Genomic DNA, 288,358 nt, shown 5'->3' on the forward strand with positions numbered 1-288,358 from the left:
GAATCAAAGTATGTCTTTTCTGACAAGGCTGACAGATGCTTTGACTGATGCTAGCTAAAATCAGGTCTTTCAGTCTAAGAAATGTTACAACACCATTTGCATACAAACAGGGACCTAGACGAGCACTTGAAAATTTCTTGCACTTGCAAATCCTGACACTTGAGATGAATAAAAGGAATTTTACTCCCTGAGCCCGGTGGATGCTCAGCAATAATGACGTTCTCGTCAACATTAGTTTGAAACTCTAAATTATGAAAGTGATACTGGGAGATTTTCGGCTTTCTTCCCCTCCCAGACAGACTCTCCCGACACCCTCTTGGCTGTTAACAAGCAAGGAGCATTAAAGGCAGCGATCTCTGCGGCTGCAACAAAGCCTCCATGGGGAGCGATGCTTGTTTGCTCCAGTTCTCTGTGCATCCAAAATCAACTTCCTCTCTTTGTACCTATCTTTTGCCATAAACGATTATGTTCATAAATATGCAAAGATTTGCTTCCTCTGAGCAAAACCCTCCACCCTCACAGCTGGGCCAGGTGGTGGTCAGGCACGCTTACTCCCATCATTGCAAAGTCCGAAATAAACTGCTGGAAGCCCAAGTGTCGGGAGAGGAGGCTGCGGAACAGGGCAAGCGCCTCCTGCGGGAGATGCTCCGCTGCCCCTGCCGTGGGGGGCTGCCCACCGCGCTGCTGTGTACCCAGCGTGGGGGAGACCTTCTTCCCCTCCCTTTTCCCTTCCCTTCTTTCCCTTTCCCTTTTTTCCTTTTCTTCTTTTTTCCTTTTCCTTTTTTCCCCTTTTCCTTTTTTTCCTTTTCCTTTCCTTTTCCCTTTCCCTTTTCCTGCCAGGCTGCCAGCGAAGCCCCTCCGCGTTGGGGACATGCCAACACCTCCAGAGGGGCTCACCAAGGGCCCCCCACACTCGCAGACGTTGCCGCGCCAGGGCCTGGCCTCCCCTGGCATCGCCTCTGCTGGCCCGAAATCTTGCAAATTTTGGCCCAAACCATGAAGATTTTGCAACAGCCCTCCCCAGCTCCTGTTTCCTTCCCTGTAGCTGTGTGAACAGTGCGCAGTGTGATACGCAAATATTTCACTCGGCATTTTTAAACTGTTTTTACAACGGTTTGTGAATTTAGTAAAACTTCCTAAATATTCATAAACTGCTCACCAGCCACATGAGCTGATGAAGGATGGAGCAGGCTGGGGGGGGGGGGGATTTACTATTTTGAAGAGTCGTCACATAAATTATTCAACAGCCCTAATCTGACCAGCTGTATTTACTGTTGTGGGCCAAAAGCTCCAGAGGCTGCTGCCTCCCAACTCCGACCAGAAATTTTGCTGTTTCGGCTTTTGGCGGTAAGTCAAGGTGAGACCGGACCCAGGCGGATGGGGCGGGAGGAGAGGGAGGTGCTTATCTGGAAGCATCCAGCCCTACAGATGCTTCCAGATGAGCACCTACGGCAAAAATCTCCATCAGGCCAATATATTAATGGCCTTTCCAACAGGCACTCTGTGGAGCCCTTGTGCATTGCGAATGAGCAGTAATAATAATTACAGAATTGCAGCATCTCCAGATGTTTTGTATATGTTTCAGTCTTCATTTATTTGTTTTCTATGCTGAGTTACTTGGGATACTGAAAAATGTAAATAATGAATATGTGATGAGCAGCAAGAATGGATCTCTGCCCTACCTCGCTCTTCCAAAAAAGCTAATTAAACCAAGTACCAAAATAAAAACTGCTTGAGGCTGCTCCAGCATCAGCCATAAAAGGGTACTCATGAGCAAATAACTGACAATTAAAGCTCAACTTACAGAAAAGAAAAAAAAAAAAATTGTATACAGCTGAAGCGAGCTCTTCTGAGCAGCGAGGATCTAAGCCAGGGTTGTGTCGATGGGAAATGAGCTATGGCTGGGGTGGGGGCCTGAGCATGCTCGCACCCAGGTGCCAACAAAACTGGCTCAAACCCTGAGCCAGAGCCACTGGTTTAAATTAGGGCCGTTTTGGCAGCCTCCCTTGTCCGGGGTTTTTAAGCTCCTTGTCAGTAAAAACATCATCGCGGTGGAGGTTTGGAGATGGGGAAACTGAGGCATAGAGCACAGGCAGGGCCGGCAGCTGAAGGGATGGCTGCAGCTGGGGCGGGAGCGGATTGCTGGGCTGGGTTTGGTAAAAATCAGGGCATGTGCTAATATATACATTGCCTAATATACACACAGCCTGGCTCAGGGCCAGCTTTCTCCTGGGGGGTGATGTTGATATGGGATCCCAGTCCAGAGGACTGCGTATTTGATTGTATGCATATATATACACACACACACACATATATATGTGTATATATGTATATACTGTGCTCTGATGTGTGCCCTTCAGAGTTTAATGCTTTATTTAGACGGAATTAACTTGCTTCACAAGGCTTTGTTTATCCATTTTAATAAATCAGCTTTTTCAGCTAAATCTTGCTTTAAGAGTTGATCATATCCAGAGCCTCTAAGAGTGCAGCAGATATAAATATTTGCTTTTCCAATGGGAAAACTCTCCTGAGAATGCTTTAGCAAATGACTGTGGGTTTGCTTAAAACAGGGAAGCTGGTAAATTGCTGAGTTATTAATAAGAAGTGAAGAAGCAGAAAGGTGGAGCCGTAGATAAGGGGCCTTTAGTCAGCGAGCTAAGGGACAGTGTGCCATCAGGTGGGTTAAGCCCGTGAGCTGGCTTCCTCTGCTCCTCCCAGGTGAGGATGAAGCCTGGAGGCAGATGAAGTTGATGCTGGTAGCATGGAGGGAGGCACGTAGCACCACACCAGAGTCCAGTGTCAATGGACAGAGGCAGCAGACTCAAATAATTTATAAACTTTCTCATTTTTTTCCTGCTCAGAGGTCCAGAAAGGCATTCTTGGCACTAGAAGTGACTATAGTGGTGTCTTGATGTTTAACAAATGAAGTATCAGCATCTAGCAGTACCTGGTAATAAAAGGCTTTTTTTTTTTTTTTTTCCTTTCAGTATTGTAAAATATTGAAATAGCTGTGGAAAATGGCAAGGTCTTTCCTAAGAGAGACTCAGGCAGGTGCTAGTGGGACTTTCCAAAGCAAAACTACCTGTATGGAGAGCCCTCCGGCTGCAGAGCTGCCAGCCTTCAGCTGGTCAGTGTTTGCCTGCAGCCAGTTTAAAAAGGAGTGGAAAGGTGTGATCTCGCGCTCAGAAAAGCAAAGGGAGCTGATCAAACCTTGCTGATGTAACTCAGAAAACAGGTACCTGAAGTGTCAGGGTTGGTGAACCCATGTGCGGTGATGACAGGGTGGGAAAGGCTCGGCTCTCAGCCACGGTTGCTCTGGGTCTCCTGGCAGGGCGGTGGGCTTGGCAGCACCTCATGGGAGATGGAGAGATGAGACCTGGCTAACAAGACTCCCACTTCGGAGGCTTAATTAAGATCCGGACCTTACAAGAAAAAGAATTTTGTTATTATTGGGTACAGTTTATAAACGCACTGGTATTTCAAAGTGATGGCTTGCAGATGCTTTTGGAAACAGGACCCAGCTCTCTAGTGACTTATTCATGGCCCTTAGCATCCTTGGCCGCCAATTCCCCTTGTCCTCAAACAGGAGCTGAATTCCCATACAGTTTTAAGGATCTAGGTTGAAAATGTGTTGCATTTAAAAAAAAAAAATCTTTAAAATAAAGTCCTCTGAAACTGCTCTTAGCTAATGAGCTTCCCCTGGCCGTGGAGGATGGTCATCTAATAGGTGGCAGATACTATCTGGGAGAATGAGGACAGCCTAGATTTCAAGAATAGCATAATTGTATGTAAATGAAAGGAACAGGGATCTTTTTTTTTAGCCTGGAAGAGCAAAGGTCATCAGATAACATGGCAGCTCCCAGCCAGGGGTTCCGATTAGCTGGAAGCTGGGGAGGGGGCCGGGGAGCGGGGGCAGCGGCAGCAGAGCATTGCCAGGTTTGGTGCTGCCGGCCTCAGGCTACACGGGCGGGACATTTTTGGGGGTATTAAATTGTGACACTAAATGCATGCCCATTTCGCAGCAGCCCTCAGCCTTCGTCTAGCTGCTCTTGTTAATTAAACCGCCACCCAATGCTGCTGTCTTTAATCTGCGCATAGGCACCTTCACGAGCAACTGGGTTTTCAAAGCCACGGAGCAGTCTGGGCTCGTGCACACCCCGGCAGCGCAGGATGCTCACACCCTCGCTCGCTCCTGCGAGCTTGGCGGCGGTTGTGTAGCCAGAGCCGCTTGGGCCGTTTGCAAAGACGGGATTATCTGAGTATAACAATTTCCAGATCAGGGTGCTTCTGATTATTTCTAACCTCATACTTCCTATCTCTGCATCTTTCTGCAGAGCTTCTGCTCATCTGATTATAATTAATCTGCATGGGTTCAAGGCTGTGTGACTTTTGGCTTCCCGAAAAACAAGCCTCAATGTGCTGGAAGCTTCCCTGCACAGCTCCATCGGCTTTTGGGCCAACACGCTGCCCACACCAGGGCTTTTTGGGTGTTGCACGGGCCTTACCGAGCCCTCCAGCCTGCTGGGAAGAGGGGACCTGAAGGATGCTGCACTCCCACCGCCACCTGGGACGTGGCCAAGCGTGCGATGCGGACGTTGGCTTTGCGATGGAGGTAACAGCTGCCAAAGGGTTGTGTGTCTGTGTGCTCAGGACCAGCTCGCGGGGAGGCGATGTGCGCTCCGAGCCCGATTGCAAAAGGCAGACTAATCTCCTGTGCCTTGCAAAGCCATGGTCAGCATCGCATGGCTACGCTGGGATGGCCAGGGTACTGCTGAAGCCAGCCCATCCCCTGGGGTGACGCTGGGTGGGCCTTCCCAAGGACTTTTTGGGGAAAAAAAAGAAAAAAAAAAAGAATCTTTTGTGGCAGAAGATTGTGGCAGCAATAGACCTGCTCAGATTTTATTTTTTTTTTAAGCAACATTGACAGTGTGCCAGGCTGACTCTGGCAACACAGCTGTCCGGGGCGCCGGCGAAAAGCTTCCCACTCCCTTGGCCAAACAGCAAATCCAGCACCGGGCCCGGTCCACCCCCCTCCCACCCCCCCCGCCGGGAAACGGGACTCTCTGACGCTCATCCTGAGCTTCACGTGGTGTCACCGTTACTAAGTTCTCAGAGATGTGAAAGAAAAATGGCTGTATGTGCCCCCTGCTCCCACGGGGCGCTGGCACCCGCACGCAGCGTGTGCAGAGAGGTAAACCAGCGGGGCCAGATGGCGATGGAGCAAGATTTTACAGGTTTATAGTTCCGTCCCTCAAGCTCAGTGGGTTTGTCAGAAATGGTTAATCATACCCCGAATGGGCTAAGGGGGGGGGGGGGGGGGGAAGCATTCTTTTTTTTTTTTTTAACTATGTGTCTTGAAGCGTATGGGACTTCTGGAGCCCATATGAAAAATAAAAAGGGTTTGGAAGCTGCGTTTGCACTTTTATTGCTGAAATTCATATTGACTAGTTATTTTGCCAGCACCGTCTTTCTTACAAAATGTGATCTGAGACCTTTCTGTAGTGCTGGTGAAGGGCCTGGCGGAGTGGAGCATCGCCTGAGATACTCTTCTCATCTCCCCAATTTGTTGCCCGTCTGTTCCGATTCCAGCATTGCATTAAAGCTGGGTTGCACATCAGCGATCTGCAGGGATGCTCTCTGGTGAGAACCGGGTTTTGAAGAGTCGCTTCCAGCCACAAAACCATCCCATGCACAGGGGCACCGGGCCCTGGATTTTGGTACAAAATTGCACGGGAAAAGGTGCAGCAATTCTGCTGCAGGGAGTCTTTAAAGCTTGTTACATTACCCCTGGGGAGAGGCAGCAAGCTGTTAAAGGGGGAAGTTCTTTGCCGAGCGATTCAGGCTCTTGCCGTACAAAATGCAGCTCAGCTGTACCGGGGCTGACAGACAACATTCATTGTGCTTTTAATCACTGACAATGAATTAAATTGTACGTATTAAACGCCAATTATATAATAACCTGTAGTTAGTGTCATACTTCTCGCTGAAAGCAATACCCCTACCCGACTTACTAGGTCTGTTTTGGAAAACATGGAAAGATCTGTGATCTTTCTAAGAAAAAGGCTATTATTTATAAATTACAGGTTGAAGTCTCCCCCAGTGTAAGCCGGAGGCCCGTGAGGGATTTCGGCTGAGCTGCGCTGACTTACACCAGGTGAAGACTTGACTTTTTTAACAGCAAAAAATGGCTCCGGGTCACCAACCCCGGGGAAGGCGCATGGTGTGCAGGAGATGCTCCTCCGTCGGCTTTCCCTGCCCACCGAAACCACGTCAGGGATGGGGCTAAGCTGGTTCTTGTGCTTTCATTGCAAGACCAGCTAAATGAAAATCCAGTTTTCTACTCACAATTAACTGACACTCCTTAAGAGCAAAAACATACACACGAGACTCTGCCCTTTGGATGAATACTTCCATTTATTCCAACTGGAAAAAACATTTTTTTTTAAATATACTTAAGTGTCATTTCTTTTTTTTTGTTTGTTTTTCTTTTTAAAGGAATAATAATTATCACATTGTCCTTTACAAACAGCAAAAAAATTCCTAGCAATAGTCTGTGGTATGGAGACATCCATCTTCAAGATTTTTCTGCATCTTCTGCTTTGAGTAGGCAACGGGGCGTCCCCATGCGCGCCCAGGGGTGCCGGCGCCGGCCCTGCAGTGGGACCCTCCTCCCCGGGGTGCAGGGCAGGGGCCGGCTTGGCGGAGGTGCAGGGGCACCCCGAGATGCCGGCAGCGCGTGGGGCGAGGGCGATGCAGCCGGTTAAGCCTCTCAGCCCTCCTGCGGCTCAAAGCCCGGCTTTATCTTAACACCCTCAGGCGCTGACCTGCATCTTTGGGTGCCAAGAGCCCCTTTTGTAAACCTGCTCCTTCCCGGAAAGCACCAGGACAACCAGCATTGGCTTGCAATCCTCCGGCGCACCCGCCGGGACGCGCCGCGATGGCAGTACCCCAATGGTTTAAAGCATACAGAGAACAAACTCACATCCACCATAATACAATACAGCTGAGCCCTATTTATAGAACACTGCCACGGCGAGGCTGCTGTGGGGCTGTCCTAGCTCCGCAGGCAGGGGCTGAGCCCACCCAGGGGACGAGCCCCCTGGCCACAAGCGGCCTCGGAGGGGCGAAGGCGTCTCGCCAGGGCAGGATCAGGCCCGCGGGGAGCAGTTCGCAGTCGTTCTCTTATGTGTTAGGCAGTAGGCAATATTGAGACTTCCACTTGGTAATGAACAGCAGTTAACATAACCCAGGAGACTAGAGCACCATAAGACAAGTCTATATTCAAAACAATGTCATGCTGACATCACACAATTGCACCATTTACACTTTTATTTACTCCAAATAATAGTTCAACGTTTAGTAACTTCAGCGTTCTCTACAGAGGTGTAAAATTCCTTCTCCGGCTTTGGTCATTTACAACGTTGCAGACATTTGGTAGTTCTGTTCTTTCCTATTTAATAACAAAAAAAAAAAGTCCCTTTTGCAGCTGTCAGGATTCCTGTATCTGACTGATGGAGCGTACCTGAAAATCACAGGTGTGAGCAGACTTCAAAATGCCACCGAGGCCTCTTCAAGATTTAATGAGTCAGAAAATGTTCTCTTTATTTACCAGAAATGAAACAAACAAACAGAAAAGAGGGTTAAAAAAAAAACCAACCTCAAAACAAATGACAACTCAAACTGTCACTGATATACTTAAGAAATTTGATGACGAAATGGAAAGGGGCGTCCAAAGTACTGTTTGGTTAGCTCTGGCTGAAAACAGTTTCGAATGTGCATGCATTTTCCCAGTGACTCCTAAGATATAGAAATTCCTCTGATATTACAAAATACAAAAATATTTTCTCCAAACTCTCATTTACATTGCATTTACAACAATCACGGAAATAACTTAGGCTCCCACACTGTCCGAGAGAGACAAATCACTTACCAACATGGCTAATGGAAAACAAAAACGTGGTGGAAAGCAAAAGCTACTGGCAAACTGATGCTGCAGGTCTACAGTGGTAACCAAAACGTACGGACAAACAGAACTCAAAAGGTTGGCAGTATTTGGGAGAAAGAGGAAAAACTACTCGGTAAATATTACAGGCTAAAGTGAACTTTTATGTTTTTTTCTCCAAAGTAAGATGTGCAAAATATATTCACTGTGCCCAGGATTATGACTATTTATAGAAGCCAGTCTACAACCTTCTTACAAATCCCTACTCTTCGGGTCTTTTCTGTTACAATAAAAGCGCTTACATGATCTAGAACAGTGCAAGATTGTGAGTTAATTTACATTCTCCCAAGGTGCCTGGCAAGGATGCCATTAGGATATGATACAGTTTTTGCTCTTCTGTCTTTTCCTGCTGTGCAACTGTCCCCTGCCACCCAGCGTGGAAGACTTGGGCATGCTGTACGAGCCGTACTTGTGCAGGAGCTCCTCACTGGTCACGTACCGCAGGCGGGCAGGTTGGGGAATCGGCTCCCCGAGGAAATAGCCCTCGTTGTCGGACTCCGAAGAGGAGGAGCAGGTCGAGCACCAGTCGTATTCGGCGAAGTAGGGCCCCCATCTCTCGCCCAAGTGGTTCTGCAAGGCGAGATCCGACACCGTCCGGGGACAGTGGCCATAGACGTCCCTGCGGGGACCCTGCTCCACTGTCTCTCTGCAGCTCCTCTGGTGCATGAACTGGTCGTAGTCTTCCCTGGCTCTCAGCGAGGGTCTCTCCTTCAGCCGGCAGCACTGCTCGCTGGCCAGGTGCAGGGCGTTATCCGACCGGGAACGTCGAGACCGTCGGGGTCGGTGCGGGCGGTAATGCCGGTCATCATCCCGGAGGTTAGTTCGCCGGCGTGTGCGCTCGCTCATGGGGGCATGCCTCGAGCCCTCCTGCGCCCCCAGCTTGCCCCCGGGCACCCCGCTACCGTAGTCAAAGCTCTGGTGCATCTGCCCATGCGACGGCCGCTCTCGGTACCTGAGGGGGCTGGCGAGGTTGTGCAGGTTCGGCTCCATGTCCTGGTACTGCTGCACCGACAGCAGGCTGCGGACAGACTCGGCGCTTCGAAATTGCATGGAGGAGTTCAGGGTCCCCATGTTGCTCATCTTCTCTGAGATGTTCATGCCCGAGTCTTTGCTCAGGTCAGGCATTGAGAACCTGGAGAGATGCTCCTGGCGCTTGGCTCCACCATCTGCAGAGAGGCCTTTGCAGGGAAAGGGCAAAGGAAGGAAAAAAAGAGAGTTAAGAAGGAGAATTTGCTATCAGCGGAGGTGCAGGGAGAAGGCTGGGTTTGGCCCAAGACTTTTGCTTTAAAAAATAACTCGGTGGTTTAGATGCTGTCCTGAAGAGCCCTTCAAGAGGATGACTTTTTTTTTTTTTTAAAGAGCAGGCAGTTCCTCCTTTGGGGAAATCACACCAATTTAAGGTGTTTTGAGTTGGACTCCAAGTTGCTTTTCACGACTTCCCTCCCCATATGTCTACGCTGTCTGCGACTTGATAGGAATAACTAGTGATGCCAGTGAGAAATCATGCGTCAGAGGTAACCTGAGGCCTCCTGCACCTGAGGGAACTAGGGTGCCATGATCCAGCACCCACACCTTGTGCAACGACGACATGTTTTGAAGGACTGAACAACGTCAGGGGCAGCTGAAAACGGGGCCACTGACTAATTGAGGCTTGTGACCATGCTGCACCGCACGGGTCCCCTGAATGACACCTGTGGGGGGACCGAAGGTGCAGCCTTGGCCATGTGCATGCAGTCGGGTTTCCCAGGAGGCGAGGAAACACCCAAGCCCCAGAGGGTCTGCCGGAGCTCCCCGTAAGCAGCGGGATGGCAGGAGGATCAGGCTACCCCTGCAGATATCCAGGGAGCTGCATGTGGGCAGGAGCCAGGAACATCAGCTCCAGCTTGATGGGCTGCTCTGCTTCAGAAGGTGGCCCACCGGGTCTCTCTCATGTGCCGGCCAGCCATGAGCTCCTGCAAGGTGCTTTCCTCCAGCCCAGAAAGCTTTAGCCCAGCAGCAGAGAAGTGGGATGTCTGCTCAGCACCTGCCCATCAACGAGAAACTCAACACACCCCACATTGCCCTAGTCCTTGGCCTGTTTTCTGGGTGTTTTCTGACTATTTTCAGACTATCTCCATGTTGGCTTGACAACTGGCAGCCGTCAGCATTGCAAGCTCAGGACAACAATTTTCGCAAGCTATTTCAAAGGAAATCCATTTCATCCCAAATCAAATGCAGTGTTTGCTTTGGCGCTCTTCTCCCCGCCCCTCTCTGACAACCTCCCCGTGCAGACCAAACGCAGAGAGCTATGCACCATCAGCAGGATTTTCAACATGACGCACAGCCCTTATGCAATCACCGAGAATTTATGACTTTGTACATTAATTTAAAAAAACAACAACCCAGCCCACAATTCAAGAATAAACTTCTTTTCCCCTTAACAAAAGCTGCTTACATTTCATCGAGAGCTCAGCTCCTTTGGCATCAGCCGCTGCCTGCCAAACCTGAACAAGAACAAGGGCTGCTGTCACTAACCCTGCTCACGAGCTGCTTCGGGGTTTCTTTGGACTCAGCCTTAAAAAGATCAACAAATCCTGCAAAGATGGGCAAGGTTTTCCAAATCCTCCCCTCGGTGGCACCAGGGAGAGCTTTAGCACTTGAGCACAAGCTGCCACTGGGTCTCGCATGATTTGGCTTTGCTCCCCGAGTCCCAGCTGCCGCAGCCATTTCTCTCTGCTCGTTTGCTTTTCTGCTGTTAATGGGGATGTTTCTGGAGTTTATGATTACAGAGGAAGGTAAAGCGAAGGTGATCCCTGAACGCTGCAGGAAAAGGGAGAGGCTGGGTTAAAAAAAAAGTTAGAGCCATGTTTTGTTTCGAAAAGGACACACTTGTCAAGCCAGCTTCATGCCTTTTTTTCCTAAGCCACACTGACCTCGAGCGAGCTAACCCAACCCTGCCGACCACCCTTTGGAAACAGTCCCACATGGGCTCCCCATCCCCTCCGAGGACCTGCCCGCCCGGGCTCCCCGCTCCCATTACGGGAGCGAGCGATTCCTGGCACACACCACCTCCCTGCTGGAGCCGTGATCTTCTGCCTTCGATCCCAGTGATGCCGTTTGTCACATCAGGCACTGCTCCCCGTGTCCCTCCTGTGCCACCACGGAGGAGCCCAGCAGCCCCCCAGGAGGGAAAAGCAACTCGGTAACATGCACAAAGACCTCCCAAAAGGCCAGAATAACAGTGGAATTGCTGGCAAAGCTGATCCGAATGTAAATCACGGCCACTGACAGCTGAATGTGGCCTTAATCAGATCTGTCAGACAATAGCTGACACCAAAGAAAATGAGCCCTCGGTGACATTTATGCAACCGTTTGTTCAGAGAATTGGCGCAGCTCTGCAATAAGAGCGAGCAATGGTAGCGCTGTGCAGGAATACAGCTCCAAATGCTGTGGGATGCTTCTGTGGTGTCAGCAGATTGATTTTGGCAGCATTGTTTGAAAGGGGCCAACCTTGTCCTGCCTCGTGGGGGCATGGGGCGAGCCGCTGCTTTGTTCCCCAGTGCACAGCCAGCTGCAGCGGAGAGCACCTGTGGGTCTCGGCTCCCCTGCCGCGGCCGTCTCTCTCCTCCAGTCCTGCATCCAGCGAGAATAAAAACAAGCATCTGGGGAGAGGCTCCTGAGACACAGAAAGAGCGGAACAATATTTTCAAATTAAGCGAGACATATCTGCATCCTCCACATCACTGGCAGGAGCGTTGCACACAGCCGCAGTGGCCGAGCAGGATGACCTGCGGTGAAACCTGCTTTTCTTTTTGCTGGGAGTAAAGCAAGCCACAATGCGCGGGGGGCTCCGGCTCCTGGAAAGGCAGAGCCAGCGCTTCACAGGTTTAGCTTATGCAGGATGGGGATCTCTAGCCCCTTGCACACACCTCCAGCAGACACTGCGAGTGCTTTTTCTTTTCCTCTTCAAAGCACTGGTCAGCACAGGAGGAAGCAATTTCAGACGAGAAGCCTGCGATACACGTACGGCTCATGCTTGGAGAGCAAGGTTTAATCAGTGATTATTAGGTCCAGGGGATGTTTCTGGCTGTTCATTCAGCCGGCCTGATTATAATTAAGCACACACATTTTAAGATCTTGAATCACTGGGAAAACATCAATTGTAAGAGGAATCCAGCACGGAGCACATACGCCACCATCGCCAGCACTCGGAGCTCAGGGTGCGATGGAGCCTGTGCTTGGGAGACTGCAGCAAAGCCAGCCCGAGACCCAGTGGCTTCATTTCTCCGTACGACAGAGTGGGAAATGCTCCTTCCTGAGGGCCAAATGCATCTTCCCAAGCAGATTTGGTAGGCTGCATGTGTACAAGCCTTTTTTTGGGAGCCACACTAGCAAGTGACCCAGGAAGCAGCGTGGCTGGGGAAACTTTGTTTTATCTGCTCGTGGTGGCAGTGAAGGATTTCTTCTGCTCATTCAGGAGCGAAGTTGTGCTTTTACAGCATCCCTGCAGATACCGAGACCTCTGCACGGCTCTTACGGTGCCCAGCGCAGGTACCAGGTCAAGGATGCAACTTCTAACCTATGCGAAACACAAAGATGCCTCCAGGCTTAACTTTACATTTACACCAATGCAAGGTGTAAAGTATTATGAGCGGGGGTTTGGCCCAGATTAGTCTTTCAAAGCTCGCAAAATGATCCCGCCCCTCTCCGCGGAGCTGCAAAGCCTCAGCAAGGCATAGCGGGAGCAATCCAGAAGCACTCCAGCCTGACCACAGTAATAACCATTTGTCTAAAAAATTTCATCCAGAAAACATGACCTAGGAATAAAGTTTGAAAGAGCAGAGGTTGTTTGGTCTAAAGAGAAGGCTGAAGGGGCTATAATAACAGCCTCCAAACATGGAAAAAAATGCTTGAGAAGAGGAAAGAAATACATTATTCTCCAGGTCTGCTGAACTCCTGCAAGAAAAATTTCGGCGTGGAGAAGAAGAAAACTCTTCCTGTGCAATCACAGCAGAAGATGGCCGGGGGAGGCTCCAGCACCGGCGGGTTTCCTGGGCACTGGAAAGCAGCGGGTGCCTGGGCACAGGCAGGGCGGCTCTGGGTCTCCGGTCCCGCACTGCCCTGGATGGGGCGAAGGTGGCACCGACCCTCCTCTCCTGCGGTCATTTGCCATTTCAGAGCTACGCCCGTGCATTGAGACCCAATCTTCTTGAATTACCAGTATTTATTTACAGCTGCTGCAGCTCCCTCTTAATGAAGTGTTTCATCTGGGAACACAGCTAATAACCCGAGTGAGCCCTAACCTGGAAGAAAGAGCGCATGAGGGGAGACCCCACCACGCAGCGGTGATTTTTTTCTAACAAGGAAACCTGAGAATCTGTTTCCCGAGGCCATCCAGGGGAGCGGCAGCCCTGCTCTGGACCACGGCGCAAGATGGTTGTTACCACATCATCGAGCCCTTTCCAAGGGTGCAAACCCAGGGGTGACGTGCTGGCCCCATGAAACTTTCCTTCTACAAAATGATGCTCCAAGAGACACCGAGCGCATCTGTCGGCGGCTGCCCCAGAGGCTCTTGCACTGGAAGAGGAGAGATGGCACCTGCTGCCGCCAGCACGGTGCATCAGCCATCCTGCGACCAGACTGGAGCCAGCACCATGGTGCAGGTGGACACAGCAGGTTATTTTGCTGCCGTTCTCCGCTGTGTGGGGCTGCCAGGCTCAATATTTCATCCTGGAGCCATGGAAATGCATGCCTTTCGGATGAACACAAGTGAAAGCTGTAGCTCGTCTGCGGGCGTTTGATATAAAACTCAAGCTGGCTACAGCGCCGGGAACACAAAGCAGGTTTCTGGTTAACATTAAGGTTTGCTAAGAACATGCTGTACGAGCCCCTCTGAAGTCCTTCCCCACCCTTATTAAGAACCATGTTTATCCCATAAAACGTTGCCAAGGGAAATAACAACTGAATAAGCAAAGCGACGGCAGAAAGATACTCCTCGTGAGCATCACCTCTACAACCTTGCCACAACAAAGCACTCGGAGGCGCTTAAATCTCACTGTGTGCTTTGCTAAACCAGGGCTGCAAGTTGCATTGATTATGAATTATTAAACCACTCGGCAAATGACAGCAGAGGGGCTGCAGAGAGCACGTACGCTGGGTGTGAGGCTGGGAATGAAGCCCCCTGTGAGGGGAAGCAGCTCCCAGCCCCCATTAAATTAAACTCCCCGCGAAGCTTGGCTAACACGGGGCGAGGCCCCACCGCAGCCAGCATCCCACTGCAGAGATAGCATCGTCTGCTTCACCCCAGTGGGGGAATGCAAAACGCCCTGACTTAGGACATTGCACACAAACAGGGCCATGCTGATGTTCGCTTCTTGCTTTTACATTTATCATAGTGTACTCATATACCTGTGCATCGCAGTCCTCACCACCTGATACCCATATAGGTACCTGCCTGCAACAAAACCCTGCGCCCAGCTCAGATGGCCAGTGTTTAAGTGCAGCTATAGAGGCATGGGAGAGGATGGTGCGGCATCTCTCGTGTCCAGCCCCCCGTGTCAGAGCCTTCCCTCTCTCACAGTACCAGGCAGGCACATCCTTACCACAGGGTTTATTAACTAAAAAGGAACTTAATGAGAAACAGCCTGCCCAGGGCTTTGTTTATAGCTCAACCTCGTCTCACTTCTGAGCAACCTCGGGGTGTGCAGAAATAAAGCAGAACCCTTATGTAACTGGAAATCATGGAAAGTAAACAATTTGGGGGAAAGCAGAGCGCTCGCCAAGCAGGTCGCAGTGCCGACAGCCTCCCACGGTGTGCCCCTGCGTGCCATCCCAAGGGTGTCAGGGAGTATTTCCTACCTGATCAGTCCCTCCGTCTGGCTCGCTGAAAAAAGTCCCTACATGGGTGCTGCCTGGGAAAGGAGCTGGATTTTAATCTAGAAATGTTCCCGTAACCCCCCTCTTGGGCACCACCAGCTCCTATGCCCTCCCCAGACAAGGCAGGATGGCCAACGTACCGGGTCGGGGATGATGTGCTATTGCTTCCCCCGACATCTCCTTCTAGAAGTCCGTTTTGGTTCTCCCTCTGGTTTGGTCGTTACCCCCCGTGTTTTGGCACATCCATGTGTGACACCAAAGGGGTGAAGGCGTGCACGTGGCCAGCCCCAGCACGCCAAACCTCCCACTGCTGAGCAGCAAAAGGCGGGCGAGGGGGAGAAGAAACATTCCTGGCAATTTTATAACGTTTCGGCATTGGCCCTTTGGGAAGGAAAACCTCTATCTTCACATCTTGGGTTTTGAAATGACCTGGCTTGGATTGGGGAATGTTATACCTGGGTCTCAAAATTGCAAGAAATCCCCTCAGGGTTCCTATCTTCTGACTCGGAAGCAGTTTTTACGCTGCCCGTGTCTGGGGGAAAGAGGATGGTAGGAGCATGCTGGAGAGCTGGGAGCCTCCTTTTTCTTAGAAAAACTCAAGAACAGCCAATGTGTCATTTTCTGGCTTGCGTAACTCGGCTGAAGCGTGTGGGGCACCTGCCCTCTCCAGCCCAGGGGGGAGAGGAGCACCCGTGGGACGCAGTGCCACTGAGGACACAGGGATGGGGACCAGCCCCCAGCCCCCACTCACCCCGAGCCCCTCACTACCATCCCTGAGGGTCTTCAGGAGCTGCTCCCAAGCCCTTGGTGCAGGAGAGGCTGGGCCATTGAACGCTTCTTGGAAAATATACCCCAGCCCTGAGAAACAGGGTTTTTTCTTCCCCCACCCCAGCTTTCAGCCCCTCCTCAGTCAGAGGAAGAAGAGGGGACTGGAGACAGATGATGCCGTCAGGTCACTCTGCAACTCAGACGTGCAGGGATCAGCGCTGACCCACGTGCATATTCATACACTTTCCCTCTTCGCTTTCTGGGTATATCACAGTTGTTCAGTCCTGGAAAAACAAGCTATGTAGGGCCTTCGGGCATCTCGTAACACAGATGACAGCAGAACGTGCACCATACATGTGAAATCACATTCCACCCTGTAACGGCACCAGTTTAATATCTTTTTTTTCCTGGATTTATGCCTGTGACAGATGAGGCTGTTACCCTCACCCAAACTAATTTTCTCAAGGAATACTTAAAATCTATTTCTCCTTTTGCATACGACAGTGCCACCGTTCAACGCGACTTCTACCTCCAAAGCACTCCTGCTCTCTGCAAGCTGCACACAAAGAGACCGTTCCCAGAGAATAACATTTAGCCCGCAGGTACTTTCTTAAGTGGGCTATTTGACCAGCTGGCATTTTGTGGAAATGACTGCTTGGAATCAGCAGAGATCAGCTCTTGATTTCTAATTCAGCTGCTAGGCACATACAGCGCCTGCAAAACCTTTTTAGAGGGCTAACACAAGCACAAGCAGAGCAAGGCAGAGCACAAGCACTGGGAGCAGGGCTGGGATGGACTGAGTATCTTCTGGGAAGTGATTAACTTCTGGTAGGATCAGACTCCTCCTCCTGAGAAAAGCTTCCTGGACAAACTCCATCTTAGCATTGTCCTGATTGCTTAATGAAGGGAGTTACAGGGTAAACATTGCTACAGCATCCACTGTTTTGTATTGTTGCTAATGCCATTAAAAACAAAAAGAAAGCAAAAGCAGCCAAAGCAAATCAAATATAAAAGATAACATAAAATCCAGCAAAAATGAGCTCTCTCTTGGAAAATGTGCTGGGAAATATTTTTTGCTCTTTGCCTCTCTTTGGCCATGTTGGCGGAGGAGGAGGACCCAGCCTTCGAGAAGACGTAGCGGATCAGAGTCTGTCATAGCCTTTGGCTGATGGCAGAGAAGGGACTTCAAACAGAAACGCGGGAGGAAAGGAGAGTTGCCCTCCACCAGCCAGAAACTCTGCCCTTTGCCAGTGGAAGTGGTTAAATCACATCAGCATTTGCGGCAATTACACAAGCACAAACCAGAGGATGACAGAGACGCTCCCATCTAATTGAAACCCTGAAACAAAGCACAAAGAGGGTCACGGCTACCTCTGACACTCCGGTGTCTGCTGGTGCACTACTGCCCATGGTGCGACGATGGAGCACAACTGAGCACTTTAAGGGTGAGTGTCCAAGATTAACACACTGTCACACCTCTTAACCAACCCATGAGGAACTGGCTTTGAAGTGATTAAGTAGAGCCTGGTTGGTAAGGTGAAAACCTGGGGTCTTGCAGGAGACTTAGGGTCACGTAGATCTTGACCCACCCAATGGGTGACCCCCCCTCTGGCACTGAATGCATTACAAATATTATGGGGACAGCATCTGTTCACAGGAGGCAGCCTTCTGGCCCGAAGACAGGGACTACTGCTGCACACCCTGTGTATTATCTGCTTTCATTGACATCTCCGGCTAATTAGTACTTAAGTCATAATAGAAACATCACAGCAAAATCTGCTGCCAGGGAGGGACCAGCTTTTAACGTGTGCTCTGCAGGTCAGGGACTGTTTGCCCTTCAGCTTCCTATAAAAAAATAACGTTTTCAGCGATGCCGTAAAATGTTAGATGGATGCGGCGTGAATTATTTCACTTTATAAGGTGGAGCAACTGTGCAGCATCAGTAGCTCAAAGGGACCTCGTATCTGGATGCCTGGGAGTTTCTTCCAAAGGAGAGCTGGGGTGTGCCGGGCGGAGGGCACGGGGTGAGCTGGACCCCTGGGCTGTGTTGGGGGGAGCTTCATGGGGGTGTTTGCTGGGCAACCTGCTCTCCTGCAGCCCTCAGCCAGGTCACCGAATCTCCCTGTCCTCAAAACGCTGCCAATTAAATGGGATGATAAATGTGTCCTCCATAATTGCACACACGGCCCTGGGGGAGCTGCCTGTTACTGCCACAGTGCCCCCCAGCTCGAGCCGAGCCAGGTCCCAGAGCAAGGAAAACTATTAGAATCTTACACATTAATAAAAATGTTATCACCTCACCCTGCAGAGCAACAGCTTAAATTCGTTGCAAGCCCCATCATGCTGAGCATCTGCTCCAGAAATCAGGAAAGAAACGAGTCGTTAAGGCAGGCGCTGCCTGTAAAGAAATTGATACTTTGGCTACGCATGGAGGACGGATGCCTTTGGAAGATCTCCCTCCCAGCATTTTAAAAATTTTTCTAAAATGAAAGACAGAGTGATTTTCACTCTAATATGAAGGCCTTGCCACATTTCTAGTCTCTTGACCTGTATCCCCGATAACTTGTTACAGTTCAGCTCCAAAGCATGCAACAACCGCTTCAGTATTCAGGGATTGCTCATCTGAACTCGATGTTGCTCAAGACTCTTGGTACTGACAGGGTTTTACACAATAGAAGTTTTCAGGAACACGAGCGGCTTTGGAAACATGGGGCTTTGCTTCACAGAACCTTGTTTCGAAGGGCAATTCCCATCTCCCTCACCATTTCACATCTATTTTTCCTCTGTGTATATCTGAGGTTGTTTGAGCAAAACCCTCTCCAGCTTATTAGCTTCTCCTCTCCCTCCCTGCTTTACCACTTGCCGGTTAGGGAGATCCTGGCTGAACACAGAGATCATTTCACATCTTGTCATGGGGCTGGCAACTTCCCTAAACAAACAAACACGCTGAAACCCAGGAGCAGGGTGAGGAGGCACGGGTGTAGCAGAGCAAACCTGTCCGTCCAGGCGGGGCAGAGGCACAGAGCTCGACTTCAGCAGCGCCCAGCTCTCCAGGGGCCTGGCGATGCTCGCCGGCGCATCCCCAACACCCAGTGCCAGCATCCCGCGGGAGGCCCTCGGGACCGGGTACCAAACACCCCGCAGGCTGCTTGCTGCCGGTGACAGCAAGACAGACGGACTCCATTTTGCAGGGGGCAGGTGCAGGACGTGCCCAAATCCAAGCAATGCTTGACTGGAATGGAAAAAAGCCGGGGAGTGGTGAAGAAAAAGCGAGGCAGTATCTCTGGTGAGCAAATCAAGCTCAGTATTTTCTTTTCCAAGAAGTTTTCTGCTGAGGGACTCGGAAGCAAGCGATAGTTGTGCCAGACGAGTGCAGCCGTCCGATAATGCAAACTACAGCAGGCTGCAGAGGGATGGTGTGCGCAGGGGTCTGAGCCTCCCCAGCGCCAGGCTGCGGACCAGAGCCCTGCCGCAGACACGTTCGTGCACGCACACCCATCCCCGCAGCCGCAAAATGAAACCCAAACACGTTTGGGGTGAGAGGGCTGAGAAATATTACCCTGGGGTGCACTCATGAGAAATGGGCTCAGCCTGACGGGACAAGTATCTCACCTGGCTTTTCCCTGTAGTTTCTACCAGGGGACTGGGGAAGAGGAGAAAAAGAGCCGTGCATAGAGGGGAAGGAATTTCTTTTAACTAGTCACATGCTTGAGGACTGTGTAACATGCAAAAGGGGTTAACTGGGCCTATTTCAAAGCATTTAAAAATATTTTTAGCCCCAAGGGCAGCTGACAGCAGTCCTTCAAGTGCTGAAGGCTGCAATCTGCCTCTGCGTTAGCAGCTGGCCTTGATTTTTCCCCCCTCTTCACAAAAGGGAGGATTAAAGAGCTCGAAAACATTTGTTTTGAGCTACACAGAAAGGCCAGCCATCTACAAAGCCCTGCATCTGGTAAAGAAGCAAGCAGCTTTGCTTGAGAGAGGGGGCTGCCAGGCACACAGGGGCTGGGCAGGCAAGCCTGTGGCACCGAGCGGCGGTCCCCAAGCTGCCGGTCACCCCGTAACAGGAAGACACCTGCTGTGGCACTGGCCCGGAGGCACAAGGGAGCCCATCGCACGCAGGAGGTCCCAGGGTGGCTGCAGGGTGACAGGAGCGGGGGTGACGTACCTGTTGCGTTGGAGAGCGCGAGGGACTCCATGGAGCCGCGGGGAGTCTGCTCGGTGGGCGTCAGGTCCTCTGTGAACTTGAGGGCGTTGATGGGGTGCCGGGTGCGGCACTGCGGCGTCGGCATCCCGCCTTCCTCTTCCTCTTCGTACTTGGGGACTTTGAGACTTCCTCTGGTCTCGGGGAAGCTCTGGTTGGACATGTCGCTGTAGCTCTCCTGCGAGCGAAGCCTCCCCGAGTAGTAGTCCTCTCTGCAGTCCTGGATGAAGCTGCCGCCATGGCTCTTCATCGCCAGCGAGGAGCTCCTCTTTGGGTTGCTGAAATGTTTCCCCCATAAATCCGGCTGCGAGCCCGGGACCTGGCCGGTGTTATAGGAGGTCCTTATGTTGCACTGGCTGAGAAGCTGCAAAGGGCTTTGGGACTGACTTTGCTCCATTTTGCTCCCATAGTGATAGAGCTCGTCCCGGCTCCTCCACAAGTGCTCCCTGTTGAGGCTTGGCGTCTGGCTGGCCAGGCTCAGCAAATCCATCTGCAGGGACAGCGGGTCCACGTCGGTGGAGAGGCGGTTGGAGGTGACCTGCAGCTGGTTGCATGGACTGCGCGCCCCCTCCTCACCTTTCCCCTTGTTCTTGCCGATCTTGGCACTGCGGCGGGACTCCTTGGCTCGTGCGCTCTGGAAAGCCGAATCGGAAGAGTCAGAGCCGTTGGGGTCGTCGCCAACACTGCAGGCCCTGGAGCAGAAGATCTGCCCCTGCTTGGGCAGGAAGGGCCGTCCCAGCAGGGACTTCTTGCACTGCGCGCAGCAGAAGCAGGTCTCGGTGGCATGCCAGTGCTGGCCGTCGTACGTCATCTGGCCCTGGTCGATACCTTGAGAGGGAAGATGCACAGCATCAGAGTTAGCCCACGTACATCACTTCGCACTGCACTTAACAAGCGCATCCCCTACGAGCGACACACACCCGGGCTCACTCTTGAAAGCCCTTCAGCAAGGTTTCTCCGGCGCATGAAGTTAAGCCCATTTCTAATTCCTTGCAGGCTGCAGGCCTTTGCTCGGGAGTTGGTCAATGTTGGGAAAGGCAGCAGAACCAAGCCTCAAGCTATTTCGTATTAAATAGGGATATTTCCGATCATAAAGCAAAGGAATGCAAGAAGTTCTCCATAAAGTCCTTGAAGTCAAAGCAGTAATACGCTGCCTATTTGAAAAAACCAAAAAGTCTCCAACCAAACCATAATGAGGAATTTGTGCTGCCTTGGTTAAGTATGTAACAGAGCAGATCGCATCCCTGTCCCTTACTGCTACTGCGGCCCCATCCTAACTTTATTTTGGCTACTGAGGCCCCTTCTCAAAAAGGGAGCAGAAAGAGCCGGCCCCAGGGATCTGAGTGCACCCCCTTGCCTTGCACCCAGCCACATTCCCTGTGTTGCCCCTCGGGTTAAGTACAGGAATTGATGCAGAGAGCCTGTCCCCCGCCAGTGAAACCCCGGGGCTGCTCGCAGGCACCGGCCAGAGCCGCGGGAGTACATGACTGCTGCATGCACATCGGTCTCGGTCAGAGCCGTGAGCAAAGCTCCCAAGGTTTCAATTATAACATTTATTTGCCTGTTTAAGCTGCCATTCATGGCAAAAGCCCCCGTTACCTGAGAAACTGCTGCGCACGGCGTGGGCTGGCCGGCACAGTGGGGTGCTATGCTGCACGTGTGCACAGCACGTGCTTGCACACCTGCCGTGGCCCCGCCGCTGGGAGGGCCGAATGCCACCGGATAATTTATAAATGAACACTGCGTTAATGGTGCATTTTATTCCAAGCTAAATTTGCTTTGGTGTAATTGTTGTTTTTTTTTTTCTTCCCTTATAATGAGTGAAATGTTTTTATATATAGATTGGAGTGCTACGCTTGTGGACAAGAGAGACAAGACTGTGGGTGGGATTTTATCAGCTCCTTTTCCAATGCTCCAAAGCCATCTCGCAGAGGAAGCAGCACAGCCTCCTTACTCCGACCCTCGGCTACCCAACCCAAGCCTTACAAGTCTTAAGCAGGCGCTTATATCTAATTCATGTGGCTCTTAAGTACAACACTCAGTGACTACTGTGAGCAACTTGAAGCAAAATGGCTGCAGTCCCTCCTTTGCTAGAAACATGCAGATATGCACCAAAACAGGTATTTTGCCCCGAAAACCTGACAGTCAGTAGGCTCCAGCCGGCTGGACGGAGGGGAGGACAGCAGATGGGGGAAGCACGAGAGAAGGGAGCATGAGAGAAGCGTTAACAGCTGCTTCACCGCTCCACAGCTGAGCTTTCGGGAAGGATGTGCTGCAGATCACAGCAAACACATCCTCCAAGTGCTTCACTGAAGCCCTGAGTCTTCCTCCCCGTGCCATCTGGCCACTGCACAAGAGCAAAACGGTTGGTTTTTTTTCTTTCCCTGCAGCCTATGAATTATTTGAACATGTGAGCTCACCTCCACGGACAAAGAAAGGGCTGCCCGCCCACCCGCGAGCAAATGCTCAGCCAAGTGACAAACAGGATCGGGGAGAACAGCGAGGTGACTTCCCAGTCTGCCCAGCTTACCACCCCCCGAGTGCTGGGGGGACAGCTAACCCCCAGAATAAAGTACATTTTCAATCACTGTTCTAGAAACACAGATTGACTTTGATGTGTTATTTCTTTCTGAGAACATCTATCTGCAGGTTGGTTAAAAAAGGCAAACAGAAACAATAATGATACCTAATGAACAAGCATCTTTCCTGTCAGTAGCTCATTAACTCATGCAATCTTTTGGCAAGCTTGGCTGGGAAAAATCTGAGAGTCGAAGAGCCAGGCTGTTTACAGGAAAATGAGATTTAAAGGAAAAAAAGCGTGCATTATATTAGGTCAGAGAAAGCTTTCACTAGTTGCAACAGCTCCTGAGGTTGCTCTCTGATAGTCCTCCCCTCTCTGACCACAAAAAGGGATAAGCAGTGGTTTAACCAAACAAATTACGGTGCTAGCTCCTTGGCGAGATGCGAGAGGGGCACGAGCCTCTTTGGATGCTGCAGGGCTGGTGCAGACCCCAGCCGCAGGCAGTCCTGCCTGCGGCCCCAAGTTGTTGTCAAAGACTCAGTGCAACAGCTCTCGTTGCCAGAAACAACCTTCCAAGCAGAGGTTTGCTCCACTCCCCTCCCGCACCGTGCTCGCCCCAGGGCTGAGGGACGGTGGCACATACCGATGTGCTGGGCGCAGGTGTCGCAGTACTCGGCGTAGAGGGACTCGAAGCAGCTGCAGCAGTAGGGCCTGCCGTCCTTCATGATGTACCTCTGCCCCCCCAGCACTGTCTCGCATTCAAAGCAGCAGAAGTGCTTCATGTGCCAGTGCCGCCCTTCGGCCTCGGTGCATTCGTCAGCAAAAATGATCTGGTGGGGGGAAACACAAACGTGGAGCAGAGTCGGTCAGAGAGGAGACCTGGGACGTGGGCACCAACCTTCGTGTCTCCTGCCCGTGCACAGCAGCTGTGCCCCTTTGCTCATACAACCTCCAAATTTTACAGCTAACTCTCCCGTCCTGCACAGGAAACTCCCGTGGTTTGGCTTGCAGCAGGGGCACCCATCACTTCTTAAGGAAATCCATTAAAATGCAAATACCTCAGGACTGCATTAGTGCACGGACTACAAAGTGTTAAGGCAGAGCTCGCAGTAACGTGCTCATAAGCACATCCATCAGCAGGAGGGGTCGATCAGGGTAATAAACACGCTTATATACAACCTATCGATCTGGCGGACTTTTGAAGAACAGAGCAGTCACTTACTAAAACACATTTACCCGTCTCTGAAACAGGGACCCAAGTACAAAGGATGAGCAAAAACACAAGAAGTGGCAGCTCTCTGGAGCTGCTCTGGCTCCTCACCATTGTCTCTACCCTGACCTGTGTGCTTATAAAGACGATCGCAGTAATTATACCAGTGGGGAAACTGAGGCATGGAGGGCTGTTAAGGGTGGGCTGGTGAAGCAGCCATGTAAAATGTTTTCAGCAGATGCTTTCTTGCTGTCTCTGCTTCCCATCCCCACACCACCTCTGCTCCCAAAGCCAAGCCAGGGGAGCAAGCGGCGGCCCAGTTCTGCTCCCTGGCTCCCTGCCCTGGCACAGGTCACACCGAAAGCTTTTCCCCTTTAGTTCCTCTTACCCGTGAGTTCCCCTTTCTCGCAATTAGTGCTGGATGTTTCAGGGGAAGAAGTGCGTGTTAAAGAAGGAGCTGAATGAAAGACTTGTACAAGAATTTGCAAGGATAAAAAGTACACCGAAAAAAATTACCCAGCCTAAGCCACAAGGAAATAGGGCCAGTCAAATGGTTAGGAGTTGTTTTTTTACTGGTAAGGTTACAAATTTAATTGGATACATACGTCAATGTTCTTTATATTTGAAGTGCATATAGCCTTGGATACTTACCATTACACGCTTGCATAGATGGGACATGGTATTTTATAGTACATATGGTTTTCCACACTATGGTTTTCATAACTTTAAAAGCCAGAACAATTTCCTTCACCAGCCTTTTAAACAGAGATTGACACTTGAGAAACGCTCAGATGCGACTCTGTACGGTTTTCTATATTCGTTTTGTATTCCATTTGTTCAGCTTCCTATAGCCCGTTAATCTCCTCTCTTAAAGCCTATTTCAGCTCAAACACTATTGTCTTGTAGGAAACACAGCACTCATCCTACCAGAGGCTTCTTCTGTGGGACCAGAGGAGAAGGGAAGACCACCACACACAGCCGGGCTAAAATCACACAGCACAGGGGGTGTGCTGTTACTGGAAATGCTCATGGAAAGCCTTCCCTGCGTGTAGATGAGGATCCCTCTCAGAACAGCCCTAGGAAGACTGCAGCTAAAAATCCCTGAGGTGCTCACCTGAAGCCCCAGGAAAAGCTTGCATGAACCCTTTGCAAAGCCAAACCATCGTATTTCGTGTGCATGCCTCCGTGCAGATGCTCCTCCCTATGCTAACGCACCCACCACCTTCAGGGTGGATGGAGGGGAAATACCCTCCAGTAGGCAGGGGGAACCCTCTCGTGCCATCCCAGTGGGCAGCATCTGTGGCAGAAGCCGGGGCGAGCTGGCTCTTACCTCATCGCACGCTGCGCAGCGGGGCTTGAGGCACTCAGCGTGGTGCCTGCCGCAGTAGATCTTCCCATCTTGGTAGAAGTAGATCAGGTCGACCAGCAGCTCGTTGCAGACGCTGCAGATGAAGCAGGGAGGGTGCCAGCAAACACCATGCCCCGCTCGCGAGGCGAAGACGGCCATGTCCCCTCCGTTGATCTGGCCGCCGCACTGTCAGAAAAGCCGGCGTTTAACACGGCGCGGGTGAGCCCGCTGCCGCCCATCGCCACCCAGCTGCTTTTGCAACTGCGGCAGAAGAAGGTGCTAATTCACAGCTCCTTTTCTGGTGTCCCTTAATCTCTTTTCATCCCCATTTTATGGCCAGGATATCAATAACTACCCCCCTGCACAAGGCCAGGAGCTGATGTGACTACTCGACATCAAATATTGCGGGGTGCTCTTGGCATGTGCCCCAACAGACCCCAGTGCTCATAGCTGGTAGAGGGCATGGGGTGGGTGCTGCTCCTGTGAGCTTCGCTTCACTTTGGTGATTAAAAAGCCGCCTCGCTTGCCCCAGTTTGTCAGCCGCTACCCACCTGCTCGCAGATGGCTCCTGTCATGGTTACGGGGAACGGCCGGACATTGCCTCTCCCTAAATTTTCCCTCTTCCTTTGATTGCTGAAGAGTTTGAGCTCCCTCTTCTCCTCCTCATCCAACGAATTGCAATAGCGGACCTAAAAAACACAAGTGATGCTCGGTGTTACGGGTGCCCCTGGCTCCCCGGCCAGCGAGCCGCAGTCCCATGGGCTCTGCAAACCTCTGCAAGGGGGTTACACAAACAGACTCCGTCCATGGCTTAGGGGAGGCTGGAGAAACACCGCCGTCTGGGCTTCAGTCAGCCCAGGGTTCAGCCAAAATTTCAAGAGGTAGAGATGAGACGAAAGGGCAGGAGGAAGGTTGCTCTCCAAGCGCTACATTTCTAGGAAAGTCTTAAAAGTTGGGTCTTCGGAGTCTCACCCAGACCAGCAATCAGATTGATGGTTTTCCTGCTTTCTCCTTATGCCAGAGGTCTTACAGCAGCTTCAAAATGTTTTATTGGCATTTCTAGAGTGCAGCCAGTTTTCCCTGTGTAAATGAGGGAGTTCCAGTTATTTGGGAACTCCAACTATTCTTTAGCGTAGGGTCAAGTGTGCACATATGCAAAACCTCTGCGTTGGAAGGTAATAAGGAAATAAGTAAAATAAAAGGATATAAACAATGAATGATGCAATTTCCCCGAAGCTTATGAAACTCTGAGGTTTTCCTGGCTATTTTCATCCTGCAGGCTTAGCTCTTGGCTGGTTGCATCTCAACGGAGAATATGACTGAAGAGCCAAGGTGGCCACATGTAGCACCAGTACCCAATCCAGCCTCCGTTACTTTGGAGAGCAGGCTCATGGAGCCAAGCAGGATTATTCACATGAGCAACCAACACACCTTGAATTTTTAAAGGAGCAAAACTGAGCATGAGGGAAAACTGGATGCAAAATCTGCCAGTTTGCAGAAAATACATGCGGGCTCGTGCCTCCAGCCTCCACAGGCTGCAGCAGCAGCATTCATGTGCATTTATGCCTGTGTTCTTCGGCTGTTGGAGGCTGTGGGTTTTCAGCAGCTGCCAGGGAAGACAGGCGGGCAGGTTGGGGCCCGAGGGTGCACGGGAAGAAGCCCCTGCCCGGTGCCTGGAGCTCCCCCGGCACTGGCAGCACCATGCTGTGCCCATGGCACCCAGCCACGCACAGGCAAACTTGTTAAAATCTGACCTAGATCAAACAAGTTACCTGCATGTATTTTCCAGAGCGGCTTCTTCAGAAAGCAGCATGAAAATAATTTTTTTGTTTACATAGGGAAATTTTGCGGGCTACCAGAAGCCAATGTTCTCACTGGTGAGAACAGGACGTCAAAGACCAGACCCTTTTTGCTGCTTCACATCTTTCTTGCGAGACGTAAGGAGGTTTATTTGCTCTGACTGGTCTTGACTCAACCTCCGGCTTTCCAGGCTCTCCCAGCTCGCGAGGCTCAGCCCGAGTGAAACCCCTCCTTGGCACACGCACCCCCACTCCCAAGGTGAGTCGGAAGCAGCATTTGGGAAAAGGCTTTTGCAACTTCGGATTTGGCTCTAGCTCATGGCAACAGCATTTCAAGCCACTTTTAATGCGGCTTTGGCCTCCGAGGCCTGAGAAAGTGCTCTTATTTCAGAGAACTGAAGAAGGATGATTTTAAAAATTTTAACTTTAGAAACAAACAACTCTCCCCCCACCTCCAACACAATCCAAGCAGGGAGCAAATATGGCACTTAAACAGCAACATGACCAAACTTCAAGTAAATCCCCCCGAAAAGCAGAAAGGGCTGAGAAAGGACCAGCCACGCTTCCCATGAACAACCCCAGGAGGTGCATCCCCTCCCTACCCGCAGCCCTGACGGATGTCCGAGGACACTTTTCGGATACTAACCTCATTGTCGTGCGGCGGCAGCTGGTGCAAAAGCTGCTTTATGCGAGATTTTTCTCCTGGGCTGTTGACGTAGGGGACCTTGTCCTCGGGCAGGCAGCTGTAGTACTGGTGCACCTACGGAGCAAGAGAGGGGACTGCAGTGGGGCTCCCTGGCCGAGCCCGTGCCCCCGTGCCTGGCCAGCAGCCACCCCCCGAGCCAGCAGGCACTGGGTCTTCCCGATGATTTTGAGCGGGGAAATACAGCCAGGCGCTGCTTCGGTTTTACTGCCTTTTCTCCACCGAGAAAGAGGGGTGGCAGCCCCGGCGAGGCGGCGGAGCTCGTTACCGTTTGCTCGGTCAGCCTCCATAGTGTTAGCATGCTTCGCCGGCTGCGGGGATGTGTCGGCACCTGCCTCAGCAGGGGAGGTTAAAAAGGCTGCGCCCCGGCAGCCTCCGTGTTGCTGGCTATCTCAGCCTCCACCTCCATCAAAACCCTCTGGGCTTTTTTCTGCAGCAATTTGTGGAAATAAACAGCAGATAAAATCTGTTGGAAGGCTTAGTTTTTCTCTTTCGTCTCAGAGCGTATAATTAAAATCAGCTATTAAAAAGGCAGCGCAGTGGGGCACGGCGTGCCCTGGCTCCGGAGGAGCCCGGTGGCAGCCCGGAGAGGAAGCACACCCCGAACCCCAGCGTTTCTCCTCCGACTGCCACACCTGGGACGTGTACTCAAGGGCCGGGCACCGGGATGGGACTCACTGGCTGAGGATCAGCTCCGAAATGGCCACAGTGATGTTGAATGGCTTGGGGAGAAGCAGGAGAAGGTAAAGGTAAGGGAAAGCTCTCGCTGCTCGGCTGGGATTGGGAGTCTCTGCCACCTCGGACACCTCTGGATGCTTGGGCAGGAGCAGGGGGCTGTATGGCTTCCTTAAATCTGCGCTCATCTAGAGAGATGCAAACCATTTTCCTGGTGCATACAGCTTTCTGCCTTTGCCGTGTTGGGATTAACCCCCTGAGATGCTCCCTCGGCTCTCAGACACTGCAGCAATTCGTTTCAGAGCGGCTGCACTGCCTGCAGCTTTCGCAGGGCTTTTCCCAAACAACACCTGCTTTGCAGTGGCTTCTGATCAGCTTTTTCCCTCGCTGTACGTTTTGGGCTTTGGCCTAGAAAGCACCACCTGGGCTGGCTTTCCTCAGAGAAGCCCTCTCTGCCTGCACAACCCCACAGCATCTGCAGGATGACAAGCTACCATGGGCCACCGGGAGGGATGGGGACTCAGTGGCAGGTAATGGGGCCGGCTGGCAGGAGAGCTCGCCCACGGGCTTGCAGGCTGCTGCGGGTGCTTCATACGAGGAGTTGCCTTTAACAGGAGGAAATTGCTTTTTATTCCAGAATAAATATCCAAAATCGGCATTATTCAGGAAGAATTACTCTGCATTCGGCTCACTCCCTGGTCTCATTCAGAGCTACCTGTGAGCAGAGCTGCTCCAGTGCTTGCAATTGCTTTTCTCAATTTATGGTTCCTCCCCAAACCAACCCCAACATCCACCTTTCCCGTCATCAGGTTTTGTGGAAAGGGAGATTTTTAGCAGATTTCCACCCGTAACTCTGCAGTGCTGATGACAAGGGAACTGCTCGGGTCACAAAGCTGAGTAACATGCTGAGCATACGCCACTGCGAAACCCTAAATTTGTTTTGCTAAGTCACAGCAGAAACAGACCCACCAGCTATGGAAACTGTCAAAGAAAGAAAGGCTGCTAAGGATTTTGTTATGTTAAAAAGAAAACAAACTACGTACATTAGAATACTTACTTTGCATTTATAGAGCATCCTTCATCCAGGGACATCAAAGCACATTAAAACCACTTAAATTCTTATGACATGCTATACGAGGCAGCAAATACACGCACTGGAAAGGACTATCTGCAGCATAACGACGTTAAACGAGCTCCCTGAGTTCATGCAGCTAGTCTGTAGCAGAGCTTGCAGCTGAAAATCTCCCGGCAATGCCCCGGCTGCCATACCTTTTACCGGGCTGCCAGGCTACCGTGCTGCCATGCTGCACCTTCCTGGCCAGTACAGATGCCTGCTGACTTCTCTCAGCCAAATTCCCCACGTGCGGACGGACCGCTCGCTTTCCCCTGTGCTCAGGCTGGTTGGTTTGGGTTTTTTTTCTTGCAACGAAGTTTTTTTGCCCACTGATTTCTTGAAGTTGGTGGAGACTAGAAATGACTCTCTTTTTTTTTTTGAAGAGCTGCCGAATTCCATCAGGCTGCCCCAGTCTCTAAAGCAATGAGCTGTAAGACGCTCACCCTGGGCAAAAAGCAAGGATGCGAGTTTTTTCTTTGGCAGCCCGGGCACTGCCTTCCCAGAGCCCGACGCGGCGGGACATACATGCCCAGCTCTGCTCCTGCTTCCACCGGGAAGTTTTCCATTTAGTCTCAGCAGGTCCGCGGAAACTGACTCCCATCACACCAGCAACATAGCTCAGCTGGGATGGGCAATTTGGTTTGAAAAGCAAAACAAAACAAATGTAACAGGCTCCAACCTGTGTTCTGTTGCCTGAAATAACCCAAAAGGGTTTGCTTTGGATCCGCATCAGCCAAGGGGATCTTCTGCAGGGGTGCTCATGGAGGGGATGGAGCAGGGACAGCTGCCAGTCCTTGCCCAGCACCCACGGGACATCTAGTGGGGAGAAAACCCTTTCCTTACAGCTGTCGACGGCTTCCTCCACTGTTGCCTTTACACCCACCATCCTTCCTGGGGACAAACCTGAACCAGGGGTATGCAAAGATCCTTTCACCTGGGGCATCAGTCCTATCCCGAGAGGTCCAGCCAGAGTGCAGGTGAAGAGCAGAAGGACGCCCCTTGCCCGGGCTCACGTTAATCCAGGCTTGTGCAAATACACTGTCTCATCCATCACTGATTCCCCGTAGGATGCACCCAGCTTCCCGGACAGCAGAGCCGAGCCCAGAAGGGACGGGGTCACAGGCTGTCAGCATCTGCTGCCTCTGTGCTCAGCCGGCTGCCAACAGCATTTCCCACCTCGCGAGTGAGTGTTGGGCTGGCATAGCCCAGTCAGGATGCTCAATAAGGAAAAATAAAGAAGGAAAGGGGGATTTTCAGATAAATTTGGCTTTTCAGGGAAAAGGCCTGCAGAAAATGTTAACTCACCAGAAAACTAAAACTGCTCAGTCTGCATTTTGCTTTTGTACAAAAGGTCACTGTTTTCTGTGAAAATAACTTCTCCTCTGTCCAGCTCCGGTTCGGAGCACGCACAAGCCTTTGTAGCTAGTGAGCCTTGGAGGGCCAGTGTGGCCAAAGGGCCTGATCCAGACCCCCCAAGCACTGGCGGACGGCTCCTCGCTGACCTTACAGGCTCTGCAACATGAGCTGCATGCAGATAAGGAAAACAGCGCGGGGCAACGACCCAGGACAGATAACATATCCCTTTTAAATCATGTGCTATCTTTAACTGTGTTATTATTAAATACTTCTGCTGTACAACACAGCAGCTCCACATCCTGCTATTTCCCCTTGCAACAGACCTGCTCTGCCCGTGATTATCCTAACAAGCATCATTAACACACACGATCCACATGTGGGGCCGGGCTAGGTTTCATCCTCAGTTTCCCCACTTTCCCCTCTTCACTCTGACCTCTGCTCGCATCTGGATGGGAGAAACCCCAGAGGAATGTGGAAAACATCAGGCTGAGTTAAAATAAGGCTTCAGACAACGTCAGGGGCCCCGATGCCATGGGGATGGGCTGGCCAATGCGCTGGAAGCCAGGCCAGTTGCAGTGCTGGGTGCTGTGGCATGCTGGCCGGCTGGCCAGGCAAGCCCCGTCCTGCCCCGTGGAGGTCTGCCAGGCACTCGGACAGGCTGCGAGAACCCGGCGCAGCAGATATCCATCTTCCCAGGGTGTTATTCTCACCTTCAAAAGGAAAATGTCCAAATGCCAAGTTTTGCTAACGAAAACTGATACACATTTTGGAAATTAACAGCTGCTTGGAGCTAAAAGGGGAGGGCACGGGGGAGAAGATCGAAATTAAAAAAGAAAGAAACCAGGAGAAAGGAAAGAACGTAATGTAAAACAAGGGTAGGAAAAAGCCTTTAAAGTGGAGCCAGCTTTATTCAAAGGCACTGAGGAAAGTAATTACATTAGTTTACAAATGCCTTTGTGTTCTGCAGTCTTCCTAGGTTTGGGGTTTGTTCCCAGTTTAACTTTGACAGTTTATAAACCTCCCCGTCCCGCTAAATAAAGGCAGGACTGCAGCTTCTCCTGGAGGTCCCAGGGGTGACCAAAGACAAAACCCACGCCAGCACCTTTGTGGGTAAAGTCTTACACCTTCTCCTAGAAGGTTGCAAACAACCTGTGAATTTAAGCCATTGATGAAGGATCTCTTTGATCAATGAATTAAAGGAGGCGGAGAGGAAATATCATGTTTCTTATGCCAAGAATTGCTCTTGGGAAGCAGCATTCGGTTGTACTTGCCCAAGTACAACACCCCTACTGAAAGCACCCACCAAACAGGGCTGTTTGGGATGACTGTACCGCTGGGATGGACTACAAAGGAGCATGCAGTGTCCTGGTGTGGCTCAGCTGATGGGTGCTGACTTGCTCAGCCATAACAGCTCCAGCACATCCAGCTGGGCAATGCTGCCTGGCTTTCACAAAACCAAACAAGCTGCAAAACCAGCTGCAAGGCTTTTGCAAAGGGCCTTGCGAGGGCAGTATGTGCTGGCCTGTATGCAGCAGTGCCTGAACACGGATGTCCCCAAAAAGGGGACCTTGGTGGGTCAGCCACCGCTCAGGCACAGCACAGTAAATCATCACACGCAGTGGAGTCTGTTCGAAATCCAGGCACGCCGACATTCTCTGACATCCCCCCATGCCCAGGAGAGCACAGTTTCCCCTGGGACCATGCCAGGGGTCCCACAGCCCCAGCAGTCCACCCCGTGCCACCCGGGGATGTACCATGCCGGTGCGGGGAGCTGCCTGTGCGATGATGTGCGGAGCAGTGGCTGCCGGTGCATGTGTGTGTGGACACTCGCTCGTGGCCCTGTCCCCTGGCTCGCTGTGTGCGAGCTCCCACGAGCTTTGGCTGCAGCGGGAGGAAGGCGGCCAGCAGCTCCGACAAGCCTGTGCTGGCCCAGGCGAGTGGGGCTCCTCCTGTGGCTCGCCTGCTCCTCCTCAGCGCTGGCTTTTAACCGCATGTCAGACATTAAATAATCTTTTACACCGAGCCCTTAAAATTGACAGAGAAATGAATCTGGTGTCTTCAGTATTTCTCTCATTCCTGCTGGCCACCCTTGGAAAAGTAAAGAGGAAAAAACCCCAAACAAGCCACACGCAAATAACCCTCTCAACGTGTCTGCAAAACGTTGCAAGTTCTTGCACACGTAGGCTCACACATGAGCTCCGCAGATGATAGCACGTGTGAAACTGGAAAGCGGGTTCAGCGTGCTTTGGCCCGAGTCTGGCACGTCCTCCTTTTCTGTGGCTGTTAGGATACAAAGCACTTACTTATTTCTTGAAGCAAAACAATCCTTGCAGCAAGGCCAGATGCTTCGAAACGGCAAGGAGAGTGGGAACTGCTGGCCGGCTCTGCCGAGCGCGGGGATGCAGCCAGGCACGCACCCTGGGAGGGAGCCGGCGTCCCCCCCCGAGACCCCGCAGCCCCAGCTGGGAGAAGACCGTTATCACCCCCAGATCCGTGAACATACCTGTGTGCTGGCACGCGGAGGTGGGAGGCAGATGCAATCCCCAGCGCCGGGCGGCCCGGCACCCTGCAAGGCTGGGTTTGCTCTCGGAAACCCGCTCCCGAATCACAGGGACAAAGGCAGGGTACAAAGGAAAAATCATTTTCCTAAGTGCTATTTGTTCTGGCACGCTCTGTGGCTCTCGGCGCGCTTCTCTCCCACGGCTAACGGCAGCCGAGTCATTTGAGCATTGCTGCTCACCAGTTGAGAACGACGTCCATTCCTGCCAAGCCTTTGGAGCCATTCTTGGTCTGTAAGAGATCCCGCGGAAACATTGCTTCCTGCTGGCATCAAAGAAGAACATTTGAATGAAGGCCGTACATCTACAAGTTTTAAACTTGTGAAAGCGCATGCCATGATTTTTTCTTTCTTAAGCAGAAATTGAATTTGGATTAAAAGGAGCCAGAAACAGTGCTTTCAAAAGCATCTGAGAGTGGTCTTTGTGCTGCGAGGTACTGACCGGCAGAGCCACTCTCGCACCGCTCAGAGTCCCCTGGAGCACCAGCAATTAAAATGATCATCTGCTGCACTGATCATAGCCGATAATTCCCCTGGGTCTGCCACTTAAAATGCTCTTGTATTTATAAGGCACAGGGTAGCATACTAGAATAATGCTGCAACAAGGAAAAGCTGTAATTGTATGCTGGAATAAAGCTCCGGGACAAGTTTATATTGTGTAGTCTGGGATTTCTCTGTTTTCTTTTCCACTCCCTGCTCTTCCCCTGCCTCTTACCTCTGCTGCCCACCACATGGATACTTCAAATTTAAGAACCAAGCAAACCCCATCAGGCGAGTGGTTTTGTTTCTGTGGCGCACCAAAAGCAGCTTACTCCCTCCCTGATAACAACATTGTTCAAAGATTAAGTAATTTTAACAGCTTCCATCGGCTCACAACGATCAGGCAAACACGCCAGGACACAGAAATGGAACAAAAGCCCAGACACATGGTTTTGCCACGTGGTTTTTTTTTGCAGCACGGGATACACTCACACCTCCTCCATCCGCTCCACTCGAGGGCAGAAGGAATAGCTCCAGGACCTCCTAACCCACCCCAGCTGCCCCCAAGTCACGCAGCACAGGCATCACATATGGAAAAAGCATTTCGTGTGCGGGATTGCTGCTCCATCCGGCTGGCAAGCACTCCGCACGGTCCGATGCCTGGAGGCTGGATTTAGACAGCTCCAGCCTTGAAGTAAGAACCGCTAACTGCCAGGCTATTTAGATACTGAAAGAGTTCACCGGGGAGGTGATGGACTTACCGCTCCCTCGAAGTGAAATTGGAGAGCTTTTAAAAATGTGCTGAAATGCAGCTTTTGGATAAAATACAACAGCACGCACGTGTGCAAGGGGGTAGAGCTAGGGGTGGCTGCAGCTTCTGGCACCGGCGTACGTGAGTTACAGCTCCTCTTCACCTCCCTCGCTTCCCCATCCAGCATGCTTTGCTCTCAGGATCAGGATCTACCAAGGAAAGCAGAGCTCTTCCTGGGGCTTTTGTCCTCCCTCTACCTGGCCAAAAATTAGCTTATTTACTACGCAGGCTTGGGGCACAGGGTTGCTTTGTTCTGTCTTGTTCCTTCCTTGCCACATGCAAGACTTGTCTCCTGAGGAGTGAAACAGTTCGCTGAACTTATAGGGCTCAAGGAAGGATGAGAAGGGAAAATGCACTCGATCGTGACACATAGGCAGAAGTGAGGCACACGTCCCCCAGAGACGACTGGCCCAGATAATGTACTTTCTACCACACCGAGGTGGTGAAAGTGGGTATCTTTAGGTAAGGTGTAAATGCGTGTTCAGTGGAGGTTCATCTCCGCTCTCCTTTCCTCACTTTGTGACCTGAACAGCAACTGGTGAAGCTTGGAGGTTTTGTAACTCAAGCCCTTGCTATAGGTCTTGCAAAAGACCCAGAACAGGAATCAACACCTACATTAGCCCCTGAATAAATTCCCCATGACAGCTACGAGTTTCACACCACGCTGCGAAGCTCTCGAGGCCCAAGCTCTAACGGCCACCTTAGAGGAAAATGGTCCCCTGAACCTTCATGCTACTAAGTTTAGCTCAGATGAGATTTTCATAACTTTTTAAGGGACTCAGATCAGAGCAACTGTGCTGACAGCAAGAGGGAATTAAGTTCTTACGGCATATACAGGGATCTTGAATGTTGGCATGCCGGAACCATGCAGAAAGCCGCACCACAGCTGAAGTAGAGCCCCATCTTTTGTTTAATTAGAAATCTGTGCCCGTAACCAGCTGCTCCTATTATTGAGACACAATAAAGACAGAAATCCTCAAAAATCCCTTGTATTCAGAAATTCAAGCTGGCATGTTGTAACTCCTTTGGATTTCTCCAAACCACAGGCCCAAAGAATTCAAGGCTGCGCACTCACATGTATTTACACATGCCTTGCCTAAAAATGTGAAAAACACATCATAAAAATACTTATTTTTAAGCATCTGCCCTCAAACTTATGTCAGTGCAAGGAGGATCAGCTGTTGGACTGCCAGCCCCAGCAGACAAACTGGCTCCCAAAATTGCCTTCCCCCGTCTTCGCAGCCAGGCCCAGTCTGGGATTTCGCTTCGCTGAGGACACATTTCTGTTGGTGTCTGCCCATTTCAAGGCTTTCACACTTATTTCTTTATCCGACCATTGAACGGCAGGCAGGAAAAAAAGAGCATTTCTCAAAGCCCACGTCCCGAGCTTCTGCCTTGCCTCCCATACAGCCACCTCTCCCATTCCCATCTGCATCCGTATCTTCCAGAAGACAAGTCCTTCTTCTGCCATAAGACAACTTCTCATCGAGGTCCAGTCCAAGCAGGATTAGAGCCCACAGGAGCCTCTTGGCCATCCTGTGTAGCCGACTGCTATTACAAGAAACCGCATTTTCTAATCACGTTGTAATTTATGGAGCTCAGTCTTGGTTTTTTTCCCGCCGCTCTCCCTGTTGGCAGGTTGCCGCTGAGCCTTACACCTCTGATGGTTTGAAACCTCTTCCAATTTCCTGTCTGAATGCATTCGGAGCCAGTTTATATCTATGTTCTTGTGCCAAAGTTGGAGCTTGAATAACTGCTCTTCCTCCTCTAATGCATAGGGAGTGATCATAACCCTTCGATTTGCTAGGCTGAACAAACCAAGTTCTTCTAGGCTCCTCAATGAAATAACATTTCCAGTCTCCTTCCAGTTTATACTCCTCTTTCTTGAGCAGAAATGTCATAAATTTTAGCCAGTTTTCCAGATTAATTTTTACTATACTTTATGCAGTGGTATTATAACATTTTTTTGTATTACCATCTTAATCTCTGTGTTATAAACGTATTCAGAAATATGTAGTATTTATGGCTGTTGCATAGTAGCAGACCACTTTGTAGTCCTGCACACTGATGAGCCATAATATAAGGAATTCAGCTCCGCTCCTCAATGCAATGTCTGGATCATTATCTGTAAACACTGGACCAATGCTTTTTTTCCTTCATGTAGCAGGCATTAAGTAACCAACATGGTTTTCACATAGTTGACATGTACCACAGAGCAGCTGATGCCAGAATTAGTGTCCAGGAATCCAGTGAGACGTTGTAGGTTTGGGTCAACTCCCCTTTAGATTATACTTACTATTTTAAGCTATGGATTGAAGGGACTCTCCAAATTCTGAAATGACCTACGGTAACTGCCAAAAACCAATGTCATGTTTGTTGGCCAACTTCTCCCCCCGAAATCTTGTAAATTGCTGCGTTGAGTGAGACGTGAACGCTGTCTCCCAAGAATAGCGAGGTAGGAAGGCTGTCGTCCAAGTATAATAAGAAAACTGCATTAGTCTTTCAGGGGAGCACTTACCTCCCCAGCTCATATGCTGCGTAGAGATTTTAATAAAGCAGAATATTGCAGAAAAAGTTGTTTCATTTCATCTGTTTCATGTCAAAGAAATACGACAGTGAAACAGCGGAAGGCAAAGAAAAATTCACTGCCTGCAAACCTGTATTTTCAGCCCAGCCTGATGGCAGTGTCCTCAGGTGGAGCGGAGCCCACCAGCTGCTCCACAGCAGACATCAGCCTTCCAGAGGCTCCACATCACGTACGCACACCTGACTCATCGACCAGAAAGCCACATGTCTGTCTGCAGCCTTGCACGGCTCCAGCAAGTTGATGCAGTGGTACCTCCTACCCCCGTGGGAGGCAAACGGCACCCTCCAGCACCCCGGGGCACCTCCCAGCCCTGCGACACCCCAGGCACGTGGTAACTCCCGGCAAAATTCAGGGTGCTGCTCTTCACCCAGGGGCAACCCCCAGCCCTGCATGGTGGCTCTTTCACAGCCCAGAGAAGTCACACCTTGCTTTTGTCTCCATAGTGGCTCATCTGATGCGTGAAAGGTCCCGAAAGGGCCGGCGGATGAGCTATGCTGGAAGGATTTCAGTGCCTGTCTTAGGCTCTGCTTAGGGCCGCTCTTCATCTCCATGGTGATTAGAGACGGGTCTGAAGCGGCAAATCTGCTAAAAGGCCCAGCAATGCAGACAGAGGAGCGTAATTAGGAAGTGGGTGTTCATATTGAGGAGCACCATGACCTCTGCAAGAAACAGATGCTGGAAGAACCTAAAAATACATTAACCTGGGTAATGCATGAGACGTCAGTACCTACTGCTAGAGCTAATGGACTTTTATTTTCTCCTGAGCATCCCAAACTCCCTCATGGCACGCTATCTCTTAAAAAGCACCTGAGGGATCAAGGAAGCGTCCAGGTCTTCTGGACTATGTCACCACCATGCTGGAAGTGGGTTTCAATTGCTGTCCATGCCATGCTGGACAGAGACCAGACATCAGAGACCATGTCTATCTGGTCAGGTGCCACCTGTCACTAAATATCTGTATTTCTACCCAAAGCTACAGGGACATGGGCCAGCTTGGGCTCCAGAAGCCACCGACACGCCTGGACAGAAAGCGGTGCTGAAAGCAGGTGGCACCAGCTTGGGTACGATCCTCCAACAGGACTCCCAAAACCGAACTGGTTCACATCCCCGCAGCATGAAGGACCAGCAGAGCTACTTCAGGACCATCTGCATCTCTCCATACACTGTGTCTTGTACCTCCTGGGAGGCACAAAGGGAGCCTCTGACATAAGGAAGGTGACAGAAAACAAGGCTGCTGCCTGATTTGCATGGTTGGATGGCACCAAATGAAACACACAGTGCTGCAGAGTTTCAAGCAAGCACTGAGCAAGGCTTGTAAAGACATGAAGAAGAAAAAAAACCCACCAAACAACTGGATTTTCTCTAATCAGACAGATAATATTTACAGCCTACGGGTGGTGCCAAAATATTTCAGGAAATGCCTAAGCCCTTCTGAATAAAAGCTCAGGAAAACACAGTATTTAAGGACAGCAACTACAACAGTAAGAATGAAAGCTTTCTACCCTCTCCCAGACTCCTTACACAGTTTAAAATGATTGCCATAGCAATTATCAAGGCTAAGCTCATTTTGCAATCTCCTCTGCAAATTAAGTTCTGAGTTGAACACGTAAAAGATCAGCATAAAAACCAAACGAATCACGTAAACTGCAAGGAGCAGAAATCAATGCGCGCTCTGCACAGACAGCATGCTGAGGTCTAATCCATCCCGCTCAGTTCCTGTACCGAGAGACTTGAACTTCATTTGAGCAATTCCTTCCAGTAAGGCACAAACATCATGCTTGAAAAACCCAACCCCAAAGACTTTGGCCCATTTTTTGGAGGCATCTACCAGCTTCGACTGCCTGCCCTGGACTTACTGCAGAGCAGAGGGGTCCAGGAGGGCAGAACACGAGCACCGAGTCCCCAGGGAACACTGGAATCCCACCACTTTTTTCTCCATGAAACAGTAGTAGGTACGTCTGTATCTGTTCCCTTGCACAACCACAACAAACCTCATCCTGGAAGTATTTTGTCCCCCCCCCCCTCAATTACCAATTACATCTACAGACACAGAAAACCACAAATCCTGCAAGATCACAGCTCTATTTTGTTTCATTTGTGCATTCAGACCAGACCTGTCTCTGCAAGTCTCTATAGTGCACCCAGAAACAGCCACATGCAACAAGTGCTTGCACCCCTAGAAGAAAAATCAGGGCAACTATTTCCAAAGAGCATATTAAAACAATTTATTTCTGGTAACTGGGTGGTGTCATCGTTACCTGCTCGGGCTTCAGGCCGGGGGGGACCCACGCGTACTCTTCCAAGGCACAGCCCGAGTCGTCATCAGAAGTCGAATTCCTCTGGAAGTCAAACATGAGCTTCGTGACGGTCTTCTCCATCTCCAGAGGCATAACTGTTACGATGTGCTCTTCCTGGGAGCACTTACAGTGAAGGCAAATCTTCCTGCAAGGTGAGGAGAGAGGAAAAAGAGGAGATGCCCTAGTGAGTTCCACTTTAAATAAGAAGACAAAGAGATTCCTGCCAGTCACCGGCCTACAGATACTAAACTCAACCCTTTTTTATGCTCAGGCATTTTCTAACACAGGATTCGTCTCTCTTACAAGGAGGAAATAAAAATCTGTATTTGCTGTAACAACACTTGGCAATCAAGCTGAGACAGACTGCCCAATGTTTGGGGATATGTAATTGCTTGTCCCTTTACTGCACCGCGAGGAGTATTTCCAGAGGCCAGCACAGGCAAGGGCCACGCACCCACCTGGTGCAGATCGGCACGTCAGCCGGTAATCGCAGAGCAGTTACCGAATTTAAGGCAGCTGAGCACTTGGCTAATACAGAAAATGGTGGATTGACTGGGAAGCTGTGAATGACAAGTCCCTTTAGCATGCTGATAGCATAAATTTGCTTATTAAAGTAGCATAAAAATTGATTATAGTCTGAACATAAAAAGCTAAATTAAATTAAGGGAAGCTACAAAAACCACAGTCACACTACAACAGCATCTTAACTGCCTGGCTCAGCGGCACACCAGCTCACACGCTGCCCAAGAGCCGGACGGGAGGGGAAAAGCACAAGAACTGGAAGAACAGCCCACCGGTTGCAATTTAACAGCCGTTAGCTTGATTCACTGCAAATACCACTTCTTAGCATTTCTTTCAAGGGGCTGTTCCTGCAGCTGGTGGTCCGTGGGAGATTTTCTTCATGGGCTTGAACCTGAGCATTTATCTGCAGGGCTGCTAGGACATCACACCCCTTCGCCAGGGGTAAGAGCGAAGGACGAACCTGGCTGAAAACATCCCCCAGCTCCATAAAAAGACGTTAAAGGGAATGTTGATGAATTGGTTTCTATTTCTGAAAATGCAATGCTCTTCCACAATATGGGTCAATGGTATCTATTTTAAAGTAACTACGCAGGATTCTGAATTAATTTGTGCTAATGAAACACCACTGACTTCTGAGGAATGAGATATGGTTTCACTTGGGTAGCAGAAGGGAGACACCTCAGAAATAATAAGGTACCACACAAAAGGCAAGGGAAAAGTTACCGTTGCCATTTCAGGTTTCTCTGCTATAAGGTAAAGCAAAGAAATTCAGAGGGCAGCAACAGTTAAACACTGGGGGCTGTAATTTTCAAACACCTTTCCTTCTTTTTCACCATTGCATACAAGCCAGCTAAGCATACCAGTGCTCAGATCCAGATTCGAGTCTAAATTTCCACTTGGCCATTACAGCACAAAAAATGCACACTAGCAAAAGTCAAGAGGCTCCGTTAAGTCAAGCCAGGGAGATTTGCCAGATTTTCCCATTTCCTGCCTTTCATCAGATCTAAACCACACAGCGACCCCCATGCACCCCCCGGCATCTGGTTTGTGTCCAGTCAGAGAGTCTCGGCATCGCCTCCGGCTGTTACCTTAAAAAATAATCAAGGCACCATTTTATGTGAATACTTTAATTAATCAGCTACCGTGGAAGGGCGCTCTGCCTCAGCAAAGCCGCTGGTTTCTTTGCCGTTTCCATCTCATTTCGCGATATGATTAGAAGCAGCTCAATACGCAACAAGGTGCTAAGAATAACTAATAGCTCCAGAGCCCCAGATTCGGCATTGGACATAGATATTCTAACGGAGTTTAGGACTTCTTAGCCAAATTTTAATTTTCAGGATATCAATCACAAGCTTCAAACAGAGACAAACCCAACAGTCCACGCTCGGATAGCAGCAATGTCGGGAGCACGAGTGCTGCGATGGGGAAAAAGCCAGCCCGCACGTTTCTGTCCTCCTCCCCACTCTACACCCCCCCCCTCTAGGAGATGGAGGATGGCAGGAGAGCATCAGAGGTCTCGGCTTTTAATAAATGAGATAAATCAAGCCATCATGAGGACTTTAAATAACAGTGTCGAAGAGTTAATAAGTGAGATGTATGATCAATTAGACCCACAGGTCACTCCACGCGACTGCCATCCTGCAGCTCACACCACGTACAGCCAGGAGTGCGATGGCCGGGTCGGGAAGCTGATTTACCCACACCCTCACTCCTGCCCCATCCCAGGCAGGCGGGTACCGCCAGTGGGTGGCTTCTCCTGGTCAGAAAAGCAAAGGATGAGAAGGACACAGGTAGTCTGTCTACTCATCAGTGCCATCCCCAGGCCAGGACAACGGGCTCTGTAAAAACTTTGCACCATTAAAAACTGAGCGTCTCCAGGCATGGGGTTTCTGCCACCTCCCTGGACAAACTGTACAAACTGCAAGATCTTGCCCCTGAGATATTCAGTTCTCTTCCTTTCCCCTCATTAAAAGCAGAAGATTAACAGCTTTAATTACAATTATTTTCTTTACATTAGGATATGTTGTTTCATGGGAACAATACTCAGTGTCCTAGGAGTGTCTTTCCACTCCTATGATATGGTTTCCATGACTTCTTCGCATAGGTCTCACTTACTCAACTTTATTTTATCGTCTTCCAGCTCGCTATAATTAAAAATAATTCCCCATAGTAAAAATTTAATATAAAAATGTACATTTCAAATGTGAGATGAAATTGAAAAAGCAGTATCCCCCCACCGCGCTCAAAGCAGAGCAGCATGAAGTGAGACGATGCACGTGCCAGCGCTCGACCGCACGCACAATGACCGGAGCGACAATGTGCCGTGGGTGCCAATGCTACAGTGGAGAGCTGGTGGGTGTTGGACAGGAGCGGGGCCACGGCCGGCAGCCCGCCCGGCTGCTCCCGCCAGCAGCGGCTCATTAGTCATTAATGCGGGAAGAGTGGTGGAGCCTGGAGATGCTCAGCGCGTCGGCGTGCCGCCTACCTAACCATATAAAGGGTGCCGCAGCCCAGGCGGAGCGGCACATCCTGCAAAGGAAAACCCACTAGCTTGGCTCTGGCCAGACACAAGCCTTACCTAACCACCACCAAAGCTTCATCAACAGCAACTTCTGCTGCCTGTGCAGCCAAGGAGCCCCACACAACTTGAGAAGAGCGCAGGCACGGGGGTTTTTTTTAGGAAGAAGAAACTAACGCTAATCTCTCTTTGGAAATCCCGTCTTCATTCCTGAACCTTTCCGCCTTGCTCTCATCCCAGAAAAGGGTCTGCAAGCTCGTCTCAGGGAAGTACCTGCCCTGGTGATTAAGAGAGGTCTCCAGCATTGGGGAAGACACAGGGTTGGAGATATTTCGGTGCTGTTGCTAAAAGCTGGGGACATCCTGGAGCATCACTTGACTCCAGGAGCTGAGGGCTGGCAAAGAGAGACCCAGTGATGTTGTGTTTCCCAGCAAAGCAAGGAGAGCTGACAGCACGGCCAGCTTCAGGCACGGAGGGTAAATAAAGGAGCTATTAAGCAGCTGTAGTTTGTGGACAGGGAGGAAAGAAGAGAGGGAGCCGGCCAACAGCCATGCTGCTGCGGGAGGCACGGGCTGGGGAGCACCCAGCAGGGCTGCTCGGCACAGAGCTGTGCACGGAACTGCCCTGCAGCAGGGCCAGGACGGCGGGAAGCAAATGGGGAGAAAAAGAACATTTCCTGGTGTCAGATTTAGCTGGAAAGGAGCCTACCTTGAATTGACTTCACATGGAACAAAGCAGCAATGACTCGAAAACAGATTGAAAAATTTCTTCTATTCAAGGCCAGCGCTTCATGTAATGAAGTTACAAGATGGATGTATTTTATTTTGCAACGGCTGCTTTTACATGGTGCTCTTGGCACGGTGGCTGGTCCTCTCCTCAGAGGAGGCTGTAACCCCCATCCCCGGCTACATCCCCACCCATCTGCTGGTGCAGGGGGACGGTGCAAACTGGATCCACCACCCCACACCAGCCCTCTTCTCTCTACGGATGAAAACAGGCACACAAGGGGAATCTGAAGCAAACAGGGCCCAACACACTAAGCGGAGAACCTGACTTCTGAATCCCTCTCACTTGGGATGCAGAAGCATGCTTCCAGACCAGGTCCACCTATGTACAGCTCGACATGAGCCCAATTGACCTGTGAGGTCTCTGGGACAAGGCAGTCTCTTGTTGTACGCCACGGTTAGCAAAGCACAGCCTCTGCCATCGCTGGAGCCTCCTGCAGCCCTTTCATCATAGCAATGGCATCAACAATAAGTTAAACCACACTGAAAACACTAGTGCTGTGCAAGAGGCTCTGGAGAGAGCCGCGAGCATGCCCCCAGCTTTCTGAAGACAGCCAAGGTCTCCCTGCTGTGAAAAACCAGCAATGACTCCAAACCAGGAAAGCACAAGCAGATCTAAAAAGCCAGGGAAGAGGGACCGGGGGCAGCCTGAAGCCAAGGCAAAGTGGGTCCTTGCAAATGGTCTGTAGCTCCCGCAAAGGAGCCAGCCAGGCTGGCCTCTCCCAGCAAACAGCCTGCGTGTGTTGGGGTCTGGGGCAGTGCAGGCAGGATCGGACTCCCCTGGGGCTGTGAGGGCAGCAGACCCCTGCCTGCAGGAAAAGCTCCTGGCCACAGGGATCTTCTCTTCTAGCCGCGGCTGCTGGCTCAGCTGGGTGGGCACACAGAACCTAAGGCAGCAAACACCACCAAAGCGAAGCCTGCCTGGGCTGGGCAACGCAGCTATTTTAAGAAAGAGCAGCGCAAGATCCCAACCCCTCCTGGCAGCACCAAGAATGAAAGCAGAGTTTAAAATCGTGGCAGAAATGTTAAAATTCCTCTCGGACAAAGAAGGAACTCAGCAAACAGCCCTTATCATCCCCCGGCGCTGCTTATCTCTGCTTCTCACTTGTTTCTTCTGGGAAGGAAATAAAGGGGCTGTATCAGGGAGCAGTGTCTCCAGACAATGCAAGGAGCATGAATGCCATGGCCCACGCCGGGCCACGCAATGCCTCTGCTGCACCCCATAATAAAGGATTTGCATGCATTTGTGCACACATTAACATACAAGATTGGGAATCCCTCAAAAAGCAATTGTCTGCTCAGCTCGGATGGGATGTGCAAAAGCAAAGGGGCAATTCCCTTCCCGCTAGCTTAAGACATACACAGCAGCCTGATTTTTTTTCAGCATCATGCCATCATTCTGATTGCAATGAGGCTTTTGGGTCAGTTGTCAGTCAGTAAATCACAAGACTCCTTGGAAACTTCTCGGAGAGGCTGAGGATTTGGGGCAGCTCATGTGACCCCTGAGCCTCTTAACAAGGGTGTCTTAATATCCCTGCCTGTTACCTCCTCCTCCCATTTGAGAGCTAATGAGGCATCTTCCCACCCTGAGCGAGCTCCAGCTACACAGACCCATTTCTCCAGACCCCACAGGCAGAGAAACATTTATCTAAACTGAAAAATTAACATAGTCCTTCAATGCCATCAGGAGAGCCTGGTGGCTCTTCTCCAGTATGGGCACCACTCTCCCAGTTCACAAAAGGGGAAGCTGAGGCGCAGGAGTACCCACAGGCAGCACCCAGCCGTGGCTTCCCCATCGACTCCCTGAACATCACCTTCATCAGAGGAGCCCCAAGATTCTGTGCTCAAAACAGTTGGAGCTGAAGCTCTGTCTCCATCTCCAACTTCTCTAACAACGTATTTTCAACCAATCACTCCCAGTAGCCCAGCTGGCTGCCACCCATGGCCCTGGGTGCCATGGACCTCAGCGACAAAGCAGCACCTCTCTGGACAAAACATTTCTGCGACTTCACAGATCTTCCAGAGTCACTTCAGCCAGAAAAAAAAACTATCAGCGGGAATGAATTGCAAAGACCTTGTGCTACCTGGGTTGGAAAGGAAGCTTAGGGAAAGCTTTTATCTGCCAAACTGGGGTGCAGGAGGCTAAAGGAGGTGAATTAGACATGGACATTTACAATAGCAGCAATTCAAAGTCTGAGGACAAGATGCCCTTGGTGGCCTGCAAGGACGGCCAAGGGAGGACAATGCTCACTTGACCCCAGATGCTGTAGGAACAGTTGGCTTAAAAGATCAACATCAGGTGGTTGCAACAGAGCAGGTAGCACAGTAATGCCAAGAAGCTAAAGAAGAGAGAAATAATCCAGCAACCAAACTACTCCTACAGATGCAACTGCCCCCAGTCTCAGTGGCCTGGGGAGCACGTGTAGCTGCCCATCTCCGGAAAGGTCTGCAGTAGGTGGGGAAACACTGAGAGGATGGAAGAGTTGCAAGTCAGACTCTTCTCCATCTTCCCCATCCATCTTCTCTTCTCTAACCACTTGATTTGCTCGAAGCAAGTCAGATTTTCAGAGTTGCTTTATTTTTAATCCCCTCTGACCTCCGCAGTGCCAACAGCAGCAATTGCAAAGGTATCCAGGGTGGTGTTGAAGCTTTTATTACAAACCCCATTTCCACTCCTGGAAAAATTCTCCTCTCTGGCTGAAGTTGTCCATGCTTGGTCTCAGGCTGGAGACTAATTTCATTTTTAAGACTCTGTAAAAATCCTTTACCATTGCAAGAGTTATTCTTGCTTAATTAAGAAAAAGAAGAAAAAAAAAGAACTATCCTCAATATTGCCAGCTGCAGCCAAGTATGAGCAAAAGCAGACTCTGAGGATTTTCCAGTTGGTCTGCCTTCATGGTGAATCAGGACCATCAATTCAAGAAGCGGGTGGAACATCTGCCTGTGGATCCCCACTGCCCTGTTCCCAAACCACTGCTTCCCTGCGGCACGGCCCAGGGCAGCCTCCAGGCTGCTTCCAATTTTGCTGTCTGTGGTCTTAGGCACCACGTGGCAGACAACCACCAGCGCACAAGACTGTGCTCCTCCCAGATGAGACCCAGAAATTAGGACAAAACATGACACAATGTACAAAAACCTAAATCCCTCATCTGGGCTGTCTTGGTGCCCTCTTAGGCAAACAAGGAACCAGGACCACAGCCCAGAACCGTGGCCAGACCTCTCAGCAATACCTCAGGATGTTTCAAAGACGGTCAACCTTTCCAACCTGTGGCTAAATCACACTGGGGGAGCTGGGATGCATCACAGGTCATTTTGGGGAGCCGAGGTGCACCCCAGCGCACTGCAGTGAACACAGGTCCCCGTTCAGGCTCCAGTTTCTCCTCGTGAGCTGGGTGAGAGCCCCAGGGTGTTTAAACACCCTCCTGACCTGAACCACTCTGCCAGGGTGCTCCTGTGAGCTGCAACCCCTGACACGAACCATGAAAATTCTGATGCATAAAGAGGAGATGGTTAAATTAAGGGATATTAATAACTCAGCATATCTCAGAAGAACTCTCTATTTGGAGGTCTCAAGATATTTTGCAAAAGACAATTTTTTTTTTTTGTAATAGAGGTTAGACAGAGGTGGGCAAAGTGCTATACCCATGTGAGCTGCAGATCAAGCAAGGGGGAGAGAGAGGAGGAAAAATAAGGTGCGGTGAGCCCCAGCCTGTTGCTCAGCCTTCCTACCAGGAAAAAAGGTGTCCAACAGGCTGCTCTGTCACATCCAAGACGATGGAGGCAGCCTGCCAGCTCACAGGCTTACCACTCATCTCAACGTATTTATGTTAGGGTTTTTTTTCCCCCCCCTTAAAGGTCCAGCTCTTAGCACACAGAAACAGTAACAACCACGTATTTTTCCCCAGTCATGGAGAAGAAATGCAAACCACCAGTTTCCGAGTTGAAGAGAAGAACAGGCTCAGTAACAGTGATAACAACCCAGAAGCTGGTGGGCAAACAACGTGGAAGCCAGTCTCATGATTTTGGAAGGCAGGGGGAGACACAGGACGGGCAGACCCAGGAGCTGTGGACACCCGAGAGGGGTTTAGTGTCCCCCATGGCAGGACAACCCCAAGGCCCCGAGAACCCAGTGGGGCCCCTGGCCGGCAGGGATGGAGCAGGGGAGGCAGCGGAGGGAGCAGGCAGCAGCAGGACCCTCACCAAAGTCTCCCTCTGGACTTGAGGTCAGCAGCGCTCCCCACCCAAGAGCCAACGTGTGCCTGTGCTGCAAAGCCCATGTCCTACCCCATGGGTTATCTTGTCAGATTTTAATTATACCATTCAGTGGCTTTTCAGCCTAACAAGATGCAGAGCTGTATCACAGGGGGGTTCTTTCTGCTGCTTAACTGAAGGAAGAAAAGTGCCTCCAAGCCTGGGGTTCTAGCAAGATTTAGGCTCTCCCTCTGGATCCAAAACCAGCTCTCCACGAAAAAGCCTGTCTCCGTTCAGCATGTGGGTCCTCACTGTCTTCTCCAGTTCGCATAACCCTGGTCTCTTCACAGACAGTATTTCTTCTGTCTTCTTCCTGCCCCTCTCTTTCCCCCACCCTGTTCCAGGCTTGCAGCCCATCTCTCCAGCACCAGTCTCAGACAGACGGACTAAGCTAAGTGGGTTCCGGCGATCTGCCCCGGGGCTCTAAGTGCTATTTTAAGGGACTTCACCAGTTTGCATTTGCAGCATGACAAGCAGAAACCACGGGAAGCAGTAAACACGCTGCAATGCAAGCACCTCCCAGGCCGTATGTCCTAAAGGAAAAAACTTGGCTGATAAGGCAAAATGCTCAGAAGCAGGATGAGCTAGGCTGAAAATTGTAATTATTTCAAAAGTTAAGGCTTAGACGGCGTCCCCTGAGACAGGCAATACCGACCCGCTTGTGAAAGCAATCACTGCCAGCCTGATCGGTGTACGTGCTGGCTAAGCCCGAGCAAGTCTGCCAACAGCAATAGCGCAAAGCTGGGTCATTTTGTTAAGCTGAATCTGGCTGGTAGAAAACATGCAACGGGAGAAGATTAAAATACGAAGCAAAATATAATCTTGTTAGCTACAGATAGTTTTACTTTACAAATCTTTATCGCAGGCTCAAGCCGGCACCCTTATAAATACAACGCAGTGATGTGAGACATGTAAGTGCTCCCACAGTAGGTGAAATAATCGCTGAATAAAAATAAGTCAGATAAGTTACAAGATAAGAGAGCTAAAACTGAAAGGATGACACTGCATCTGGTGCAAATAATTATTTTGGCATTATTCTGTCCAGCGCTAATCCTCAACGGCTCAAAAAGATTCAATCAGTGTTTAGCACCGCCAAGGAATCATGACTACAAAACAAAGAGTAACTGGATTAAAATCTTTCTATGGTCACAGGTCACGTCTGTGTCTCATCTGCTTAAAATGTTCCTTCAAGGAACAAGAAAAAAAAGGAAATTTGACTTGAAAAGATTGCACTGAAAAACATAACCCCCAGGTTGCAGTTCTAGGATGGTTTATAGTTAGGCATTCTGGCATGAAAAAGAAGGACATAGAAAGATTATTACTTTAAAACTCTCTATCCTCAGGAAGGCAAAACCACCACAATAAATATCTGAACAGTAACGTCCTCATCCACAACACCAGCCTGCACGCAGTCTGCTCAGAAAATGCCCAGAGAACCCAGGCTTCCAGAAGCTGCATTTACCAGAGCAATAAAATTAACACTGAGGCATGAGGATTTTTTAATACTTATTCCTATTTAGAGCCAGCTGAGCCTTCCTGATTATTTTTAAACTGAAAAATCCATCACGGTGGCATCAGCATTTCTCCCCGACTTCCTGCAGCTGCAGAAATGCAATTTAACAATTAACATTTTACATCCATAAACGACGAGAACAGCAAAGGCTGGGAAAAAAGCGCAGCCCCCTCATAGATCACCACCAACGGCACATTGAGCAAAGTTAGCACGCAGCGACGTGCATCCACAGAATGCTGCTTATTCTTCCTCCTCCTCCTCGCTACTTTCTATCCCTCCTAAAAATCCACAACAACTTTGAAGTTGCTGGCAAAAGGCAGTTTCTTACCTGTTCCCACCACCGACGGCAGCGACAGCGCAGGAGGAAAAAATCCAGCGGGTTGCTCAGCTGTCCTAGTTGTGCCAGTTGCCTTTCGGCTGGTGGGCTGCTCCCAGGACCAGCCCAAGCACCGCAGTGCCATAAAGCATCCCGTGCTCTCCCGGCGCAGCCCACCGCCCCGACACACGCAGCCAGGGGCTGCCGCCAGACGGGCTTTTGTCGGAGCCTTTCAGAGGAGGCACGCACTGACCGCGGCGCGTCTCCGAAAGAAACCTGCTGTGGAAAAACGTGCCATTCCTGCCCCCCGTCTTAAGCTTTCACCTAAATTGCCTCGGTCTGAAATCCAGCTCCGGAGGGTGCCCCCCTCTCCGCTCCCAGTCCAAATGAATCCAGCAGCTCCCCCCTCAACCTGCCTTTCACTAAATGACCCTTCGAGGTGGCAAGAGGATGTCCAATTTGCTCTCCGAGCGCAAGGCATTAACGAGGAGAGATGCAGCCCGTGGAGAATAATTGCTGGCGCGGGAGCGGCGCGGGGCTCTGCTGTTGCATTGCTCTCCTCTCCTGCATGCTAATGAGCAATGATGTCAGCAAGCCAAAGTCACCGCATCCGGACCGCGCGCCGCGGCCCGGCCACCCTCCCATTGATTTACATGGAAATCAGCCCGCTCTTGGAAATCAATAAATCCTGTAGGCTGCTTAGGGAAAGGGAGAGGAAAAAAATCCTTCTCGCTGGCTCGCATGTGCGCGTTTCAAAGAGTTGGCTCCGCACCAGCAGCCCAAATTGAATGGTGTGAAGACACTAATTATCCTTCCCCGACTATCATCTTATTTGATGCTGACCGAATCTCAACCTGCTGTCAAACTTAAGGCACCGCTTCTTAGGTACGCGGGCTATTAAAGCAATGATCTGCCGGCTCTGAGCAACGTATCATTTTTCTCCTGGCTTTCAATGCCCTCTTAATTATTTTCTGCAGTCATTTGCTATGATTCCCCACTGGTTTTTAGACGCAGCATGTTTGTGCACCAGCGGGGCTAAACATTCTAGGAAATACAAGTTATCAGTGTGGCATTTTGGTTACCGCACATTTTAATACATTTTCTTTCATACGGCCCCGAGAGATGCACGATTCGCACCTTTTATGTGTATGTCAGGTGAGTACTGCGAGCCCCAGGAACACGCCACCCCAACAGGGATGCCGAAGCCTCCTTTCCCCGTGTTTCCCTCCCCTCAGAAAAGAAAAGAAAATGCAGAGAAGGAGCTATGCTGCCAAATCTCTTCTGCTGCTCTTAAAGCCCGTTGCTTGGGAATTAGGTGGTCACAAATGAATCTCTGCTTCAAGTCAGCTGGAGGTGAGCATACTTCTTAGCTTTTGCATTTGCAAAAAGTGAGTGAAATTCAAAAACCTAGTTTCTGTGGGCTCAGAAAAATACAGAAAGCAAATAAAACTTGCCCAACATGTAGTGCTTTTGTAGCATGCTCCTGACTTTTGGGGCCTGGCTCTGGATTTCAGAGCCCTTGATTTTGGCAAAATTAGCTATGTTTACAGAACACAGAAGGATGCAGAAACTACAGCTGCAAGTCTTTCTGCAGTCTCAAATGCCTTAAATTATTATTATTAAGGCTTATAAAGTAGATTTCATTATACGGAATTACACTCAAAACCACCAGGGCGAGATCTTCAGCTGGGACAAACCAGCTCAGTTTCCCCTCGGGGAAGCCCCGACTTACCCCGGCCAAGTGGGATGGACTGAGAACATGCAGAGACCTCATCTGGCTCAGGCAACTTCAGACAAAAGAAAATACTCAGGGCTGCTGATGAAATATTTGAGCATTTACAGTTCCTTTTTTTTTTTTTAATTATTTTTTTCCCCTCTTTTTTTGTTAATTAAAACTGCAGCTGCAAGTCCAAGAGTTGAGCACTGACCCTGTTACCACGTCCAGCCGGGTCGGACCTTCCTTTCGTGGAAGAAGGAGCAGCATCACCTCCGCTTCTGCTGGGGATGGCCGCAGCGCGGAGGAGGGTCCCCTCCAACTCCTCCAACTCCACAGAGCAACAGAACTTGTAGGAAAAAACTCCCCTGACCCTTCAGCTTCCTAAACCGGCACATTTTGCCTCTTCCAGCTTGCATCGGCGTTGCAGGCAGGCTGTCAGCTCGCCTGTCTATGGTTAACATGCCACGGCCCCACGATGATGTATTTTTCCTCTTAAATTCAGCACGTTAATTACAATACAAAGGAACTGAGACAAAACTGAATTGGGCAAAAGCAAATAAAGAAGCCTGCTTATAAAATGACAATGTTGAGCAGAAATGCTGTAGAGCAGAAATTACTTGTGTTTACTGTAACAATCTTGCCGGAAATGTATTGTTAAAAGCACACAGCAGTGACTAGGAGCTACAACCGGCACAAAGAATACGTACTGCTCCATACGGCAGGTCCTGTAGGCGCTAATTTTCCCTGAACACGAGTAAAATGCCCAACTTTATCTGCATTAACTTTCAAGGGGCAAAGGCCCTTTAGTTATAAACACTTGGGAGCAAAGTGTCTATTAGTGCTCCAAGTGCCTCTTGAGCAGGACCACCAGCCGGCCCCACGCTCGGGGGAAAGGTTGGGCAGGGCACGAGCCCGAGTGTCCAACCCCACTTCTTGCACAACGTGCTCTGTGTAGCTCCATCTACAGCAGCTTCGATCACCCAGCACCAGCCTGACATGATCCCACCACAGGGTGGACGGCGGTGTCATCCCCACGCAACCAAGCACCCTACAGCAAAGGTGAGTTCTGCCTGACTGTCTTGGCCAAGTGGATCATCCCCAAGAAAAGGATCACACCAGAAATTGCAAACTTTTAAGTATAAGTTGATCCACAAAGATAAAATGGGTGAGAATCAAAGAATTTTCATAGAATCATTTCATAGAATCATGAGCTGATGTGAAAGATCAGTAAGATCAACGCTTATAACATCTCAGCTGCATGGCTAGCTATGAGCAGAAGAGCTTTGTATCTCCAAACAGCATGTATAATTGTCATCGCTCCTGACAGACTTCTTGTTCCAATACTTGCAAACCTAAATATCCACAAAATCCAATGAACAGGCTCTTCTGAGACAAGAAATCAGATTAGAAGCTGCCACGTTTGGACACACAACTGTCTTAGGAAAGTGGAAATGAGCCTTCCTGCTTTGAAAGCTGCCGGTTCGTTGGCAATTGCTCCATATTACTGTTACCTACTGCAAGGCTTGTGAAAAGGTCATGTGTTGGAATAACTCCAGAAGGCACACAAGATTTCTTGACGGATTCTGCACATTACGCAGGTGAAATGGGTGTTTCATTAAGCAGCACGGAGAATACCGAGCTGGTGGAGCACATTATCAACGGTCACGTGAAGGACTTGCACCATTACAAGGATGGATGCTCAGAACTGCCAGCAATGAAGCAAACGACCAGAAGTATTTCAGTAGCTACTAAAATAAAGAAAGATCAAGAGCAGGAAGCCCCCGCTTAAGTGCAGAGGTGTGAGATGGACAACTCTGCTCATAAATGTAGCCACATCTTTCTGCCCTTTACTGCTAAAGACAAAGATCCAAACCCAGTCAACTTTAAACTTTCTGCCATTTGCACAAACTCATCCCTATGGCTAATTTAACAAAACACTGTAAGAGCCCACGTTTCATAAATGCTGTATTTTATCACCTTGGTGTATTGATCAGCTGTCAATCAATAGGGGTCCACGTGACACTGTTGACTCTCCCGATGACAACGAGCTATACAGCATGGCCACGCTCAGTGACAGCAGACTGGCGTCCTCAGGGTCACCGGGCTACTAACCTTATGCATGTCAGATCAAGTTGCCTTTCTGAATAATTTAGCGAGCATCCTCTGCTGCAGCTTGCCAGGGCAGTATACAGCACTGCTGCCTTGGGATGTCACAGAGGCTCCAGCCTCCTCTGCCCCGAAATGCTGCCCACGGGGACAAAGGCTGTCCCCTGCATCGTGCACACCACTGGCCTGTCCGGGATCGGTGGGATGGCAGGTACCCCCAGTCACCGAGCCCGCCCTGGCTCACAGCGACCAGCACAATAACAGATTACTTTCCCATCACTCCTTCTACCCACAGAAATGCAGAATTGGATACTCACAGTGGTTTTTTTTTTCCCCTCCGTTCCCACGCTCGCCCCCGTAATTTGCAGAGAAATGTCCGCTCGCTGAGCCAGCGCTCCCACCCCGATGCTGGGATGGACCATGCGCAGCGCGGTCCCCAGGCTGGGGGACAGTCAGAGCTGCGCTCCCGTGGCCACGGGGCAGCCATAAGCTGCAGACCGAGAGGCTGGAGAGGGCACGGCTTTGCAAACACTGGAGGGGAAAGGCAAAGGATCACAAAAAGCTGTTAGCAGTGAGCAGGGAAGGGAGAAGACCCTATGTGGCACGGTCCGGCCCCCCTCCTCCTGGCCAAATGCCTAGCTCTTCAGGAGACACATAGGGATGAGCCCAAGATATGGCGAAAGCTCCTTGGAGAACTTGAGTCACGAAATACAGGTCAGGACTTTAAATGAGGTTGAGCTCTCTTTTTTCTTCTTTTTTTCTTTTTTCTTTATTCTTTTTAAGCAAGGCAGCAGACCCTCCCCATACCTCTCAATGCCAGAAGCAGGGATGCCTTATCTCAAAGAAAAATGGGATGGAGGGAGGGACAGAGAGACCAACATCAGATGCAGATCATTAATCCCGAAAACTTGGCCTCCTCTGCTTTTCCTCAGGGCTGCCATTTGTACCTTCATGCGGCTGCTGCCCGAGACCGCACAAGACAGACACTGTCCTCCTGCTGTCACCACTGCTGCGTTCGACTCCTTTTCGGCAGAGCCATGGGTGAGGATCCGTGCTGTCGGTCTGCAAGGAGGAATTTAGTTTTTAAAACACCATCGAGCCCAGCAGCAGCTGACACAGAAGGGGAGGTACAGCCCATACGCACTGCGGCTGATTTGAGAGACAATTTTCTGTATTTCCTACCAATTCACCCAGCGAGAAAGGCCTGACCCTTGCCGGCATCCTTCGGTGCACAGGCAGAGCCGGGTGGCAAGGCAGCGTCTGCGAGCACACCCTGTGCCGTCCATGTCCTCTGGCAGCACCGAACCACACCAACGCAGGGGTGATGCCACGGGAGGACCCGGCACGCTGCGCTGGCGCTCCCGAGCATCGCTGCCCTGCATCCCATCCCCCCCCCCCCCAACAAGGCACCCCAAAAGGACCCTCACCCACCGACGGTCCCCACCCCCCCCCCCCACGCACCCCCAGCTCGCAGACTGGCACTGCATGCTCTGGTGTGACATGCAGAGCACACCGCAGACGGTGTTTCAATCAATCAATCACTGTATCTCTTTCTCTTTTTTTTTTTTTTAATCACCTTAATGCAAGAAGCTTTGGAGAGCTTAACAACAATACGGCTTTTCATAGCCTCCGGCTTTAACTCGGCACTACTATGTTTTTTACTTTTGTATGTTGAAATGAAATTTGTAACGGAATGTGAACAAAAATCTGGAGGCTCACGTGGTTTTCTCCCTTTTGCTAGCCTGATAGTATTCTCATCTGAAGACTTTTTAATAGTGTCCTTTAATGATGTCTACAAAAGCCTCATTAACGCACTGTATCATAATTTAAACTAAACAAACTCAACGCAGTTATTTTTTTAATGACGTATTTTTCTTGGGGCCTTTCCACAAACAATAAAGCATTCACTGAAAATATGTTATGAAGGAAATGCATACATCTTCAGCTTATCTGGTGGTATGTTTTCCAAAGATCTAAACCTTTGATCAGCAACAAATTAATTTTCCATTTACACAAAATAGAAGATGTATTTCCAGGATAACCAACGAACCCTGCAAGTCTGCATTAACATGTGCCTTGGCAGCAGCTCAGGACTCCCTCGCTGCCGCCCTTCTCGCTGCCTGATGCTGTCAGGGTCGCTGTCACGTTAGATGATTTTTATTTTATTTTTTGGCTTCAAACCTGTCTAATAGGGTGTTTCAGGTCAGTAATTATGCCCTGAGGATTTCTTGCCTTTGCTCACCGAGCTCCCCTCTGCACCAGCCATGCACCACCCAGTCCCCCCTGCTCCCCAAAAGCTGTGCATCCCCCAGGAGTGGGGCACGGTGCTCAACTGCCTCCGTGCTCAGAGGCGAGTCTTGGACCAGCCCAGATTCCTGGCCAAGAGACATAAGTCTGGCTTTTACCTCCCTAAACCAGACTGTGCACGTCTTCTCTGGCTGCCGGTGGGATTTTGGCATGCCCCTCACCCCGGCCAGGCACCGTGCAAGCCCCCGCTCCAAGCCAGGAGCTGCCGGCAGGTCCCGGGACTGCACAAACCTCCGTCCAAGCTCCTCAGAAACCACCGATGGTTTAAACAGCCGTGTTTCTGCTCCCACCCAGGAGAGACATGTCCTGCTCGCTCTTCCCCAACTAAGAGAAAAGACCTATTTGCCCCATGTTCCCAAACCGTGTTAAATGCAGGCTGGTAACTCTAGAACATTTTTGGATCCACCCAATGCTCCTGTGACGTGCTGCACTCGTCTGGGAGGAAATCATGCATGTTGGTTGTGAATAGAAATGGGCTTTCATGATGCCTTCGAGGCTTTTAAATTTCCCAGTGTGTTTGCAAATGCAGGGAGATCGGCTGCGGTCAGGAATGCACCTGGGTCCTCACGCTGGGCTACCCACAGCCTCCTAACCGCTCAGTGGGAAGAAAGGTGCCAAACTAGGTTTTTATTTCGTATCTGAGAGCATGAAGTAGACCTGGATGATATAAAACCAGCCAGTGCGAGCAGATGGACTGGCGTGCGGTTTCGGTCTACCCCAAACCCCACCCCATTACAAGACTTCTACAATCCAGCTAACCTTGATTTTAAATAAAAAACCCCAATAAAATTATGAAAAGTGGCATCTCGATGTAAGTGTGGGTGCTTCCCCTGCCCCAGCCCTCTTAGGATCACGGCCCCATGCCCTGCCTGGAGTGCACAGAGCGGGTCAACGTGTCTTAGGCTACGGCAAGGTTTGCAGCCTGGCTGTCCCACTGGCTGAAGCTGGATGGAGCTCCAGTGTCCCCGAGACAGCCTGGCACTGTACACAAATGACAAGAGATGTTTGCTATTCTTCCCTTTGTTTTAATTAGTAATAACAATTTGTTATCGTGGCTTGACATTTGTTCATACTTAGGAATAAACTACTTCCTCGAATGATATGCTGAGATTACAATGGGCTTTCTGTGTTTGTGTTGGTTTTAGTAGCTCATAACAAACCATGAAATTCATTACTCTTGCCACAAGCACCCATGAGATGTGCCAACCAGGGTGTGATTTATACACAGCTCGACTCATGGAAATTAAAAGGTTTTAATGTTGCCTGCAAGAAGTCAAGGGTTTGAAATTTTATACAGCTGAATTACAAAAAAAATAAATCCCGGACGCAAGCTACTGCATTGTTTTATCTGCCTAAGGAGCCTGAACATTACAGTCAGGGTAAAAATAATTCACTAAATATTAATTAAGTGTATAATTTGAGCAGCCTTTTTAGTGATAAGCCTTCTGGCCTGCAAGTTACTTCATTCTCATCTTTTTCTAACTGCTTGGAAGCTATGCAAAGGAAGATATTTAACAGTAAAAATTCTCTGCTACAATATAATTTGGCAAAACATTGCCACTGAAAGAAATCACTGGAAAACAGCCTGTGCCTCACCATCACCTAATGGGAAAGGGCTGTCAGTCATACCCCAGTCCTATTTCTCCATGTCATGTCAAGCCTCGTACATCAAACCCAATATACAAATCACCAGCCCCATCAAGATCATTAGAGCTGCTCAGCCCGTCAGGGAAAGGTCAGTGCGTCGCCGGCGCTCTGCCTGCTGCAAACGCAGCATCAATCACAGCCCTCATCAAAGGCGGCCACGGTGGCGAGAGGGCGCAGCTGGAAACCCGCATCCCTTCCTCGTATAACCTGTCATCCTCTAAACCCGCTTCTCTTCTTGTAAAACATGGCCATGCTTTTATCTTATCGTGATCTACAGGGAAATGCAACTAAACCGGCTGCCATACGAACAGGGGGGATCAGGACCCATGGGGAGGCATTGAGACCGTACCAGGAGAGGGTCGGCCAGAAGCATGGCCCCTGACTCCAGCGCTGGCTCCCTCTTACGCAGGGTCCCAGCCTGTCCCTGCTTTCCTGGATGGGTCCTGTGCAGGCGGTGTCCCCGGAGCATCCCCCCTCGCTGCACAAGCCCCAGCCCTGCACACCCAGTAACAGTCTCTAGCGAAGGCTCAAAGCCACCCTGCAAGGAGATGCTAGTTGGTGCCATCGTAGCCACACCGAGGCACGGCTTGCAGATGTCCCCAGCCAGGGGACTTCAGGGGTGCCCCATGCCTGTGGAGACACAAGCATCACCGTGCCGGGCTGCTGCTGCCCTCCATCAGCCTGAGCCTCAGGCGCGATGCTCCCAGCTTGTATGAGCCCACGAGGGCATCCTGCCCACAGCTCGAGCACCTGGAAGGGTGGAGAAACCCAATCACTCGTGATTTACGGGAGGACACCGGCATTATCAAATGCTATTGCTCCCATCAGTCATTGCTCGTTAAACATGCTGAAAACCACTGGCCATTTCTTCCTCTTTTTTCCCTACCACGCAGTGCTGCATGCAGCATTATCTTCAAAGGGCGAAGTAAACATGTTTGCTAAACATGAGCAGACTAAATACATCAGCCTTTTGGAAGCAAAAATTGCTGCTAGAGATTTAGTGAGCCTCATTGTTTCATGGTTCAGAAAGCATTTTGCTGGCTGCTTTGGAGTGGGCTGTTCCTTCAAAGCGAGCGCCCTGTGACAATGAGTAACCCCTCCCCAGTGAAATAAAAACCAGGTGGGCATCCAAAGGAGCAGTGCTTTCTTTTTGCTGAGCATTTAACTTACAGTGTCTCCTTCCAACAAAAGAACAGCAGTTTGGGGGTCAGCTCAGCTGCTGCCAGTGGGTGTACCCAAGGCAGGGTCAGCCAAGCTCCTGCAGCAGAGGGGTGAGGACACTTCTGGAAAACAGTGGATGTTCTTTGGGTTAGAGCTGGGAACCTTCCTGCAGTGTGCCCAGACTGGAAGGGATTGCTCTGACCAGGATTGAGACTGGTTGTACTGGTACAGGGCAGAAAACAGAATGTGGAGCAAAAAGGCAATGAAGTAAGTGCTGGGCATCGTCCTCTTCCCTCCATCCCAAACAGGCTGGGATGCTCCAGACCAGGGTGGCTCACGTGGCTGAGATCCTTGGAAATGTGGAGTTGCAGAGCCAGGGCAACATCTCACCTTTCCATGGCCTTATTACAGGGCAAACAGCTCAATCCCAAAAATTCCTTCTCTGTGCAAACCGTGATCATTCCCTTCTATCAGTGTGGGGAAGCGGAGGGGGAGCACAGTCGGGCTCCCTGTGGTACTAAGCCCTTCAAACATGTATCTCAAAAAGATGAGCTACCATGGATGGCCAAACAGACAGACAGGGGAAGGAGAAGGAAAGCTCATGATACCGGCGAGACTATTATAATTAGTGTAATAAGCAGCAATCACAGCTCAACAGCTGCCTTCCCCTCCCTGAGCGTCTGCTACACACACCGGCACAAACCCATGGCCAAGAAGGATTTTGATGCCTGCTGTACTCTGAACAGCTCTGCTTTGAGAAAAGTTTTGACTTTGGTAAACTTTTCATTCCATGTAAGACACAGAGGAGAGCACCTTCCTGCTTTCCCAGCCTCTCCACCTTCACCTGAGCAAGCAGCACCCCGCGCTTACAGAAGGGTCATGAAACTGGGTTTAGTTTTGATGTCAACTATGATTTCGCATGTGGCTTAGAACAAAACCTCGTCACCTTTAAGTTGAGGCAAAACTGCCATACTCAACTTTCTGAAGTCCCTGGAGCATCAGCAATGAACTGTTCTACAGAAAATGGCAGCACGACAAAAATAATTTACCGTGGGCATGTAGCCATCCTCCTCTGATGGGCACGTGTCCAACATCCTTCTCTGAAGCATCTCTAAGATAAATTCCTTTGAAACACATTTGTCCCCATCCATGCCAGGGTTGCAGAAAGTTGGCAGTGAGCATATAGCACAGAAAAATTGCTCTACAGCTCACCAAAATCCAAAGCAGCCCTGCTTTAAAAGAGGGGACTTCTTCATGGGAGAATATTTTAAAGGATTGGAAAGCAGACACAGTGATGTAACTGGAGTGCAGTGATTTTTTTATACCAACAGTTAATTGGTTTGGAAACATATTTAAAATGGTGGAGAAGTTACGGGGTAGATGCTTATTTGAAATCAGTTGGGGATTTAGGTGAAAACGCCGCCTGCCAGTGGCTCGGCAGTGGGGCCCGTGCCACCTGCACAGGATCCAGGCACCAGGCATGCCACCGTGCTGCGGTGCCACCCCACGCTGCTCCTGGTTGTGGCCACAGCTCGGAATAGCCCATGTCAGGTGCGCTTGCTGCTCGGCTTCTGATTTGTGCCATGTGCAATGAAATTCAAGTGAGCCTCCTCCAAATTTTGGGGAGCTGAGGACTAAGGTCTCCAAAACACCCTCTGGTACCTCAAACGACCACTTGCTGCTGCTTTTCTCATTTTGGGGAGCCCACTGCAAGGGAAAAGAGCAACCCACTTTACCCGTGTTGCTCCACCACCCTCACCCCTAACCACCAGTTTTAGGGGTTGGATCATCATCTGCAGCCAGTGCAGGGGTTGCAAAGTCACTTATGTGACAGGCTCTGGGCCCTAACTTGCAAAATACGCTGTGGCTTAGACCCAGACAAATTCTGCATCGTTTCTGGTGCTCACGCTCCAGGAGGGATTGCTCTTCTTGCTTCCTTTCTGCTACCCCTTGGTCTAACAGGGCTGGTCAAGGGAAGCAGTCAGATGCTCAGGATATCTGGATATTTTGGCAGTAGTTAAGGATTCAGCTGATTTTTAGTGGGTGTTAGACACTGAGAAAGTGTCTAATGTGAAGATGTTTGGAGGTGTGAGCTCTAAGCTCTTCATGCAAGACACCATTTCCTACAGTGCTTAAGAAAATGAGAGCATGGAGACAACAAATAAGGACAAGCTTAGAAAGCAGAAATGTTTACACTGAGGAAATTTAACCCCTCGATGAAAGAAGCCCCAGCCAGGCTGGGCAGGAGAGCTGAGGAGTAACTGCAAACAGGCGGTGATCTGCTGGAATCAGGATCTCAACAAACACTGCACCAAAGATTTAAAAAACATGACGTGTGAAGCCAGAACAGAGGTTTCTTTAACTTCCCAGTGCAAAGAAACACATCTGTATTTCCCTGACAAGCAGCACATCAAAGCGATGAGAGGAGCAAGAGCCATTTGCTCTGACTCTGATGCTCCCCAGCTCCCCAGCCAGGACCCAGCCCATCACGGGGACCAGCCGCGGCAGATCCTGTGCCTTCCCCGTCAGCACACCTTAATGACCAGTTACGAAGCCGAAAGGTAAGGGCAAGATAATCAAAGCCGTCTCATGGGGTGCTACAAGGCATCGCTTCATCCGAAGTGACAAAACATGACACACCAGAGGCTGAGGTGCAGGGCTCCTTTCTCAGGCACAGGGGGGAAAAAGGCATCAGAAAGCAAAGAGCAGGGGTACCGTCGAGCCTTTCACTTGCTGCTCTGCTGTAAGGTGCCAGTGGAAATTAATGGGCCTTTCAAGTACATAAATGGATTGCAGAGACATCCATAGTGAGTCTATTAGCTAATTAGTCAAGATTAGCATTTCTTTTATCCAACAGGCATTCAGGTAAAGGAGGTAGTTCTCTTCTATCTGTATATGTCCCTTTTACACTTGTTAAAAAGTAGGACAAAGCTCTCTCCCAGCGACAGTAATACCAAGACAAACTTTCTCTCCCCCAAGGCAAGTGCCCGCGGGCGCAGCCTGAGCTGGGCACGTCGCTTGCTGTGGCTAATGGCCTGGGACAGGGCCAGCATCACGGACCTTTGGCCCCAAAGCCCAAATCTGGTAGACCTGTGCAACCAGTACAGCCTTTAGCATGAGCCTGAGGCCAGTCTTGGGCTCACACTACTGATCTAGAACAAGGTATCCTAAAATCTGACACAAGACCCTGTCTCATCTCAAAGGAGTATTTAATCCATCAGGCTGCTAATGCTTCAGACCTCCCTCTTACTGTTATGGGAAGTCTAACATCCTTTGCTGTCATCCTGTATCTGAGGATGCAACGGACAGCAAATAAACATATTTCAACCATTTAAGTAGCTTCACTTAACAGATGTAGGAAACGCGTTAGATTTATAGCACCAGAGTAATCTGATACCTTCCACAGTGTTAACGAAGCAAGCATTAATACCATTTTATCATCAGTTCTAATCTTCCTGGCATCATTTCACGCCCACGGATAACTCACTCCATAACTCGGTACCTACAGCGCACGTTGGACAAGGCCCCCAGCCGCAGCTAATTTCCAGCGCCCCGAGAACTCAATCTCTGCTAATCCCAGCCCTTTAAAGCAACTCAGACTTGAGCAATCTAAGAAGGAGACACACGAAGTCACTTAGGCTTATCTCTCTAATTGCCTGCCCGCGAATCAGGGGTTCGGTGTCAGCGCTTGCACTCACATAAGACATGGCAGTCAGAAAAATCAGACCTAAAATATTTACCGTGAGCATTTTCAGAACTGTAAGTGAAATGATTGAAATCCTGCTTCCTACTGCAACTCCAAATGCAATGCTAGCTGCGAGGAATACATCGGGGTAACAAAGCAAGTGTTCATGTCTCTCCTCCGCCGTGGCTCTTTCCAGGTCTATGGCTATGTAACAGACTCCAATTCTCTCGACAGCTTTCCTGCACTGCCCGGTGCCAACACAGTGAAAATGTTAATGAATACCATCCCATAAATATTTAATGCACATTTTCCTGCAAGTCCTGCTGTGATTAAATAGCCACCTCATTACCCAGGCCCATCTTTCTTTCATTTTTATCTTTGCACAAAATACCAAGAGTTGGAACTATACCCACGCAATCGAGCTGCTGGAAACATCACTGCATAAACCAACACCAACAGGGCAAAATCCAAACACGAACTTCCAAGAAATGTAAAGAGAAATCTAACCCTGTCGGAGCAAATATTTCATCTCAGCTGCCTCCTCCCAGGATTTGCAGAGAAAGAAAAGCAGAGGGGACAAGCCAGCAATATATTTTCTTTCTGAGTGCAGTTATTTGTCTGGTTTTATTGTCTTTTTCCATTGTATTTGGAGGTCCCAGCCACAATGGGGTCCACCGCACATACCGTCCAGATACGGGCGTCCCTGGGTACCACCCCGGGGCTGGCTCTGCTCTGACACCAAACCCTGAACGGCTGCAACAGGAGCTGTGCTGCTCTCCCCCCACCTGAAACTTGGAGGATGCCCATGATTTGTCCGAGGTTACACAAGCAATCCAGGACAGACGTGGAAGGGAACATGGATCACCCAGAGGAGTCACCATCGCTGCTCTGGCATTGCAATATCTGTGACACTCATCTGTGGTGTCCAAAGCACAGCTGACCACAAGATCCACCACGCTTGCATTTGCAATGTCATGACAACCATTTAGGAATCGTGATATAAAAATACTAGGATATTGTTTTCTGGGCCATTAGAATTGATATATTCGAGTCCTTCTCACCAACCTTCAGCTCAGAAGCTATTTTGCAAACCGAACTGAAAGCTGCAATTCTCCTGGGATCACCCAAGACCACGAGAGTAATGCTGAGTGCCCAAAGTCAGCCAACGCAGGCAGCAGGGCTGACAGCATCGGGTACGGGGTTTGTGCATGCTGCCAAACGTGGCACATGGGATTTCGAGCGCTGCCATCCAAGCACGTCCCGGCTGGAGCGAGAGCCACTGCTGGAGACACGTTCGTGCCACTCCCCGAGGCTCTGCATCGCGGGGCGATGCTCTGGCTTTCACATGGGCCACGGGAAAGGTTTCTTCTGAGAGAGGAAAGTCGTACAGTCCAAATTCTCGCCAAACTGTTAAAAATATAAAAGACTCAAAGGAATAAAGCTTGTGTATGTCAGAACTCTCGGTAATTCCTCCCAAATACATAATTTTTTGGCACAGATGCTAAAATGTAACTGGAGGGCAAGCATTTAGTTCTGTTTTAGCTGGGAGAGTCCCAACTTCTGTCTCTCCAGTTTATATATGGAAGCAGGCTCATTACGCAATACGTGTTTCAGCGAGTTCTGCATCAGGGAGGGTGTGAAGCTAAGGCTAACGAGGGGAATATCATTAAGAGTAATAAACAGTACAAAAGCATGAACAAATAGGCTTGTCTGAAGCACAGGCTGCTGCTGCATATATCACAAGGAGTCTCCAAAGTGAAAAATTTGAGTCTCTCTACTCTGAGATATGGGAGAGAGGGCAACAAACGGTGGTGTGTGGGCAATACTGGTGAAGAACTGGTGCCAACTGGTGAGACTGCTTTTGTAGGGCTGTGCAGAGACACTGGGTGGTCAACGCAGTGCCGTGCTTGCATTAATGCATGGGAAACATAAAGGTCACTGGAGATTAAAAGATGCATTTTCTCCTCCAGAACTGGCCCTGAGACGCCACCCCATCCCCATCCCGATTAATACACACAAACAGAGCATTCAAAAGACCACTTTGACGTATTTTGTTTGTCTGCATAACACTGATGCCGGGAATAAATGTACATCTATACTGTCACATTTAAAATTCGCTGCTGCCAGGAGAGCCGGCCCCCGGGAAGCACCAATGCCCATCTCTCGGCGTCACATCCGCAAACACTGGCGCTATTTCCGTGGCCAGCCTGAAATGGCTGGTTAGATTTATAGGCCACCACCCCCACGAATAAAGCAATGGTACCATTTTGCTCAGCCTCTGGAAGCAGGTCGCTTCCAGCCCGCCCCGAGGCATCTCTGCTGGGGAAGGACCCGGCGGTGGTAGGCAGGATGCTCCAGCACCGCTGGCGTGGTCCCCTCATCACCACGCTAACACCATCACCGCCCCACAGATCCCTGATGCAGCAGCACTGGGGAAGCCAGCTCATCTAAGCTCCCTTATTGACCTAAGTTGACAGCTGCCTTTCAGAGAGGAAAAAAAAAACCTTTTAAAAGGGAAAAAACAGGAGCTTTTTTTTTCCCTCCTCCCCTGGGTGAACAGACAGACTCATTTAAGGTGCAAGTAGATCAAGTAGCTAATTAAGGAAATAACCAATAACTTAATCAAGATCATTAGAGGAATCAGCATGTTGCTGCCATTATTTAAATGGTAGCAGAGCAAAAATATGCTCGTGCAACTGGAGCCTTCAAAACCTCCGGGCGGCCCAATCTACGTGTGGGGATGCTCCCATGTCACCCCATTGCCGGTGTCAAAGCCACTGAGGAAAACACTCAAATCTCCTGGTAATTTCCCGCAGACAGAACATTAATCATCCCCCAGCTGCCACTGCAAAAATCCCAGAATGAATGATTCACACCTTGAGAGAAATTTGCCGTAAGCAGCAGCACAGTATTCTGCCCTGGGACGCAGCCCCTGCCCGTTCTCGGAACGGGGGGGTGGGCAGGGGAACAACCCTTTCCCAGAAATAAAGTCAAATACATTGGGCCACATGCATTTTGCTTTTGGCAACTTGTGCTAACTTTGCTCCGCAGCCAGCTGCTCCCAGGACAGACTCTGTGATTTCTCTAACCCCCCTCCCCCAAAGGGGTGTTTGCACACCAGCACCACATCTCTCTCCCTGATTACTCCACCAGTTGCACAGATAAAACATCTGCTGGAAGAGAGAAGGAATCCTAAAGCAGACAAATAATTTACACCGCCTAAACAAAGGCAAACAGAGGATGCTGTTAAACACCCCCGCCCAGCGAACAGCCCCCAGGACCTCTGCCCAGAGCAGGCGTCCGGCAGGCTGCGTGCTCCTCTGCCTTCTCCGGCAGGAATGAACCCCTTTTTCCAACCAGACATGTTGTTTGTCACTAACACAGCCTCCTATCTGCTTAATTCCTGAAGCATCCAAAAGCAATTGAATTCAGCAAGTTTGATTAAGTACTTAGAAATCTTTGTTTCACTTAACAGAAGCCTTTGTTTTGCCTCAAAGGAATTGGAGATTTTCTCCTGAATTCATGTGAACAAAGACAAAAAAAATCCAACATCCAAAAGTTAAAAATAACCCTTTATCCTGTATTAAACACAGCTGCCGAAGGTTCAAAATTCTCATTTTGTCATTCCACACAAATCCTTACAACAGCTGAGAAGACACACAGCACGTTTGGGAACCTGGAGCTGGAGATGAGCTCCAGCCTCCCACAGGGTTTTACTCTTCGGGGGTTTTTCAACAGAGTAAAAAAGCAGGAGCGGCTCAGGGGCCGGTAAGAGAAGTCACATTTGCATCAAGGAAAAGTTTTACCGTGTCCTCTGGGTCAGATATTAAAAGGGGATATGGCACATCCCTGCTCCGGGGGGCGGCGGGGCCCTGCCTGGCCCCCGGCAGCCCCTGCCTGCCCCTGGGCTCTGCCCGCAGCGAGAACCGGCGCTTGCTAAGGCAGGCAGGAATCAGAGCTGAAAAAGAGAATCATTTCCCAATGCAAACATTTGTACAGCGTTAAAGCGGCTTATACTTTCACAGGCTATAAATCGGGCGCGATTACTTACCCAGGCTAAAACAGGCATTCACTTCACACGCTGGAAAACCCCCACGTAACGGGTAAGGGCAGAGGGAAGGATGGGAAGGATGGGAAGGATGGGCAGCGGCGAGGCGAGCACCTTCGGTGCTGTGGACCGTGGTGCATCCTCCGGCGGCGGCGGTGCCCGGGCCAGGACGCTGCCTGCGCGCCGGCGAGCGGCTGCGGTCATCTGGGGAGGGAAGGCTCCCCGGCTGCTGCCCCAGCTGGCGGAGTGACGCCCACCGCAGTTTTAGCTTATTGGTGAAAATCGTAAAGCCCTAATCCAATCCTGTCCCTTTACCCAAATTTAGCTCTCCACGGAGCCAACATCCCTTCCAGTTTTGACTAGCGGTATGAAAGCAAGGTTACCTTGCCAATATATAAGTCACGTAAAGAGAAGCAATAAAAAAAAACCCACGCTCAATTTGCTTCACCTCTTTCTCCCAAAAGAGTTTTTTCTCTACCTGCTTCGAGGGGACCACAGCCTTGCGTAGTGCATTGAAGAAAGCCAGCAACTCCCAGCGTGTATCACCGGATCGAAAGTCAGTAAGGTAAATATCAGGATGCCAATTAAACCAGTATTTATCAGAATGCCCAACCGTACCGCTGGCACATCTGGGTCAGGACTGTATCACATATGGAAGAGGTTTATAGAAACAGTTAGCGCATGGTTCCTGAAGTTATACCGAGTTTCACAAAGGTAACTACTGAATCATAAAGCGCTGCTCGCAAACAGCCTGGCCGGCCGACACATATGGTTTTCCTTTTTTTGCAGCCTGGCACAAACGTTAACCGTAGAGACACGTCTTTCTCCGCTGCGCAGATACCTAGATGCTTGACCACGGCCTTCGCTTCTGACGCTCGGGCTAAAGTGGGGGCTACTGGCAGCAGCTCAGAAACCACAGAGCTACACCGTGGGCAGCTTCCTACTGCCTAGAAACCCTGCCTTCATTTGCAAACAACGGATGGCCGGGGATAAAAGCCTCTCGTGCAACTGCACATCTCTGCAGTCGGTTACAGATGTGCAACGCTGGAGCAGCTCCAGAACACGGGCCAGCATTTGGGCAAGCTTTGAATGCACATATACAGCTACCTCTGAGCGAGGGGGCTGGAGCAAACAGTATGCGCTCCAGGTGTCCCGGCGGACAGGCGGCAGGATCCAGATGCAGGCAAGCTGCTCCAGCCTTCGCAGAGGCTAGCAATTCAATAAGGTCTATTCATGGAGGAGCGAGCAGGGCTTCCAGGAACGCAGAGGAAGCATTTCCGAGGGGTATTCCCATTGTAAGTCTAATAAATCCCTTTGCATTTTAACCCCCCCACCGTTGCAAGCTTTACATATAGAAATAATCAAAACATACATTAAAAGAAGGAGTTATTTTGAACTCGGCAGTGTTGATCTAAGAACCATCCTGCTCTGGAGCGGGGCTTGAAGAGCCCGGGCAGCCTCTGGGCGGGCTGAGCTTGGTTCTCAGGGAACAAAAGCAGCTTACAAACCAGGTTCACCATGTGAGAGCCTAATTAGAGACCGAAACCCACACAGCAAACAGACAGACTACAGAGGAAATTGGAGTGTAATTTACATGGAGAATGATTACTTACTGCAACCAATTAGTGTCAAGCTGACTGACAGACTACCCAAAATACGTTCTCCCCACCCTCCCCTGCAAGTCTGAGCTTTCCTTGCTGCTTTATTTTCCCTGGGTTGTTCGGTAGGTGAGCAGTAGCACCTCACCACTAGACATCGGACAGCAAATGGAGACCTTTTGAGCTTCCCCATAACAAACACAGAGTTAGAGCCACCCACATGCCACCCGGCGTGAGCCTCAGCCAAGCCAGAGATAGCAACAGCAGAGAGCAGTGTGATGTACTTTCTTGCCTGGTCTTAAATCCTTAAATGACATCCTGAGGATCCCATCAAGAAGTTCACCATTTACGAGAGGCATTCCCCCTTTCCTGGGCATGCATTCTGCACTGGGGCTTTCACCCTCTGGTTTGCAATCAGGTAGGAGACCCGCAGGTAAGGGTTGTGTCTGCCTAGCAATAGCCTTTGCAAAGTGCTCAGGCTACAGATTTTGGGTCCCGACCCACGTTGCTGACCTCCTCTGCTGAAGGAAAGGCACCATCGCACAGCATCATTGCAGCCTCAGGGAAGTGCTGCCAGCCAGGACGCCCCGCTCCAGGTACCTGCTCGGCTGTCTCGCAAAACAGCCCTTTCTTTGCAGACCGGTCCCCCTCCTCCGGCTGTGCTGTTCCCCGTGCGCTTGCGGGACCATCGCTGCCCCTGCGCTCAGCGGGGAAATGGGGAATCCCATCGCTGCCGGAGGGAGACGATGTGGACAGAAAAACTCATCCTTGGCTGGCACAGCACGAGGGTGACCATGGTCCCACCAGTGCCTGTGCTGGGAAGGACATCACCTTCGCTCAGGGCTTTCCTCTCCAGCCACCCTAGAAGAGGACGACTTCATCGCGTTTCCCAAAGTACAAACCAGTTGCTAATTCTGCAGGAAAGCTGCCCCTTCCATATCGGATTAGTCCCAAAACTAGTAAAAATACTTTAAAAACTCCTGAAGTGCACGCATGGAACTGACCAAACGCCATTTATCTTCCTTTTATTGTTAAAGAAGAAATGACTCATTCTATCATCGTTCTCGCCTTCCCAGCAACATGCTCCTTATTAACAGGACTGTCTAATTGCTGTCCTTTCCTCCAAACCTCGGGACTGCACGTGCATTTTGAATGCACAAATGACAACAGCATTTCAATGCAACTTGCTGTGTTACTCTTTATAAAATTCTAAGGACAGTCTCTTTGAGCAGCCTCTCTGACTGCTCTTCAGAGAGCTCTTGTGTATGCATATTCAGGCATGCAGGGACCACATTTTGGCTATTTAAGACCAGGCAATCAACCCTTCCCTTTAAGAAGCACCAATATAAAGCATATTTAAGGGCTTTATGGGTCTTCTGTATGGAAGAGATAAGCTATTCTTTTAATCTCTGCAGGCTACATGGATATATGGCATTTTAAAGGAAACTTATCCTAAAAAGAAAACTTGGAGGAAATGCTTTGTGAAGTATCTAGCAGCTGTTTGGTAATATCTGGAGACAGCCAGGACCTCAGGTGGTGTAAAGCATCGGCAGGGATCCTTTGATTTCAGTTCACTTCAAGTCAATGGTGCTAAACCGATTTACACTCCAGGAGCACCACCAAGAAAGGTAACGCAGGACGATCTCACCTGGGTCTCCTTTGGGTACAGCCACCACAAAGGCTGCAAATCCTGGTGGCTCTGGCCTCCCTCTGCTCCCCCCTCCCTGGTTAAATTAAAAGTCTCCGTTAATTACCAAGTGGATGCAATGAAAATGCACGTGTGCTTACGCTCCTCAGAATTAGGCTGTTAATCTGGTGTTTATACTTCTGGAGTTTATCTCCTCCACACCCTCCTTCTCCCCGGGGAACCGGCTCGCTGCCACTTTATCTGCAGCTCTAAGGACAACACACGCTGCTTCGTTTTTAAATTCCCCTCCAGTGCTATGCCCTGAACCAGCTCTTCAGAGAGGGGGCCTCCGCCAGCTGTAATTCCCATTAATTCCTCCTATGATTAACAGGTCAGCTCATGCCACCCTGATGACAGTGGGCTTCAGAAGTGCAACTCTATCAAAATTATCTATGCATAAAAGACGATCATTATAGGAGCAAATGCCTCGCTGAGACTTTTATCAGCTGTGCGCTTGCTGCTCACTTTTGTGCTGCTGATGACTTTATAGAGAGCGGGGAAGGCTTCAGCCTCATCGCTCTGCGCTGTGGTGTCTCCAGGCAGACAAACCTCTGCGGTGGGCGAGATGTTGATTATAAAGCCGTGGAGGCAATCACTCCTGGAGGGGGGTAGGGGCAGGCGGGAGCACGGGGAAATTAGAGAAACCTTCTTCTGAGTGCATCCCATTAGTGCTGGTGGCAATTACGCGTGCTGATCAAGTAGGTAGGCTTCCCAGAGCCCCCTCTGAAATTACTGGATGGGGAGGGAAGGTGAGAAAAAGGAGGAAAAAGGAGAAAAACAGAGAGAAAGCAAAATAACCCTCAACAACGGCAGCAGACATCACCCCAGCTGCCTGGGAGCAGGGCACGGAGGAGCAGCCTCCTCCCCGCGGGCATCCCCGTGCTGGTGGTCACTCAGGGGAGACCCACAGAGATAAAAGGCAGTAAGACCAGTTGTAAAATACTTGTAAAAATGCTAATGGTCTCAGGTCCTTTTAAGCCATCTTGAGCACTGCTAAATCACTTCTTTTATTTGCTTTCTGGTGGGATTTGCTTAGGTTTGAGCTCACCATGTTTATGCTGATACGCTGCGCAGGTCAAAGCTGGCGTGGACCCGCAAGCCGACCCACACCGCAGCGATCACTGCCAAGCTCTGCAGATCATCCTTCCTCTCCTCTTTCCAGTTTCTTCACTAGTTCCATGGAAAGAAAAGAAGAAACCAACTTAACAACATCCTCCTTTCAATATGCACTAACAGGAGCTATTGTAATAATAAAAAACAGAAGGAAAGGCAAGAACTTTAGTTGCAAGCACCGTGCCGTCTTGCAGTCCTGACCCTGAAACTCCTGACAAGGAGTCCATATTAATCCCAACTGTAAAGCGCTATGTTCAGCCAATTAAACTGCCTGAGCAGCTGAGCGTTCCCTGAGACCTTTGTACTCTCCTTTTTTTTTTTTTTTTTTTTTTTTAAATGCCCTCTTAGGGAAAGGAATGGCTTCTGCAGAGATGAACCGCCCAGCTTCTTCCAGCCTCACCGTGTGTGTGTATAAAATGTTCTTGGCTGCTTTCGAACACTGCACATTAATCTGCGCAATGGAGCCTGTCTCCTTCAGCATTCGGATGATTTCTCTTCGAGGCGGGTAAGACAGAGCTGTTCCACTTGGCATCACATCCCCTCCCTGCCCCCTTCCAAGCCTTTTCTTTTTTTTTTTTTTTTTTTTTTTTTGGTATTGCCAGAATAGCTCACAAGCCGTCACCCCAGGCATGTGTGAACCTGGAGAAGAATATACTGCTGTAGGAGCCCACAGATATATGAGACAGCCAGGATGCTCAGAAACAGAACTGGAAGATTACAGTTTTAATGCAACAAATTATGAAAAATACCACCACTCCCTTCCTGCAGCTTAGGACACATCACTTATTTCGCCTTCAGCCATTTCTTTGCCTATGGCTGAACCCAGAGTGACAGAAACTGTTTTTTGAATTAAGGGCTGCTGAAAACGAAACCCCAGAGAGGTCTATGGGCGGCGATTTCTGGAATTTGTTCCTGAGCAAGGTGAGCCCCACCGTCCCACCTCGACGAGCCCTGCGCACCAATAAATCAGAGCATCCCCACCACGCAAAGGGCTGTCTGGTACAAAGCCAGGCATTTTTATAAACACTGTGCTAGGGGCTTGGATTTTCATGCCTGTTTGCCCAAAATTTATGCAAGTGAGGATCCCTGTTGCTCAGGCTACTGCCAGCCAGGCACCTCACTGGCTGCTTTGCACGTGTGACCGCTGCAGTGGCTGAAGCACCCTCTAAACTACCCACGTGCCACCGAAGCCCAGAGTGGTGAATCATGACATTTCTTCAAGTCTTCATTAAATATTAAAATGCTCTGTAGTTGCAGTCAACAGGCTTCCCCACAGCAGAAACTTCAGCTGCAGCTTTGCCCACTGGAAAGTGTAACCTTGGCTGCACCCCGTGCAGAGGAGAGATGCTCGTCGCTGGACCAAGTGGTCCCTTGCCACGAGTTACGGTGGACATTTCCCTTCTTCACTCCGCTCTCATCACCTCGAGCATTGTTCCCCACAGAAACACCCAGAGCCTGAGGAACGGAGCAGGAGCAGACCGGAGAAGGACCGCAGACCTCCTCCACGCCTGGTACCAGCAACTGCTTAATCACACCCGGGTACACCACGAAAGGGATGAGCACCTCTCGCCTCCACCATGGATGGGGCTTCTCAGGAGGGTGGATGGCTGGGAAGGATAAAAGCTGTCTAAGGATGTACGAGCACCCTAAACCCTGCCACTTGCTGGAAACCCTGCGGTCTCAGGCTTCTGCAGCACATCTCGCGTTTTGGAAGCTGCAATGGGAACACTGTGCACTTTCCCTTATTTCCAAGCATCCCCAAATCCCCAGCTCCTGGCATTTCTACAACGATTAAACACACAGTTCTCAACACTGAAACCCCATAAAACAAAAATCCATATGGGGACTGCTCCCACAAACTGGCCGATACCTGCCAGCAGCCGTAATCTTGGTGCCATCAGATCTGCACAATAAACAAGTCCATTTTACCGGGGCAGGGTTTTTCTACAACTAAAATGGAAACAAAAATTGGCTTGCAAAGATGAACGATGCCTGTGATAGTTTTTTTCTGCACTTGATTAAATACAGCACACAACAAACTCATTTTTTCCTCCTTGAACGATAAACTCAATAGTCTAAAATTAAGCCCAGCAGGGCAAGTAAGATCCTGTATAGATTTCAAAAGATACAGCGATTTTTTTTGAAAGCCTGACTGCACTGTATACACACTTTGCAAAATCGCTCAAGTACCTCTGGCACCAAACATAAACACAGGGAAAGCTAAAAATCATGTAGTGTTTTTATCTTGATACAGCCTATACCACAGAGTACAGCTGTGGTTTGCCATTTCATGATAAACCAACTCTTTACTTTTGATAATTTTAGTGTGTAACTGTGGATGTGAATGTACTATAGTATCATAAAAATAAAATGGGAAGAAAAAGCCCAATCAAAGAAGTACACCAACCTGAACCACATGCTCCCCAACCAAAGGGTATTTGTAGATACCAGAATTACCATTTCTGTTCAAGACAACTGATCCTTTTCATGAAAATATAAGAAGCCCTAGAGAAATTCTGGTTGATCGTTATTAAATGGACAGACCTCATGCATTTTTTTCCAGGAAAATGACTGAAGCTTGGCTTTAGCATAATCCTCAAGATTATTTACATCTTCTGCAGTTTTTTCCACTGCTGCTGAATAATCAGGGCTCCTTAGAAAACCATTGCCAGAGAAACATAAATCCTTTTTTTCCCCCCTCCTTTCCTCTCTCTTTTACCTGTTTTTATACATTCTTCCTTGCACAGGAGTGGTAAGGAGGCTAAAAATACTTGAGGCAAGCAGGCACGAGAGAAACCCCCGGGGAGCGGCTGGGAAGGGTCAGCGTTCCCCCCGCCGTGGCACTGCCTGCTCGGCAGCGAGGCTGCTGGGGCAAATCTCTTACCTCTCCTCGATCCCCGGCTTCTAGTGCCATCTGATGAAGTGGGAGCTTGGATTGCCTTTCAAACACTTTTTTTTTTTTTTCTTCAAGAGAAAGGCCTAAAAGAGGAAAAAATTGTGGCTCCTTGGAAGGCAATGGGAGGAGAGCCGCCCCTCCTCTTTGGAGGAAAGGGCTCCAAAACACTGCAGGTTCCTCGAGTACTGGGATGCTTTGGGGAGGGCATCTTACAGGGATGCTTCAAGACAAGCACTTTGCTTTCTGCTTCAGCATCCTTATTGTTTCCAGTTGCACCAACTCTCTTCCTTTCCTGCTTTTACCCTATCCACTAAAAGGCTGCGCACAGGGAATGAAAACAATTAAATACTTTTAAACAGGCAGGGCTGCAATTGCATGGTAATGAGGTCGTTATGCTCCTTAATGTGCTTTCTAAAAATAAAATACATCCAGGTATACAGGTCTCCTGGCTGCACCATGCCCAGGGAATCGTCTTAATGCAAATCCTCTAACAGCCTGGTTTGGTTTTGTTGTTTTATAGCAAACCTGGCCCCATCAGGACAACAACAAGGGCTTGGCTGATGTGCAGGGTCCCAAATTTCAGCTCCCCTCAGGTCAAGGGGAAGCCAAGAGACCTGGAGCTCTGCGTGGCCAGACCCTGTGTTAGAGCCAAGGGTCACCTCTCAACACGGCAGAGCACAGCCAGGCTAAGAGACCTCTGCTCCACAACCAGGTGCCATCAGAGGTCAGGACCAACATCTCATCCTGCTCGTGTGATGTGCTCCCTGTCACCCTCGTGGGGACAGACATTGCCAAGGTCTAGCCTGGGAGGGATCCCATCTGGTGAGCAGCGTTGGTTTGAATTACACAGCAGCCTGTGCTGCAGAATGCTCATTTGCAGTAATTAGAAGCATCATGTGGGCACACGGGAGGACTTCAAAGGACACCGGTAGCCTTGACAGCACAAGTCTCTTTTTTAGTGGTCAAGAGGCAAAAACTCCCCCGTGCCCTTGAGCACCTCTTAATAAACCAAAATTATACAGAATTCTTTTGGACAGGAGCCAGACAGGTCACTGCAAAACCCACTCCAGGGAAAGTTAAAGGTTATATTTTTTTCTGTATCTTTTAACACATGCACTTCACATACGCGCACACATCCCCCACCCAGACGCAGAGCCATAAGCCCTGCTTTGCTTCTGCCGGTCTCCCAAACTGAACACAAACAAGGGTTCATGTATATTGAAATCTGTAGGAAGCTTAACATTTACTTGGCTTTTGTGTAAACACTTACGTGAATTACACAAGTTTCAGCCAAGAGGCTCGGCACCCCGCCGTGCCAAGCCATATAATTAATTACAATTAAAAGCAGAGAGCGAGGCAATCAGGCTTGCCCGACACTGTGCTGGTATGGATTTGCTCTTCCAAATGGTTTCCAATTTGTCTTCGCAGCAGCTCAGCTTCTTTGGGAGAAACCCTGCCGGCATGTGCCCTGTGCTGCACGGGGATGCTGCTCCTGTACCTCCAGGGCAGCCCGTGCCCGCAGGCTTTGCCAGCTGACTTGCACCCATGCTGCTGAGAAACCCATGGCGAGAAATCGGCATTACCCAACTACAGCCAAGACATGGGCAGCGGAGGGGATGGGCGGACCCAGGACACGTAAGTGTCCCAGCCACAGCCTCACCACGCCAAAAGCCACATCCTTCAGTAACGCCACCAAGCCAGGACATTTTGGGCCGCACGTTTGCTTGCACCATCAGGGTGAGCCCAGCGCTCACTGCCACCCACCTTGCAGGCAGGTGGGGGCTGCCCTGGGTGCAAGTTTTATACATACAGAGCATCACATCCTGACAAAAGCACTTTAACAATAATAATCAATAAGAGAACCCCCCACATAAGCACGTGCATCACCCCAAACTGCAAGGCAGCGTCTATTCCCCACGTCTCTGCCTTTCTTACTCAGTATTCATAATATGCTAAGCTATTAAACTATCCTACAGAAAGTGCTGCGGCTTACAGTGCTGCAGACAAGTGGTGTTATCATTTGGTATTTTTTCTTTTGTTATTACAGTGAATCTTCCTACATCTCTGAAAATAATCCAATTATTGCCTACCACTGGTAAGGTCACTGTTGCTTTGAACAGAGATTTGGGTAATACTCTGATTACTCTTAAGCAAATATTGCTGGGACTTGGGCAGAAATTTCCAAGAGATTGAAAATCCATTTTACTGGAAACCACAGATGGAAAATATTCACGCTCTATAGGATATAAACAACAAAAAAAGGTATCATTTCTCTGCCTTATTAGAAAAATATTGGTTTATCTGAAATCAACAGCATAGACATATTCATCTATTAAAACAATATATAATTTCTCATATCATATAACCTTTAAAATATGGCAATCATCGAGTCTTTATTAAACGTTCCCATACAGGCTCCAAAAGGTATTGAACTACTTAAGTGCAATATATGGAAAACAGCAGGAGGTTTGTATCACTTGTGGGAATAAAAGAGCTCCCAGAGAAAAGCAGATATCAAAGATCAATCTGTAATAAGGAAAAGGAAGTTAACATCCCTTACAGCGGCCTCAGAGATAATTTTTCTGTATTGAGCCAACGAGATAACAGCAAAATCACACAAAATACAGATGATGCCAAGAAAAGGTGTCTATTATATTTCTTCTGGTGCAATTAATCACGGGTTCTTTACTGTCAGACCATCTTTAGGTAATGGCAAAAAAAGGGGAAAAAATACCCAACCCTTTTTTTTCCCCTTAGGGAGGAATTAATCATATGGTTACTGAAAGATGGTTTTTCTGACATCACTTTTCTTCTACTGGCCAACTGATATTAAAAACAAAACACTGCTAGGGCTTGCTGTCCTCCTGCTGAAAGAGTGGAATGATGCTCAGAGTTAACCCCCGAGTGTCCTGCCAGGTGGAAACAGGCCGTCTCAGCGATACCACCAGGAAACCCAAACTGGTGTCTCTGGACCAGGGGAAGGATGGCAAACGCCAACAGCTCTGGGGGGTAGCCAGGGCTGCCTGACCCACGGATGGCTTCTCCTCCTCCTCTCCTCCCTGCAACCGCATCGCTTGCTGGAGAGTTTCCTCCCAACACCCCCACCATACATCTTTATCCCATGGCTGGGATCTGTACCAGGGTCCCGGCTGAACCCCAGCTCAGCCTCGGTGGGTTTGGCACAGCGACACCCCTATACCCTTTTCACAGCTGCAACTTCCCCACCACCACCACCACCACTCTTGCAGGCTCATGAGGTTTCCAGCGCTGATAACGCCAGGGCGGGATGTCAGAGCCGCCGGTGTCGCGATGCCATGTGAGTCAGCCCCACCGGGGAGCTGAGACAGCTGGTGACATGCCACCAGGGACGGCGATGGGCGAGCGGGTGCAGCGCTGTGCCATCTCTCTCCTAGGAAACCTGCTCCACCTGCCTCAGACGCGACGAAATCCCGAGGGGATAGGGAAGAGTGGAAATCACATCAAGAAAACCTATTTAAAGTGATACCCCACTATCATGCAGCCAATGAAAAATGTGAGCGTGCCTCAGCCCTCCTGATGACTTTATTCACTGCAGTGAGCTGCCTGCTGAGCCGGTGCAGCCCAGAGCAGGGCGCACCGTGGGGCTGGGGGAGATGCCTAGCACCAGTGACGTGGCAGCACCATCGCAAAGCCTAACCCTGCCTTTGCCCTGCCTGTCTTTGCCTCCTGCCTTCCCGTCTCGGACCAAGAAGGGGACCAAGGTGGCTTGAAGAGGAGGGGACCACTGCCAGGGCAGCCTCTGCCTAGAAAGGATGCCAAGGGGACAAGGATGCTCAGGGGATGAGCAAGACCCCATTCGAGGCTCGTTACCGACTGACAGCTAACGAGGTGCCGCAGGGTGCTCACATACCTTCCAGCATTGGCCTCACACCTCTCTCCCTCCGGCCAGGAGGCAGCAAGCAGCCACGCGGGGCTTCAGGCACGTTTGGTAGCAGGAGGCGATGCTCTCATCCATGCAGTTAAGATGTTTTCTATTTTGAACCCCAATGCCGGTGCCTTTCTCCTGTTTGCTTCTTAATGCTTTACTCATTAATGCCCGCAACCCACTCTGCGGCACGGACACCTGCACGCTTTTAATTCCTCCTGGATTGCCTTGATTAGACGGCTTTCAGGGACCTTTGACTCTTCTCTCAAGAGGTATCCTAGAGACGGGCCATAAGCTAACAGTGCCAGTCCAGATTGCTGGGTTTTATTTCTTTTTGTATATACACAACAGCCAGGGCTTGGGCTGTGCTTAGACCTTCCCTGGGCATCTACAGTGCTATGAAATCAGACTGCAAAGGGTACAAAATACTGTCTAACAGCAACTGCACTTCCACTGGGCTAAAGACTTGTGCCCTGTGTGCTTATTCCCACAAAAACATAAGTAAGTTGCCAACTAATCCTCTCTTTCCTAAGTAATAACTATATTTGCATTTTTTTGCAGCATGGGACCTGTTTTTTTGGAGAAAAAGCAGCAGCCTGAAAAACTGAAAACTGAATATTTAACAAATAAACTGTATTTGTGCCTTAGGAAAAACATTGGCTATTTTAAGCACGTTAGATTGCTAGGTTAAATATCAGGAAACACAGAAAGAAAAATACACACAGTTTTGTGCTCCCCATTAATGGTACTAAAACCCATCACACAGGAAAGCCTGTGGGATGGGATTTTTAAAACCATCCCGCAAGATGCAGAATAACCTCCAGGTTAAAAGTGCATTAAGATAATTATATTCAAAACATCCCTGTCACCTGGCAGTGTCTTGTACAATGATCGAACTCCTGAACCTGTGCTGGCACGAAAGGCGTCCGCCTTCCCAAATCCACGTCTGGGGATGGGTTTTGCTCACCAGTGAGCGAACGAAACCAAGCCACGCCATCGTTTTGCTGCCAGCTGCAGGAACAAGTTATCCTGGCCGCCTCACCGGGGCCAGCACCAGCATGGGGACCCAGGACCCACTGCTGCGGGGTGCAGGTGCTGTGGAGTAGCCCGGCACACCGAAATGCCCGGGTGGCTCCTCGCAGCATCCCCCTTCCAAAAACTAGCCTGGGTGAGACAGTCTGAGACCTAAGAAGTGATGGATGGGTCTGAGATAAATGAACAGATGCACTGAGGAGAGGCAGGGTGAAATGGAGAGCCAGGTAGCAAGCGGTGCCTGCGATTATGCTGGCATAGCGCAGTTTTGATGCTGGCAGGTTTTTCAAGGAAAAAAAAAAAAAAAATTAAAAAAAACCCCCTCAGCTGGCAGACCCCTTTCTAAAGACTTTTTCACAGATTCTGGAGGAATATCAAAAGTATAGTTGTGTGTAATATTGTCAGTTTACAAACAGCACCTGATAGTGCTGTCTGGGTACAACACCTCCCAAATAAACTCCTGAATCAGGAGGACCAAGAGAGGATCATTACGCTCACATTTGCACTGCTGCTTTTAAACAGGGCTGCTTAAATGAGAGGAGCCTGGGGAGGCCAGTAGCACGAAGAGAAAACAGTGTGGGTGGATTTAATGCAGAAACCCAAGACAGCTCATTAGTGCGGAAGCGAGCGTTGTCAAAGAGCTCACGTCTGCACCAAAGCACCAGCCTGGCGTAATTGAGACCAGCTATTTAACCGAGAGAGAATGAGACTTTACCGCACGGCGGCGAGACGAGAGCCTGACACAGACCCCGTTCTGCAGGTACCCCAGGGAGGGGACAGCGGCCCTTGGCCGCACCTGCAGCCCGGGGTGGCACAGCATGCATGACCTAACACAGCCTGAAACAACCAGCAAACACCACGCATGGTGGTTTTTCATAAATCTAGTCAAATAACCAGTTGCATAGAGCAAATGCACATTGAGGTAACGCCACTCGCACTATCGAGGGTTCTCATCAGGGACAAGTATGTCATGAATCACTGCTGAAGCCAACATTAAAATGATATTGATGCTAAGAATCCCAGGCGTCCCATTTGGTGCTCATATAACATATGGCACATGTGAATTTTATAGCTTTTGTATTAATCTGCCCAGAATGCCATCACTTTGCAAGATTTCATGAAATATTAAAATTACTGAGGATAATTTATTTTACAACTCTAGGCAAAGGCCCTGGGAATGATGAGAACCTCCCCATTAAACTCACACAGGTCTGCGACTCGCAGCCCTAATCTCTCGCATCTGTTTGCCGAGTGAGAGAAAGATGCGATGTCTTTCAACTCGGTTATTTGATGGATCAGCCTGAATTTGCTTATTAAGGTTTCTACAGTCCATTATCACTGCAGGAAACAGAGGGAGGGATGACAGACTAAGCATGTTTATCAAACCATGTGAAGTCCAGAGAGACACTCAAAACAAATCTCTACAGCCACTGCAGGAAAGTGCCGGGCATCTTCATCGACAGCCCAACTGTGAATTGCACAGTTGGCTTTTAAAAACCCAACAGAAGGCTATGACGTGTAAGGACAGTATAGAAAAAGACTGAATTTTCATCTCTTATGATAAATATAGCACCGCTACAAGCATTTCTAAAGGACTCCGGTCACCTGCATGCAAAACAGTCTTTAAGATATCAGCAGGTGGCCGAAACGCTCGTGCACCAACGCACAAACCCAAGCAGTAATGGATAGTGTTAGAAAGCAGCCGGGGCCAAGCTATTCCCTGCTATAATGATTACTGTAGAAGAGAGTGATTTCTGCAATATGTATCAGGAAGATTCGAAGCCAACAGCTGCTGGGAACTTTGAACAACCGCAGAATTCAATAGTAAATCTCCGATGAATGGTTAACACCTTGCAAATCTCTTTTCAAGAGCAGGGAATGGTATAAAACTAGTAGCCTGTTGCAAAACTACATGCGCACAAGATATAAAGTCAATATTTCAACCAACTAATCACAAAAAAAGAAGGGCTCATGCAAGGTCCCTTAGTCCAGCCTCATGCCCCAAGGGGTAGGTGCATTGACCGCGTGGGTAATCGTGCGCATCTTGGACCTTGGCTGTGTCTGTGCTGTGCATGCAGGAAGAGGCAGCAGAAGAAATCAACTGCAGCATCACATTGTCATGCACCGGTGCGTAACAGCCCACGTTGTGCTGACGTCTGAAAAAACAGTTAGTAATTCCTGTACCTTAAACACAGCACACACAAACTTCTGCAAAATTTATAATTCCCTTATTTCTTATTGCAAATTGGGCTTATTGAAATCCTCCAAGCCTCACGACCAAACAAATCATCCTATTAAACATGAACTGAAGGGAATGGGTGGGGAAGCATCTGCTTAAATGAGCACACAATTGGTATTTACCGAGCATGCAATTATGAAAATTTGAGTCTGTATCTACAGAGATATTTCCCATTAAAAAACATCTTGGTTATACCAAATACTCTTGGACCACTTCTCCACAATGTAAAAAATCATGTGCAAAAGTACGTTCTACTTCCAAGACGCCATAAACACGAACAGCAGAAAACCCGTATTCTGAAAAAAGGAACTTCAAAGTTTGTGTTATTGACCCAAATGGCTGCACTGCAACCAAATGCCCAAACAGCACCATCAATGAAACAGCCATCATCGGCCCAACAGCAGCCCGCAGTCGAAATCACAAATGATAAGGACAATGATGATGATAAATGAAGTTGGCTCAACAACGGCTGCGCTCTGTATTACACTTTGATTCTATTATTTCCAGCTCCCGCAGCACATATACTAAATACATGGAGAACGTATCATGGTGACATGTGGATCTGCGCATCGATTTCAAAGGTATGTGGTTTCACATAAACAGAGCACGAGTGTGTGCTTGCTCCAGCCAAGACACTCGTTTATTCTTCATATGCATTTACGGGTGGGAATGGGCTCGTCAGCATCGCTGCTGGGTTCATCCACAATTAACATCTGGATGCCAAAAGAGAACGAAAACTGACACAAAGCTCGAGTCTTCCAAAACTTTGCAAGCTCTCTGAATCCTTGAAAACCAAACACTTAATGAAATAAGATCTCTCAATCTGTAAAGGAGAATTTTAAATTCCAGTTTAAACATGGGCTAAATTGTACAGATGCGTTGGTCCAGGGTGTTGACCCAACGTCTCAGCTGATGAGGGATGACCTAGCAGATGAAGTGATCACACAGCACTGCAGAAACAAGGAGAGATTTTGCTTTAACAACTCTTTTCTGGGAAATGATCAAGTGGAAACAGTCCCATTAAATTAAGGGGGGCTGGAGAATTACAAACAGGGAAAAAAAAAAACCAAACAAACCCTTTTATGCACCACCAAAATGTTACAGGGATGAAGATGGCCATGGCAGCTCAGGCTGCCTTGCTCCCGCTGGTGCTCCCGTGTGGGATGCTCGCTGGAGAAACATCCCCCAAGGGATAAATCAAGCCCCTGTTCATCACACCCCAACCTGGGGCCCTGCTCTCTCCCCAGGGCAATCACAGTGCTCAATTGGCTGCGATGCAAAATTTTAACTGGAACGAAAGAATCATGAATTGGCTTCACAATTTCGTTTCTGGAAACCTCAGAGCAGCTCTGTTCTTCCCCGTGCCGCTCGTGTATGGTTTCATTGAGTCTCCTTGCTTTTACAGGTCCATCAGACATAACTAAAAGCAGGAAACGGACAAACACACCTGGGAAAAGTCATTAAAATACTTGTGACATTCCCTTAAACATTCATTGTTGTGCTTTAGTGGAGGACACCGCATGCTCTCTGCATGCTAAGCTCTCTGGCAAAGGAAATAATCCTGGTCCTTCCATGCTTTAACCCACAGCAAGTTGACTTGGATCACCATGTTATACCTGTCCTGAGAAATAAGGAGGCATTCTTCCAGGGCACTACCTTCTCCTCAGCTCAGTTCCTCTGGGCAGCCTCTCAGCAGGGCTGGCTGTCCCCAAGCACATGCAAAGACCCATTGCCCATCCTTTCTGGAGGCCTTCTTCAAGTCTTTGGCACCAGAGGTCCAGATGCTGTGATTTACTCCAGACAGGGCTCCCTCTTCACAGCACTGCTTCTTCACTGCACCTCTATCAGAAACGCATCATGCCACGACGACTATGCTTATGGTGCTCCGAAATTATAGGCTTTTTTCAGAGTTCCTGGCTAGGGTTTAAAGGTTTATTGACCTAACGTCAAAGCCTCATCCATCACCTTCGCGGGGCAAGGGCTCTCAAATCCATGTTACGCACCAGTGAGGTGCAATTATCCATTGGTATAACCGAGACGCGAGCAGACATGATCCCTTCTAACACCTTGGGGAGATGCGAGGTTGAAGCTGGCAGACAGTTTGCTTTCAAGTAGCTGTTGGAGATGGAGGTGAAATCGTCACGAAGCAGTGGCAGGTGTGACCGGCAGCGCTGCGGTAACTGCAAGGTGAGAAGGCAGGCGTACGCCTCCCCTGCGAGTCCACAGCCACGCTTCAATGCCAAGGAATTAGGGATAGACTCCGTCCACCATAAACATGCTTTTTGTTTGCAATCTGAACTAAAGCCGCAGCAGACTGTTTTCACCAATGCTTCTTAAAACCAGGGCTGAAAGAGCATTTCAGCTTATCCTGAGCAGATTTGCCTTTCCTGAGCTAGACAGACAGCACAGGTCTTTGAGATACATTCCCCCCTTCCCCCTCACCCCCCAAAAAAAAAAAATAACCATAGTACTTTTGGTGACTTACTTTTCAATTAAGAAGAGTACCACTCTATGAATAAACCCAATTAGCACTTACCAAAATCCAAAGTTACCTACGAGAGGTATTTCAGCCAATGAGGAAAACAAAGCCTCACCTGCTGTTAGCAGAAGGATGCTTCATCTTTACCTTCCCAGATGCTCTGGACATTTGGCATCACAACCACAATGCAGTAAGTCAATATACATATTATATATATTACATTTTTATACATACACACACATATTTTTAATATATATCAATATACATATTATATATATTACATTTTATATATATACACATATTTTTTTTATATATATCAATGCTCTGGGTCTCCAAGGAGACAAGGCTATAGACCACTCATTGACAGCAAAGCTTATACGTGCTATTTTCCATGCAGTTCATGCTTTCAATCTGCCTAGCATAACTGTGTTGGGTGATTTAAATAAGAACTGAAAATCTTCCCAGAAGACTGAAGCAGCACCATCGAATTTGTAAATACCTTGGGCCCCACGGAAGGCTGTTAATATTAATACAGGGAATCTGTTTGATGCAAATGAAAAAAGAAAAAAAATACTCATTACAGAGTTTCTTGTAATGACAGTGCTCAAATATAACCACAACAGTCTGCTTTTGGTTAGAGCAAGCCGTTTAGTGCTGCTGTTATTATTTGTTGTTTCTACGGTTCCTTGGGTGCGCATCGCTCTTCCCAGACAAACACAGAGAAAGGCTCAAACGCTTCTTCACTGAGGTAACAAACACTGCTGGGCTTCAGCGAGGTCGAGCCCACGCGCCCCATTGCCCGCCTCCCGGCTCCAACACGGCTTTCCGTACGGGCTTCTTTTCTTTTCCTTTTCGGAGCAGGAGTGGGGTTCCCTTACACATTCATCCGCACTGGGAACTTCTGATGTCCTCCTATCCACTTCCAGCGGAAAATGTTCCCATTTTTATGATGTCTGCAAAAAAGTTATTCCCACCTCAAGGAGAACTGTTTGGGGTTCATTTAAATCAGTGTAGTGCCGTGGATGCCAAAAAAGGGCCCAGATGAGCACCTCAAATTAAGCGCTCGGAACCCATCCAGCTGCCTCCAAAGTACATCTTCTACACGGACGGCACACAGCAACCCTGCAGGCTGGCAAAGCCACATTCAGCCATCACAGAAGGACGCTTTTCTGCAGACTTCTCAACCTGAGGCTTATTTTTATTTTTTTTTTAAAGAAAAAAACCCAACAAAACAAAAACCTCCAGCAATCTGTCAGGTCAGAGGGTTAGAAAATGGGAGTCCAACTTTAATTAGCCGATGGTGGTTAACGGCCCCATAAGCATGTTGCATGCCCAGATTTGCGACCTCAGTTCCTTGGCACGCGCTTTCGTTTGGCTGCAAGAGATGACACCAACCACACAAAAGCGGCTGCACAGCTACAGGGTCAGTTTGTGCAGTATTAACAAAGCAATACAGATGATAAGAAATACATCCAAGTGCCTGGGGGAACTGGACTCATATTAAACAGCAAAATAGTGATCTATTGTGCAGGACGCACGGCTGAAGGAATGGTTTCCAGATGGGACCACACCACTCGTAAACAGAGATTGTGAAAAGCTCTCTTTTTAAATAAAATAGAATAAAAAGAATAGTGTGTGTATATATATAGTACATCTATAGTACACATACATATTGCTTACATTTTTCCAAAGAGACTACCACAGCTCCCCTTTAATTTGTGCCTCTTTTGTACCTAGATTCCTTTTTTGAGCATAAGGTGCTTTATCGACACAGAACGGAGCTTTCTACCTTAGAAGAGGAGAATTTAAATGAGAGCTGCCACACCTTGCTTTTGCCCCGCCAAATTCTTCTCCCAGCTAGGGAGAATGGGAGATGCTAGGGATGGCTAGGACAGATTGTGAGGCTGGAGCTCAGACAGCAAGAAAAAAAAATGTAAAGTTGTTTTAATTTTTATAGTACTTCCATATGCAGTACATAAACCCCTATTCAGAGTAAACAAACCCACTGCGGAGCTGGAGGGGGTGATAATCAGTGTACACAGATCTCAACAAATACGTCAAACTATCAAACTGTCAGACTTGGCTCTTTCCTTTGCTATTTGAAAGGGACCAAACAAATGCTTGGAATTAATAAAAAACCATTTAGAAAGGCCGTATAATAACAAGGCCGGTAATAAATCACATTAGCGAAGCATCCCAGTACAAACTGGCACTTGTGTGTTGGAGGAACTGATCTTGGGAGAAAAATGCTGTTTTCCACCCCTCTGTAAACATTATTAAAAACTTGTTTAGTTGCCATTGACATATTGTTCCCAAAGCTATTGAAAAATTTCTTTAAATCACGGGCGAGCAGGAAATGTTCACCATGGGTTGAAATTCCCACCAGAAGCCCCCTCGGGTTCCCGTGGGGCAGGTCACCGAGTCCCCGCTCCTCCCGTCCCTGGATGCCAGACCAGAGGCAGAGGGGAACCACGACACTGAACAGCCAGAAAACTATTTTACTTATTATTACAACTCCAGGATTTGACTTCTACTCTGTTTCTCGCATCTGTTTGCCAAACCCAGCTATTTGCTTATCCGTTTCATTTAAACATTATTTTCCTCTTTGATATAAACAGTTTATCGCTGGAGAGCTACTCTACACCAAACAAGGGCTGTAAGCAATATTCCACCCTCTTACTTATGTAAATACCATTTATTAACGGCAGGCACAAAGTGCAATGCCTGAACCGAGGCCTGTGAAGCTTTGCACCCACATTTTGGCAGAAAATCTGAGAAATGTGGGAAGGTTTGATGGGGTATAAATCAGAGGGAACCCCAGCCTGCTACCAGGGAGCTGCTGGAGCTCAAAGAACCTTGCCGCGCCAGCCAAGGCTCGCCGTGCACCACAAGCCACCCAAAAATGCAAAGCCCTTTTCTGCAAGTCCCAACCGGTTCTAAAAAGGCACATTTTTCTGAGTGGAAATGCCAGATTGTGGAGAAGTCGGGACAGCTTTTTGCTTTGTGTCACCATTTTATCCCAGAGTCAGATGGAGCCTTGCAAGAGGAGTCGAGTGAAATAACAACTAAAATATTATGGCAACCGATTTGTACCACAGATCAGCTGCTGAGGTGATGAAAAAGAATATTTTCCAGTAAAATGGTATTCCCTGAATGACTGACTGGGCAACTGACACAAGTTTGGTACAAAAAACCAAAACAACAACAACAAAAAAAAACCTCCATAGGAAAAATTATTTCAAATCCTGTCTAATCCCTGTTTACTTCACTAATGACTCCAAACTTTTTCACTATTCATCTGTGTTACTACTTCTGTTTATTAAATATTTCAATAAAGAGCTTTTTTATTTTTGCTTTTCCTGTTTATTTCTATTTCCTATTTAGAGATTTCAGACTTCAGAGCTTTGAACATCGGCTTCACTTTGCTTTTCATCTTCCACGCAAGCTGACTTGCAGCCGATGGAAATAAGGTAACCTCTCCTCTACCTGCCCCTGGGCAGAGCCCAAAGTAGGGTGCAACTCCCTGGATAAACACCCTGTGAGTCATTTTTTTACTGAGGCTGACTGCAAGCTAATTAATTAGGTGTATCTGTTCCTCTGTACTGTATTTATTCAATGCAGTCTCCGCAGAAAGGCTGGCTGCCTCACAGTTACAACATTCAGATGTTATAAGTTCATGAGCCAGAATCAGTAAACATGATGCAATTATAAAAATAAGTTGATGTGGAAAATCAACTTAAAGGGTCCTCGAGAGAAAAAACACTTCTAGATAAAATGCCTCATAAAAATGCATGTAACAGCATCCTGGCTGCAGCACAGCCAACAACCCGGGATCACATTTTATTTCGTACTGGGCAAATTACACCCTGAGACATCTCATTCTGCCTTTCCCATCACAACCGTGTATCAGAGGTTCACAGCCCTGGACCCGCTCCCGCTTCCCAAGCTGCTTTGACTAGACCAGACCAAGCACTCGCTAGCGCACAGCCGTTAGGAAGATAGACAGGACGGGTCTTCTCCTGTCGCACTTCTTACTGTTTCCCAGGGTTTCTTTTTGATTTTACTGCCATGTTAATTCTCCTAAAATCCTATGATAATCACCCTTAATCCAGCTGCCAGGATCCCAGCATTTGTTACCTTGCCATTTACTCTAAGTAAGGTGTGAAGCTTCTTTATCCCACCGGAGTCATACACAGATGAGTTTCTAATTGCAGAACCATTCCCAGGTTCCTTGTTTCTACTTGCAAACCAATTTCCACGTGGGAGACAAGAAAGACTTTGCACAAACCCTGCACTTTCACACGGTCAGCGCATTTTATTGGCTCTCCTGGCAGCTCACAGAAACACTGACCACCATGTTTACTGCCCGCCTGCAGGAACGGACAAGAGAGGACAGGTCTGTTCATCAGTGGCTTCTTCGTTTTTCAGAGGTCTCAAGAAATCTGGGTGGGCAAATCTCTAATCTCATCAGAGGGCTCCCGTGAATCACGGCCTCTCATTCACAGTCTGAGGTCACCAAGATGTGTTTTTGGTTGCAAGACCATCACTTCAGGATGCTCTGCCCTACATCTCCAACAGTTGGAGGCTGAAGGGGGGGCATCTACACCTTAGGAGAAAGCCCAGCTGTGAAGCAGGCACCGTACAAACATGTGCCCAGAGTGATATCCCTACCCTTAAGACCTCATAATCCTCTTTAGGAGGGAACAGGTTTATCATATTGGTTGCAAGGCATAACCCAAAAAAGCAAAAATGGTTAGGAGCGCTCCTCCCTTTCACTTGTACCAGAATCTTCTAAAAGAGTCCTGTGAGCACCATGGGGAGCCTTACCTCGCTGGAGCCAGGATTACGCCCTCCTCACCCACGACTCACCCGCAGGAAGAGCTGGCAGAGCGCGTGCAGGGAGACACGCTGATACTATGATTATCTGAGCACCGGTACGGCCACGTAGGTTGGGTTGAAGTGTGACCCCCAGGGGGGGTCCAGGGGCAGGTGCTGCAGCAGAGCACAAGGTTCGGGGTCTCCTGGTGGAGAATCACCCCTGTGACCCCTCCCCGGGCTCCTCATGCACCTCAACGCGCAGCGCTCTCCTCCTCCTCACACCAAGGAGCCACAAGCTCTTTCTTTAGGGATCAGGACTGGGGACACCTCCTTTCTCCTGGCTCCAAGCGATGAAACAAACTGGCTGAGCATTTGGGCAGAGAGCTAACCCAGCGCTCATGCTGTGTGCCAGACGCCATGGCAACTGGTGCGCTGAGCTAATTATGTCCAGTCACAATGCTTAATAATGAGGCATTATATTGCCTCATTAGAAAGCCTTTGCCTGGCTCCGTCCCTGCTCTCCGTGCTGCCTGCAAGGGGAAAGGACTGCTCCAGCCATTGCTCTGCGGGGCTCTTCCCACCCCCTCCTTCCAGCAAAAAGGGTGGTTTTGGTGACAGGCACCCCATTGAGGCAATGAAGCCAGGCCTGGCAAACTCTCCACTGCTCTTCTAGGAAAAACTCCGTGCCACGAGAAAAATAGAGGTGGGCGAGCTGGAGGGGCAATGCTTCCCCTTGCATCCAGCCCCTTTGCCTCTCCCCACCTCGTGCTTCGGGCAGCTTGGCAAAGCATCCCGGACTTGGTGCCGGCTCCCACCCGCCGATACCCATGCAGGACCCTGCTCGGTCGGCCTGGCCAGCACCATTGCTGCAGGTCTCTGTGTGTGGTCCCTGTTTAAGCACCATCTGTCTCGAGTTTAGCACAGCAACGCTGCAGACCCACCAATTAAAACAGGCTGCCGGAGTTAAATCCTGAATAAATGCAAAGCTAAGTAAATGATCAGCAGCGAAGATAAATAGCACGGGGATGGGTCTGATCGGGGGTGGGAGCCAGAGGGGCCAGGGCACCATGGGAGGCGAGGGCACGCACCCCAAACCGACCGCAGGTAGAGCCAGTCCCCTTCCTGGCCCTTAAGACAGGTGACAGTGACATCAGGACATTGCTCACTGTCTGTCTTTAATGCAGACTTAGCTGTTCATTGACTGCTGCATCGACCTCGCTACACCAATATCATAGAATCATTAAGGTTGGAAAAGGCCTCTAAGATCATCGAGTCCAACCATCAACCCAACACCACCATGCCCACTAAACCATGTCCCTAAGCGCCTCATCTACACATCTACACGTCTTTTAAATATTTCCAGGGGTGGTGACTCAACCACTTCCCTGGGCAGCCTGTTCCAATGTTCAACCACTCTTTCAGTGAAGAAATTTTTCCTCATGTCCGATCTAAACCTCCCCTGGCGCAACTTGAGGCCATTTCCTCTCGTCCTATCGCTTGTTACTTGGGAGAAGAGACCGACCCCCACCTCGCTACAACCTCCTTTCAGGTAGTTGTAGAGAGCGATGAGGTCTCCCCTCAGCCTCCTTTTCTCCAGGCTGAACAACCCCAGTTCCCTCAGCCGCTCCTCATAAGACTTGTTCTCCAGACCCCTCACCAGCCTCGTTGCCCTTCTCTGGACACGCTCCAGCAGCTCGACGTCCTTCTTGTAGTGAGGGGCCCAAAACTGAACACAGTGTTCGAGGTGCGGCCTCACCAGTGCCGAGTACAGGGGCACGATCACTTCCCTACTCCTGCTGGCCACACTATTTCTGATACAGGCCAGGATGCCATTGGCCTTCTTGGCCGCCTGGGCACACTGCCGGCTCATGTTCAGCCGGCTGTTGACCAACACCCCCAGGTCCTTTTCCACCAGGCAGCTTTCCAGCCACTCTTCCCCAAGCCTGTAGCGCTGCATGGGGTTGGTGTGGCCGAAGTGCAGGACCCGGCACTTGGCCTTGTTGAACCTCATACAGTTGGCCTGGGCCCATCGATCCAGCCTGTCCAGGTCCCTCTGCAGAGCCTTCCTACCCTCGAGCAGATCAACACTCCCGCCCAACTTGGTGTCATCTGCAAACTGACTGAGGGTGCACTTCATCCCCTCATCCAGATCATTGATAAAGATATTGAACAAGACCGGCCCCAGTACTGAGCCCTGGGGAACACCGCTCGTGACCGGCCGCTAACTGGATTTGACTCCATTCACCACAACTCTCTGGGCCCGGCCGTCCAGCCAGTTTTTGACCCAGCGCAGAGTCCACCTGTCTAAGCCGTGAGCCGCCAGCTTCTCTAGGAGAATGCTGTGGGAAACAGTGTCAAAGGCCTTGCTGAAGTCCAGGTAGACCACATCCACAGCCTTTCCCTCATCCACTAGGCGGGTCACCTGGTCATAGAAGGAGATCAGGTTGGTCAAGCAGGACCTGCCTCTCATGAACCCGTGCTGGCTGGGCCTGATCCCCTGGTTGTCCCGCTCATGCCTTGTGAGCGCCCTCAAGATGAACCGCTCCATAATCTTCCCCGGCACCAAGGTCAGGCTGACAGGCCTGTAGTTCCCCGCATCCTCCTTCCGGCCCTTCTTGTAGATGGGTGTCACATTGGCAAGCCAATATCACGACAGGGAGAAAGCAGCAGAATATTACAGGTGAAAATGCAATTTACTGCAGATCCCCGAGTTAGGGGAAAAGCACTGTCAAAATGCAAATCCCTGTTTATTCAAGGGTAGAACAAGTTGAAAGGCTGAAACGCCAGACCCAAGGGGTATCCCCTGCACGTTCTCCTCTCTTCACCACTCACCAACACAAAAGCCAGCAGCAACACAAGGCAATTTAAAAACAACCACGTGTGGGCACACCATGAAAGTGCAGCCCTGGCCGTCACCACATTAGCAGAAGTGACCAGAGTGATACAACATGAAACGATGCCCTCAAAATGTAAATAGGGAGTGGACCATCTGCATTAGGTTGGGAGATGAACTTCCCAGCATTCATCATCACAGTCATGTTAGCATTTGATGTGGTTTCCAGAAACCCTTAATAAAATCCAATGTGCAGCTGACCTCGATTATTTTCTCCTGCTAAAAAAAAAAAAAAAATCCAGAAACAACAGTTTCATCCACAGCTCTGTGAAGTCTTCAATAGATAATTAAGAGGATATTAAAATGAGCAGAGGGTGGCTCGGACTTACAGAGCCAGAGATAAACAGTGCGTAAAGCAATGATCACACAATGCTGGGCACCAGGCTGACCCGCCAGCACCCCACCGTCACCCAACCCCTGCAAATTAAGTGTCATCTGAAAACTATCAACTGCCACATGCTAAAAAGTCTGCAGAAAAGCACACCGCAGTCCATATACCAGAGAGTCCTAAGGCTGCTGGCTCCCCGGTTAACTCCCCATGCTCTCAACCCACCATGTACCAGTGTCAAGAAAACTTTGGTACGCTGCGGGGTGCTTAGGCATGCAAGGACGCACATACATACACAGGCACACAATGGTAAATATTGCACAAACATGCTAAAAAGCATGGACTTCCCATATACGTCAAGACCCTGAGCCACTCAGCGCTTGGAAACCTGTTTGCAGTAACAGGAACGATCTCCATGAGGAACGAGCAGTGGTGAAACAGCGTCGAGAAGCAACAAATTTGCCAAGTACCACGGGACCTATTCCCAGCCGGTATAATTGAAGCAAGCAGGAGACGAACCCAATGGTCTTTACTTGAGCGAGGCTCCTCCGGCAATCGGCAAGACGTCCTCGTGCTGCAGAGCAGGGACGGTGGGGAATGCTGAGCCAGTCCCTCTCGTGCCCAGAGGCATTACAGCACACTGGGGCCGTCGGACTGGTCAGAGGAGGAACTGGATCTGGTTTGGGGTTTGTTGGGGGTGTGTGCAAAGTGAATTAGCCCTCGTCTTTCTTGTCCTGTCATTATCCCTCCACCACCCACTGCCAGTTCCTGGCATGGGAAGCTCCTGTGGTCCCCACCATCCATGCCACAAGGCTGTGTGCGTGTGGATGGGAACATTTTCCTTTGCTGTCTCCACCAGTATAAGCTCTGGATGCCGTGCCAGCAGGTGGAAAAAAGCCTAAACCACCCAGCCTGCCTGGCATCCTCCCCATTCCAACCCTGGGCCATACTGGAGAACAGGGTCGGATGCTCCCAGTGCCTGCATCCAGCCCCGGCTGCTTGTGACAGCTTGTTTCATGCACCGAGCCCTGCAGGTCCTGCCTGCTCTCCCAGTACCACATCTACCAAGGATTTTAGAAGATGCAGGAGCTCTACAGAAGCTCTCAGGGGAGCAGCCCTGCACCATGCTCCTGGTACACCGGCTGCCCGGCTCACCCCATGGTCCGTCCACCCCACGGGCAGGCCCGGACATGCACCCTTGCAGTGGCACAGTCCACTGACCCCACCGGAGATGTCCCGCTGGCTCCGGTGGGAATGGGACCACATCCTAACCCAGGGGATGCAGGTGGAAGCTGATCAGTAGGCATGGTTTAGATAAACATCATATAAAATAGCTGAATCCCAATTCCTGTGCAGAAATCTATCTGCTTGTGTTTACCACCCACATACTATTTTATTAAGACATAATCTCAAACAAGAATTGTTGCCATTGCTGAAGTTTATTTTAACATATGGCTAACTGAGCCTAAGAAAAACATGTAAAATACATTTTAATGTGCTATTCTTGCCTAATGGTTTTTATAATTTTTTTAATGCCCAATATATATTTATACATTCCAAACATTGGGGGGGGGGGGGGGGGTGTATGTTAAAAAATTATATCAGTCACATGGTGACTGCTAAACGAAAAAAGTACTGTGGTTCCTTTGTATTAGTCCAAAATCACTAGCACTGTTTTAATTTTCAATAGGCGAAAGGTAATTTGTGCTTTCATAAATTCTGTTCAAGACATCATAATTCTTACCTGATCATAACTGTCAGATATTGATATGCTATACCATGGTGACGGGTTTTTAAAACCAGAGATGGATGTCTTGTAAAAATCCCGAGGCATTTAAAAGGCAGAAAAATTCTTTCAGTCCAGAAAAAGCCCAGTTGAAGTCCTGGCTGGGGTTGGCTGCTTTTGCTACAGTTCAACAAGATACTTAAACACACGCCTAACATTAAGCACAGGAATAGGCTCTGCTGCCTTTTATAAACCATCCATGTACGCAACTTTAAGCACATGGTTTGGCACATAATCACAGATATCAGGACACCATTAACTGGAAACCATTTGCAGAACGAGGGTCCCCGCGGTCTCCAGCTCCTTCATCCCATTTGCAAGCAGGAGAGGTGCAGGCGCTCATCCCGCTCCTGCAAACGGGAACGCCGTTTGCCTCCCTGCTCCCGAAGTATTCCCCCAGGCCTTAGAAGAGTGTCCGATGGCGCTGATCATCCCCACGAAATAAAAGTGCAATAACACATCAGACTGGCCACCCTTGGGCTGGTGCAGATAGAAAGGCATTTCCACACAAAAGCAGCCCCTCCGCCCGCGTTGTTCAGAGCTGCTCGCCCCGCCGGAGGAGCATCCTCATGAGGGACCGGTGTGTCCCACCCAGCCGGAGGGATGCCTCTGCTTCCACGAGGTGCAGTCCATGGAGAGAGACCGCAGAGCAGCCCAGGCTTCCCCTGCCGAAGCGGCTGGGCTGCTGTGGCCCTCCAACCCTTCACAGCTTGGTTTCTCACCCATATGATGCAGATACTGACCCAACCAAAGGTGGCAATCATAGAATCGTACAATTGTTTAGGCTGGAAAAGACCCTTGAGATCATCGAGTCCAATCGTAAACCTAACACAGCTCCTTCCATGAAGCCATACAACAAGAACATGCCAGCCATTCCCAGGTGAAAGACAAGCTCCCAACCCATGAGCAACCATACCCAGGGCTGGAAAAAGCCCTTGTCACAAGCGTGGATGAAGTTACACCAAAACACCCCCTCAACAGTCCCTGCTTTTCATGCTTGGAGGGACACGGCCCTAAATGTATTTATCCTCATGTGAAAGCCCACTCTGCAGAATTTAATTGGATATATTCTAAAATACCAGCTTTGTTTCTTCACCAATAAACCAGAAAGCCACTCTCTCACATGTTTATTTGAAATAGGGATTTAGCAAGTATTAAATGCTCTCCTCTTAGCTACGGTTCCAGGCCAGGATTTAAGTATCTGTGTTACAAGACGAATTTGAGTTTTAAACCGCAGTAAGCACATTCTAAAAATGGAATAAAATAATCAATTCCATGTGCAAATCTCTGCCCCCTCGGTAACCCTCCTGACCCAAATACAACCGATGTTCTGACCTGCGCAGGACGGTCCCCTCGCCATCTGCTTAAAGAAAAAGAGGCCAGAAAGCCAAGACAGAAAACACTCCCCAATTTTTGCAGCTTTCAGCTGATTTCCCTCAAAGGACAGAGCGATGGGGAGGATGAACTCCGAGACCACTTGCAAAGGCCACTTTGCACACACACAGCATTCTTTATACAGTATTTACATATTGACTCGCATCCTGTTTTGATGTAAACCATAATGCTACTTCACCGCTGTCTGCAAAACGAGCAAATTCCAGCAGATCTGGCAAAACGTTTAAGCCACCGCTTAACTTCCAGCCCAGCAGCTGCTCAATGGGGCTATTCATGGGCCCTGCACAGACTTCAGTCCTTCCCGCACCGAGAGGTGCTGAGCTCTTTTCCTGGCTGCAATCCGGAGTTCCCGGCAGGAGATATTTTCACCTCTGCCCTCTGGCTTTATCTCCTCTCTTCGTGCTGCACGTGATGCAACAGCAAAAAAAAAAAAAAAAAAAAAAAGGGAAAATCATACAGAATGCAACAACTTTGATTCGTTTTCAGTGTCAGCCTGAAGGCAGCCATGGTTCAGCACAAGTAATGGGCAGCAAAGGATGGTATTGCCGATCCCAGCCTGGCTCACATTACAAATGTAGTAGTACTAGTATTTTGTATATTCCTGGGACACCATTCATATGGAAAACACTCAAGATTGACCTTACGTCAGGTATGGGGTTATCATTTTATAATATGTCTTTTTTATTTCTATTTTTTTAAGAGAAAAAGAAGAATTATAGCTTTTTACATCCAGTGAATCAAACTCCTTATAATTAGGGCTGCTGGTTTCCACGGTAACAAGGATCCAACTCAGTTTTATGTGAAATAAAAAAAAAGAATAGCTCCACTCCAGCTGTTGGTGTGGTCTGGGCACTGCAAGCCAGCAAAGGGATGGTGCTGCAGACGTGGTGGAGCTCAGCAGCGCTCGGGGCAGACCCGTCCTGCTCCCAGAGCCACTGTGCTGGAGGAGGGATGCGCGCTGAAACACCCCATCTCTGGCTGGCCAAAACCATGGACATGGGCAAGAGGTAGACAGGGACTTCTCCACCCTTCCCCCTGGTGCCCACGTCCCCTTACCCCTGGACACCACCACCACTGCTCTTCCTAAAAGAGCAGCATCGCCCACACCCTTCCCCGAGGGTTACAGCCTCCTCTGATGACTTCACCTCTAATAATAACTTCCAGGGCCCCGTGGACTCCAGAGAAAAATAAACTCAAGTTATTTTTTCCTTTTACAGTGCTCTTATTTTAAGAATTTGATGTGGGTGTAAAAGAAAAAAGACACACCTATCGTAGCTGGAATAAAGCGCTGTGGGTATGATGTGACTCTGGCAAGCATGAAAGTGAATCACACGAGTATCTGTGCCGACTTTCTAAAGCAGTAATTTGCCTGGGCCAGGCTTCTGTAACAGATGTTGCCGTTTATATAAGTAATTTTGTGTTGCTTTTTCAAATATATGAGGAAAAAAAAGCCCCAGCATATAATGATCCTCATCGGCACGCCAGCACTGCTCTGCACATACACGTCTGTAATACTGAAGGATGAACACATGCGAAAAATAAAATGCCCAACGAACGCCTGCTGGTGCGGAGAGGCGGGCGCTCAGCAGCATCGCTGCCTGCAGGCAGCTGCCCGTCTGCCGAGGACGCAGGTCCCCACAGCGCAGCATCGCTGCAGACCTCAGTTTGGGGAAAAGAAGGACGGTTTTAATGAAAGTGGGTGATAACTGACCATGTGGATACTGTCTCGGTGTCACGCCACTTGCAGTCTGCCATGAACTCCATGAAAGCCATGTGCAATGGGAAATCAATGTTGGCATCGACTTCCTCCATCAGCTTGTGGCAGATAATGATGGCGTTGCCCGAGCCCGATTTGATTTCACAAATCAATAGTGAGTGCTTAAGAAGGGAGCTGGCTGGAAACGGCTTTATGTGAGGATTTCCATGGGGAAAAAAGGGAATTTTCTGTTATAATTTCAACACCGACATTTCAAACAAACAAGCCCTTTTTTTTTGTCCTCCTTTCTTGTAGACTTTGTGGCATGCACACGGGACATGGGGCTCAAGGCTTCCCCGGGCCAGGAACGGGGGAAGCAGCATCTCCCACAGAGCAGCTGCGTGTCCCCAGGGACTGAGCCCCTTGCAGATGAACAGGGCAGAAGAAAAAGAATAAAAATAGAAGCTCATTACAAAAAGCCACCACTTCTGAACCAAGAGCTGGGCACCTGGAAACCTGAGATGACTGAAAGCCCAGAAGTCACTTTGGAAAACGGGGACCTGGTTATTTTCTGGGCGGCTTCTCCCTCTCCTCCCGCTTCTGGCAACCCAGTGCCAAAGCCTGTCTAGATAGCAGCTCAAGGGACACTGGCCGACAGGATGGCCCCTCTCGCCCGCAGCTAGACTTCGTGCACCCCATGTAATCTGGAGGGAGCTCCTGGCCTCCATCTGTTGCCAAAGTTTGAGAGATCATTTCCAATCAAAGCACCATGGACTCATGCAGCCCTCATTATGTCGTGCTCCAGTGCCAGATGTCAGGCCAGAGTTGTTTATGCAGTCAAAAAGCCTGGTTACATCCACAAACCATCCGTGCTAACAGGATGTCTCTTGAAAAAAACAAAACCAATTATTTGCACAATGTTGGACAGGGGGTTGTTCACTTCTGCTGAAGAACGCCTGTGATTTTTAAATGCTTTCCAAGAAAAACCTTTTCCTTTTTTCACTTTACCTTCAACCAAAAAGCTTTTTCCCTATCAATCAGGAATCCTAATTACAGATAAACCGATGAGAGAATCAGTTTGGCTGTAGTAAATCTGCTACCGTTACTATACTATAAGCCAAAAGGGACACAGATATGACTTGCTCGAGCCTCCATGTGCTGCTTTGAGGAGAAAAGTGGCCATCAGTGCAGCCCCGGGGCTGGCACGGACCTGTGAGCAGCCTGGGAAGGTCTTTCCCTCTCACTCCTCAGTTTCCCCACCTGGGGGCTGAGGATGGTGTGACCTCGCCAAAGGAAGCTAACCGGGTTCAAAACAACCCAAGCGAGGTGGTCCCCCACGCAGGGGCACCGAGCTGCGGCAAGTGATGCTGCAGATGCCAAAAGTTCGTGTGAGCTCAAAGGGAGAATGGACAACTCACGGGACAGAAAGGCACCTGGGGCCACCAAATGCCTAGAAATCACGTCTGGCTTAGAAAGTCCCCGAGCTGGAAATACTTTGGGTGTGGAAGAGCATCAGAGAGACATTCAGGCTGTTCTCTTCCTGGCGCTGCCACAAACCCTCCCGTTTACGTGACTCACCTCCTCTTCTCTGCTCTCAGGTTGTGCTCAGCTTCACGTTCCAAGAACCACAGCATCTCCTAAACCACCAAATTACTGTTTGGTTGGTTTTTTTAGTAGAAGAATAGAAATGCTACATTTGAGTAGTCATCCCTTTTGCTTCCAGACACCCGTCAGACCTGTTTTTTCCCCCCAGGCGTTAGCAGGTTACAAGCACCAAGGAAGTTTTGCCAAGGAAGTTTTTCAAACTAAGCCTAACATTAAATAAAGCTCAAATTCATGGGACACTCGACATAAACCCAGCAGGGACATAATGTGGCACGAGGCGTCTGCAAAATCCACTTCGGAAACCCACAGAGGTGCTTACAAAGATATCTACCCTGATCAAAGTGATTTATATTTTTCACGAGTGAGCAATTCGCTTACTAGGAAAGAGACAAATTTAATTTTTAATTTGATCTCCGTCAAAACAATATTTTCTTGTTGCTATGACAGCTGAAAGGAAAACCTCTTACCTCGGCGACAGCCAGCTAATGGCATTGCCGCACGTCCCCCAGCAGCAGTAGCTGGGGGAAGGAATGCAGCCATGTGCATCATTTTTGGCTCTCGGTGTCTTTGATTTGATGGGGATTTTTAAAAAGGACATACTGAAGCCAAGGACTAGAAAGGCTCTTTGGAGAGGTTCAGGGGAAATAGCTACAAAACACAGGAGCCTCGTAACGCCCGTGGGACCAGGGAACCACCAAAGCCCCGTGGATCCTTCCAGGGACCCCCCCGGGTTTCACACCAGGCTCCGGGGACCAGCTGCCCTGCACCATAACCCGAGCTGCACCTCTAATCCAACATGCACAATGCTGGGAGGAGAAAAAAAGACATCTGCTGACCATCAGTAGATATGGCAAGAGTCCAACAACAATAACAGAAAGGGCTTAAATACATAACCGTTTCTTTTCCTTACACCACTCCTCCATGGCTACCAGCCTCACAGTACTGAAGAAGTGCCCTGATGAATAAATATCTTCTTTCCCTTAGCAACAGTTAGCAACAGAGTCAAGTTTTTTTCCTTGCTCAAAAGAAACACATCTCAAGCTAACACAGACGATTTAAACGGCAATAAATACAGGACGTGGGTGTAATCAAAAATCGCTGAAACTCAAATCACACTTTTTAGCCTGGGTTATTTTAAAGCACAAGCAGAGCTGCCAATGATCTGTAGAAAGAGAGGGGAGAAGGCTAGAGGGGAAACGAAAAACGCAGCAAGATTTTGGGGGAGGACAGAAAGATACCGTCCATTCCTCCTGAGCAAAGCCCAGCCCAGGAACAGTGATGATACCCTGACATTTGCCTTCAGCCTTTAGTACAACTTGAGTTTCTGCAGCAGATTTCTCTGTCTGCAAACTGCAAAGGTCGCATATAGTCAAAAATCTGTTAAATGCATAACCCCGGAGCACAGCAAACATATTCTTTTCACAGCTCTATTCCTTTAACAGTTCATTTAAGACGTCTGCCTTGCATTTTTCCATTTGGTGTTGGGAAAATGTTTTCTTTCACCTGGCATAGAGCCCGATTCAACAGAAAAAGAAAGCCCTCCCCGTTTCCATGGGGCCCTGCAGTATAAGACACGGGACTAATTCTACCCTTAACTGGGCACCTTTCGGCTCTGTCACCAGGTGTTTCATCCCCTTCCTTTTTGCCTAGGCTCTTTTCCTCCCCTCGCCATTTAGCGGATGAGTTAATCTTTTGCTGGTTCATGTTGCCCTTTCCCTGATGCTACCGGCAAGGGCAACCCCCTGCCACCACCTCTGCTCCTCCAAGCGTCGTCACCACCACCACCAGCCCTCTCCCCGCAGCCATTCCCCATCCCACCTCTCCAAGCCTTGGTCCCAAAGAAAGCAAATCTCTGCTGCCGCCACCCCAGCAAAGCACCGCAAGACGCGGGTCTAGCTGGGGTTTTCGGTGACACCTCGCTGCTCTTTCTCCACCAAGAGAAATATTCCCAATTTCCATACAAATTGCAATACCTTAAAAAACAACAACAGGAATCACAGCTAGACCACAGAACGTAGCCTGGTTTCTACCCAAAACCGAACAAAGCCAAATATCGCTAATTGCAGAACAAAACCATGGTGTGGTCCTGCTGATAACGTGCTGCTGGAGGGTAGTAGGAGGGCCCAGCGGTTCGACGGGGAAAACTGACTCTTTGGGACGCCTGGCTCCCGGGGATACGGGGGGGGGACGTCAGGGAGATGGTGATGGAGCCAGGCAGCTCCAAGGCGCCCAGATTTTATTTCTCTAGAGACCCAGAGAGATAACAGCATTTGGCTCCTGCTGTCTGAGTTTTTCAGGATAAAAGATTGTTTCAATTTAATTTAATTTTTTTTTTTTTTAATTGAAGCTGGCGATGGCAGAAGGCGGCTCGGCAGCCGAGGAAGCCCAGCTCCCTGCCTGACACTGCGTAACACCACATCCCCTTCTTCACCCTGTTCTATTCCAATAATGGAAAAGTCTCGGGCACTTTTGTCTAAATAGCTATCGACTTCAGAGAAGGAGAAGTCCTCGACTCGGTGATAAACCGAGGGCTGATTCCCATCCCATCCACCATCAGGACAAGGCACCGCGCTGTAACACACGTTGCAAGGCTGTGCTGTACACTTTTGTAGCTAAAATGACTTGATAGAATGAAGCCGGCTGTGCCGACTGAGAATTGGGCTGCTTCACGTTTATCTATAATATGTAGATATTTAAATCCCTAATCCTGAAGTAAAATAATTTAGAAGCTCCAGCTATAAAAGATCTGCTCCCAAATCCTCATCGCTTTTCAATCCTAGTCTCTGACACATTATATTCTTTCCGCATTTAATGTGCCCTTAAGGTGGGGATTATGTAGGCATTTGATTGTCTTTTATGTTTATAGCAATTCATTTCCAAACCTTTACAAACTTTAATTAAATGCTACATTTTTATCACCTCGTCCTGAATTGAGAGAGAGAGCAGCAGAGAAAAATCTGTCCTCAAACAAAATTTACATTTCTAAAGCACCTTTTTCTGTGCAAGCACCTCGGGGCTACTGCATAAAATCATCCTGAGCTGCCTTAAGATGTATCAGTGCAGACATCAAAGCAGCTCTAATACCGCGCCTCACGCAGACCAGCAGACAGCTGAGATCACTATGTTTGCAAGCAAGAAATAGAACAGCTCCTGCCAAACCCAACCATCGATCCCCTCAAAAGGTGGCCGTGGGGAAAGCGGGAGCGGCAGCCAAACTCCAGCAGTAAAACCCAACCTTCGCCTTGGAGAAAGCTCGCAGGAAGGGGCCCGGTAGCCAAAAGCATGGCGGTCTGCACAGCGCTTCATCCAACCCCACAGCGTATTTTTTTGAGCATCACTATCCCTGAGAGGAGACACCGTCGTGTTCCCATGAAGCCGAAGGGGAGCTGAGCATCCCCAGCAAGGAGGAGAGCTCAGCACAGCCAGCTCCCCAGAGCTGGGAATGACCAAGCCACCTCCAAAAGTAACCCCCCTCAACCATAAAGATTTCCAGTGATTGGGAAATGTTATGCCATTTCTTTAAATTCTGGACCCTTCTCTTAGAGTTGATTGTGGTCGGGGTCACCCCAACCCTGGCTCAGTGAAGGGCCACACAGCGGCACGCATTGTCATTTCGCAGAGAGGACACAGTCCGAAATTTGTCTCTGTTCAGCATTTAGGAGCTGAGAAATTGGATATGAAGCCAAATTTTAATTGCAGGTTGGAAATGGGGATTTTGCCCCATTTTAAAGTCTGGGTACAGAAGAAACCGCTCTCAGGAACTGCCAGATCAAAAAGACATGGATCTCATAAGATTAGCTGAGCTCTGCAGCTTTGCCCTTTGGGGCCAAGATAGAAGAATGGTATCAAATTTTTATCAGCTACGAAATCCAAGCCTAGCTTTAACACCACCACACCTCTGCAGTCCATCGGAATAAATTGAAACTGCACAAGGAGAATACTAAGAAGATTTAGTTAAAAATCTCACAGGTCAGGTAGCATCGAGGTCGAAGCTGCAGACACTCCTTTGCACAGACATATAAAATGCTGAATCGGTAGCAAGATCCCTGTCTTCTGCTTTCCTGCAACTCCCTGCTTGTCCCTTCAATGATACGAAGGGGTTCAGTCTCCAAGGATGCTGCGCCTCGTTTGCTGCCTCCCCATCCTACGGGCTTCAGGGCAGCACGGGGAGATGAGATCTCCGCAGCTACGGATGGTGCGTGAAATCCACCCAAGCTGGCAGGGCACCCGAGCTCCCTGCGCCACAGCCCACTTCAAGCCCTTTAAACAGCTTGGGGGGCAACTTAAATCATTGATCAGCCTTGTGCTTGCCCTCTGTGCTGGGCTGAAATTTCACTCATTGGATTACCACGGTTAGAAACGCCGTGTGTGCACGCACTGTCCCGCTGCTGCAAACTCATCCATCGCTCACATCCAAATGGCTTAACTTTTCCTGGATTGCACGAAGGCATTTCCCAGCGAGAACGGCCAGGCCAAATTTTGGCCTTCTAGCTGCAGTTGTTGCCATTGAAGAGCATTAAGAACATGTAAAGCTGTATTTTACCTTGCCTAAAACGCCCCGCAAAGGCCAGACAGTTTTTATTCAAAGGTTGTCATCACAGGTCTCGCACTGAAGATCGCTTTCCAGGTCTCTGGGAAATTCATGGCACATCTCCCAGTGACTTCCCCAGGGCCACGATTTCACCCCAAGCTTGGAAGAGCTCAGGCTAAAAAGAAAGCTTAGACAGTCACTGCGTGCGCTTGAAGCGAGCGGCTGGAGCAGAAAACCAGCGTTTAACAGCGCTAGCAGCCCTGCAAAATTTTACAAGACACAACCCTCGCATTAGAGGATCCATTTCTTTCTTCATAAAATATATTGGGCCTTTCCACAAACTCCTTTTATTGGTCCATTTGGCTACTCGCTCCTTTTATGAACTACTCAAGTTCCCGGATCATCTGGAAAAGCCCAGGAAGACAGCCAATCTGAACCACAACGACGTGCTAGCCATCGGTAACAACCTTCTCTGCTACCACGGCTTGGGCACCACGCGTGAAAGCACGGAAGAGAAAAGCCAGCAAATGGGGCAGCTGGATTTCATCACCTGAAAGGAAGCACACAGCATCTTTTTAACCCGTTTCTTCTTACTGTCTACAAGGTTTTGGATAGAAATACCCCAAAACCAGGTACCTTTCACCGCAGCCCAAAATCCACTTGGCAGCAAACAAGCGGTTAAGACTGGGAAATTTTTTTACCAGCCTCCTATACCTCTTCCATGGGGGTCCTTTAATGGCTACAGTTAAAGAGCAATCTTGCACGGAGGTCCACATGCTAACATAACAACATATTTTAACTGTGTATTTAAGTAGTTTCATTTCTATTGACATTGGCTAAGGTGAGTCCTAAGGCTCGCCAGTCTCCAGCACGAGGCTGGGCTGCCCACAAGCGCAGCCTTTCGAGCTATGCATTGCCAAATCTCCTTTAACGACAACAAGCTTCTGCAAAACATTTCATAACCATCATTTCCCAAGTGAGCCAGGTGCCTGAAGCACTCGGTGTGTTAAGTCCAGTGCTTTGTGGCACGGTCAGCACTGAAAAAAGACCAGTGAAGCCTTACAAGAGAGGAAAAGCCAAGCAGCACAAGCAGCAACGTGCCTGGCTCCGCGCATCTGCTCCTGCCCAAAAACCTGAAGCCGGTGGGGCAGAACCGCGGTCCTGCAGTCCAGGCTGTGGTGTTGCATCTTGGTGTTGGTCCCAGTCCCAGAGCTGCAAGGGTTCACTCCCAGCAGCGTTCTCCTGGTACCTCCCAGCCCACCAGCCCAGGCAGGAGCATCTAACTGGTGGTGGCAGCAGCAGGCTGTTCTCACAGCTTCAAAACGTGCAATGCAGGAATCACCATAACGGAACAGAACACCTCTTCCCAGAGCCCAGCTCCAGCGAGACCTCCAGAAAAGCAATTATCCAGGCACATCAATATAACAGCATTTTTATCCTAGTGAGAAGGTGCTTTACAGCACGCAGGCCAGCTTGTACCCTTGAAATTATTCACATATTTCATGTCTTAGCTGTACCAAGCCCTTGTGAAATAAACAGGCAAGGGTGAACACTGCTTGCAACAATCCTATGGAGAGGCTGTTTTAAGCCGTATAACAAGGACCTTTGCTGCCCTCCCAAATAGCAGGGGCTATTTTAAAAAAAACCTATTATTGTAATCTTGGATTACTCCCTACCACCCAAATCCATTTCATCTTAATTAGCGCCCATTATTGTAAAGCCCCTCCAACATTTCCATATTTCTCTGATCATTGCAGTCCACAGATACGCAGCAGCAAAATCCACCCAGCTGTGTATTTTGCATAAACTGGTTATCTTGAACCACATGCCCTCTCACTCTTGTTACTGGCCCTGTATTTTATACAACAGTGTTGACACTTTCAGCCTCTTGCAGGAGCATTGCTTTGAGATATTTAGATTAAGCCCAATCCAAGCAGCTTGCTGGGGGAGACAGAGGAAATCTGAATTCCTCTCAAGTTAATGACTAAAATCTGAAAATTCAGCATGGCATCTTATGGTTTCACCAGGAAACACATTGCCCAAAGCGCGGCACAAAATCCAGCTGCCTTGAATATTTTAACAGTACCACAACAAAGCCAAAAGCTGAGCACGGACTTGGCATTGGAGTTCTTTATTCCCTCTTAAAAGAAACAAGGTGCACTAAGAGTTCAATGAGAAACCCGTCTTGATATTGTCTGTGCAATTAGCTATAGGGACAAAAAAAAAAAAAGAAGAAAAAAGTCCATTTCTGTTGGAAAAACCTTATTGCACAAGGTGAGGCCCCAGTCTCCATGACTGGCTCTGGACAATTAAGCACACATCTCTGTACCTGCAGGATGGGGTCCCTCACTAGCAAGCAGGTGCTTCATCTTCCAACTAACGATGCTCCAGCCAGCGTCCAGCCCTGCCGCCTCACCCCTGGGGCCAGGGCTGCTTCCTGCTCCATCTACCAAACTCAGTATTTTAAGTTTTCTTAAACAGCTGATAACTTCTAAGGTGGGGATAAGAATCATCTCAAGTACTTTGGCAACAGTCCTGCAACTCCACCAGCTTTGGTGCTGCCGGGAACGAGAACACAGCACTGCAAACTCCAGCACAAAACCCCCTACCCCCTAGATATGCTGCTTCTTTTCTAGAAGGAAGGACTCGTAATTCTGCATACGCCAATATTATCCGTCTTTCAAGACCTTTCCTTGACTTGGGGTAGTTCCTAATGTCGTAAGATGTCTCCAGACTCTGTGTCTTTGCAAGGAAGATGAAGATTGAAACCCTTCACTAGCTGGGGCCTCTTCGTTTTCCCCTCTCAGCAATCCCCTCCGAAGCTCAGCATAACACCAGGCTGAGCATTAATCAACACAACATGCACTTCATCCAACTTCAGCAACCACTATGAATATTTAAGTTTTATATTATGTGCTAGGATTATTTTTATATATATGCCACCCTGTGTCTTTTTATATACACATTCACACACATATATAAGCAAACACACACACAGACTATTTCATTTCTGCAAAATATAATTCAGGCAGCCCCGAGCAGCAGCCTCCCAGCACAGCGATGCTGACTGCCCTCTGCTGTACACGTAGACAAATGCTTCTTTGTTTAAAAAGATTTATTTTTTTTTTAAATACTTACAACTTTACTTTGGACAAAATGTTTGTTAAAATTACGTTTGATCATTTTGAGCGCAACATACAATACTACTGCCACAAGATATCTCCTGTCAGACTGAAAGATTCATGCTCCTATAGGTTGCATCAGCAGAAAGTAAATAGTCTGGGCTGGAACTATGCAGGGTACAGTGTGAAAATGTTTTATTTATACATTTGAAAATAGCAAAGGGAAATCAGAACAAACAATATAGCTTTATTATTCAGGCATTTATCAGATAGCCTTCACAGTTCAGCAGATCGCACATCTATTAGAGGTACAAGCTGAAACTATCACATGGCAACATGAAATCATTTTTCTTTTGTAAAGCGGCATTGTTCCTGCTACTGGAAGGAAAGATAATATTAAAACATATTCAAATATATGTATTTGAAAGCTCTACATCTTGTAATAAACTATGCACTTGATATTAAAAAATCCGAGCTACACTGCACAAACCCGACTTAAGAATATTAACTTTTATTGTCTTCTCACGTCCTAGCTCTCCTCAAATCTGACATTTAAAGGGGCTGCATTTCCAGCACATGGCCTTTATGGCACCAAACACAGATTTAATATGGCATGGGCGCAGCTCCATGATGAGCGTTCCCATTTGTTTGGCAGGCAAGAAGAGAAAGGGAATCAGCCTTGTCCCTGCCCCACTGCCAATTCTTCAAATGTTACGTAACCTTAAGCAAAAGCCTGACTTCTGTAGAGTTGTGGGGTTTGCAAAAACAGGGATTAAATCATCTGCAAAGAGTCAGGGCAGGTTACGAGACAACAACCCCTGCAAAGGGGTCCACCTGTACCCAAGGCAGATGGGTCAAAGACTGACCAGGTCTACCCCCATGGAGCAAACCCTGCCACGACAAGCAGCCGACGGCTTGGGAAGGACAGAGCAGCACCGCATGGTACACAAACATCAAAGTCCCAGTTACTGCCATCACTATGGTTTTTTTCCTCCCTCTGCTTCATGCTCCCGCAGAAGACGTCGTCTTTTTTTAACCTGTCTCTGTGCAACACCTCGGCTCCGCAAGCAGGGCCCATCTGCTCCACGAAGCTATGTGGGCACACCTCCACACTGCCCTCGGAGGGCGGGAGGGGATTGGTGAGGTCGGAGCACCCATGGGTGCAGTCTCCAGTGATGCCTAGACCCCAGGTGCTCCCACGCAGCCACCCTGTCCCCGTCGGTCGATGAGCTGGTTGCCACAGCCACACCAGCACAACTGGTTCCCCATCCCTTCCAGTGACTCACTGAAAAACCTCTCCATTTCCAGCATTTGTATTCGTTTCACAGCTTGGATTTCCTAGAGGAGGCAGTACCCAGGAAAACAAGCCTCCTCTTACGCCCTCCTGTAAATGTGTCTACATGAAGCCGATCAAAAATATTGCAGTTTATGTTTTTAAATGAAATCTTTTACCAGCATTTTTTCCCAACAAAATGTTGGTATTTTTTACAACTTTTCATCTTGCTATTCTCAGGGATCCTTGTCCTAGATTCCCCATCTTGGTTGAAGGCCAAGCATCACTAGCTGAGCCAGAGGGAATATAAAAGCATCTTTCTAAGACGCTATAGAATGGAAGAAGAATTGGACCCTGGGAGCCAATTCACTTTCATGCCTTGGGTATTTAAGGATCAAACATGCATTTGTAAGCTGACACAAGGTAAAAAGGTGGCTTTGAGACTTTACTGCGTCTAAAGAAGCCTCTGAAAGCATCTTTTTACCAACTAGAGTGCAAGAGAAAACCAGGAGCAGTGATGCATCCCGGAGTCTGGCTGCCGAAGCCCCTGGGGACAGCCTGCAGAGGGGACAGCCGGGCTCACCAGTCACTGCTGGTGGCACCGCGGGCACGGAGCGCTTGCAACTGCTGCTCCGCTTGCAAAACAAACAGCTGAAGGCAAAGAAACAGGACCCACCCAAGACACGCTGGGGAGGTTTCCTATGGTTACTGCTGCCATGGAAATATTTTTTTTGTTGGCTTGATCTAAATAATATCTGGCTCCTTGGCTGCAGTACGCTTCCCGCAAGGTTGGGTTGGATCCTTAGACCTGCACCCCGCTACCGGGCTGCGACCGCATCGAGTGCCGGCTGCCTCCGAGCTGGCCCAGGAGCACCTCACACCCAAGGCTTTCCTCCCGGCTCCCCCACGGCCCGTGGCTTGGTTTCAAGGAGAAAAGGAGGAGGAAAGAAAGTGGAGGGGGGGAATAAGGGGGGGGGGGGGAAGACATCTTTTACTAATTGCTCACAGCTGTGGCCAAGCAGCTCCCATTTCGGCTGCCAGGAACTGCAGCCGGCAGGGAACACACTGGGGCGAGCGTTCCTGCTCTCCCCGCCGGGCTCCGGAGCAAGAGAAACCCCTCGCAGGGCGAGGGACTCTCCTCCATCCATCCACAGGCTCTGCGTAGGGATTTCAATAATTATATTTATATACTCCCCTTATCAGCAAGAGCAGCCATTATGTCTTTTATCACCGTGGCAGCAGCATCTCCACGAGGGCAATTGATAGGGGATGAAATATTTGCTGCGATGGCTGAGTACAAAGTGCCTCCCTCTGCAGTAAGAATAATAATTGTAATACTTAGCTCTCGAAGTGTTAAGCTGGCATCAGGGCCCTGCGGAGAGCAAAGAGCCACACACAGGGGAAGAAACGGCCTCTCCAGCAGCAGAGAGGAACACCCTGAATTTTAGATATGCCTCTCAACCCTAGCATCCGTGAACCTGAGAAAGGCTCTGGCCATCAGCCACCTCGGGGCTGCACTGATGCATGCCCGGAGCCCGTTAGGACATGACAGCCCATGAGAAAAAGGCTCTTTACAGCCATGCTCGCGAGGCTTACCCCAAAATTAGTTTTCCTCACATCAGACAATTCTGCTAATGTTACAAATTCCTCCAACATTAGATAGCGACCGCAGAGATGCTGCGCACGCGGGGAAGAGTCCCCAGCCCGGCTTTCCCCCACCACGGCTGGGAGATTATTCATCGGAGAAAAAAGCAAATATCCAAATGAGCATCACGAATTGCAAAACCATCTGCCAAAGGTCTCAGCTGATACTATTGGCTGTCCTTAAGCTCGGTGATAGACTTACAAGCCAGACAATGAAAACGCAATTGATTATTTGAAGAGTGACTCAGTGGTGTAATAAGAATGGATTACTGGGTGGGGGGGCGGGGAGGGGGGGAAATGTCTTTAGAAAAAAATAAAAGACTGCAGATTGACTTTTTAAAGGCAAACAGAAAGGAAACAAAACCCAAGAAAAACTCTTGAAAGCACTGAACAGCCCTCTACAGCAGAAAGCAACAAAGAGGAGGGCAGTGCTCGGCGGGCGTCAGCCAAATAGCTGCGCCCCGGCCCCCTCCAGCTGAGGGTCTCGGGTACCAGCCTTTATCCACCCATTTTGGCTTTCTTTCCAAATTGGTGGCTGGGAGCTTTTTCTTTCACGCCGCACCACACTCGTGACAAAGGCCTGTTGCAAACCCTCTATTAAAGAAGTAGGAGTTTTCTCTCCCCGTCGAACACGTGCCACGCGCCCTGGGCAGGCGATCGCAACCGCAGGGGCTCCGCACTCTCCGGGGGGTTGGTGGGACACATCCTGCAGGGAGAGCAGACTCTGTGCACTCCTGTGGAGCCAGCAAGGAGGACCGAGAGGGATGAGGCTGCGGCAGGGCAGCAAAACTCAATAAGCAGATGGGGATGCCAAGGGCAGGGATGACAGCCTGGCTTTGCGTGCCATGGGGCCGATGTAACCCTTCATCTCCCACCTCCTCCCTCTCATCAGCTCAGCAGAGGCTTCAATGACCGATTTAACCCATTACCCTGAGCTCTGGGGGGATGCACAGGGAGCTCAGGACCTTACGCATCCAGCAGCACTGAGCTGTTAAATCAGTTCACCACATCCCACTAAATCACATCCTACGCGGCACCCAAATCCGTAACCGCAGCCTCCAGCACTGACAGATGTCTGCTTGAAGGAGATCCCCACTGCAAGCCAATCCATCCCGCTTCTGAGTTTTGTGGGTCTGTCTTGGGCAATGCCATCCCGAAAGGCTCCGTGAGGAAGCTGTGCTTTGCCGGTGCATGGCAGCACAGCCCCACGGCCGAGGAGCCGGGAAGTGCTCGCGGCCATCGTTCTGCCTTCAGGATGGCAAACCCCACTCGCTCACACCAGGCAGGTAACATTTCACTCTTTGCATACCAAGAAGCAGCTGTAGTCATTTTTCCAAAAACTTAGTGCAAAAAAACCCCACCAACTTTTAAAAAGATTTGTTTAGTCTAGGAGTAAAATATCAAGTCAAGTCAGAATTCGGTGTTTGTCTGCTCTGCCCACTCCATCATCAGTGTTGTTCACGATCACTCCAGAAACAGAATAACCCCCCCAAACCAGCCCAAAACCCGCAACAGCTTATTAGTGGTTTTTCACCCCATTCACAAAACTAGAATTGCACAAGGCTGCTTCAAAACAGACAGAAAATGTACCCATGCTGCACTCCCTCTAGGAGAAATTCTGCTTTTTTGGCTTTTGCCGGCAGCTCAGCTGCGATGGAGCGGGGCAGAGCCCGGCAGCAGAGCAACTCCAGTTACAGTAGCTGCAGACTAGGGCTCTGTGTTCAGCTGAAATTTAATCAAGAAGTGTCTCAAACTCCTTTGAGTTCTTGCAATACAATCCTGAGTGGCTTGTAAAGGACTTCAAACAGGCTCCCCGGGCTTGCCCGGATACAAGTACCTACGTCACCTGCTCTTTTGTACATCGCATACAAAAAATTAAAGAATTTATTTTAGGCTTTTTGCCAGGGACAACACTGCCTCCAATATTGTAATGCTCTGTTAAAGTGGATATCGTGTCTCCCAGCCAACACAAACAGGATACCTTATCAGTCTTGTCTGGTTTAAGTGCTGTTTCAGCAGCAGGGCATGAAGATGTGGAAGGGACAGGCCAAAAAATTGGTTGGGAGTCCCTTAAATGCAACTGTGCGCTCGACACTTATATAAAGATGGATTGTCCCAGGGCAGGACAAAGTTGAAAACCTCACGGGGATCCCTACTCTCAAACCCACCCAAACTCCCATCCTAATGGCCCGGCTGCCCCTCAGCAGAGACACCGTGGGAACGGTGGCAGCAGCATGAGCCATCACTAGTTACCCTGCTCTTTCCCTACTGCCACAGGGGTTGAAAATTCAAAGAAAAAGTAGACCCTGGTTTTTCAAACACTTACACAAGTGCTTAATCTCAGAGGTGTAAGTAAACAGGACAGCTGAAGTCATTTATGCCAAGCAAAGTGCATGCTCCAGCATCCTCCCGAGCTGAGCTTCAGTGCACACAGCAGCCGCCCACCCCAAATCACCCTGGGCACAGAGGCTGAAGGACACTGACTTTGTCAATCAGTAACCTGGCAGGGAATGACTTCTCCTTTCTGAACTGCTTATGACAACAACAACAAAAAAACACCTAAAAAACCCCACAAAACAAACACACCGCACTAAAAACAAGCTAACGATACCAATCCATTTGTGAAAGGCTTTAAAATCAGCAGACAAAACCCACCTTTGATTTTTTTTTTGCATCCCCTCCACCAGGACAACAGCATCCTCGGGAGACAGGTGACTCTCGCCCACCCCTGGGGACAGGCACAGGTCCCCTGGGGACAGCAGCCTGCTTGTCCCTTCCGTGGTCCCTCAGGGACTCACCTCTGGAGCACCGGGATGGACCGCACCAGGATGGACCACACCGGCCGAGTTTTGCCTATTGCAGCAGGTTCCTCGTTGCGAAACGAAAAGCTTGATAAAACCCCCTGGGCCCAGTGCAGCTCGCCACGGCAGCGACGCGAGCGTAAGCCCATTCAAGATAAGGTATTGCTATTCTCACATCTCCAAAGCCTTTCAAACAAACATGCAAGGAAGTGTGGAATATCTGAATCCTAAAGGACAGAGAGGCACAAAGCATGGTATTCATGAAAGGGAAAAGCTGGGAGCGTGTGTGTGAAAGATACATAACCTACGAAAAATGCTGAAAACATATGGAAGCAATAATCTGTACTTTTTTTTTTTTTTTGAAAGTAGAAACAAATGCTTCAGAATTTGGTGTTATTCGTTCACGTGCTGCATTACAAGTATTACTGTTTCTACTCCCTGGATGAGGCACTAGGCATCAAACCGGAGACCCAAACACACCCCGGGATGCGTACGCGTGCCTGCTGGGATATCCCTCCTGCGGGCAGGGCCAGCCCCAGGCAAACGCAGATTGAGGCTGCAAACACACGGAGAGTTTCTCATTGCGCGGACAGTCCTGTCTGCTGCTCGCCACACACGAGCAGATAATGTCCAGAGCACTGGGAACTGGACAAACACAGGAAGAAAATAAACATCCACTGCCACTAGCAACTCCCTGCCTACAGTCAACAAGGCAGAGACGGGAGTTGCAAAGCGACCTATCCACCGCCACCCAGCAACCTCAAATACCTCTGGGCTTCTGGTCAACCACATCATTTACCAGGTCACCATCTCGCAACACACATCTCCTCTTTTTCCTTGTCCATCAGCTTAGCCTTGTCCATAGGTTTTTGTGATCCAGTGGTCAATCGCAACCCTTTGGGCTGATCCTGTATCATCTGGGATCTCCAGGTGGTCTCTCCTGGAAAGCTGGAAAGTTTGTCCTTGCAGATGCTCCCAGATTCAACAAGGCCAGATGCGATCAGACTTCTGTGGGACTGGCCACGGTAGATTATAGCGAGATGCTGAGTTATGGAAACAAATAAACGCTCAAAACAATTGTATGCACCAAGACTTCACTTGTTATTAGGGAATATTACTGAATATTAAGTCAACAGTCATGTAAATAGTTGCCCTCGAAGGTAAGGGCCAGGCATTACGTGCTGTACAAACACACGCTGCTGATATTAAGACCGTGATGTGTGACAGGGATGCATGAAGAGAAGCAGATCTCTTCCCCACCAAAACGTGATTTCGAGGGACAAAGATTACACAGCATATGAAAGAAAAAAAGAGACTCCAGGAAAAGACGTAAAACACAATCTCACACTGAAAGAAAAAACCTAGTAAGCCGGTCTTTGTCTTTATGTCATGTTTATTACTGTTATTTAAATGCTTCTGCAAACGAGAAGAATAACTATGGCAACAAAGACTTCTCCAAAGGTTTTCAGCCACTATTTTTAAAATTATCTTATCTGTCACAGCATCTGAATGCCTTCCCTCTGAAATCAGCCGCATGCCACTGCCTCTGCAGGCTTTGCAAACCAGGTGGTACGTCCCCCCTCCTCAAACCAGAGCTCAAACACGTTCTTGAGATTTAGGTGTCCTACATCTATGGTTTAGCTGGTGGTTTTGGAGGAGAAGGTAGAGAGCAGGGAACAGCAACGTCTGTTGAATTGCAAGAGTATCGTTTTTTGCAAGGCTTTCTCAAGGAGCAAACAAACCATGCCTCTGTGTGCTAAACACATGCCAATCTCCCAACACGAAGGATCCGCTATTTTAAATACAGTACTAAGGCTGTAATTTTACTTCGCCCAGAGTAAATCCAAAATTAGTTCTTCCCAGTAGGCTTAACAGCAGCAAAAGCCACTCGCTCCCTTCCTGGAGCTGCCAACCATTTGTCACCTTTAAGGTTTGCGTATTCACACTAATTGCACCAGGACTAGGTTATAAATTCCCTTCCCCTCCCTCCTCCCGGACCACCTCCCTCGCAGGCTTTTCTCTGCAAGACATTATGCAAAAGACACTCCTAATGGCTATTCATTCAAAATGAACCAAACTCCAGTGACAGCTTTATTTAATGCCAAAGCTTGTTAACAAGCTGAATGGCACACAGTTTAATGTAATGCAGATCTGATTAGAAAACAGCAACCCGGCTCCTAAGGCGTTGGGAGATTTTTACTGAATTTGATTTCACTTCTTCCACACAAAGCCACCTTTCAAGTATTGACCTGTATTAATGAGGATTTTGTTATGTACACCCAATTTCCATCCTCCGGACCGCAGCCCACACAGATGAACATTTCAGTCCTTATGTACTTTACTGACAACCTACTGTAAAAGAAAGCGATGCGATTAGAGGAAGGAGTCAGTTTGCCATTCAGGCCATGAGAAATTGGGGGTTATACTAGTTATAGCTTGATAGCCGCATCCTCGCAGACTTCACGCCCAAGGATGATGGAATTCAGTCTTCAGTCTTTTCAGACAAACCACTTACTTTCTCCTCTTCGGGGCTAAATGATTTAAAACTGAAAATTGAATTTCTGCCTTACAACAAGAGGCAGAGGTCCGTGGCACACAGGAGGTCTGACAGCTTCGAGGGGGTAAGACGCAGGCAGCGGGCTCCAGTTTAACTGTGTCTGTAACACAGAGTGCTTTCAATTCCTTGCTTCCACCAAAATAGTTTTAAATATGCTGACACTTTTGCAGCAAATTCACCCACTACCTTGAATTTGAGATTATAATTTCAGAGCAAAATTAAGACGATTCAAAAACAAGCTCTTAAACCAGGGACATTTTTTAATTACTTAGCAATCCTCTTTCATCATCTTTTTGCACATCACCTACAGTACAGAGACTGGTTTTATTCTGAAAAGAAAACAGTTCTGCAGAATACAATTTATTTTCGAGTGTTTTCCCTGGCTCAGGAAGTATGCATGTGCTTCCAGGAATGATAAATTCAACCAACACTCAAAGCCATCTCCCCATCTGAGAGAAGTGGCTTTTAAGGGAACGTATGGGCACAGAAATCTTTGGCGTCTAATAAAGCAATTTGCCTGCTTGATGGAGTAGCTGCACAGATCACACCTAAAATCACAGGTAACTAGGAAATACAGTCTTGCATAGTTACATATACAATAATGCCTGTATCAGCAACGGTTTCAGTGCCTGCAAGCTTACAAATTCTCTTCCTTCTCCCTAAAGCACATCACCAGTTCCCATCTTTGAAGCAAAAAAGACCCACTTACATTTATCAGCAAAACTCTGCTATTAAAGGATTATAAAAAGGCTTACAAATCTCTAGTGGTTAATTGATCTGGGTTTGTATCCTTAATCTGCAGATTTCTTTGCAAACCCTTGTTTTCTTCCAATCTCACTGCACATTAAGGTGTCAGTGAGCATCCCCAGCAGGAACGGGCTACACCGCCCCGTGCGCAGAGGGCACAGGCTCCTGAGCGTATTTTCAACCTACAAAACTACTATTAATAATTTGTCTGCTTACACGTCCCTGGCCTTAATAGACCACCGGCTAGTAAAAAATGAATGTGCTTCCTCTCTATTGTGCTCTGGCAAATAGGTTGCCTTTATTTAATTGCCTAATTACTCTTATATCAAGGCAATTAAATGTGAATGCATGTGCAGGAGAGCTCTCAGCTTGTTCAGACCCCGGTGTAAGGTAACTTGGTGTAAGGTCTAACTTGGCATTGCCTGCCCGCTCAGCAGGATGCACACCCGGAGCACACAAGCGGCAATGCCCCTGGGGGCTGACCCCCACCCATACCCACAGGGCCCCATCCTTCTCCTGCCCCGGGGGAGGCACCCCTTCCTTCCCGAGAAAAGGCTGCTGGAACAATCCACGCAGTTTTATCCAAAATCCTTGCCCGTGTCCTGGGTCCCTCAGAAAAGGGCTGCCAGAGGACAGCTACGGGTGGTCCTGGCAGGCTGGAGCCTCCTGCTCCACCTGCACACAGGGATTTGCAGGATCCGGCGCAAGAGGCACAGCGTGCCGGTGCAGAGGGCGCAACCTGAACAGAACCACCACACCACCTCTCACCTGACGCTCCCCAAGTAGCTGGGTGCCTCTTCTGCTGGGCCATTTGGCCTTCGACGGGATGCCATCAAAATTCACCTAATTTTTCAAAAGCTGCTGGATAGTTGCACCCTCTGACATCACAAAACTCAAACCACAGCACCTCGTAAGTCCTTGGAGCAGAGGAGAAATAGCTTTGGTGACCACCCCTTTTCTTCTTATCCTACAGTTGAAAGTTCTCCTTGACAGTTCTAAGCATCATGAAGTGCCTCTGCGACAATGCCTGCTACCCCAAACTTCAGGTGTGAGGAAACATGGGACAGCTCGGGAAAGCATTTATAAGCCCCAAAAAGAAGACAACTCAGGTGTGGCCTTATAAATCTATTAAAGCACACGTGGCAGATTCAGATTACGGGGAGGGTGTCAGGAGACCACAGCTCCTGCAGCCCAGGAGGAGACACCTTCACCTTCTGAAGGTCTGAGGTGGGACATGGTGCACTTGGATGTGCCACCGGCACCTGCGGAGGGCCAGGCTGGAGGACCACGGCGAGCCCCACCTGCGGCTGCGCATCCCTCGGGGCAGACCTCAGCCCACAGACCCCGTCCCACCACACCTCAGAGCAAATGCCATCAGGAATGATGATTTGCAAGGCTGAAGCTTAAGGTACAACTCAATGCAAATAAATCAGTCCCCCTCCTTGCTCTGAACCTGTGCTTTAATCTGCTGAGACGCAGCTCCAAGAAGTAGGGCAGAAGCCGGGAGGAGCGCTAAGCGTGGCAGACGCTGGAGAAAAGGGTATACCCCGTAAAATAAGGTTAAAAGGTCGCCAAGGGCTCCCTGGCCTACTAAGTCTGTGCACCAGCTCCCAGAGCCCACAGCCCAGATTTAATATCGCCAAGTCCCAGATCGCCCATGAGCAGGAACTCATTTCTAGACAGCACAACGTGGGGAGGGGAGAAGGAGCTGATCCAGCATGAGGCCAGGGCTCGCTGTGCCTCATAGGCACCAGCACCGTCCATTGTGTAAAGAGACACAACAGAAATAGCCAAAAATACTTGTTCATTTTTACACACACCCCATCCATTTTAATAGCTAAACCTCTGCTTGGCATCACTGAGGGGGGATAAACCCCACTGTGGAGTCACAGGGAGAGGCAGGAGTTTCACGCAGTGGTTTGGCGCAAACCACCCAGGTCCCCCTTCTGCCCCGATCCCCCCCCTTCCCACCCACCCCAGCCTGCCCAGGCTGTCCCCACCGGGCAAGGGCAGCTTCAGCCCCCGGCACGACCCAGGACAGCAGGATGAACCCTTGACCGCAGCGGGGAGCGGACCGGCTGCGAGGTGGCAATTAGCAAACCTGTTACCCCAGTCCCGGGTCTGGATCCTGCGTGGCACAGGCACACCTGCGTGCTGCTCGGCGGGGCTGAAAAACCCACCCGTGTCTCAAGAACCACCAGCCAGGGTGGGCAACGCTTCCAGACCAACACAAGTGCTCCCCAAAAAAGCCCCATCTGCACCCTGAACGTGCACAGAGCTGGGAGGGAGCCCCCAAACCCTGCGAAGGGAGAGCCGGAGGGAGAGCCATCGGGGTCCCACTACCCTCGGGGGGACGGGGCGATGGGACCGGGGTCTCGCCGGGCCTTACCTCCACTTATGCAGGGCGAAGCCGGGACACTGGTCCCCGCAGGTGGTGCAGGGCTGGCCCCGCTCCGGCTCCCCCGACGCCGTCAGCTGCAACAAACCGCAGAGGTCAGCCCCAGCCCCCCAGCTCCGGGACAAGGGGGTGCCTGGGGGACAGGGGGCACGCACCTAGGGGTGGGGTGCACGCCCGGGGGAAAGGGGGTACTTGTGGGAAAAGGGGGTACCCGCGCGCGGCTGGGAGGAGGGGAGGGAGCACGGCGGGGCTGGAGGGGGGACGCTGGAGGGGGGACGCTCGGGGGTGGCGGGGGGAGGACGGACACACGCACCGCACCGGGGGCGCAGCCGGGCGGCGGGACGGAGCCACAGGTTGGAGCGGGGCGGGGGTGAGCACCCCGCCGGGACGGGGCGGGGGGTGAAGGGAGACCCCCCCGGCACTCACCGACCGGCCGGAGAGCCGCTTGCGGGAGCCGCGACCGAACATGGCAGCGCCTCGCTCCGCGGAGCCGAGCGCAGCCCAGCCCGAGTGCGCGGCAGCGGCCGCCCCGGCCCGCCCCCCCGGCGGCCGCCCCTCCGCCGCGCCGCGCTCCCGCCCCCTCACCCCGCCCCTCGGCCCGGCAGGCACCGCCCCGGGAGAGCCCGACCGCTCCCCCCCGCCCCGGCTCGCCCCGGGCCGGCGGCTCCTACCGCCCAGCTGCACCGCAGCGCCTGCTGTCATCACTCCGCTTCAGAGTTAACGACCCTCCCCGGCACTGCCTGTCGTCCCGCCGCACTGGGGAGCACAGCGCTCGGCCAGCTCTGCCCGGCAGTGCACTGCACGTGTAACTCTCCGGAGCACGAGTGTTAATAAAACCCTGAGCTCCAAAAGACCGGAGATGGGATGCTGCAGCGCTGAAGGGGCACGCGCTGAAGTCACAGCTCTGAGCACCTTGCAGCCTGTGCTGCACGGGGGGCTCTTACTGGCGTAACCAAAGGCAGGGAGCAAACAGCCCGGGTTCCTGCTGGGCGTCTGTTCCCCTCCTCACGGAGAACAGATTTAGCCCACAAACACTAGCAGGGTGCAGGAGAAACACAGTCATGTGAAATATATTTGTAGCCTGAGATGCCGGGCCGGGACACAAAGCACCTGTTACACGCCTGGAACTCGCGGTCCTCCCAGACCTACACGTGGGCCAGCGGGGCCGGGAGCCGTGGGGCCGGGAGCCGTGGGGCAGTCCATGCATCAGCCTGCTCTTGTCACTTATACAACACGCTACAAAGGAGTCCCCACGGCCAGCAACCAGCCCGTACCCCTGGGGGTTTGCAATCAAACAACACATCTGGCACAAGGCAGAGCAAAACGAAACACGGGGAGAAGGGGGAGCAGCAAACACGCTTTGCGGAGCACAGGGGTCCTCGGAAACCCGTCCCCAGTGGGGAAGGAGCAGCTTCGCCATTAGCATTTCACAGCTTCACCCTGTGGTTGCGGTTGTTCGCAGATCCTGTCATCTCCTTCCCTGCCTCTTTGTTCCTTTGCTTTTCTGCCTCACAGCTGGTTAAAACCGTAATGCTTTGATACTTTTTTTTCATTTAATCAGTTCTCATTTTTGTCAATTTTTCACTTGTATCTTCCGAAACGAGGCTGGGAGCTGTGCGGTTGCCTTTTGAAGAGTCTCAGGCAAAAAGTTTCAGGGAGATTTTCACTCTTTCCTCCCATAAATGTTGGGCTTTCTTAAAAAACAAAAAAACCGAACAGGGAATTTTATCATGGAGAAAATTTTCTTTTTCATGGGCTTTCTTCATGCCAGTGTGAAGATACTGACATCCTCCCCTGCTCTGTTTTCCTGTGGTTGCTATTTTCACCCTTCCGAAACCCTCCAGCTTCCCTCCATTGCTCCCTTCTGCCAAAATTCCTCATCATTTTCCTTCTCGCTTTCTCTCCCAGTTTCCAGCTCATACGAATGCATGAATATGTTAGAAACTCTCAGGGGAGGAGGCCATATCTTCATATACACACATGTTTCATCACATGGTGGGCAACTGCTTGCAGGCTGGGGTTGGACCTCATATTAAAACATCCCTATCTATATGTATCTAATATCGGATACAGTAATATCAGGGTGCCGAGTTACTGTTATCTCTATTGAAGGTCAGTGGGATTTCAGTGAATGAGCATTATGCAAGAGAAGGCCTGAAATTCCCCAGCACTTTGGGTGTCTTGCATAAGATTCAGAATATTTAAAACTCCAATTAAAACTGCTGAAATAAAAGCATTATTGGATACAGGACTTATAACAAGACTCAACGTGCTGTGGGAAATGCTTTAAAGGTGACCTGCAAATCCTTTTTAATTGCTTTGCTGTTGCAAGAGATGCTGTGTGCCCTCAATAACAGGCCTGGTGAGGACATCTGCTATAAGTTTAAAACAGCAAAAGTAAGTCAAAGTTGGAGGGTAAATTCCTTGGAGGTGTGGCTGTGCTGAATCACGGCTCCAGTCTTCTGATGAAGAGGCAGGTCCTAAGTTGCTTCTTAAAACATGGCAAGTTGGTCCCTTCCCTCCACCCCAAGCTGTCCACGGGGCCACCAAACTTGCCTGCCACCCTACACGGCTTGTATCCTCCAGCCCCATGCCAATAGATACTGCAGACGCTGGTGGGCGACTCCTCGATACACAGGCAAAAGGCAAGGAAGGCTCTGAGCATCAAGACTTGCACCGGTGAGTTCGAAAGGAAAGAGGAGGGCTCAGCCTGGGAGTGCAGAAGATGCAGATAAGAGGGGTGCTCACTGCTTCTGCCCTGCTGTGCCTGGAGGGCAATCTGGGCAAATCATGAACACCCAGAGGCATAAAAATATTCAGGTACCAAAGATCCCAATGGAGTCAGGTCCTTAGTGACTCCTAGGCATCTCAATATCTCACGGGGACAGCAGTTTCCTTCTGGCCCAAGACATTCAGGACAAATGAAGGACTAGTCAGGAGGACTCGATCCGCATTTTAGGGATGCTCAGATGCTGCATCTACATAAGGAAACAGCCAGGCCATAACATCATCTCTGGGATGTATTTGGGAAAGGGAGGGGAGATGTTATCTCACTGGCCTGAATGCTCCTCTTCTCTTTCCTCCCCCAGAAAAGCTGCCAAGAGTAAAGATCTCTCAGGAAATAAACTCCCACTCCCTTGTTCTCACCATGTTCAAAGGGGATGATGCACACATCCTGGCATGGCTGGCCGGGCAGGGGACAGCAACACAGCTCCAGCCCTACCTGTGCTACCACGAGAGGTACTTTCAAAAGGGGTTTTTATATTTTTGTTTTTATAAACATGTAGGTCTTCATCTTGAGAGGAGACAGGCTCAGCTTGGAGGTGGGGGGTGTCAGATACTGCTGTCAAATAGGCTCAGAAACAGACACACGTGGATAATATATGCCAGACAGTTTGTCTGACAAATTATTGTTTCTGCTATCACTTAAATTGTTCCGTACGTCATCTTCCCCTCCCATTTCTGTTTCAACCAAACCTGCCTAGAGATGACACTTCTTCCAGCCCTTCTCATGACCAAACCAGTTTAAAACCCAGTTTTCTCCACTCGTGCACCGTGAGAAGGACCCCGTTCCCTTTTGAAGTTATGGATGGCCGAGAGGAGGGAAGTGACATAAATGTTCTTCTTTTCCTGCTCCCTGTTGTACCTGATATTACAGAGATAATTATGATTAAAATCAGAGAGCTCAGGGAAAGGTAAAATGCAGCTTCTGCGTTAGTTCCCACTAACGGGGTAGGTGGTGCAGGGGCTGTCGTGGGATCCGTGCAGGAAAGCAGCCCTGGATGCAGGCAGGCGCTGCAGTGGCCGCAGCGTACCCAGGCTGTGTTAGCCCTTGTGGCTCAGCAGGTCTGGTCACAAGCCCTGCAGAGCATCAGTCCAACATGCACATTGTGCTATGCCTCTTGGTCAGATAAACACACTTCTTCAAGCAAATCCAGCCTCTGGCAGCAGAAGGTGGAAAGAAGAAACCCATGTTGCTGCAGAGCTGTTCTGCTTGCCCGGTCGCAGGGTATGTGCCCAACCTCACAGCTCTGCCGAGTCTCACCTTGTAGCGTGCCCCACCGCTGCACGTGGAGGAAAGGAGATGCCATTAGGGCTCTGCTCTCCCGGTGACCTCCATCCCCTTTGGGACACCAGCTTGAGCAATAGCAGCAGTGAAGTCACTTGTGTCCACGCCCAGTGGGCAGTTCTTACTACCCAGGAAGAGGAGCTGCAGGTCCACAGCAGCAGCTGCAACCAGGCGATGGGAAATACGGGGACAACTTGTGCCACCAAAGACCATGGAGTCTCTGCGTCCAGCTCTGGCCCAGCACTTCCGGATGGGAGTTAGCTGGAAGACACAACACTTTTGTGTACGGAGCCAGGAAAATTTGCTAGTCTTTCCAAGAAAGTGCCCCAAGCGCTCCCATCCTGCAAACCATGCCTCATGTTAGGAAATCACTTCCAAAATACCTGCAGAAAGCTCTTAGCATCCCTCCATCAGCTCTGACACCCCTGTGCCTCCTATGGTCCAGCCCTGACCATCAGCACTGGGGCAGCAGTACCACCAACAGAAAACACTGGAGTAAGGCAGAAAGCAGCTCTCATTTTGTCTGCTGGACCCATACATTTCTCCCCTCTGCGATGCCAAGGTGAATTTGGCTGTTACAGACCGAGTCAGTCCCCTCGCGGCTCCTCCTGCCAGCAGCCTGCGCAGGTGAATTACAACTCAACGTGAATCCTATTGCCGTCTAGTACCCTGAAGGTAATAAATGTCTGATTGTTATTAGGCAGTTATTGTCTGAAGCCTTTCAACAACAAAAGGAGGGCTTAAAAAATGTCTCTAAGTGCCACAGCTGCTGAAGGAGTGTGCTAGGGACCAGGCATCTATTTTACTGCATATTTCTTCCACCAAGCCTCCTCCTTCCTGGGTAAACGTGCCCTCATGAGGGCCTTTTAGGAGGGAAACAATTCAGTGTTTCCGTTCATTTCAGCTTCGAGATTTGCAATTACTGCAGGCAGAAAAGACTGTGCATAAGCCCCAGTTTGAGGTGGGGATATGGAATTTCAATCTGTGCTGTGCATAACAGGAACCCAGGCCGGGATGAATCATGCTATGTTACTTCAGTTTTAAATTTTTTTTGCACTGCGTAGGTTTTTGTAGGGCATATTCCATCAGGCACATACCGGTCAAATTCACTTTGAACATTTATTACGCTGTTAGTCTGCGGTACACACACTTCAGATGTCAGAAACAGTAACAAAGTGGGCTTAGCAACTTAACAAAACCCTTCCATTATTTCTGCAGATTGCCACACATTTTCCGAGTGCTCTTTATCACAGCCATTTGACTACTTTTTTTTTTGTTAGATTTGTCAGTTCTGAGGTATTTTGATTAAAACCGCACTGAGTAATGTCACCTTTTTTTCCTTCATCAATACAGTAATTTGTAAATATCCCAGGATTTTTTTTTTTGTCCTCCCACCCAGGAATGCAAATGGCCATTATGTGCTCCCCAAGGTATCTCCAAATAACCCTTCTCCTTTTAACCTTAGGATTTTATTGTGTTAGTTGCTAGGTAACTGAGTAAGATTTATAGCCATCTATTGTTAATTTTGAAGGCAGTCTTCAATTTCCCCGTAAATAGCATTTGGGAGTTGGAGTCCACACCAATAAAAACTTGCAGCCCAGTCCCACTCTGTGGAGAGGAGCACCTGCTACGAACCGCGGAGCCAAGTGGATACATAAAGATTACCCCCCCCCAAAAAAAATAAAAGGCCCCAGCCCCTCTCAAACCGGGCAGGCCACGCACTGCTAGGGTGCTGGAGGGACCCCAGGCTCCCCCGGCCTCTGGTGCCGGCGTGGCAAAGTGTCGGCACTGGGGCGCGGGCTGTGTTGGGCGCCAAGCGCATCCCGGGTGCTGCCCCGCTCCCCTCCCTCCTGCTCACCTCCCAGCCCCCTCCTCGTCCTTGCAGGCTGTTACTCGCTCCCCAAAATGCCAGCGCTGCAGCTTTTTCCCAGAACTGGATTTTTTTGCTGTCAAGCTCAAGACTCCCCAGGCGCAGCTCTACCTTGCCTCTCTCTTTGAGGAGAGGTGGGTGGTGGATGGCCCTGGTTCATGCAGTTCCTTAATGCTTCTCAATTTGAGGCTAAACAAAGCAATCAAGTGGGGGCTCTGCCAATTTGCACAAAACCTCCTTGCGCTATAGCAACAAGTCATTTTCTACTATCCCCCGCTCAATCCCTAGAGCTGTCTCGCGATCCAGCAGAATTATTTGCTTTATGCTGTAAATTCACACTCCTTCCATGCTACTTTTACTTCTCAGGACCATTCCTGAAGATGAAAAAAACCAAACCTATTCGGGGTAACTCGCAGAGAGGCAAGTGTCAGCAGCCAAGGCAGGAGGTGAGCTGTCAGGAGTGAAGCCATCCTGCCCTTCGCTTGCAACGGCACTGGAAGCACCACAGATGTTATTCGGTCCCTCACATTAATCATGCATTTGCCATCCCACGGGTGGAAAGGTCCTTTTATTTATTTTTTTAAAGCTGCTTTATTGTCTCTTCTCATTGGGGAAAAAGAAAATAGCCTTTTTCTTCCCGTTTCGCAAGATTGAAACCTGCTGATAAATAGGGGAGTGAGATACCTGACAAAACCAGACTGCCAGTGGTTGTGGCGGGTGGTAGCTCAAATCAGGCAGAAGCTAGGTAGCTGCTATAAGGGAAAATTCAGAAAATTATGTCTATGGTCCCTGAGATGCCAGAAATGGTTGCTGTTCTGGCCACCGATGTTGTCAGGTTTTACATTTGCCCTATTTTTACCTGCTGGAGATACCATTTCTTTGGCCAAGGCCAACAGCCCAGGACCTGCCTGCTGTCTAAAGCTTCCAGTACTCCCAAGTTAAATGCTTGCCTACATTTAGGCTCTTGAAAGGCCCAGGCCAGTAGGAATGGGAAAATACCATTAATGAAATCTGAATGCAAGTCATATCTGGAAAGCTTCACATACCACTTGCACAAGGTGGAGGAAAACTGAAGAGGAGGATATAATCAGATGACCTCAGGCACCTGAGGAAGGCAGCCTCTCCCGGGGCGGGCATGCAGTTCTCAGGGGTTATTCCAGGTGAGCTACGCACCAGCACAAGGCATACCCGCTGTGTTTTCCACGTAGAGCGGGATGAAGCTGTAGATGTTGACAAGAGCTGTTGGAAGGACTTTAGGACACCCCACTTAATGCAATTCAGTCAGCAGAATTTAGGAACATCTCTAAAAAAATGTATCTGAAGGGCAGCATCTCTCCATTTGCCCCAGCTGGATGGGGACAGCAGCTCAAGTGAGAGACAGCAGAGCGGTCTGCTGTAATGCCCTTGGCCGAGGTTTCCTTAGATCATCTGTGCCACTGATCTAGCTGGATTGTCCCCTGAGACACCAGGATTTGAAGAGACCTGGTATGCGCAGGGATCCCCCGGGAAGGGAGCAGTGAAGAACAGGGGAAGACAGCAAAGTCTTTCAGCAGCTGAGCCCCAGCGCAGACGGGAAGAAAGGCCACTGGCTTCTGCTCTCACAAGGCAAGGCTTAGACTGACCGTGTTATTCCCTGCTGCTGCCAGGAAGCAAACCTCCGTGGCAGCTGCTGAACTACGCCTCCTTCCAGCAGCTTGGCCTGCGCCATATGCGGTTTATTATTTCAGAGCTCAGTTATTTGCCAGTTCAGCTAATGCGGGTACGTTTTATCTGTAGCTGCATTTTCTCAAGCAGGGCTAGATTGCCACCAGTGGGTACATGTTTGTTCTAGCTAAGCTCCGGCAAGGCGCCAGCCTCAGGGGCAAGTGCACAGTTGTATGCTCTCAACACCACAAATCTGGCCCCTGCCACAAAGGGCTGGTCAAATCTGAGACCTCAAGTTGAGACAACTTCATCCAGGGAACCCAATCCATGCATGAGGCCAGAGCTCCAGCCCCTGGCAGCATCTGGTACCTGTTTGCATCCTTTGCTGTAGGCGGCTTCACTCATGCCTGCAGGGGGGATTACAGAGGCATGGGAGCAAATAAACCCCTGCTCATATTTGCCCATCACTAAGACCTTTACAGCAGGTCTGCCTGCACAGCGGCTAACCTGGACACGTTTGTTCTTGCCAGTTTGCAGGGAGCCATCCCCACTTCCCTGCTATGCAATTAAAGCATTTCGCAGCAAATACTCCTTTCTGCGTGGGGGTGGGGGAAGGCAGGCAGTAAGCAGTGAATAGCTTCAAAGAGAAAGGTCAGCAAGCCAGCGAGGATGGATTAGTAAAGGACAATGCAGCAAAGACCTGATTAATTTAATTGCTCATCTGAAATGTAGTCACAGATTAAAGAAGGATGAAGAAATTATAAGCATATGAGTGGAGCCAAGTAATGATTTTAAGGGAGAAAATTCACAGAGCCCTGCCTCCCCCTGCACCCTCTGCCCTGCATACAAAGGGGTTTGTATTCAGCGATTACTCCAGACTTCTGGCTCTTGTCCTCACACTGTCTTCTCAGAGATGGAGACACTGACGACCAACAAATGTTTAAGTAGCTGCAGCTTGATATCGCTGCTGGCGGCTCAGATTGAGCAGGAGCATTAAAGCTAGGCATGTGCCCGAGCCTGCGAGGAGACGTAATGTGGAAACCATCTGGGCTCTTACGCTCCCAGCAGAACTGAGGTTTTCCTGATGGGAATGGATTGATGTGCACGTCCTCAGCCTCTGCGCTTCATATCCAGCCACTGCCTTGAAGGACCTGAATCAGCTTCACAAAGGAGAAATGCACTTCCACCTTCCCTCAGCTTGAAATGGTACCTACATCAGATGTCCCTGTACTTACAGTCAACAGATCATGTCTCCAAATGCTTCAGAAGTAATATTTATAACTAGAGAGAGGCAGAAGTCATTTAAAGGAAAATTTCACAGGTTGTTTTGTTTTTTTTTAATTGGAACAAACAAACAAACACCACCCACCACCCCCCTGGAAATAAAGTATAAAAAGCATATGGGTTAGGTCAAACCACTATTCTCTTCTCGTTTTGATTTTTCAAAAACTGTCCCTTATGTTTGGTAATATAAAATAGCTGAAAAATTAAGCCAACTTTGAAGTGGAAACTCAGACTCTTCTGTGAAGGCCAAAAATAACTTCTCAGCATTCTTCATCTCGCTATCGCGAAGAGAGGTCAGAAACTTGTCAACTAAACCTGCTTCTGGAAAGCTACAATTCCAATTGCCTGGATTACTCCAGCACAGGCAAAATTACTTGGAAAATACTAGAGTGAGACCGACAGGCACCACTTTTGGGCATTGGCTCCTTCCTCCTGCACAATGCAAGCTGGAGAGCTGCCTCCAGGAATTTGTACCGCAAAGGGACTCGTCCCCTCCCACTAAACGACCAACAGCTACTAAGGTTAGTGACTTCTGGATGAACTCGAATGTATTTCTTAAAAAGACTTGACTTGGAGAGTTCTTGATTTGAAGAGTTCAAGAGATGGGAGAACTTACCATGTGGGCTGAGCTGCTTCAACTGTTAATGACTCCTGGGTTTGGTTGAACTTCTGTGCCTTTGCCTGGTAGATAGAAGAACTGTCTCGCCTCAACACTGTTTCCCCGGCAGAAATGCTTTCTCTAAGTCAGCCCTCAATTGTCTGTTTGGGAAGAGGAGTTGTGTTGGAAAGAGCCAACAGACCGGGTCTGGAAGTGCCTCAGTGGAAAATTGTTTCAAGCCCAGACTGCCCTCTTCGGTCTTTTCTGCCTCTCCCCATTTTTCAATACGATTGTCAAAGCATGGCTATGCAGAAGAAGGTTTTCTAGCAAATGTCCTGATTTAAGACTAGCTTCTTGAGATGTGAGTTTCTTGAACAGCCTTCAAGAAAATGCATTTTATTTTTCTACAGAAATAATGCCTATTATTGGGGCAGAAGGGAACATTGAAGAGATGAAGCAATCACGTCTGTCTCTGGAGCAATTAGTCCTGATAGGCCACACAAGGCTGAAGAAGAACGCTGTAATTTTCATAGAATAACTGGACCTAAGCATCTAAAGTGTTAAAATGACACTTTCGTTATACAGGGCTGGGAGGTTAAATATGATTCAGGGGCTGTGCACAGACCCCCTGTTGGCTTAATTCCACAGCAGCCCATGTTTAAAGCCTTTGTAATCATTTATTAAAGATAAATGATGGAAAAGAAAGACACCTTTAAGATACTGGTCATTTAAACTGAGAGTCAAGCTTTTGAAATACTGCATGTTCTGTTTTCTGCATCTGACAGTGTTTTAGACAGCATGAGAAAGGTATCCTCTCTCCTTTTGGATTAAAAACATAGAAGCTGAAAAAGGCTGGAGCTGCCAGCTCTAAGAGATCTGCTGCATTTTCTGAGACAAAGCAAGAGGAACATACAAGGGAGGACAGAAAAATACAACTTCTTCGCTCTTACCTGCAGCCTCTGGGGCAGAGGTGATGTAAGACTCTGGCTACAGTTTGTTACTTGGTTGTACTCCTGGGAGCCAGTCCCCACGTTTGCTTCCTTTTAACCCAAATTTCTTCTACCTGAATTTTCTTGTATATTTGATACTTTTTTCCAAACTTAGAAAAGTTGATTTTTTTCACAGATTTCCTTAAATAGCACTGCTAGTGTTGTGGGCCAGGGCCAGTATCCCAGCTCATCCTTCAAAACATTTGCAAAATGAACTGTTTGGCTCCCTTATCATCCCATGGCAAGGGATGTTCCTGGTGCGTGGATGGCTGCACCAGCCAGTCACCAGGCACCTCCGAGTAGCGCACGGGGCACCTCTGAGATACGCTCGTGTAAGTTCTGTACCTCGGGCCATTCCTCCTCCAGACAGAAATTGGGAAGCATCAGTCTATCCGACCGGCAGGGCACGAGTGGATGGCCGTGGCCATTCCCCAGGAGGGCCCCTGGACCACAGACTCCAATGCGGGCTTGGGGCAGGGCTTACAACAGGGCATGTTGTTTACATGGAGTAAACAACATTATTGCCTTCCCTCGTTCCTTTTGCATGGGACAATCAAACAAGGAACCTGAAACTTGGAAAAAAACACCAGCACAGAAAGGAATGTTTACCATTCAATGTATTATTCCCTTGTGTACAAAGTATTTTGCCTCTATAATAGCACACAGGTATTGAAATACGACGGCAAATGCAGAAAGACCATACAGACATGTCTTACGGGTCTTGTCATTTCCTTTTGAGTATAAGCAGAAAGAAAAGAAACACTGTACAGGAAAGTGCTTGCAAAAAAACCCCCAGTTTGTAGAAAAATAATGGCATTGATACACAAAACCCAGAGTTGTTTCCTGAACAAGAAACGTCTAATGTCTCTGGTCCTCAAAGTCTGTTCCTATTTAATGAAGCCCATTAATGAACCACAGGATCAGTGCTCTATCATTTTTTTCCCTTATAGTTTATTTAGTATTTTTTTTAGGTTTCTCTTGCTCTGTTAATAGCTGCTATGAAACTATATGGTAGAAATGAATGTGTACAGGTCAAAATAATATTTCTTTTTATAAATAACCATTCACTTCATTAGAGAAAATATAATAAGCCTGTACTTTCTAAGCACCACTGTTTCTTTCTAAAGTTCATAGTGCAATTTTCCCTTTTCCCCTACAGAAGTTATACATAAGCAATTATCATTAAAAAATCACTATTCCATTACTACTCCTTTCCCCTTTCCCTTTTTCCTCTTTCTCTTTCCCTTTTCCCTTTCCCTTTCCCTTTTTCCCTTTTCTTTCACCTTTGAAATGGTATTTTTGGCATTTTTCTCAGAAAGGTAGAATTTATTATTGTTATGCATAGACATACAACGTAGGTGAAATATCAGTCTTTCTAAGATATGATCATACCTACTTACGTGCTACTAAGCCAAAACCCCCAAATTATAGGTAAGAGTCTCATTCTTTTCTCTAAGTCTGAATATTAATAAGAGCAGCAGAGGCACAAAATAAGTGTAGAGCACCAGTTCTTTAGCTGCTGCACTGTAACACAGCCCTGCTCGCCTGCGAGATGTCTCCCAGCTGATGTGAATGCGTCGATCCCCGACTGTCAGGCTGACAGGCTTCACTCTGAAGGCTGAACACAGCCCGGCGCACGCATGGGATATGAATCCAGGGATCAGATCGTTTCTGACTATTGATCCGACTGTTTTGTAACAGACTGATTACACGTCCTTTGGGGAGCTCTGCAAAAGACTCACGCAAGATCCTGAGGTTGGATTTGTTAACTATTTGCAAGACTTATCTGAAGTAGCAGAGAAGCCTCTTTAGTTTTCCAAACTGCTGGCAATTTTGTGCTGAAAAGCTTCCTTTCCGTGTACTTTGTGCTCCTGGCTGCCCTGACATATAAGGCAACAGGGCAGCATCTTCCTATCACTAAGTAAAATTGTGGAGAAAGAGATAAGGGACATAGTCATAGACTACAAAAATAATCTGGTCACATCACCCCCGTTCAATGTGCTACAAAGCTCTGCAAAAACGTGGCGTGCCACAAGCGGCGGGCTATGTACAGGTGGGAGCCATCTCACAGCCGTGTTCTGCACCTATGGGAGCTGTCTCCTCAATTTAAAATAAAAAAAAGCCAACGCTAAAGGTCTGGTTGTACATGGGATGGCGGATAGGCAAGGAGCGCAGATGCCTTACCAGGAAGATCCGAAGCAACACAGAAGTAGGCGGTAAAGCAGCCTGTTTTTGAAAGGGGGGGGGGGGGGGGCAGAGTTATCTGTAAGTACAGAGTGATCTTGTTGAAACGAGGCAGAGCCGGCGCTGAAGCCTCCCTTTGCAGATGGTCTGTGAGTGAGTAGGAAGCCGGGGAAACGCTGCAGGTGCCTGCAATGGAGTCCCCCAGCCAAGAGGAAGGGGCGGCTTGGCTGGGCGTGCTGTCCCCCATCCCCTGCCACAGACCCCACGGTCCCCACCAGCCCCGCGGGGAGATAACACGGCAGGGATGCTTTCGGCTTCACGTTAGGATTTTGTGACAACGTCCGTAAGAAACTGCAGCGCTTCTCAGCGCACAGCCCAGGGAAACATATGGCCTGATCAGCCTGTCTGGGATGAGTTAATACCCTGCTTCCAGATGGAGCCAGGAAGCACAGTGGCACATGCAATTAGGAGACAAATATATGTTTTTTTAAAAAGCGAGTTCACTTCGGAGCCCTGTGAAAAAGGGGCTCGAGCTGAAGATCCATCTGCAGGAATTTTCCTAGACCTGGGGTAGTTCTTAATTTATTTGAATCGCCTGACAATTTTTTCTGCTTTCTTCCTTTTTTTTCCACTGATAAAGGCACTGGATGAACTAAAACTACAGAGCGTTAATAAATATCATGTTAGCACCAAACCAGTGCTTTTAGCACTGGCCACAGAGGTCATGTGAAATTTAAAACATACCTAAAAGATAAAGATTGCTAATGCAACTAGCACTGTATTCATTGTCATGTTTTCCTTGAGTGCTGTCGGCCTAATCCCTAAAAATAAAATTTAAGTACATCTTGTCTATTTTCCTTACATAAAGACAGACTGAATGCCAAAAATACCCCTATGCAGATTGTGTAGCACCGTAGAGGGCCAAAGCAGCCCGTAACTGAAGGAAAATTACTGCTTGAAAGTAAACAACTGAATACAGTGACAATAAAGTATCACTTGTCATAATGCTACATATAATGTAGAGTACGCAAAATGCAGTGGTTTGACTGCAGGATTTAACAATAAAAAATAAAAATAGTAAAAGCAGCCTTAATATAATGATTTTACGTACAAAAATATTAAATCAAAATAAATAATTCCAAACATAAATATTATACTGTACATTAAGAATATGCGATCTATATACACACATAAACAGATAAAAAAGTGGAAGGCAGAGGTATTGCATCGCTATCCTTCATCCGTCTCATCTCTGCTGGCTGTTCTCAGAGAACCTGGAAAATACAGACAAGGTGCACGTCAGAGTCAGATCATCAGCTTCGCCCTGAAAACCTGTGACCAGAGACATCAGCACAAGAGCGAAGCCAAAGCAGGTGCCAGCCAGGTGGGGAGCGCGTTTCCAGTTGACAGCGTTATACCCGCAGGCGTTACTGGGGGAAGCGAGGACTGGGAGCACTGGATCCCATTGCTCCACAGATGCCGCATGGGGTGGGTGGCTGTCACCGATGCACTCGATCCATGAGTGCTTTTGCAAGCGTGGCCTGATCTGCTCCTTCAGGACGTTTTTGGGAAGATTTCCCTTCCTGCAGAAGCAGCTGGGAACTCACCATTGCTATAACACCTGAACATCGAGGCCTGTTCCAGATGATGGAGTACATTTCCCACAGTAACCGCCACATCTTCCTACTACTTTGGTACCATCCTGCAGGCAAAAACAGAAATAACATCTCACGTAAGGGCTCAGGAACTCCACGCTGTGAAAGGGCCAGATCTGGGTTATTCTAGCCAGGATTTTTAATAGAAAATGTCATGGAAGGAAAACAAATTACGCCTAAATCAATCTAAGAAATCACTGTTATATTTAAATATATGCAAATGAAATTCCCTTTAGTGCTACCAGGTCAGATGGTGAACACAAATAAGAAAGGGTAGTTTTGATTTATTACATTGAGACGTGCCCAAGGAGAAGGCCATTTGGAGGGCTCTCTCAAGGGTATCTGTTTTCTCCAATTTGCCCCAGAGTGAATAACACTAATGAGTGGAAAACTTGGATCATGCAAGAGAAAAACAACATCTAGACAACAACAGCACTTCAGTTGTGCCTGAGCACGTGGAAGGCACAGGAAGGATATTTGCAGGCAATACCAAGAAACATCCATTTGGAAGGGAAAGGCCTGGAGCGGCTCCAGAGCCAAGACGAGAGGGAAAACCATGGGGTGAGGCTATGCCACTTGCTAAGGTGCCGTTCCTCCTCAGCTCTGCATTTCCACAGCCAGAAGAGACAAAGGAAGACGTGGAGCGGTCCTGGGGTTGGCCTGGTCTCCAGGAGAGCCCAGCAAGCGTGGTGCAACTCCAGTCTTGAGTCAGGAGATTAATACCTCAGTCTGGCCTTCCTTATCACACCTCTGCAGAGCCTTTCACCTCTTGGTCATTGCAATGGACAGACAGTCCTTGAGGGGAATTCAACGCTCAATTACCAGAAAATTGGACTTAAGTGCAGGACAAGCCGGCACAAAGCATTTATTTTTAAATGAGCTCCATCCTGCCCTTGACACTATTGATCTGTGATTGCAGCAGGCTGCTATCATCTCTTCTCGCTATGCCTTTCTTTCTTCTGCTCCTGTGGGCAATTGCACCCCTGGAACAGCATTTGACAGATGCCACCGGGTGATGGAGGTAAGAGTTGTCTCTTAGACCCCCTGTCCCTTAAAGTTTGTTTTAATTCTGCCAGCCGTGATTGTGGCTGCTCTCCCCAACCCCAAAGTTGGCTGCCCGGGCTTCTCCTTTCAGAAGGGGAGAAGGATAGCAAAGCACCTGCCAGAACTAACACATGGGGTCTGTGCTGGTCCTCTTCTGCTGGTACTGGGGGATACTTTGCTGCAGCATGGTCGGACCAGTAGCATTTAATTCTCCTTTATGAGCCCCAGCACTGACGAGGCTCATGGGCTCAAGGGGCTCTGCAGAGCCAGGGAGATTGAAAGCAGTACAGGAGAGGGTATTTTGCAAATTGCTTTTTGTTAAATGGTCACGGTGACCTCCTTAGGAGAGTTTTAACAGGGGCAATCGGGATGACTCACATGAAATAACAGCCAAAAAAGCGATCCTGGGTTTCTCCAATTTCAGAACATGACACAGGAGCAACGGTGCGAAGGCACACCGCGGCGGAGGGGTTAACGGGCAGGCAAATTAAGCCATACAAGTTCAAATTTGGCTGTGGAGTGATTCTGCAGGCCTGCCTGGCTTACCCGGAGGCCTCAGGGTCAGCAGGGCCACAGGCAGCCACAGGGGACGGTACCCCGGGGTGCAGCGTGCTGTGGGGCAGCCCCAGCCCACCGGAGCTCAGGTGACTTGGGTCTCTCCCAAGGAGATAAACCCAGACCAGTCCATTGGGAAGGTCCACGTCCTCCACACTTTATTAGCAATGTTTTGGGAACAATTCCTATTCAGGGCACTCGCCTGGCACCCGGACCCTCTCCGGCAGGTCAAGCCCTGCTCTGCAGCCCTGACCCCGTGCACCCCGGTCCTGCCTGCCGCGTGATGCACGCTCCACGTCGGACATCTCAGACAACTAATTAAGGATATGTCTGCCCCACAGCACTCAGCGTTTTCAGCTTCATGGTTAAGCAGGCTCACTAATTAATTGCAATAACTCAAATCAAGTTAAACCCGCTAGGGCCCCCCCACCTCACATACAATTACAGGCAACACTTCATTTCTAATGTCAGATGTTAGATTTTTGTTAGTCTCTGCTTGGAAGATGTTGCCACGAAAGACAACAATTAGAAACTTCTCATGAGCGGGAAAAACCATAATTAAAATTACAACTTACTGGGGATTTTTGAATTTCTGACACTGCGTAATTCCCTTGTGAGAGCCACTTTGCTGTTCCCGTTAAGGACAGGCCTGTCCCGTAAAGGTCTATGCTGAAGCGACCCTAAAAAACAAGCAGACGAGCCTGGTTAACCCAAAACGCCTGGTTAACCCAAAAAGCCATGCTTTTGCCACGGTGACAGTTTTCTGCCAGGATCTTGCCAGCAATGCTTTCAATTTTTTCCATCGCTCTGATAGTGATTAGCACATATTGTACAAACCACAGTATGTCTCGGGTTAGTAATTTCCTTCTCCTTGGTGGCTGCAGGGAAGGAGGGGCTTTATCTTGGTTTTTCACTGCTTTTTCTCGGTTTTGCACTGCTTTTTCGCAGTTTGCCGGCTGAGGGCATTCTTGGCTTTTCCATGGCAAACTGCGGAGCCTGACGTGCGCCAGCGGCTGATGGGAAGGTACTCCAGGGATGCGCTGCAGCCGCTCTCACTGCTCCCTCCTCAACTGGAGAGGGCACACTTGTCCTTATTTTCCTTATTTTCCACTGGGCTTTTTTTTTTCCTCCAGACTTCAGTAAAATCAAAACGCTTTCATTTGTTTATTTCTTAAAAATGTCCTTCACTTCATTCCACCTTGTCTCAAAATGCACAAAACGGGTGGAAAATTAAGGGCTGTGTCTGCATCCAACGCAGATCCCCCCAGCCTTCCCCTTACCCGTATGGCAGATCCCAGCCCTGCCTGTTTCTGGACCCAAGGAAGGATCCTGTGGCCACATCCCCAGACTGACACTCAGCCCAGCACAGCCATGCGGTACCAGATGGCTGTTAACTTTGCTCCCTGCACTTGCTGCCTTGGGAATGTTGATTTTCTACAAGGAGCAAACTGTCTGGGTCAGATGGATGGATATTAACATTCAGGAGCCTTCCCGAGGTAAGAAGTCAATCCCTAAGCCGCTGAGCTGTGCAGAAAAGTATCAGCTCCAAAAGTAGGGAGGGAAGGAGATGGAGAGGTTTGCCCTCTGCCATCTGTTGCTGCAACTCCCTACTTAATGCCCTTTGCAAATATGGTCTACCCAATACCTTGGACTATCCACACATACCATTTATCATCCCCCAGCTCCACAGAAACTAGGTGTGCTGGGGACACAGAGCAAGTCACCTGTAGCACAGTGCTAATTAGCCTCCTAAAGACTTTCAGGAAAGCATATTTCTTCCAAGCAACTGGGCTAGATGTCCTACATCGTCTCCTGAAGCTACCGAGGATGCGACTTAGCCTGTGCTCAGCTCTGTGCTTTTGTGGCCGGGCACCTCATGGTGCTGGGACAGGCTGGATTTGCCCTGACGCGCAGGCACTGCCTTCATTTTGTCAGTGGTTTCCCAGCCCCAAAGTAGATTGAGTGATGGTCCCACCGGGCTGCTGTGAAAACAAGCAGCAGGGCGTGGGGACGGTGGGACAGCGGCTGGCGGGTACTAGTGCAGTCTGACTGATGGAGTTCCTCGGTCCAGCAGCAGAAACCTGACCTGTTCCTGCCCTGCAAATGCCCTCTCCTTCTCAGGCATCTCCACCCTGAGCTGGCTTGGCAGGAGTCCTGCTGTCTGTCTGCTGCCTTCTCCATCCAGAGGGGTTATCTCACCCGTCTTCCCGCACCCCTGAAAACAGCAGTTTCAGCAGATACAAGACTGCGGAACGCAGAGGCAGGGTCCCAGGGCATCCCGATGGCCTGATTCGCTGCTGCTCTCCCTGCCCAGCATTTCCACCAAGTCCTGCCACGGACTGATCCCCCTACCTTCAACTACACGTGCAAAGCCCAGCCCTTCTCCCACAGCTGATTTCTTCTTCCTTTTCTCCTTTACTGTCTCGACTGTTTGAGCACCCGCAGGGGGCTGCAGGAGCCCTGGGGAATGTCCCTTAGCCAGTCCCGATGCTGGTCTGATAATAACCTGACATTTTCCCGAACAGAAAATGGAGAGTGCTTTCTGCACAGACAAAGGGAAAAGTTTCCAACCACTGAGATGAGAACGTGACAGTCACTGGTGTTGGGCTGATGTGATCAGCAGTAATTAATAGAGGGCCCGAACAAAACAAATGGCACCAATTTCTATGAAATGCTATTGTCAAATACCTGCGGGCATTTGGCTGCACTGTAGCAGTCCCCAGCAGTGGCATAAGGAACGGGTCGTCCATCATGTGTCCGTGCAAACTGTAAATCAGTCGCTGTGGAGCATAGTTGGTGAATAACACAGAAAGAAAGATGCAGGGAGAAAGACAAAATAAATGTAAACATGCTCTTTACTAATGTTTAAATTCACTAAAGCTGGTTTCATACATTAATCTTGAGAGTCAAGACTGCTGAATTTTTAATATTAAATCCCCCAAGTCATCCCACATGTGACTCCCAGCACGTGAGCACTGAATTTAACAGGACACTTAAATGCTCAACGTTTACAGCTCAGTTTAAGTATGTTGGTGATTTAGGGCCTAGGTATAAATAACAACAAAACTCGAACCCATGACTTGGGTTTTATTTCTCTATCGGAAAATTCCCCACTTTCAAGAAGGCCGTGGGACCTCCTAAATCTCCCTTTTAAACAAAGGCAAACAACCATCTCTGTGCTCTCCTGGCTGCCCCAGCCCAGGGGTCGGGGTTTCAAAGGGAATTGGGGTATTTTGCTCTGGAGGGAGACTCATTTAGATGGGGATGTGAGATAGCTCCTGCCTGACAGAGGTAGGTGCCCAGCTCCTTTTGAAATTCAAAGGGAGCTGGTATCAAATTCCCCCAGGGTGGTTCCTTTGAGATCTTTACCTAGGAGCTTTTACAGACTATTAGTAGCTTTTTACAGATTGACAGGCTGGGAGGTCTCATGGCTTGAAAACTAAGTGATAAAAAAACCTTATCAGATAGAGAGTCATTTTACAAAGAAGGATTTTGATTTGCTAAAAAATCTCCGCTATTTACTGAATGAACCCCCAACAATATGTGGTATTTTTAAAACATTTGCTGGAAACTGAGAGCATCCCTGGAGTCAGGGGGACTGAAACCGTAACCCTACGGGATGCTGCGGGATGCTGCGGGCTCTTCGGTGGCGGGATGGCTCCCAGCTCCCATGAATGACAAGAGAGACAGGGTACCACTTACAGTGCACAGCTACAGTCCCCTCCTCCCCTGCAAATCCATGGCCCCAGCTCCATCACTCTCAACACAAGTTATTTCTCCACGGTCTGGCTCTGCCAAAAGCCTCCTCCGCCCTGGCCTGGAGGGAGCAGCATCCCGACCCCAGTGGAGCCCCCTGTACTGGGATCCCCTGACAGGTCTGTGTGTAAAATGGGGGGCCAGCTCCTCCCTGGTTAAGCTTTCTGCCTGAGTCCAGTCTGAAAATAGGAGACCAAATGAAATAAAATCCTTCAAAAAATACACTGGCCTGCTGGGAGCACGCAAATATTCATTCTGTACAGCAGATGCACCAACAACTGTCTTAATATTTTCCTGTATTACAGAGAAATAGTATGAACATCTCTGATACACTCGAGTTGCAGTCTCTAAGTGTAAAGCAGCAAACAGGTGACCAAGTTTAAAAGCAGCTTTTAACAGAAGAGCTCAGGAATATTGCCCACTAGAGTACTACTGCTTGTTTGTAGTTACAGCTATATTTGTGTAAAATAAACATTTTTTTTTAATGGCAAGGCCCTGTTTTTACTCACTTATTATTTGCATAGTGTTCAGGTCCAGCCTTACTTTGCTGAAGGTGGAAAACCCAGCTGCTGTGTAATCTTTCCTACACTGGCAGTCTTCTCGTCTGCTCCCATTATACGGACATTCAGTTGGGTTATGCAATCTAAATCAAAAGAAAACCCGTTCTACTCATGACCGGAAAATATTGCCATGGAAAACAAAAATACTGTGAAGCTCAGGATTAAGGGATTTCTTACCTGTATGCATACACTTCTGAAAAATTCTCTGCATCCCCATTTACAAGGGTCACGTACTCCTTTGGACTGTCAGTCTGCATCCCAGAGCAATACACCTGAGAGAGAGAAGCCAGAATTTTGTCAGGTATCATGTGCAAAGGGATGGCAGAGAAAACCGGAGGTAAAAAATCCAAGAGTGGAAGTGAAGAGCACATGCAGAGTCCCCTTCACCTTCGGAAAAGGCATTAACTATCAATCTGTTGCTGAAATGCACCTTTAACGTCTTTCCTTTGACTTGAAGGAAATATTCGCCATCTTCAGTGACACCTTTGAGATTTTTAACATCTTTGCAACGCCTTGGTAAGTCACCTGAAACAAAACAGAAATACTTGTAGTCACTGAGCAACTGTACATCAAAATTTCTTTTGTAACACTGTGAGGCATCCAAAGCATCAAAACACTTTGTTTATTTTTAAAAGGTCTCCCTGAAGTGCCTTAGTGCTTAGTTGGATGGCTCCCAATGCCTGGAAATACTGCACATCTCTAGGCGTTTGATGGGAACAGATGCTCAGGCCACGAGAAAGGCAAAGGAAGGTGCAAATCTGCAGACTTACAGTCGTGGACGTTGTGGCATGTCCTCCTCTCTTCGGGTTTCAGATCTGCATGGCACAAGCTGCTGACCTGGTCATCGTTCGTCAAACACTGCACCGACCGGTGCATGACTCCAACTCCACAGGTGACGGAGCACTGCAAGACAGAAGACAGAGATTCGTATTTTATCTCAAGGGTTTCTGGGCTCCAGAAGAACAGAGACAGCCTGTTTCCCTTGTATCAAGAGACAGCAGCAAAGGCCCCAATCCTGCAAAGTGTTCAAACACAGGCTTAATTTTAATTAAACAAGTAATCCCTTTTATTATTAATCCCTTCATTATTATCTTCGTCACTAATTATTTCAAGAAGACTACTGAACTTCGCTTAGCACTTAAACACTTTACAGGATGAGGCACTATTGGTTAAGGTGAACCATGCGCTCACGTGAAATTGTTTATTTTTCACACTAGGAAGTTTGTACAAGGGAGAAACGTTCACCAGAAGGCCTGAACGGTAGAAATCCTCTCCTGGTGGCTGGGAGACATTGCTTGGGACTGACAGGGGCCTCTGAACAAACATGACATGGTTTGTTTTTTTCTATCCAAATTGCACCAAAAAACCCACAGCCTCCAAACCCTCTCTCCCCTCACCCTCTGGAAAAACAGCTAAATCTGCACAAACACTGGGTCATCCTCAAACAGCCTAAATCAAGGGCAATCTTAAGGCTGAAATTGCACAAGTTACTGGAACTACCGAGCAGCAGCTTGTCCCGCACTGGCTGCCACTGAGCACGGGCGACGGGAGGTGGGAGCATCTTGCTCCCCCTCGGCAACTTGTTCTTTCAATACTTGAGAACTGAAAATCAGCTCTTTCTACAGGTACCAGGTTAGGCTGCCAAGAAAATGATGCTGCTCATCTATTTAGAAATTATTAGTCTAAAGGAGCACACCATGAAGTAGACAGTCATCAAAGGCTCACGGTATTTGCAACTTGACATTTACTCTTTATCAGGTTCAAATCCCTAAAACTTAACTAAGGAGCTGAGCAGGACTCTCTCTGTCCATCAAAGGTGATGGTATTTTACATTAAATCCCTTTGAAAATCAGAGATGAGAAGGGTCATGGCACTTGGTAGTCACTGGGACGTTCAGCAGCCCAAAGCGAGGAGAAAGGTCTTGCTCTCTGAAATGGATACTCTTTGCAATAAAGTTAAATTAACGAGTTGGACATTTTGCACTGAAATTCTGGGGAAAAATACCAATTAATTGAGGCTGAGCTCTTTGCTGTAACTCTTCTGCCCTGACTCGCAGGGAGGATCTGAAGCTTCCTATGGGGCAGGAGGAACTTAAGTTTCAAACGGCTCTGTCACTTACAACTTCCACTACATTTTGCTTGACTTGACCCTCGTTGCCTTGTAAAGGTTTGACAAATTCCTACAAATGCCTGAGCTGGGTTAATAAATCAAATATATGGGAGAAACACCACATTTCAAAGAATGTCAGAAGCCCAAAGAAGTGAAACGTTATCACCTTAACTAAAATTTGATCTTGTAGTTCAGGCCCCAGAAGAGGCTCAACACAAATAACTTTAGCAGAAAGGCTAAGTTCTTTCCCCTGCCCTGTCCCAGCATTTGTAAGAAGGAGAGAAAAAAAAAAAAAGAAAGAAAAATCCCTTTAAGGCTCAAATTACCAGTGTTTTGGCCTATTGGTGGTTCTCAAGTCTTGCTCATACACATGGCCAAGTAGGATCAACCCCAGTTGCCAGCTATCCATCGATCCCTCTAGCACAAGGCTTTCAAACCCTTGTTTTCTGGCGATGACCCCACTTTCTGACTAAGCATTCAGCATGACCACCAACACTGCCACAAATTTTGGCTACATCCAAATTTTTGTGGAGATCATGGCTCCACTTGTGGCTGCTAGGACTCCCCCATACGATGGGGTTCAGTCTGGAGCACGGAGCCCTACACACACTGGGGCTGCTGCCGCACAAGGGTATTCATTGCATTAATTTATGCAGTTCTTAAACATTCCCCTGCCAAACCTTCAGACTGTGTCCCTGGTGTAAAGAAGAATAAATTTGTTCCAATTCTTTTTGGCAAAAGAAGTTTGCCAAACTTACGCTTCCCCAGTTGCCGACGCGCCAGGATGCCGAGACGGGGCACTCCCCAAGGTAGCAGGGCTGGATGTTGGGCGGCTGTGTGCCAGGACAGTTGACCATGTTCTGGTACCCGTACTCGTAGTGGTCCTTCCCGGTGTAAATCTCGCTGCAGGACACCAGGCGCTGCCTGTATCCCTTCCCGCACGTGACGGAGCACTGCGGGCAGAGGGAGCAGCTGTTAGCACCGCATACTTCGGGAATGCTGCCCGAAACGGGGAGGAAAAGCAGGCTTGCCAGCTTTTAACATGACAAGCTGCTTCGAGGGATCACTAGTAACTATTTAAGCCAGCCATGAGTACTGTGAGTGGCTACAAGTGGGCTGGCGCCCGACACTGCTTTTGAGCACCCAATTCCTCCCTGTGCTACTCGTACAGCTGCTCCAGGACCCCCTACTCCAGGCTGGCTCCTGGGCACAAGTTATCTCTCCCCAAGGACAAAGAAAGGAGCAGAAGATCCTTGGGAACTCAGAAATGCCTCTGTTAATTGGGTTTTCTTTTTTTTTCCTTCCTTTTATTTTTTGCCATGGGATGCACAGAGAAAGAAAATGGTCAAGATTGACCCTGAATTGCAGGTACCTGGCAGCAACTGGAAGAAAGGGAAGGTTTTTCTTCTAATTAGAGGACAAACACAGGCAGGTGGGAATGGGTAGAGGGTGTCTGGGCAAGAGGCAGCCAGGGCCCCAGCCTCACAGGCACCCTAATATTTCTCTTAGGAAACTACCCAGGAGAGCAGGCTGCCCTGAGAAATTCCCATCTCTCCACATTTCTCCCTCCTGCCCTATCTTGGGTGGCTTGTATCTCCTCCCCCCCCTCAGTCCCGGCACGTTTTCTTTCTTCCCTTTTCTTGTTCTTTCTTTTTAATCAGTGCTGTGTCAGCAGCTGCCTTGTCATTTCCCTCTGCTGTTCCTCCAAGTGGAAAATAATCCTTCACTTGCTGAAGAAGGAAACAGGCTGAGATTAGCCTGGGTCCTCCCGCATGCAGCGCCTGCTGCAAAGAAAACACATCTATTTTCCTTGCTGAGCCCTCTCCCAGCCACGAGGGCGAACCTGCTGCCTTCGCTCACGCCGGGTCCTCGATCCTGCCAAAGATGGCACTGAGGAAGGACGTGTCCCCACCGTCACAGCCAGGCTTGCCTTTCCCCCAGGATGCTCACCTGGACCCTCACACAGCTCATGGGGCCCCGGAGCTCCCCGGGAGGGGATGGGAATAAAACCAAATAAATAAATGAATGAAATAAAATGGCACAAAACCAAGGAGGGTGTCTGCTGGATACGATGTGCTTTGGAAGAAAATTGCTTCTGGATATTAGCTAGGACTCTGAGCATGCTGGCATTTACTCTTTAATAACCTGGTCTTCTCTCACAGCCCTGCTCCTTTCTCTCTAGCAGGGAAATTGCACACAGAAACAAACCAACAAATAATAATTAAACCACGCAGCACTGCCCTGCCACTGTTGATTTGGGTTGCAATATCTCAGCGAGGCCGGAGGCGAGAGGAGGAGAGCGTGGCCCGGTGCCGAGCGGCATGGTCCCTGCGTGGGGACGAGGATGGGCACTCACCTCCGACCACTCCCCAGTGATCCAGACGTACTCGCAGGGCGGCAGCCCACAGCTCTCAATTTCGGGGGGGCGTTTGCTGGCATCGCAGTAGCCGTTGTTCTGCACCCGCTTGTTTTCATCCACGCAGACCACCTTGCGGTACCGAGATGCCTCCCCGCACGTCTTCATGCACTGTTTGCAAGAAACAACGGCTCATGCAATCCATGAGGGACTTCAAATTAATCTGCATCTGCAAAGTGAGCGAGCCCTCCTCCCAGCAGCCCGAGTGAGCGGGCGGCTCTGTGCCCCATGTTGGCATCTCTCATTGGTATCACCTGGGGGCAAATTCGAGACCAGGGCCCCACTCTGCCAGGCGCTGCAGGAGCATCCAGTGACAAACTGCTCCCATCCTCTGGAGGTACCAAGCCAAATCACAGGCGTAGGGAGAGAGGAGAAACCGAGGCAGCAGGTATTGGGATGGGGTGGATGTGGGGTCCAGCTGTGATGGGACCAAGAGATGCGGGGATGGGCATGCCAGGTCAGGAGATGGGGCAAAGGGGAAAGAAAGGGGCCAACCCCATCATTTCAGCCCCTAGTAAACACAGCCGCTTGGAGAACAAAAACCCAGCCATCCCCCTTCCAAAATACATGCCGTTGCACTCTTGGCTGTGGCTGGTGTGGGGGGAGCCCCTTCCCTGGTCCCTGCCAGTGGGCGAGCAGCAGCGCTCTGCCCCGACACGGCGTGGGGGCACATCCCTGCAACCGCCACAGCGGAGGTAGCCCTACGGGTTTATTCTCTTTTAAACATTGCCCTGCCCAATATTAAGAGCAACCCCTGCTAGCCAAGCACAACTGCTCCCCAGGGACTTCTGGAGACTTTAAGGACTCAGTTCTTTCTCTGCTCGTCTTGGAAAAACCAGCCCGGCTGCAAGGCTGTGCTCCTGGGAGTGGGTCTGTGCCCAGAGTGCAGCTCACAAAACACATACAGAGAACAAAATAAATCAGCGTAAGAGCAGCTGTCTGGATAAAACCATATTTTCTTAAAGTTATTGCTTGTAATGGACTTCTAACACTCTCAACTAACTGGATTAACAAGGAGAAAAATGCATGAAAATAATCATTTTATATAACATGCTGGAAATGTCTTCCCCTAAGGAAAAGGATAAAACATTCAATCAGACCATCCCTATCTGTACAGAAACACTGTCTGAAGTCACCTAGGCTCGGAGGATCGTGCCAGTTTAATCTAGTTAGAGTCTCACCCTCCGAACATCGTTTCCAGCCTCCCCGACGCAGCTCCTGCTCTCCTGGCTGGCCCACAATTAGCAAGATCTTAGTGGGTTCAGCTAATTGCGAAATGCAGGCACTGTCAGGGCCCCGTTTCTGTAATTAGCTGTCAGAACCAAGATCGCAAATTATGTGAAAACTTTGAAAAATCAGATCAATCCGCGGCAGGTGCAGCAAACCAGGAGAGCTGCGGTGAGCGCAATGTCGTGTTGGTTGTAAATATTTAGTAACCGTGCAAAGTGGAGGGGGACAGGGAAGGAGAGGCAGCCCCACAAAGCAGCATTTATTCCGAACGAATAACTTAGGAGCTCTTAGGCAACAGTCAACATTGCAAAATCCGCAGACTGCCAAAAGACCCCAAGGGCTTTGTGTGCTTTCAACCTTATTTACTCTCTTGCTTTAAGTCTTTGGAGTGGAAGCTCCTTCTAGGTCTGTGCCGAAACACAGCGATCCTACAGGGGCTGGAGGAATTTGCTGGAGTGTGATTTCCCCAGAGAGCAAACAAACTCTGCTATATTTGCCCTTCTCTGATACCTCCCTATTACATGAGTAAAATCTGAAAGGGGGTTATTGCATGTGAATAAGGCATCACGCTTCCTTGAGCGGCACCTTTCAGGGGCAGCGTGAACCCCGACCTTCCTGCTCCCTCCTAACGAGGGACTCTCCAGCACAGTGGGAGCGGGGCTATGGGATGCTCAAAGCTCCCCTCGTCTCTGGTTTGGCGTACACCAGCTCAGCACGTGGGCACCAGCGCAGGTGAATCGCAGGGTGAATCGTTCCAGCTCACAGCCAAACGAGGCACCTCGCAAGGAGTGGGAAGAAACAAGGCTGATTTCACCTCCTCCCCTTAATGTATATTTAAGCCTAAATTTGCAAAGTACATTGGCTCACGCTTAATTTTAGGAGGGTGAGTAATCTCTATGCCATCAATGGGTCTTCTGACATTGGCCATGAAGAGGTATCAAATCAAAAGCCCATCCTCATTTAAAATCATTAGTTGCTGATAAGAGATTGACACTCTCAGACACACGCCAGCCTGCTTTGGGTTTCTCTGCAAATAACGGTTGTATGGCCAAATAAACCTCAGCCAGCTCTGTGCGTTTTGTCATCATCAGTAAATTAAAGTTTGATTATTTGTGTTTTTGAGGATAACTGGCAATCAAAATAATCCCACTGAGATATTAAATACGGCTCAAAGACAGTGAGACCAGCATAAAACCAATCAAAGAGAATCACTGCAGAGGTTCCAATCAACCACCCCAAGGTTAGAAAACATTATTCACATAGAAAGTGGACAGTTCAGCTAGCACGAAAAGGCCATTTTTCCTTTTAATATGGTGATAGATTTTGTATGAAATCTCGTGTTTGTGACTGATCTAAATCTCACATAAAACAGCAGGGCCGGGGATAACAGCCATTGATAGCAAGAGCTGAAAAGCAGGTCAGGCATTTGACAATATTTGTCTCTCTTGCCTCATTTCCCGAATTTTGAACTATTTTCCTGGCAGTTCAAATTAAGGACCATTTCAAGCACTCCTGCAACTGTTTCAGAAGAGTAATAATAATAATAATAATTAAAAAAACCTCAAAGGCATTGCTTTGCGAAAGCATTCATTGTTTTCTTTTTTTTTTTCCTAAATCAAAATCTGAAACAGAGATGAAACAAAACCCCAGGCCACGAATGCTTTGAACATGCCTTGGGTAACTCTGCTATCCGAATCCGGCAAGGCTGGCATGATTTTCCCCCAAACGGCAAATGCTGAAGATTCAAGAATCACATTGCAGCTTCCAGAGCTGTGCATTGTCCTTCCACAGAGGTTCATATTAAAAAAACCCAACCCTTCTCTCTCCCAATTTTCCCTTTTTCTTTGTGAACCTGGTCTGGGTTTTACTTTGACATAAGCAAGGCCCTTTCTATTGACTTTCTTCTCCCTGGTGTGGGCACTGAGAACAGCTAACTAATGGTGATACACCAACAGAGCAATAAACGGTTTCCAATAAGTTCCCTAGTCCTTTTAATTGGCAAGACCAACTTTTTTCTAAACAACAACAATGGAAAGGAACAATAAAAAAAACCCTCTCGACAGATTCCCTTTAAAGATAAGAAATCAAGAACAAGACAGCGCTGGGATGTTATTTTACATCCCGCCTTTCATGTCAATTAGGGTCCATTGCTGTTCCCTGCTCAGAGAATACTAAAGCAATCTGTGCCTCCTCGCTATAAATAACATGGGGCCAGTACTTATGACTGGGGAGAAGGCGCTATTACTTTTTTTTACCGGGTACATCAGAACAAAATAAGAAGCGCTCAGTAGAAGAACTGCTTGGAGTCAGCCACCGGGCGAGCTCACATTGGGCATCTCCTGCAAGTTTCTATTAATGGTTATTTATGGGTGAGGAAACTTCCAAGCCCACCCCCCAGCAAAGCTCCCCTGGGGGGAAAAAAAAAAAAAAATCTCTGTCACACGTTAAAAATTTCCCCAGTGCAATGGGGAACCCTGGAAAACATCAGCATCCACCTCCCACCAAGGGCTTGGCAGGGTGGGGGCAGGCAGGAGTCTCCTGCTGCTGGTTTGAAAAGCTGCAAAAATAAGGGAAAGAGGGTAAAAGGACGGGGTAGGAGCCGTGGCTTTTCAGGGCTAATTACACCGTTGGGTAAGGACTGCAGCTGCATGCTGTTTGGTGACCTACTTTGCCACCTGTAAATTTATTAGCTGAAGAAATTTAACGGGCTCTGTAAAAGCAAAAGTTCATTGCAAGGAATTTGCTGGAGCCCCCTCAGCTGTTCCTATGTTTCTTTTCCAGGCCGGGATGCTTGCGTCGGGTACCCATTGCGTGCTCAGCTCGGCTTTGCCTCCTGCTGCATCTCATCACACCTCGGCTTCCCGGCAGGTGGGATCGGGGCACGGTCCCCTCCGGCCTCATGTACTCGTGGCCACATTACGCAAGATTATAAACCCATTACAGCTTCCCAGCACCACCGAGACCGGGGAAGTGAAGGTAAACTTGTTTGTACAGTCCCCGTCAGGCTGAGGTACTGCGGGCGGGGGGATGTTAGATAATGTCACACACACGGCTGCCTGAGGTCTGGGGTGCTCCGCGCAGTTATGAGCCAAGGGCGAGCTCGTGGGGAAGGACAGATGAGAGGACAGCACACGCTGCCTCAACCTTGATTTTTTTCTTGCTGCAGCGGAAAAGTTGCGCAGCCTCTGCATGCGTGAAACACTTTTTCTCTCTTCAGTAAATTTGCTTTTCTTATCCTCCTCCACTTTTTCTTTCTTTTTTCTTTTTGTTTTCAGTAACACAATAAAGGCAGGCTCTGGAAGTGTCTGCGAATACCAAGACTTTGAGCAGGAAGCCGGCGGTGCCTCCCCACCTTTTGTTATCGGAGCAGGAGGCCCTGTTTTGCATTTACACCGCGGCCTCCTTACACTGTCTCGGCGGGGGAAGGGACCTCGACCAATTTCATCCCCCTTCAAGACCCCCCTGGGCCATACAGGAGCAATATAAAAACAGCCTGACTGCCAATGAAAGCCGGGCCCCTGTTTGATTAATATTCCTCCTGCTCCCCGGAGCTGCGCACTGCAGGCGTCAGGGTGACCAGGATCAGGCTCTGATCATGCACCTCCAAAGTCAGTGGGATCTTTGCTGTTCAAAGGCTGCAGGATCAGGCTCCTGCTGCCCTGCCACTGGGGCCAGGAATGGTTTTGCAGGGAGGCTGATGCAGCTGGTGGGGGGGGTCTTCTGCCCCTCTCCATCCCCTGCATTGCCGTGGAGGGCCCATGATGGGCAATCCCCTTCTCCCTGCGTGACAAGGACATCCTCTCCATAGGAGTGGTGGCCTCTTCTGCAGGCTGTGTGAGACAGGAATCAGCTCCCCAAGCTGGCAGCTCCATCGCCTTTCGCATTTCCAAGGCTGGCAGTCCCTGCACCGCAGGGAAGAGCCTGGGATAGCGGGACAAGGATGGAGAAGAACTGGGGCAGGACTCTCTTACCCAGGGATGGCTGAAAACAGAACGAAACCAGAATCAAAATAATCATTTTGGTGCCTGATCTGAACTCTCTCTGCCAAAACCTGTTGTGCACTCAAAGCCTGCCACAGGACCCTGCAGGCAGCTGATGGGAGGGCTCCTCCTGGACCCCTTCCTCCTGCCCAGAGTCCCCTTGTCCTCCTGCCACCCACCAGACTCGGGCCCACCCATTGCCCGCAGTGCAGGTGAGTCGGAGTTGCTCCCTGAACCACCGGAGCAGCAGCTTTTATCCCCTGCTCCAGCCTAAGGGGTCGGTTTTGCTGGGAACTGATCCTGGTCACTCAGAAAAGCACCGTCTCCCATGGGAGATGTCATCTCAGCGCTGCTCATGGCTTGGCAAAAAGCATGGACCCAGAGCTCAGCGAAAGGAGAGAGCTGTCAGAAGGAGCTGGGGTAACGGGGCAGGAAAGTGGGAATTACCAATGTTCCCCAATTCCTTCAAACTCTCATACACAGGGCTCACTGCTGGAGCAGCGCGGCAGGGCTCCATCCGAGGGGGATTATCGCTCAGCCTCTGGGAACAGACCCAAATCCGCCCTACCCAAAACCTGCTCAATATTTGCATAGGTCCCAGCCAAACACAGGGCAGCACAAAGCAATAAATTAACCCTACGGAGGTATTTCTCAGCTCCCCCTTCCAGCCAGCACGCATGAGCGTTTGCTCTGCTTTTTTTGGCAAGCCTGGGCTGCAACCCCAAAACCCTGGCCCTCCGGCAGCGATCTCCGGCATCGGTGGCCCCCTGTCTCCAGCACCATCCCGCGCTGCACGCTTGAGAGCACAAGTGACATGACCCCAGGGAAGGGCGGAGGGGGGGGACCCCGCTTACCGCTTGCCATTCGCCGGCTGCCCAGCGGTGCGTGGGGCACTCGGGGAGGTGGCAGTCCCGCTGCGGAGGGGGCCGGCCGGCCGGGTCACACTCTGCCTCCTCGGCTGCCTTCGGGGTGCCGCCGTGGCAGTGCACGACGCGCCGCTGGACGCCCCGGCCACAGGACACCGAGCACTGGAGGAAGGGACAAAAGGTGAGCGGCGGTCCCCGTCGCAGCCGTCACGGTAAGTTGCCGGGGTTCGCCCTCTGCTCTGTGCTCAACGGCGGCGACAGCAATGCTCTAACGCCGGCGTTTAAACTTCCAGGTGAGGTTCTTCATTGCACGAGGGAAAAATTTTGCAAGGGCAGAGTAGACAGGCTGAAATCCCTGCTCTGCTGAACGCAGTGGGAATTTTTGCCATTGCCTTCAGCGGGGTCAGGATTTTCCAGACAGGATTTATATTACAAAAACCTCTGGAGATAGCAGCACTGCTAAACCATTGCAACACGCCAGAGGCGGCAAGGCTCTGTGTATTACTTATCAGGCACTCGGCTCAAAAAAGTAATAGTTCAAAATATATCAAATGCCACAAGTGTCACTGGAGTGGACTTTAATGAAAAGCAAACTTGAATTATATAGAAGAAAGTCTGGAGCGATAGAGAGGTAAAGGTATGATACAGCTGGGATTTCTTTCAGCATGCATTGAAACACGCACATGCACACAAGCCGGGGCATACTGTTTGTGAAAATAAATGTCTTTTTTTAAATTAACTGCATTTCACATTTCCTTCATTACACTGTGGGCACATTTCTCCCCACTCCTAGGCACAGCAAGAAAAGCCTGAATTTCTCTGTTTCTCAGACATCTTCAACTTATTATCTACACTACAATGCTTTTAACAGCTTGTTTTTTCTTTTATGCAACATTTCTTACTGTTGTGACTGCACACTGTAATATGTTTAGCAGTACTTAACTTCTCACTGGCATGGATTCTTCCTGGCTAGATCTTAAAGTATATGACATAGATTTGGAATATAAAGAATTGCGTTTATAGAAGAAAGCATGTAAAAATCAAAGGATGCATTTAAAACACAGCTATTATGATTAACCATTTGCTGAATTAACAATTAATATAAGCAACCTTATTAATACCTCAGGAACTAAGAAAACAAGTTTACAGCCTGTTATTGCAATACCCATAAAAGCGAGCCTTCTTAAGGCAGGGAATTAAGTGGCGCCTAACGGGAAGGCAATTCTCTCTTCTACAGAGTATTCCTCCGTAATGCTCCATTTGCTTTACTATCCGAACATCCCACAAAGCCAAAAGCACCAAAGAAAAGCTGACTGTGAATATTTGGCTGGCTCCAGATATTTGTAAGAGGGTGGGAGGTTTTTTGTGTAACTTTTGAAAGTAGCAGTGAGATTTCTGTCACTGGTGATGCGAATGCTTCCCATATGCTGCACCGCCTCCCTCTGATTAACAGCGCTGTTTGTCCTACGCATTCCATAGGGGACAGTTAAACTGAATAATGGCCACAAACCTGGAGAAACATATACACCAGGATGCATACCATGCTCTAAAACGCCTTTTGGTTTGCATTTATCACCCACCTAAAAAGCACATGCCCGGGTACGTTACAATAAGGGAGAGCAAGTCAGGCCATGGCTCTTTCACAGGGGGCTGTGCTGCATGTGACACCCAGGCAGAGTGGGTTTGGGGAGGAGGCGGCTGGTCCCTGGCCGTGCCAGGCAAAGCAGGGCACCAGACAAAGCCGTAGACTCATTTCACTGGGCGCTTGGGGTGAATCTTTGCCCCCGTGTAAGCCCACTAGGATAAATGCTGCACCCCGACCGAATCGGTGGGAGGACTCACAGTGGGGGAGCGAGTCCCCCAGGACTCCAGGCCAGGGCTGCCGTGTCCCATATCGTCCCTTGGAAGAGATTTGAACTCCCCTTCTGCAAGTAAGCAAGCAAGCAAAGAGCCTTTCCTTGGGCTAACTGCAAGGGTGTAAGTAGGGGAGGCTTTTCCTAGCTGAACAGGCTTCCTAAGAGCACTTGGTGGGCCAGACACCCAGGGCAGCCACAATGCCATCCAGCCACAGCACGGGAGAAAGAAATTCCGGCACGGCCCCAGCTCGAGAAGATGAAACTGCAGGTGAGCCCAGCCCTGGGGCCACAGGAGGGCTGCGGTGGGGCTGACCTGGCCACACGAGGGTATTGCTGCTGCCCGAGCATGAGCACGGAGCCCTGCTGAGGAGGGGACAATGGCTGCACCCGGCTTGGGCGAAAATTGGTGAGTTGGGGCCACAGGAGTTTTCTCAGCAGATGGAGGCATCTCCTTCTGTGGGGTGCTTCCTCCTGCTGCCTGTGCTGCAGCATTAGTATTGCTGTGGCTCTGGCTGGATTTATGGCTGGCTTCAAAATAACACCATTATGCTCTACTACAGAGGCAAGAAAAGGTAGGTTTTAACACCATTTTCATCCTGGCTGTTTTAATCCAGAATACCGATCAGCCAACCTGTGTCTACCTTGGGGAAATACAGCCGGCTGACGCTGCCAGAAGATATTCAGTCTGGGGGCAGCGAACTTGTGCTGTACTTATATATTCCCCTATGGGATGCCACGGGGATGCCACCACCAGGCAGCCTGTTTGTCCTTTCTATGGAGTCTATACATTTTCCCAGGAGTGCTCCTTTCTCCACTGAGAAAGTCAATCACCAAACTGCCCAGCGCCAGCTCGGCTATGGAGAAGCTCTACTTGATGCTCTACCTGTGTTTTCAGACGGGGCTGGATTTCAGCCTGTAGCTGAAATGTGTAAATACCAGACAGCAGAATAAATATTGGTATTTTTGCTAAGTGAAAGGTAAATGTCCGTAATTGATACTACTTAGGAGATGCAAACACATTAAATCTGACATTTCAGTGCAGACACAAGCACATTTAAAACTTGGAGAAAAACCCTTTTTTCTTCCCTTCTGATTATTACAGATATATTAAAAACGCCTGGCTGAAGGAAAGTGGATTCATAACAATCTAGAAAAGAATTACACAGCCTCTGAATACAAAACATCCAGAGAGAAAAAAACTTGGAAGCGGAGCGCTTAGCTCAGCTGGCTGGGATTCATTTTTAAACCATTCCTGTATTTTTTAATCCTGACTTTTTGAATCATTCCTTTTCCCAAAAGGAAAAGAAAAAAACCCTAAAGGCACGTGCAACAGGTCCTGTGCATATATGGCAACAAGGAGGATGCACTTTTACAGGAAAACCTTGCTTTATTTCTCAGGCAGACTTTTGTTGGTTTACTCAGGACAAAAGGCACCCAGCTCACAGCAGCTCAGCTTTGGGATTATCTTTCAGAGGCAATTAGGCCTTCGGAAAGCTTTTTTGGTAGTATCTAAGTGCAAACTGATCATGGCTCCCTATTTTCGACAGTGCCACCGGTGATGGGGAAGGTGACACAGGAGTTTCCGCGCCCATTTAGATCCTGACCTACCGGGTATTCAGAGTGCCAAACCCCTGCCTGTTCCATAATCTTAATGAGAAGTTCAGCACCTAAATCCACCTCGGCTCTGAGGCATTAAATCTTTTGCAAAGCCATGCAAGCCCTGCGCACCTCTGGCAGGGACAGCCATGGCGGTGCTCCAAATTTCTGACAGCCCCGCTTTTCATCTGTCGCAGGCAAAGAAATGCTGCCAGCACGAGTAAGGATCAGGACGCAAGGAAGCCATGTCTGAGCATTTCATGTGGCTTTAAAAAGCCCAGTTCGACACCGCAGAATGGGTGTTTCTACCCCTTTATTTTTTCCCCAGGCAAGATGCCGGCTGGCTGAGCACATACAGCATCAGGGACCTGGGCTGAGGAGTTACCCCGCATGCTGGAAATGCACTGCCTATTCTTAGTCTTATCATTAGCATACAAATATTCCTTAATTGCCTAGTCACAAGAGATTACCTCAGGCCATAAATCACCTCATCCTCCTATTAGCTTGGGCTTCTTTCTCCACTTGCATAAAATTAACTCCGTTCATGCGGTGGAATGTTGGGAATTTTAAAACACTTTTATCAATTAACATTAGCGTATTTTAATGCAATCTACAGACCATTACATTATTATGTTTACAATTACTAGCTGTAAAAAATTGCTTTCAGGAGCAGTCACTTTAAATAAGGTGCAAATCGGATATGACAAGACTATCTAATGGCCTCGCATTTCTTTTCAGTCTAGCTTCCTGTATAAAATCGAGGTTTAAGTCCTGCAGGTAATAAAGGTAATAATATTGACTTAATTTTCAGTACTGTGCATTTCACAGGGCTACGCAGGGCTACCTGGGTGCTCCCAGCCATACCTTGGGTAAAGGACCCAGACCTCAGTAACTGAACCTCCACGGTGAATGCACACTTGGCTCTTTACACACGTAATGGCAAATACTGCTATCCTATAAATGCAAAGGTAAGCACTGAAAACAAATACAAGTCTGAAAACAATCATAGAACATCAATGGGTTTATTGTCTTTTTTAATAGCCGACATTAAAAAAGAGTATGCTGTCCTAGTCCTAACGTTTGCAGGGGTGCCTGTAGCGATGTTAACGGTTTATCTTTCAGGGAACTCGCATACAGTGAGAATTGGTGTTTTGTACCTTTATTTGGAAGACCGACCGCAAGAGAACATGATGTTTTACAAGTAACAGTTCATTTAGTCTGGGATTTTCAATAATTCTGCTGATTAGCACACTAATGAGGTAGAGGGAAAAGCGAGGTTCAGAGATGAAAATGTGATGCAGCAGATTCAAGGTGATGACAAAGACATTATTTTCAGGAAAACAAGGACTCAAGCTATGCTTTCAGTAAACAAGATGCTTAATAACTCCAAGCACTTTCACATTTCCAGCAGCCTCTGCTCTGTGCATCAGTGTCTGACTTTTTAATGAAGCAAAATTAACTGATGAGCTTGTTAAGAAACAAAAGGTAGTGAAAAGCATTTTTAATCAACAGCTCGGATTGTTCTTTAGGCTTTCCCAGGAAGTTGATAATAAAATTAATTTCAGATTTCTCAAAACTAAGGAAGATTTTGCTTGGGATGCGACATAGTTAAAGAATAACAATATTAAAATCATGAATAAATAGTAGATTCTCCTTACTATTATATACTAAGGAGTTTGCTTTCAGTTAGATAACTACAAGCAAGTTGCCATGTTTTCAGCTGGTACAAATCAGTGCTGCTCCACTGCTACCCATGACGCTACACTGTTTTACGCCACCCGAGGGTCTGGCCTAAAACTTCTACCCTTGAAAAATTCAAAAGGACAGAAGTGCTGGAAAAAACAGCTTCTAACCAATTGGATGGAGGAAGAATATCAAAGGGTGCAAAAGGGTATACAACGCATCTCACCTGTCCCCAATCTCCTGCTTTCCACTTCGGACATCTGCCCCCTCTGCATTTCTTTTGCACATTGGGCTTAGCAAGGTGCTTGCAATAATCTTCTTCTACATGCCTCCCTTCCTTTGACAAACAGTACACATTGCGGTGCTTTTGGCCCCTTCCACAGGAGACAGAACACTGTAAATATAAAGTAACAACAGATCAGCTTTCATGCAGGGCCATCCTCACGGTTATACACAGGCCATGGCTACCCAGGGCATTTTCTTTTAGCTGGACCAAAAAGCACATCCCCAGGTCCCCGGCAGCCTACGCAAAGCTTAAGGGGGATACGGAAGGGCAGAATTTAACCACTGGAAATGCTCCCATTTGCACTTAATATTGCATGATATTCTTGGTCAAAGCCCCCCCAAATGCCAATATCAAAATAGAGAAAGCAGCTGACATTCAGCAGGGATAACAGGCTGGATTCCTGGCATTGCTCCAGCCCTTTCAAAGGAGCAGAGTCATCTTACAGGGATCAAGGAAGGAGCCCTCAGTATCTACTTATAAGAACTTGAAAGGAACCATTTCCATTTACCTTGGTACAAAGGGAGGTCAATTGTTGGTAAATCAGGAGAGTAAAGCGCGATATACACCTTCACAGAGGGAAATAACTGCACAAAGGACAAGGCAGAAGAGAAAAATGCAGTCTTTCCATGTCCTTGGTATTAGAGCTCATGTTTGTTTTACCAGTGTAGACTGATTTACCTTTTTTTTTTTTTTAACTAAACAGACTGAAACCAGGACATGCTCATCCTTAAGATTTATGCATTTTGAAAACAACTCAGAAGGTGGCAAGAAGGCAGAGCCTGGAGAATCAAAGCAAAAAGCAAATCAGCAGGTACGCTAGCTGTAAGCTTTGTAGTGAAGCAACTAATTTCAACCTCCCTCTGCAGGTTCACTGAACTTTTTCAAATGTGACCACTTCTGGCATGCAAACCCCAAGCAACTTCACTTTGATTTCAGATTAGTCTCCTCCAAAAGATTTAGGAATCAAAGGGGTCTGGAATCACGACAAGAATTTAATATGACAGTTTCGTGTAGAACAAGCCTCTTACTCAGCATGATGCACCACAGACTCAGCTTCAATTTCTTCATTACATGTTATGCAATTCATTACATGCTATGTCACAAGCATCCTGGTTTAATCCTTGAGCACAAACACACTGTTTCAACCATCTCTCAATATAAAATGTTCTGCTTTCTTTTCAGAGATGAGGCTTCTTCCTTCGTTTTGGAGCCACTCCATCAGTATATTTCCTAAGAAATAAATTACAGCCCAAGCTCTTCCCAGCCTATGAATACATTTGAAACCTAAAAAACTACAATTTATATATGTAGCACCTCTGGAAGATCCGTTAGAATAGAAATTGGCATATGCATTGACAACTGTGATTATTTTAAATTACAGCACTATTTCCAACTCGTTCAGCCCCTATTGTGTTAAGAGGTACACAAAGAACGAGCGAGAGAGGAGTAACTTGCTCCAAAATGGAAAAGTTCAGACCAACGTGGAGAGAAATGGATGTAACTCATAAGATCAGACGTTGCTGCTTAAAAACTTGCATAAGCAATGTTCTGAAAAAGGCTGTTTCCCTGCTGCAAGACCGTTACAGATCGACAAAAGGTAGCTGACGTCCCCTTGCCATCAGTAGGGTTTAAGGGCCATTAATGATGCTCCTCTGCGAGAGGCGGGAAGCCAGGTGAGCCTGTGGCAGGGATGGCCGCCCCTGAGTTTTCCCGAGCCCAGCTCCAATTTCAAGACAGCCAAAACCCCCAAAGAGCAACGTTCAACCTTGCACTGAGAAACAGAGGAAATGCTGTCCCTTGTTCTAAAATAAGACTTTCATGAGTTACCCAGATTCATAAACTTCAATTTTTTTCTTTAGTATCAACAGAAAAAAGACTGAGTTAATGTTATCCTATTTTTATAAGCCTTCAAATTTCATCAGAAATCGATTTTTTCATTCTTTCTACATCTCTCCCCAGGCAATGAACGTCAGCAGCAAGAAGGAAATGTCAAATCCTACCGAACCCAGTTATAAATTTCTAATACTTTCATCCATTTACTATCTTTGGACTAAATGCCAGCACTAATACTTCGGCAAAAATTCGAGTGCTCCTCAGTAAGCGCTCTCCATGCAGGTTGATGCCACTTTACTGTGACAGCCAAAGCTTAGAGAGTAAATTCACACACCTGAACAGGACTCTCTCTTGCCCCACATCCCGAGCCGGTACAGCCAAGTGCATCTTTCTCTAATTTAAAAAATCCATTGGATCTGCTACTTATTCTAAAGGAAGAATAACCACATTGTGCAACAACGCCAGGACGTTTCTGGGGACCTGAAGTTGGTTGATAAATATTTGATGTCACAAATAATACGGTGCTAGTCATTTCCAGAATTGTTATCCCCCTTCTACAAATGGCTTAACTTTGGTGTGGAGCCCGATTCTGCCATTTATCTTGCTATCCCACTATCAAACAACAAGACTGCATGCATACCTTGGTGCATGGAGAGGTTGAGGCTTAATTTGCCTAACTTTGGTATCACTTAAATGTAATTCCCAAGACGCTGGAATTAATAATTTCTGTCTGTCTTTAATACAAATCAAAGTTAGGCAGCTGTGCATTTTTATATCTAAACCACTCATTTGCTTTCATGCACATGTGAGTTATGATCTCATTTGCACTGACAGAAAAGAGAGGTTGAATAAGCTAATGTAACCAAGTATCGGAGACTGAAAATTTCTTTGCAAAGAGTCTACTTCATAACTGCCTTCTAATTAATCTCAGGTATTTCCAACTTTTATTTGGCACGTAGGTTTTAAGCATATGTGAGCCACATGCAGAAAATAACTTAATAGTGGGCTTCATCTCAACGCCACGTGACTTAGGGAAGCAATACACCTAGCTACTGCCATCAGCCTCATCATTTATTGTGGACCCTGGGGAAACTTTGCATTTCATTAGCAGAACTCTTCATCGCTGCAAACGCTGCCGCCCGCTTATGGTATCTATCAATAACAGTGCCATAGTGAGGTAAGCTTTCACCTTGCCTTCTTTAAAACATTTGAAAAGCACAGATAAAACCACTCCTTTCATATTCCTCTTTCTTTTTCTTGATTTCTTTCCTATCCCCCCACCTCCCATAGAAAATACCTCAGAGTACTGGGGATGGACGGGTGGCTGTCTGTGGAATAGCAGCCTCATCCAAGGCACTTTGAAGTCAACAGAAAGACTTCTACTGGTTTTAATCACCTCTGAATCCAGCCCTGAAGGTGTAGCCAAGGTACTGTATTGACTTTTTTCACTCACCAGCTTCCTAGAGTCAAGAATCACATGCACTTGGGCATGCCCATGGTCTGCCTGCCTCTGCCTCCCCTCAAGGGCTTGAACATGTGTCTCTGAAATGTTGTTTCCAGCCTCTGGTAGAGGTACGGCAACAAATAGCACCCCTGGGTGAACCTGGGAGGATAGCCAGGCATGCAGGATGGTGTGAAAACAACACATTGTGTTGTTTCTTAAAAAAACCAAGATGAGTATGGCACATAAAATAGTAGAGAAGTACTATTTCAAAAATCAGCTATAGCCCTTACACTAAAGACTGTAGTAAACCTTCCTCTTGTTATTATCTTTATTATCTCCTAAAACTACCACAAGTCACACCTGGTGCTTTCCATAGAGAATAAGAACAAAAGGACTTTCCTAATAGCATTAGGATCAAAGCATATGAGCACAGATTTAAGGGATTGCGTGATTAGTTTTGTTAACATGCCAAGAACTGGGGATTGGCATGCTGCTGATTTTTTCAAATAAATATACTGCCTAGTTTAAATAAATGCAAGAAAAAAGTTTAAATAAATATGACAAAAATATTTCCATATCAACTGTTTCCAGAAAAGTCAGAACACGATGCTAAATCTCCCCTGCAATGCATCGCTCTGCTCCAGCGCAGCGGCAAGCTGGTGTTTTTGTTTCCACAGAAATTTGTTTTCTGTTTCAGAGTTCAGGAATGGCGAAGATCATTCTGTTTTACCAAGTATGTGCAAATTGCTTTAAACTAACCCTTGCTGCATTTCCTACTCCGACATTCTGGAAGGTGAGGATACATCTTGTTCATTAAGACCTCTCTAACATCGGAAGGTTGCTACTTGATTCACCGGGCTGGTAGTAGGTAAAAACCAGAATACGTACCCCAAAGGCTCTTAAAAATTTGTACAAAATTTCTGTCTGGTTGGGCCCAGGTTCTGACCCTCCTGCAGGAGACCGTGACCTGCTCTTCTGCACCGGGAGCTTGTGTCACGGCCGTGCCACTGCCAGGCTGAAGGCTGGGAGCGAGGTTGGTCTGGCACCTAAAGGACTCAACAACCCTGGGCACAAATAAGCAAATCTTGTTGAAAAGAAAGAGGCAGCGCAGAGCAGTCAAGAGCTATGGAGCGGCTCCGCTTCTTGTTAACTTTCTGCGCTGAACAGGCAGCTCAACGCGGGGCAGGAAAACAAACCACCAGCAAGAATCTGGGGACATTCTCCCCCAAAAGTGAAAAGTTTCAGAAAATGCTGTCAGACCACTTTTCCAGGCCCCCATGCATCAGCCGACGATTTGGGAGGTATTTGAGATAATGAATGCAAGCTGTGGTGATGACCAAATGAATTCCTAAAGATAGGTATGCTCTGATAGCTCACCAAGGGCAAGGCTGGGAAAAATTAGACTAAAAACGGCTTTATCAGATTCTGCCAGGAACAACTTTATGGAGGAAATTAAAATCAATCCTTGTAGGTTTAGATTTCCACACATTAAGGATTATATGGAAAGTAAGTGTTCGTAAGTAAGCCCTCATTCCTCCTTTCCAACAGTCTGAGCCGAAACATGTGCTGGATGAAATAAAGCAGAAAAATGACAGAGCCCTACAACGCTTTACACCCCCTTTCCGTGAGGGGCTGCACTCCTGGATGTCAGCAAACTTCTCCAGCTGCACGCAGAGCCCAACCACACACCCTCATAGTTACATTTCAGCATCCTACTAGTATACATCAGCTCTTACTGTAACTTACACTGCTGCTATCAGATGCTGAAATCACAGCCATATGACATCTGTACCTCTGCAGTCTCTCGAACGCAAACGACGTCAGAAGACACACCACCAAGGAAAGCCTGGATCCTTCCTCGCCAGCTGAATCTTTACTAGAAGTCTTAAAATGCCTGAGCCTTTGTGTGTTATCCAGCAACAGAGGCTCTGTGGCATCCTAACTAACTTAATTAGCTTCACAACAGCAAGGTATTTTAGCAGGTAACTCCCTTGGATTCAGTGAGACAAGCAACAGGCTTAAAACAAGGGTGCAGCTCCACGCTATAGTTTCTCCAGTGGCTGTAGCACTTCAGGAGACGTTTAGGAAATATTTGTTCCCAGCTGCTTTGACACCTTGTTCCTTCTACCTTTAGCGTGGTCTTACACCCGCCTGCATCAGCACAGTGAGAAGACCATGCCTGCAGGGTGGGAACGTGGCGCACAGGGCTGGATTCACCCAGCCGGGCTTTCCCTTCCTGCAAAACTGTAAGAGGGAGCCATACGTTAACGCACACAGCTGCCGAGAGCACACGAGGCCAGAAAATACATCTGATTCTTGCACATTTAAAAGGGAAGAGTGGTCTCTACATTCGAGGGAGGGCAACTGGACCAGAGACCTGAGCAAAACAAATCAAAGTATTGCACTGCAGTTTGGAAGAGACTTTAGAAGTACTTAATCCGTGCTGACTTCCCAGAGGAATGGGAGGATTGAAAAAAAGACATGAACATTAGGGATTTAGGAGTGTATGGTCCAAGTATGTCTGTAAGCATTGTCCAGAACCGCTGCGGAAGTCCCAAGGAGCCCTCCTGGAGCCGGAGAGCAGCCCTTGGCAGGCACAAGAGCAGGCTTTGCCCCAGTGTCCCCAAGGAGCGCTCCTCGCCCCGGGCACGGGCGAGAGGGAACACCCATGCTGGCTCACAGAGCAGTGCACGCGGGGTCTCCATCCTCCGGCTGCTCTGCTCTCAGCTTTGCGGCAGAGGCATAGAGTTTCCCAAGTGATTATTTGCAAAAGGGAGAAATAAAACAATCCACTAAACCTTCACCTTCCTGCTGCTGAACCAAGCCACAGAGACTGGCCAGGGACTCGGGATGATGTCTCACAACAGGTTAAAAAAAAAAAAAAAGAGGGGAAAAAAAGGGGGGGGGTATTTCTCAAAGAGAAGAGTACAACTTGATGTGTTGCTGCAGCAGAAAGAAGACACTGGTGCGTTTGGAGCCCGTTCCTCCAGCAGCACAGGCTGTCCCAGAGGAAAGGATGCTCTTGGGCTCTAACTCCTGCAAGATTTAAGGCTCTGAGCACTGAAGTCAATACAATAACTTCCCTGAGCTGGGAAACCTCACAGGATATACGTGAGAAAAGCAGGTAACTGCAGCAGGAGAAGCCATGCATCTCCTCTTCTATGGTGTCCACCTAGTAAGTAACATCTTCTCCCCCTCTTTCCCCTGCCTTGTTGTTACATCCCATACAAAGACTTCACCAGGTGCAGAAGTCAGCAGGGCTGTGAACACAAAAAGCTGCCTTAAAAGCTGCGTCCCTGCCCTGCTCCACGCTATTTAACTTGAACAACAAACAAGCAAAAGCCCCCAAATAGCCACTGCAGGTCTCTCCAGGGAAGGAGGCATTAGATGGCATTTCCTCAAATTAGGAGGAGATGTGCGAGCTATCTGAGGACATCGGTATAATGGGATGTGGAAGGCACTGATGAAGCCTATTTTCCATGCTGTGGCACTTTTAAGAAAGTAGCAATTGAAACAGCAAGCAGCCTAGGCTAACTGACACTTCATATTTTTAGTGAACAGTTGTATTATAATGCCATTTAGAAGTCCCATTCAAGAATAGGATTTCTCCGTGTGGGATGGAGTGAAACACAAAGTAAAGGGCTCTCCAAGGAATGTCAGCCCTATTGCACAGGTGTGCAGCACACTGGGGGTTTGTAGGAGCGCTGGGCTGCTTCTTGCTCCCCAGTTTTATAAAGAAAAATCTTGGCTTAATGCACTAGGGATGAAATACTGTTTGTCAGCCTGCATACGGTCTTGGGCATCAGACAGATTTTCATCCATGCTGCTGGCTCACTTGCCTTCCCTGTGAGCGAGTAAAAATTAAAACATGAATAGAGCATTAAGTGCCTTTGGAACAAGATTGACTACATCATTTTCCTTAATGACTGCACAAATCAGTCACCAGAAAAGTTAGAAACACAGTAAATGTCTTTGTGCTTAGTGCCCCTCATCATCACACATCCTTGTTTCTAAATGCTGCAATCCCTAGGGTATGAGCAACAGCAATTATTGCAGTTTGGGGTACACAGCGTGAATGTGGAATGTAGGCAAAAACGCACGCAGACCTCCCAACGCCCCGCTCAGGGGTCTGCTTGAAGATGCTGAACTTCACAGCTCATCCTTGAAAGCATGTTACTGCTCTAACGCGTCTAATGCCTATTTCAATTAGTGCACTCAAAGCCAGTGCTTTGGGAGACATGTTCCCAGCAATTGCCCTTTTATTTATTGCTTTATTTCTCCTGTGTGTGTGTGAGCATGTGCATATGTGCGTGTATAGGAGGTCTGCAGACTTTACGAAGCCAGCAGCCATGGGTGGGCCAACCAAGACTGGCTTCAGCCAGTCATTGCTCAACAGCAGTCCCACCACTTGCTGTTCAAGTTCAGGCCAGCTGTGTGCAGCCTAGAAAATTACCATCTCATCGAGAAAATGTGTAAGAGGCGAGGTGCAAAAAGGCAACAACGGAGGCACACCAAATGCAGCCAAACAGCCACTGCACCTCTTTGGGAGGAGAAAGGCAAGTATTTTACAGTAAGTTAGGACAGAAGCATGAGTTGGACTATACATGGTAAGAAACATCAGTGAATACTAATGGAGTTACCTGCTCTGACCGGGAAAGCGCGCTGAGGAACCTGGGAAAGGATGCAACATCTGGGGGCGGGGGAAAGAGAAAAGTTTCAAGATACAAAAAAATAACCTTCCTGAGTCCAACCACTGGTCCAGCTTGCGTCTGTCCTGGCAGCGGCAGGAGAGCAGACGAGACTGGCCATTCTCTGCAGCTCGTTACCCTGGCACTTCCCCAGCATTTGGTCATTGGATTAAGGGAGGTTAGAGGGGACGCTCCTTTTACCTCTCCATCAGACTAGAAGACACTAGATTTAACCACCAGGTCAGATCACAGCAGGTGCAAAGACTAACGGGTGCCTGCAAGGGAGGAGTGTGGATTGCGACAGCTGAGCATTAAGTTGCAGGAAATGAGTCCTGCGAGGAGCTGATCCAGCAAAGCACTTAAGTGCAGGCACAGTGTTAAGCACACAGTGCCGCAGGGTGGTCCCTCACCTGGGGTGTAGCAGATGGGCTTCCACAGCTGTTTTCCTGCTCATGGAGCATCAACACTAGCAAATAGGAGACAGCAGAACCGATAGCAAAAGCATACCTATACAGTTCTCCTTATCTAATGAGAAACAGAAATGGCAATGAAAGATGTCCGGTGATGATAGGCAAACAACAAAAATGGAAAGGAAACTAAAAATTGGAGATTTTAGAGTAGCAAGAGGTGAATAAAGTGATGTTCCTCTGCCAGGCAACTGGGCACCACTGGCTTCACCCACCTGTAACTGGCTTAGAGCCACCAGCTGTGGCTCTGAGTCTCAGCAGCGATGGTGGGCATTGAGCCAAGGAAAGAGCCACAGAAACATCCATCGTTGCTGCCCCGGTGAAGCAATGGGCTGAAACTCTACAAACAAAATCCCAACTGCATTTACCCTCTGGGATGAGCTCCAAGAAGGGCACGAGACAGTGAACAGGTGGATGTTAAGACAGCTGGCACCAGCTATCACCCAGGGACGTGCAGTTTTGGAGGGTGGCTGAAGCTGGGCACTGGTGGTGGGATGCTCTGGACAGGTGACCACAGCAGGGCGTACAGGGAAGGGCTGAAACGGATCTGGTTTGCTTTTTTAAAACAAAAGCAGAGAGGTCTGCACTGTCAAAGGCCTTTTTCTGACCGGGGAATCAAAGCAGACAACTTCTTGCCTTTCATCAGCACACCAAACCGGCAGTCCCTGGAGTCAGTCGGTCTGAGCGATCCTAGAAGGGAGACAGCCGGGAACCCAAGAGGGACAACAGCCTTGGTGGGCCAGCCTAAGCGTACAGTAAACAGCTCTGAGATGGAGACAGTTTCAGACAGATGGCTGGGGATATCCATAGGCTACCAAGTTCTCATTTTGGTCTGGATCAGCTTTATTCAATCTTCACTAAGGCATCTATTTCTATCTGTTTTTCTAAAGGCATGCAAGCCACCTAGTGCATCCCTCTGCCTGGGCTATGGGTGCTGGGACCATACGTGCAGCCTTCCTCTTCTGCAGCAACATTTGTCCTTCCCCCACAGGCTCTCAGGGTAGGATTGTTTTTATTAGTTTTCTGATAATACCTGGCACTGCAGAGAAATACAGACTTGCTGTCACAGTCTCAGAGCCTGAACCAACATCGTATGAATGAAGGACAGAAAAAGCAACGTGAATCACTGAGTGACTGGAGAGTTCAGCGTGCCTATCACTTAATTTTCAAGGATGGCTTTGTTATTGCAAAAACATGTGTAAAGAATCATACAGCAGCTCGCTAATGCTGCTGTCACAGCAAATTCATTTTCTGCAGAAGAGAGGAAGAGAACAGCAGAGTTATATACACTTGCAACCAAATCTGCCCCCGGTTATCACTTCTGTCTTAGCAAGAGCTGACATCCTGCCTGCTAAGAATATTATCAGAACAATGACATGGAGAATATTGCTGTTGAACGGCCTATTTTCAGCCAGCTTCATGGGGAGGGCATTTCGTAAACAACATATTGGGGGCTTTGACAGAATTAAATACAAATAACGTGAACTTTCCATTGACACCAATTTTAAGATTAAAATTCCTGAGTGCCAGCTCCCTGAGACAGATGTTGGCCAGGCAGTCCTCCCACTTCCCACCGGAGCCCCTTTGCCGCTACCTGCATCCCCGTGCACAGCCGAAGAACCCTGCGAAGCCATCAACGCCAGCAGCTTCCAGCTCTGGCTAAGGGGGACACGGCATCGTTGCCCTAACTCAAACCTGAATTCACATCGACAATTACAGAGTCTGGAGCTTAGCCAGCTAATATTCTAATTATTTTACGCTAAGCTTCCAATTCTTCACTATTAGATCAAAAGGCCCTCAAAGACTAAGATACTGGCATTTCTGCCTATTCGATAAAGAGCTGGGAAGCACACACCGACGTTTTGCAGGCACTAAGAGCTACACAACCATTGCGTTAGCAGCTGGAACTTTTGATACCCAAGAGCGATAAGTACTTGACAAAGAAGATTACTTTTAAAATTATAATAGTCTTTAGGAAAAAAAAAAAACACAACCAAACCCTAAAAACCGTCCACCCACCGATTTTCCACAAGTCAAATTCAAATGATTACTATCCCACTGCAGTGAAGTCCAGATGACTCACCCGACTGAACCAGGACAGGGTGCTGTGAGATATAATTGTTTTACCTTATCTGTGCCTGTTTCCTAACTCGGAAAGAACGACAAGCCCATGACAATGAATGCATGAATTCAGCATTATTCATAAATTGTATCAGGATACAGCTGTATATTATGGTAACTCTACAGCATCAAAATTTCACGGAGATTATTGCAAGGAGCAGATCTGCTCCGAGAGAAGTGGGTTCAGCCTTGGGTTTTAAGTGAAGTGATGGATAATACTCTCCGTGAGCATCTCCCTCGTTCCGGGGAACATGGCGAGATTTCCTCTCGGTATTCGAGAGCATGTATGGAGATCTGCGTTCATACTATAAGGCATTCAGAGGAGAAAAAACACTCTCTGTATCCTGGTGACAGTCTCTGCATGTTTTCTAAAGCATTATTTTAATAAAAAGGTCAGGTCTATTCACATGGCGTACAATTCTGCAGTGTTTAAATACATGTTCTTAAATAAGCAAGGAAATAAAAAGTGTCACCTCCTCTTAGTCCTCTTTGAACATACATTATAATAACAAGGCATCTCACCAGTCTCCTGTTATAAAATTATCATTTACATACAGAATCTGTTTATTCATTTAATTTTCTCTTTAAAACCTGGATTTAACCAGCCAGATAAAATCATTTGTTTACTGTATAAAACCCCAGTGGAATTTCGCCTGAGGACTGAGGGTTGGACTCTTCAGACTATCTCTGCTGTAAATTTGTGTGTATTTTATAGTACTAATTTCACTAAACTTGAGTGAAGCTAAGCCAATCGGATGCTTGCAAGAAATTAGTTATCCAAACTTCATAATTCAGACACTTTTAACTGTGTTGGTTTAATTATTGAGAATGACAGTTTGTTGGAGAACAAAGCAAGTAAAAGAAAAGCAAGTCAAAAGATGCAGTACCATTTCAGAAAATTTAGTAAAAGTTACCAAAACTATGTATGTGATCTTAATTTAGCAAAAGACTCAAGAAATCATTATACAAATTCATTTATGATTACATTCTACTTGTCTTTAATTTTCACTGTTCAACATTAACATTAAACATTGTAAATGTATGCAATATTTATATAAAATTAAATAACAATATTGGAAAAATAAATACACTTTTACATAAATACATAAATCCATACTGCTGAAAAGTTTCAGCTAATACTATACTCTTGTTTCAAAAGTGACCAAAAAAATATGGTAGTGACACTCCATCCCAACAGATGAAGTATGTACAGCTACAGAATGATGTTTGCAACCAACGACAGAGCTAAAGCAAATCCAGGTGATACCACACTAAAGAAAAAAAATTTGGATGTTACTACCTACAGTAGTAGCACGAGGTAGACATATATGTGGAGTATTTTGCAGGAGGGACACGAAGCCCTGTTGACCCCATAGATACAATACAGTCTTCAAACAGCTCCAGGGTCCCCTACCTCAGAGCCAAATGACACCTCGGTAGTAAGACCCGAAAAATCAAGTCATTTTGTGGCAACGACTGGGGCTCAGCACTGCAGCCCCTTCACCTGCGGGAGGGCAGGGGGCTGCGAGCCCTGCGGGCAGCCGGGAGGAGATGCCGCAGGCAGGATAGGATGCCCCTACCCTCTGACATCCCACCCGCTCCCCGAGCAAGGACAACCCACCAAGGTTAACACAACTTAGTAGAGTCAAGGGAATTTTTCCGGGGTTAAAAAAACCCACCCCAAACCAAAATACAGGGCTGCACACAGAGGAGCAGACGCAGCCCTGGAGCCTGCTCCTGAAGAGCTGTGAAGAGGCTGAACGCTGAGCGACATCAAAATGCAACACAACTCTGTCCACACCTTTGGTTCTTGCAAATGGTCCAGCACAGGTAACAAAGGTTGGCAGCAACTCCCAGCCGGTAACTCTGCGGGGACGCCACCGCACAGGTTGCTAGCTCTGCTTAGCTCACCTCGCTCATTTTTAGCACCAACTATATCAGCGTGCAAGTGATACATTAGCACCTCAAATGAAATATTTCATATCGCTGTCCCTTGTACTGGTGAAGCACCGTATAAAACACCAGTTCAGCAGTTTTATGGCTATTGCATAACTCACTGAGGTATGGTAAAAATATTGAGGAGCGTTACTGAAGGCATCCGCGTTACTGAAAGCACCCACAGAAACGAGAGTGCGGTTACCTTTTAGCAAGATGACTTTTCAAACCATGACAATTAAGGAAGTCTAATACATTACAAACAGACCTCTTTTTTTTTTTTTTCCCTATAAAGTGCTTTTGAGTCAGATTAAATTTTTTTTTTTTAAATTTTCTTCGAATGCTTTTATAACAAAATACACAATAAAGGTCGACATTTGTTTGAAGGCCACTCCAAAACCGGCAGGTCCGTGGATTCCAGCATGCCAGAAGCGCCCCAGGCGTCACTCGCCTTGGCGCAGCGGGGCTCCGCGCCGAGCAGAAGGTGCTGCTCTGGGCAGGGAGAATTTCAAAGCCGTGGGACCCAAAATAGCATCCCAGCCCCCTGGCTCAGGGCTGCTCTGCCATTGCAAGAGCATCTCTGTAGCGGACTCCTCCAGCGGCAAAGGAGCAGTGTAAGACAACTCTGCTGTCTGTATACGCTATACGTCTGTAACACTATTTTGTTATTAGAAAAATCCCAGGGTTTTAAGCCTTCCACCACCTTGCTGATCCCTTGCTGACTTAACGGTATCTAGAGCAGCAGCTGGAGATCAGGCCAGACAATAACTCTCCAGAACCAGAGCGAAGCATGAGAACAGCTTACAGGTGCCTTTGCACAATGCATCACACTCGTATGATACATACACGGGAAAAGAAATAGAGCACGGGTGTGAATGCGCGCGTGTTTCTATATAGCTGTGTGTGGGGGCAGGTAGGGACACGCACACACCCCTATACACCTCTACATGCTTGGGAGTTGATGCAATTTAGTACACATTTTCCCCTGTCATCTTGCTTTTGGCAGAGAACACGCGACTGGTTAACCAGTAGGTGCACAGTGCAGCATTACCATTAAATATCAGAACAATTTAACTTCAATGGAAATGTACTGCTTAAATGCCAGGTTTAAATCCATATGCAAAGAACTCAGTCAGAACCAAGACTCACAATGCACAGCGCTCGCAGAGTGTAATAAAACGGACAAAGGTGGCTACTTAGCAGAAAGTGCCTTTTAAATTAAAGGACTCGAGCTCCCCTAATGTAAGCCCTTCCTGAACAGGTGTTATTCTGAATATATTGTCAATAATCCTCTTTAAGTGCAGTTTTAAGACACGAAGCATTAGCACCTTGGTTTGAAGCAAATTAAATCTGTTGTTACGGGACATCCACAAAACGGTTCACAAAGAGAAAGAGTTTATGGTCGTACCGAGCTCCAAGGACCAGCGCTCCAGGCAGCATCTCTAGGACAGTCCTGCACATTGCACTGCTCTCTATCCGGTGGCTTGTCAAGGATTTCACAGCTCAGATCCGTAAACCTTTCTCCATTAGGGCGCTGGCACACCACCAGCCGTGTTCTTGTCCCTGCCCCGCATGGCTTCGTGCACTGGAAGTCAGCAGAGGACAGAGCAATCACCGTCTGGGCAGCAAAAATACTGCCGACCGGTCGCTCGAAGCACTAGCGCCTCTCAAGACCAAATGGTTGTTTCTGTTCCCAACCAACCCACTCGGGCCAAATCCCCCCAAATGCTGCATGAGCCTCAGATGGGGCATCAGCTGCTTCAGCTTCTCTCTTCCTAAAGCTGTTCGTGCTGCTTCACAATGACACTGCCAGACTCAACACGATACTGGAGGCTAACGTCTCTAATTGCTCGTCTCAGACAAATTTTCAGAAGGGAGCAGTGTTTTTATTAAGAAAAAAAGGCCTTCACTTAAACTGGACTTATCTTAAAAAGAAAAAAAAGAAAAACTCAATTTTTGTAGAATTTGCTTTTGCCTGGGAAGAAAATTTTCCCATGACAAATGGAACGGAAAACACCGCCAAGCAGTTGCTAGGGTTCACTCATTTATCAGAAGCTGCCTTTCATGCTCCAGTCTTTCTAATAAATGTCACCGCAATATCCCCCTCTTCTGCCATTTTTCAGCCACCTGCTAATGAAAGCCTTCCCCTGTGCAGGGAGCCCAGGATGAATGGTGCACTCACCTCTCCCCAGTTGCCATAAGCCCACTGAGGACAGGGGCCAGATTCGCACGATCTCTGCTCCATGGGTTTGCTTTTCTCATCGCAGTTATTTGCGGTGTATCCGTTTTCATCCTGGCACACCACAACCCGCCGCTGGAACCCCCCCGCACACGTGCTAGAGCACTGAAAGACACAATTGCCCACGGCTTCGCTGAGTCCCGGAATAATTCTGCATTCCCAGCGCCTTGCACCGTGGGAATGAGCAGCTAGAAATTTAATACAGCTAACAGGCATTATTAACTTCAAACCCCAGCTATTACTAATAGCAGTGCAATGACTTAGGTGCTGAGTAAGCAAAGAAAATAAACATGAGCCTAGTTTTAAGCAGGTGAGTAATCCCCACTGCCTTTAATGCAGTGTTTGACATCCCATTTGCGCTTAATTCCCTTTGGGGACTTCCGTGATAAAGCGCTGCAAACTGGTTGGACTGAGAGGAGCTGGCATTAAGGCTCTGCTGTGCTTTGGCAAGAGCTCTGCGCAGCTGTAAACGTCCCGGGAGACAGCCCAGAAGCAGAGGTTGGCCTTTGCCTCATGGAAAATGATGCCGTCAGCTTTCTGCCTGGAGAGCCTTGGAGATACCAGGTGTGAGAGGCTGGGAAGTGATGCCTGCACCCGACTGCAACACTTGTTTGTGTGAGCAGAGAGCAGAAGGAGGGGAGAAGGGTCCTTCTTTTCCCTGCGTGGTGACGTTAAGAAAAGCCTGGATTAGCCCAGGGGGGAAAAAACCAAAGAAAGAAACCAGAAATAAGAAAATCAGGGCACTTACAGCACCCCAGGGGCCAATCCTCCACTGATTGCCTCCTGGTATATGTGCACGGTTTCGGTTCGGGCTGCCTCCGGGGTGCAGTTTCAGGCGATGATCCGGATAGAGGAAAGGGTGGATGGGCCTGCCGTAGTCATGGCTGTTTGGATGACAAGGAGACATGGAGCAGTCTTGCTCGGTGGCAGGGAGGTCGTCTGGATCGCACTCACTCCTATCCACCAGCTGGTCACTGTAATTGATGCAGATCACTTGTCGCGTTGCCTTACCTTGACCACAAGTCACCGAGCACTGCATTACAGTGGGAAAAGGAGACACAGTCACATTTCCAGCTTTGAAAATCAGGCAGACAGCTATTGCGAATAATGAACAGCAGAAAACCTTAATCTCCCCAGTTATAAAAGGGCAAGCGTAACAGATTAATGAAACACGTTTCCAGCAACGAGGTCTATAAGGCTCTCCTGCAAGAGAGAGCGCGATGCTTACAGAGCTCCACTCCAAGGCCTTCCACTGCCCGCACGGCATCACGGTGCACGTTTCCGTAGATGACGGCTTCGGGAGGTGGAAACAAGCTGACTCGTCAGCCACCGAGCCCTGGTCATCTCGACAGCTGACATATCTCATCCGGGTACCCTTCCCGCACGTTGCGGAGCACTAGGGAAGAGCAAAAAGCACCCCACTAGAAAGTTTCCCGATATATATTACAAGGGCTTTGGAACAAAAAGTTCATCAAATGCATTTAAAAATATCACATTGTCTACTGTAAAATAATCCTGAAAGTATTATGATACACGCTTACCGGTGTCCAGGATCCAAATCTCCACTGCGTCCTGTGAATGCCTGATATGGATCTCTTGGCTTCGGGACTATTTGGATGGGGTGGACATGCTGCTATTTCACAGTCCTGTACATGAAATACATGAGGGAAAAGAGGCAAATAAAGAATTTGCAGATGTTTCAGTTAAACCACCTCCTCTTCAATGTAATTATCAACCACACACAACGTCTTGAAAATCTGTGACCTGCATGCTTGTGTGTTGGCAGGCTTTCTCCTTGCGTCCTCTTGGTGAATCAGCAAAATTTGGTATCAATACCCCGAGGGCTTCATATGCAGAACCTCGGTGGACTTTTGACTTATTAGGAACTCTACAGTAGGGATCCCCATAACCATGTGCCATCTCTGTGCATTAAAACCAGATGTTTTTGGGGCAAAAGATGAAAGTTCATTAAGAGAGTTCTGATATGAACACACATCTGCAAAGCAGCAACTTTATCTCCCTTCAAAGCTCCTTTCCTTCAGAGCGAGACCTGCAGCCCACTTAATAAAGGTTACGCTGCTGAGCTGATTGCAGCCCTTTGATTCCCTGCAAGCCTACCAGACCACCTATATCCATGTGCTGAGCTTCACCACACACTAAGCATGCAAGGTTTTGGGGACAGGCATGTCATTCTGCTCAGCCTTGGTACGGTGCCTAACAAGAGGGTTCTGGTCCTGTCTGGACCTCCTGGGAGGTCTGGCAACAGAAATTATGAATAGCCATGACTTTACTCCATGAGCCTATGAGTAGTCATTGCCAAAAAGGAAATTAATACTGATCGTCACTGCAAGGGAGAGAGCGGCTCTTGACAAATGGCATGAATGATTTCCGCATTGCTGTGATTTTACTTACACTGGAGATGTGCATGCCAAGCGATGGCTGACGGCAAGTGGGTTTGTTACCCCTTGACTATAGTGCAACTGGTCTCCATACATGGGAAAAACAGCCCTTTCCTAAACGTTGTGGCCTTAGTTAAACTCTGTGAAGTCATGCAGGACTGAAGCTGGGCAGGGCATCAGCACTACGACTTCCCTAGATGACAGACAGATGGTAACGTTCTGCTTTATTCAAGTCCTTCAGACACCACGGACACATCCTCTGCTTGAAATGGGAATTTACAAGTTTGCTTCCAAGTACCAGGGAACACAGCATGGAAAGCCTCTTCAGCAAATTTGCAAAGGGTGTGCAACATTTCTCAATTTATCTGGCCAGGGGGGATGCACCTGGAATTGCAGCTGGCCCATACACTGTATTGTCACGTGCAGCAGACAAGAAACGGTGGCTCCTAGTTGTCATTTGTACCACTCAGCAATGGTCCTGCAGCCAAGTGAGCCCAGAATGCAGACAGGCACCCCAGGCCCCGTGCAAGCCAAAGGAAGTGCACCCTTCTACTCTCCGGTTGTCTTCCCATATTCATCTACTGCTGCTTCTTCAGCTCACGAGCTCCTAGAGGACCAAGATACTGCTCTGCACAGGCTGGCGTTCAGGACAAGCCTTTGCTGCAGCAAGACATCCCCTGAAGCTGCAGCCTGGATGCCTCGGTATGCACGCTGGCAAAAGATGGAGACGGGACAGCAGGATTTACCTGGGTATCTGTTGGCCTGGTTGCAGCATTACACTCATTATCATCCACCACTGACACGTAGGTGCCCACGACACACTTCACCGCTCTCATCTGGTAACCTTGGCCACAAGTCATCGTGCACTGGGAGAGGACAGATGGGAGAAAGAAGTGTTGGGTCTGAGTAGCTGCTTCAGTTAGAAAGTATTAATCAGCCCAGCCTGTGTTTAGGGACGCAGCATGAGCAGCAAAAATAAAACCCACCTTCCCTTCTGGTTTCTCTCCACTTCATGCATTTCAGCTTTAAATTAGGTCAAAGTTTTAATTCACTGTGCCCACCAGAGCCCTGCACGCTTCACTTGCTTCCTCGGGAATGAAGGTGCGAGCATTTAAATGATTTACTTTGCTGCACACAGTAAATCATAGTCTGGTAGAACCTGCATCATATCCTCCTTTAAAATTGGTTGGTCAGCCCCACGGTAGCACAGGCGGCTAATGAATAATTGTGCTGATGGGAAAATAAGTCTGACTGGGACAACTGGTCTGGGTTTGTTGCTTTTTTTTTTTTAAGTCAAGAGCTAACAGCTCTGTGGAAAAGGAGATGCCAGAACACTCCGGGAGAAATGAACAACTTGTATCTTAACGGGAAAAAAAACTCTCACCAACCCAGAAACTGGAAAATATTAAAAGCAACAAAAGCTATTCAACGGGAGCAGCTTTTCTGTGAAAATTAGGCCATGTATTTACGTGTCTAAATATGGATTTAGTAGTGTAACCTTGGAAACCCCTTTTTTGAAAATCACGGCCAATTTAGTATGACACAGATTAAATTTAGCACAAAGGGCAGGTACTGTTATTACTGCCCATCCGCTGAACCCAAGTGAACAGAGGGCTGCTTTGGTGTGCAAATCAATTAACGCAGTTATGCTGCTGAATATGGATGAAAGGGTAGCGCCCAGCCTCAGCCACCAGCACCCAGGTCCCACCGGCCGGGAGCCCCGCGGTGGCTCTGCGGTACCTGGCCCCACGGCCCCACTTGCCACGAAGCACACTCTTGCTGCTGGCACGTCTGCACTGACTCCGGCTTTGTTTCGGGATCACAAAACCTGTCATTTAATCGATCTTCTCCAAACTGGCACCAGGTCTGGCGGTGTTTATGCCCTTTTCCACAGGTGACCAGGCACTGCGAGGAGTAAAGCACAAGCTCAGGCGGTGCCGGGGATGCGCTGCCAGCTCAGCACCTGCCCCGGCGCTGAAAAAGAAACCTGGAGACCCGCTGCAAATCACCGCTTAAAAACTGGTGCTGAGAGGCGGCTATTTAGCTAATGACCACGTGCACTGGAAAACAAGCAAGTGTCTTGCAACGAGATGGGATTGCTCTCAGGAGCTGGTCCAGAGCAGAGGCTGGAGTGTGGAGAGTGTAGCCAGGCTGGGACCCGTCAGCACAGGCAAAGCAAGACCACGAAGGCTCTTTACTTCCAGCAGCTGTGCGACGTAGGGTAAAGCCACAGCACTGCCCAACAGGGCTTTAGCTGTGCACAACGGGGTGCCAAAGGCTTGCAGAAAAACTTGCTTGGCTCTGAGTGTGGGCAATAAGGGTCTTGGCTCCCGCAGGCTATAAGCATCTCTTCCACTGCCCTGGCATGGCTCGGGCTGGCAGCAGCTCGACCCAGAAGACAGATATTTTGCAGAGAACAATCCCTGTTCCCATTTAATTGCTTTCATTATTTCCTAAAAGAACGTGACTCACAGAAACGAGAGCTATTTGGCCACAAAGGTGACGAGCAGCCTTTGAAGACTGTTCTCCAGCATCCCTGGTCCTGCTGCAGGGAAAAGGCTATCAAGATACGGTTTTGTTGCACTGCGAAGGGCACCAGCAGCAGTGGAAGAGGTAATGGTAATAAACAGCAGGAAGAAGGCTGAGCAAGATATTAGTAGGGTGAAATCCTGCCCTCCAGTGACAGCCGGAGCTGCCGGGGCTTGTGAGGATGATCTCAAGGGAAAAATGAGGGCAGAAGGTATTTTTCTTCCCAAAGCCGCAGAGGAACCGTGGAAAAACTGGGGAGAAATTACTGCAGGATTGGAGAGGAATTAACCCCCTGTGGCTTTGCAGAGAGGAAATCGGCCACTTGACCGGTGGTGACAAGGCCAGCGGCTTTGCTGCCTGACTCAAGCCTCCCTTTGCACAGACCTGGGGAGACCTTCCGCAGGGGGCATGGTGCCACCACACCCCGGGGCATGGCACTTGCAGGCTATGCAAACAAAACATGAGGGATGAGCAAGGATATCTCTTTGCAGGCACTTTGTCTGCACCAGCCCCTCGGGGTGGAGGACCAGCAGGGTGAGCCCACCCTGGTGACCAGCACCTACCTCAGACCAGTCGCCAGTTTTCCACTGGGGGCACAAGAAGTCGCTGCATCGCTGCACCGTCAGCTTCTCCTGCTGACTGCACTTGCTGTCGTCCAGGACATCGTTGTAGGTGTTCACGCACATGGCTCGCCGCCGCCGCGTGCCCCCGCCGCAGCTCTTGGAGCACTGGGAAGGAGAGACACTGAGTAAATACTCTCTGCCACTCTATTACGGGCTGAGAGCCCATTTATTTCCTTCCCCCCCCTTGCAGTCAGGACTGTGAAGAGACTGCAAAAAACCTCCGGAAGAACAATTTGTACTTTAAGTAACAAGCTGTTACTTTATATATTCCTTTAAAAATCCAATCTTGCTAAGCTTAATAAAATCTCGTGGCAATGAGTTTCACGAATTCATTTTGGGTTATAACCCCATCATTACTTTTACAAGTGTTGCCTTTCAGTTCTCCCAAATGGCTGTTACTTGTTCTCATTTTAGGAGAGATTAATTCCCTCTAACCAGCCTGCCCCCCTTCACCGTGCCCGGTGCTAGGTCTGCATTCAGGAATATTCTTGGCCATGGAAAAGTATTCTGCTAAAAAGTGTAAAGGAAACAAATTTCAGAAGTCCTCCACTGATGGTAACATGTCCTCCTGGCTCCTGCCAGCGGGGCTGGCTGTGATGGGAGAAGACAGCCAGCAGGGCTCAGCCTAACGAAGACAGACCTTGGGATGCTTAAAAATGTAAATTCACTGCAGTGGAAAGTGAGGAGTACCAGGCTGATCTGGACTACGGTGTCCTCCAGAAAAAGCAATGGAAGCAGAATCACTGTGGCCAACTTTTATATGCTGAATGCAACCTAAACAGCCTGACAGCCCCATGTGAGGAGGAGACAGTGTCTGCCGTACCGCCGAGCATCCCTTACCTCGGTCCAGGCCGAGTACCGCCACCCTCCCACATTACAGTCTCCAGTGCACTTCTCCCTCGTGCTCGGCTTGGACTGGCTGCTGCAGAAGCGGTCGTCGACCTTCTCTATCTTCCCCTCCAGCCTGCTGTACTTGGAGCAGTAGATCTCCAGGGTGCGGTACCCCAGCCCACACTGGGCCGTGCACTCGCTCTTCCTCGCGATGTGCCACCTGAGCCGAGGAGAGCAAATATCAGCCCTGGCGCAGCAAAAACCCCATGAGCTCACATGAAGGCACCTGCCTTGGAGAGGATCAGAAGAGGTGGAAAGAGCTGTGGGGCTCTGGGACTTGCAGGTAACATGCTCGGGGGTGTTTGACATACATAGGGAATATATGCTCTTGAACTGGAAGTTTTGGCTGTTTACAGAACTTCCCAAAGCTTTGTGGCTTCCAAAAATATGAAGCAATTGACCCTGGCATTGCTCCTTGGGGGGAAGGAACTGTCACCAGGTCCCTCTTACGGGCAGCAAAGCCACACTGCGACCCTGCAGGACCATGCAAGGTGGCAGGGAGAGTCCGTGGCCAAGCAAGGAGCAGCGCTTTGAAGGCTTTCTGCCCCATGTTCCCCTGCAGGAGTGCCACCTCGGCCTCTAAAAACTAAAAGCTGAAAAACACAGCGTCAGAAAATGATCTGCACAGTCTTGAAAGGTGTGACAAGGCACTCCACATGGCAGGATGCCTGCAAAACAGTTTCAGCTCTCCGAAGCTGAAAATGAATTGCTCCAAGACACAGGAGCCCCAGAGGTGTCAGCGGGGATTAGGGGTGTTCCCTCTGGACAGACAGACTCCCACCCTGGTGCCTCCTTCCTGAGATGGGCAGCAAGGGCCGGTGCTGGTGGCCCTCAAGGACTCACCTAAGGAGACACCCCTGTTTTACATCAGCCCCGGCCCCAGCTCTGGCAAGGGATGCTGGACATGAGGCCTGATCCAGGGAGGTTTCGGAGACCCTGGAGTCAACAGGAGCTGATTGCCCCCCGCGCCTCGCAGGGGTGGCTCCTGGGGAAGGAGGCAGTGACATCTCCTGCGGGTCCTGGAGACCCCCGGGCTGTTACAAGCGCCTGCACGGGGAGCACAGAGCCCCGCTCCTAAGCCCAGAGTTCAGCACAGCTAGGAGAAGAATAAGATCAAGGGGATTTGGAGTCAATAGCTCCTGAACGGGGGGGAGCCCTCACATCCCTGCCTGCTTTTCAAACTCCTGCATTTGCCCTTCTCAGGTTTCCAACCTGTTGCAATGGCAACAGCTGTTACCGCGACAACCCGACCTACAGCCCCTATACAGCCCCTATACAGCCCCGGGGTTTAACACAGCCAGAGAAACCCCTTGGGAAACATGGCCATCTGAACTGCTTCACCAGCAGCCATTTAATGCCACCACATTTAAGCTCCAGAAAAGAAAACAGATTGCTTTTTAAAGGAAAACGGGTTGTGATGATTTAGGCCATGCTCCATCAATTCCAGCTCGCCAGGAGTTGTCTGGGGACAGCCCCAAACCCGCTCTACACTTAAGCCCATTCCTTGCTTTAAGCAAATGATGATAAATCCAAGTCTTAGTTACTCTTTTGCTTTGAGCATCTGTTTTTCCCTCTTTGCAGGCTGTTTGTAGGATGGTGCTGAGCATTTCTGATCCAGGCAGATGCGAATTTCAGGCACTGTATTGCACAGGGAGATTTTTCAACATTAGGTGATTTTTTTTTTTTATAGTTAGCACTAATTTAATCCAACAAGAGAAATGTGAAAATGTAGAAAAGTGCCTTTCAAAACACAGCTGGTGGATGTCAATCCCTCTTGGTTGACGAAGAGGCAACTGCTAATCCTTTTCTTTTTTCAAATCTAATACTGGTGAGAAAAGGAATTACGGTGAGAAGTGAAAGGAAAGAGGAGTAAACAATAAATATACGATGTAATGTATACACACGGCTGAGTAGAGTGCACCTTAATTCACATTCTGTGCTACAAGGCTCAGCGATGGGTTCAGGCTGGGGAATTCGGTCACATCGCTGGTCCGACACCGTGAGCTGATCCGACTCTCTTGTACACATGGGTTTCCTTTTTCGTTCTCCTACACAGAAAAAAAACGCACATTGTTTAAGTCATACAGGAAAGCTATCAAATCAGTTATTTCTCCTACTCCTTTTATAGTAGCAATTCAGAGACATTTAATTATGCTTTTAAATCTCTTTCAGAAACAGGGAAGGGGTTAAAGACTCTCTAAGAAGAGCAGAAGGGGTTTAACGCAGATGAGATGGACGCAGGCAGAGCTGCAGCATGCCTGCAAGGATGGGCTCTGCGCGTTTAGCAGGGTCAGCACTGGCAGGGGGGAATGACTGGGCCTCAGACCCGAAACAGACACCGATGCCTTTTGCAGCCTTAGGAAATGCCACGTAACCTTTTCTGCGCTTGAGCTTCTGCACCCGCAAAGCAGGCTGCAAGGCTCACCTGGCTCAGAGGGGGCTGTAAAGGTGCCCTGCTCTGAAACGGAGAAGCAGCAGAGCAGTGCTACACCTCGTGCGATAATACCTACCGCTACAGCCCGGGGAAACAATCGTGCCCATAATGTGAGAATCGCAAAGAAAGCAAATGGAGAGGGATTTAACAGCACTGCCCAGATCCCAGGTGAATCCAGGACAAAACTGTGTCTTCTTTAAAGCCTTCCCAAGCACACACCTTGGCAGAGCTTACTGCAGGGCTGCCACGGGCCATACACATTCCAGTAAAACTGCTGAGGTTTGTCCTCAATGGGGATATTAAACGTGTAACGAACGTCGGGATTGTACAAATTGCCCACTGATAAAACCTGGGGGAAAAAAAGATGAAGCAGAATAAACCAACAGACTTCGCTGCCCACTGTTTTCAGTCCAATAATGCTGGGCAGACTTTTCCACACGCACAACGTATACTTCACCTGAAGCGTTATTTCTTGCTCAATCCGATCTGTAGAATTAATCCTTTCAATAGCATTATCCGATCCGCTGTATTCGATCACAGCATTCCCAACTTTGATTTCCCTTTTAAACATACTGACGACAAAGTCTCCATTTAATATAAAGTCTCCTTGACTGTTAGATAAGGCTGCATAGGTGCAAAAAACAAGAACTAAAGACGCAGAATTAACTCATACGTACATAATAACGTGGGTCATGCGCTCTCAGGGCTCCCTTTCACTGGGGTGGGAGGAAAAGCCCACTGGCACTCTCAAACAGAAAGGACGTAAAGAGAGCAGCAGAGCTCTTACAGACATCGTGCCTTCTCCTTTTTCCACCGGAGAGCCTCATTAAAACGAAGGCTGAATGCCTGAAGTTGTTGCTAAATAGTTCACCCATAACCCAGGGCAGAGACATACCCAAAAGGCATGCTGGGCCGGCTGCTGTACGCAGAACACACAGTCTGTATCCCCTCGCATACTGCAGAAATAACCCTGCCCAAATCTTTTTGTTAGCCATGCAGATAGGGTGGCTTCCCTGTTGTTTCCAGGTGTGTTCTGAGGGTAAATGCACGTACCCTAATTGCCCAAACGTCATTTTCTAGTAGATAATTACAGGGAGTTTGGTCAGTATCTCCCCCTCTCTCTCCCTCTCCCTCCTCCCCCCGTACTTTTTATTATTCCAAATCTTAAGGTATGTGAAAGCACTGAAGGCTTAAAGCCTAAATGCTTTATAAAAGGAACAGTTTCCTGAAAACAGCAGTCTGCTGCACAACTTCACACTAATGCGATTATGTAGCTAATTTCCTAAGTTAGTTTCCCCACCATTTCACCCATCACAGCTACGTTACTACAAAGCCTCCGTACTGAAAAATCCAAACTTAACACCAAAACACCAAAGGGTAGGTTTTTACACCAAATGAGGAAAGATAATGAAGCAAAACACTGCTCGGTAGCAAACAGTCATAGATGGAGAAAAACCTCAGAAAGCAGACGCTACGCTCAACCGAATTCCACACACTTCGGAGGCTTTAATGTCATTAGGCAGTAGTAAAACTCATTATTAAAGGATTCCTTCCCGTTTACTGTATCTCCTACAACAGTAGGTACACGTCTTGGACTTGATGACAACATCAAATTCCTCCTAAATTGTTAAGCAACTACAAGGTTGAGGGCCCAAGATTTCACACTTAGTGAGCTGCAAAATAAGTGGACACATGCACACTTCTCATTTGCTTCTAGTCAGGCCTAATGTGAAGAGATGCTTTCCCAGCAATATTAAAGCAACATTAAAGAAGATTTGACTTCATTGCTTCCCAAGAAGATTAAAGGCCCTCCAAGAAGAGCTGAGAAGTTCTTTGGGGCTCCTTCCGGGGTGAACCAGTTTGAATAGGCACAACACAGGGAGGATTGTTTTTCTAGAAAAGATGAATAATGAAACGTATCTCCTTCCCCCAGGATGGAAAACTATCACACCTCAGTAAGGTTTTCTTGGTATTGATGTGCATTCATGCTGCACCATCTCATGTCATTGCTGTGAACGTGCAGAAACAAGGCAAGGCGGCTGTAAGTGAACGGCCGCGTGCGTGCAGGGACAGCCAGCCTTGCACGACCCCAGTCTGGGAATGAGGACAGAGAGGACCCGCTCAGCTTGTTGCCTGAATGAAAGGTCCTGCCATATGGATGGCATTTCAGAGCGACAGCCAAGGCTGTCAGCACCGTTTCCCTTTGGTGCACGATAGCCTCCTCCACTTGTTTCTCTAGTGAGTTCCTGTACCTTCAATGGGCTAGGAACCGCCAGCCTAGTCCCGTTTTTAACATACCCAGTTACAGCGAGCATTTAGGCTAAGCCCCATTGAGCAAAAACACTCAACAACTCAGGGGTTTTGCGAGATGAAACGAGATGAAGCGCCCTGCTCAGGGATGTAAATACAGGACCCCGCGCTACCGGAGCGCAGCTGGCAGTGCCAGGCACGGGACGTGCAACAGAGGAGGAACAGAGCTGGGAGAGCAGCCATCGCCCTGGGACTGCAAGGGGCCACAGCCTGAGTCCCCGCTCCATCAGTGGCCCAAACAGACTCTGAGGGACCCAAACAGGACTTAATGGCAAAACCAACCTTCGACTGGCAGGTGTAACATCAGTGGTAATGTGCGTCTGTGTTATCTCCACTATTGAACCCGAACAGAACTCTCTCTATCAGAATTACTGATCAGCATGGTGGAAAAGTGACACATGGCCATGCCAAAAGCATATGTTCGTGCGGCAGACTGGTCTAACACAGCACCACAAGCATTTTCATCTGCCTCTAGAGACATACCCATGGATTAGAGAAAACAGTGATTATGAATGTCCAACAGCCAAAGACCAAGTTATTGTTAGGTTTAAATCAAACCAACATCTTTGGTGCAGGGTATTTCTTTACAGTTACATACAACTGTCAGGCAGGGACAAGAAGGGCTCAGTCTAAGTGAAATCAGAATTATTATTCTCAGAGAAATAGAAAATAATTTCTCTTTGGATTTGCTTGTACACGTCTTTCAGGGTATGGCATATTTACTCTCCAGCCAAGGCACAGTGACAGCAGAGATGTGTTAAGTTGCGGTGAGGAGACTCCAGCAGAACTCAGAAGCCTGTTTGGTTCCCAGCTTTGTGCCTCAGCTCCCACCCACAGCCCAGGCTCGATAGTCCTTCCCAGGCCCAGAGACACTCTAAGGGGATATTTCTTATAATCTGTGAACCTCCCAACCTTTGCATCAAGGATGGCATGAACAAAAAGGAGGAACAAGATAAGGCTGAATGTTTGGTAGACATATGAGATGTTTTCTTACTGAGAATTTATCTCCCTTAAATGAATTCTTCATCCTCTCTAGCAGAGAGCAGCCAGTAGATATATCAGCACAACCAGACAATAGAGCAGATTTCTGGACAGAAACAAGGACTGCAACTCACCCAGGTAGTTGTCATCCTCTGGCTTCCCTGAGTAACTGTGCTGACGCACATCAATATTAGTTGCACCAGCTGGGATGCGGACCACAACGTTATAGCCTAGAAAAGATTTAACAGAAAGTCAAGGCTATTACACAGACATTTCATTTGCTTTTTATGGGGGAAAGGGAAACGAGCAAAATTACCTCACATTACACAAGCTGATACTTTTCATTTAGGGATAGCATAAATAGTTATAAAATGGAATATGCTATAGCTAGAAGGATTTTGCATTTTATATCAGTGCTTTTGTAGATTAAGTGTGGTAATGGCTTTTATAGACCCGCATTTTTTCACTATAAAGTTTTTAGCAACAGATTCTTACCATAATGCACCGTGTTAAATGTGCCTGCAACAGTTTTGCATGAAGAATTATCCCCACCACAAACACCACATTTATCTCTTCTTGCTTTTGAGTTCAGCACATGATCGCATCCAGCTTGCTTTAAGAGAAAAATTGGAAAAACTAGATTGAGCAAATGCAGACTAGAACAGCATTTACAAGCCTCCCAATTAAGGTACACAAAAGCTTTCTACGCAAAAGGCTGCTGTGAGACAAACTGTTTTGCTTCCCCACATTTTTCTGTTGATTTACAGTGTGGCCATCCCACCCCATTTTCAAACAAAACGCTTTTTTACAAAGTGAGGATCAGAACTGCCATTTGCACCAGGCGATGCCTTCGCTAGAGAAAACTTCTTGCATCGGTTGTTCCCATAGAGAAAAGTGTGAAAAATAATTGTGAATGGAAATGTAAAGTGCTCCGGGGTCTGACTGGGAAGAACCAGAACAGAGCACAGAAGGAAGCATCATTTGGATTCAGGCTCAGACCTCCACAGCCCTCAGTAACTTAGGGCAGACGTACAGACATCCTCCACGCGTGGCTCTTCTGCAAATCTGGAGGTTGGCACAAGGTTCAGGCCAGCCGGGGCTCGTGGAGCCTGCGGATGCTGCCGGCAGCCCCCGAGCGAAGAGGGCACGCCAGCAACCGGGTGGAGCAGGGTGCAGAAGCGCCATCCTGCCACACAAAACTGCAATCACCCTCGCTAAAGAGAAGGGAAAATACTTACCCGGCAAAGGCCCTGCACGCAGATGTCATTTGTGTCGGGGCCGCAGGGCGTCCCGTCGATGACGCGATCCCGCAGCTGGTAATACGCTGTGTTTCCCGCCACTCGGCAGAACAACTTGCACCGATCCTTCATCAGGACTGGGGATGGGAGGGAGGAAAACCAGAAGCACGTTATCCGAATGCCATCACCCCGATGCGGTGATGCAGGAGGCAGGATCTGCATCCCCCCTGCCACTTACTGCCGCTGTATTTGGGCACCCAGCGCACGTTCGTGGGCAGCCCGTTGATGTTAAAGTGCTTCCCATCGAAGTCGGCGCACTGCTCGTCCCGGAAATCCTTCTTCAGCTTTGAGCATGGTTCGGTGTTGCAGGATTTAAACTTCATGCGACGACCCACGCAGTATTTCCCACCGTTTTTAGGCCTGCAGAAACAAGAAAGTGAAGCCGGCTGGGATAGGGCTAGAAACAAGATGCAATTGCAGTTCTGCAACCTGTTCAGCACAGTCGGTATTTGCAACACCATTTTGATGGCTTTGTCTACGTCTATGCATGTCTTTAATTAATATCCCAGGCTGACAAGCAGGAAAGATTATGCAGGTGTCTAATAAAAAAAGACCATATATGCGATGCTAAAAAGGGATGAAAAAGGGAATATTTGCTCTCTGATGAATGCAGCGGTAGTAAGGAAAGCCAGAGAGGAAGAGCAACATCTTCCTACCCTTCTGAGGATTTAGTTTCACACTGAGGGATCCCATACGGCGGGACCATGCCCCCACAACCCCATCGGTCCTATGGATTTGGTGGTGGAGAGTTTGCATCTGATCTAGTGGGTTACCAATAACTAACCATCACAGCAGAAAGGAGAAAGGGCCTTCCCTGCAGAGGCTGAAAGGCCAGGCAGCACTTAGTCCTTCAGGATTTCTAGCCCAAAATGGTAGAAATGGTAATGCTAGACATATTTAAACAACTTTATCTCCATGTATTACAGAAAGCACCAAGGATGGCCAATAAATACTTTACCCCCATTTTATAGTAGGATGACTCTGGTATAAACTGGGGAGAGTGATATCATCCAAGCCACATAAAAGCCAGCGGATAAGCCTAGGAGAAATTGTCATTTTGAATCTCCCGACTCCCAGATTCAGGGCTGTAGTCATAAAACTATTTTTGTCCTCGTATGTAGACGGAGCCTTTGCCAGATAACAGCTCACTTCAGGGACCGAAAAAGCCTCTCCCACTCCAGCCGCTGTCAGCAGTGGTGCGGGAGTGAGCTGCATGTGGATGGCATCGGAGGAGCCCAGCAGAAGGCACTTTTCTGGTGAGGACTCAGTTTCAGCTACGGTAATGCTGTGAGGAAAGTACCCTTGGGATACAAGCTCTGCTATTTACTGTCTGTTCGAAGGACATTTCTTCTAGGAACTCGGGTAAGGTTTCATGTGCCCATCTATGTGCAGCCTTCTATGTATTTAATAAATTGTAATAATAAAATAAAAAAGCATGCACCATGCTTTAAATGTTCCAAAAAACCCCCACCGTCTCTGCTGCTCTCTCCTGAAACTTCAAATGAAATTGAGAGGGCATGGTGGAAGCTTCTACAAGCTACCACCATTAATATGCATAATAAAAACTGCAGTACCACCCAAGCAGCTTTGCTTTTCCCTGATGTTACAGAAGGAAAGATATGGCAACCTGGATGAAATGTTACCAGGGTCAACTTGGGCAAAGCTGTAATTATCCAAAAAGGAAAAATTATACCAACTAAGACCTGCACTCAAGGGAGATGAAGTTAACGTGCATCCCAGCCGTCAGCACGGGACAGCCTCCGCTGGCTGAGGTTAGCCCCAGCCTCTCCCTTTAACAGACCATTTCAGAGGAGTCAGCGGAGGGCAAAAGTATCCTGAGCGGCCAGAGCCACCGTGTCCTGACCGCATTATGCCAAGACATGTGTACAGAGGCAGAGAGTGACCCTCGAAGCTCAGGACAACAGCCCAGCTCCAGCCTCTGCTGCAAAATAACCACTAAACCTATATCTTCTACCCAACCCCTGAACAAAACAAGTGCCTGCGCTAGCAAGAAGCGCAGATCAGAAAAGCGACTCGCCGGGCGCTGAAGTCCTGGCACCCAGACCTCCTGCCTACAGGGCTTTTCTTCAGGATCGGCTCTGCCCTGCCCCGGGACCCGATGCCCATCGGTGCCCCAGGGATGCTGGCAGAGCGCATCTTCCCTTTGAGCCTCCTTGGGAAGGAAGCTGGTTTCCACACTTGGAGACCCTCCAAAACACGAACCAACGAGCGATAAACGGGAACCACCCCTGCCCTTAGCACGGAGATGCTCACCGTAAGCTCTCCACATTGCATGCAGCCAGTGCCTCCCAGCAAAACAGAGACAGAAACCCCCTGCACACGTACAGGGGTCTCTACACACAGTGAGTCAACAAGTTCCTGCAGCTGAACGCAATTTTTTTAGCACCCCTGCACATCAACCACTTAGGAAGCCCAGCAGTGCCTTTTCTCCCACAAATAACAATTCTTCACTCTTCGTTTGAAAACTATTTGTGACTCAAGTAGCAGAGTTCCTGTGAAATAAATGGGGAGGCAGAAGCACACAGAGGGGCTCGCACTTGCCAAAAGACTACCTGCAAAGCGGGGAAGGGCAGGCAGACTTCCCACCACCCCATCAGCACCACGCTAGGGATGCTCACAGATTTGGCAGAAGGAGTTGCCTCCTCCAGCAGCCGCAGGCGAGATGCAGAGCACCACCAGCTACACACGCGGGCTTTTTCCTACCAGCATCATCTCCTCGCTGAGAGACACACTGCCGTGGTGCAGACCCCTCGAGTCCTATCCTAAACCCTGAGGGGTATGACTTGTCTTTAGGCACAGCCCGGAGCCATAGCTGGTAACATCAGCTCTACCTGCTCCAAGAGCGACTCTCACGTGCCATCTGGAAACTAAACATGTATCACTTGCAAAGGTTTCTGGTACTTGCAATTAGGCAAGTAACAGTGTTAAAAAGCCTAAGCAACCACATGGCGCCCGGTGCGGATTTCAGTTTACAGACTGATTTCACACCAGTTCCTAGTGGAGCAAGTCTAAACCCGGTTTGTACCGATTTAGTCTATTCTCCACCTTGGTATGACAAACAACTTGGATTAATTTAACTGATTACACTTGGGACCGCTCCAGAGCTAACCCAGCGCAGCAGCCCCTGCGGGTGCATGCCGGACTCCTCACAGGCTCAATGGTGATTGCTGGGGGTTTCCCACCGCCGGAGCCCATCCTGCGGACTATTCCCATGCAGGTACATTATCCACCTCCAGCTACAAAGGGACATCTCGACCACCTCACTACACAGCACATGGGCAAACTTCTTAGCTGTGGCAGCAGCACACTCCAGATGTTGGTGAGCCCGAATCATTCATGGGGGAGTTAACAGGACTCATCATTTTCACTTTGAAAGCATTTATACTGCAGCAGGACTGTTGTAGTTTGACAAAGGCTCTAAAATATGCAAACCTCTAGCAGGGCATTTCTTTAAAAACATTGCAATTAAAACATTTTAATGGTAAACACATTGCTTCCAATATAAATCAATTTAATTAAAATAAGACTTTTAAATATTAAGTTAGTTAAGAAGAACATGCAGGAGCCTTTCTTTTTTTCAGGGTATGTCTAACAAAATCCAAAGATCCCAAGGCTACTGTATAGTTTCCTTTTCTCTAGACATGACCCATGCGGTTGAGAGAACATTGAACACATGGACACACCACAAACTGAAGGCTGCTAAAACTTGCCATCGTGTTGCAAACTGTCAGCTTTGTAACTGTGGCAGTAAATCTCCCCGCAGCCAGCGTTCGGGGCTGAAGCACACTCACACTTCTGACATTTCAAAACAGCCCCAAACCACCCTGACAGTTGTAGGGTGTTTTTAAACCAGCATTGCTTTTCACAGAGTCTGAGTAAACAGAAAAAGCTGACCCTGAAAAATAAGTCAGCCTCATATAACATCGATTTTCAGTGTCATGAAGAAATACAGGATACTTCACACTATGTAATATTTTTACGGATAATCATCAATGATGTACCACAGAGACAGAAGGGAAAGCAGTGCATGCATAGAAACCTCCTTGTCCTCTCTTGATTTCCCTTCTCTCTGAATCATCTATTTGATCAACAAATGGCCGGTGTGGACCCGCTTTCTATCTAGCATCGTTCCCCTTACAAGCTCCTGTGCAAACCCCGGCTTCGCTGCATCCCTCCCAGCACGTCTTAAATATGCAATGCTTAATGCATCACCTGCAATTACTAACCTTGAATATTTTCACGTGCAGACCTCGAGGCAGCACCCAACTCTCAGTGCCCCAGGAGCGCCAGGTAGAAGCACCTCGCTGAGAAGCGCAGTTCTGGGGGTGCTTTGCACGTGCTCAGCCCCAAGGGCAGCAGCTCTGCCCCGGGGCACTCAGGCTGCCACAACAAAAGGACCCTGGAGACCAACTATGGGGCATGTGTGTTCATCTGCATGCCTGCCTATGTGCCTGTGCTCACGCAGTGACTGCAGAAAAATCTGTGAAGCCCTAGCGTACACAGGTCAGTTTGAGATCTCCTCCGCAGCATCCCAGGAAGCCCTGGGACCGGGAATTGGTACATGTGCTGCCAGTTGCCAGCACAGTTATCTATAGATGCGTTTACACGTCAAGCTCAGACAGCTTTCAGCACAGGTGGATACTTTTGTGATGGACTAAAATGCAGACGTGATCAGACTTGCATCCAGAGATAACACTCCCCCATCCAGAAAGCCATTCCTGAAAACAGGGCTCCTGGTATTGACATCTTATGAAGTATGCCTTTTCCCCATAATTCTGCAGCTATGCCTTGCTTTGAAAACCAGGGCTTGCACCACAGACCCTCTATGTGACACACTGCAGCCGTGGGCTTTGTCTGTACCAGCCAGCCTTGAATTCCCAAGTGGGCAATCTTGGTGGGAAGGGTCTGGTCTGGTTAGCTAATACATTCTTTCAGTGTATGTCAAAACACAGTCTGCTGCCATTTCAGCGGCTTACAGCTCTTCCTACAGCCCTGCAAGATACTCGTCCACGTGGGTGTCAGAGCACATTACAAACAGAGGCAGGAGCTGCAGCCTTATTTTCTGTACCATGGCAGGAGGTTCATTTTCAATGCCAGATTTAACACAATATTTTATTGGCATGCAAGATACCACCCCAGATCCTCGTGCACAGAAAAAGCTTTAAAAAACTAAACCATCTTCGAATATAAAAAGGCTTACTGAAAACTATTTCGACCTTACTCAAGGTACCTGTGTTGGTTTTCCTGCCTTCCACAACAGAGAAGAAACAGAGACTAGACCTATTCTGTATATTTTTGAAGTACTTTGAAAAGTGGGAGAGGCAGGAGAGTACCCAGCAGTGTCTCATCCACTTGCATCGTCTCAGCAGTCCCATGATAACAGGGATGCAGATGGTGGGAGCCCACGCTACGACATCAAATTACGGGGACAAAACAGAGTCTGCGTAAAGCTCTGTGGACAGTGCTAGGACAGACGACTCCCTGTGGAGACTTCGTGAGGGGTCGGAGAAGGGGCCAGTGCCAGCTACGTGGCTCTCAAAAGGGGGCCTGGAAAATAACCACTATTAATGATAAGCGCAGGGGATTTCACACGCAGCTTGGTGCCTAGCGTATTTAGGTGCTTTTACAAATCCCAGCCAAAGTAATATGCCTCACGAAACACCAAGATACAAAACACAAGCTATAAGAGAAGATGGAATTTAAAATCCCTTGGCTAGCCTTTAGGATCACAAAAAGCTACCAGTCCAAACAGATGCCTCTCCAGAAGATGGGAATACATCTCACTGACAGCATCCAAAGGTTCAGCAGCATAGCTATTTTTGCGTGTGGAAAGCTATTTTATTTTTGTGTCTCCATGGCTACTGGAAGACCATATGGCGTGTGCTGACTCAGCACAGCGAGACGAGAACTCCTTTGTGCTTGTGTGTTTCTCAGCATCATTTTAATTAATGTGCTGGTGTCCGACTCCCTTAGCCTCAACCCTTCTTTTTCGACACTTGCCCAGCCATGCTGAGCCAGCCTCTCCTGTCACTTCACCAGCAGTGCCGCAGGTACGAGCTCTCCCTTCTCCCATTAGCAGTGATGAAACTGTCACTGGTGCATCACTAATGGCAATTTCCTTGGCAATAAGCCGTCCAAAACCAATGACGAGAAAGCGGAACGAGCCTGCTCAATCTTTTTAAGACCCCTTGGTCCAACCAGCTCCGCAGACCCCTCCTCCTCTCCGTGTTTCAGTCCCAAACGAGAGCCTGGAAAGCATCCTGCCCACCACTTCTTGCTCTCGTGGGCTGAAAGGAGGCAGTTAAACAGAAACCAGCACAGTTCGCAATTTATGTAAACAGGCTGTTTTCATACCAGTTGTTCAACCTATTACTAATATTTTGCCAGCCACACGTTCGTCTCCTTAAAGCCCACGGCAAAATTCCCTGCCATTTCAAAGGGTGCAGGATTTTGCATTCCAGGCTGACGGCAAACATTTTTGAGTGCCGCTTTTTAATGGGGCACAGATTTCTGCTGAGGTTTGGCTAGTCTGCACCAGCTGACATGTAACTGTATAAAGGATCAGCTGCACAAGCAGCCAAAAGCTGCAAAACCAGCCAAAGCAGGAGTAAAATGGTAGAAAACTATATAAAGGATCTGGCCTGTAGGAACAGCTGCAAAAGCAGCCAAAGCAGGGGGGTAAAATGGTGAAAAATGGATAAAACCATGGCTCCTTCCCTTCTCCCTCCTTTCTGATCCACGACTTTAGAGGAAGACAAACACCTTTGGAAGTGGGACCCCAGCTGTGCCTCCCCAGGAAAACAGGAGGCAATAAATCCACACAGATATTAGCTTTTTCTTTCTCTCTCCATTGAACGTATCCCTTTTTAGTGCACTTTACCCACAAACCAAACCTGTGACCAGCTCCTTCTGGGTTCCCATGCTGCCTCATCAGTGCCAGGCAAAGCCACCCGTCCCTGGGGCGCACACGGGCTGGGGACAGCTGAAGGGGATTTGAGCCCATTTGGGCAACCCCGCTGCTTTTCCCCATTTCACCCACCGGCGCTTCCCCTCCGTGCACTTACTCGGGCCTGTTGCACTCTCGTATCGCTGTCTTTATGCCACCGCCGCAGGTTCTCGAGCAGGTCCCGAAAGGGCTCCACGTCCCCCACGCTCCATCTATCACCGGCGCCTCTCGCTCTTTGGGCACGCACATCCCAAACCGGCAGTGCTGCGTGCAAAGGGGAGAGACGGGAAAGGTGGGTTTGCATTGCTTTTGCATTACGAGCCAACCAACAGTGACCAGCCTGGACGACAAGACCCAGGGTTACTTATTTCTCAAGCACATGTAAAATGCGGCAAAGATTTTGCAATCAAATAAAATTGAACTTCTTTACTTTTTGTCTGTCGCTCCCATATTTTTCTTTCTCTGCACCCTTAAATGGAGAAGCGAAGGCAAGGTGCTGAGTCCACAGGAGTGATTTATGGGAAGAAGACTGAGGACAACAGCAACCACTGAATATTCCCTGTTCACTGGTGCCGAACAGCATGGCAACGCTCGCGGCACTGGCTTTTCAAAAAGCTGCTTATCTGATTTCCTGGAGAGCAGCAGGAACCGCACCACCGTGTCAGGGAAGGAGACAGGCAATGGGGAAAACACCAGGGAAAACTCAAACCTCCCCACGGCTGTACAAAGCGGGAGAGGAAACTTCCAAATCCAAAGGGCAAATAAAACAGAAAAATGAATTCCTCAATCCAAAGTATTTTTTTTCACTCAGCCATAACATGTGACTTGCCAAGGCCTGGCCTACACTTTTGTTTTCCAGCTATAACTCTTGTTTTCTTTTGTTTGGAAAACTGGCTTAAATTATCTTGGCAAGTCCCTGTCTCCCATTTTTGTGGTATAAAATGTGTCCCTTTGGGCTATGTTTGCTAGTTCAACTACACAGACTTCTGGAGAGGTGAGATCTAGGGGAGAGTCACCTTCTGGCCCCACCAGAATGGATGGAAAAGTGTCCCCAAGACCCGTGAGAGCAGGGCTTCCCTCTCACCGAACAGTGCTCGCTAAAGCAGATTTAAACCCAGAGACATGCTCGTCTGCTGGCGGACACCTAAATCTTTGCAATTATAGGAAGCCCAAACGTTGCTAATTGCTCACAGATTAGAAGAGGTTACAGACTTAAAGAAGAAAACATGTAATGCATCATTAAAATATTCCCTTGCAATATTTCTCTGCACCAGATGCTGTTCAGGCAGGGAAACGCCTGACGATCTTTATAGCAACAGGGTCAAATTTACTGATGTGCTGTGTTTTTCCAGCCCTTTCACTAATACCAGAACAAGGTTGTATCAAGACACACCGTAAGCTCCCCCCCGGCTTTTTAGACTTCCTTATGAATCACCTTAGAGAAAGCTATCTAGGAAAACAGAGCAAAATCAAACTATCGTGGGGGTTGTGCATCCAGCTTATAGGACACTGGCTCCGCAGAACATTTAACACCTTTTTGCCCATGATGGCCAGCTTGCCACGTTGCTTTGCTGACGAAGAAAGCTGATCTCGGGTGCATTTGCCTATGGGCATGTTTGCAGGATGGCTGAACAACTTGTAGCTTGGGCCCTAAATGTGGTGTTTGCTCAGGGATGATCATGGTCTCTAGGCTGCAAGGTGCCCTGGATTTGCTTTCATCTGAAGATTTGATTCCCCAGATAGAAACTGGCTGAAAAATATCTGCTACAGTAAAGGAGAGGAATAAAATAAACTGAAACACCTGTTTCTTTGCTGCAGGACAAACCCTTACGATGCACAACTCCTCCTGGCATTTAGAGGGTTGAAAAACTGCAGGATGGGGACCCCATGCCAGTCCTGTGCAGGGACAAAGGTGTCCGACAGCTATCATTAACATACAAAAATACATGACACCAGTCCAACAGTGCTGTCCCAGTGGAGAACTTCTCGCAGCAATGTTGATGCTCATAGCTAAATATATAACCACAGTCATGCTTGGCACCACTGACCCAGAGAAGACGACTGAATAGCTAACTAGTGAATGTACACAGCTAACAGACCGTGACATGACCTATATGTCTCCCATCTGATGGTTGAGAATTAACCAGGAAATCACCTACATCCCTTGATTTTATTAAAAATTGGGGGTTTGGAGTTGATGGCCAATCAAAGGGGGGAAAAAAAAGAGCAGCTGTTTTAAATAAACAGCAAGATTCTCTTATGGAAACGCAATGGTGTTTCTTGGAAGCACACTATGAATAGTCTGGCTGTGCAACCTTCATGCCTTTTGTATTTTAAAAATAATTTCTATGTTGAGTTACAACAGAAAAACTAAAAAGCCTGCCAGGGTTCTCTTTCCTATGAGCTTACAGATCAGAGAATGAAGAGAATAAAAGAGTTTTTGTCTGGAGCAAGTTGAAAATAACTTAAGACACGCAGTTGAGCAGGAGAGCAATGGCAGGGACGGGAGACACTACAACAGACTTTCCTTTCCTTTGTCTTGCCACTGGAGTCCCAGATAATTCACCAAATCCAGCTCCCATCCTTGGGCTGACTTTAGCTGAATAGATTAGCAGGGGGCAGACAAGTGCTGTGAAGCTTCATGCATGCATAACATATACGCTACCTGCTGCCATACGGCAGGAGACAGAAATGATTACTATTCATCTACTCTTCTTTTACCATTCTTTAAACAACTCTGAAAACCACAAGAGAGAGAGGCCCAAGTTTATGACCCTCTTTATTTTCTTTCAGTGATTTATTTCCACCCGACAATGCACTGGTGCTGTGAAACACTGTAAACCACCATGACTGGTGCTCACCCAGCAAAGGCCAAACTCTGGGCTGGGCTTATTACTTGATTTAGCGATACCAAATTCAGTGTCCTCACATGCAAAATATGCATAAGCTAATACTCCCATGTTGTTTTAGTGTCCTTGATTTAAGAATAAATTTAGAGCTGGTTAAATCTACATCCCAGTAGTTTTAGCTAGATTTTTCTTAGCTATTCAGGCTCCCTCATTTCCAAAGATATCTCCATAAAAAATGGCATGGTATTTTCTCCACCTGCCAACCCATATATCACGGGCTTTAAACATGCAGACTTGAGGCAAGGCGTTAGTCAGCAAGCAGCAGTTTGATGGGGCTCCTGGCCACAGCAGAGTACCAAAATAGTGATTTATTCCAATGAAAAGCACTCCAGGCTCGCACCTCAGCACTTCACAAGCCCTAGTAAACACTGAGGGGAAGAGAGTTTATGATCCAAACCTTAAGCTTGAATTAGACCAACACACAGATACAAGAATTACTCTGTAAAGCCTTTTTGTGAGAATACATTCAAATGCCTGAACACGAGTGGACTGCATTAGCTGTTTCTAAGAGCCCATCTGCTCTCAGCTGAGAAGTTCAGGTCACACTTGTCTAATTTGTCTAAACCTGTCAAATTGTCTAAATTTGTGGACTGAAATGTTTTTGCTTACGCGGTCTTTATTAAGAGCCATGCAGCTGGACACTGCCTCTTGGATGACATGGTAACTCTGAGGAGGTGCTAATCTGCTCAATTGCAGTTGTTTGCACATCATTCTGGCCATATCCAAGGGTAACGGCAGGTTTGTCAGAACAAAACTGCAGCCCAGATTTTTGGAATTTCAAGAAAATAGTTATTTCTGAGCTTCCAGTGGTGAGCAGACCCCAAGCTCACAAACGGAGAAGTTGAAGACACAAGGTCTCAAGTCAAGGGGACTCCACAGATGCCTAAGTTTTATCCTGAGTCTCAAAAAAGGGGGGGATTTTACATAAAAATGTTAAATATTGGTGCACCACTGGCTAGCACAGGAATAGGATTTCCAACCACATCTCTAATGCACATTCTCAACAATAAAAACAAACGTGTTGACTGTGCTTTTCCCTAAGAAAGCAAGGCAAATTAACACATTATGCCCATTGTCTTGAAGAAATCAGTCAAGTGTCGTTGAACAACTGACTTTTCAGACACATGCAACAAAAGATTAATTGCCAAGCCTTTATGGAAAATTGTATCTAAAATAGCATCCAGATATTTTTATTAAAAAACATTTGAAAGACTATGAATTAAAATGTTGACTCTTTAACTGTTGATCATTAATAGCCAGAAAAGCAAATTTTTAAGCTATACCTTGTAGAATAACATCACACTTTTTTTACTAGACCTAGATGGAGAATATTTTTGTTCAGACAAAAATTCTGAAAACTAGTTAGCATATTTTTCTTCAAAAGCTTCAGTATCTCAACAAAATAAAAAGAAAAAGCCTCTCAACTATTTTTCTCCAGATCTGGACAACTGAAAACTAAATACTTATTCTAGAAACCACAATGCTAGCTGGAAACTAACATTGCACGTGGAAATTGAAAGTTTCTATTAATTACTGCCAAAACTGTTCCATACAGAAAATGTCAACCAGTTCTATATTTTATTCTGAAGTTGCCAAGATGAGAAGCCAGTTGGCAAATTTATGTTACACTAAATTAGTAATTGCTCACATCACATAGGAAATTTCTAATAAAAGCCTAGGGAAGCTTTGCAAAAGTTTTCCTCGAGAGTTCACTCAAGGGCATTAATTTAAAAAGATAAGCACTCCAGAAGGAATACCTGCTTTAAACAACGTTATGCCAAGCAGTTGATTTTAATCACATTATCTGGTGTAGAGTTGACCCATGCATACCAGGCTTAAAACACACAGAGCTGCTTTGGGCTTCCACCCTTGCAGTCAGCAGCTGTGCCCCATACAACTGGCCATTGGGATAGGATGATTTTGACTGTCATGCTTAGCCTGAGGCCTGGGAAACATAGCTACGAGGCACGAACCACCAGGTATTACAGACCTTTCCAGGCTCACATTCTGTCCCATCAGCCCAAGGTGTGTGTTGGGTACGACATCCCTTGTGCGCGCCATCAATGTTAATACACCAAAGTCGCCGACACTGCATCTGCTTAAGTTATTGGAAAGATCAAAATATTAAATAAATATGTGCTACATGCCTTACCAGATAGATGATCCTTTACGAAATTATCCCCCTAAGATTTATCATTAACTCACAAGCTTGACAATAATTTGATGGCTTCTGAGCCTCCCATTCATCCAACCCCAGGAGGCCTTATTTCGCCCTAGCAACACCAGGAAAACCAAGGTGTGGAATTTCACTTACCATATACGGGCACACTTGAGATCCGGGTCCAAAAATTAACTCACATTGTTTGTTGACGTCATAAATCAGCCCTGGGAGCTGCTGAGGCAACGTGTAAGTTCTTGATGAAGGTTCATCAAGCAAACACTCCCCATAACCAGTGCTACAACACAAAGCAGAAAACCGGTGTTAAACAGGAGGCGATGAGACTAGAACCCATTGGTGTTTACCTGAGTCAGCCTTAGGGCAGATGCACACCACATTTGCCATATTTAACAAGCACTACAACAGCTACTGCAGACTCAAGGCACAGGAGGATAGGAGGCTGCATTACCCGTTCACCACCATACCCGTGCTGTGCTAATGACCGTCCGCCACAGTGCAGTCAGCTACCCTGGCAAAAAGCATTTCTGAGCATGCACAACCTGCATTTAGCTGCTGAGCATGCTCTGGTATATATTTAGAAAGAAAATAATTGATTAGCAGAAGAACCGCCCAAGGGACCAAGCTCCTGGATTCGCCAGGACACCATCGTGGCTGTCATTCTGCTCCCCATCACAACACGTGGGAAGGCATCGTGGCAAAATGGGTGATCACTGTGCATCAAACTGACCCGTGGGCTCCTGGAGCAGTGTTCCCACCATGGACTAGTGCCAGGGCTTTATCTTGACCTGTGGAGCAGAAAGGCAGATTCAATCTGCCTCCTAAAACACAGCTCCGTATCTGGGCCATAGGGCTTGGAAAACTCACTCTTCAGGTTCGAGGAGAACGCACATTCCTTAAAAGCAATATCCATGGGGGAAGACTTATTCTTCCCCATAGAGAGGCTGGTCCTTGCCAGCTTATCACGAGGCTGAACTGGCAGGGACCAGATGCCAGGGGTGCATTCCTGCTCTATGTAAAGGATGCGTGCACACACAAATCCCTCTGATTTCCTCCAAACACTGCACACTAGGATTTCAGATTAACTGATGAACCCCATGGGATGCATGCACATGTCAAAACAGCCTAACACATGCATATGCAAGGCCTTACTCCAGAAATTCAGTGATGTATTTCCTACTGCATTTTGACCACATCCAGGGATTGGTGTAGAAGTTCAGTGTTGGTGCCATGACATGCTGTTGATTTTTACCTCCATCTTCTTTGCACTTATGATTGTCATCGTGTGGCATGTTAAATCTAAAAGAAAACAGCAGCAAAAAGTACAGTCAGTTAAGTGGCAAATGTCAAGTATTTAGTATAGCAAGAGCAACAGTGAGAACTAAATGTAAGCAAACCGAAGAATTTTTCCTAGATATGCTACTGACAGATATTACAGAATAAAAGTATTAATACGCACATATTCATAAGTGTCAACAAGCATTGCTCAAATTGAGTTCCTAGCACTTGTCTGCAAAAAGCTACGCAGGACCCCGGTAAGCTCTCCACACCATGACTGCATATATTTAGCCAGCCAAGTCCTTGAGGGAGCCTGGAGTAAGATGCAATTCCAGCTGCCGTCTCCTTTTCAGCTGACAGTCGCGATCCTGCAGGCAGGCTGGAGTTCGGCCCCACCTTCGTAAAAATGGCAAGTTCTCTGGAATTGAGCCAAAGAGCCAAGAGTTGATCTGGGGGAGTAAGTTTCTGAAGGGGACAAATGACTGGAGCCCACCAACCACCACTGCCTGAAGTCCCTCGTGTACACAGGCAGCACCCTATGTCGGCTGCAAAATGTTTTCTAATGCAGTTGAATACCTTGGGCCACGCTGATCCCTCATGCTGTTGCCTAAATAGGGTTGCACCGGGGATAGACTTGGCTCCTATACTTTATGTGGTAGGTTTACAAAATGCCATCAAGCATCAATATCAGCAGAAACCCACGCGAAGTTTGCAGCACATGACATATTGAAGAATGCGGCAAATACGCTAACGGAGACAGAACGGCTTAAAGCGCTTTGCTGTTTGAAGTGGAGAAGGGGAAATGACCCGGTGTGATCCTGCTTTCGAAGGCTGGGGAGTTTACATCCCATTAAGATTACCTCCAACGAACCACCTTTTCACTCTGTGCCCTGCAAAAGAGCAAAGAGGCATTTCCTGCTCGGGAGCGCCGCTAACCCCTCCGGCAGCTCTGGGGCAGCATTAGCGAAGGAATTAGCCACAGGTTAGGTGTGGGGAACGCCAAACCTTCGGGGACTTTCTGTCAGGAAATCTCATTTAAACAAATACTACTGTGGTTAAAAATAGACTGTCTCAGCCAGCTCTCCGTGAAGGGAAAGGGAGTTTAAAACAATGAGAGATCTGTTCCTGAGTACTCATCCATCTCACACCTATGGACGTCCACTGCAAACCAGGCGTGAGGTGGTTTGGGACTGAACCAGCTGCCTAAGAGTTGTAGCTGGGGGGTAAAGGACTATGTGATCTGATTTTTCTCACTACCACTCTCAAAAAAAAGTCAAAATCAGTTAAAGAAATTTCCACCGGAGGAGGTGCATCTTGAATGACAGCATCTCTTCTGGGGATGTCCAGCAGCATGGGATTTTCCCTTGTGAAATAGTTCAGGAGCTGGGTCAGGCTCACTTGTACATCCTGATCGCCCACCAGACGCCCTGGGTAAATTCCTCCCTTCACACACAGCTGCTGCGCTGCCTTCAGTAGCACCATGCATGGCGGTGGGACGAGCTGTGGCAGGCTGAGGACCTGCCCTCGGAGGAGACTTTGGTCCCGAAGGTCAGGTGAGACATGCCTGTGCTCCTCAGCCTGGTCCTCCCCAAGGCACCCAGTACCTCCCAGCTCTGACCAAAATCCCGGCTAGTCCCAGTGGCTTGGCCAGGACAACATGGCCGCTGGGGCAGATCCTGCTGATATCCGCATGTAGATGTGAGAAGATGCAGTAATATCGGACATTTTGTTAGCTCTCCTCCCTTGCTTAGGTGTTGCTTGGGGTACCCTTTCACTCATCCTCCCCAAAATGTGGGTCTGCTGGTTTTGCTGTTCTCAGATAGGCTCCGGAGCACCCCACCACCTCCCAGAGTCACACCACGGCTTAATCTTCCTTGGTGGTGCATCTTCTACCCAAGTATATTTATCTCCTCTCAAATAATCAGGCTCAGCAGGTACCAAGCCCTAGCCTGGCTGGCAAGCCCTAGCTAGCATAAATCTTGGGCTATTTAAATGTAAATGTATTTACATAAAACATACACATGGCCAAGTTCATGTGCTATTGTGAAAGCAGTGCTCAGTCCGTTATCTTCACTAATTGAACAGCTCCTGTATGGGTCACAGACTGTGCCCAGCTCTGCCAGACCTAGGAGAGAACAAAGAGGTTTACGATAGAAAAAGAAATGTCGCCCACGGTTCAGCACAGGCAACTAACATTGTCACTACAAAAAAAGTTACTACAAGACAAAGCAAAGGTTTTCCTTACCCAGAGTATCACATTTGTCGTGCGCTCTACAAATATCCTGTCTGAAAGCAGAACAGACCTGACACATTAATTTTCAGTGCAGCAGAGAGTTAAGGTACAAGCACAATAACAACAACATCCAAAAGCAGTTCTTGGTCCTCCAACGGACCTTCTCATGCTGGTTTGCCACATCGTCCAGTCAGAGTCTGAACCGACTCCCTACCATAGTCAGAGTTTTTCAGCTTATGTTCAACCTATGGGCAGACCTTGCACAGTCCTGAACCTCTCAAAGTCATCTACTGCTATGGTGGACACGTTATCCCAATTCTGCTCACAGTTACACTCTCCCACAATCGCAAATGTCATTACACCCACATCAAAACCCGAACATTTCCCATAGCTGGATATATTACACACTCACAGCCTCTGACACACGAGTAGCTACAGTTTTCGTGAGAATATTCACCATACCTGGTAACAAGCACAGCTGTATCATGCTGAAGGTGACTTCCTTCAGGGTGGTTCTGTGACTGCTGCCATTGGCAAAAGTTTTTTAATGTTGTCTGGGCATTGTAAGATATTGCAGGACCGTCCTAATAAGCAACACACAGAAAGCAGGTATTATAATTATTCATCGCAATGCTCACTACAAATGCCACTGTCAAACAGAAGGTGAAGAAAATCACTTCCATTACCTGTTCATTATGTACCACAACCAATTTCACAATAACAATATTAATTAAATTTCCAATGCTTGGGTCTTTGTAGATAGAAGCCACCTGTTTCAAAAAGAAATATTCAGAATTATTGCTAACATTCAAGGAAACACACAATTAAGACAACACATGCATGTTTTCCATTTTGCAACTGTTTTTGTCCTGAGTGGCTCTTCTGCCCCACTCAGTGCTCTGATGCTACTTGGAGAGACCTCCTGCCAGAAGCACAATTTTAGAATGAAACAAACCTGCTGGTATCGCAGAAACCCAACATTTCCTTTTGCTTTAGCACACATTTCACCGAATTACAGGATCATTCTGCTCTGAGATACAACGACCACCAACCAAGACTGTCAAAAGCAACTTACTCTCTCAAGTGCCTCATTTTGACACGGACAGTTTTATACCACATATTCACTGCACTTCTACCCTCGAATAGGATCAAAATTCCTCCAGTGACACAACTATGCTGGATACTCACTTCCAGTCACTCTGCATCTACAGAGCTGCCTGTCTGGGGACTGCATTACTGCATCCTAGTACCAGCAGCTACTGAAATGCTTGTCCTCAGCCTGGAAAGCCAACCCTAGCACTATGCTAAGGATCAAGGTGACCACAGGCTCCTTCTCCTTGCAACAGCAAGGGAAGTCAGGCAACTACATAACCTACTAGCATCAGTCCCTTGGAAGGCACAGTCCTCAAAGTACCTTTTTAATTCAGCTGCTATGTCACATGGGCTTAAATAAAAAAAAAAAAGAGTACAGCGTGTGGACTAAAGGGCCAGTGATATTTCTCGTGCTGCCTGGGGTTCAGAAAGCTGGAAGGGAGAGGTGTGGGAAGGGTTAGGAAACATGATGGGTCTGGGAAGGAAGAAGACTCCAACCAGTGTTCCCCAGCCAAGTTTTACCAAGCTTTACTCTAATCCCAGCATTATCTCCATGCCTGGTCGAGGCAAACTGACGGTATTGCATATAAACGCAGCAGAAAGGGTGCTCTGTGACCACTAGAAAATGATCCGTGGGTGAATCTACTCCCCCTAGTTGAATACTCACTATTGACATTAACGTTAAGACATAGTGCTGTAGATTAGCTCCATGGTAGGCGACCATCCTGCTGTCAGCCACCACCATCACTTCCACAAAGCGAGGGTAGGAGAGAAACCGCTTTGTTCGTTTGTGGCTCTTCTTTTCACTGATGTTCCCGGTCTTGTTGCTATCCGCAGAAAACGAATTCACTTCCAGGCTGTGTTTCAACATCTCCATGTCAGATAATATGCTGCTTTCTGCCCACTGTCTTCTCCAGTGTTTCCGCTTGTTCTTTTTGTGACTGTGTTCGTGATCTATGATTAAAAAGCAGACAAAAACATAAAGTACATCCTGGAGTGAATAAAGTTAATACCACATGCATGTTATGTCAAAATACCTATTTACTTCAAGGAAGAGTTAGCAGGCTTGTTCCAAACAGCTAACCAAAACAGAAGCACTCTGTGGAAGCCCACCATGTAATCCAGCATCTAAGGCTTTTCTTAATTTTTCAAGTAATCTTACTGAAGCCAATGGCACTTAAAGGCAGACATTCACGTAAAGGCTTTCCTGCAGCAGAGCCATCTCCTTGCCCGCACAAGAGGGATGGAGCCTGGGCTGCAGTTCATTTTAACATGACGTGAGCCCGGTGATGGTAATTAGCCACTGCAGCGGCAGCGTGCGGATTCTGGGCACGTCCAAGGTGGCCAGGAAACCACAGGAAACAAAGGTCCAAATCCTGTATTTCTAACTCGGGCATGAAGGACGGCAGGATTTGGCCTTCATGGCGAAGCAATTATATATGATTTATTTCCGTCTCTAACAATAACATGGCTGGGCTTCAATTCCCCCCCTCCCTTTATTATTCTGTGCTACGGGAATGGTAAAGGTCATCTAATAGCACAGCTGCCACTGGCTGAAGAATAGAATTCAGGAAGTTTCACATATACTGCTTTTGATATTCAATTAGGCCAAACATAAAAGCAGCCTGAAAATATACTCCATGCTGATACAAAGACGACAAAGTGAAGAGGGAGAACAGGCAAATAAAACATATGGAACATGTACAATTAAGATTTACCATCTGATTAGTATGTAATTATAGCATTATTTAAATGTATGAGCAAAATCAGTCTTATTTGATGCCACTTAATTTTTAATCAGTTCATCATAGGAAGTAGCTAATTGAATGTGATTCATCCATGAGAGACTGCTCGCTTCTGCATTTAATATAAAGCCAGATCTGAACTACTCATCTAAGACTCCAGGCTACAACCCTCACGCTCTTTGTAGCTTTAGTTTAATTTCGTCACGGTGGTGAAAAATATCACATTTCCTTATCTGGCCCACTGAGTAGGTTAGAGGAAGCATAATATTAGGGAACAAAGGAATATTCAATGCTCAAACAAGATTGAAATGATAGGAAACTTCTTAGCTATTTTTCCTGTGTAGTTTCCTTTTAGGATATTTTGTAATAATTTCCAAAAAAAGAAATATAAAATATATTCTCTAAGGGGGTCGGCCAGCTTCTACCTATCTGAAACATACTATCCTTTTGCCTATGTGTAAATAGGCAATAGAGTATTTAAGCATTAAATCCTGTTTACTCTGCACTACCTAAGTCCTACGAATTCCCCTTTCTCGATATAGTCCAGACCACCTTAATACAGCAGAGAGCCCGCAGTTATTTGAGTAAGAATTTGAGAAAGCCAATGGCATTTGTGGTTATAATTGGATTGCCCTAGTTCCTCTGCACTAATCAATGCCCTTGTTTTGGCAAGACTGTGCTCTCATGCTGGCACGGCTTCGTGGGCAACCGTGACATTATCCCAACTCGTTTGGTGCCAATCAGCGCAGGAAGCCAACTATGCATACAAATAACTTAAAGGTGAGAAGACCAGATCAAGGAGAAAGCGCTAACCCCAGCCCTTCAGCCAGTTCCGCTCTTCTCTGCACCCTCAGCCAGTAGCTTAAATTTCCCTTTTAAATAACTAACTCCAAAAGAAGCAGGTGCTCAAGGAAAAGTGCATTAAGGATGGGGAGATGCTCAACAGGGCTCGAGCGAGGCTGAAGGCAAGGCTGCGGTGCAAAGGCAGAGCTCTGCACCATCCGCCGCCGCAGCTCTGCAGAGCCCTAAACGGGACCATGGGGCTCCAGGCTTCTTCTCCTCTGGCCAGCCTGGCAGAGGGAGGTTAGACGGCAAAAGAAGAGAGAAACGCAAAGGATTCTTTGAAGAGACACCTGTTATACGGGAGGTGTTTAAAAGAAATTAATTGATATTCACCAGGCTTACACTGAAATCCTGCAGCTAGTGTTGTCACACCCTTGGAAAAAAAGAAAAACAAACCACCCAAAAACCAGAGACGTCCACGTGAAATGCCAGGTCTGGTTCTGAGAGCCCCGACCTGACCCACCACGCAGGAGAACCAGAGCCCAACACAGCCAGGTATGCCCAGCACAGAGGAAAAACTACCTTCCTTTCTGTTGCAGAGATCTGGCACGGTGTCATAGAATCATAGAGTCATTTAGGTTGGAAAAGACCCTTAAGATCATTGAGTCCAATCGTTAACCTAACGCTGCCAAGTGTCGGTACAGTATCAGTGTACCTCCCCCCTCCAGCACGCAAATCAAGTCAGCCACATCATCCCTTCAAAAACCAACATATTTTTTCCCAGGTATGAAGTCACTCCAACACTTAGCGCACGCTATTTGGACAAGTCACGCATAGTATGTTTGCCAGCCTAGTTACTGTAAAACCAAGCACAAGCAAGTGGGGATACATTGCATGTAAAGCCACTCCTGGACTTTGATAGTAGTGAACTGTTATCGTCACCCATCTTTCTTGCATATAACTACGCTCAGTGATGGCGCACATTCAACTGTAAAAAATTAAACACTAACGGCAGCGCACTGCTCTCAACCCATCCATAAAAACCCCACTGACATTAATGGGAGTTGCAGACAGGCACTGCCAGTACTCCATGTGCCTGATGCTGTTGATATCTTGCTCCATTACGATGGCCACAACAGAAACGCTCTTACTGAACGGTGCAGCATACTGCCATTTAAGCAAGCAGAAGTGAAAATGTCTCACGTTACACAAGAAAACCGCAATTTTACAGCGACAGCTTCCTACTGCCACACACAACACCAAAAAAGGGTGTGATATTTTTCCACCTGGTTTTGCTTTTCTTCCTATTGTGTTAATATATGAACAGAAATCAGGAAGGAAAACGGTTTGCTTGGCAAGCTCTTAATCTCTGCAAATGACCTGAAAAACATCTACCTACTCATGGCAGTAGTTGGATGGGTTTAAGTAACAAAACATTTTCTTTAATTTGCAGAAAAACCAAAACCCCAATGAGTAGACAAACACTTTAAAACCACGCAAACTACAGATCAATAATTGAAGTACTAGGCGAACCTATGCACTGATTCAACAGTTAATTTTCATTTAAGAGGTGGCTAAAAGGCTGCTGGAATAACATCCATTTTACTGCTTGCTTTACTAAGACAGTCTATGGTGTTCACACTGTCTCTAGACAGACCTGGAGGTGTATGTTCTTTTTTTTTTCTCCTTGGTTTCTTCTTTGTTATGTGGGACTTAAAAAGGAGACCCAATCCTGTGGCAAGGATATTCCTTCCTGATGGCATCTTCCCATCCATGCCATTTATTTTTGCTTGCGCAAGAAGCCTCAGCCCAGAGCCCATTGAGCTGATTTATGGATGATTCCTGCTGATTAATGGACTTTGGACCTATCCCAAGGGAGAGGGCAGAGGAGACTCAGGCCCTACGCGAGTACTTTGCCTGCATGAAAGGGTGACAGGGCAGACCCAGGGACTGCTTTTGAAATAGTAGCTATTGTTATGCTAAAACCAAAAATTAAAAGAAAGAGCGATCGCTTATCCCAACGGTTCTAATCCTTTCCATTTCTACATTAACCTGTCCTTGGAATAGAAAGCAATTTGCACAATTAAATAAGACATGTGACAATGCAAGCAGTTCCAGTTCAGCTCCAAGTTCATGAGAGCTGCACATAGCAGGAAGGGGGGGGGGGCAGGGGGGAAAGACGTAAAAGACAGAAAGCAAGAGAAGGGAGGGGGGGGGGGGAATCTATTTCTCAAGCTAATAACATTAACAACCTCTTCCTGCTAGAAAAGGAGCATGGTCTTTTCAGAACAATTTACTATCATACCTTTTCTGAACGTGTGACCTAGGATTTTTAACACAAAGTTTGCTGCTCAGTGGTTGGCCCATAACACTCCTAGACCTGCTCTGATCCAGCTGCGCACATGATAAAACTATCGTTTGGAAGTTAATTATTTATTGCACACCTCCATAAAGCAGATCGAAATTCAGCTGAGCTCCCTCCAGGCAGTCAGTCGGCGTGTGACCTGCCTCCCTCAACTCAAGCAGGAGCCATGGCAGCAAACCCTGCCCAAACGGTTCGGTGCAAGCTCTGGCTACAGTTGGCTGGCCTGAATTTGCTGCCTGTAGCCGGTACAACAGCAGCCACTGAAGTGACTGCCATCACTTGGAAAAGAGAGGCAAGAGACAAAATGGATTTTCTTCATGCAGAGGTCAGACTGGCTGAAATCAAACCACATTTTTAGGCTCTTCTTGCCAGGAAATGCGATAGAAACTGGCTCCTCTTTAGGACCAAAACAGGTCCTAAGGCTGGACCAAAGGATTTTTCTAGCCCTGGGTCTGTTTTAATTCTATATTGATGTGTTTTATATCTCTGTCTTTCAATATATCTACAGATATATCCCAGATGAATTTGCATGAGGGCAAATTCTCACCTCTGTTACCGTGAGCGTGCTGGTGTGGCCTGCACAGCCCAGAGCTGAACACTCCTTCGCTGCCAGCAGCTTCTTGCCCTGGTCAGACAACAGCCAGGGATGGTAACGCAATGGGGGAGCAGCAACTGCCTTGCTCTGCACCACACTGAGATGACCAGTCCTATGAGCAGGACCAATCCTGCCTTCCCTCTGGATAGCTCCTTGACTGTGCAATTGGAGCTGCTGCTATAGCTAGAAAGGGAAAACTACCTTTATTGATAAGAGGTGAGATCGATGACCTACATCAGCAGGGAACTGAAGGATCCAGGCCAGCCAGGATCCAAAGAGAAAGGTATTCTGCACTAAGGGTAAAGGCGAAAGTTTGCTTCTTTTATCTAATCTCCAAACTGGAAAGTGTTCAAATGCAAATCAATCTGAACCCACGTAACAGAGAGATCAACTGAAGTTTCAACCTTCATCGGCAAGAGCTGGACAAAACCACATAGATCAAACTTTCATGGTTGGAACTATTGAAAATGCATTAAAATATCAGACCTTTCACAGGTGCCACTATTAGAGCAATGTGAAGGAGGGAAACTTTAATTTTCCACATGTTGTTCATACTTCCCTTTGAATTAGGAAACAATCTGGCCTCAAAAGAGTTCCCTCCCAAACTGTTCCAGGAGAATCAAAATATTGGGCTTCTACAAAAGAGTTTTCTTTGCTACTAAGAGAAACGTTTGCACGAACAGATCATAAGCCCTCATGACCCAGGCACACCTGCTCGTTAATTTTCTTGCCTTCATCCACTTCGAATTTTGCACATACACTTTACTAAGTAGCTTCCTAGATGTCCGCCTGGAGCAATGTTCAGATCTTCAGAAAGGTCCATGTCCAGGAGCACCTGCTGCTGAAGTCAGCTGAAGCACAGAGCCTGGCATTTGTGTTTGTAATATGTGAAAACGCTCTAAGGCCAGCAAGCAATGCTATAGAACCATGAGCAGTTTAGACCGGCATGAAGCATCACGGATACCAAAATCAGCAGTCCCACCTCCATTCACCCACTGCGGCCTGTGCACCAGAGCAAGCAGGGTGGTGACTTTGGCTATGGAGACTCCATCCTTGGAGGTGCCAAAGCTCAAGGTGATGCTGAATCCACCTATATCTTTTGGGGTGATCCTGCCTTTCTTCCTGCTGTTTGAACCAGAGTGCTTGAGAAACACGGACTTGCACTTAGCACCAATCCACTTCCCTTAGTAAGAAAATAGTCTCTGTTTTTATACCATGCAAACACCAAAGACCACACATACTCTAGATGTTTCCTTTTCTGATGATGTATGTGAGAGTGAATTGCAGCTTTAAAGAATTTTTTTTCTGCCTAAGGTAAAAAGTTGTATGTGAAAGCTATCAATTTTGCACAGTAGACAGAAACTAGATGAACAAAACAATAAATTGCCTCTTTAGGAAAGCAGATAGTAACACGTGAGCTGAGCATGTGGCTCAGAAAATGATTCAAATTTTTGAATCATTTTGAAACGATTCAAAATCATCTTACAGACAAAATAACTAAATAACTGCATCTTACAACTGCAAGGCACAAAAGCACCATTGAATTGACACAAAATTGGTTTAAGGCACGACTGACAGAAAGTTACAGTACTTAAAAATCACTGATACCAGTTCCATAATCCACTGGTTCAAGGAAGAAAATGAAACTAGCCCTGTAAGAATGACTAAAAAAAACCATGGCAAAATACCCTTGAAAACCATCCTGACGCTGCAAGGGGCTGGGCAGATTGCTAAAGTACATCCCAGCATTTCACCTATGAGTAGACACGCATCTGAGCCAGGTTGCGGGTCAAACCAGTACGACTATACCACAGGCACACTGACATACAGCGGTGGCATTTCAGCACATCAGGAAAACAGCCAGGGCTGCTGCCTTCTGTGCTGCCTGGGCTAATTGAACCTATTTGCCTGCAGAGCTCTGGAGACTGCACTTGCTGAACCTGACTTCTGCCTTGCAAGCCACCTGAGCACCCAAACTCCTGCGCTTGTTTGCTTGCTCTTAATGCAACTTCCAATGCACAACTGTCGCAAGTAAACCAACACGTTATCGCTCATATCTAGCGATGCCTACGAGGTACCATGCCAACAAGAACAACACTGAGATCACCACATCTTTGTACTGACACTCAGGAAAAGATGAGAAAAGACAGACAGACAGACAGAAAGACAGACAGAAAGACACTTTGCCTAGCAATTGGCCACAGAGATGCTGATAATGACAATACAGGCACGTGGGAAGAGAAGTCACAGAACAGTCAGCCTGTTTATTTTCAGTAGCATATGCCATGAGGTACAGATGAAAAGTACCAAAGTGATACCTCCCTGCTTCTCCCACCTGCCCTTCTTCAGCAGACGTCCACACAGACAATGTAAAAGTAGATGCCACACTGCAAGTATATCTATTTTGATTCTAGGAGAATAATTAAACTCTGTTCACTTACCATGTCCAAGTTGCAAAACAATAACCAATCAATAATAATTTGTTTAGTCACAATCCTGGTCTTCCACTGTTAGGGAATTAAACTGTCTTGCCAGATCGATGATTGATACAACAAAATGCACGCACCTTGCTTATAACTCACATTGAGAAATTTTCACACAAAACTGCAATTATGGGATCTGTATCATCGGCTGCGATCAATTTTTTTAACCGAAGTCAGTCTAATACCTTATTTCACTTGCCAACACCACAGCAAGATAGCACAAACATTACAGCCTGATCCCTTTCCCAACTCAGTATGGGAAAAGCTTGTGTTTGACATCCCAGGCGCATTTGACGAAGTACTAGTTGGCTGTTACTGTGCTATTACCTCAATAGGAAGCCAGAAATAGAATTAATTACATTAGCATATGGGGCTTGTGACGTAACTCTCTCGTTTGCTGTTTTGGGGAGGGAAGGAAACCTGAAATAATTACTATCTGACTACAAATTACAATTCGCTTCCTTAAAACGAGAAACTTTTCTGAGGGAAAGAACGAAGTCAATGTTTTACCCTGAGGCCAAAAGCAAAGCTGACAGCTTACACAGACTTTTGAAAGAGCTCAAGGATTGCTCAACCTGGAAGCAAAGGCTTAGGAAAACCTCCCTGCAGATCTTCTGCAACCCCATGGTTACATGAGACCCAGCAGTACAGAATCTGCCTGAAGACCCGCCTGGAAACCAGACACCTAGAACGTGAAATACTGCTGGATGAAGGACTTGAAAACCAAAATAAGGTCACAACTGGAAGCAAGACAAACAGTCCAAAAGAACTAACAAAAATACAAAAGGGCTCTAGACCAACAGCTTGACTGCAAAGGATCTGGGATTTCACCATGGACCACTCACAAGAGTACAAACATTGAGTCCTGTGGAAAAGGCATTCAAAGTTTCTGCCTCAAAACTGCTATAAAATAAGAACGTAACACACATAAATGGTCTGCAGAATAAGTATATTTTCCACCTCTGGCCTGTTTGGTCCCGTTCCCCACCATTGCCAATTCTAACACTGGGTATACACCTCAAACCACAGCTCAGGCAGCAGCAAGAGCTCATCACTCACCTTGTGCCAACAAGAGGCCACGTTACATGGAAAGGGACAAAGTCAGGCTTTAGCCATGGTGCCAGACCCTCAACGCTTTCCTCCCAGGTCACGACACTGATAAGACATTAACAAATCCACACCTTGGCCACCCCTTCCCAAGCGTGTGGGAACGCAGTGGCAGGACCATCTCCTGCTTGTGCCATGGGTTCACCAATGACTTCCCATGCAGCTGGGTGGCATTGGGAGAGAGATGACAGCCAGCTGTAAGGGCTGAGCGGGCTGGTGCTAATTATCGTGCAGGAACAGCATTGCAATCATGGAGCTGGCAGCACCAGGCATTTGCTTGCTCAAGACACAGGGCAGCACACCTCTGCTCTGGTGGCTCCCCACTGTCACGTTCAGTGGGAAGGGTTGTTAAAGTTACTATGAAAGGGTAATCTATTACAAATTACTCATTAATGCAACTGAAAAATCAGTGACATATTACTGATTATGCCGGTGTCACGCTAGCTCGGCAGCAAGACTTGGTTTATGCTGCCGATTTGTCTCGTGCTTTTTATAGCAACCTTCTCAACACAACTTACACACAGACAGCTTCTTTTCTCCTCAGCCGGATGAGCCGGTCTTGCCTTTTTGGAGCTACTGTGCCTGGCTGCACATGTGCTGTCTCCCGAGTAGTCAAACTGCTTTAATGCAAATTTGAGACCCTTTTGCGTCCGTTTCTGGCAGGTACTGGGACGTGCTAAGCCTCCAGGCTGTGCCCAGCGGCCATCTGTGCTGGTAATGCTTGGCGGTTTTCGGAAAGCAACCTCGGCAGCCGAGTCACCGGGCTTTCCCACCTCCGCCGGCAGCGGGTAGGGGCACAGCCAGCTCTGCACAGGTAAGATCTGCTCTGTCCTGCACCTATCTGTGCCCGCTTCCAAAATCTCACCACCGCAGCGCGAATAGCTGGAAGGCCTCTTTGCTGGCTACGGCCCCTTGGCTCTCCTCCAGAAATAGAAAAAGCTCTAATCATCTTCCTACTAGTTTGGCACCATCAGAGTGTTATTGCTGCTTCTGCATGAGGAGTTTTGCCCGTGGTGGATATTCCCGCTTTAAGCACTCTCATTAAGGAGCCAGGACTTTGTGCAAGATCCTCACACACAGCCCCAGAGCCCACGTCTAACTCCAGCCTCAGGACGGGAATGGCTGAACAAGTCACGGGACCAGCCAGTGCTCGCTATATATTCGGTCCTTGATTTGTTCATCTCAGCCACAGATAGGTCTTGAATATAAAAGAATTATGAAAAACGAGGCAAGAACAGGGAGGTATTTAACTAACGAAGCTGGGAAGCAAACGGAAAACACAAATCGGGAGAGCAGAAAAGTGAATGCAGTGGGAACAAAGAAGGAGCTGCCCAAAAGAATTCGTTCAGGAGTCCTGCACCAGGGTCGCAGTAAAAGCTGCAAGGAATTTTCAAAGTTTGGAGCAATGAAATAGCCGAGCGCGCAGAAGTGGGGAGATGAGAAAGCCCAACTCTTGCATTTATACTCACGGCCAGAGGGCAACTGTGGCTTGGTGTCGCCAGGCAGGTGGAGCCCATGTCTGTCTCAGAACAAGGGGTGGCCAACAGGCAGAATGATTGGGTAAAATTCAGTAAAAGGCTAAAGCTATTGCAAAACACAACAAAGCTGGAAGAGAAGAGCTCCAGAGAAGCCAACAACCAAAATATACGTATAAACGTATCAATGACAAAAATGTGGGAAACATGAGAGAAAGGAGAGGCAGCAGAAAGGGACACAAGACGCAGAGCAAGAGGTGGCCTGAAGTGGTTTATTTAGGTGACGACCAGAGGCAGTGTCCTGTTGGCATCTGGAGCTGGACATCTCTCTGCAAGACCAAACCTTCAGGGTTTCACATGGAAACTGGTAGGTAGGGCTTGCTGGTCTGCTCCTGGTAGGAGGTCAGACTGGACAGGGGGTCGGAGAGCTGCTGCCGGCCTCCCGAAGCCGGTCGGCACGGCGGGCGCAGCTCCCCGCAGTGCCGCAGGATGCAGCTACGCGCCTTTTATCATCGGAGTCAGATTGTTCCTCCGCAGGGCGCAGGAAAGCTCCGCTCTCCAGCTTCGCAATAAGCCACTTCCTTTTTTTCTTTTTTTAGGATCAGAATTTCTTTTCTCTTCCTCCTCCACCTCAAAAAAGCGGATATTTAATAATTTGGATCGGAAGAGCTTGCTATCGTGAAGCGATGGGTGGTAGCAGCGCTGCACCTAGTGACATCACACCGTCGGCCTGGCCAAGTCTTCATCCCGTCAGGGCTATTCAGTAAAACACAACTAATTATTCTGCCAGATCCTCGACCAGATGACAAATTGATTCATGGTACTAACTAAAAGAAGGGAAGGAGGAGAAATTGCACCATTTCCTATGACTGAAACTACATTAACCCGTTACCCCAAGGAAAACTTTGTCAAAAGTTTTTATTGCGGCGGTTGAGCTATATGCCAGACGGCTGAAGTGCATTGCCAGGAGACCCCGGTGTTGTGCTATGAAAGTTCATGTGCAGAGCACAGTTTGCATTCGATATCCATCAGCGTTCAGAGGAGAAAGATCTTTTTTCAGAACATCTGCAGAGTATCTCATATGTCAGAGGACCTAAAACTGTTATCAGAAACTGCTAATTAAAACTTAACAAAATCAAATACCTGTTTTTCTAAGCTGACCTGAGGATGCTGAAAACTAAAAGTAACACCAGGGAGACCGCTGGAAATGAAAGCTTTTACTCAATCTGCCAGTCAACTCACAAGGGAAACTTTTCCTGGACACTGCAAGAAGTCTATAATTACATCATCGTGGCAAGGGCACACCAGTATGTTGCTTATTAATCATTTCCAGGAAGGAGACTATCAGAAAGCCATTCTTAATAGCTCCACTGCCCAGCAACGTGGGCTCCCTTGCTCGCTGCAGGGTGGGTACTTAAGATTTCCCTCGCATGAATTTCCTCTGAGCAAATTTCAATCCCTGCCAGAAGCCTGCAATGCAAATGCACCTTTTCACGTGTTCTTCTGACAAAAGGCTGGATTCGCACAAAACCCTACAGCTATAACAGATTCTCACAAAACCATTCTTCTCTGGTAGGAGTGACAGATGCACCCCATCCAAAACAGTGAGTGCTTCTAAATTTTGCGTTTTCCCCTCTGCTCCAAAGACACATTGAGATACCTTCTCTCCACCAGACATAACCCCAGGGGGAACACCAAGGTTCAGCACTGCCCAAGCTGTCCTGCTCTTGCTCCCTAAATGAAGTGACCAAGACTTGTTCACCATACACATATGACCAAAGCATCATTCCCTTTCAAAAACTTGGACAACAGTAAAAGGCAGAAGGAGAGACAGAGGGGAAGAGGACAGGAGGACAAGTAAGACTGTCACGCCTATCTGGAATCCTTAACCTTGTATTTGAGAGGCGAGACCTCCCTCCACTACACGAAGCAACTGAGAAGAGCAAAGAAACAAAGACAAGCAAAAGACAAAGCATATTGAAAAGAGAAGAGATATACACCACGTAAGTAATATCACGGATGGAGTATTATTCTTGTGAATCACGATCCAGAAGAATACTACCCTAAATAGAAGCTACAATACATGTAAGTGGGGTGAAACACAGCAGACTGTTATAACTGCACAGAGTAAAGTCCACAAGCGAATGTCAGAGCCCTCCCAGCTACCTTTGATTCAATGAGTCCTGTGATCTGCTGCTCCGTTCCTCCAAGGGCTACTGATGCAATGTGCCAGATTCCATGTTTCTTTCCAACTGTTCTGAGTCTCCTGCATCTGATCTCAAAGAAGGGAGCAGAAACAGCTGGAAGAGAGAAACCAGAATGGCATAGTCCAGCAGCAACCCTTGGAAGAACAAACAATGACAGCCTTGTGAGAGGTACCATTGTCCCCCAGCACGCATGTTTGCATGTGGACATGTATCCACGTCTTCTAGAAGAAACACGTGTTGCTAGTGCATCAGCTCTGGCTGGTCACAGAGTACCAGAGCATCTTCTGTCTTAGCACGTGATCAGTGCAAGCTGAACAGACCGACGGCTCAACGGCATGGCCGCGATCCACAGTCATAGGTGCCAAACAAGTCATGCGTGCTAAATGCAGTCTAAGTTTGGCACCACGCTTCTCCTCCAGTGGTACCTTTACTCCCTGAGCAACTCCACCTGCTTTGCAGCACATGAGCGGCTCACAGCCCGCGCAAGGGAAGCCAATCAAGGTCTACTCTGTTTAGGCTTTAAAGCTCCTGTAGATCTAGCTGCAGGCCAAAGGAGGAGGGCAAAACAGCAGGTGAAACAGGAGACCGAAGGAATAAGCTTCTTCAGAGAGAACTTTTGCTGCCAAAGGAGAGGATTAATTGTGAAAATCAGGAAGTCAATGAAGCAGAGAGCAGCAGGAGGCCACTGCAGATAACAGAGACAGTAGGAGCAAGGCTATTGCTCACCAAGGTACGTGAAGGGGAGATAAAAAGGCTTGTGCTCTTTCATATGTGCAAAGACTAGAAAGAGGGAGCAAGGAGGTCAGGGAGATGGTGCTGGTGGAGGAAGGGCCACAGGAAAAAAAAGCCTTTGAAAATGAACCATGGAAAAGTGATTAATAAGGGAAGAACCGTCAGGGTTGGTTTCTCATTTCCACTAAAAAGAAATAAGACGTTGCAACTCACAACCAGATTTGGGGAGGGAAGACCAGAAGCATAGCAAGACCAAGACAGAAGGATGTCATTTAAAGGACAGAAACAGAATTTCAGACAGAGAGCAAATCAGATTAGGATGATTAGGAATCACACGTAGGAGAGGATAGAAAGCAAGTTTAAAGGCTCATGGGATATTTAAGGCAAGACAGCCCAAAGGATCTCTTGCCAGCCTTACAGCACGGATGAAATGGAAACCATAACATTCTTCCTGACCGCAACTTCCTTATAACCGATTACTAGAAAGCACAGGTGCACCACGTCTCTCCAGGACAGCAGCACCACCGCGAGCCTGGTACTAGCACACGCAGTACCATTTCTAGAGGTGTCCCTCAACTCCACATCCCTTCTGCCCCGCACAAACCTACTAATTACTACAATTTAGTTCCCTTTCGTAAGTGCCAAGCCATCAAGGGCAGTAACAAAATGAGTACCTGGAGTATCGCAAGTCTGCCTGTCCCCTGAAGAGTTGGTTGGAGGTGTCCGGTGTCGGTAGACTAGATGTGGTTTATTGTGTTCTTCTTCATACTCCTGTTCCTCGAGCGATAGCAGTGGCTCTACGAAATAGTCCCCATCGTCAGATTTGAACGTGCCTAGCTGAGAGGGACCAGAGAGGAACAGGCAGTCAGCTTTGGGTGATGACAAACCACGGAGCAGGACTACCCAACAAAATGAGTGGTTAACGAGGGAGGTGCACGAGTACCCAGTTCTGCAGTGACCCCTGCGAAGGCATGGGCTGGAGCTCCAGCTCCCGTCACGCCGCTTGCACCCGCACCGGCCTGCAATGTTCCTTGCAGCCATCCCGCTGGAACGTACGGAAAGCAAATTACTAATCCGTAGGCAGGGAGCACAAGAGGGGGATGTCTGCCAGACCCCGTCCCTATGCTAGTGACATTTACCGAGCCACCCCTGCCTGAGGGGAGATGGTGCTGCAGCGTGCTGGAGGCCTCAGTGCAACCCCATCACGTTGTGCTGGTTTTCATACAGCAGCTCTCCCTGAGACAAGCTTTAAACCCATGCGTAAAGACCAGAGAGAAGCGTCCAGCCAGTGAAATCCCTGCTTATGAGAAAACACCAACCCTCTTACTTGCACGTGACTATGAATGTAGGGGTTTGGCAGGTAAATAAAAGATATCCAAGACAAAAAACATCCTGCAAAAATCCTGCAGCCATCCTAGACTGGGAAGCATGACCAGTAACTAGGAGGGAGGCGTGCCTGTCCACACACACGTGCACTAGCCTGGGTGAACACGCTCACCCAAGAGAGCTCCTGGACCAGATAGGGGCCAGTCGAGACCTCCCAGGGGAGCAACTGGGACAGGCACCCCGGGGTGCTCAAGGCACCAGGGCACACAGAAAGGTCAGCCCCGCTAGGAGCTTCTGCTCCTCCCTTTGCCAACATCCCCCCGCACAGAAGGGCACCAGGACGGCAGGAAGGGCTGCCAGGAAGCCTGCCTTCAGCTTTCCTCGGGCCATGCCCCTGCCCCGGGGTGCGGGCCGGCGCTGGGGTCACCGCTGCTGGGGAGCCCCCAGTCATCCCTTTGCAGCCCTCGTCGGCACCCCGGGGGCAGGAAGGGTGTCCATGCCCGGGTCCTGCGCCCGCTGACCTCCCCCCCGGGGTGCCGCTGGGTGGCAGTTTTTCCCCCCAAAACCCGCGGAGCAGGAGGGGTTCTCCCCGCTGCCGGAACCCGACGGAATAATAAAAGCGGGGTGGGAGAAACCCCCGACCGGGGCGAGCCGGAGCCGCCAGCCCCATCCCGCAGCCGGGGGGGCGGGGGGAAGGGGCCGTCCCCATCCCTCTGCCCACCCTTCCTCGCCCTGCTCCTCCTCCTCCTCCTCCGCGCTTCCGCCCCGGCGCGCCGCCGCTGGGCGCCCGGCGGGGCCGGGGCCGGAGCCGGGAGCGGGACGCGGGTCTCACCATCCCGGAGCAGAGGCTGATGACGGCGGTGTGCCGCGGGCGGGCGTTGACGTGCCCCCGGTAGAAGCAGTGCTTCACGTCGGCGTCGGCCGCCTCGGCGTAGAGGCGCCGCTGGTCGGCGGCGGGCTCTCCCAGGAGGCTGACGGTGAAGAGCGGGGCGATGAAGGCCGAGCTGGCCGTCAGGTTGAAGAGGAACTGCTGCCCGAAGGCGGAGAGCCTGTAGTGCGCCTTGGGGGAGGCGGCGGCCGTCCAGGCGTCGGGGGCAGCGCTGGTGCTCCGCCGCCGCCGCCTGAAGTGGACATCGGTGGGGAAGGGCTCGCCAAACTCATTCACCCGGGTAGGAGTCACGATCTCGTACTCGCTGAGCTTCTCCAGCAGCTTGGCTGCAAGGGAGGAGAAGCACATGCCCCTGAGCGGGGAGGCCGAGCCGAGCCCCCCACCCCCCGGGGGGCGGCAGCCCAGCACCCCCCCCCGGCTCCCCCACCCCTCCCCGAGCACCCCCTTACCTTGCCTGGGGTGCAGCTTCTGCCTCCTCGCTCCTATCCTCAAGCCGTCGATGAAGAGCGTGGTGAGTGCCAGCGCCAGCGGCGCCAGCTGCATGGTGCTGCGCGCTGTCCTCAGAGGAGAGCAGCCTTCCCCCGCTTTCCTCGGGCTCTTCTTTAACTCTCTCCCCCCCCCCCCCTTTTTTTTTTCGCCCCTTTCTCCCCCCTCCCCGCCCCCCGGTGCGCTGCCGGGGGGAAGGCGCTGGCGCCGGGCGGCGTTAGGGGCGGGCGGGCCGGCGGGGCGCGGGGCGCCGGGGGCCGCGCATGGTGCGCGGGGACAGACGGGCCGGGACCGATGGGCCGGGACGGGGGAGCCGCCCGCCCGCCCGCCTGCCTGCTCTCCCTCGCTTTCCGCCTCTCCCCCCGTCGGGCTGGTGGACGGGGAGCTCCCGGGAGCCAATTTAAGGGGGCGGGCTCCATAGATCAAGCAGGAGAAAAGATCCCGCCCTGCAGGAGCAGGGACAGCCCTTCCTCCTCTACCCCCCTTTCCCCCCCCCCCGCTTCCAACATGTCACTTTCTTTCATTCCCGAGGAACGCCGGAATCGCAGGTTTTCGCCAAGAAAAGCCCTCGCTGTGGCTGGACGGGGCGGGCGGGCGGGCGGGGGGGGGCCGAGCCGCAGCCCCGCACCCCCAGCCCGGGCGGCCGCAGCCGCAGCCGCTCCCCGCCGGCTCCTTGGCAAAGTGGTTGTAAAAACGCAAAGTGGCCCGAGCAGAGCGGCACCGGCTGCTGCCTGATCTGCAAGGTCCCGCGGGGAAGAGCCACTTCGTCACTCACCGGGAGGAGAGCCGAGTTTTCCTACATAATTGATGTTTTTCCCTTTTTTTTTTTTTTTTAAAGACAGCTCGAAGAAGCGTACCAACAATCGAAGAATCCCCCGTGTGACGCTCTTCATAGCAGTTGCATTGCTCAGATATGAGGTGCTTAAAGCAACTTTTGTTTAGGGCTATGTTTATGTTGTGCAGTTTTCAGGCACCCTGAGGGAAAAGAAAGATTATTGCCTTATCTGAGTTTATTTTGTCTTGTTTTACAATTTGGAAGTTTTCTATAAAAAATTAAGACATCCTTTAAAGCTAAATGTAATTAAGCATTGACTTCTACCCTTCCCTCAAACCAAAATCCAAAACCTTGGTTTTGGTTTGTTTGTTTGTTTTTTTTCAAAATGGGGAAAGATGCAATGAAATTTAAAGCCCCTAGGCAAGGCAAAAGAAAATAGATGATTGGAAGTTCGGATTTGCACTTCCATAGGAAATTTCAAAGTTCTGTACTTTCTTCGCTCAACTTTGGGACAAAGAATAGAAATACCAATATTTTCTGCAGAAAGGGAAAGCTTTAAAAGAAAAAAATCAATTCAGAATCCACTTCTGGGCAGAATAACACCTCCTGGCTCTTCTAAACTAACTGGTGAAGCCTTACAAACCTCAACCATTAGCAGTAAATTATTAATTTTGTACAATGAATATAAAAGCCAAAGTAAGCAAAGCATTACCTGCAAAGCCACATGTCTAACTCCGCGGCCGGCTGGCCAGGGCTGGGAGGGCGGCCGGGCAGGCCCTCAGCTGAGCACAGTGCAGGAATCTCCACGCTGGTGGACACCCAAGTCAGCGCACCTTTAGGGCAAGGTGCAATGGCACATAGCCTCCCGGCATGGCATTGTGCCCACACTTATAAACCGCGTTTAATTTAAATCTAGGATGCTTACATAAGACAACTCACCCATATTGGCTTCGGGGGCTTGGCAAAGCCGGGATGCTTCCAGACTTGAGTTGGCTCGCATGCAGTCAGCTCCAACAACGGCATTGGGTCTTCTCAATGAAGAGAAGACATCTGCCTGATGTCCCCCAGTTCTGGGGAGCAGAGGTGTCTCCCTGCTTCCATTGTGGGTGTGTAGGAGCAGTGACGTGCCCATTCTGGTAGGTGTCATCTACTGCCAGGAGCAGCTCTTCCCAATAACCAAACGTGGTTGTATCTCCATGCACTCACCTGTTCATGAGTGAACCTGGACAAGATTTGCTTTTAATGCTGCAAAGGGCCTGCACAGTAACATCTTCCTATCCTAGCAGCTAATTGCTTGCTCATGCACACACATTAAGAAAGAAATCCTCAGAAGATAGACCAAACTATTCTAAAATAGAATCACAGAATCATTAAGGTTGGAAAAGACCTCTAAGATCATCGAGTCCAACCGTCAACCCAACACCACCACCCACTAAACCATGTCCCTAAGCGCCGCATCTACACGTCTTTTAAATACTTCCAGAGATGGTGACTCAACCACTTCCCTGGGCAGCCTGGTCCAATGTTTAACCACTCCTTCAGTAAAGAAATAACTTCAATCTGTGAAGCCTGCTGGGGCTTCCACGCAAACCCCTGGCTTGCATGGCCTTTCCTGGCTCAGCATGAAAAAGCGTGGCACCCCCCCTGTCCCACACTGAATTGTGTCGTGGTTGAGTCGGAAAAGCCACCGAGGTCCTTGGGCTGCTGGATGAACAAAAAGAGGAATCTTGTAACATCATCTCATAGCAGCCCAGGCTTCCCTCCAGGCATGTTTTCTTGCTCCAATTCTTTTCTTCGGGCTTTCTCTGTCTCATTGTCAAATAAATGACTTAACTCATAGCAGGAATAATATCTGCTCCCTGAGCTGTGGTGCTGCTCTGCAGGGCTAGCAGGAGCGCCCTGTACATTACTGAACCCCTGACGCTCTTCCAGCGCCTTCCCACAACTTCCACGTGTGCCCCAAACCTTTTGGACTTCACGGTGAGAGGGATACAGGGTGCTTGAGCTTTGGATATGGCCCCAGAAGTCGTGGCAGGGGAGGGGAAGGCCGTATCCTGTGCTCAGGTGGGTGCAGACACGTATCCCAGGAGTGCCGGGGCGAGCCGGCGCTGCCAGTTGGATGTGTTGAGCGATATCAAACTGCCGGTCAACAAAGGGGGAGTGAAGAAAAGTGAGCCGAGTTGCCTGAGGAAGGAGAGAGTGAAAAGCTGAGCATAGCATTAGAACTGAGTCAGAGGGGAGGGGAGGAGGCTTACGTGGAGCTAGTCCTGCCGGTGTCCTGGGGGAGAGGGGTGCAGCCTTTGCTCACCTCCTCGTCCTCGGATCAGGATGGTGTTGGGAAACAGGTCTGCTGCTCTTTTATCTGGGTTGCAGAGTGCCCCAGGGCAGCCGCCATCCCCGTTTCACAAGCGCCCCACATCCCACCGCTCCCAGCCTCAGCATCCCCTTGTGCCGGGAGCTGCCTTGCTCCTGTTCAGCTCACTGACACAGGAAAACCTATCAAAGCGTTGCTTTTTTTGCTTAGTTAGTTTTTTACAAGGTAACCAGTTAATTTGGCTCTGGGGTTTACTCGGGAGCCGGCACAGTGTGAGAAGTGGCAGCACGTACCTGTGACTTGGGTGGGTTGGACCCTTTTTGGCACTGCACTGAATGGAATGAGGCCGTATTGTAGAGGAGCATCCTCACAGGCTCACTCACTGATCTGAAACCTTGGCATGTACAGACATGAGGGTAGGCAAGACACAAAACCCCTCCATCTTTCAGAAGAGGGGAGCTGACCTATGGAGGGACTAACAAGGGCAGAGTTGGGACTGGATGAAGTGCTCCCGGGACCAAATCCTGGCTTTGCAATGGCACTAAATATGTTCTAGGAGCGTGGCATTACCTACTTACAATGCCATTTCTATCGATATACAGAAAAGTTGCATGTTGTGCAGCATTTTGAATCTTTATAGCTGGAGATTAGGAAGTGCAGAAGGAAAGCTCTAGCGTAAGTAAATAGATTATGTGGAGTTTAGAGAAACTAAGCTACAATCTTAAATTCAAATAACTTTCCTATTAGGAAGGATCTATTAATACTTACGCTATGGTAATTGTGCAGACTCCAAGTCCTCACCCAGTCAAAAGTAACCCCTAAAAGCCCATACCTACCCACGGAAAAATCCCCTTAAAACACTGGGAATTTTGCCTACGTAAATACTGAAAAGTTGAGCTGCAAATGCCTCTTCTATAAACTACAAAATGAGAACTTGATCACAACAGCAAAACTTCAGTGGGAAATTTAAGGCAGCGCACGCTGCTGCAGAATACACTCAAGGAATCCAAATTTCCTGCGGTTTTTGCACTGCTTTTCACCCTTGTTACCATTTCCTTTTCCCCATAGGTGAGGGCAATCCCCAGTCACTAATCTTTGTTCTTTGCCGCTCAGCCTCTCCGGGTAAGCGTCATCTTCCTTTATCTGCTGCATCCACTCGCTTGCCCAACGATTATCCCAGAAGGCAGACTGTTTCCCTTTGATGGTTGCTCTTCAATGCCACAAGATAACCGAAGACAGCAAACATTTTCTCCTCGTGTCTAATCTGTGTGGTCAGAAAGTGAAAGATTTCATTCCCTTCAAACAGACGACTGCTTGCTGGCTGGATTTCAGCCTCTCTTACTCATCTGCCTATGCTGGTAACAAGGATACCGCTCCGAGCTGCCTTTCTCTCAGTTTAGGAAGCTGTTCTTTCACATAAGGGCTTCTCTTTAAAGGAACATTTTCAGCAATTGTGTCAAGGCTGGATTTTTAAGTTGTTTTAAGCCTTTCCCATTTATTTGGAGGGGCTGAGACTTGCAGGTTCTTGGTGTATACTTAATTTTCAAACTTCTTGCCTGTGCCAAGCCAACTCTTTTTGATCCTGCTTAAAAGGATTTAAATATACAGTTTAACTCCTCTACGGTAGCCATTTAAGCTCCTGCTTCCTCTGTAGGGCTCTCTGTTCTTACCCCGAGCCGTGCCCCATGTAGCATGCTGGCTACCATCGAGGTCTGAATCGCTCGGTTGCTCTGCAGTTTGCTCCTCCAACCCATAGAAGACTGGAAAGTGGTATGTCCGATTCACAGCAATACCAGGACAGCACTTCTATCACTGCTGTCACAGCTTGCCCTCTGCGGACCCGCATCCTGGTCCCCATTTTAGGGTTGGTGGCAGAGGGAGACGTGAAATGATGTGCCTGGATGCTGCAGAGCAGAATTCAACTCTCGGTCCCATCCCAGTCCCCTGAATGCTGAGATGTGCACGTTGAAGTGACTAATTCAAGGTCACCCAAGCAAATAAGACCCAAGTGTCCTTCAGCTTGGTCCTGGGTCAAACCATGAACTCAAATGTCTTCCCATCCAGTGCACTGCAGCAGGAGCTGTGTCCTGTGGGAGCCATCCCTCTGCACAGAGGCGCAAGCTGGGTGCAGTGGAAACGGCAAGTATAACCCTGTCCTTGCAGACACCATCCCTGCTCCTTGCCTGGGTGGGGAGCCACCATTTGGGAACAGAAGGTGAAAGAGGAAAAGCAAACAAGTCTCTCATATTGCTCCGCTCACATGCAAGGAAACTGGCTCTCCGTTTGCCTTAGAAACAACTTTGACCCTGGAAAACAGATACATGAGTAGGAACTAGGGACTGGGTGGGAGGAACAGCAAAGCCCACGTAGACGCTGCAAATGTGTGGGATTTTCGGCTTCAGGTCAGCAGTGATGGACATAATGATCCCTTGAGGCTTTCCACTTAAAACTGCTAGTTCCAGCTCGCCCCTCCCCTGCTCCCAGCATTGCCGCAGACCATTTGCACACTGCTCCTTTTGCTTACACCTCTTATCTGCCTTGTGGAAAAGGCATGCTCAGAGTAGCCCAACTTCTGGGTCCCACTGCAGCCTGGCAGTTCCTTTGGCCTGACAAGCACTTGTAGACCTCATCCCCTACGCTTTTTACTACAGGTAGCAATCTGGGACGGGTCCTAAAGTAGCTGAGAAACACCTAATTCTGGATCTTCCCATTTTTGTGCAAATTAAGCCATCAAGCTAAGCAGTATATTGGGTTATCTTTTGTGTTTGACATGCTGTAAATCAAACGGGACCTGAATACACTCCTTTTGACTTGTGATATTATGTACATGTGCATCTATGCTGTGTTCCAGGTGCCTTTGCCAAAACATTAACAGTCGTACTAGGAGGACTAAACAGAGCAGATGTTCTGTAATCCCACACCAAAAGGCAACCTGGGAATATTGGAAGTTCTGCAGGTACAAAAAGCTTTACCCCTCGAGCCATGTACTTTTATTCATATAAACTAATTATCGTAACAGCCCTGCAAGGTATCACCATCACCTTATGAGGAGGAAACTGAAATGGTGGATTTGGCAAAGGACACGGAGTTGCGGAGCTCTGACCCTGTGATCAGTTCTACCCTCCCACTCGAGCTTGCATGCAGTGTAAGCGTACAATGTAATATTTCAGTGCAGGGATCATTACACCATAAAACTCTATTTTAGGAGGGTTGTTTTCATTCTTTCCCCAAATAGTAGATTGTCTCCAGAGATAATAAAATACAAATATCCATTAGAGTAGGAAAAAAAGCTGAGCAGCTTTACAGATACCAAGTTCTTTTTCCCTAAACTGTTTGATTTCCCTACGGGTGTCACAAGGTAGCCAGCAAAGCCATCTCCCTGGGGGAAATCTTTGCGATGTTCTTGTATTTGTATAGTGGTAGGAAGTCTGTACTGGTTATAAAACCATCAAAAAAATTGTCAGTGGCTAAAAAAATGGGAATGTTTTGGGCCTAATCCAGCTCCTGTCAAAATTCATCAACAAAACGTCCACTGACTTGGAGAAGTGCAGAACTGGGGCCTCTGTCACTTCCAGGAGCTATTTTACAGCATCACATCATACTTATTAATATTCACCTGACAAGCATATGTACCGCCCAGTTTTTCATTATCAAGATGCAACAGCTTGAAAAAAAAAAATTTCTCTCTTACTTTGAAAAATGGCTCTGCTCTCTAAGGTGCATCACCAAAAACGAGTGTTTTAAAATGCTGCCCAGCTAGCTGAGGGTTGCCAGCACGAACTGTCACAGGGAGGGAGAAGATAATCTAATGGTAGCTCCATCACTCAGTACAACTGCTGGCATCATATCATTACTACAGCCAGAAGGTGCACCAGACCAGAGCGGTGATGCGGGATTGCTCCCCTGGATGCTAAAGGAATAAGAGCCGCTGCTTAAACATGATAGCGCAGATGCAACTTCCAGCAACTCTCCAACTTGCCCAGTGCGGGGTGTGCTGAGGAAGGAGCTCTCCTCCTACATGTGCTCCTACACTCTTGCACCTAAGTTTCCACATTTCCTCTGAAACCAGCATTGATAAGGAACAGACTAGGGATGCTTAGGCAGTAGAGAGTCAGCATATAAACGTGTGACAAAAATTGAAAAAGGAGATTCAGTTTCTCCCCAATTATGTCGTGTTTGCCCTGGATGAGCGAGCGGTCGGCATGTTCTATTTTCAGCTGTACAGTCTGCAACAACCTGCCTGTTTCTCACAATGGCTCTCGCCCCGCCTGAGCAGTTGGGCACAGCTAACACAGGATCCCTCGCTCCGGTTTGTACCCGGATCATCGCTTTGCTGTCAGGTGCCTGCAGCCTTGGTTTTGTTGCTTAACTTCACTGTCAAGCTCTGCTTGTGCAACCAAAATAGGGCACTTAACAGTAGGAATTCAGTGTTTCTTACATGATAGAGTTTAGGTGAGATGTTAAGGAACAGGCTCAGAAGTAGTGTGATGCAACCAAGGGAGAGCAAGATGATCTGCAAAGCTGAAACAGAGTTGTCCTCGCCTTCCCAGCTGTTTCCATCAGCCATCTCTGCTCCACATCTTCCTGCCTTCTCACTCACTAAATACCTTTTTTTTGATGGCAAAGGCTGTACAGAGCAAACCTGGAATCCATACGTTCCCCTCGCAGGTGCGGGGAGAGCTACACGAATGATGTGAATTGGCTGCAGCCTTTGTAACCACATTCATGTCATGCCACTCAGGCTGGGCTGCCATAGAGAGAATTAATGGAGTGTAAATCCCTGTTTGGACATACACAGTGTCTCCAGCTTCTCCCTGTAACTCCTTCAGTCCCTTCGCAAATCACATGAGGAAGGGATCTCCCCAAAGAACCACAGCTGGACATTTTGGGTCATGATAGAAAGAAGTGGAGTATTCACACAGCCAGAGCTGCCTGGCTGACGGGTTCAGAGCTAGCTGTGATACTTCCAAGGGAATCTGTAGTCCTGAGACTAAAGCCTGCTAGCAACAATCCTCTTTTAAAGTTATTGTATGGCTTTCCTACAAAGATAAGGCACCAGATGGCTTGGGAAGAATTTTTAGGAGAGAGTTGTGCTGGTATGCCTGGAAGGATCTTGAGAGTTTACGTTTACAATAGACTATTTCTTTGGAGGCGAATGTTTGTCAGGATCATCAGTTTTAATTACTTAAAATGTAGGCTGTTTCTAAATGCAGGCAGTGTTAAGAGGAGGGGGTTTTTTGTCTTCGTTTTTTTCCTGAAGAGAGGACAGCCGGCAGGAATCCCTTCCTTTATGGGTAGCAGATTGACTCGTGGAGGCTAACATTAAGCAGTTTTCATCCCAAATAGTATCCTGCGACACTTTCTCTCACCGATGAATTATTCATTGCACTAGCAGGTATTTCTTTTTATCTGTTTTCAGTCAATGAAGCAAGCAGCTAATTTTGTCAACTCTAAGCACACAAAAACATGGATCAGTCCTCAAAATTCCCAAAACTTTTAAACCAAGCCTTACTTTATCTTTTGGTTGCAAGGAGGGATGAGCTGGGAGAGGATCCATAAGGATGCTAGTAGGAATAAGCAGTATGGCTGGAAGAGTTAGCTAGCAACCTGCCAGTAATATAGATGCTGTTTTCATATACCCAACTTCTAAAAAAAAGTGCGATCAGTTTGCAATAAGGATTATAGCACTATTACCTGCGATATCAGGGGCTGAATTTGATGACACCAGGAATAGAGCTCCCATATACCCGGTTTAAGGGCATGACACTTCTTTCCCAGCCGGAAATATTACCCAGACATATTTAGAGGATTTGGACCATTTGGGCCTTCCTGATAACTGTGACCCTGCTGGAGCTCCTCATCACCTGCAGGTGCATGGCAGACCCAAGGAGATGTGCACGTGGACAGCACATCTTGCATGCCTGAAGATATGGCAGCTCTGCTAAGGAAGTAATTTCCTGTCCTACAATGCATGTATTTTGGGATATACATGTCATATTTTTCAGGGGTCTCTACTTTCTGTATATGCTAGAATATAAAAATAACATTACTGAATGTTGGTGATAGGAATCAGGCTCACGTTTGCGAACCAGCTGTTTCCACATTTTCTCCCCATGTTTTATCAGCTTAATTCTTAAATATCCCTAACATTCCCATCCAGAATTTTTAAAGGGAGGAAGCATGACTTAGAAATGACTGTAACACAAATGGATTTGTTAACTTAACTGACATTGTTTTGACATGACAGGGCCTACCGGGGGACCAAGACCCCTTTGTGCTAACTGCAGAACAAACACAGGACTGAAAATGGAGCTGGTATTGGAGTTCCCCTGCCTTATCACACTGAGTTAATGCGTTACTCCATGCTACCCGGCCAGCTAAGAGTGGCATTTGTTACATAGAGAGGGAAAACTGGTACATAGCAGCAGCATTGTTTCTCCATACTGTTTTCATAGCAGGTTCCTGCCCACAGCTCTTTGTAACTCAAAGCCTATATTCGAAACAGAGAATTGTCCAAATCTGAGCCATTTCATCTACCAACAAGGTGGACATTCATGTTCATGCAACACCAGGACAGGGAGATGCTGGCCCATGGCTGAGAGCCCTCAACCCATCATAGCTTATGAGCCATGCTGGCATCTCCCAGCACCCACAGGTCAACCAAACACCCCACAAGCCAAAAGGGCACACCCCCCCCCCCCCCCCCAAAACAGATGTGTAGTACTGGGATCATTAAAACAAACGCATGCTTATCCTGTTTGATTCTGTGAATTAATTAACCCCTCTGAACAGCGAGAATGTAATTTTATAGCCCTGGTTATACATACATAAAACCACCTGGTTTAGAGCAGCAGTATCTAATTGACTACATGACATTTTTTTGAACACCACTATGAACAGACAAAAGGCCTCTAGGCCAGGAGTCAGCAGTTTTCAAGATCTGACGTGCTTCTACTGAGAGCACCAGGAGGGATCCAGAGTTACCGCCTCTCTGCTGCTTTGGCAGCCTTGTAACAGCTCTGACCAAGAACTGTCCCCATGGCCCTCCTCTCTTGCAGCTATCCCTGAGCCACTCTCCTGCAACCTGCTGCACGGCACAAGGAATGAAAGAAGAGCTTCCGCATTGCTTAAACATATAAGAACTGCTGCCCCGTTAGGGCCATTTCATGCCATCTCCAGGGCATGCCAATGGTGACCATTCAATGGTGGCAGGGTAAGAACAAGGTAAGCTTAGAGCAGTGCCTCACCTGAGCACCAGTCCATCTTCCAGGGACCTGCTGTTGGGTGACCTGCGCCAGAGGTGATGTCCTTGTGCCCCTCTGCTGAGCTGCTCCAGGAGGAGAGGGACCCGAGCCCTGCCCGGGGAGATACAAACATCATCGTCACTCTCGCCCTTTTGCAAATACAGTGTTGGTGTAGAAAAGCTCAACCTTGCACTGCCCTACGGTCTGACATTGATACCAAGTGTGATAGCTTCCACCGAGCACCCAGAACAGACGTGGCTGTGGAAATCCCAGATGAACAAATTCCGATTAAAAAACCCCACCATTGTCTCAATGGCATGCACGTGCAGCGGGCTAGGATTGCCAATGGCTGTGAGCTTTCAGCAGAAAGGGCTGTGAGATCTGTCAGTGCATGGAGCTATAGTTACAGCTGTCACGGACGGAAGTCCCTTTCGCTTTTCTGCCCCATTCCCTAAGACTCTTCTCAATGCCCCAGCCCTCTCCTTGTGTCCTTCCTTCAGGCCATGTGTCATCAGTCCAGGCCACCAAGGAGTCGGGTTCCTGTGCCTAGAAACCAGCTCTTGTCTTATCGACAGATCTTTCTTTCTGCATCCATTGAAATCTATAAAAATAAGACAATGCATGAGTAGCTTTTTAATCTAATTATACTTGTGTTTACTTAGCAGAATCTTAGATATTTTGCAACCAATTTATTTGACCCAGCAAAGAGCTTCCGGGAGAAGACATGAGCATGTGAAACAGTGACATGGATGTCTGCTGACAGTTAGTCTGAAATGTGGTACAAGCGTGCACTTCTCTATCCAAGCCCTTTGGCAAAAGTGCATGTAGCTCGTTTCCTGATTTCAGGAAACACGTGCAAATGCAACAGCCTCACCCTGCAGTTGGAGGTGTCTGGAGTACCCTGCAAGTGTGAGTACAGCAGCGCCTGGCCCTGGCCTTCACGCCGCAGCCATGAACCCCCTGGCCCCGGGTGGCGCATGAATAACATAGCAGTTGGAAAGATTCACACAGAAGATTTTGCAAGCACGTTTGCTGGTTGAAACTTTGTCCTAGAGGCTGGAGTCTCCTGCAACTGTGAGAAAGGAGGCTCCTTGTCGTTTATAGCCGAGGTCAGTGGAGGGACAGAGCAAGGAAGTTTGTATTGCAGCAATTTGTACCTTATCTTGTTTATAGATGTAAACAGAAGGTTTATGCTTCCGTTGCTGAACTCTCCTAAACCAAAAATGTTCAATGCATAGAGGAGGAGAGGGATGGGCAATGTGTGTGCACACATATTTCTTGAGCATATTTTGAGAAGTACAGTTAAAGAATCTGGTGTTTCTGAAGTGTTTGGAAATTAAGACTCCCTTGCGCTGGCTGGAAAAAACAATCCCTTTGCAGACTACAGGGTCATTCCAGGATCTCCATAGGGTCTAGATGTAACTCTTAAGTCTCTTACGGACTTGGGTCAGTATCCATTGAAGCCAAGAGTCCTTTCATGAGCTTTAGGTCACTCCCAATTGCTTCTGAAGTCATTGCCCAGGCTTTTCTTATTTTAGTCACAGTACCAGAGTTTTGTATCATTTGAAAAGCTCCAAGGCAAGGGACATATGGAGCCTACAAAAGCATAGTTATTGTGCTAGCTAGCTCCAGTCCCATGCCAAGCAAATTATTCATGCACACTCTGTGGATAGGAGGCACAAGCTTTCATGTGGTTATATGGATAAAGGGAGGAGAATTTGGGCCACTGACTCAGCCTGTCAGCAATGTTTCCCCCTAAATACAGCCGTGGAGCTGCAAAGCAGATTTCCCACAGCACTGACGGTGGGGCAGTACTCTCTTTGGAAAATGTGACCCCTTATTTACATGCCACTTGGAAACCAGTATCGTACAAGGGAGCCAAACTCTTCCAGAAGTCTGGCCTTTTGATTATAACCTTTCATGAAAGTAAGGAATTGAACAAAAGCAGCTTAGAGATAGCATTTCAAACAAGAATCTGTCGGCTCGCCTGGAACAGGAGCAGCAGCAAACTGCCCAGCCTGTTAGAGACATGACCATGCTATGTGATGCTGCACTCCTGCATCCAAAAAGAAACCTGACATTCAACAGGTGTTCTGCTTTTTGGGTAGTCTCATGGAGGGAGAAAGAGTTTGAGGAGACACACTACAAAAAGGTCCTTTAAAGGCGCCTACTTTTCCATTTCAGCTCCATGACTAAGGTGCTTTTTTTTTTTTTTTCTCTCAGCGGATTTTATTCAATTACCATTGCAGTGGCCACTGCAGAGTGCGGGGTACATTCCTGCTTCAGTCGTCTTTGTGTCCACTTGGCAGCAATCCTGAACACCCAGAAAAGCAGACCGTTGCTATTTTCCTCCATTTTTACTTTCCCCTTAGAAATATTTCTTATTTGGCCTTGCCACACTGGGGAAAGGAAAAAAAAAAAAAAAAAAAATCTTATGATCCTTTCATAAAGGAATTAAGTTTACTCTATTATTTTAGTTAGTGGAAATAGAAAAGCCAATCAGCTGACTGTAATTGTACAATAAAGCCAAAAGTAGTTCATTTCAATCCTTGTTCCATAATACTTATATAATTCAGACCTGAAGACAAAAGCACTAAGGTCATGGATTAACAGTGGCTTAAAGTTGAAAATAGCCTAAGGAAGTAAGGATGACAAAGTAATTACTGGTGGGCAAATCATATGTTAATGGGTATGGGAATTATTTAGGGTATGACATTTAATCAATGTAAATGGAAGAAATATAAAAGCAAATTCAATTTTTAAAAAGCAAATTCAATTTTTAAGGTCTCCATGAATATATATATATGACTAGTCTCTATAATTGAAATAGATCTACAAAAAATTAAATTTGAAATTACAATATATTAAAATAAATGATTTTGCAATAATTAAAACAGTTCTTGAAACACAGAGATAGTTCTCATGAACAGTGCTTTATAAGTTTGCTTTTTTCAGTGATGTATAAAACTAAAACCTGTGCCATTCAACTGAGGCGCCAAGCAACTGAAAAACACACTGTGCAGAAACTCATCCCTAAACACCTGCCATAAGCTGCACTTTTCTAGATAAAAGATCATCGTTCAGAGGTAAATAATTTTGGCAATTCACTTTGCTATAGCATGTGAGGTAAATCATATCAAAGCCTTCATGTGCATACCCAAACAAATTAGCAAAAGTCCGTAATAAAAGCTCTGGTGGGGTCCGTACTCACCAGTGCTGGAATTTCACAAGAGACCTAGCAATGTTTCATTAGGATCACCTATTGCAAGAATTACAGCTGGTACAATAATAATTGCTGTGCCAAAGATAATTGCAGAGATTGCGAGAGTGCAAAACACAGGAAAACTAGAAAAGGAATTCTGTGACAAGAATGCCATGCAATTTTTCCCACAACAAATAAGGGAAGAAAATTAGATTTCTAAACAGAGGGTGAATATTTATTTGCCAGGGTAACAGCTACTGCCTGCACAGAAACCATCCCTCAGAGCCCGTGGGACGTTCAGAACAAGGAGCAGCTGAACGCATCCAAGGAGAACAGCAGCAATTTTTTTAGTGCTTCTATGCTAAAAGAAATTACACCTGCACACATTATCGTTGGGTGAAAAAAACCATACATCTGTAAAAATGCGTATGAACTAGCTCTTTTATTGATCAGACCACCTCTAGCCTTATTGCCCAGGACAATTCTTTGAAGGTGGGTGCCTTGTCTCAGTGATTGGGACTCACTGGGAGAAGTTCATCTTGGCCTTAATTCATAGCTCAGTCAGAGCAGAGAGTTTACAGAGACCTTTTGGGTCTTTGTAAAACTGTGTTAGTAATAGCAGAAATAAAACCACTGTCTTGGGATAATGCGCCTTCTTTTATACAAACGTTTCATCTCAAAGTCTTAAATAGGCAATAAAACAATATTTAGACTTATAAGTCTTCTTTGTTTAGGTTCGTAATGTACCAGCCTACCACAAACATTCCCCACATTCAGAACACCTAGAAACCTCTATTTATTAGTAACCCATCCCAAAGTAAATGTACATTTAAGTCAAAGATAATCTATTCTTAAGAAGGCTGCTAGCCAGGTCCTGTGGATACAAGAGGGGAAGGTGCTCTTGATTATTAAAAAAAAAAAAAAAAAAAAAAGTTTTCCATTCCAGAAGTGAATTTTTATACACCCTGATTCAAAGCCATGTTTTCTTCATTCAGATACATGTTGTGACCTCAGGAAGATATCCATTGAGACCTTTCTTACTCCCAGCCTTTGGATGCCAACTTCAGGAAGATGATGAGGCATCGCATCCTGTGCCCATACACACAACGCAGTATCTCAGGCTGTTTCAGTCTTCTGCCTGTCCTTCAGCTGCCCCATGCAGAAGCAAAACGATTGTTACATATATGCAGTACAACTCCAAGACTCCTTAACAGGCTGGTTCTGATTCTCTGTGTCTTATGAGCCATGTAATCCTATTTAGTGTTTTAGCTGTTTCATACGTGAATTGGTGGCTCTGTGCTGTTCCTGGTCCAGTGATGGGAGATAATAATGCCTTTGGCATGCAGCACTCAGCTAAGGCAAGCATTGAAAGAGTTAACTCAAAGGCAGGATAATGTCCTATTTGGTTGAAGTAAAAAGTAAATAAATACAGGATTTACTGCAATTTAAGGCTTAAGATGAGATCAGATGCCTGTCATCTCCAAACACCTCTCAATCAGCAAAAAATAATCCTTCACAAAATAGATTGTTGTTTTTTGGTGCAAGTTTTTCTGGAGAAAATGGAGCCATATATTATTCCTCTGTAGAGTGGAGGGAGGTGAAGTATAAACTCAGCTGACAACTTATCCAGGGCTTCTGGCAAATGCGGGCCAGAAGCGTGTGATCTGTGCTGCTTACCAGATCTCTGCATTTCATGAATCCCAGATGATGTGCAGGGGGATCTCTTTAAAAGGATGCAGGAAGTTAGAACTACCATCACCTAGCAAAAAGGGCAGGGAAATGAAAACGGAGTAAAAGGGAGAGCGGGCCCAGAGCTGCCATGGCCCTGCCGCGCACGAGGGAGGACTCACTCGTGTTCCTGGGAACTGCCGCGTTAGAGCCACCTGCCTACAGGGTTAACTTTCTTCCCCTCTTTATTTCAAATGAGGGGAGTCAACCCGACCTTTACTTTCAGATCTGAGAGAAGCCTTGAAAATGAGAACAGTGAAGCCGTCCAAATGCAAACACTGGCTACAGTAGACCTATTTATAAATAGTTTAGAAGAACACCATGAACTGCAGAAGGAGGAGAATTTTCTTCCACCCCCCCCAAGTTTGCTGCCTCGGCGAACACAGTGGCATGCTTGAATTTGCTTTCTTACATACCAGGAGGCCCGTAGCAGAAAATGAAGTTAAATCCACAAACGCAGGACCCAATTCAGTCAAGTGGCACCAACTCCAGTTTTGCTGCAGTACATGAAGGGGCAGTTCTGCAAAGCGAGTCCCTGGTCCCAACACAGTCCTTCAGGCTTTTGTTAGTGATCCTGCCTCACGGGAATGGCCCCTGACAGGGCTGCCGAGGGAAAAGATCCCAAACCAAGTCAAGTGGCAGGGAGGAAATCTGCCTCCCAGGATGGAGGGGCTGAGGACAGTCTCCCAGGCTGCCTTAATCCTTCTCTCCCAGCTCTCTCCAACCTAAAAAGGTTTTCTTTTATAGGTTTCATAAAGAATAAACAAACAAACCACTCAACTGGACTGACTGCAATAGTAAGTAACGTTAGAAATTCAGAAAGTGAGAAAATAACCTAAAATAGCCAACACCCAAGCCCTCACAGATGCTCGTAACAATTCATATTTATCATAGCCCCCGACTTGCTACACAACTCTCACTCACGTCTACTATTAGCATGCTTCTGCCGGGCTGTTGCTTTCAGTTTTGAACCTTAGCCCTACAAGGACTTGTCTGACCAGATGGTTAACCTTTGTTTTAAAGGACATCATAAGTAAAAACAAACTCAGGCCTTGCAAAGCTTCCCTGTTTGTATTTTTTTTCCCCCAATTACTTGGAAAAGTAATCCAATAGATTAAATTTCCCTTTCTGAGAAGTGTTATCTAATGGCAAACCTCTGCTGATGTCACCGTGCAGATGATACAGTCACTAAAGCGCAGCTACTTGGTCAGCAGAGATGGCTCAGATGCTTGAAAAAACATTGCAGAATGAGCATTTAATCCCTTTTCTGTCTGCCCCGCACACATAAACACAGGATCAAGGCAGCTTTCTCGTGCCTGACAGAGTTAGAACAGATCACAGAAAGAGTCAGCTGGTTGTATTCTGTATTATTGCAGAGTAATACCTAGCTACCTGCAATTATTGACATGTCTTGGTTTCTCCTAGAAAACTAGGATGTCTGTCTCCTACAGACATCACAGGCTCTCTCACCCCTGTTTGAATCATGTCACAGATGCCACTGGAGCATACGAGGACTGGGAATAGAAGTCAGTTAAAAGTGAGATGCAGAGAAGAAAAATGCACATCTTTGGCACATCTCTATAAACAAAGGTTAACCCACTTTCCCCGCTTTTGCAGGTCACTGAAAGTGGGGTGAATTTTACCAACCCAGCCATTTCCAGCTGCCTTTATCTTCTGTTTCCCATCTCATTTCTCCTGAAGCCTCTCTAACAAACTTCACGGGTGATTTCTGGAGTCAGGGTAGTGTCTTTGTATTTTTATTTCATAGCCCTCAGTAGAATTATTTTCCGTGAACTCATTTGTTTACTCCTGAACTCAGGAAGCTCACAGAGAGCCAGCCATAGAGAGGGCTAAAAATGAGATTTGGGGTTTTTTTGCTATGGGTTATAGTCACAGACAGGCTCCACTTTCCAACCAGCTGCCTGAACATCCCACTCCATTTCATAGGAAATGATCTTGTATATGGGTTAGCTTCAAGGGTCATTGAGCAAGTTGCTGGCTACGTCAATGGCAGACTTGCTTTTCTAGGATAGCTGTGGCTAAGCTACTTTAATTTCTCACAGGTCCATTTTTTAATTCAAGGAGAGTAAGAAAAAAGTAAAGAGGAGAGTGTTGGCCAGGCATGGTAACCCCCACCTTGGACAACCTGCTGGTGAAGAGGCAAAGTCCTCAGAAGTTCCAGCATGTCTCAGGGCCTCAGCTCCAACAGGACCCGGTAACACTCGGGATGATGAGGGAAGGAGCCCTGAAAGTGCTTGTGCCTGCACCAAAGTCCCTGATGTGACTGGCAAAGCACCCATTGAATTTATTGGCTTCGGATTAGGCTGATTAGAGAAACAGCTGGAAAGGTGAGCGATTTATTTAAATGGACAATAATTTATGAATTACATTGGATGCCTCACAGTAAAAAATAAACTATTTATTAATAATGGTTTTAATGCTCAGTTCCTGTTTTAAGCAAAATAAATTTAAGTAAGCAGTCCCAGCTGAGCTTCTGGTGGGAGGGAGTTTACTGGAAAAAATTAAACAAGTTAAAAAAAAAAAGCTACTCAGAATTTACTAGTGTTCATTTGCCACCTTGAAGTTTTAGGAGGAACGTAGTGCAACCTAGCACTTGCACTCCAAATGTTTTCATGAGCCACTAGCAACAGGCATAATTCTCTGGAGTAGAATTGTGAATCTCAGAAGCTCCCTCATTCCTTATTTTCTTGATACTGTAAATATCTTTCGTATATACACAGGCATACACACACTGTGTATATATATATTTTTTATATATATACACACACACACACTCTTTTATATGTACACTTATATACATACACTTATTCCTGATGCAAAGCAATTTGGGAGTTTCCCCTCAACAAGGAATTTGGCAGCTGAAATGTGCCCAATTCAAGCTGGCAAACTCTCTAGAACGCACCACACGAGATGGAAAAGGCAGCAATTAAACACCATTTTTGTTGCTGAAGAAGGATCATTTCCCTGTGATACTTCAAATTCCTTCTGTAACCATGGGTAGATGATTTAGTGCCAGACATTCAGAGGGATTTAGGTTTGCAAAGATGCAGACAGAAAACTTATAGGAATTTCTTTAATGCCTGGTGCCAAGGGGAGCTGGACATCTGGGGAGAATTTTGAGAATTGCTCTGTGTACCTCTTTCTCTCCTAATTTGCTTCAAGAGATGTAGTTTTCCCTGCCTCAGCTCTTCCTATTTAGAAAATGGCAAAACCAGTGATTTCCTCCCTCATCAGGAAGGATCAGGAGAGTGAGGTGCTCCAACAAACAAGTCAGCTGAAAAAAGGAGTTAGAGGAAGGAATATGAAAAGTTGAATGTATTGCTTCTCACCTTTACCAGACATGAATGACCTACAAAATATTTATCATCAGAACCGTTGTCCTCATGTTAGGCAATGCTACCTAAAGTCTATTCATTGTTTCCTACACATTATTTTCCTTCTGTCCTGGTTTCGGCTGGAATAGAGTTAATTTTCTTCCCAGTAGCTGGTACAGTGCTGTGTTTTGGATTTAAGATGAGAACAATGTTGATAACACACCGATGTTTTAGTTGTTGCTGAGCAGTGCTTACACTAGTCAAGGACTTTTCAGCTCCCCGTGCTCTACCGACTGAGAAGGCTGGAGGTGCACAAGAAGCTGGGAGGGGGCACAGCCAGGACAGCTGACCCCAACTGGCCCAAGGGACATTCCATACCATGGGATGTCATGCTCAGTACATAAACTGGGGGAAAGCTGGCTGGGGGGGCCGCTGCTCGGGGACTGGCTGGGCATCGGTCGGCAGGTGGTGAGCAATTGCATTGTGCATCGCTTGCTTTGTATATTCTTTTATCATTATTATTAGTATTTTCCCTTCCTTCTCTGTCCTATTACACTGTATTTACCTCAACCCATGAATTTTACTCTTCCCCCCCCCCAATTCTCTTCCCCATCCCACTGGAGGGGGGGAGCGAGCGAACGGCTGTGTGGTGTTTAGCTGCCTGCCAGGTTAAACCACATCTTCTTTTACACATAGCAACAAATGCTCATACAGACTCGGAGGAAAGCTTCAGACCTGAAAATGGGGTTCAGCTCCAACACCTTTGTGAGCAATGGTAGGCTACGCAGGTGGACGCAAGGGTCCACCAACGCCACAGAGCTGAAAAACAGCCCCTGTTTGTTCCCTGCCATGCAACCTACCTGATGCCTAGCAGAAACTCACCATTTTATCAGTATTCATCAGAGGACCATTATGGTCCAAACGTCAACGTCCCAGGCAGAGTTCTGGCATGATGGAGACATTGCACGATGTCATATGAATCTGGCATATTTGCATTTTCATCTTATGCAAGCCTCTGTCCCACACCAGAGGTTGCCATCCTATCTAATGCAATAAAGCTTTCTGTGCCCTCTGCCCTCAGGTTCCGTTTCCCTCCTGCACTCAAGAATTATTAGTAAAGAAAGTACTGGAAGTGTACCTCCCAGGACAGTTGCACAATATTTAATGGAAAAACCATCTTTGTATATTTAAAACAAAAACCCAAAAGCTGACAACGCATCTCTGACCGTGAAGTTAAGAAAGCATTTAACAAGAAGCCAACCTGTAAGCAGCAGAAGCCGCAAAGCCTTGTTTCCTTTGGCTCCCTGGCTCAGGGTTGGGCCAGTCTCTGGGTAGCAACACACAAAATCAAATCAGAACATCCCCTATAGCAGAAATACTTTTCCTATGAGTAGTTTGTGGGATCTGGAGATTTACTTGAGCTTACAGGGCAACTTTTTTCCTGATTGGGGGTCATGAATTTAATCTCTCCTCAGTTGCTTATCTTGCTATTGCTGACATATCTAGCTGTCTGTCAAATTTGGATGAAACTTAGCGATGTATTCAGATGTCGAGTCTGACTTACAGTGTGATGGTGGAAATCTTCTCTTTAGGAAGCCAGGCTTAAAAAAACCCAACAAAACTACGTAATTGTAGTTTGACTTGTCTACTTCAGCTGTGTCAACTCTACTGATGACTCATGGGAAGTTACTGAAGCGAGTTCACGAACCATCACTGATGCACAGCATGGGAACCCTGCTGATGGTAATTACTAGGAGGATTGGTTGGAGCATTAAATGACAGCCATTTATTGGACTAATAATCACAGAGCTTAGCTTTCCTGGAGGAAACGCCAGCAACTTTTGATAAAAGACAAGCAATCATGGAAGATCTTTCCTTGTGGATGTAGTACATGCAAAGAAGCAGCTGTATTTGTTCCATCAGAGTCAAAGCATGTTTCTGAGTAACATTTCGAAGTGAAGGACCATCAAGAAATCCAGACATAGTCCATTTTCTCCCCAGGATACATCCTGCTGGGTTTTCTTCCAGGCCATTAATACGTTATCTGCTGAGCCATAAGACAGCAAGCAAAGCCAGAGAAATGCAGTCTACTGAAATCTGACATGAGCAGAGGATGCATCGCTTTGCTACTTAAATAAGTAAATGTTTAAATATTTAAATGAAAAATTTGGTTTAAAAGGAAGAGCTCTGTGCGAGGGAGAGGACAGATGAAAGCTGACATTTTCTGGACCGACAACAGATATAACTACTGATCCAAAAAAACTTGAATACAGAAAGCACTGCCAGGTTCCATTTGGGTGGATAATGAACGGCTGGAGTAGTTAAGTGAAAAGAGATGTTATGCGATGCTAATACATAAAGCTCCAGAAGGATATAATTCGACTGCTTTGATCAAGTGAAGACAGACAAAATTCCCACCTTGTCTCTCCGCAGCAGAGATGGTTGTCTTGGCAAAGCTGAGGAGGAGAAATGCTTAGACTCGCTCTGAATTCATGTCAGCAGTCTCCTGATGGCTCTCCATCTGACCTTGCCGTGCAGGAAAGCCACGAGACAGAGGAGAGCAGTAGCCCGAGTAGGAGGAATTTGGTGAAGTTGTTTAGGCAGCATTATTCCCCTGCACCCCTGGGGACAAGTTTCAGTGGTTTACACGCAGTGGCGAGGGAAGCCCATAGTCACTACGCACAGCGGGGAGTCTTTGTCCAACAAACAGCCCCAGGTATCTCCTCTGAAGGTGAGTGTCAAACAGGACCATTCCACTCTCCAGACTTCAGTAGGAAAGCTTCACCCGCTGGCAAAAAACTTACAGCTAGGATATAATTCTGCTCTGAACATTAGCAACCAAATGACCAAAATATGCATTATTTCACAATCCTCTCACAGGCAGGGTGATGCCCAGAGCTCCAGGAACTCAGTGACTTTCCTTCCTTCATATACTCACCAGGAGAACATCTCGCCTACCCCCAGTTTTACAGTGTTTTGACCTCCCACACCCCTTTCTCTCCAGCTGTTTACCAAACCCCAGCCACTTTATTGGGCAGAACCGGAGGAATAAGCAATTGTGAGAATATCTTGAGGGAGTGTAATCAGTGACTGTAAATACCAAATAAAAGTTATTCAGCTATTATTCATTCAGCACCGTGCTCAAGAGAAAATGAAGTTCTGACCTTCGGCTATTTTGTAACCTAAAAACTACTGCTAATATTAGGACAAACATTTTGTTGCATTCTTGTGGGAGACATCTGCTGAAGTCAAAGGAAAGGTTCCTACTACTTTAGAGTTTAGGGCTTTAGAGCAACCAAAGTTTTCAGAATGCCTTGCAGGTGTCAAGTGCATCACCATTAAAAGGTGCATTCCCATTTCATGGAGTTGCACATACAGTGCTTGCCAAAAATCAGGCATCTTACCTTAGGCAGAAGAAATGTGTGCTCAGCAGAGCAGGCCAGAGGGGGCTCAGGCACAATGTGACACGAGCCTTCCCCCTCCCTTTGGAGAGATCTGTAAACACAAGTTTACTTTCTGGTATTGATTCAGCACCGTTACCAGCAAGAGCCCTGGCCCACATCCCTAGCTTCACATTGAACAACTGGATGCCTGACCTGAGTTTGCACAAGCATTAGCAGCCGTGTCCTGTCTTCACAAATCCAAACATCAAATTTTAAATTTGTAAGACACCTTCAAACCAAGCAGATTTTAAAATCTGCAGTTTCAGAATATCTTACTGCTGGTACATCCATAGGTTAGGCTGGAATATTAACTCGATAACTGTATTACACAAATTCTGAAAGCTGTTTAAACCTAGCTATCTTCTAAAACCAAGAGCTTCTCAGAAAGTTCTTATTCCCTTGCAACAATATGCGCTTCCTTAAATAACATAGTGCTCAAAATCCTGGTATATTTTAAAATGATATAAAATGTTTCACTTGTCAAATTAGAAGTTAGACAGAAAATTTCATATGGACCATCTGTGTTTGACCACTCAGTTAATATTCATTTCTAGAGTTCTGGGTCACAAAATTCTATTCATTTCAAAAGCTGGCTAAAAGATCACTTGGATTTTATCCTGTTGGCTTGAATCTTGTATATTTTGTACAACTTCCTGGCTGTGTAGATGACATGTTGCAGCAGTAAGCACAGAACACTTAGAGGAATAAAACTGAGCGGTCTTTGGACACTGGGACAGTTCTCAAAGGCCATTGCAAATACACTCAATCCATCATTTGTTTTACATTACTCTAAACCACATATATTCCCTGGGAAATAGAAGTAAATTTTGGTGGGGGGAGGGAATGGAAGAGGGCAAGGGAGGGAAGGCAAGCAAATATAAATACTTGAAGTGGAAATTAATATTGAAGAAATAGTTATTTGTGCTAAACAACTACTCCCAGGCTGAATATTAAACATTTTCTATTTAAATATAAACAAAGCTATCTGTGTAACGTAAGCATAGTTGAGAAACAGGAGTTTATTTCAAGTAAATATATATTTTTCAATTAAAATAATCACTCAAGCTAGTGAAATACCTCAACCAATTTTACAATGATTTAATCAAGGCTCTGCACGACTGCTGGGATTTTGCATAGAAAGCAAGCCTTTAGTATACATTGGAGCATCAGAGGATAGAGACTGTCTTAGTGCCCAAGGCTGCTCCTAGAAACTCTCTTGAGCCAGTCTCTGAAGTCCTGCACGTGCTTTCTCCTCCAGCATCCCCTTCTTGCAAAATAGAGACAAATGAGAGAAACAGAGCTTTGCTGACTTAAGCCTGTCCTCACGCTATGAACTCATCACACAGTGCCTGTAAGTCTTTGCCCAACATCAATGGGATAGAAACGAGAGTATTCAGTTCACCTCTCTGCTCCTCTCTTGGCCTGGGAGAGCTCCCCACTTCCTTTCTCTTCCCCTTCCCCAATTCGTGTACCTTATAGTTTATTTCGTATAGTTTTCTTCTTCCTTCAGTCCTTTCTATATTGGAAAAACGTTTAAGGTTTTGTCTGGCCCTAAAATGAAATCAAGTAGAAACAGTAGCCAGTACCCAGCTTATGGAAAGAACCTAGACAGGAGGACAAGCATGGCCTGTTCCTCCCGTCATCCTCCCAGTTTCTAGAAATCTTAGTCCCAAGGTTGTGTCTGAGCCATCATTCAAAAGCCATTCATAAGCTGTTTCCCATAGACTTGTGTAGTTCCTTTTGATCCCATTCATGCTTTGACTTCCTCAACTTCCAGCGGCAAGGAGCTCCATGACCAAATCGTGCTTTTCTGGACAACAGTGCAATAAACCAAACAATGCCAGGGACAGATGGCATTTTGGCTTTCCTCCCTGCTCCTCCTCAGTCCACCAACAGCTGCAGACATTCATGCAAGAGCTGCAAATCTGATCCGTGCAAGCACAGACACCCTGAGCAGGGCATGTGCTCAGGGGACACGTCAAGACCCTTAATCCAACAAGCCACTTTATGTTAGTTCTGTCCATGGCTCCCTCCTCTTTTATTACGAACATAAATCAGAGAATTGAGCGGGAAGGTCATCCAGTTCATGCCTTTGCTCTGTGGTGGAGCACGTTACCGCAGAGACCTTCCCAGCAGACGTTTTACCTGCTCTCAGACTCTACCAGTGACAGAGGCTCATGCCCTCCAGAGGCAAACTATTTCCATTCTCAAATACCATTGCAGTTACAAAGCTTACCCCAATGCCAACTTTGAGTCTCCCTCACCACACTTTAAGCCCAACCCTCCTTGCAGCGTTTCCTGTAACGACTTCTGGTTCCCTTCCCGTCTTCCGGAACAGAAGAAGATAAAAGAGAACATGCAAACTGCAAGATGCTTGGGTGGGAGAAACTCTCCCTAGTGGCCTTTACAGAGCAGGCTGATTGTCTTTTGAACTATGGTTGTGTTCAAGCCTCACTGTGCCTTTCCATACCCACAAATTCCTCACATCTCCGTTAGTCCTTCACGGTGGATGGGAAGCAGAGATAATCACACTCAGTTCCTTTGAGGTGGTGCTCAGGGGCAAGAGCGTATTTCTTAAAGCAGTTGGTAGTGGAAGTCCAAGGTTTCACTCCTTGGTCCTTCCCTAACACGTGACATACATTCAGCTCACTGTACTGCAAAACATCCCGTGAACCTAATGATGTATAGCATCAAACGTTTGCAAGACAAAACAGCAACAGTGGGTGCAGATCAAGCACTAGCAAGAAAAGCCTCCCTAGAACAAAATAATTTCCAGACTGGAGAGCTCAGGGAACGTTATCTTCAGAGAAGTAGGTTTCCGAGTTGCTTTGATCAAACGAGTTTCAAAGGTGATTACAGCCCCATAAGTGTTTCTCTAAGCAGTATCCTGTGAGATGGGGAAGGCCAGAATTCAGGCAGAAGCTTTCTCCTGTACAAAAGCCTTGCCACTGACATTGTCGAGGGATCTGTTGCACTCCATTGTGTCTATAATCTTCAAATTAAAGCTCCCTAAATCCACAATAGTCTAATAAACCACAAGCCTGTAACAGCCCCTTCAATTTTCCACGTTAATAATCCATGGATTAAGAGTCCCTCCGCTGCTACAATAGACAGAACTGATCTTCTCTACTGTGTCAATGACCCATGTATTATAGGGCTGCGTCTCACATGGTTAGGTAATACTTCACTCATGTCCCTGCGATAGATTTTTCTAACAGGGCAAATTCAGGACTCAGTTTTGGAGTAAAAGCACACTATGGCATTCTCATTTTTGGGACTGCTCTTCCTATTCCTCTTGGCAGTATCCCCACACAAAAGCACAACCCCCTTTTTATCATATCAGTCCATTTGTTTTGCAATAAATGGCCTAGTCGCCTTTCACTTACAACTGTACATTTAATATGTCATATGAAAGTTTAATAAAAGGCACAGTTTCATAACTGGTTAATCAACTGATGCAAAATGCTTCAATTTTCTTGTAATAGGGTCTTATAATAACCTGGAATATTTTATACTGATTTGTGGATAGCACTTAATAACCATTTATTATAAGTGTGTTAAGAAGTGATACATCATTTACTATGAAGTACGTACAGCATCTACAGCAGTCAAATCAGAGGGCAAAAGGAAGCAGAGTGGAGTCACTTCGGAAGAACTGCCCAAACCTATCATCCATAAAATGCTCATCGACTTTTCTGATCGGGAGCAAGCAAGCTTCTGTAACAGCTGCACGATTTCACCTTTGCAAATACCACTGCAGTCAGCAGCTTGGATTTTGCGTATGGATGGAAGTACCCTGCCAGCCACTGGCACGGAAAGAAACGTGATGGGTAGGAGCAGACAGATTGCCTCTATGGCATTTTCACTGGGGAGCATGGTCCCAATGGCACGTTGTCCGTCTTTACTTTTTAAAGCAGAAACCTGCACATTGAACTCAAAGCCAGACAAATCATTGCATATTGTAGCAGGGTTGTTAAAGCCAAGGAATGCCTGTCAGGTTAGCCAGCCATGTCTCCATCAAAGCCTAGCTGTTCCATACCATATCTTTTACTGCGTTTGGTTCAGACTCCTATTACTTGGGACATTTAAAACTACACTGTTAGCTCAGCTAGACATGGGAAGAGGCTCTGCACTGCAAGTAATCAGCTACTTCCATCTCTGCTGCCGCATCTTAAAGTGTATTGAACAAGAAGTTTCGTTTTATTTTGCCCTTCACAGGGCAATAAATCACCTGGTTAAAAGTTAAAGCAGTAATGCTTTGGGGCAGGTAAAGCTGTGGCCATGTCTTAGGGGCCAGGGTGATTCCCAAGAAGGAAGGATCCGTTACTTGCTGAAGAAATGTATTTGCCGATTCTCTGGTTTTCCAGACAGTCAGTGAAGGTCAGTTTTGTAAATCACCCCTAGTAGCTATGAGAGACTATTAAATAAAATAGTTCCAAATAAAGGCTTGTTAACATTGATTCTGGAGCTTAACACCACTGTTAAATCTTTCGGTGTCAGAAAGAAGATCAGTGCAGCATCTATAGGCAATTAAAATTATGGTCAAAGTAATAGTGGTAGCAACCACTGCTGTGGCTGAGAGGGTGAAGATGAATCTCTTCTGATGCAATGAAAAGAGAGTGATAGGAGGGTGGAACAGTAACAGATGATGCATTTTCATTGTTTCTATAGCAATTGTGAAAACAAGTGTCAAGCCAAAGTGAAGTAACTTTTGTGCTGCTGGCTACCACGTGTGACATGTTCTCACAGCAAAAACCTGCAACGCCACAAATAATTGGATTCACCTTAGCTGGCTGCCTGCTTTACAGCTATCAGAATCTTACCTCTTATTTCACCCTGGTGGAGATTTTCATGACTTAATTTATCGTCCTTTAGACGATGATAAAACAAAGCTCTGAATTGCCTATATATATCTTGGGCTGCAGCGCAGATTTGTGAGACCAGATGTACTGCACTAAAAGGCAAAAAAAAAAAAAAAAAAAAAGAAACCTGACCCATTTGCCTCATGGAGAGGCACTAAAATTCTGTCATCAGTTCATTTCCCTTTGCAAACAGGTGTAAGAACAATAACTGTATTGTCATTAGCCAGCATACAGAATAAATAAAAGGAACAAGCCCATGCTAGCTGACCCACGTGCGATAAAAAGTGCTGCTTTATCTCCCGTGACTGCCGGGACCTGTGCAATGAGTCTCCCCCGATTTTGACACAAAGTCGGTATTGTCTCCTGAACCCATCTCAGCCTTTAAGTTGACCTTGCAGTATTTTTCTGGGTTGTCATGCTGAGCGCAATGTTTATCTTGTTATACTATTCATACAGAGCAGACTATTTTTCCATAAGGGAAATATCAAGTGTCAAGCATCTGGAAGTCCAGAGGGCCATATACTTGGGCCAGGCTCCCTGCTCCAGAGATGGGGCGACCCTGCTGTACCCCAGTGGGACCCCACCATGCCAGCGCTGAGCTCCCGGTGCCCAGCACGATGGCCCTTGGACCTTCCCATGATACAAACAGCAGTGGTATCTAATTCATTCACTCATTCAGCCCACATTAGAGGAGTAATTGCTACTGTGAGACCTATGGTAGCTTTTCAGGTAGGGTAACGCTATTATTCCCATTTAATGATAAAACACTAAGCCCAGAGAAGGAAGAACAGTGCAACACATGCAATTGCCACACAAGTAGTACAGCCTGTCACTCCTCTCATGTGGAAACGGCCCAGTTCCCAGGGTGGATGGGGTCAGGAGAAGCACCACTAACGTGCTCCCCAGCCAGGCACGGGTCCTTTGGAGATGAGGGCAGGAGGGACACCTAAAGGACAGCTCAGAATAACCCCAAGCCCACTGCACTGAAAGGCACTGCTTTGGGTTATGTGAGCTAGCACACCCCTCTGTCCCCCCTGCCTCCAACATATTCCTACGTGCTCTCAATATACACACAGCTTGTTAGCAGCTCTGCAGGGTTCCCAGGAGCAGTGAATGAACAGAAACCGGGATTGTAAGATCATAACAACCAGCTCAGTTTCTTCTGCCTCCTAATCTCCCCTCCCTAAGCACAGGAGGAGTGGCTCCTGAGGAAAGGCCATGAATTTTTTATTTCCCTGACCAGAGGGTGATTTTTGCCCAGTTAAAGCTATATACATTGTTCCTTGTTACTAAGGCAACAGGTACCTTACAAATGCTGATAATACATAAACTAATACAACTCTGCAGTTTGCTCTTTCTTTCCAGCGCAGCTTAATAATCCGTGTGGATGCTGCTAGCCGCCTCTCTCCCGCTGGGCTAAACGAGCACTTCAGGAAGTATTATCTCCCATCCAGCGCGGACTCCGTGGTGCCCACACAAAGACAAGGCACTGAACTGGGGAGCTGGGCCACTATCAAAAGGCAGAGGGGTTTCAGAAAGCTCCAGGGAGGAGTGGGAATGGGCTGTGGGAGCACCACGCTAATCTGCTGCAGCACTGCTGCCGTCCTGAAAGCAGCAAAGGATCCTTAATGCTCGCTGTCCAGAGGGAACACGTCGCTTTTACAGTCCCGTAAAGGAAATCCTGGAGCACAAACTCTTTCGTTCTAAGTTGTGCCCCCGTCATCAGCATCAAGAGCTAACTGGATTAAGGGCTGTTTGTTAAACTCCGCCTCGCTCCCCCTTTCATACACCAGCCTCTTTGACACACATGCCCGATTATTAAATGAACACGCCAGGTCGTCACCGCTCTTGCGGTGAGAGCAGGGTTAAAATGCTTCGCTGGTCTCCTTAATCCCTCTCACATGATTTAGTCAACACCAGTGGGGGAGAAGGACCCACAGGTTTTGCCTCCATGGCTCCCCGCTCTTCAGAGGTCAGGAAGAAGGTATGAATTCAGTATTGCACTTGGGCTGGATGTGGTGGGAGCTGCCGAAAAGTCACAGAAACTATGAACACCGAGTGCACCCAACAGGTACCGGGGGCTGCATCTGCAGAGCTCATGGGCTTGAGAGCTGCTCCTGCCTGGCTTCCAAGCTTGCTTTTTTCACTACCCAGCACCATTTAAATCTTGAAATGGAAAAAGGCAAATAGAAATTTAAAATACAGATTTCTGCTCCTGTCCAGAGCTGCTGTAGCATTAGTTCAGTGATGGGGAGATAAGCACTGTGCAGCAGCAGAAGGAAAAGCCACCAGGAAAGAGGAGCAATTGCACACTACTGTGCTGGATGCACTCCTCCTCAGTGGACCTGATATACCAATGATCTATCTGCAGAATTTCCTTTTCAAGAGCAATTGTTCTATTACAGAAACAGAATAAGTGGCCTAATTTCTGGGGACTGGAGATAGCCCGAGATGCAATAGGCTAATAGGAGCTCAGAAGAAAAAAAGACAACGCAGAAACCAAAGCAGCTCAAGACCTAACGACTGATCTTCACTTTTTTTCTTTTCCTGTTTTGGGGGTTTGTTTTGTTTTGAAAAAGAATCATAGGGGCATATATTTCAACTATTTTATGCTTGCTACCAGTCAGCCCCTTTGTCCTGATGATCTATCAATAACATAAATAACTTAAATAATGTATGTTTAACTTCCTTCCAAAAGCAAAACACAGGATGGGTAGCACACTCTCTCTCTCAAAGAGCTTTACAAGCACAAAACGAGGACAGTTTTACAGACCCCATTCTTGTGCTGGATGACTTGCTGCTGCTGCAAGACAAGGGTCTTTTATTGAAATCCCAGCAGAAAAGTAAACATTTGAAATAAAGCTAAACAAGAGTTTAGTTGTTGAGGAAGAGACAGTCATCTGTCAGCATTTGGCAAACAAGCTCTTAAGAGTGGCCTTCCGCAGCGCTGGACTGGGACTCCAGCACTTAGATTTTACCACGGTAGTCTGAATCCCTTCTACCTAATGAGAGGGCTCCCTGCTGTATCAAATTTGCAGCACTGTTGGCTGCTGGAAGCATTATTCATTTGCCAAATAGATCTTAGGAAAATGAACCTGGGTTCCAAGTCTCAGGAACACTGAAATATGCTACTGAAGGAGATTTCCCCAAGAGAAAACACCGTGAGCACACCACCTCCCATTGAAAGCCATTAGCAAATGGCGCCTGTCCTCTAGTTGTAAATTCACTACCTTCCCATTTTATCTCCCCAGACCTTGTCTGCACTATCCTCTACCCAAGCCAGCCTTTCAGGGGACACGCAGAGACATATGGAACAAACGGGTGGGCTGCCAGGCTCAGAGAGTAGTGGTCAGTGACTTGACGCTCAACTGGTGGCTGATCATCAGTGGAGCTCCTCACAGTTTGGTGCTGGGGCTCACTGTGTTTAGCCACATTAACCTGGCCAACGGGATGGAGTGCACCTTCAGCATGTTCATGTAAGATACTAAATTGGTGGGAATGGCTGATATGCCAGAGGGCAGGGATTTGTTCAGCTACTCCTTGACTAGCAGGTGAAGTCAACTGACAGAAACCTCATGAAATTCAACAAAGTCTAACACAAAACTCCTGCACCTGAAGCAAAAATCCCCACGCGTGCTACCGATTAACTAAATAGAAGGTAGCTTTGCAGAGAAGGAGGTAGGGACTGGGTGGACAGGTATTGAGTGTGAGCCAGCAGCGCACCAAAGAAGATCAACCACCTACTGCACTGAACTCGCAAGAACTTAGCCAGCAGGTCAGGGGAAGCGATTATTACCCTGTATTCCCATAGGAAGGCTACCTCTGAAGTACTGCAGTCAAGACAGACATGAACATGCTGTAGCGAAGGCAGACAAGGGCTGGAGCACAGGGCACACTGAGAACAGCATTTGTTCAGCCTGGAAAAGAGAGCGCCAGGGATGGGTGCATCTAATTGCTTTCTCCAGCTACCTCATGGGTGGCTATGATGAAGACAAAGGCAGCTGGTCCTGCTTTGTGCAGGGATTGGTCTAGATGACCTGCAATTTTTCTTTCCAACCTCAGTTGTTCCATGATTCTATGAAACCGTTCCAGTGAGGATCGTTTGCAGAACACGACATTTGAAGTAATTGACTCCTGGAGAATACGTGAAGCTCAGTTTCACCATAAACTCAAAGAAAAAAAGAAAAAAAAAAGTCACAGTGCTGATTCTCATCTACCAAGTCCTTCCCTTGCCTCTGGGTGACTTGCCAACCCAAACACCTGTTTCATATGGGTAGAATGCAACAAATAGCTGACCCGTATCTGTAATTAATCTTGAGGGCGTTTTGATATTTCAGAGGCTTAATGCACCCAATGTCCTTAATAAAAAACAAAAAGCCAAACCAATCCAACCCTTCTTGAAATCAAGCAAAACCTAAAGCAGATGGGTAGACAACAGTTGCAAAACAAACAAATATTCCGTGGTTCTGCTCAACTTCAAATAAGTTCAGCACTGAAAACCTGAGTAAGCAAAGATACTGTGTTACCTTTGGCAATCTGCATGGCTTCAGCTTTGCAGTATCATTTCTGATCTATGCAGTCTGCTAATCAAAAATGACTATTCAGATTCTAATCAAAATAAACTTCCAAATTACTTCAGATGTAAACCATGGTTGAGACTGAAATGTCAAGTGCTCAAGTATTTGAAAAAGTTCTTTGTCTGTATTACCCTGGTTCAGTCAACCTTGTACCAACAGATTATGCTTCAGTCTTTAGTTACACAGAGTGTGTGAAAACTAATAGGAGGGAAGTGGCCTACCAGCCCCATTTCCCACTCTACTTTATCAGAATGACACCATTTGACCTCAGCAAGAGCAAGGCACAATCCAACATGCCCAGGAAATAGCAAGGCCAGGACATTCTTAAAATCATGAGATGTTTTTTCTTCACGAGGTATTTCTCATAAACAACATTGATCCAGGACTCGAAACAACGTGATCCTTCACAGAAAAGTCTTAGAGCAGCTGAAATTTGCAATAAATACCTTATGTCTCTTAGCATGAATCTCCCCCCTCCTCAAGATATACTTTTGAGTCACTTGTTCTGAATTTCTTAGTTTAGAAATAATTTATCATTTATCAAGAAATAATTCTTTTCTTCCGCTTCAGATTTTCAGGTGTTACCCCATTTCTCTGGCAGACGAGCAAGAGTGACAACAAGTCTTATTAATAGGACAGAAGTGCTCTGGGAAATCCATTGCTGGAATATATGGAAGAGAAAGGGGGGGCGAGAGGGGAGAAAGAGAGCATGAGCACTTTATACCCTGGATGAGACTAGGATCATTGTACAGACCCTTTACACCATGATTGCTGGAGGTGTTGACAGGCACAGACGATTTTGCCTGGAATGGAGGATGTGGGAGGGAAGGGTTAGTTACAGCCCATGTTAGTGCATCTGACCTGCTTCAGATCGAAAAACCTCTTCTGTGGTTGCTCTTGGGGTGGCTCCGGGGGAAATCCCTGTCGCCAGATATTCAATTTATCCTTTTTCTCACACTTTTTGATATCTACCAGCAACATAATGTCTGGCCCGCACAGATGCACAAGGCGGCAAGTCTCTCTTCACCGTGCCCCAGCCAACGTGAGGCCATCTATAGCATTTCTCAAATGTGTATCTTGTTGCAATTTTTTTTGGTATTTTGGTACCAGCCTCTGGCAGACACAGCTTAAGTTTCAGCATATTAATCAAACTCCTCCACACCCCATCAACACTGATCTTAGCACACAGCTACTTTTGTCTCAGGGACTCTTTGAACTCTGTGCTCTGAGCCTACAAAAATTCCCCTTGTCCTCCAAACTTCAGGAGACAGACCTGGTGTCTGTCCTGTCCACCCCAGACAGGTCCTGGTGAGGAGTGCTGAGAGCACATCCTCTGAGGAGGAGCAGGCACTGAGAGCTCTTAATGATGTATTTGTATTACTACAGTAGAAAGTATGTTAGTACTAGGACAAAGCCTAACCCATGCAACATGAATAACATTGAAAATGTAAATATGAGAGATGTCTTAGCTGAGTAAGATTCCCCCCCCCCCGGGTTCTTGGCCATGTCTGCAATGGGAAATGAGAAGCAGGGGGAGAAAGTACATCTTTCCTTTCTCTCTAGAAGTCAGGATGGCTTTCCATGACAAAATATTTCTGACAGTTTCACTATCCCTTCTAGGTCTCTCCAGTTGACTGAAAACTCAGTTTGGAAGAGGAACTGGAAGTATCTTGGCAGCAGCAATGTGTATTTTACTCTTAACACTGGGTCAGAATGCCCAAGGCCAGAGAAGAGAGTGCTAAAGCCCCATCCATCCATCCATCCATCCCAATCGCCCTTGTTTGTTTCCATGGTTGTATTTGCTGCTGCAAGACACTGCTAGACCATTGCCTGTAATCAGCTATGTTGTACACATCCACATGAATAACAGTTCCTTTGATCTTCAAGAGTTTTACTTCTTTGATTATGAGTTTATAAGTAGCACATAATCAGGCTGCAGACACGCACACACAGAGTTTATTCTTAACCCACTTTTGATTGCAGGTACACAGCCAGCAAGTGTCCTTCATGCTGTATCCAAGTATTTATTGATATAAACTGCCTTAGCTTTTCCAGGAGACAGTCTTTCTTGGCAGGTGTAACAGTAAGTTTCTCAAGATATCAAGAGCCATCACAGCTAATAAACTACCTGCACTGTGACTTTTCCCTCAAGATGAAGTTTCAAATACTCCATATCCCGTATCGATACCAACAGCAGTGTATTAAACACACAGCACCTTTGCACATGGTTTGGCTCTCCGGCCACATCTAAGCAAAGGAGTGTCAGGAAAAAAAACCCTACAACACCCTAGTAAAATTTAGAGTTAGGGATAGGAAAGGATGTTTTTCTCCTTTCACTCACACCAAGTTGAAAACAGAAAGGCAGAGACACTAACCTGGAAACTGCCCCACAGACAGGTACAGCCCATAAATGAAAAGAAATGCAATGTCTACAAGGAGAGAGTTGAGAAGTACTGCAGAAGTAATTAATTACTTTGCATCAGTATTTGGTAGCTGATTTGGTTTCTGACCCATATGGAAGTGCTGGCAGGGCAGCCCAGAACACCTGCTGCCATTTAGGCAAAAAGCATCAAAACAAGGGCAAAAAAAAAAAAAAGGCAGTCGGCTGTTATGTGTTTGCAAGCCTACAGCTAATGCTATGAAATCTGATTGATTTTAATAGCAATCTGCTCAGCTCTTCATTCATTAGAAGGAGATGAAATTCCATTTGAGGTGCACGTGATGAAGTTGTGTTATCCAAGTGTGTGGGAGAAGAGGGACTTGCTAAGCAAGCTCCTCTGGCCTTGCCCTGCAGTCTGCCCCCCTTCCTGCTCCCTCCATTTCATCACTGCTTTCTCCAGCTTTCTGCTGCTAGTCCGGACTCACGAGCTCTTTGCATTTCTTTCCTGTAGGCAGCATCAAACCAAAGACAAAAATCCTGTCAGAAAACGGACTTTCCAAAAATATTCAGAATCGGAAAAAAACAGATCAGATTTTTTTGAAAGAGCATAGATCCCTTCCATAGCAGCCAAGAGAGGACCAGATTTTTCAGAAGAGTTCAACATGCTGTTTAACATACCCAAATGTCTCAAAAAAACCTGGCCCCCATTACAGCATTGAACACCTGGAACTGGCCACACTTGGTTTCGGATGTCTGCTCTTAAAAGCAGCAATAGCTTGTGCTGTTGTGGGTAATTCAGTTTTGGAAGCAGAAGCTTTGATTTATATGAACTCCATGCTAATGAAGAATTACTTCCAGTTTGTTACAGATTTCAGCACTGAAATTAGGTGGTTTTCTTGCCAAATTTGGGCCCAACGTGATTCCAATTGAATGGGTTTTGAAGAGCTCCGGTCCTTTTTATAATATTGCAGTATGGCTTTCAAACCAGCTTTTACATGTTTGGGGTTACCCAACACTACAAATTGTTGTTTTATCAGATGCAGCTGACTGAAAAATGAAAAAACACTCCCTCTTTCCTCCCACTCTAAAAACATTTAAAATGCAGCGTTTCCAGGAACCTGGCTGGGCGGAGGGAGTTGGCAGAGTGGATTGTAATGTATAAAATACAGAGGGACAGATGTTCAGCTGATTGCTTTAACAGATACAACAGTGACATGAGGATGACAGCTCTATTAGATTTCAGGAGGTGATGTGTCACTTGTGCAGTAGGCTACTCCATGTCTTCATAAAAAGAATTTTTTATGGGGTGAGACAAGAGAGATCCAGATAAAAGCGACATAAGAATGCTAGTCAGCCATAATCATGAACTCGATTAAAGATTTGCTGGAAATCACATTAAATAGGAGCTCAAATTTGCAGAACAGCTCTGTGGCATTCCCAGTTGGCAGCAAAGCCTTTCTCCTTGCAGGCCACTGGTCCCTGGTGCATCCTCTCACCTGGCACTTGCACCCAGGTGTAGATGGTACTCTTTTCAGAGGTAGAGGACTGCCTGTTGTCCAGAGCATTGCTACACCATGGACATTTAGAGAAGATCCAGGCTTGAACTAGTAATATCACAATAGCATGGTATGGCTAGTGATAAAACCCAGGCTGGAAATCCACGTGATCCATGAGGCAGGAGCAGCCTCATCTCCAATGATGTCTGCTCCTCCATACTATTAGTTTTAGCTACCCCAGTCTTTGCCTGTGACCTTCTTCCACTTCAGCTTGTATTTCGTTTTTAAATGTCTTTTTCAGCTCTTGAATCCCAGGTGTTTGTCTTTCTTCAGCTGACACTCAGGCTGTGCATCAGGCAACCATCAACTTGGCAAAGGTTTACTGGGTCAATGGAGGAAGACCCTCAGATCCAGATTTTTGCTATTAGAGTTGTCAGTCATACAAGTCCTTAGAGAATGCAAGAGCATGAAATCAATCTACAGATTGAATCATCCTGCATCCCCCCCCCTCAAGTGCACACGTGGTCTTGTCATCTTGTCATTTTTGTCATTGTTAGTGACAGTCCTCAACAAAATAGTGGACAAAACCGTCAAATTTCTCATTCCTGCTGCAAGCTGAATACCAAATATGGACTCCCCAAATTGCAACGACTTATTCTGCTTTGTCTGTCACATTGTTCTACAGGATGTTTATGTAGCATTTGTAATCAAAGCAGTTTTGGGTGGGTTGGTTTGGTTTTAATATATAGAAAAAGATACGGCTTTTTTCCCCCAGGACAAAACAAGGAAAGTTACCGGTTTCAAACTCCAGTGATACTATGCTGAGATTCCTAAAAAATTAGACCAGCAACTTGGAGCACACAAGGAGAATTATGCCACAGGCAATAAAGTGCAAAATGATGTCCTGATATCAACAGGTGGGGCTACCTGAAAACGTCTGCACCCTGCCTGGCAATCAGTTAAGCTGGAGAAGGTAAAACTAATATAGTGACTCTGACCCATAGATCTCAGTCCTTGGCCAGTCACACTCGGTGATTGGGAACCAAGACACACACAAGAGCCCCTGGAGATCCAGGGCAAAGAGTATACAATTGACAGCTATGGAAAAAGTGATGCTGTTCATTTTAAAGGTAAAGTTCATTTCTACCAAGCTTTCAGTCCAAAATGTCTAGCCAACTAAGATAAAACCCAAACCCATGAAAACTTTTGCTTCACATTCACAAGTATTCTTCAGCAACCTCCTTTTTGCTAATATTAACATAGTACCCTATTAAAACAGAGAAACCTGTACAATTTTTTCTTAGGAAAGAGAGAAAGCAGATAACAACCAGCTGCATGCGAGAGCTGTGCAAACACATCAAAGTATGTGGACCCAGAAGGCACGCTAAGGATGGCTACACAAGAGTACAGGCAGAGTTTCGGTACCTCTGCTGTAGCCATGCACGGCCTGAACAGAAACAAGAAACTGGTGCTATTTTAAATGACTAATCAACAGCCCAGCATGTCAGGTGTGATGAGTAAGTTGCTTACATGATTTTTGGTTGTTGAGTTTAAGACTTCTTAAAGGACCTAAGCAGCTAGAGTCCTCCACCCTTGCTGGAAAATCTGCTTCAAGCTGGGCAATCTTAAATAGCGTAAATAACTCTCAGACACTAACTGAGAAAGAAGTTGGTGTGTTGCAAGGCTAGGTTTCCTGGAAAACCGTAATAGCAAAGGACAGGATTTTGGAGGATGAAGTTAGAAAAATCAGTGGGCTGAGGACTACTGTGTTCTTCCTGGGTCGCCCGTCTTCTGTTGAAAGTCGAAGCGTGTTCAGTTTGTCTGGTTAAAAATCAACATGAAGTGGGTCTTCACAACTCAGAGCAACAGATTTGAGCACCCTACATATGGACGTCAATGGCCAAGAAACACCTCATTAAAAATGTAACAGGTTTCATCTTATTTTCACTGGCTGGCACTTTCACCAGGCTTAAGAAGTAGGACAAACATCTTATGCTGATAAATCACTACATCAAGTCAGACCCAACAGCCAATGCTGTTGTGTATCTAGAGCTAAGCAATCAATCCAGCATCCTGTGTCAGTACTAAGTATTCATGAAAAACTGAGAAGGAAATATTTGAAGGAGTTGGGTCCGAGAAGCAAGGTAAGAAGTTCCACAAGACATTTGCTGTACAACCTCATCCAGTAGAAACCAACTTCTCCAATACACAACAGGCTTTAGGGCTCATCTCCACGCTGAAAGCACCCCGAACGTGGATTTACCGAGGAAAATTATATATGTAGATCCCCCAGATGCATCCCTCTAACCACCTTGTGAGCTGAATCAGCTCTCAGCCTCTCCCACCCTTTCCAACATTTGCTGAACCCTGGTACTGAAAGGTGTAAGCTTTCCAGCAGGGAATGCAGACTGAAGTGTGCCCCATCTATTCTGAAGAAATAACAACTATAACCCATAATAAAATCTGGTGATAGATACATTCTGGCAAGTACGAGACATCCAGCTCCGCAGCCTGGTCACATCTACTCACTACTGAGGGCCTGGGATAAGTAGGTAGCTGAAGGAGGTGCCTCAGTTGAGCTTCCCACTTTTGACCGTCTGTGATTAAAAATTTGTTTCCAAGTTTCTAAAGCTTAGACCAGCACATGGTATCAACGCTAACGAAGCAGTAAAGATTTCTGCATACCAACTAAGTTGCTAACCAGTCCTATTCTGTCTTCTGGCACATGTCCAACCTCACATTTATTTGTTTAAATTGTGATTTTTATGTAAGAGTTGTACAATTGTAAAGTTGCATTTTACTTACAGTTTTGTACGCTGCCTCACTGGTGCTGGTTTCCTGAAGAACCCAAGAGTGTAAGTATAGGAAATGTTGTGCAAAGTGTCAAGGTCGTTTTAGTGGTAAGTTTCTTTTCCAGGCTGGATTGCAGGAGAAAGGTAGTCCCATGGGGAAAAAAATGAACATATGTACTCAGTAAATTCTTGATGCTTCGTGAAAAAGCTTGGCCAGGATACAGCTGTGGCTAATAGCCCAAAGTAAAGCTAGTGGGAAAAAATTTCTCGTACACAAACTAGACAGTTTAAGAGTTGAACTTAAAGCCTTCTGAATAGATATCCAAACCATATTAATTATTTCATGCACCAAGTAGCTAGACAAAGAACTAAGAAACAAAGCTAGACTGAAAATCCCAAAACCCTCTGTATTAAAAATTATAACATTATAAAGGTATTCACCAGTCTTACATTGAGATCCACAGAGCACGGGGCATCAGCAACGAGGTATGGAAAGGGATGTGTACTGACGCTGTCTGCATGCTGTTGTTCCCATAAAAACCTTCTCCAACATGCAATAAATGACACTGGAGAAGCTTTGTGGAGATATTTTTGGAGATCATGGAAGTAGCCCCATATATAACCCTTCCCTCAAGGGCAAAATTATTGCAGAGCAGAAGACAAATACCTTGCGGTGGACACTGATAAAAAGTACATCAAAGCTAGAGATATACAAAATAAAATATTTTCTTTCAAAAAAACACTCCAAAACACTGCCAAAAAAACCTCCCCAAACCCAAATCTTTGTCATTTGAAACCAGGCAGAGGAAGAGTTTATGTTCCTCCCCATAATGGATGTCAGTTCAGCCCACGATGAAGGACTGGAGCATGAAGCTCTCATACTCCCAAACAAGGAGCAGTGGCACTATTTTGCATGAAAATGTTTAGGTTGTTAATGAAATATTATTATGCCTGTAGGAAACAGAAACTTGAGCAAAACAAAAGAATAACTTTCACTAGAGCAGCCCCATTCTTTTATTAAGGAAACTATTTAAATTAGGCTTTTTACCAGCCACAGCAGAACATCATTTCTGCCTGTATTCTACTTGTAGTTTGACCCTATCTGCACAAGGAAAAAAACCCAAAACCCACCAAAAAATGAACCCATCCAAAGTCTTCTCCTTACAAGAAATCTTTCCCTTGACTTGATATCTCAAGCAAAGATTTCTGTAACAAAAGAAGGCAGAACAGCTATACCCATTTAAAGCAACTGAGATTTGGCCCTCAGACGTTCAGAAATCAAAAACACACAGCAGATGCAACTTTGTCTCACAGCAGAAATAAATATTCAACTTACTACAGGAATGTCCCAATGGACAACTTTTCTAGAAATAAATTTCAACCAGAATTAATTTAGTTTTGCAACAGATGCTTTGAATTTGAGTCTGCTTGTTCTCAAAAGCATGAGACAACAGCTGACCGTGAGCCATATCTTCCTATCACCCTCATTCGCATATCAATTTATAAACTGCTGAACAAAGTTAAGAATAGAATCGATCTTGTGTTTAGGATTATAAACCATTTGGAAGAGTTCAGCCTGCCCTAACTTTATTTTGTTCTCGTCACTAAGACACATTCATTAACTACCGTTTAAAGAATCCCTGAACAGTTTCTAGGGATCGTAACGCAGCTATTAAAAGCCTTTTGGATCCAAACAGTAGTTATTCGACACCAATCTATCTTTCCAACTCTTGACAGGCACCACATAGGCAGACATCAAAAAGAGCCGAGTATTTGATGAAATTTTTACTGAACGCGCTGCGAGCAGCAGAAAGGTTACATACCTCCAGTGTTTGCACAGGGTTAAGCTTGGGGGGCACAAGCTGGAGGTGCCTCTGATGTACCACCACGAGATTAACGGTCAATATCTTTAATCATTCCCTACAGTATTTGAAACACGAACAAATCTAAAGCCTCTCAAATAAACGTTGTTTATAATCTTGGGCAGAAAACAATGTGGGAGTTCATGTGCATGTAGAATACAGTTTTAAAACTCCCTTCCTATTTTCCTGTTTCTTTGAAAGGGTCCAAATGAAAATAGCACTGTTCTCTGCTCTTTGAGTTATCTGTCAAAGGGAAATGTTTCTGTGAATGCCACCAGCTGTTTTATATCCTAATTAGGGGATTGGTTTGTTATTGGTACTTGCAGAAAAATATATTTTACTGATAACTACAGAGTAAATATTTATGCCTATTAGTTACAGCTAAAGAGAAATAGTTCAGAAACAGCTTTAATCAATTGTTACTCTACCTGCTAGCAGTGTAACTACTTAAAGTATCATGAATGTTAAATAGAAAAATTAACGATGAGAGCAAGGGAGTCTTTATACTTGCTCTCTTCCCAAAGACAAGGAGAGACCCTAGCCCAGCTTTTACTCTGTCATTTTATTTTTTTTAATCACAAATGTGTTGAAATGAAAATGCTGTCAGTGAAAACTGGATGGCTGCTGTCTGTAGTACCTTGTGTGCATTTATTCTACCCCGCAAATGAGTTTGCTTCAGTTTTGCTGCTCTGCGAGTATAATTTGTTAGCAGATCTCTCTGCTAGGAATTTCACACAAACAACATGTTTTAAGCAAATATTGGAGCATACTGATGAGAGACAATGTTTACATTTACAAAATATATTCTTGAAACCAAAGTCCAGATGCCACAACCACTTACCCAAGGTTAACTTTATGTGCGCTAGCGATTTCAGAGGCCTCGGGACTGCTGCGGTGCTTGAATAAAGTGACTCACATGTGACCCTTCAGAAAATAATAGCAGCATGAACTTACAGTCATTTATATCTGAGAAAAACACTCGCTTACACCCTTAGTTTTAAGCACGTATTTAGGCCTCAGTAAAGTGTGTTTAAATTCTTAACTGCATAGGGGTGAAATCTGATTCAGAGACCCCATGAGATAAGAAAAACCTAATGAGAAATGATTCACTCATAATTGGAAAGTTGTTTAAAACTAGTGATACACAAAATTGCTGAGTAAAAACATGGCCTATTGATCTTATCCTATTTCTCATAAAAAAAGAGAAGGCAACATTCAAACAAAATCTGGTGACATACATGGATTATTCAAAGCATAAGTGAAAACATATACTTAGAGGGTTTCTGAAAGCAGAAATTGTGTGGGGAAAGAAATAAGAAGTCTTTAAAGTAACCCTGAAGATTTTCTGTAGAGTAATTATTTCCTCCCCCTCCACAGATCTTCGCACACTGAGGACATGTTTGTCTCAGCCCCACCAGCTCCACTTTTTGACTGACTAAAAATACAGAAAAATAAAGAAAATGAATGAGAATGAGTTTTGTTTAAGGGTGATAACCTGCTCTTACTGTTCCTCATCAACCACAGTACAGCTCAGCTCGATAAGCCTGCAAACCAAAATGATGGCAGAGGACAACATGCCTTAGAAACAACTCTTGAGCCAATACTTGCAGACCGAGATCACTTCAGTACCTATGTCCTGGTAAACTTCTGCAATTATATTATTCATCATATAACGGTGCCCATGTAGTGCATGTGTTTAAGTGCTCTAAAGGATCAACACTGTTGGAAAAACAGCTTATACTCCTCAGCCATGCATTTGTGAGCATAAAAACTTAACGTAAGAATGAACTATTCTGTGCTGGAAACGATGCTAATACGTGTTCAAAAACATCCCTTTGCCATCCCCCAAAAAGATGTATGCTGTTTTGAGAGCTATAGGCTTTCCTCCAATGCTGACAAACACGCAGAGGCAGATTTCCCATTGATGCCAATAACGGCAGTGGAAATTGGATTTGAGTAGGCGATGGCAAAACTGAATAGGAAGCTGGTCTCAAAACTCCTATCCAGGAAAAGCACCTTGGTAGTCAGTTAACTTGCAATTGCGCCACGTGTTTGAACCAGGGGTAAATCTTGCAAGTCTGATCAGAGAGCTAACTGAGCATAACTAATGAGAACAGATGCGCTGTCCACACCTGTAACCACAGGCCCATCCCATAGGCCTGACTCTGAGAACAAGTAGAAGACCTGCTTGGAAGTCCCATACCTTCAATAAATAAATAAATAAATATTTTTAGCCAAACCAGTTACGTTGTCATTGGGAGCTTCCTTGTATGGAGTCTGGTGGTTGTGGTAACCCCAGCTGGGACAAGGCTGAGCACTGGCAGGACAAGATACCACTCTGCCAAGGTGTTACGGGAACCGCCAAAGCAGCTGGTTCAGCTTGGACTGCTGTTGTACCTACACCAAGTCAGACAACTGCTGTGCGATAGAAACATCTGCATTCAGGTAGCACAGGCAAAAGTAATGAATCCATGTGCCCCGTTAAGCCAGCTGCCGGGAACTTGTCCCGGGGAGAACTGGTTGGTAGTGGGCACGCTCGAAGGCTGTGCTGGCTCCCGGGGTTACCGGCTGCTGGGGTGGTGAACACAAATCCTCTGAACAGGTTTCCATTTTCTTCCAGATATTACAACTACCTGAAATCCTACCATTCTTTTTGCCCATCCCAAATTCTATATGTCTCCAAAGAGCATGACGCTGGTGACTGAAGGCATGATTGCCTTGCACTGCTGGAAAAACAACTAAGCAGTTTGAAGGGGGGGGGGGGGGGGGGGGGGGAGGAAGGGAAAAAAACCATGCAGCCTCCTGACTGCTGTTGAACAACAATCACCACCCAAAGTTTTTTCCAAGTATATTCCCATCCCCACAAGTCAAAATCAGGGCTTTCCAATAACACCTCAGGGCAAGCCTTTGTTTTTCCTGGAAGCTTTCACTCGGAAACCTAGACTAATAGATTTGGGCCATGAAACAGTCCAAGCTTTTGGATTCTGGGAGGAAAGGATTTCCAACCAACTCTCAGTGAGCAGATATCTACTGTCTGTCATCACTTCCCTGCTCTGCACTTCCCTGTGGAGCAGTTGGAGAGGATTACCCCTTTTATTCTCCCAAAGAACCTGGCCGTGCCAGGTATCAGAAGATATCAGACAAGTTTGTGCCAGGTATCTCCAGCCCCGTGTGTGCACGATCTCACCCTTTCTTTACAGATAAGGAGCGTGCTCTGCGCGAGGCCGTGGCGCAGCCACAAGATTAATTCCCTCTCCTCCAAGCTCCTCTCCATGCCTCCTTGCTCTCCCCTTCTCTTGTTGTGTTCCCTTCCCCGGGGCACTAAAGCAGCAATGCTGAATTCCAACACTGGTTCCCCCCCAGCCCCGTTCTGATGGCTTCTTCAGTACCAAACCTCCAACTCAGGTTTTCAAGTTGCCGCATTAATTTGGTTCCACAGAGTACTTTGGGGATGCTGAATGCATTGAGCAGGGAGAGGCACACGGTCACATAACCCTGGTATTCTGCACTGCCGGTGAGCCATCTTTCACCAGAAGAATTATTCATCTATCTGTCCTATGCATAAGAAATGCACGACCAATATTTCCTGTGCTAATTTAGTCAGTTTTCATTAAGCCCTTTGTTTCTGCCACCTGAAGCAGCAAGCTTTGAACAGGGTATTATAAATGAAGAACATTTTACCGTCACCCCTCACAGAATAGACTGCTGACTTCATTTAAAGAAAAAAAAAAATAAAAAAAATTAAATTAGACAATGATGCTATGAAAGAGTTCTATATCATTGTAATTTGAAGTAATTTTCTAATTGGATCAAGAAAGCATAACAGACACGTGGCTGAATGATACCTCAGATGACTGTCTAAACAAGAAATATTTTTCTTATTTCCATCTGTGTGATGCATACATAGGCAATGGCAATGATAGCAAGGAAATAATTTCTTTAATTACTGTGCGATAGAGTATAATAGAATAAAACAGCTATTGTTGGCTGGGATTAGGATCAGATGGATGCCTCAGAAGGAAACCCCCGAGACGTGGCTGGACAAACACCAGGCACAAATACATGCAGAAATTCCACGAAGCACTTTATTAGTGGGGCCATTCACTGAATGGCAGCTGATAAGGTTTTCAATAACATGGACACTGCTAGTTGTATAATGCTCTGTAATCTAAACATAATTAAAAGTGTTAACAATTTTGTAGCCTTTATCTGAACACATTTTTCCCACATGCTTTAGGTGACTGGGTCATAATCCAAAGACAAGCAACTCTCTTGTTTTACACTCTTCGTCTAGCGAGTGGCAATTTTTTTTTCCTGCGCACAAAGGTCATTGTACCCCAGGCAACGTCTCTTGTCGGTATCTTCCACAAATCCAGGATGCACCAAAACAAACACAGATGGTTTACATGTTGTCTATTAACTCAGCATTTCTCTTCTTTTCCTCAGATGCCAAAAAAATAATTAAAGAGCATTTGTGTGCAAGTGGTGGTAATGCATTCATATAATTTGGCAATTATCTTGTCAGCTACCTTTATTAGATTCTCAGTACTGTAAATTGCTTTAAAGTATATGCTATATGGCTCTACTATGCTTATCACACCGGCTTCCGCAATTGCAAACTCAGAGATAAGTTTTAAGAGTAAACAAGTTTTGGTGAAGTTGAGGAGGTATTTCTATTAAAGCTTTTTATTTTTTCTGTTTAAAGTCAAGGAGCTAAATCTTTCCTGAGAGGTTACGTGGGATTTTTTTTTTCCTTTGCTTTTTCAAGAGGAACTCAGTTCCCTTCTAGACACACATGCAAATAAACCGATTTTGAAAGAGGCGCAGTGTCCCAAAAGCTCCCCTTCAGGAATCAATAGGCACACCAGATTTTTCAGTGGATTTTAAAATCTAGCCAAAAGAATATCACCCCAAATCAGGGGAGTAGGAAAGGAGGTGTAGATGTCTGGCTCTGTGGGAGCCCAGCTTAAGAGAAGCCTTCACCCCAAACCAGAAGGCAGTGGTAGAAGACCTGGGCCATTGGCAGGCAGGGGTACAGGGGCACCAAAGCTAGGATCCCCCCCCTTGGTAAAGTGCAAAAATTAGAGACACAGGAACAGGAAAGTGAGATTTTGTGAAGAACAGCATTACTTAATACATCAGAACTAACTGATGAACTACAATGTAATCATGATCTTAGTGTACCCCAAAATATCTCCCCCCCCACCCCCCCTCCTCTAACCCAGTGAATATGAAAAGTTACAATAACAGCTTACAGAGTGCTTGACTGGCTCCGTTTCTCTCATGCTAGCTACATACTTTAAGGAAAGATTTATCTGTCTCCAGTTTCCAATACTTACTAACACACTGAGATAGACCATAACAACAGCAAAGCCAAACTCACGCTGTCGTGCTGAGAGGCATACAGTGCATATGAGCCATTGAAGCCTACTTCAGTGCGACTTGGAGCACTGTCAGATACTTGGAGGGTAATTACTAGCTCACTTTAATTTGCAAAAATTTCTCATGAGCCAGAGTAATTGAATGCACAATAAAACTATCTGAATTGCTTGAACATTACATTCATACTGTAATGTGTACCTAACAAATGCAGATGCTTTTTAGGGTGTATACTCTCCTACCCTCTTCCTAACATCTAGAAACATGCAAAATTTTTCTGCTCTGTTGTGTTTTTGGTTTTGTTTTTTAATTATAGGTAACACTGAACATACTACCTTTCCCATGGAAAAGTTTCCTTCCTGGACTACATACAACCGCGTAGTCTGGATGCAAGAAAAATACAGATGTGTGAGGGGTAAGAAAACTGGGAACTGCACACAAAGCCAGGCAATTTCAAATATATTGGTTGCCTTTTCCATCGCAACACAAAGCATGAATGTGGGCACATTACGCTTGATTTCACAATGAGGCACAATTACAGCACTCAATTTGCAAGACTTGATTTCACAATGCCAGCGAAATCATACATAGCAGAGGCTAACGCCCTCCTCGCTCAACCGTGTCTCCATCAGCTCTTTGCCTGTGTGAAGCTACAGACACAAGGATCGCTTCAGAGATGGACCGAGGCAACTTTGCGCTTCAAATAATGCGCCTGAGCACAGGACCTTGGGTCTCCAGCAATCCCAGATGCTGGAATGGGTGCTTGGGTACCCAGCATCAGGCAGTGACAACAGGTGACCAGACTGGATGGGGCACACAGGCAACATGCAGACACTGGGGGTCACCAAGCATGTGGGAAAATGTTGTATTATCCCTATCCAGTATAAAATGGTAAAGAGGGCAGAAATTACAGTCACAGTCGTCAGCACAATGGGAAGCTAGAGCTGAAAGTCCCTGAAATTTGGCATATCAGACTATGGCTCTTTGAGGAACAGAACAGCTACGAGAGTAATGGGGCTAAATCAGATGCCAGATCTCTCCAAAATTCAACTTGTGGATTTAAATATAGTCCCTTCTCTGAACATTACGGCCAGAGAAACTTAAGATGGGAAAATTCATGGCAGAAAGACACTGAAGTTACATAAACATACAGACAAACTATTTTCAAAGTTTATAGCTAGATAAAGTTCAAAACAAAGTTAACAAGAGTTCACTTCAGACATGAAGAAACAGCATTGTTTGAATATTTAATGGATATTCATGGAAATTTTGTAACAATACCACAGTTTCTCAATTTACAAATGATGTAATATAACTTTTTTTAGATGGGCGACATTATTATCTTTATGTGAATTTTACAAGTGACTTTATGGATTGTCTGTATCTGGCAGATTTAAATAGGAAAAAAAAAAAAGAACTATTACCAAATTAGACAAAGGGTTTCCTTTCTTCCCCTTCCCTCCCCCTTTGTCAAATGTTTTTCTTTCTTCCCTGTGCCCTTTCTCCATTGGGAATGAAAAACATATAGTCTCCCAGTTAGAATATTAGCTTGAAATTTAGGAACCTTTGCTTTGAATTCCTGCCCTATGCCAGGATGAGTGACATTAAAGTGATTTACAGGTAAGGTGCCCAGGAGTCTAAAGTCTGTTTTCATAAATGGCTTAGGAACACAAACCGTAAAAAGCTTTTTGTTAACTAAAAATGCCAACATACAACTAGTGTTTCTGGTGTCCTGGATACTTTAGAAAAATCTCACTAGGTCCATACCAAATTTAGATAGATAAACATCTATTTAGATAGCTAAATGTACCCAAGTACTTGGGTACCTTGCCATCACAGCAGGATCTGACAGTCTAACCTATGCATTTATTCTGTATTTAAAGAATACCACGTAATTTCCAGAGCCTGAATCCCAGTATCCCCACTTCCAGGTGAGTGTCCTAACCAATACACCCCAGGCTCCCTTTCATTCTTTTTTGAATTCCTCAGTGAAAATCAGAACAATTTTAGCCCAAGAGACCTCTGCCCTGCTTACTTCATAGCCAAATGGTTTGGGAACATACGACAGGAACACGAGCCTGCTGTGGGCAGAGGAGGGAACTGCTCAGCGCAGACCCGTCAACCAGAGGGAGGACCTCCCCAGCCCTGGAGCTGGTGGGTTTAATGGGACCTGGCTCAAGGTTGCCTTCTCTGCCAATTTCACAGAGAAACCCAGCAATAGATTATTTTCCGTACAGTGTTTAGACCAGCCGAAAATATAGGTAGCATTGTTCTTGTACTGTGTTAAGTGTTGCTAATCCCAAAGCCACTGCTTCCTCTGTTTGTAAGGGGAGGAAATATTGTGAGCAAAACAGTTCAGCTTTTTCCTTGGCGTTACTCGTTTGTGGAAGCAACCGTCATTTAGCATTGCAGAGTCAACCCCTTTTATGATACTCTAACAATTGCAGATATTTCACAACTAGAACTGATCTTTGCCAGCTTGCTCCCAGATTTTTATTAAGTTCAAACTTGAGCCATGCTGTGTCTAATCCTAAAAGTGTTGTTAGTAGTTATGAGTCTATTAATACAACACTTAAGCCATTGCATTTTGGCTACAACCTAGTGGATCCCCTCACAGTGTCAATGCCACTTACACTAGCTAAACAAACTGGCCAAAACATCCTCCCCCAGCATAAGTTGTACCCTAGCATGACTGTCCTCTGTCCTGCTGAGATAGTTCAGGTGGTAAACTTTGTCTTAGTGATACCACTGCTTGGAAGTGGGATGAAGGGGAAAGAAACCACAATCGTAGAGCCTCTGCTAGAGGTCAGCTCACACGTGCTTCCCTGTACGTATCTGGCAGCCTCAGAGAGGCAAGTACATAATCACAGCGGTATGCAATCCGTATGGTAAGTTCAGACCAGATACAATTACACCATCAGGAAGCAAATAATCAGCACTCATTTGCAAAAAGCCACATTAGGAGGGGACAGTCCTATACCTCCCCAATGATTTATAAGCTACAATTGTAATTACCTCTTTGAAACAGCACAGAGAATGGCCTCTCACTAAATGTGCGTACAACGCCCAGACATCACTTCTACCCTCTTCTCAGAAGACAGAAAAAACAAATGAAGTTGATTATTTCATTCTAGCAACAAAGGTCTTGCACAGAGAGAAAATGATTCACATTAAATAATTTCCAAGTGGTGAATAGCTCTAGAGGTAACAGCCCTGCCTTTGAACCCGAGGGGGAAAACCTAGGATTCCGTCCAGTAGACAAAAACATCTGCCTCAGTGCCAAAGACATCTCAAGGTGGACATGACTAGCAGCTCCTTGTCCAGATAGCTGAAGCCTTTGAAGATGAAGGCATTAGCTGAGCTCTGACATGGAGTTGTACCACTTTTCAACTGTTTATTTATGTTTGTACATGAAGAATAGATGGACAGTAGCCAGGAGACTGAAGAAGAAGAGGAGGCAGAATCAATTAAAATGTACTCGGGAAATTGCCAAAGAGAGCAAAACAAGCTAGTGAAGTAAAGATGGGGCAGAGGTGAAGGTCAGGATGAGCTACACGGTGCAAAACCCGGGCAGAGGAAGCAAAGATGACTATACAGCACCTTTGCATAACACGGCTCCCCGGGGCAGCAGGTGCAGAGGATCTGTACGCTGTGAGCTGATCCTGCCACATACACGGCACACCCCTAAAATTCCCCTTTCCCTTGAAGGGGAGGAGAGGACTGGAGCAGAGCCAGCTGCATGGAGGCCAGCCCGGCATCTTCTGGCCGTTGCGCTCCAGCGCTCCACAGCGCCGGAGGGCAGCTTGCCCTACGGTCGGCGACTGCCTTCTCTGAGCAACTTTACTCACCAACTTATTCAAGATATTCCAATGGAGAATGCTTTGTTGCCATATTCCCAAGAGAAACAGTGAAATACCAACAGTTTGCAAACATTGGACTCAACTGTTGAGAGCATGTTGCAGGACATTCCTCGGTTGTATGATGCATTTTCATTGGGTCTGTGTTACTCACCCTCGCTTGAGATAATAGCAAGGAAGGAAATCGTACCTAAGATCTCTGCTTTAAAACAAACATTTACTACCACTACTTCCCCACATCCCTGTCTGACTTGGGAGGAAACAGGCATTGCTTCCCTAAGCCACACTTTTCTTTCGGGCAATGAAACAATGTGGGAGCTGGAACTAGTTGAGCAAAAAAACCCAAACAACCCAAAAACGGGGGGTGGGGGGGAGAATAGGCTCAGCTACAAGTCACTTCACATCCTCATCCTGAGGGCTCACTAGACTTCTGCATGTTTAAAGTCAGACCCACCTTCATTAAATAGGGATAAGAAAGGATATCTCCCCTGCCTGAGGGACCAGTTTTCTTCTTCTGCCATACCACCTCTCCCAGATCAGCCACTTAACAGCCAAAATCTAATATTCTCTGACATGCTACAAGAGTCAACTGCATCATAAGATCTACATGAACATCCTCAGAATTCATATAATCTCAGTCCAAGAAAAAGGGACTGACATAAGGATCCTGGTGTAGGATCGGGGCATAATGTAGCAATTGTATTCCAAGCAAGGTATGGCGAGAAATTCTTCTTTCCAAGAAACAGATGAGAAGGAAAGAGATGGTAATGAATGAACATAATGAGCCATGGATAAGAAATCAGGTGGGCAAAACTAATTCTAGTCTAAAAGGATACAGAATAGGAAATAATTCTCTGTTCTGCAAGTGTTTCAGAGGCATTTAAGTGGAATGAGCTGGTGGGAAGGATATCTACCATGCCTTTACCACGGAATAGATGTGTTCTCATTTGAAGACCAGGGGACAGAGCTAACACCAAGGTACAAAGAAAGGCTGTGACATGTACAGTACCAAAAGCAGAGCTACAGCCCATGACAGATGGTGAGGATGGAGCAGCATGTTTTGTGAGCCAAATCCATAGCAGAGACCCAAACTTCTGGCTGGGCACATTTGATAAAAAGAGGGAATTTTCCTTAAAGAGAGACTTGGAATTTTTACAGCACAGAAAAGGGTGCAGCTTTTGCCACTCAAAATTTGGCACAGCGCCATCTCTAGGACAAAGAACCAAAATGTGGGGAACAACATAGAAAAAGAGGGTGGATCTCCACAACACACTGAAAAGAAGAAACCCCCTCACAAGTGCCAGAATGGAACTCTCAGTCCTGAGCCCACACCAAAAGCCATAACTGAGTATTTCTGCCTAGAACCCTTTTTTCCAAGCACAGAACATCTCCCCCCATTCTCTGCAGCAGAAATTTCCCCATCCCAGCTCTTCCAGCTGCTGCAGCATGGTTGCTCTTGGTAGGCAGTGGGAAGGCTGAGCCAATGCCACAAGCAGAGGCTGCATTTTTAGTATGCAGCACTTGAACATGGCACCCTCTTGCACAAGTGATGGTGCGTGCACAGACCCTGTACCCTTGCTTCTTTTGCTAGCCATGAATCAGGGAGAAATACAGCATCCCTTGATTTTAATTCAAAAAAAAGTTCAGGCAAAACCCAGGAAGATGTTGGGAAAGGCTCAAAACAGCAAAGCTATTAACAAATACAACTGAATTAGTAGTTGTTTTCCCAAAGACCACACAATAAGATTTTTTTTTTTTGATAAAAAACTACTTCATTCATCAATCAAGCTGATTCAGAGCCTGTTCCCACTGCCAGTGACTTCAGCTAGTGAAGGGCTGGGATATACGTTAATAGAAACTTCCATTCATAACTTGTGTGAGGTTACATCATTTTCTACAGACACCATCAAATGTGTCCTGCTTATGAGCAGATTCATAGATGGCTGCTCAGGAGTAGTCTCAAAAAAAACCTCAACCGTGGCACTTCTCTTTGACAGAGCACTGTAGGGTGCAGAAGGCAGATTCATCCCAGGCTCTGAATCAGAGCCCTCCTCTCTGCCCACTGACTGTACTCCAAGCAGAAGGAGACCCCTACGTCAGTTGTGCCATCTCTAGTCCTTGAAGGTCAGATGCCACCCATATGCCAAAAAATACTTTGTCTTCAAGAGGACAAAAAATGACCAATAAAAGCAGCGTGACTGCTCTAGCTCTGGGGTCCTGCCTGCCTTTCTGTCCCTAGTAGCTTGGGGAACTAGCCTGAAGTTAGATATAAGAGTTAATAGTTCTCCACAGATATTTTGTCTTGCTTGTGTGTGTGTAGAAGTCAAGCTTTGGAAGCCCACTGCAAGGCACTGTAAATATTACTCAGGGGTGCTACTGAATGAAGTCATATAAAAATGCACCGGGCTTACAGCTTACAGCTGGACTGCAGCTTGTTTCTCCTAACCCTTGCAAATCAGAAACAAACCCTCTGTGCAATTAGAAAGGAAAAAAAAGAAAAAAAAAAAAATCAGAGATTTATACTGGCACCCGGAGGTTTGTGGACATAGTTCAAGAACATGAAAAATTACGTGCAAAATTCACATGGGGGCATAAGGGTCTTTGACTTAACCATAAAAAATGTCCATGCAATTCCACAACTGCAATGTATACAGAGCGAGCAGTATAAAGGGGACCTTCTGGGGCAGGGAAATGAAAGAGGCCACCAGGACTGAGGCTGATGGGTGGGTGGGGATTGGCTTGAGGAAGCATCTAAAATTAATACAGCTGATGAGAGAGGAATCTTCAGCACTTTCCTTTGTCTGCTTATCCATCTTGCCTCTCCTCAGCTATGCATGGACACTCAGCAAAAATCACTCTGAGTTCACGGTGGATGAGTTAAGACTGCATCAGACCTCTGGGCAGATACCTTTATTCAGAACTGAAGCTGTCTTACTGTAACTACAAGGCAGTGCAGCCTAATACTCTTTTAAATTCACACTTTAATTACCCTGGATTATGTCGCCTGAATGCCCTCATGCAGGCAAACCATTAGACTTCTAGACAGATCCACCAGACATGAGGATTTTCACAGTAACCATCACTCTCACAGTGCTTTGTGGCCCAGGAAAGACTTTTTTTTTTCCCCCCATTTGGATGTAGTCACAGGCAAAGAAGAAGGGTTTCTCGCTGCCAGCGACCAAAAGGAGGTGAGCCATTTATTCACTGTTCTCTGCCTTGCTGGGAAGTCACAGAAAACCCCTGAACTTGTCCCTCCTCAGTGACCCGCTCGCCAGGAAGGCTATTCTCCCTGTCTGGGAACCATTGAATTAAGTAATTGGGTCCCAAGGCAGCTGCCAGCCTGCCCTGGGCAAGGGATAAATAAAGGCAAAATAAGCTCAAAGCAAGAATCCATGACCACATGACATCTCCAGACTGACTGCTAATGTATGCGTCTCCAGAAAGGTGCAAATGAGTGAATGGCCCATTCGTTGCTACATTTTAAGTGCTCCTGCCTTTGAAGACACATACTAGCCAGAGACAGTGCACCACATTATCTATTGCTTATGTAAGATCGATGTTACAAAATACTTTTGGAAATTCTTCTCTTTCAAACAGGAAAAATATGTTTTTGATATAAAACAAGTCTTCCAAACCAAAATTTTACCCTGGACAGAGCTAATTCAAGTGCTTTCCGGCCATGAATTCACAGTGGGAGAGAGAAAACTGTTGAGTGTAAAACTGCAAGCACTATTTAGCTGGGACCTCTTTAGATAGCTAAGAAGTGAGTCATAGAGGCAACACCACTAAGCTGGTCATTCATCAAAACCAATCTGGCCACAGACACCACAAGTCCTGTTATCTCGCTGCCAGACACTACATTTTCCCATATCAGTCTGCCTTGCAGCCTGGTCTCCTCACCGTCTCACAGTCTTCATCATTTTGGTCTTCTATGTATTTCTTTCCTTCTTGCAAGCATTTTCACTTTATCTGCCAGGTAACAGGGAGAGGAGAATGCTCAGACAGACCATGCCCACATTTTTTAAAATTAACTTGCCGGCTCTTGGAAAGGCAAAATAATTTTTTCCCAGCTATCTTCAGGGGGTAAAGAAAGAAATAATCTGCATAGAAGCATTGACCAATTTAGTTTTACTGACTTTCCTCCTCATCCATTGAAAAAGAGTTCTCAGAGACAAGTAAGGCATTTTTAACCAGGTCTCTTTTCTGCAAGAGACAGAGCAGCAAACAAATTTTTTGGGAAAAAACCCTCCCTAAAATCAAAACAGTAAACAGATATTTGCCCCTGGATGAGAAACACACAGGGTCTGTCTTAGCCATGTCACTTAGTGCATGATTAGTGAGCTGTTAGGTATTACAGCAATGAGACAACTGCAATAGCATATGCAGAACAACCAAGAAGGAAGGTTTTTCCTACTACAGACCTAAATTACACAAGTGGCTCTAGAAAGAGAGCTCTCTGCACCTCTGCAGAGCATCCTGGAGTTTTAGATGGCCAGTGACATGTGGGCAAGCCATTATTTGCTTGCACAGTGCAAAAATCAGACATCCTGAATGGCAGCTCTTTGTTTCTTCATTTTCAGACTTGGGAACCAAATCCACAGTTGCTTCTTGCGTACGGCAAAGCCAAAGTCGCTCTGTGCACAGATCAGACGATGAGTCATCCAAGATGGCTCAACACGCACATCTCCGAAGCACCCTGCGACGCACCATGTCTGTCTTTGCAAGAGGCTCTGGGTAAGCAGCAGACAATAGGCTGCTTGTGTTCAAGCCTCTCACTTGAAACAATTTCCACCCAGAACAGCTTCCAAATGTTGCTTTCGCTGACTGCAAGGGAAATAATATAACTCTTGAAACATTTGTACCAGTGTACCTGCTTGGTTTGTCTCGAGTACGTGAGCAACTGTAACACAAATACGCCATCTTCAGCTGGGGAAAGTGGATATGACTCCAGTGACCAACCCTGTGCTTAAACCATCTTACACCCACTGACGCCTGGATCCAACATATTTTCCATTATGTTACAGCAACTGATACAACTTCCATTCCCCTTTATAGTGTCTGTGCATATCTGATTAATTCTTCTTTCTCACAGGAAGTCCAGCAGCCATAGACTACCGTTTTATTAGGTAGAGTATATCCAGATGATTTCAATAAAGCACTTTAAAAAAAAAGAAAAAAGAAAGACTAGTTTCCTGGTATTACAATAAAAAAACCTACTTGGAGAGGATAATTTCAGATGATAAATCTGCTGCCATTCACCAACATTTGTATAGCAGATTAGAAACAGTACATTGTCCCAAGCATGTCCCCTCCGACTCCCCACTGGGAACACTCCCAGCAGTACAGATATGAAACATATTCCCCCACACAGAGATACTAATGTTGGTGATAAATTGGTAGCATTTAACAGCTATTGTGCTACATTTCTTGACAGTTTGCATGCATCTTTTATACACATTTTTGTAATATTTAGGTCCATCTACATTGGGCATTCTCCTACCGTCTTGAACTTTTTATTTAAACTATCAAGTCTGGAGAAATTAGAACAATCCACTGTCAACATCAAAACCATCAAAAGCTAAAGGAGTGTATTGAGGACAACGGCAGCAGCATTACGGATGTGCTCAATAGAATCCAACTGCATCCATTACATGTAACAACTTATTCTTGCGTGGGTCTAACACTGCATTTTCATTATGCAGCATGCTAGCATCTCATCATGGCAGTACACAAGGTAGCACGCAGGCAATGGAAAGAGAGCACGAGAAAAATAAAAGTCACCTGTGAGCATTACGGTTGCATTTGAAATGAGTTTGTTCCAGAGAGACTTTTCCATTGAGTTTTGATGCATCAGTGCTTGCAGTAAGAATTTTAAGCTTGCAAGCTCAAGCATTGCCCCCAGAAGTCATTCAGAGGATGGAGCACTGCTGCTAACATGGTACGAGATACTGCTCCCAAAGCTGCTTGGGATTCAAAAGGGGAATTAAATGAACAACACGAAGGTGGAACACACATTTTCATGGGAGGACTATGCAAACACATGCAGCCAGTTTGCATCAAGAGAAAAGCGCTGCTGGCCCATAGAGAAATGGCTTTAGTGGTTTTTTTTTGGTGCACTTTACTGAATACAGACATTCACAATTTCTTATTTCTCATGCAACGCTGCCCCCCAAATCTCCACGTATAGTTTCCTACTTCAACCCCTTTACAATACAGCTGACTCTTCTATAACACCGCACATACATACATATTTCAGTTCTGGGATTTGAAACTGATGAGAATTGCTTGTTTTAAACCCCATGTTAATACTGAGCATAAAATGTGGAGTCAAGAGTCTGTGATTAAGTCCAAATATCCTTTAAAGTAATTTTTGCAAAAGTTTATTTGTATGACAAGAGGAAGACATCCTCCCTGCTCACAGATACTCCAAGAACAGAAAACATAATAAATTGTGAAATAGGAGTATCTGTCTAGCTAATAAAATAATGGTTAAATTCATGGGCAAACCACTGACATATGTTGGCTCTTTGGTTATCCAAAAATCTGTAACTCTTTAAAGAGTGCCTGGATATCACATCTTATTGCATGCAGGCAGACTGCAATGAATGCATCGCTCTCTGGGTGGGTGCCTGCACGTTGACTGCTGGCCTCAAATCTTACTTTAGCATCAATAACCACAGCTAAAAATCAGAGTCCGAGCACAGCACCAATTTTCTATCATATCTCGGAAAGCACTGCTTTAATTAAGAACGGAGTTAGATCGTTGTGTTTGTGTAGGTTGCCGCTCTGGGCCATCCCCGTAGCGTTGGATGTTTGTGGTCTACTCAACTTCCTGCCGTTCCGTCACTTCTCACTTGGTGCTTGCCATGAGATATGTCGACTACAACATCTGTGCATGTAACATCAAAGATTCACTTTAGTTTACATTCTGGCGAGATGAAGTAAATGCAAGTTGTTTGGGTCTTTTTTAAATTTACTTTTCCTCCTCTTCTTTTTGCTTTTTAGAAAGAGACATGCCACTGATGGGTCTCAGTTCAGTACCAGATTAGCATAACAAAGCGCGATGGTTGTCTACCAAGGTGGTTGTGTGTTATCCCCATGGGAGGAGGAAAAAAATATAAAAAAAAGTTATCACATGCTTAGGTGTAGGGGGTCTTTCCAGAGAAGATAGTCTATTCAAACTCAAAAATGAAAACTAGCCTAGCAATAGCACTTTTTTTTATTCCTCCTTCCACTTTCATAACTACAGATTACAAGTTTACCAGGGGGAAACATTTATTTAGATAAATGTCTGCATTAAGGAAGAGGAACCTCACTGCAACACCTACAGGATAAGACAATCACTTATGAACTGTTTTAGAGAAGGAAATCTGAGACATTAGTCTCAAATTTAAACTGCTGCATCCATTGTCCTGTCCTTAATTAGGCACTGAAATATTTTGATTAATCTGGATGTGACTCCCTGTGCTTTAATGCCACACTGTTAGAATGAGGACAGTAGTATTTCTGTACCTTCCTGTCGTGGTTTAACCTCAGCCAGCAACTGAGCACCACCCAGCCGCTCGCTCACTGCCCCCCACCCCGGTGGGATGGGGGAGAGAATTAGAAGAGTAAAAGTGAGAAAACTCATGGGTTGAGATAAGAACAGTTTAATAATTGAAATAAAATAGTAATAATAATAATAACAATAATAATAAAAGAATATACGAAGCAAGTTATGCACAGTGCAATGGCTCACCACCTGCTGACCGATGCCCAGCCAGTCCCCAAGCAGCGGCCCCCCCCGGCCAACTCCCCCCAGTTTATGTACTGAGCATGACGTCCCATGGGATGGAATGTCCCTTTGGCCAGTTGGGGTCAGCTGTCCTGGCTGTGCCCCCTCCCGGCTTCTTGTGCACCTCCAGCCTTCTCAGTCAGTAGAGCACGGGGAGCTGAAAAGTCCTTGACTAGTGTAAGCACTGCTCAGCAACAACTAAAACATCGGTGTGTTATCAACATTGTTCTCATCCTAAATCCAACACACAGCACTGTACCAGCTACTGGGAAGAAAATTAACTCTATCCCAGCCAAAACTGGGACACTTCTGCATTAGGAGAATAACTACATCAAAGCCACAGATGCTCACATATCATGGTGACGGGAGACATGATGGTACCAGCAAGCTCTACATGGCACAGTATCTGTACTCTTGCAAGCCCAACAAGAAGCTCATATTAAAGCTGCCTGTTTTCGGTCCCTCTCCAGAAGTTATTACCAGTACAAGGCTCTTTGGGATATCAATTATCAGTAGAAGGGCCAGAAGAAAAATGAACAGAATTGAGCCACTTAAAGCTTTAACACACAACCTACGTGCAGTGGTTCAGAGAAGCAGGAAAACTTCTGCTGCATGCAGAGCAAATGCAGAGCTGCTGCCGGTGGCCTCGGTCCATCCCACAGAACAAGCGGTGTGAATCCTGCCACCCACGACTCACGGGTACAGATGCTCCCAAATGCACCATTAACTTCTACCCTCTGGAAAGCGTGCCTGGATTAAGAGCGTTCTGCATTTCTCCCTTCATCTATAGCCACATACACACAGCAAAATTGTTGGTATCAGGTCAGGGGGTTTAAGGGCAACTTCTGGCTATTTTCATCTTAGTGGGTACTATAAGAATTACAATTGCTCAGCTGCACAAGAACCATATCCATTCGGGCACAGCACTTGTGGCTTTTTTTTTTTTTAATGAAACAGTGCCCCTAATGTCTAGTTTTTCTTCTTTGAAAGAAATTTACATTTTTCAATGTAAATTCTGTACTTCGTCCTCGTGTACATATATACACACACACATTTATTTCTATGTCCAATTGTAACCATATTGTCTCTGAAACTCTTTGAGACTTATAGCAGGAAAACGCCACTGATTCAACAGAGAATATTGACATTTTTTTCTTACTGGCCTGGATATCTGCCCAAACAAAGAGCTGGTTAAAGACAAAATACAAAGAACCCTTTTGTGAGGGGCTAAGTTCACCTGGGAGAAGTATTAATGAAGTCCCACAGGGGTGGGTACTCAAACTTCCCTACTTTCAACTATAAAAGAAGCCAGGCTGAGGACACCAAGTACCCTGCCTTCCTCACCCCTTTCTCTTTAAACCATGAGAAAGAGTGCTAACGTAATTGAGAATTAGGGACCTTTCTGCCATTAATCTATAGGGTCTGTGAAGAAAGAAGCTAGATTTTCATATGGCATGGCAGCTGAGAGTCTAAAACAAAGTTTATAAGTAGGTCAATACAAGAGGGCTGTTAACTCTGACTGAAAGACCTTTAGAGAAATCAATACCATAAGCAGTGATTACATGCGATAGCAATACAAATGACTGAATTCAGAATATGGATGTTCTAGTGTGTATTAAGCCATTTGATCAATTTTCTTGCTACTGCAGAACACAAGGAACAAGAGCATTGCTCTACCAGGAGATTAATGTCCACTCTAGACAAGTATCATCCCCGGCGTTACTGTGTAAATTATAACACTCCTAATCGATAGTTATTCACCAGCTGTGCTGGGGAACATTTTTCTCTGACCTCATATGTTCAATGATTAGTTTATAGCCTTAAGTTGGAATATTCAAGTATCTTTTCTTGTTTTTGTTTGTTTTTAACTTTTCTTTGATTCCTACTGAGCTCTTTGGCTTAACCATTACATCAAAGCATGCTCGTGACTTAAATATATATTCCATAACGTGCAATTCAATTTCAGCACTTTTCACACATTGAAAAATAAGACAGTAGACTGCTCCTTGTTTGCATGCTCGCAAGAGAACTGAAAAGGATGGATGTGCATGAACGAGGGGCAGTCTACTAAAAATAAGAATGATGTGTGCAAAAGGCGATACAAGTTAGCTTACTCCAAGCTTTATATGCCTCTTGGACTAGAGGAAAGAGGGCTTTTCAAGCACAGTCATTCTTGTCATCGTCCTCATCCCATTTCCAGGTATGTGGACACCACGCTGGAAGCGGGGCCTTGCAGGGCTGCAGGCCAGATTGTAAAACAGTAAAACATGGTGTGGGCTTCAAGATAGATTGGCATCACAAACACACACTCAGGGTTGTCCACCAACACCCATGCTGCTGTCTCCCTCACCCTCATAACCAGATTAGAGGTGTCACCTCCAGGGCCAGCCTTCTGCCTGGGCAGAGCAGGTAGCTACAAGAGCAGAAGAGCAGCCCAGAGAAGAGGGGATGGGACACGTCTGTCTGCTTTGCTGATGCCACAGCCTTAGCGAGCCAGGCTTTCGGCTACTTGCCTATCTATAGGAAGAAGCCATCACTTCAGAAAAGAAGGAAAGAGCTCCCCCCACACGCACCATTGCCACCTCAATAACCGCAGGAGAGGAGATCCCAAGGAGCCAGGCTAATGACTTCTTCCTTAAGACCAAGGAATTGTGCGATGCCTGAACTACTGAAAAGCCTTGAACCAGCTTCACCCACTTGTGGGACAACTGTGCTGCCCGCTACAGTACGAACACAGCCATGCTCTCCTCCAAGATGAGTCCCATTTCCAAGGGCCCTTTGTGTCCTCTCTTTTGCAGCGCAAGTTCTGCTGCTTCTTAGTGGGAGCATCAAAACCTCTCCCTGTGGTGCTTTTCCTGTGCAAAGCACAAAGAAATCCACACAAGGTGTGGAGATTCAGCTGCTTTTGCAGTGGTCACAAGTTTAATGAGAAGGGCATATTTCCAGATCATCTCATTTATTTTGAAGTCCACCTCTTAAAACTGCCCCACAAATCTCCATCTCCAATGCACACTCACTTCCAGTAACACAGTACATCATCACAGCTTGCTGAGGAGGGCTATGAAACAGCCCTGGGTTTGTGAACCACGGCTACTACAAAAGTTATACATGTAAACATCTCTGCTAAGCACAGGCTATTGACGCAACTGGACACCTCTCTCTTGTGAAGGCTAAAAATCACAACTGAATGTTATTAAGAGCACATATTTTGAATGAATAATTCAAAGCTAAGAACAATTAAGACAGGCTGCCAAAGCAGAAAGATTTATGGCATTCAGGAAACTACTATTTTGCAGGAGACATTCTTCAGACTTGCATTAAAAAATAAAGTAAAATGGGTTGATGAGCCAATTTCCTTTTCCCCTTTCATACTTCCCCGACATACACACACTGCCTAGGTTTTCTATTACTCTATTTCCAAAAAACTTAGAAATGTTGAGAGCATACCAGCACTTGACATTGATTCACTTGTTTCAAGTAATACTCATCATTCAAGAGAAATACTACAACAATAAGCCTGTAATACGCTTTTAAGCAGGGGTCTCATAGAACAAGCACTGTAAAGGCATTTAGGCTGGACTTTAAAAAGTGAAAATTTCATAGCTGGTCAAATGCTTTTGCTCTGGGTAGCTTAGTTCTTTTTGATTGTAGAACTAAATCAAAATGAATCTGGCTAGTGTTCTTAGATAAATTATTCTGTCATTTGAAAAACAAGTCTCTGTAGACATAATTGAAGGTTACTGCTTTCTGAAACTCGATAGAAGGTGTAATGACTCCATTCTAGCTACACTTAACAGGCAGTCTGTTATGGTAAGTCAATACAACATTAAACAGGATATATTATACTGCTTTTGTTATGAAAAGCCTATAGCAAAAAAACAGAAACACATTTTTTCAGGAGGTATAACCCAAGACTTTCTGCAAAGGCTCCTTAGAAGAACAAAATAGGGCAGAGTTTTCCAATTCCATCAACATTTTAGTTTAAAATACATACACAAATTCATTACCTAGGATGCACACATATATGCAGATCTTCTGTCTTTGTGCAAGAAAGGGCATAAGGTAGCCTACATGCTGAGCTTTCTCCTGGGAACACAGGAGTACCTCTTTCACCCCAGCCTCATGTACCACAGGTCACCTTCCAACCAAAAGGAGCCACCACAAGCCTCAGCTCGTTTCCTTAACCTCTCCTCTCAGAGGAAACAGCTGGACTCATGTTAATCACAGAGTGAAAGCACCTTGATCTTCCTTTCAATCTGAAAAGATCCCACTTGCTGTTAGAGCTGGTTTGCAAACAGCCACTGAGGGGCTACAGGTGGGCAGCACTGCCTACTGCCTGATGGCCATGCTACACCCTCCCCATCACTGCCTGCCTCAGCACACCTGCAAGGATGACCTAAAAAACCAGCATTTCTTTTGCATAAGCAGCGGGAGCCCCAGTTTGAGCTGTAGGCTTATTGAGTCAGCCTATATAGATAAAAAAAAAAAAAATCTATAAAAAGTCTGAATCCAGAGTGACTGTAAGCAACTGCTTCAGCCTGTGCATATTCCACAAGGTACAAAAGCACAGCAGTGAACTCAAGTGCACGTTGGAGTCACTTTAGCTGAAATGTTTAAGTGACTCAGAGAATAATAATCACTTTACCTGCCAGATGTATTGCTATTTTATAATTCTTACAAAACATACCTGTGTATGTATGCATGTGTATATAAAACATATAAACTCACCCCCTTTTTGGCTAGATTGGAGACACGTGAGTAAGAAGCTCTATATATCCCGAGTTTAATAGGCATCTTGCTTATATTATGTAATAAGATTTGTCTCGTGACCACTTTATTAAAATTTCAGTGCATAACTGTTAAAATAATAAAGCATCAGCACAAGCTTAGCTTTTTTGGTTTAGCCCAAAGACTGATGAATATTCTCCTGACACTTGCTGAAAGATTTCATTTTATTAGGTCACATTACAGAACTGTCCTCTTGAAGAATGAAATAAATTCATCTCCTTGGTGATAGCATGCTTGACTGACATGATGCACTCACCAACATCTTGTAGACAGCTGTGAACATTTGCAGTGGTGCCAATTAATCTATGATAGCATCAATGGAGACAGAGAAACCAAGAAGCCAACACAAAAAGCTCTATTGAATAACATAACAAATGAGTGATGCAGGTGTTCTGTGACTTGGTTTCATTTTTTCGGCCTTGCAGAAAGGTAACACTTGAGTCAACAGTGGTCAAGGTGTATCCCAGTCATTGCCTCTTTGCTGCTCCTCTCAAATGGCAATGCACAGCCCACACTGTGAGTTTCACTCACAAGTATAAAACTTGTGCATATAAATACTAGCTTTTTCATGGTACAGCTGGATGGACATTGGTTCCTAAAATGGCCTTCAGTGCTCTGACTTTGATGATATTTTCAGGACTTTTTGTGGCATCAGAAAAGATATAGTTTAAAATAACCACTAGAAACACCTGCAATATCCAATGAACAAAATGGCAAAAGTCAAAATTATGAGCCTAAAACTCACTGAATTTAATGGGATGCAAGCATGTGCTAGTTGGTTTGCTGAATGGGGGGCCTTGCAGTCTTAGCTTAATGAGTTGCTTTGCAAGCTCTGAGCTAAATGGAGCTTGGAATCTTTAATGAGCAATCTGTGTAAACAGTAGCTACTAAATAACATTTTAATGCCCTGATGATCTTTTAATTCAATAGACAAATGATGAGGTAATTTTAGCTAGCATCATAGCCTTAATGCAGCAGGGAATGCACTTTGGAAAGAGCAAACAGAGTAAGTAAGCAGTGATACAAAGGATGAACAGTATCTGGTACAACTCAGATGCTCAGATCTGCTTCCCAAAAGTGAGATATCCAACATTTGTCCCAGTTCAGAACGTGCCTGTTTTAGCAGAATAGCGGTAAGGTGGTACTTTAATCATGATGTATACTGGGCCAGGGTTTTAGAGCCATGTTTTCACTAATGCTAAAGGACGCAACATGATTAAAGCACAGTATTGAAAAACCATCTTGGCATACTCACAGTGAAAACTGAGATGTGAAGTCCCAGCCTGGTAATATCACAGCTGTGTCAGGAAGGGCTGTGCAAATGAGGGGTAATGGAGCAAGGTCATTATGATCTGTACAGTCAGTTACAACTTGTACTCCCTCTGCCACAAGGATTGGGTTAGGTGTCAGTCAAGTAGTGAAATAAACTCTTTATGAAAAAGATGTGGTTGAAGGCATGATGAAAGCAAGGCTATATACTTACAACACATTGCAATGTCTTTAAAGAAGTGCCGACCATTTGCCTGGAAGTACACGAGCCAAGAGTACACCTAAGGTCTGCATTTAATCTGCTTATGTGCTTACAGTTGACTGCATGTGTAATATAGCAGACTGCAGGTGCAAGCGCTCTGTGAACCCACGCTTCTGAAACTTGGCCACAGCTCTTTTCTCTTTAAATGACATTACCATTGGATCCTACTAAAGATGCCAACTGCCTATAGGGTCACTCAGTCTGGATAAGACATGTAAAAACACTTCCAATATGTGTCGAGCTCTCCCCAAGGCTCTCCTGTTACCCGCTATACACTGAAGCCTCTCAGTTCAGGCTGCTCCTTTCTTTCCTCCCAGCCTGTACCTTCATTACTTGCCTCCTTTTCCCCCTCCTAAAACTCTTTGTTCCCTATCAGACTCCTTGGTGCCTGGCAGTGCTGTTTCATAGGGTGATGCTGCACTTGGCAGGTCTGGTACTTTCTCTGCCAGGGCTTGACCAAGTGCTGTTTCCAAGCCTCATGATCTCTAGGCCTTCTCTGAATAACCTGTGTCTCAAAATATATCACCACTTTCCCTGGGCTGAGGGAAACTCATGAACTTGGGAGGTCCAAAGACAATGTGCATTTTCTTACTCAAATGGAGGTCAAGAGAGAGGTGAAGTCTCTGGTGGGTTTGTATAGGCACTTTCAGATATGCAAAGGGGTTGGGTTCAGTCCTGTCTGAACCCTGGGATGGAGTCAGTTCCCATTTCCTTTCTGATCAGTTTCTTCCTTTCTCAGGGAACCCATATGCAGCTTTCCTAAAAAAGCCCGTAAGTCATATCTACGACTTTTCTCACCTGGAAATGAAGCTGCAGCCCATGCCATGCTTGGGCATCAGTTTTTGGACTGGCTAACGCCCGAGACAGATTGTACCATCACACTGGGGATAAAAACTGTTGCTTACCTGTTGGAGGGCAGATACAGAACTTTTTTTTGTTCTCCAGTCGCATTTGGAGTCAGCATGAGAGAAAAAGGGGCTGTTCAAAAGTATAAATGTCATGACTCAATCTTAAGCAGGCAGGAACACAGGGGCCTGAAGAGATGCATTTCATATTCCTCAGAAGTGGCAGGCTCTTCTTGAGTGGCTGTTGAAGCAACCTGGCCGAGGAGGATATGTGGGATGTGTCAGCACCTTCAATGGACCTGCTGGAGAGACCCGGATCCCGGAGGGAGGCCCGGAGACAGAGAGGCGGCCAGGGCGAGGGCAAGTACATGACTGAATCAGAGCAGAATTAATCTTTGAATTGTCAGTGCAGTAGTCTGTGTTACACACAGCAGCTCCCTGCTTTGATCCATTTTGATTTGTTATTGGCTTAATACCCTAAGATATTTTATGTATCTTTCAGCTTCTCTTCATTTGAGGCTGATTTATACCATCCATCCCAAGAATTAAAGCAGGAAGCCGAAGGAGGGTTCTGAATCTGTGGAAAATTTATCTTCAGGCTTTTGGGCACAGCTCTTCCCTGCTCATCTTTCGGAAAGCCAGCTCCCCCAAACTGGCTGGCGACGCTGCTCTTGTCTGGCTCAGGGTGCCAGCAGCTGCTCTTGATCTCCCAGCCACAGGATGCTTCGCTTCGGGTAGATGAGCTGGCCTGTCCCGAAGCACTGATAGTGGTGAGAAACTTCTTTTCAGTGTTCGGCTAAGTGGTTCCTCCACTTAGATAAGCTGTTCTTTACTTTTCCTGGAGGTTTTTTCTTTCCTTTATGTGGCTGCTGATCCAGTCTATGTTGGTTTTCATGGGTGCATTAATGCCTCTTCTTTGAAGGCTTGCCAGTTCATTATTTAATGGCTTCATCAAGACTAAACAAAATTCTCCCTGGATCCAACCACCTCTGCAGAATAAGGCCTGGCAAAGCCTTGTGCCCCAGATAAGGTGCAGAGGGACCGTCGTCCTGTGCTTAAGCTGAGTGTATTGCAGTGTTGCATTGCAGCCACGTCCATGCCTCCTCCTGCACTGCTGGAGGTGGCACTCCTCTGTGCCAGCAGCTCTCATAAAGCCCAAGTGGTAACATCGCCTGTTCTGGAGGTTTCTTATCGCCAGCCTGCGTTTCCCCACTGCCCTCAGAATGGTTTTCTTATACTTCTGCAGCCTGATTTTTTCTGCTTATCAGATGACAGTCCAGCTGGCAAGGAAGAGGTTGTTGATTCAATAACGTAAGTGCGAACGCGGCCGAATGGTTGGCAGTCCTCTCCTGCCTCATGCATTTTTTGAGTCTGGATCTGACAAATTCACATGGCAAGCCTCTTCCTTTGCACTGATTTTTTCTTCTGCTGTTTCTTCTTTTAGTTCTTGCAGTCACTGAAGCTTTGGGACAAGGCAACGCTCCTCTCCCCACCCTTTGCACCATAGCTCAGAGATGGACCATTTTTCCATGGTCTCTCCACAGGACATACTGTGACCCAGGATGCTCACGCCTCCAGACAGCTTCTGTTTGCCTTTTGCTTCCTCTGTTTGACTCATGTTCTTCATTTCTTGGGATCTCTCTGCTTATCTCCCAGGCTGCTGGCTCTCAGGAGGCATTTCTCTAGGGTTAGATCTGCTTGTCTCACCACTGGCTCGTGCAAGATGGAGCCCCACACTTCATAAATAACCTGATCTGTAATTAGCAAGATTTTCTGTCTCCAGACTTGCAGTTCTAGTCCTGCACGCTCCAGTGAATCCCTCCTCGTTTCTTCTTCACTGAAGCTGAAAACATCACTCACCTCCTGTTTGAGATTGATGTACTCGTGTGACCCCTGGGGAGCAGATCCAGAAAACGGGGCTCTCCTCCTGAAAATAGCAACTTGCTCACCTTGTCCTTATCTCCTCGCTATGAGATAGAAAGAAGATGTTGTTTTATTTTTATCATCTCCCCCAGCCCTGTTGCCAGTTCTGAATGCAAACTTGCCTCTTACTACAAAGTTTGTGTAAGGCTTTTTATCCAGTTGTCCTGGGAGGCTGAATCCCTCCAGGCTGCTCCTCTTTCCTTCCCATCCTGCCTTTTCCACTTTCCAGCCCTCCAGATGCTGCTTTGTGTTTTGACAATTGCACTTCTCTCTTTAGCGGGGGACGTGCTGACTGCTGCCACCGCAGCCCACGTACTGTGCACAGAGGGCTCCAGGACTGTTAACCTAAACCAGCCCTTCATGAAGGAAACCATCTACAGACTTGCTTCAACCACCGTTCAGCACCCAGCCGGGCCATCCACAGGCTGAATCCTGCAACCGTGGTCTCCCCACCACCTTCGCTGCAGATTTTTTGCCCCCCTCATAGTCTGTAAGCACAAGGTGAATGATACTATAGTCCTGCAAAGGCTTTGGAGAGCTGTGCTGTCCAAAGTAGTGTGCAGAATTGCATAGAAGGAGCATCAGTTCACCGATAGTCTCCAACTCTGATGGGCAATGTCAACGACTTTCTCTGACTTTTTTTTTTTATCTCTGCCATATTAATACACATGTGTATAAATGTGTTATTACTTACATCCTGGCCTCTGGAAGATTTGCTTCCTAAAGCTATTCAGTCTGCCAAAACTCTTTCCCAAATTTAAGTGCTGCTGCTTAAATTGTTTTGTTATTCTTCAAAGGCTACTTATGACAGCATATGATAGAAGAAAATTATGCTCTACGTTCAAAATTATTTTATAAAACCCTCAGTAAAACATCATTTGGATGTTTTTAAAACTGCTGACAGATTCCACGAGAACAGCTGTTTATAGACAAATTCCCCACCAGAAGAGCAATGACTGGGGGCTACCACATCACGTGTCCTTTGTGAATCCTGATACTGTCAGGAAAGATGACTTCAAATGTGAAATTTCAGATGAAAACAGCACAGAAGCATTAAAAATGTTCAAAATCCAAACTAAACTCGGATGAGAATTTTGCAGGTGCCTCTTCCAGCCTTCAGAGATGAATGAGTCATCTGTGGATTTAGACAACTATTTCCATCTGACCTCTCCAGCCTATCTCTGAAGTCCACAACACCAGAATACCACCCCTGTCAGTGTGTCCCTGGGCCCGCAACTTGAGTCTGTACAGAAACCAGCCATGGCAGAGCTATAAATACACTTATAAATATAAAAAAACATGCTAAAAGGACTTAAGCTACTTTTACCTGGCCATAGGTACACATAACCAGTATGCACAAGCAGAACCAACTACTGGCAATGGTGATAGGCCAATGCCACAATTTTATTTTGTCAGAGGCTGGCTAGTCTGCTGATTGCAATACAGAGAACTGGGAGCTTTCCAGGACTTTGCATGTAACAGAATTATCAAAAAGCAGACAAGCACTGAAAGTGAAATACTCAAGGAGACTGGCCAAACAAAAGGCAAAATTAGCAGCTGTCTCTTTCACTGCCATCAGTAGCTGAACCGAAGATTTGATTAGGGGATGGTTTAAATATTTTCAAACAAATATAGCAATACTTCATATATCTTCATTTCATAAATATATACAAGATTTATAAAGTACAGCAATATTTTTATGGCTCTGTAAATAATCTTTAGTCAGAAATCTTAGGGTATAACCAGAAATTAGTATATTAGGTCAAACTGCACCAATAAGGACAGTAGAGAAGGTCAACTTGTTATAAAGGACTAAAGACTTTTCATGCAAATCCCTGAGGTCTTTCCATTCCTATTGAAACCCATGGCAGGTAGGGATGAAGGACCTGGCCTTACATGCATATCATAGGGATACTGAGCACCACAGCTCCCACTGCAGCATCTCCCAAGGTCCAAGTTTCTCCTGGGAACAGAAGCAGAAGCAGCAGGCTCCCCCACTCCTCGCTCCACCGAGGTGGGTTCATCTCTGATGTTACAGTAGCGAGTTAGAGAAAAAGCACACTTTTATTTTTAATGGCTGTAAATGGCCAGGGATTTTTTATTTTGGAACTTGGTTCTCATTTTCCAGAAAGCCATATGGGTTTTTTTGCACTCTAAGCAGCTTTATTTAATATGGAAAGTAGAATATCTTTTAAAACAGAAACCAGCTGCGTAGTTTATGGGTATCATCATATGGCTCTGCTTTTTGTTTCCTTACTTAACGGGAGTTTGGGGTTTCCAAGTTGCCAAGCTGCTAACACTAGTAAATGGAGTTTATTAGAGACAGTGTTTGTTGAACAATAACATTTTATATAGTCTGTCACTGTCTAGTACCTTAGATGAGTTACACGTTTCCGTTCTCTATTTTTGCCCTGATTTTTTTGGCACTTTAGATCCCGTTTTCAGCTGTGGACACCAAAGAGCAAAATCAAAGACATGATCTTGTGCTTGCTGATGCCTAAAATCTGCAAAGCCGTTCCTGACCAAAGTCACCCAAATGTCTGAACAGAATCAGGCCTCCAAGGGTTAACCCTGCAGTGCCTTTTGACTGAGCTTAGCCAGAAGGAAGGGATTGGATGGCAGATGAAATACCTCCCCAGGAGATCTCTTCCAGGAGAGGGGCCCCTTTGCTCAGTTGTAAAAGATAATGTGTTGTCCTGGTTTCGGCAGGGATAGAGTTAATTTCCTTTCTAGTAGCTGGTACAGTGTTTTGGATTTAGGATGAGAACAAAGTTGATAACACACCGGTGTTTTAGTTGTTGCTAGGTAATGCTTACACTAGCCAAGGACTTTTCAGCTTCCCATGCTCTACTGACTGAGGAGGCTGGAGGTGCACAAGAAGCTGGGAGGGGGCACAGCCAAACTGGCCAAAGGGACATTCCATACCATGTGACGTCATGCTCAGTACATAAACTGGGAAAAGCTGGCCGGGGGGGCCGCTGCTCGGGGACTGGCTGGGCATCGGTCAGCGGGTGGTGAGCAATTGTGCTGTGCATCACTTGTTTTGTGTATTATTATTATTATTATCATATTATTATTATCATTTTATTTCAATTATTAAACTGTTTTTATCTCAACCCACGAGTCTTTCTAACTTGTGCTCTTCCAATTCTCTCCCCCATCCCACCGGGTGGGGGGGAGTGAGCGAGCGGCTGCGTGGTGCTTAATTGCTGACTGAGATTAAACCACGACATGTGTCCATCAAAAGGCTGTCCCACCGCAGTAATGTAGAATGGGGTGGGCGCGAAGACTGGGAGAGGTGTGGACCCTCCTGCAGTGATGCTCCCCCCTCCCAAAGGCCCTGCTCAGCCTCTCCCTGGAGCATCACAGCATTAGGAGCAAACAACGCTTGCACCCTAGGTTGTCTCTGGAAGCTGCTCTCAGAGGGCTGTTTGCATTTGGCTCCTATGGGCATCAAATTCAAACCCAGTTGGATGGCCAGAAGCGAGCACAGCTTCTGCTTGGCCCTTTAGTGGTTAAACTGCGTGTGTGAAGCACGGGCATGACTCAAAGCAATTGAAATGTTAGAGGACAGATGAAGTGAGGCTTGTTTGTAGCAGCACAGTTCCCCATTTCTTCTTTGTGCTCTGCAAATATTGTGAATCAGCTCTGGCAGATATCTTTATCTTGTTATCTGTTGCTCTTCTTCCTCTAATCACAAAAGATTCATGCACTGCCAACTTTAAACAGCAGGCTTGCTTTTAATAGCATGTTAGTAACTTCAGATGTCATTAGTGCTCCCTTTCACCAGGATTCCCCTAGGTATTGGAGGAACTAAGCTTTTAAACAAATGCTCTGCGGGTGCAGCGTACGGCCGGCATGTAGAACAGGGGTTACACCAAGTTCCTTCCCTGCTCAGGAATTATGGCTTCTTTGACTACTGCTAACTCAGCTCTGAAGGAGGTGATTTATCTTCATAGTTCATAAAAATACTTCTTGAGAAATTTCCCTTTTCCTGTCCCCCTTTGGAATAACCAGATTGCAGCATGTCTCGGATTTAAAAACAAATATGGCCTGGAAAATAATATCTTTGGATTTCCCCCACTCATGCCTTCTACTATACACAATGGCTTCACTCCCAGCTTTAAATTAGATGAGTGCTATGTTAGCAATATACTTCACATACAGACTGAGAGCAAGGCATAAATAATTCCAGCAAATGGGCTCAGTAGACATTTGTTTGCCAAGTATTAGCTGTAGCTAGAAGGTAGTTTTGATTCCCAGTTTTAAGAGGCCCTTGTCAATAGAAAAGGTTTTGGTGCTTTATTTTCTTTGAATTATCTTTAAAAATTAGAAAAATTACTTGCACCATGAGGAACTTGTGAAATTTGTTAACATTTATCAAATTTTTCAGTGTATGCATTTCAGTGTAACAGTGATGCATGACTCCTGTGCAGGGAGAAGTGTCACTCGTCTAAAGGAGCTCTTAATCTATATCTTTGTGCAGGAGGGTAGAGTGTGTCCCTGGGTGCTCTATTGCCTTTGTATACAGCTATTTTGTAGTTGTTCCTTAAATAATTGCAGTACACAGGTACAGGATTCGTGGCTGAGGAATTCACAGCTAGGCACTGTAGGGATACAGAACAAAAGGATTGCATCTGTCCCAAAGTTATGACAGCTTTTTTTTTTTTTTCCTTTTTTAAAAGGTCAGAATAAGGTTCTGATCCTTCCAAAAACCATATATGCCTAATACAATGTTGTAAATGGTCCAACAAAGTCAATAAAGACAGTAACCATGCAAAAATTGGAACATATGAATGCACTTTTGCAAGTCTGAGGAATGAGGAAAAGCAAATGTATCCCCCTGGGTTTTAGCAATCAGATAGCATATGTATTAATAATGTGCAATACCCAGCGCGGTGCATGGAAAGCCATAAAAACGTGAACCATTGGAGACGGGTTCCTATGTACAGAATTCCCTTGCTCTCAGAGGTATATCCATTGATATCTACACACAAATCAACCGTAACAATAAGAATTTGTTTGGCACAAGCTTCCAGCAACTAATGGATAACACAAACCAAAAATGCTTCGCTTGCCTTTTGTTAACTCTGGAATGCTGTTTGTCACTGGAGACTATCCACAGCAGAAACATACCCTGGGGCTAAACTGAGAGGGTAGCTAGAGCTAACCCATCTTTGTCTACAGAAACCTTCTAGCCCCATAAATGTGTTTTACAGATGTCCAGTGGTAATTTACTCAGCCCAGAAGAATACACTTAATAGCACGAAGAGGGGTGCTGGGTTTAATGCACAGCCAGCAAGCTGCTTGTCACCACCACCTGTGGCTAGAGCAGACACCGGAGAGCATTTTACAGCCAAAGGGGCTTGATCCGCTCTTGCTGGCATGAGGTGGTGCCAGCTCCACGTTTCCCATGGAGTCAGGCGTTCGCCAGCATGAAGGGGTGATCCTGCCTTTGGTCCCGGGGTGCGAGTGCTGCTGCCGGAGCTATGGCCCCTTGCATTCCATTTTCAGAGCAAAGGGAGCAAATGGAGCCTGGGACTATCATGCTCTAAGCAAAGAATATTGCAAAATTTTGGATATAACCCCTACTAGGAACTAGGGAAACAGAACTATCCTGCCCTGTGTGTCTGCCTCACAGTGCAGCTCTAGTTGACAGACAAGTTTGAGCCTTGCTCTTCTTCCAGCACAGGCATTTGTGTCCTGCCAGAATCTGGCACTCAGCTTGGAAAGGGAAATTACTAGTCCTTTCCTGAAAGTCAATTACTGCTGGTTCAATCCCAGATAAACTGGAGAAGGCCTGCCAAGAGGCCATGAGTACATTCAAGGCCAAGTTTCTACAAGGCCAAATTTCTACAGGTGTCCATGCAGTTAGTCAACTCCGAGTTGCCACACTGTATAGAGAGTCAAGGAACATGCACACCAGATAGAGGGAGTAAAAAAGCAGTATTAAGGAATTCATGTCCATTTCCTAAAAACATGGAGTGGAATTGTGAAAACATCCTTGACATTGGTCGGAGCAAAAGAGATATTTCAGATACATGCTGAGAAGTTGGACGAGTGTCTTAACTTCCTTCCCCCCAGCTTCTGGAGTGATTTACAACATCCTTCTAGTAAAGGATCCAGAGTCATTTGGAGGGGGAAAAAAGCCTTACTGGAAGATTAAAGAAATCACTGAGTTTGCCAAACCTAACAAATGGACTCAAAGCTCAGCTACTCCTCACTGGAAGGAGAGATCAGATTTCTGGTTAGCAGGAGAGTTGGTACCAGTTTGTGCAGGATTTTATGACAGCGACAGCAAAGAGGTTCCAAGTTCTGCTTAATAAAGGAATCGACTTACAAACCCACCCTTTGCCAGCTGAGCCAAAGTCCAGGGGCCTCTGCAGGAAGGAGATACTAACAAACAATAATTTAGAAAGGAAAAAGGAACAGTTCAATGGGCAAAACTTGCTCTGCCAGGGCATGACCCTGCTCTCGCCCACGGAGAGGTCTGCCATTGTCCCCAGTGGGGCAGGTCCCTTGCTCATGGTCCCAGGGTGAGACACACCGACGATGGTAACCTTAACGGCTCCTAAGAATATCCTAGCATTGGCAATTCGTATTTCCTCTGCCCGTGCCTATTCAAAGCATCACTGAGTGAGTTTTTTCCATCCTTAGGTTCTCTTACATTGTCCCTGAAGAATATGCTCAAAATTATTAGCCTGAAGATTTTTTCTGCATCCCCAGTCTAATGCTCTGCACTTTCTTTTGTCTCCGTATTAATCATTGCATTATCAACCTGTGCAGCAATTAGATGGGAGATTTCCAGTGCCTGGGATTTCTTTTGGTGAACTGTATTTGCAATAATGCTTCCCTTTCTAATTTCCATGGTAATAACATTAATTTTAAACAATATGGCTTTTAATGGAGTACATGTTTCTTTTTGATACAAAGGTGATACTAGTAATGCAACCTTGGTCACTGTTAGTCTTTCACAACAGTCAGGCATTTAGGATCAACTGATTTTCTTAAAAAAATAAAAGACAAGAGAATGAACAAAGTACATCAAGGATTTTTCTATTTAGCTTTTAGGATATAGAGCCTTGAAGATCATGTTTAAACACAAGATGAATCCTACCATGAAGATTAAAAATCGTATATTGAAAAAGAGAAGCCAAGGGGTTTAGGCAAGCATGAACACTTTAAGAAGCTTGAAGTTACGGGCAGAATAGAAATAAAGTGGCATGTTAACAACACTGTTCTGATAACACTGCAGGAATCATTAACTTATAATAGAGTTTATTTCAACCTTATTTGAAAAGGTTCAATGACAGAATACCTATAACTCTGTTTCTGAAAGAGCTGCAGGAGTTTCTCCAAGAAATTTATCTACAGGCGAGTTTCCCCCGTATAGCTGTTATCAGGCTAAATAAATTTGTCTGATGCACTGTGCACGGTACAGGCATATGAGGCCGAGGTGAATAAGGGTATTAGAGCAATCAGAGGGTTTCTGTCCTGCTGCCTCTCTCAAGTAGCTACAAACCTCAATGCACTGAGGTTGGTAGCTATAGGTGATAGAAAGCTTGAGCAGTCTAGCAGGAAACTGCTGTATTGCTTTACAGGATGATACCATGAAAGCACCATTAAAGTCTGAGAGACAATATTAGAATATTTGTTTGAACATCTTTCATCAAAGTTGGTGTTTATACTGCTGCTAAGCCTGTTAGAGTACTGTATTTAGAAGAGGCTGGGACTCTGCCAGTGAAACGTCTACGCTGCAAGATGTCAGCTCATCAGAAGACTGTGTGAGAATGTATTGATGCTGATGAGACTTTCATCAAGAAAGGTTTCTCAGCTTCTGGCCAGTATTCCTCAGCAAAGGCCAAGAGAGACTCACTGCAGAGTAAGGAATGACCTACTTCTTGGGCAGCTCATCAGAAACGTGGGAGAACTAAATTCAAGAGTCTGCACCATGACTCAGAGCAAGCTGCACCTCCCAGAGCCCATGCAACTGGCCTTGCCCTTGGGCTCTCTGTTATTCCTGAATAGGCCTCTTTCAATCTTTTTTCTGCAGAACCTTTTGGGAGGCCTTGAGTTTGTGTTGATGCCGAACAGAAAAATCTCCGAAATCTAGAACATATTTGGGCACAGGAAGCCTGTTTCTCTCCCAACTCTTCATATTGGTTTCTTTTTCCTGAAGCCATTGATTCAACAAGAACTGGAGATTTCAGAGGGAAAGACTGCAAAGAACATCATTGCTGAATCCTCCTCTTCACAATTCACTTGAGAACATCGATCAATGCTAATATCCCAACCAGATCAAAGCACCAGAGCTATTGCTCTGTTCTCAGCTGCATGGTTACCCACCATCGATATCAGATTATTTTGTCTTCTAGTTTAGTCTGCCTAAAGGAATGACTCAAAATACCTCAGATAATGCTGCTTATTGCCTTCAGCCCTCTCATTAGCAAGGGACCTGTCAGTCTGCACATTTGCAGCCCCTGACTTGGTACACTTTCAGTAGCTAATAGCTTGGCACGTGGACCCGATGAACCTCCTTCTGTATCTTGGCAACGATAGCTATAAACATTTCAGACATG

General features: G+C 47.2%; 2 protein-coding genes and 1 long non-coding RNA gene across 11 annotated transcripts; 1 reads left to right on the forward strand and 2 right to left on the reverse strand.

Moving 5' to 3' along the window:
- Positions 1-6,401: 6,401 nt before the first annotated feature.
- On the reverse strand, positions 6,402-116,891 carry PRICKLE2 (prickle planar cell polarity protein 2). Of its 4 annotated transcripts, none has more exons than XM_076346571.1 (9): positions 116,829-116,891; positions 116,394-116,479; positions 39,246-39,429; positions 27,351-27,464; positions 25,457-25,594; positions 24,888-25,091; positions 22,991-23,177; positions 19,791-20,654; positions 6,402-9,180 (listed from the first exon to the last, which is right to left on the reverse strand). In XM_076346571.1, the coding sequence occupies exons 1-9, from the start codon at positions 116,868-116,870 to the stop codon at positions 8,312-8,314; spliced, it is 2,688 nt and encodes an 895-aa protein (XP_076202686.1). In that variant the 5' UTR covers positions 116,871-116,891; the 3' UTR covers positions 6,402-8,311. The 4 variants fall into 4 exon arrangements, with proteins under 4 accessions (XP_076202686.1, XP_076202689.1, XP_076202688.1 ...); XM_076346574.1 differs by lacking the exon at positions 116,829-116,891 and adding an exon at positions 53,960-54,074 and having other exon boundaries at positions 116,394-116,411; XM_076346573.1 differs by lacking the exons at positions 116,394-116,479; positions 116,829-116,891 and adding an exon at positions 65,864-65,997.
- A 12,235-nt stretch (positions 116,892-129,126) lies between these two features.
- On the reverse strand, positions 129,127-213,776 carry ADAMTS9 (ADAM metallopeptidase with thrombospondin type 1 motif 9). Of its 6 annotated transcripts, none has more exons than XM_076346577.1 (40): positions 213,636-213,776; positions 213,130-213,512; positions 211,646-211,808; positions 198,147-198,433; positions 197,074-197,157; positions 196,850-196,971; positions 196,400-196,440; positions 196,174-196,279; positions 194,029-194,175; positions 193,015-193,156; positions 192,691-192,795; positions 187,910-188,055; positions 181,003-181,184; positions 180,765-180,901; positions 180,022-180,139; positions 179,661-179,756; positions 176,693-176,859; positions 176,455-176,584; positions 175,723-175,849; positions 173,751-173,961; positions 172,851-173,015; positions 171,499-171,663; positions 170,505-170,624; positions 168,901-169,005; positions 168,588-168,755; positions 168,108-168,392; positions 167,303-167,464; positions 166,529-166,705; positions 152,573-152,740; positions 147,200-147,373; positions 141,076-141,246; positions 139,478-139,672; positions 137,381-137,513; positions 137,041-137,135; positions 136,788-136,882; positions 136,560-136,693; positions 134,983-135,074; positions 132,870-132,974; positions 130,648-130,742; positions 129,127-130,314 (listed from the first exon to the last, which is right to left on the reverse strand). In XM_076346577.1, the coding sequence occupies exons 1-39, from the start codon at positions 213,727-213,729 to the stop codon at positions 130,653-130,655; spliced, it is 5,787 nt and encodes a 1,928-aa protein (XP_076202692.1). In that variant the 5' UTR covers positions 213,730-213,776; the 3' UTR covers positions 129,127-130,314; positions 130,648-130,652. The 6 variants fall into 6 exon arrangements, with proteins under 6 accessions (XP_076202692.1, XP_076202691.1, XP_076202694.1 ...); XM_076346576.1 differs by having other exon boundaries at positions 192,691-192,798; XM_076346579.1 differs by lacking the exon at positions 147,200-147,373 and having other exon boundaries at positions 192,691-192,798.
- LOC143164236 (uncharacterized) lies at positions 213,398-214,675 on the forward strand. Its single transcript, XR_012996037.1, has 2 exons — positions 213,398-213,466; positions 214,511-214,675. It is a non-coding gene; the product is annotated as an uncharacterized LOC143164236 (long non-coding RNA).
- Positions 214,676-288,358: the final 73,683 nt, after the last annotated feature.

The sequence above is a fragment of the Aptenodytes patagonicus genome, chromosome 8, assembly GCF_965638725.1.
Source record: "Aptenodytes patagonicus chromosome 8, bAptPat1.pri.cur, whole genome shotgun sequence".
NCBI lineage: Eukaryota > Metazoa > Chordata > Aves > Sphenisciformes > Spheniscidae > Aptenodytes > Aptenodytes patagonicus.

Bases quoted from the DNA above. Each gene is read 5' to 3' on its own strand.
- PRICKLE2 (XM_076346571.1), bottom strand. From the start codon at position 116,870: ATGTTCGGTCGCGGCTCCCGCAAGCGGCTCTCCGGCCGGTCG. The intron at 27,465-39,245 runs GTAACGATGACA...CTTGCTCCGTAG, and splicing joins CCGGCCTGAAGCCCGAGCAG to GTGCACCAGTACTACAGCTG. The intron at 23,178-24,887 runs GTAAGAGCCAGC...TCCCCCCACCAG, and splicing joins GCTGCGCAGCGTGCGATGAG to ATCATTTTTGCTGACGAATG.
- ADAMTS9 (XM_076346576.1), bottom strand. From the start codon at position 213,729: ATGCAGCTGGCGCCGCTGGCGCTGGCACTCACCACGCTCTTCATCGAC. The intron at 213,513-213,635 runs GTAAGGGGGTGC...CCTCCCTTGCAG, and splicing joins GAAGCTGCACCCCAGGCAAG to CCAAGCTGCTGGAGAAGCTC. The intron at 176,860-179,660 runs GTGAGTTGCAGT...GCACCTATGCAG, and splicing joins AGAGGATGACAACTACCTGG to CCTTATCTAACAGTCAAGGA.